The sequence below is a fragment of the Phoenix dactylifera genome, chromosome 11, assembly GCF_051530095.1.
Source record: "Phoenix dactylifera cultivar Ajwa chromosome 11, Ajwa_hap1_PhDact_Kaust_v1.1, whole genome shotgun sequence".
NCBI lineage: Eukaryota > Viridiplantae > Streptophyta > Magnoliopsida > Arecales > Arecaceae > Phoenix > Phoenix dactylifera.
The window spans coordinates 25,593,760-25,854,344 of record NC_143200.1 but is presented as its reverse complement, the minus strand read 5'-3'; the positions used below and the strand labels follow the sequence as shown (position 1 = coordinate 25,854,344).

Sequence of the window (260,585 nt, the reverse complement as noted above, 5' to 3'; positions counted from 1 at the left end):
GTATTCAGCAGTTGTTGCAACCCGGCACCAAAAAAAATAAAAAACTCAGCAGAGTTATGCAGTTATGTTTGCTGATAAATGTTTTTGATAAGAGTATGCTGTCTTATTTCTTCCCTGTTTAAAGTCTTTATCAAGTGGTCAAATTGGAATAATGTGCCTGTGTAATATTAATGATCACTTTCTTCTAAATCCATTTTCTTGACTAATTCTTGTTTCTTTTCCTGTTTAGAGTGAGTACTCCAGCGGTTGAATTCGAAGAATGCATCTATTTTGACAATGATCAATTTCTTTTGAATCCATTTTCTTGACTAACTAGCATTTATCTCTTGTGATGTGCCGGGTATGGTCTTTTTTTACCTTTTTCAGATTGTTCTTGAAATGTAATCTAGCAATGTATAAATTATAATAAATAGAAATCTTTAGTAGTTGATTTTTTGTTATATTTTAAGTAATTAACTTTAATGGTGGCCAACTAGAAATCACTAATGTCGATGTCTGTATGGAGAGAGCTTTATACAAGTCAAGTTTTTGTAGAGAAATTATTGTCACTAATACTAGTATTATACTAGTCTTGTTAGATACATTTTTTTTCTCCTTTTTCAGCTATTCTTGAAATGACAATGTAATAAATTGTAATAAATAGAACATTTCAATAATCAAATTTGTTACATATTAGGCTATGAGCTTAAATAATAGTCGAATACATTAATACTGATTTCATTAATATTTGTTACGTACTAAACATTAAATTTTAGTGATGATTGAGCATATTAACGCGGTGGTGTTTACGTGACATACATAAAGCTCTATACAAGCTGATCTTCCATTTATATATATATATATAGATGTAATAGAAATAGTAAAATTTTAATGATGGTTGCGTATATTAATATCGTTATTATCAATACTGGTGTTCGTATGGTGGATAGAGAGTTATGCACAAACTAAGTTTTCATGTTTGATACATCTTACCATATAAAATGAGTACCTTCTTTTTTTTTTTATAACTGTTTTTGAAATATAATATAGAAAGTAATATGGATATATACTGGCATATAATATAGAAGGTTTCTATGCCCTTAGGAGGAAGCTCCCTTCCCAGCTCGCATTTGGGTCAATCGTTTGTCAGGAGTCTAATCCCCTGGTCTTTTGTGAAGAGATGTCCGTAAAGTACAATGTTGGTTGCTGCGTCTAGTTTAGAGAGCCTCCTTCACCTCTCCTCTGCATTTGGAGTCCAGAGACCCTAAATCGGAAGGCCTAACGGGCATTTCTAATGCTAAACAAGTCTAAGGATGCAGCAGGTGGACTTAGAAACTACATCGTGGAATGGCAATTCTTTGTGGGCATTGGTGATGCATGGGATCAGTAGAGCAGCTTAATGTGAACCATCAAGAGCTTCCAGGAATGTAGAAGACTAGGTCTGGCATGGCAGGGTCGGGATGGTATGAAGTTGATGGAGGAGACTAGGTCTGTGCCATTTAAAAGGGGGAGTGTTCCTTGGCCCGTATTTAAAGAGGGGGGATGGCCTCCGTAGCGGAACTCCAGTGCAAGCCTCTAGGATAAGGAGGGATGGCCTCCGTTGCTGGAAAATCTTACAGAACAGATACAAAGTGAGGGAGAAGGCTACCCTTCTTGGTTCCACCACAATTCCACGTCATTTTTCTTTGCAAGCGGAGTGAGGGTGGCGGTAGTGAGCCGAGGGCTTGGGAGAGTGGGTCAGGTATGTTCACAACCTGTAAGAATTTAGCTTGTCCTATATCCGAATTCCTGTTATATATCTTTGTTAATTAAGTTCATCGATGGCTAGTTTTTGCTCACTGTTTTCAGTAGCCTTGTAATTATCACCTCTTGAGCAATGGACAAGAACTTACCGTTTGAATACTTCAGAACTTGGCATTCTGGCCAATTGTCGCAAGCCAGCTGATATTATATAGACATCCTTCAGTTAAAGTTCATACGTTTTTTTTTATTTTCTTTCTCGTTATTGTCAAATCGTGAGTCTAGAAGCGTTCTCTCTAGCATCCAGAACGTTATGGTTCATTAGTTGGATCCTCATGATCTTTCAAAGCTTTTAGACCACATAGCTGCTGAGTGGATTACCAACTTGGGAGATCCGGGAGCTCGATCTTAATTAGCAGTCTAGGGTATCGGTCCCATCTAATTGCTTGATGGGTTATCCTTATTAACAATAAATGGTTAATTAATGAAGTGCAACGAGTAATTCTTTTCATTACCAGATCCTTCTTTGAAAATCACTTTTATTATAAATTTTCCAGCTACAATTAATTGGCAGAAAGACAATTGCTTTTTCCAGCTACAATCTTCGTAGCCAATCCATTGGAAATTTGAAGCCACGACTATATAATATGTGAAATCACGAGCACAACACTACTCTCCAAACCAAACCCACAAAACCAAATATCTACCTTCTAACACCCAGGAAGACAACATAATTCCACACCACAAAACATAGCATTTTACTGCTGTTATTCCATATGGTTTTACTTACCCTCGACATCAACCAGGCTCCATTGGCCATGCAAGTGATTTCAAAATTGTCCATTTGCGCGAATTCGACCACCACTCCTTGTTTTTCTGTTGATTCCATTGCGACCTCCCGTACCTCTTTGACGACCGCCGTAGCCACGACCACTACCACCGTTTCCACCACCCCCACCACTACCACCGCCAATCCTTTTTTTATTACCACTTTTGCCACCACTACCACCCCCACCAGCATTGCCACTACCATGATTACTGCCACCTCTTTTACCAGTACCACCATCATTGCCGCTACTGCTGCTATCTCCTCCTCCTTTATCATTACCATTACCATGGCCACCACCATTGCTTTTGCTGCTACTATCACCACTGCCACCATGGCCTCTTCCACTACCACTACCTTTACCACTGCCGCCACCGCCACCGCCACCGCCATCACCATTGCCTTGGCCTTTGCCGCCACCACCACTACCATTACCTCCACCTCTCCCACTACCACCACCACCACCTCTGTTGCCACCATGGCCGCTTCCACCCCTACGACCACCACCACCACCACCTCCACCACCATTATTATTACCGCCGCCACCACCACCGCCACCATTGCCACCGCCGCCTTCACCACCACCACCACTCCCGCTGCCCCATCCCCATCCATAACCCCCACCACCTCCACCACCACCTCCACCCCCATTTTTTCCGCCGCCACCGCCACCACCACCATTACCACCAACACGTTTGTTACGACCAAACCTCGGATCCACTTCACTGTTTGATTGAGCTCCAATTCCCATGTCAAGGCTGCTGCTTCCGATGGTGGTAGTAACTGTGTTATTGTTATGATCGAATGATGATTTCTCTTCGACACGGGCCGCAGCAGCACAGACCACCAGAAGGGAGGCAGCAGCTGCAGCAAAGACAAAACCCCACCAAGGGGTCCTCTGAGAGAACTCCATTGCCCCTCTCTCAGTCCTCTCCTAATCCAATCTATTACTTCTTCATTTAATTAGCTCGTAATACTTCCTTGGAGCCACGAACACTCCCCATCTCTTTCTTTTATACCAGCACAGTGGTGGCAGTGGTTGTGGTGGTAATCATGGGGAGAGCTTGGCAACAGGGAGAGACCGGGAAATGTGGAGGTGTTAAGTCGGAATGGAATTGGTGGCATAGCTTGCACTGCACTTCATCCCTCCGCGTGCATGTGGATGGCTCTCTCTCTCTCTCTCTCACTCTCCCTCTCCCTCTCCCTCCTCCCTCAAGCCCCATCAATGACACCATGCTCTTATCCTGGTTTCTTTTAGTGTGATCCACCTCCACGGGCTGCCATGCTCTCATTATCTTAGCTGTGTAATCCCACTATCTCTATTGGTGGTCACGGCGCCTTGTCCACCACTACAATCTTCTTTAATGATGTTTCAAGATCAGTCATAATCAAACCTGGTCAAACATACCAGATTAGTACTCAGGCTTATCATTTCGGATGGATTAATTAATAATCACAAAGTAGAAGTGATCGTGGTCCGAAGATGTCTTCCAATGAGTTGATAGGATGGAATGCAGGAACTACGTTCGAAGGCGGCTGGGTTAACGCAAGCACCAAGAGTTTGGGAATTGTGGCATGGGTTAATGCATCCGATGTTTTTCGTGTTCTTTTTTCCTCTAATAAAGGAGTATTGGGAGAGGAAACCCGACGAGGCTCAAGTAGCTTCACCCATGGGCCAAGAACTGAGCCAGGTTTGGATAGGCCACCCTAAGCAATAGTCACCAGGCCGCAGAAGCACGAAGCGTGACTTCAAAGTGAAGCAAGTACTGATCCAAGTATACAAAGCAGGAACAAGGCTGATATGACGTTGGCGTGACTTGTACTATATATTCTAAGGTATATTCCTATTGGGAAAACGAGAAACACAATGCAGCGGACAATATTGTGCAAGTAGAATGAATAATCAAAAGCAGATGGAACAACTGGCAGCGTCTGGGTCGATTTGGGAGACGACCTGGACTTCGATTCGGTCGAACCGGAGGACCCGGGGCCGAGCTGGCGGGTCGACCAGATCGCCTCGGTCGACCCGGTTCTCCCACGGGCTGAGCCTGGGCCTGGTGGGATGGATGTGGTACGGGCCCAAGCCCAAAAACGGCCGAGGCCTCCAGCGGGCCGCGGCCCACAAGGGGGCCCAGGTCTGCCTAACCAAGCCCATGGGCAGGCCCAACGCGCACGGGCCCAGCGGGCTGGGCGCCGTGGCCGTGGGCCGGCCCGCCTCATCGGCGCGCCCGGCGCCATCGGCGCGCCGTCTCCTGACGACGCGCCAGGCGCCGGTGGCGCGCCGAGGGCTGCTGGCGCGCCCCGCACGGGGGCCGCGCCCGTTGTCGCGGGCGCGCCCAATGCCGAGGGCGCGCCAGCCGCGGGGAGCTTCCCCAGTGAGCAGGGCGCGAGCCCTGTGGAACTGCAGGCCCAATCCGACATGGGCCCGCTGGCCCTGATGGTTCCGGCCTCTGGGGCTGGCCCGGAGGCCCGGGCTGCTCAGGGTCTGGCGGGTGGGGGTCCTCTGGACTCCGCCCAGCCAGCCTTGGGTTCAGGGGACTTGTGTGCCCCGGTTTCCTTAGCCCAGGACGAGTTGACCCTGGCTGGGGGACCTGTGGCACTAGCGGGGCCTTTCCAGTTCAGCCCACAGGCCGACGGCCAGGACCACCCCATGGTGGGCGCTCCGAGTGAGCTGCGACTGTGGGGCGAGGTCGTGGGCCCGGGGGGGGGCCCGGATGGAGTCTTTCGCTTTGGCACACCGGCTGCGGGGGTGCTGGAGGACGCTGACCCAGGCAGGTGCGTGGTGGGGGACCACCCCATCCCACATGCGGCGGGGAGCATGGTTGAGGCACCGCCACTAGGAGGGGGCATGGACCATTCCACTGCCGTGCAGCGTGTTAGGGCAGCTGTTATGGGGGTCATACCCGTAGTTAGTGGCGAGGAGGGGCGAGACTGCCGGGGCGCCGAGCCTGAGGGTGGTTCTGCGACCTTGGGAGAGGATGGGTCTGAGGCTGACTATGTGGACTGTGATCCATGATGATACTTGCTTGGAATTGTAGGGGGGCGGCCAAGCCGTCCTTCATGTCTACTTTCAAACGACTAGTCCAGGTCCATAGTCCGGAGATCTGTTTCCTATGCGAGACCCGATTATCTGGCGACGGACTTAGCCGGTTGAGACGACGCATGGAGAGGGATTGGGAGACCTATGCAGTTGACTCTCAGGGGTTGTCGGGAGGCATCTTGGTTCTGTGGAGGCGGGGTGTGGGGACAGTTGATGTTTTCCACAACTGCTCCCAACAAGTAATCATGATAATATCACGACCCGACGCTGCTCCGTGGGTACTGTGTGGTGTGTATGCCAGCACGGACCACCGAGCTAGGAGAGTCCTTTGGCAGGAGATCACCAACCTGACCGCCCAGGGCATCCCGGCGGTAGCAATTGGTGATTTCAATTGTATCCAGAGCGCGAATGAGAAGCGGGGGGGAGCTGTTTACACTGACCGAGTGGACAGGAGAGAGTTTCGAGACTTTGTGTCCCGAAACGGCCTTGTAGACTTGGGTTTCTCGGGACCACAGTTTACCTGGTGTAATAATCAGTTGGGCAGAGCTAGGGTTTGGGAGCGATTAGATAGGGCTCTTGCGACCCCTGATTGGATCCTCCGCTTTCCCACAGGCCGAGTTAGTCATTTGTCACGGATTGCCTCGGACCACTGCCCACTGCTATTGTCCACTTCATCAGGCCCCACGCACCGCAGCCCCTTCCGCTTTGAGAAGGTCTGGCTGTCGTACCCCCAGTCTTGGGATATTGTTCGCGAGGCGTGGCGGGCCCCGGTGCATGGCGATGCCATGCAACGGGTCTCACGCAAACTTGAGCTGACCAAACGGCGTCTCCGCCGATGGAACCGTGAAGTTGTGGGCGACATATTTCGACGACTGGAGGGGGTCGAGACCTCGATCGCTGAGTTGCAAAGGAAGGAAGACCTTGGAGGCGTGCTTCCGGAGGACGATATGGCCGACCTCCGGGGACTTCTTGCGACTCACCATTCGCTACTACGGCAGCATGAGATCTTTTGGCGACAAAAATCTCGGGTGCAGTGGGTAAGCGAGGGTGACCGCAACACCAGGTTCTTTCATCGGTCGACGGTCATCCGGAGACTGAGGAGCATGATCCACTCACTGCGAGATGGACCTGGACATCGTGTGGAGGGCGAGCCTGCCATCCGGCAGGTCTTACTTGATTTTTTCCGTTCTAGATGGACGGAGGATGAGGAGGCCAGTGATAGGGCCCCCCCTCTGACGGTGGATGCAGGTATTAGTGATGCTGAGAGTGTATCTCTGACCCGGCAGGTGTCGGCACAGGAGATACAGGAGGCAGTCTGGGCCTTGGCAGCGGACAAGGCCCCGGGACCTGACGGTTTTCCCCCCTTTTTCTTTCGGCAGTATTGGGGTATTATCCGACTAGCGGTGGTGGAGGCTATCCAGTGTTTCTTTGCCCACACAGCTATGCCTGTGGACTGGAAGGCCACATTCATCACACTAATACCTAAACGTCAAAATGCGGCCGAACCTTGTCACTTTCGGCCCATTAGTTTGTGCACAACCCTATATAAGGTTGTGGCAAGAATTATGGTAGGCAGGATGAAACCCCTCCTGCCTGGCATTATCAGCCAGGAGCAGGGGGCTTTTGTGGCCGGCAGGAACATTTCTCATAATGTCATGTTGGCCCAGGAAATGATGTGGGATCTTCGGCGAGCATCGAAGCGGCATAGCCTGATGGCGGTCAAGTTGGATATGGAGCGGGCTTACGACAGGATCAGGTGGAGCTTCCTTCAGCGGGTGCTGGAGGCATATGGTTTTCCCAGGCAGTGGATCGGCTGGGTTATGGGGTGTGTTCGGGAGCCAAGGTTTTCTATCTTGATCAACGGCACACCAACACCTTTCTTCGAGTCCTCCATAGGACTACGGCAGGGATGTCCCTTATCCCCTTATCTGTTTATTATCTGTGCTGATGTTTTATCTCGGTCTCTGCAGAGAGCGTGTGCCAGCCGGGAGCTGGAGGCTTATACCCCAGCCCCGGGGGCCTACCCTCTCACCCACTTACTCTTTGCTGATGATTGTCTTCTTATGGCCAGGGCACGGACTTCAGCGGCTCGGGTTCTTCGCCGGGTGGTGGCGGCCTACTGCGCGGCGTCCGGACAGAGAGTGAATCTTTCCAAATCTACTGTCGTCTTCAGCCCCAGCACAGAGAGCGGAGTCAGACACGAGATCAGAGGGATCCTTCAGATACCGGAGGAGGAGGGGACACTCACCTACCTGGGCGTGCCTACTATTGGCCGGAGACTTCGGGTGGCTGAGTGTTCCGGTATGGTGCAGCGTGTTCAGAGCAGGCTGGAGGGTTGGAGGGCATCTTCCTTATCCATGATGGGGAGGGTGACACTGGTCAGAGCGGTGCTGGGATCTATACCGGTGTATCTCATGGCCAACACAGTGGTTCCGAAGATGGTCCTGTTAAGGATCGAACGCCTTCTTCGGAACTTCCTGTGGGGGTCATTCGGTGGAGGTCACGGAGTGCACTTGTTAGCATGGGAGCAGGTCTGTCGTCCCACTAGTGAGGGTGGTCTGGGAGTGCAGTCCCTCATTGAGAGGCGCGAGGCTTTCATTGCTCGGCATGCGGCTCGGTTCATATTAGAGCCACACGGCTTCTGGAGTCAGGTGATGGCAGCCAGATATGGCCGAGGGGCTTCGGGGGTGGCACAGAGGGGTCGCCGAGTCTCCTACATGTGGCGTGAGATCGGGAGGTACCTGCCGTCAGTATCGGCACACGTCAGGTGTTTGATTGGCGACGGCCGGAGTATTGATGTGACCGGCGACTCATGGGTGGACTCCTTGCCCCTGAGCAGTTGGCCGACTATGTTTGACACAGAGGCAGTTGAGGGGCTACGGGTGTGCGACCTCCTAGCACCAGGAGGTGCAGAGTGGGATGAGGCCAGACTCATGCTATTGTTTGGGGTACACCTATCCGCGAGGATCCGTTCCCTCCCGTTACCAGGATGTGGGGGGCCAGATGTCAGGGTATGGGGCACCTCGAGCCAGGCCAGTGTCAGGCTGAGAGATCTCACGCGCGCCATTCAGCCAGAGTATGAGCCGGGGCCGGATTGCACGTGGATTTGGAGATCTGGACTTCACCCGAGGGTAGCTCTCTTTCTATGGAAGGTGTTCTGGGACCGCCTTCCTACGAGAGCAGAGTTGAGCAGGCGTGGGTGGGGGGTCCCGGCTGAGTGCGGGACGTGTGGTGCTGCGGAGTCAGTGGACCACGTTATCTTCCAGTGCACATGGGCGAGGTCGACATGGCAGTGGGCAGGGATCCCGCAGGAGGCCCGGAGTGAGCGGCTTCAGTTTCTCCGGGTGATACGACAGTGGTTAGCCAGTTTACGGACTCATGAGGAGGGCATTAGAGCTACTTGCACAGCACTTCAGATCTGGCTGGCAAGGAATGCCCGCACTCTCGGTGAGCGCAGGATGTCTCCGAGGTTTGTGGCAGAGTTTGCCCGAGCACAGGCCTCGGAGATCAGACCCGCCTTTCACCCAGATCGACCTTTGACAGTTCGGGACACCTGGGGTTCCCCTTCTGCTTCGGCAGCTCCTCAGTTGGTGTTCTTCACCTGGGAGCCCCCACCCCCGAACTTCCTCAAGGTCAATTTTGATGGATCGGTTCTGGATGGCGGCACGAGTGGCGGTGCAGGCTTTGTCATACGGGGCCCGTATTCCAGGTTGGTGGCCGCCGGCGGCTGTCAGTTATTCGACACATCTGTTCCTGGAGCAGAGCTGCGAGCAGCCTGGGCAGGCCTTCGGCACGCACGGGTAGTACTGCGAGCCAGCTCGATCATTCTGGAGGGTGACTCGGCCACTGTCGTCCGATGGATACAGAGGGGATTGAGGGGTGAGGGCTCAGACCACCCCTTGATTCGTGATATTGTGATGTTGTGTGAGGGGGGGGCCTATCTGGCCAAGCATGTATACAGGGAGGCCAATGGGGCAGCCGATTGGGTGGCTGCCCATGCGGCCCACCATTCGGGGTATGCCCTGTGGTCGGGGGAGGCGGAGCTGCCATTGGCACTCCGCGAGATTTTGTATTTTGATCTTATTGGGTGTATTCATACCCGTACTGTATGAAGCACCCGTTCTCAGCAAAAAAAAAAAAAAAAAAAAAAAAGCAGCAGATGGAACAGAGAGAATGATAGATACGTACAGAAAAACGTGAGAATCCAGCGATTGAGGGTTTGCAAAGCCGAAGATGTTTAGACTACTGGATTGTTCCCTCTGAGGCTGACCGGTTGAACCAGTAAACCAGCTAGCCTGGATTGTTCACTTGTGCCCGCTCGAACCCAGTGATGCTTGTGGGCACCTCATGGTCTTCGCTCTCGTAAGACTGCTTTGAGTTGCCCGGCCTCCAGCCCGTATTTTATCAATATTGCCGAAACACAATCATCGAATATGATTTAATACAAATGATCCAACTAGCTTTCAAAACGGCCTACGATAGAGGTCGGAGGAATTTAGCCCCCCAAAAGGATTGGGGTTTTAGATCCTCGAAAAATTCCTTTTCTTAATACTCTTATTCTCCCTTCATCCATGTAACACTCGACCACTATGGATCAGATCATCAAATTTGACAGTCATGGCTCTTTGGTATGTGGCTCCCGCATTTTTGAGCCCGAACAGCATGATTTTGTATGACTTCAAGAATTACCTGCTCGTTGGTTCACCACTATGCCCATGCCCATATCCATGTTTTTCACGGCTTTTGGATTGCTCTTCTATCAAAAAGATGTGCACTCTTATGAGTTCAAGAATTACCCGCTCGTTAGTTCACCACCATGCCCATATCCATGTTTTCCACAGCTGACACCCCTTTGGATTACTCTTCTATCAAAAAGATGTGCACTTCTTAAGACTACTCTGCCCGCTGAAGACAACATAATATGGTACCGGGCGTTGATGACTGCTCGTCTCTAAAAAATTCATTTGGCGTGGGAGTACGCCAACAGTGTCAGCCCACCATCTCTAGCAATTCTGCTTGTTAACAAGCACCACTGTTCTTTAAATCTGTTCGTTATTGCAAAACAATGAGATTTCTATTATAAAAGCAATAATACAAGCATATCAGGCACAACTGCAAGGCCCATTTCCCTCGTACAAGTTTTGCACACATTTCAGCTTCTCTGAATCGGATGTAGTGGGAAAGAAAGAATCTGATGGAGCAATTATAAGCAAATTTATAGCATAGTTTCAACTATACTCGATTGTAGAAATAAAAAAAAAAGGTCAGCTTTGAGAATTTTGGCCATTCCTTCCTTGTTTGTAGAAGAAACTCAGTACCTTTCTTTGGAAACAATCCCCTCTAACTTGACCATCAGAGATTTTTTTTTTTTTTTTTTTCTAGTGAACGGTGAAAAATCCACCCCACATTTCATTGAAATAGTGAAATAAGACCAAAAAGAGGATTTAGAGAAAGCATAACAGGGCATATCTGTACAGAAAAACAAGTCCCCTGTAAGCAAAACTATAACCCCAAAAAACAAAGCCTCAACCCGTATTTACAGAACCAAAACTCTGAATAAATACCCTCACCCTTCCCCTGTAACAAAACTCTCAATTTCTGTAAATCATCCCCTACCTCCCAATGGATAGAACTTGTTACCAAGCAAATACTATGCTGATTCCCACAGGACACGTCCTGGTGCTGTTAGTTAGTTCCCTCCTTGCATAGGGAAGTGGATAGGGGTGCTATTAATTGGCAGCACCTCTACCCACTTCCCTATACAATTTGTAATGGAGTTCCACAAATCTGAGATACTTCATTCTTTCTTCATAAAAACAGGGAATTGCATTCTAACTATATCTTCCAATAGATGGCTACCCATCTATCCCAATCCTTGGGTTTATGCTTCGGAATCCAACATTCTCTCCATTTAGTCCGCGAGGATCTGATAGATCCCCGGCTGCCTTGCACTCCAAATCTCTGCTTGATCGTATTCCACAAAGGCTTGATAAACTGATATCTCAAGATTATATGTTCCCTTGTTTCTGCCACCCTCTTCCATGTAACACAACTCTGGCCTCCATTCCAACCCCCACGCCTTAAATTATCAACAGCCATTTGAGTATCGAAGAAATTATAGGATTCTAATTATTGGAGAATTTAATGGACTAACAGTTTCTCTTTCATATGTTTAAACAAATTTTGCATAGTTCTTGGAGGAGTTGATTGTGCGAAGGAGATTGCAGATGACTTTTGCTACAAACAACCTCACCATGATTCATTGGAAGGTGCATGGGAATGGGCCTGTAAAACCTCGATGGACAATGCCGCACATAAAAAAGAGCATCTTTATATGTAAGTAGATTCAGTGCTATCTGAGATTAGGCTAGTTCCTATTCGTTTTAACGGAAGAAATAATGTTTTTATATTGTCCGGGATGAGTGATTGCTTAAGTTTGGTGCTGTAGTTGCTTAATCGAATCATGTGGTATGCGGGATTAATTGGAGCAAGCTAAAACCACAGATCCTTTAGGTCTACGAACTGTAATTGTCCTGTGAATCATGATTGGAGACTTCATAGGATTAGGTGCAGAGGAAGGCCATGGGCTGGTTCATCGCCAAGGGCAAGGGCGGTGGCAACGATGCAAAGGGGGAGTGTTTGTTGGGAGAGGGGGAGGAGAAAGATGTGGTATGGAGTGGAGTAAAGCCCTGAACATCCTGAACCCTAAAAGATGAGGGCAGTTTAGTTATAAAACATGTCTACATTATCATGTAGGCATTAAGGATGGAACTTGGAAGGGTGACACTACAACAAATCAAAAGTTAACAGATATAACTGAAATGTGTTACAGAGGATGGGAGCAAAATGTCATGAGGCAAAAAAAGAGGGGACCATTATGTATTTTTTTCTAAAATTAGATTTGCAACATCTCCTGATATTTTGCTTTTAATAAGTTGCTTTGCTAGTTTAAGTTTCATTTCCATAAACATAACCAACACAAAGAAACCTTATCAAGTTATTGAATGAAAGTTTCATCCTTCGTTTATGTACTTAAACAATCTAAAATAGTACACAATCATGGATGAATATAAAACCCCATGGATGAAACAACAAAACTACTCATGAAAACAGATAAGTTAGTGTTAATGTTTGATTTGGCATCCAAACATCAACTAAGAAGGGATACTTTAAGGCACATTACATTATAAGGTCTTTGCACGACTATTTGACATAAGAGAAGAAGCAGCTGCTGCTGCTGTAGGAGCAGTACCTGCTGAAATACCAGGCTTCGAGAGATGCAAGAGCCTGCAGAAAACCAAAAGCTTCATCAACAAATAATCAATCAAACAGCCTATGATCAGCAGTGGCATGGCAGGATATACTTACGGAGCCAAATACTCGGAGAAAGAAGAAACAGCAGAAACAACTTCATTATAGTTCTCAGCTGCAGCTGGTGCCGTGATTTCAACCAGTTGTATGCCCGGAGTGACAGGCACAGCTTCATCTGTCGCATGAAGTTTAGGCATTCTATTGGCAGAAGTCACAGTAACAGTTATCTGGGCTCCTCTCTGGAAACGGAATGCAAAACCCTCCTTTAAAAGTTCATGGTCTAACTTGTAACCGAGGGAATAAAAGAAACGCAGAACGTTATGGCCCACTTTGCTCTCGACTATGGTTCGGACTAAAACCGACATCTGCTCAGCACCAGCACCTCTCATGGCACCCCCGACATGCCGTACAGTCCTATGTGATCAGAAGATATCAGTCATTCAGGTTGATTTGGGAGAAGTATTGAGGAAGTAATGCTTATGAGGTGACTGTGAAAGATATACCAAGATGGTGTTGGCTGCGCTAAATCACACAAAAGACGGACCTCAGAGGGCACAGCTCCTACAAAACACAAAGGCATCTTTATGTGAGCCTTAGCCATTGGCTACCAAGCAGAAATGATAATGAATTCGCAGCTGCAATATGCTCACCAAGGTTTGGTCCACTTTTTAAGCACAGCTCATGCACCCTGACACGTTCTTTTGGAACACCAGAAAGGCCCTGAAGAAGAATCTCCAGGGCTTCAACGTGCTGAAAACAGACACCATTGTTATGCCTCGTGTAACGGGAATTGTTCTTGTGCCCAAAAAAACAAAACAAAGAAAGAAAAAACAAATTTTGAATTAATAAAGGAAAATCTGGGTTTTATATACTACTAAGCTGCCTTGCTGCTGCTGTCTGTTCCAACTTAAAACAGCAAATTTCTCAGAAGTCAGTGTTTCCTGTATTTCATACCAAATACTTTCCAAAGCTGAAGCTTATTATGTAAAGGGAATAGGTAATGCTTGTTCAAAATATGAAGTTTTTACTTCCTTTGACCAAGTAATGCAAGTAAACAAGATACTCTCCAAAGCTGAAGCTTATTACATAAAGGGAATAGGTAATGCTTGTTCAAAATATGAAGTTTTTAATTCCTTTGACCATGTAATGCAAGTAAACAAGATGTCTCCAAAAAGTCAATCCATGGCCAATGCAAGCTATGAGAGCCCTTGGTCCATCTCATATCCAACTTAACATGGTGTGTATGCCATATAAAAGTTTAAACAACGAACCTCTTACTGCAGATTTACTAAATCATGTTTCAAAATTATGTTTCCAGGAAACAAAGGATGTCAAAGAAGGGTTTTGTTGGGGGGAGAGGGAGTTTGCTCTAAATACAGATAATTAGCTTTAAACAATAAAGCATAGAGAAAACATGGCATAGAATAGTGAAAAAGCAGTAGTAGTGACATGCAGACAATACCTGTGACTCAATAATCCCTTGCACCACACACTCCATTTACTTCTTGTTTCTCCCCACAATTCCTTTCCTTCTACAAACAAATCACACATCATTATTATTTGTAATCTCTTCTATTACAGTGGAAAAAATTAGCTTCAAAAGATGCAGCATCCTGTATGAAAAGTCAATAGAATATTCTACAGGTTAATTATGATCCAGATCTTAAGTCAGTGTTTTCTATATAATGCACAAGACTTGATATGTGAAATATGCTTCAAGACTGGAATTAGGCTTTCCTGTTCGGAAAAAATCTGCTACAATCTTTCTCCATTCTAAAATTTTCTTCCATTTTTTCTTTAAAGTACAAATCGTCTAGGTGGATGCCAGGATCACACTTTTCCTACCAAACAAGGTCACTCCAATAGCAACCAAACTACAAAAACCATCATCATCTTTAGGTAGATGGGTTAAACAGATTCCACCACTCAATTTCAATGATCTCATCAAAGACGGTCTGTGAAGCTTCACTTTCCTGTTCTTTTCAAGTAATGACTTGCCATAGTCATTAGTCACAATTCCAGTCCATGCTCAAGCTTTCTCTTCAAATAATTTTATACATAAGTTTCTGTCAGGTGCAAAGAATTCCCACCAATATTAGACATTTGCAAGAAAGCATCTGCTAAAGCTCAAAGTTACCCATTGAAACAAAGGTTGCTTTCATCTCCCCATCATGTACATTTTCTAATCATCCTTTTGGTGCGTATTTTGTCCAAAGGTACACTTTGATCTTAGCTTACATCTCTGTTGTAACATGACCCCACCTCATATTGCTTCAGTCTGAAATTTATCTTTCGTTCTAAATATTTATAAAATCAAGCAGCACCTATCAATGACTCAATTTCAAATAGAGAAAAAAAAAGGTACCCATGACAAAAGGAGAAAAGGACAATAAAAGAGAGAATGCAAATTTGATTACAGTCCTAGCCACTGAGGCATGTCGTCGAACATTTGGCAATCGATAACAAGAACAGGTAACCTATGAAATGATACAACTTAGGCAAGTGCCTATTACCCTATTGATGCTTAAATCCAACAACAGATCATAAATTCAGTACCGCTTTCATAAAAGAATACAAAACCCACTAAATTTTTCGGGGGCAAAAAGACTTCACCTTTTCAGGCGGAGAAGAAACGAGGCTTCCACCCTCGACACAGCTCGTTTCTAAGAACCCTCCTCCTCACCGACTGTTATTATGGTGACTCAAAAGCCCAATCACGTGCGACCCAGGAACATTTTAACTACCGTTAACCACTCGTTTGTGCCGGTCATCTATTTCAAAAATGACCAAAATACCCTTCCCTTCATTCCATTGGGAAGATGAGAGATCAGGGTATCCCTTACGCCCCTCTCTGCCCCCACCTCGCATGGCTTCTTTCCACTCCAATCTCGAATCCTAACCATCCATGGCCTCCCGGATCTGATCTCCTCCGGCGTCCGCCATGGCCTCCGCCGAGCCCCTGGGGCGCACCTCCCGCGCCGGCCGCGTCCTTGGCCCGACTCTCGACAAGGTCATCAAGAACGTCGCCTGGCGGAAGCACTCCAACCTCGTCTCCGCCTGCAAAGCCGCCCTTGACCGCTTCGACGCCATCACCGACTGCGATAACTCTCCCGCCTCTGCCCTTCGCGGCCTCTCCTCGTCAGACGCCGACACCGTCCTCCACCCCCTCGCCCTCGCCGTCGATACGGCCTCCGCCAAGGTCGCTGAGTCCGCCCTTGACTGCGCCTAGAAGCTCTTCTCCCTCGGCCTCATCCACGGCGAGATCGACTACCGATCCGATGGCCAGGACCGCCGACTTCACGCCGCGTCCGGTCTCGTTGGCTCCATCTGTGGGTGCTTCGTCGGAGAAAGTAGCTTCATTCCTGAAAAACACTACTGGGTTGAATCAAACCATGATCGGTGATTATCTGGGTGAAAGGGAAGAGTTCCCTTTGAAAGTTATACATGCATAGGTGGATTCATTTAATTTGGAAGTTATGGATTTTGATGAAGCCATTTAGGTTTTTCTTGTGGGGCTTTAGGTTGCCGGGAGAAGCACAGAATTGAACGCATCATGGAGAAGTTCACAGAATTCTACTGCAAGTGAAACCCTAGTTCTTTTGCCAGTTTAGATACTGCATATGTTCTTGCTTATTCTATGACAATACTAAATATATATGCACACAACAATATGGCCGAAGACAAGGTGTGTTCAGTTATGTTGTTTCTGTTATATGTAGAGCAGTTAAAACTAAAAGTAGGCGAGCCATGGAGCAACAGTAAGGTTGCTCTATTTAGACCTGAAGGTCACGAGTTTGAAACACAGAAACAACCTCTCCTCACATATGGGTGAGGTTGTGTAAATCTAACCTCCCTAGACGCCGCAATGTCAGGAGCTTTGTGCACTGAGCTGCCCTTTTTCTTAAAACATTTAAAACTAGAAGGTTATATACTCTCCTTGTTTTGGTGTAGATGTCTAAAGTTGATTTCAGTTGCAACAATCAAGGAATAAATGATGGAAAGGATTTACCAGAAGATTATTTGGGTTCCTTGTATGATCAAATAGTGAAAAATGAAATAAAAATGAATGCTGATTCTTCAGCTCCACAGAACAAGTAGACAAGCAGTATCAATAAGCTTTTGGGCTTGGACAGTATTTTCAGCTTAATCAATTGGAAACAGGCAGAAGAAAAGGCTTTAGGTGCAAATGACTTGCTCATTAAGAATATCCAGGAGAAATTCAAAGCAAAGAGTGGGAAGTTAGAGAAAGATCAATTTTGATAATGCTCAGTGGGAGGAATTTAATGCTACTTCTGATTATATTTACTCTTGTTGGTCATGCAGGTCTGTGTTTTATGCTGTCAGCGATACAGCTATTCCAAGATTTATGATGGAGGTCTGCTGGGCCCATATGATGGCTGCTTTCAGTGTGACACTTGACCAAAGTGGTGATAAGGCAGCTACATCTCATTATCTGCATGGTTTCTGATGTGGTGCGCGTCACCTCAGTTATACGTATGCAGATGCAGAGAGATGCTTTTTGTTACATCTGTATGGCCAAATTTGCATACCTTCACTCTGCTGCTGACATGAAGCACGAGATTGTTGATGCTGTGAAGGTAATCATACTAAGGATTTTCTTTTATATTTAAGTAGTATTATAAATTTACCAATTTTGATCGAGCAACATGCCCTCATTATGTACTAGCATGATAATGAGGCAGTGAAAGATTGACTTTGTTTAAGGATGCAGTGAAAGATGGACTTTGTTTAAGGATGGGAATTGGGAACCTTATGCTTAGTCATAGATTAGACTTTTTTTCTTGGTTGGTTGTGTTGGTCCCATTGTCTAGCAAAATAAACTTCTAAATTCTGAAGCTTTTTTGTTGGAGTGACCAAGAGACTTTTATTTTCTTGGACCTTATTAATTTTCCTGATACAAGCTTGTCTGTTACAACATAATGAAGTGAAAAAAAATGACTGGGAATCTTTTTCTCAATAATAGATTTTACTTACACAAGGAATAGGTGCCAATGTATTGGTATTTCATATTTTTTGATACTTCAATCTTCAAAACCTGGGCATGAGTACAATTTTGTGAGATGCAAATATATCAAAAAATTACAATTATATCATAATACGTGTGCTGCTACATTGAGTTTACTATTTATCGGTACTCTTTGTTAGAAATTTGCCTAATTTCATCGTGTAATTACAAGTAAAGAAGAAAATATGATACTTTACTATGTGTATATATTTAAAAACTTATTACTTGCATTAAAGTATCTGATGATAGGATACTCAAAAATGTTCTGCTGGTAGGCTGATTGCAGCCTTTTAGCCTTGATATTTTTTCCGTCTGGAATGGAAGTGAGAGCTTTGTTAAGGGGACTTGTGTATTATCATTAGAGACACTTGTTTACTGCATAGCTTCATATGTTGTATTGTATTTGGCAGGATTAAAGGTGGCATCAATATCATTTCTTCCTTATTATTATTCTGACATTAGGGTTGGTCTTCTTTTCTGGTTTGAGATTATGGATCTTTCACTGTGGCTTTTGAACCACATGCATAATGCTTAAACCAAGTAGAACTTGCTGATTTCCTAGCATCAGTCAATGAATGTTATTGTAACAACCCAGGACCTCACCCAAAATGACTAGTCGGAAGGTATTATTTGGGTTCCTTGATCCTGTATAAGTACCTAAGATCTACCCAGCGAATAACCGATGTGGGAGTAAACACACGCCCGCACAGGTCCTCATATACTCCCCCCGTTCAAGCCCTGACGTTCTCGTCAGGCTAAGGGTTCAAATCTAATCACAAACACCACGATTGGCCCGTGGTCAGCCCCAATGGATCCGTGCTGCAGTGTCCCCTAGTCCACATAGGTTATGGGCCAGGTCCGCTCTGATACCATTTGTAACAACCCAGGACCTTACCCAAAATGGCTAGCCGGAAGGTATTATTTGGGTTTCTTGATCCTGTATGAGTACCCAAGATCTACCTAGCGAATAACCGATGTGGGACTAAACACACGCCCGCACGGGTCCTCACAGTTATGCTTTAACTGGGGACATAATTAGGTTGAGCTAATAGGTTCTTGTATAGTTAAATATACCTTTATGCTGTAAACACACTATTGACATTTCCCACCTTATTTTAGATACCATAATCTGCAACTTGAGAAAAGAAATGCATGCAAAATAAAATAATTGCTAATAATGGAAAACTTTATATGATCCTTTATGTATGAGTAATAGGGTTTAGATATGTGGACGTAATGTTTTTTTTAGAAATCATTTTACTTCCTGGTTCTTTGGGATTCTCAGTTGTATTGGCTTCTTCATGTCATTTGTTCAAGTAGTATAAAAGCTAAAGGGATCTCTACAGGTCTGCATGCTTTCAGATTACATGTTATGAAGCAGCAGCAGCAACAACAATAACAAAAAAGCATTTCCATTTTGTACTGCTAATCATTGTTGTTACCAGATAGCTTGTGCATTTCTCCTTTAGGATGTCAAAAATCATCATTTCTTGATTCTTCATGCAAATATGATTCTATAATTCATTACTTTTCCCAATTGAGTTTTCTTTTTCTTTTTTGTTCCCCCTTCAACAATATATGTATCTTGCCATTTTTGACTTGTTAATAGTATAATATTGATCGCCATGGAAGTTGGTAATTATTTACAAGAAGCGTGAAGCTTGTTTTGATGTATCTTTCACGGTTTGAGCATTTACACCCGCTGGGAGAGGGTGCTCCTCTCGATGCTTCATTCTTTACAGTACCTCCTGAGTCGAGGAAAAGTCACGAAGTCACCTTCAATTCCACCCTCAAAGGACAAAAGGAAAATGCCCTTCCAAATCCAGCTGTAATGTCTGTTGTCCGAGGGGGTTCTTAGGATAGTGCATCAGTTAATGCTTCATCATTGATTACTCGTGAACAGATAAATATTTTTATTTCAAATTTAAATTTATTGGACCAGATTGGGCGTTTTGAGCTAAACCATGTTTGCTCATAGCCAGAGAATGAATGGTGCTGCAATAGTAGCTTTTGTAAAGACTCTTTGCAATGTTTCCATGATGGAATTGCAGTCTCCTACAAATCCTTGTGTTTTCAGCATTACAAAAATTGTGGAAATTGCATAAGAATGGTTTCTGAACTTGCTTTAGGGGTAAATCTTCTGAGCTTGCCATTTTCGGTAAAACAATAACACAATGTATGATTTATTAATCGCTTTATTCTTTAGTTGCTGGCATTATAATATGAAACCGCATCCAATTGGTGTGGTCTCGCATCTGGAGGGTACTTGCTGACTTTTTTTTGCCTCAGTTGGGTTGTCAGAAAATCTCACAGTTGCAATAGTTGTGATGGATTCATGGCAATAGTTGGCTGAGGTTTCTGGAGGGAGAGGAATTAGCAAATTTTAACTTTCAGAACGAGTTCTTGAGAGCTTTGGTAATTGTTATGCAGAAAAGCAATTCTTCAGAAATCAGGAGCTCATTGCTCAGGGAAGGCCGTACCACTGAAATCATCAGGCCGTACCCAGATTTCGTGGATTTCAGTTCAGATTGACGCCGAAAACTCCCCTTAGCTCGTCTCTATCTTTATGTTCTTTTATGCAGGATTTAGCAGCACAAGGGTATAAAATGCAGCATTTTGTATCAAATGATAGAAAGACTTTAAAACAAGCAGGATTGCCTCCCAATAAGGTTTGCTTAGATTCTTTTGATAGAAATTAGCCAGTTCAGTCTCAATTCAAGCATTTTCACGATTATAGGGTAAGATGGGTAACCTCTAAGATATTGATATCTGATATCATTTTTAACAGCTTGACTGAGTCAAGAATTTCGTACAAAAATAGCAAAAACAAAATTTATTTATTTATTTCATTGGATGAATTCTATATGTATACTAATTAGTTTGTATATGGATTAACTTTTCATAAACAAATCTTAATTGAAGCAATAACTTGGCATTGAATGGGAACTATGGGTAGAGATGTAGTGTTGAATATATATACCTGAAATTGTGGCCAGGCCCACTTGCTCTGTTTATGATTTTTTTGTTCAAACGCTTGGTCTAGTTAAGTTGAAGGGCTGCCCTTTTCTTGTTTCGGTTTTCAATCTAAAACTTTGCAATTTGAATTGTTCGACAATCCTGAGGTGATGAATGTAATATGATTCCTCTAGGTGCCTCATGATGATTATTATAAACAAAAATCAGCAGTATCTTCCTTGCTTAGCTGTGGACCGTTGCTCATCAAAACTATCAGGTATACATCCACAATGTCACTTTATGTCCTGCGAAATCGATGTTTTTACCTGCAAATGCTTGCTTTAACCCAACTTGTAGTAAATCTCCTGATAACAGCAAGCAGGGCCTCAAGATGAGTGATAATTGGGTTCCTGCAAAGCTGAATCATGATGATTATCATAATTGTCTCAAGTCTGCAGAAGCAACTAATATTTCCTCAGGTCTCTTTTAGGCCAGAAGTGAGCCACAGATCAGAATCAGCATTCCAAATTTAGAGCAGACCTTTGCTTTCCGTTGGCTCACCTGATGAGGTCCCTGAACCAGTGCCCAGCTCTCCAACCTGCATAATTTTTAATGATCTATCTGAACAAGTCTCCCTGATTTATAAAATGCTTACTCGTTCTAAAATATTCTCCAACCTGCATCTTAAAAATGAATATTTAAGTTGCCTGAGTGCATATAAATTCAATTCAATGAATTGTTCATCAGTACCTCCTTTGGTACTTCATTGAAAGAATAACCTGAACCCTTTGAAAGTACTGATACAAGACATTGTCAGAAGGACTAGGTTTAAATACACAAATCCGGTAGCTTCTGATATAATATTTTCGACTCATGCCAAAAATATGACCAAACCCCATGGTAACATGTTTCCACGAAAAATTCCCTTAGCGCTGACCAAATGGCAGGGGGAAAGACAAATCCTTTAAGATTTTGCAGAAAAATATCAAACTTATTGAAGGCCCATCAATCAAAAAAACTTACCGAATGCCCTGACGCAGCTTATTAGGAAAAACAAACCAATGCCAGCTACACAATGACCGACCCCACTGACAATCACTAAGCCATGTCTGCATGACCATGGTTATATGCAACTTGATAAATTAATCCCAGGAACCACAAACAAAGACTATATAATCAGATCAGCACTCTGGAGTTCAAAAGAATCTTTTTGGAAGTATGGTTTGACTGACAGCATCTCCCCCTATAGGTTGTCGGAATACAATTCCGGCATCCATCAGTCCAGACTCCACCAATCATCACAAGCTCTGGCAGGGCATGGAGACTTACAGACACGACAGCAGCAAGGCAAGAGCATTCCAACTCTTGTGCATTTCAGCTCCCATCCATTGGAGCGACTCAACATCAACTGTGGTATCCCTGGTGACCATGACTACGGACAACCTGCAAAATTTGATAAGCACAGTCATCTAGTTAACAGCATTCTACAAGCAGCACATAAATATGGGTAAGATAGTATAACTGATGATGGTGCAACTCAATGGAAGTTAAGATGAGATAAGGCATTTTATTGATCATTTTAATGGAAGTTAAGATGGTTTATACCCATCATGATGGTGCAGGCAAACCTTTTAGATGGGGACCAAAAGCACACAACCAGTACCTAATGGTCCAGCTCGCATGGAACAGTAAAAAGACAACAAGTATTATTATATTGCAGGGTATGCAAGATTGGTGCATAAATTCTAGATACACAAGACCAAATCACTCGTGATACACATAATACATGTGTCTGAAGTTAACAGGAGGGAATAGAGTTCGCAATAGTGTTAGAAAGCAAGTGGACAAATGAACCATAGATGCAATAAGGACTTCTCAAAGATAAATACAAAAATATTTTACCTGCAGTTCTAAGAGTTATAAGACTATAAAAATAAATGATGCAAGACGAATCTATTGCAGGCCCGAATATTGCAATCAGTCAATAAGCAGAGCCAGGGTTTCGACCAATGGGGAAGAAGGGGCCAATGCTAAATTTCAAACATTAAACTTTTATAAAAATTATAACAAATTTCTCTGTTACATACTTAATAAAACAAACACAATAATAAATAAGGCCTTCGTTCCTTTTGTACTAAAACATCAGATACCAAGAATACAACATTATATACATGATTAACCAAAAAAGAGTAAGAGGTATTTCAAAAAAAATTTACGAAAAGATACAGGAAAAAAGGATTGCTTACATAGGCATGAAATTTTGAGAATAGAAAATAATGATGAACAGGAGAATATACAAATGTAAAGTCAAATTAAGTTGAAATCATTGGGCCAAATTTACTGATCTAGTAATTCAACAATGATATGCAATGTAGTTAAGGAAACCTAAGCACCTGAAACACACCAATTAACAAAACTGCACCAGGCACTTGTGCACATGCATGTGTACACATACAAACATTTAGAAAGGACAGGTTCATAAAGGTTCCAACTAAGACCAGAGATGCACAATATATATATATATATATATATATATATATAATATATATATCGCACTATACTAAACTTGCAGTATGATAAGACAGTAGTAGTATAATATTACACTATTATACCACTATACCATGTCATTCGCTACAATGTTCTAGTAGCGTGTTTCATCACATACAGTATAATATATCATACTATAGTAATACATAGTATAATATGTACTATAATATAGCATAGTATAATAGTGTAATAGCGATATATTATATGATACACAATATTATCTTAGACTTAAAACCTTTTTATGGATTCCCTTTGGTAGCCAGAAGAACTATGTACATTTTCAAGGGGCAGGACTTTTTCCTTCCCTTGCATTTTTATTTTTTAATAAACCACTTGTTCATTTGCCGTCATCTGGAAAGCACAGTGTTCTCCTTTGTTTTTTTTGTAAAAAAAAGAGAATAATTACTATTTACAGAAGTACTGTACTATTATAAAATACATATTGCATAGTGTATGCAGTAAAGATTATATATCATATAATATCATTTGTTACACTGGATAAACTTTAAAATTAGAATATTAACATTATGAGATAGTAGTTGAAGCACATGCTTCGCAACTCTGCCTATGTTTTGTACATAGCCAGTCCCAAGCCCGGATAAATCAGAAGGGTTGCGGTCGTTTGATAGCTAATGTCAAACTATAGTCATATCCTATGAAAACAAATCCATATAAGAAAATTGTTAAGGAGTTCCGACAACATGCTGCATCAGAACCCGGATGGAGTGGAAAGCGAGCAAGGGTTAACAAGAGCATTACTAGAAGCGACGTGCCACATCGACTGCTGGATGTGGTGGAAAGTTGATAAGGGTTCTCAGGTGTGGGTAAAGAAGTTAGTCCAGTAAAGTAAATACATTTAGCAACTTGGAATACAAGGTTATTAGTAGGAAAATTGGAACTGATAGATACAACAACTAGGAAGGGAATTAGCATAGCTTGCATGCAAGAGACTAAGTCGATAGGAGAAAAAGCAAAGAAAGTTAAGACGGGTTATAAACTTTGATATATTGGAAAAATAGGAATAAAAAATAGGGTATGAAATATTATAGATATGAATTAAAAAAATGAGGCTGTAGATGTTAAGAGAATAGGTGATAGAATGATCTAGATAAAAGTAGTGTTAGAAGAGGAATCTGTTAATGTCATTAGTACTTATGTTCCTCAACTAGGATTAGATGATACTGCCAAGCAACGCTTTTGGGAGGACATGGATGGACTACTTCACAAGATTCCTAGTGGAGAAAAGAAATTTATTGGAGATGATTGAATGGTCATGTGAAAAAATATACTGTAGGTTTTCAAAGAGTGCATGGAGATTGCGGTTTTGAAGATAGAACCGAGGAACAGAATGGCATTTTAGAGTTTGCGATGAACTATGACCTAGTAGCTAAAAAGGACTCTCACCTGATAACATTTAAAAGGGATATAATACTAGTCAAATAGATTTCTTCCTTATTAAAAAGTCTGATCAAGTTTTGTGTAAAGATTGTCAAGTTATACCAAGTAAGAGTTGACCAGCCAACATGGTTTGATAGTTTTGGATGTGCATTAGTAAATGGAAGAGAATGACTAAAGATAATAGAAACCCGAGGATCAGGTGATGGACTTTGCAGGGAGAGAAAGAAATGGGCTTTAAGGATAGAATGTTGTAGGAAGGAAAAGAGGATCTATATGAGAAAGTCAATACCATATGAAAAGAGGTGACTAATAGTATTAAGAAAGTGGCTAGCTGACATATTAGGAGAATCAAATGGAAAGGGCCATCTGGTAAGAAAAGTTGGTGGTGGAATAAGAAAGTTAAATTAGGGTTATAAGACTGAAAGAGAGTTCTAAAGAAGACTACCTAATTGTAGGCTCATAGTTATTTGACTAATGTCCTGTTCATTCTGTTACTTCCCCCTTTAATTGTCTTATAATTCATGACTGTAGGGATATCAAGAAAATAATTCAACCAAAAGGCATCTAAAAGGATTAGCATTTGGAAATGATGCCTCGCCAAATAAATCTCATCCTAGTGCTAGCTTTGCTTTTTGAGCAAGAAAAGTAATTTTTTGGAACAATAAAAGTTCACATTTTATGAATGTTATAAGCCAATAAGCAAATGAACCATAAACCTATATCTTCAGGCACAAATTGGATGAAAGAATCAAACCAACCTCTAGAATGCAAAGATGATGGCCTGCAAGGCAAGACAAGCAGGCCGCTCAAGTAGCAGTACTGTTGTTCTTGGTCCTGCAATCCAAGGATATCTGATAGAAAAAAATTGATGTGCAATCACATCATATGGACATCAAGAAAGCATCAGTTAAGAGTTCAGATGAAAAGTATACCTCAAGATGTCATCATTCAGATACCCGTTTTAACTTGCTGTTTGGTCCGAACCACTGCCCTGCGTGAATTGTGGTGAATGCACAGGAACTGTGGTGAATTGTGGTTGAGCTGGAACTGGTGCCACCATTCCTGAAAAGTTCAGCAAAATCATAATTTTTTAAAAAAGAAAAATTGCAACAACAGATGCCAACCTGATACCCATCATTATTATTATTATTTGTCTTGAGAGTGCTGGGTCACTTATACAAAAAAATAAACAGTTTAAATATAAGAAATATCTGATTAGCTTTGATTAAGTTAAATATAAGCAAATATGCTGCAGGAGCATTGCAAGGAAGCATAAAATGAATACAGCCCAAGACAACTAAATCCAGGACCAGCCAGACAGATACAAGTCTCCCCACTCTATACCATAAAGGAAGATAAAGCTATCCAACTGACAAAACAAGCCCAAAATCGCACCATTTAAGGTCAGCTTTATTTATAAGTCCTTAGTCACCATTCTTTCCTGTTAAGGGCTATCTTCAGTATTATAGCAAGCCTTTTTAATCCTTGCCCACAACTCCATTCATGTCCACATAGATTTTCCCCTCCTCTTTTTTAGACCCTTCAACAAGAATTGAGAACCATTCCTTGCCAAGAACTCGATATTCTTAAATCATTGTTGCAAATACACATCTATTAGCATTCTATTTTGTCCCCAATTGGTTCATCCCCAACACCTCATTATGTACGCATTCCTTAGTAACACCAATAATACTGGTCCCCAGGGTGGATTAAGAAAAAAGCCCAAAACATGGACTTTAGATTGATAACCAACCATTGAAAGAAACTCAAGCGAATAATTATAATATTGTCATGACGTGATTGAACAACGAACAACAAAATCAAGCACTCAAATCCCATGATCCAAGCAGAACTCCAGAACTGCAAATTAACATGCGAGGTTCATGAATTTAAAACTTGGTGCACAAAGGTTATGCACTCTAGTATTTATATGCTCTATAAATCTTACAAATCAGTTGCGAGGGCTGAAACATGCATCATGCATGACTGAAGTGATTTTTTTGTACAACAATAGCAAGGCCAGAAATAATGTATGGACATAAAATATTTAATAGTCCACAAACAGAACATTTATATGGTAGATGAGAATGCTAAGGTCAAAGCAATATGAGAGAATCACATATTTATTCCTGAATACTGTGAAAGGAGATCTGGAGCTGCACTAGTGGAGAATTGCTTAAAGATGACATGAATATCTGATGAGGAGCAGAGAAACAAATGGTAATCTAAGTGGCTTGAGCTCTGAGAAATGGCCAAAAATAAGGAGGAGAGCGACAGATAGATAGATAGATTCTCTTAATGGAAGTTAAGAAAGAATTCAGTCTGATCTGCACAAACCAAGGTTTTAGCTTCTGATAGTTGCATACTCAAAGGTCAAATCCTGTTGCTAACAAGTTTATTATGATCATGTTTGTTCAATGTCCATAGTGCCAACCATCCGTATACTTACATAATTAAAAATATGCATTCACGTTATGCATATATGAATGTACATACGCATGTTATCAAGACATCTAGTACTTTTGTTCCGTTACCCTCTTAACATTGGTCATATAGGTTACCAGTTGCAAAAGTCAACCAAATAAAGAATTCTTGTTCAGAAAAAACTTGCCTGCAGGATATGGTGCTTGAATTGCAGCTAAAGATGCAGTTGTTGCACCATTGACATTTTGCCCACTAATGTGCAAGAGATGATGACTGGGCATGGTATAGCCCTGAACTGTTGTGTAACCATGTCCACCAGGAAGTGGCTGGCCAAGTTGCCCATATGGGTAAACAGTTGTGTTTACTGCTCCAGGAATACCATATACTTGAACATATTGGTGTCCTGTGTAAGGATTATAAGCATTCTGCAAATGTAATAAGATCACATATCCAGTGAAAGTAGAAGAGAAACTTGTGAATTTTATATTTGAAAAGAGACAAAATTGTGGAGAACTAGAAATTAGCATTCTCAACCTGTGGATAGATGTACTCAGGTCCATATGTTGTGTACCTGCATGAGGAACCAGTAATTCCTTGAGAAATTTTTCATCAGTAGTATTTCTATTGGTATCAACACATGAATTTTTTGCAATCTGTATGCAGTCCAACAATTATTAAAGAAGAGACTTCTTGAAAAGAAAAGGTCGCTATTAAACATTTTAATTTTTTTCTATTTAAAATGCCATTATATGTGCAGGAGTGAAGTTTCACTTGTCCTCTAATAAATTACTTGTGAGAACTTGCTTCGGTCCGTGGTCATCACTTTTCATCTCAAACTTAAACGTGACGCCCAGCCTGTCCCTGGCCTCATGTAAAGCTGTAACAGTCTGAGCGTTCTGCTTCACTTTCTCTATATAATTTACAAATACTGTACACAAGCTTCAAAACTTATTTCAGATATCGAGTTCATCCACTGCCAATATGTTAAAATTTGAGTTGATAGGACTCTATTTTTTGTTGATATACATTCTAATTTAGCATGCTATGACAATGACCCTTGGACTACAAATACCTTGTAAAGGGCTTGATAGTTGGGGTTATAGTGATAGCATGTGAAGGTTTGACGAAGATAGGCTGAATTGAACTTTTATATCTAAAACATCATTATCCAAGCCAAATTTATCTTTTGAACATAACATTTCAGCAAAGCAAGATCCATAGGCCAACTTACCCATATGGTGGATACGAAACAGCTTGTTGGTAGTTGTATGGAAATGCTTGGTGATATGCGGAACTTCCTATGTAAGCGCCCCTTGGAACTGGAACACTTCCGAAGTAAGGGCCCGATTGCCTTATATGTGCTACATATCAGAAGTCAAGAACAGAAGAAACAATAAGCCCATCAAAATATTACAAAAAGGAGACTCAGGAAAAGTAATGCAATATATAACAATGGAACTAATCTAATATCTTTTTACAGTTCCTTCAGTCATTACTGCAAAAGCCAAAAAATGCTATAAGTCTTAGTTCTTGACATCTTGTAAGTGAAAAAGATGAAAACTATATTGAGAAACTACAAGAAATATTTAAAAAACAAGATCTCATGGAGAAGATAGGGTTCCATGTTGTGGAGGAAAACAATCCCTTCTGAAATAATATTTTTATTTCCTTTTGACTACCAAAACATAAAAGCTTAATTCTCTCTTAGTTTGTTTTTCCCCTCCTTTTTTAGCATTGAAAGTTTGAAAACACTGTACAGAACACTAGATCCTTACTATGTCATTCAAAAATAAATTACTATATGATGCCATCTGAGGTTTAAATTTAGTTTAATGTCAACATTTTATTTTTTTTAATAAAAAGCTTATTCTCTCTCTCTCTCTCTCTCTCTCTCTCTCTCTCTCTCTTCTCTCTCTCTCTCTCTCTCTCCCTCCCTCTCTCTCTCTCTCTGTGCTGAATTTGAGTCTTAGTAAATCAATAAACTAGTCAAGGGTCAAAATGCTATTTAGGGTTATCTTTTGATGGTTTCTAGGACCTGCTTTAAGTACGATAATTGGAGTATGTATTGAAGAGTGGCTTTCTACATAAGACTCCATCAAACCCTGAATTTTACTGCTTAGAAAGTGTTTTGTTATCTTCTATCAAGGAAGCCTGTGATGTGAATCAGTATGTTATTTGAGTCAGATATATAGTTATCGAAGATAAAGAAAAGTGGTGTAAAGCTGTATCTTTTAATTGAATAATCAAATTCTTAGTTCTTGTCTCTTTTCCATTTTGCCCCTCTTCCCCTTTCTCTCTCTTAGGCTTCAGGATTTGCCTTGAGTTATGGATACAAACACATATAAAGCATGGACGCTGTCCCCCTTATAGACTTCCGTAAGAAAATTCTAAATCTATTTTTAGATTTCTACAGCTCGAAATATGAAAAACAAAATCTCAAATCTTAAAGACCACCCTGCGGCGGCGGCGCGGGGGGGGGGGGGGGGGGGGGGGGGGTGGGGGAGGTGGTGGGGTAGGTGTGGAATCCTCTACACTGCTATGGTATCAGTCTATCAGAGCATCAACATGAGAGGCTTCCATGGCAAGACGAATCACGACACTGCATGAATAATTGTTGCAATCAGATGGCGCAATAATTTGATGGAATTTATAGCGTTGATGCAGACCACAGGAGAACTTCTAGAGTCTGGTATTCTTCACAAGGCATGGATACACTGAAAATCTGAACATCTACTAACGTTCTTCATGGAAAAGCTGCACAGAGATAATAAATAACCATCCAGCATCCTTGCGATCAAAGGTCAGACTGATGACTACACGTCCATTAAAGTTTAAGCTAGCTGTCTGGAAGAGGAAGATTTAGCTGTTGAAGAACCACAAGCAGAGCAGCATGGATCACATCATTGATTCAAAGCCAAAGTCAAAGATTGTCAGCAAGAAAAAGCCCTTTGATCCCATTGATTGTGATTTTAAAGTTCTGATGGAACGACATTCTATCACAGACAATCAGCATATTTAGGACTGATGAATGAGATGAACCACATCCGTCATTTAATGGGTTGATCATGGAGAATCTCGGTATCAGTCTGCACTATCAAATCATGACTATACAAAGGCATCAAATCAAACAATATATAGAAGATCTCCAGGACAACTCCATGCAACAGAAGCATCTCATGCAGTCTGAAGTTAAATCTACATATTTCATTCTTTTTAGAGATTGATTTTCTACTATTTTGTTCATCTTTAATCTTATGGAGTAAATTTCAGTCCTACAGGTAAAACTGCTATTTTTTCTGATTTATGGTTCTTTTACTCTCTTTTTTTTGGTGGTGGTTTTTGGTGGGGGGGGGGGGGTGTAAGAACTTTTAATTTTTCTTATCATTTTAAAACTGAACTTTAAAACTACTTTGTCTTGGGTTTTTCTGTCCTTAATTAGGCTTTGTTACAAACCCTCCATTGGGCATAGATCAATTTCATTAAGTTTTGAATTAATTAGGATTCTACTTCGAAATTTGAAGTGATTTTGATGTCTGTCTATTTAAGATTCCATAAAAAACTGAATTTTACAGTTTTACAAAGTCCTAGGAAGCTTTCCAACTGTGCTAGTATGGTGTTTAGAATTATTTTACTCAAATGGGACCATAAGTGGTATAAAGCAGAAATTAAGTTAAATAAATTAAAATTGGTTCTCTCTCTTTGTTATCTCTTCTTCCTCCTTATTCTCAGTCTCTTTCAACGCAAGGATGCAACCAAGATCATGGATAAAATTACCACAAGAGCATGAATTCACTTTCCTAGAAGATTATTTTGGCAAAAAATTGAAATTATTTTCATATTTCTATAGGACCTGTAGATCCGACGCAAAAGTCCTATATCCTTATTATGAGTAGAAATGATCAGTCCAGGTGCCTTCTACACCACTAAGCTACTAAACATAAAGACCTGGTTTTTAAACCTAAGATACCACCTATAACTTTTTACCAAAATGCAGATTAGTTTAGAGGAGTTTAAGTACTTTCAACTTACCTAGAACAGTTTATTTTTTATTATTTTAGTATCTTTGGAATTTGAGAAGATTTAATCAATACTCCAGGTTTTTCTTTTTACAACCATGTGCTTTAGGTGCAGGAATCTTGAGCTTCAGCCTTTTCCCTTGTCATGGATCCAATCAATGTATTTCTTTCTCCATTTTCCACCAAAAGTTAATCAAAACAGATCCACATTACTGCAGACCACTTTCTGAAGATTTGATTTCGATAAGTTTGGCGTCAAAGCAACAAGATTCATCTAATGGAGCATCTTTTTTGGTTCTTCTTTGACATGATAATAGATATCAGCAGCTATTAGACCAACAAAATAACAGATCAAACTATCTTGATACACATATTTACCAGCAAGGAGATATCCAGACTTAAGGGAACTATATAACATCAATCAACCAGTTGATGAGTTTTCTGGCGCTCTTGAAACAAGATTTGTGTCAAACATCAATGAAGCTTTCGCAGTTTAGAATCTAAAACTAGCTTGCTCTATCTTTATAGTTCTGAAGGGAATAGCACCACCACAGAAGATAATCAGGCTGACAATTCAAGCATATACTGTCACATGGTTGGCGACTTGATTGCTGAATAGCCACATGTCAAAGAATCAACTAGCAAAAAAGATGCAATGTTTGACAAGTTATGAGGAGTGTCTGCAAGATCTGACATTTGATGAGGTGGCAAACAAGATTATGTACAAATAGTCGATTGATCCATTAATCTTTGACATGAAAGTTTTAGATGTGATCCTAAATAGGAATGCTTAGCAAATTAGGATCTATAAAGCCGACCCCAAATTGCTGGGACAAGGTAATATGGTTAAGGTTATGGTTAAATTTGACATGACAGTTTCCTTGTTTTGTTTTGCCCAATCAATGACTAAATGCATCCAAATTAACAACCAAAAATAAGAGATCAAGTAGAGGATATACAATTATGTGATGCATTCATGTCAATCTCTGCCATTGGATATCAAAAAGTCCCAACGATAGAGCATGAGGGCAGTGTCTCAGGCATGGTTTAAATTAACAGTTTTCTGCAAATTAATGGTCATTTTAATGGTTTTGGAGGCTCCCATTATGTTCTACATATAATCACAGATGTTCAAGAATAGCCATTATCCTGTTATAATGACAATTATACGATGGGAACATGGTCATGATTTGATAATTTCATTGTTGTCTGATTAAAATAATTTTTTCAATCCAATCTCCATATCAGTTATGTATTTTATACAGCATGAGCAGAGATACCAAACTAATTTTGTTATCTTATCATTTTTTGTCCATTACTTTGTATTTTGTCAATTATAGCCATTATAGCAGTGACTATTTGTTCAAAAGAATTCTTCAAAGGCTACTTCGCTATAATGGCTTTAACAGTCACATGAGGGGCAATTGTGATGACACGTATGCATCACTGAAAACTTAGGTTCAAGGTGATGCCTGGACAAGATTTGCACAGTTGAAGTGAATGAATTTAGACTAAATTTAAATGCACTTGAATAGAGATACCTTCTAGAATCTTCTTGAGTTTATTTGATATTTTCATTAGTTTAAATAAAAAAATATGATAAATGGATAAGTTCCAAGACTTTCTTGTTTCAACTCATGTTGGGCTCGTTGCTTTAGATATAGGAATACAAACTTAAGTATTTTACTTCTGATTGCAAATTTGATCGATGCATTTTTCTTTTCACCTATTTTTCTTCTAGGAAAAATCAGTTATGCATTCACACGTGCACGTAACATATGTATGCATGCGAATGTGTTAAAAAGAGATAGTTTTGAATCCTAAGAATATTCTATAAAAATATTCCATTTATCAGTTTTTGGTGCCAAAATACTTTGGACCCCACTCATGGCCACTAGTCTCTGCAATGGTTCCTCCTTTCCTAATCTTTCTCACTAAGACAGCCACTTAATAAACCTGCACAAAATGACTCATAATTAACTCCTACCATTTAATTCATGGTGATCCACCCCCCCACCCCCAGAAAAAAAAAACACACTCTTCATGGATCTACAACCTCCAATAAAGTTCTCCCCAATGTAATTAAGGCTCAATTTCCCTAGTGCAATTATTTCCAACCTTGAATTTGCTCATGATTCTTGTCCACCATACAGTTCTTTGTAGCCTAGTTAAGGTGTCTATTTCTCTAGAGCTATCTTAAAATGCAAATCTCACATAAGAATGTTAACACATTTGAAGTGTAGATTTCATCAGTTATACAACCTTCCTGTGTGAGACTTCCATGATATAAATATCTTTAAAAAAATCACACCTTACTTAGGCAGCAAAGAACCATTGGTGAATCCCATGAAAGGAAGAAAGAGACCAACAGCAAAGTTATAAATCAGCTTTGTAACTTGTGAAATTCCTGTCTTAGTAGAGTAACTACTAAGATCATTAATGTTCCGATGACTGATAACCCCTATCAATGAATCTCATAATACCATCTATAATGGAAATAACATCAATAACTTACCAGATCAAGCACAAATGATTAATCACATTCTCCTATTGCTTCAAAGATACAATATATCCTGTAAAATACTAGCTTGGCTGGTGCATCCCCCCAAAAAAAAGACGATGACTTAACATTAATAATGTTACCTTTTTCTAATAAAGAATTTATTAACATTAATCATATCCATAGAATATCTTTTGGAATACAAATTCAGAGGAGCTCCAGTTAAAGTGAACAGTTAATACATAATTATGATTAAAATTGATTATAGAACTACTTGAAATTATAAATATCATAGAACTACTGAGGAGCTCCAGTTAAAGTGAACAGTTAATACATAATTATGATTATAGAACTACTTAAAATTGATCACTAACACAAAATTCAAATATATTGTAATCCCAAAACAAGTTCGGAATGTAATTATATTTTTTATATGAAAACTGTTATTCGGATAGAAAATGTATAAACAAAATAAACTCTTTAACCCCTACCGAAATGCGCACGTGCGTATACTAGCATGTGTGCATGTCTAGGCTTGCAAATACAGCAATCCATCCGATCTTGAAAAATCTGCCTCATTAGTCCTAATAATTTTCGCCCATTTAATATCTCGAGATCATAACATATTACTTGTAAAACACATATGGAGGTGAATGCAAACTATGATTTAGAGACAAAAGTGAATTTTCTGATAAAATCTTTAAGTCATTATTTTTTGTAGGTCAAAAATATTTAAAGAGATATTTTGTCTACTAAATTTTTCACATCCATCAAAACTTGTTTGATGAAAATGTGCCTGTGATGTTTATATCAGGGTCCATCATCATTAAAAGATAAAAATAATATACACCCTATGTCATATACTTGGATTTGGATATGTAGGTCCAACCCCAATATTCAGGTTACTAGATGAAGTCATCATCTAGATGGAAAACGTAATAAAATTCTGTTCACACTATTCCCATATGTCTTCTTAGTTCTCTCCCTTCACATTTTCCATCTTCCCATCTAAATATAAGACATGTTCGTTATTGAAATTTGGAACCATCTATTGTCTACTCAAACACGTCCAACGATTTCAAATGGTTTGCCCATGCTACGTCCTTCATCTATGCTACTTGTAAGCTTCCTCTATTGCATTTTCTTTTATATGGACTCCATTTTGGCGCATCAACCTCCACATTCCTAAAAATGCTAATTATGTTCACACGTCTTCAATGTTCAACTTTGTATCCTACAAGGTAGAGAGGGTTTATAATCATCATAACATAATAGACAATAACAAACACAGTTCCATCATGTTAACTGCATCTTCAACACCATGTGCCTCCTAATGGAGTTACAAGCCATGTCGCAGAACTATCTTTTGGTTCAACTAATATTTAACACTCGAATACGCTTCCATTTTTCCAAGTTAACTTCCACGTTTCCATGTTCCTTCATTAAGTAAGATGATTATAAATGAATCTCTATGCAATTAACAAAATTTGTGTCAAATAAGTTAATTATGTCCTAGTTCACAACGAATCCCTGCTTCCCTAGTTTCTGGGGTACAACTCTGGCACCTTTGGCCGCCCAATGAATTACAAGCTGGCTGTGATGTGTAGGCGCTAAACAAGACATGCAACATCTGTGGATAGAATGCATTGGAGAATGGAAAGGACCAAACAGTGCAACACAACTGTAACAGGTTTATGTAAATCTACAAATTTGAAGCGGTGGTGTGCTGGCACTAGAGCATTACTACACACTCACTGAGAAAGAACAAAGAGGAACTTTATCGCAATCTTTCGGTATCAAATACATGGTGTTGGTACTAAAACATAGCTTAAGTACAAGGATGCAAGTGCAACATCACTGATTAAATGGAAGCAAACACAATGCAGCTCAAAAAAAATCCGGTTCAACAGTTAACTATGCTTCAATAGCGGAAAAACCTAAAATTTATTTTTGTGTTAGCTGAATCTATCATTTTACACAGCGCAAGAAAATGGTTCTCATAAAAGTATCCCTAAATCATTGACCCAACTGAACATCCAATCACAATACAGGCAAAACGATCACAAAGTTCATGACAATTACCATAACCCGACAAAGTTCGGAAGAATTAAATGAGAAAAGACTAAGAAAAATTGTCACCATATTTCTTATCAATGCTGGTAGAATGTGATGAACGAAAGGTGGCAATTAAAGCATCTTGATATGAATATATCAGCATTAACAGCCAAAAACCAACTTCAGTGTGGAAAGACCTACCGTAAGGTGGAGCTGGCCGAAGCCGCCCTAGCGAAGCCAAATTACAGTTCGCCCGCCTCCCATCTATGATCGGGCTTGGGTCCGCACACGCCCTTCTTGCAGATTCTGGATCACGGAAAGTCACCTAAACCCTCCACATAAATCATCATCCCAAGGAAGATTCAGCCATATCTCAAACTCATAAATATCAAATCTTTTCACCACTTCATAAATCAAAACGCCAACTTTTTAAGAAAAACGGTCAAGAAACCCAAAAAAAAACACACCAAAAAAGAAAAAAAGAAACACTCACGAAACCGTAGCCCTTCGACCTCCCCGTGTTCTTGTCGGAGATGACGACGGCCTCGAGGATCTCGCCGAACTGCTCGAAGTGGCGGCGCAGCGTCTCGCTCTGCGTCTCCCACGCCAAGCCCCCGACGAAGACCTTGGTGAAGGTGGTGTCACCGAAGGGGGAATTCAAGAAGTGGATCCCGGAGCTGGAGCCCGATCCTGACCCCGGCGCCGCGCCGGGGTGATGGGCCATGTGATCCAACCCAGAAAAGCTCTCTATTCAAGAACCTAGAACGAAGTTTGTGCAAGACGAATGGATCGAGAAAAGATCGACAACGAAGGATCAGCGGAATCAGCTGACGTCGCGATAGATCGAATAAACCCTAGGCCGCATCCTCTTCCTTACACAAAGAAGAGAGTTTCTGGCTTCCAAAAACCCTAGTTTTATTGGGATGGAAGCAGGAATCAAGGAATTGGTCAAAGGCGGAGAGGGTTCCACAGTTGATCGAGAACCTCTCAAGAGATGCCAGGAATATATCGAGAAGCTCTCACGGAGAGAGACAGCGAGAGAGAGAGGTGATGATCGAAGAAAAGAGCGGAGCCGAAACTCGTCAGAGGTTTCTCAAACAAAAGCAAAGGCAATGGGCAAGAGGGGGAGCGGGCCCTCCCGTTTTGCTTTAATTATTAGTTATTAGCTCGCCACACTCCCCAATCCCCGATTTTTCTTTCCTTTTTTTGTTTTAGACCTACCATATTTTAGATTGTTTATTAGGTCTAGTCTCAATGTTTTGGTCCAGACTTAATAAACCTGCACCCATCTTACTTAAAAACTTTGTCATCGTGGCTACTGCATACTGTTCCAATCCCGGCCTGCAATTATTTATGGAAACCTCGCGAAGGATTCCCGCAATTTACGTCGTTTGGTTGTAACTAACCTTGATTGACTAATTTGTTCCATGGCTGGCTGCAACTAAAGTGACAGAAAGCATCTTTAATTGTTGTAACCTATATATGATGAGATCATTTGCAACCAAGAACAAATTCACATCTTGAGGTGGTCAAAATTCTTGACCTTGTAATATAGTTATGGTGCATCACAACATATAAATCTAACTGCTTGAAAACACTAAGTGCAACCAAAAAGAAGTTCGCAGAATTTATCTAGTTAATTGTTAGCTATTTAGTTATTATAAAGTTCATTTCCTGGTAAGTAGAATCTCTGTTTAGAAAGAAAAAAAAACTTGATTAAGTGGATAAAGATTTGTTTTCCTGCAATGGAACTCGCATAGATGTCTATTTTATTATTTTCGTATTTCTTATGAATATTATATCACCTTCCATAAACTCCTATAGGGCTCGTTTGGTTCGCAGAAAAAGGAGGGGGGAAAGTGTGGTCAACGGGAAAGTAATGAAATGCCTCTTGTTTGGTTGGAGTTTTCAAAGAAGAGAGATGGAAAAGTTGTATTCCCATGGGAATATGATTCCCACATTTCATGGGAAAGTCTTTCCCATGAGAAACATGGGAAAGTTACTTTCCCATGAGGTGGGAATCACTCCTTTTTTATTTTTTCCCAAAAAGACCCTTCAAGAAGCATTAAAGAGGCATTAAAGAACTAATTTTTATTAAGGGCATAATAGGAATTATATATAACTTTCCTAGGAAAGTGGATGGTCAACCAAACATAAGCACTTTGGAAATTTGTCACTTTCCCATGGTTAACCAAACATACCAAAAATACTTTCCTAGGTATCCTCTTCCTAGGAATATGATTTCCAGGAATCATATACCTAGGAGGGAAAATACTTCCCGCGAACCAAACGAGCCCATAAAGTTTTTTTTTATTCCCTTGTGTGGACTGGAGTTACATTCAGCACCAATAATGAAAATTTAGATTCTGAATATATTTTTCAACCACTTGAATTTCATAAATTTTACCAGTCTACTTTCTCAATTGACTATTAGGTAGTAATAAAATCTCCAGCGTCTTTTTATAGCCGAAAACTCTGCGATACGCCATGGAATCAACTGTTCTCTCACAGCACTTCATACTTAGCTTTGCTACGAATCTGTCCATAGATTGCAGAATCCAACAGGAGCCTATAGCCCTTTATAGCCGTTTTTCAGGCCTTCTGATAGGTACATAACACTTGGGAGATAACTGGAATGTGAAATAGTTTTCATGCTTCGCTTGTCTAAATCAGGAAGATGGGCCCTTCTTTATGACAGAATATAAATGCCAGGTTATCCAACCTAAAAGCAAGTGGCAGCGGAGGACCACCAGATACATGTCACATGGATGTCCCCCCATTAAAGTAATGTCGTTCTCAAACCAACACTACAAGAAAACTCACACTCTAGGCCTTTCACAAGATGGAAAGGAGAAGGACCTTCTCTTCCTAAATGCACAGACAAAATCATTCTACTGACAGCCTTCGTCTGGAATGCAATCCAAACTTAAAAATTCCCTGCATTTGTTCTTCAACCTGGAAAGTCATCTACAGATCATATTGACCCCTGCTCTGGTTTGAAGAAGGGGATCAATGGAAAAATGGAAAGAAAAAAAAATGTTCATAGAAAGTTACTTTTTGATTGATAAAAGAATGATGACATACTACAGTCTTTCTCTTTGTGCGCACGCATTCATATTCAGGTGCTATGGGTAAGCCAATACAGGTGCATAAGCTAGCTCAATGACATATTGGACATACTAGCATAAAATAATATACTGAATCATTTGTTTTCTTGCAATCGTCCAACAAATAAAAAAGGTGGATACCGGATGTCTTCATCCGAATTATCCACATTATTTTTTTTAGCAGATTATCTACCTCTTCCATGGGAATATATATGATGCAAGTTAGTTGGCACCTCATCTCTAAGGAATTGCCCTTCCAAATGTCAAGGTAAAGATTCTAGATATGGCTCCAAAAAATATCATAATCATATAAAGTAAGCTGCTTGAGTTTGTAAGTAAGATGGTCCACGAAGACCCCTACCATTAACAGAAGTACATCTCAATTGGCTCAAATGAGAATAAAAGGAGTGCAATAGCCAAGGTGGTGTTTGATGACCCAAATGGAATCACCAAGCTGATCTTAGATTACTAGTAATTCTTATCTCGGAGTAATTTGATCTCTAATAATTTAAGATTACTGCATTTGGTATGTATATATAACATTAATATAATATATTAAAGGTATATTAATCTACTAATTTTTTTTGCCGGATTGAGAGGCATTTTTATTTTCAACTTTCAATCCAAGATCATTGGCCTGGGGTAATTTTATCATCTCCACCCACATCATCCTTGATTTTGGGATGATCACTCCATACCCAAAACCCCCTAAAAGTAGAAGTGCATTCATGAAGAAATCATAAATCATTCTATTCATGCTCACTCTCTCACATGATCTTGGTCCATGCTCTCACATCTGCCCAACACAAACAAATGGCAATTCCCTTTCATTTATTTAATAAATGGCATGTTCAATCATTGAAGTAATTAAACATGCCATCAACCCTCCTAGACCCCACGATGATCGGAGCATCATGTACTGGACTGCCCTTTTCATGTTTAATCACTGAAAGATTAATTAAGTCAATCACTAAATTTTGCCCCTGAGCTAAAGCTTCCACTGACTAGTCAAAAATGCCTAAAACCTTCCAGGATTTAACTAGTTTAAAGGTTGCCAGGTTCCATTTTTGACTTGTCATGGTTTGACTCTTGTGAAGGTACCCATGATGGTGCCAATGGTGACATGCATGTAGGCCTGTTGGATTTAATAGCATTTTCATAAAATACAAGCTTTTCTTTTAGAAAAAAAGAGAAGGACAAATCTTCACTGGTCACTACACATATCCATACCCGAAGCAGAAGAGCTCTCCAATGTTTTATTGATAAATAATATTTTATAATGCCCTTAACAACGATCTGCATCCATATAGGAATTGGGGGTGTTGAGTTTCTAACATTTCCCGAAGAACAAGTTATTAAACAAAATCATATGTAGCTCACAGGAGCTGTCCGCCCAACAGGAGGGCGACGAATTCATCAAATGTCCAGGATGCTAGATAAAGCAGTGCCTGCTTCTAGATATAAGCAATGAATAAGAAAAAAAAGTAGAGCCAAATGAATGATGAAAGTAAAAAATCTATCATCACTTACCTTCTTCTCGAACATTTGCAGTATAATTGAATTGTGCAGATTGAAATGTAAACTTTACAATGTGTTTTTGGACATACCGGCAGCTCAGCTTGTTGATGGATCCGCAACCTTGAGGACTTTGGGGAGGAAAGAAGAAGAATTGAATAGAAAGGCAATACTCCTACTGGTGCTTTAATCCTTTGCATTACAGGTCTGCAGCTTATTTATAACATTTAAATTGGCTTTCTGAAGGACCTTAATAGATGAGCATTGGCATAGTTTCAAAAACAGCTCCCATGGTGGTACCATTAAACATGCTCTTGAGAATATTCAAAATAAATAAATAAATACATAAATAAAACTTCCTAATAGAGAGTTGTCTAATAGTCCTTGTTTAGAAGACCAGCATCTACATAGTATTCAAAACTATCCATAAGGCTCTCTTTAAGTGTCCTGCATGTCCATCCTAACATCTGCAACTTCTCTGAACTCATTCCAGCGTCATCTTCTACCTCAACAAAACTGCCATTAAAAACTTGAGATCAAAAAGGAGTGTGAAGGAGGGGGAAGGAGAGATGGGGCTGGTAGGGAGTGGGTTGGGGAGGGAGAGAGAGAGGAGCTAACTAAATTTGAAGGTTCATAGTAAGCCTTACTTCTTAGGGTAACTGTGGTTGGGATAAATGCTCTTTAGCATGTCCACCATATCACAAGTTTTTATACAATAAGGTGCACAAATGTAGCGTCCAGTTGCTTCTGGCTTCTCATATACTAGAAGAAGCGCATCAGCTACATCTCGAACATCTACAAGGTGCCAGGCTTTATTCTCCAGTGATTCACGACCTTCTGTAACAAAATCATGGAAAATAAGCCTAAGCACTTGGTCAGCCATTGTCAAAGTAGGAAAATACCATACGCCACGAAGCTTGACCAAGCCATGAAAGCTAGGGACAGTATAAAAATGGATAGAAGTATTGAGGGTATCTAAAGATTGAATCTGCTTTATAATAGCGAAGATTTAACCTTCCAAGTTTTTTTTTTATTGATTGAGCGACTGAAGCTTGTAACCTTAGAAACTGAAAACTGGTTGATATACCGACCACTTTTTCATGGATGTATTCCCTTCTCTGTCCCTCTAAAATGTGTCCAGAGAGAGAGAGAAAGAGAGAGTAGGAAGAATTCATGAAAAAATGAGGAGTACATCCATACAAGCCCAAAATAATTTAAATTTGTTCTAGCTGACTTCATCAATCTGCAGATTATTATGACAGGTTTTTGGTAGAACAGAGAAAATAAGACTAAACCAATTCCAGATTTGACATGCATGGAGAGCAACAACAAATATGAGAAATAATTACGACGAATTTCGTGACAGACTTCCCAATGACATGAAAAGGATAATGCCTCTTGGTCCATGGCATGAAATTGTGCAGCCAAGAGTATAATTAGTCAACTAACTATGAGATCATATCTAAAAGGATAAGGGGTTGAACGCTAGTTTTGATACATAAGAAGATTATATTTCTATAAGCGTAAAGCTTTTGGGGACTACTGTGGCCCACTGAGAATCAAAAGAAAGTGATGGGGGCCAAAAACATCTGGATAAGGGAAGGCGTTTGGTAGAAGGGTCTGAAAAATGATGATGCCATAACTTGAAAGGTACGCCCTTTGACCAGAAAAAATTGCATAGTAAGTGCACAAAGATAACAGCGAGAGATGGAATAAGGTGCACCGCTCGAGTATGGTAATGCAATGACTGATGAAAGGGACAGGGTTTGCCAGTTATCCTAATGGCCATTTACTCCCTTGTACAGTAATTTCTTGTGCACCATGGCGTTAGCCCATAATGTTGTTTGGAAAACATGCAATCAAACCAACATAATCAACAGTGCAAATGTAAAAGTAGACCTTTCAAAAGATTGCTGACAAACAAGGTGCTAGCATTCACCGTGGACTGCAGCGACGGTCCAATGATCATACAAGGGCAAACAGTTACAACATCAAGTCCATGTTTTTCGGCATACTCCAACGCCTCACTTTCTGCTAGTGTCTTCGAAAGGAAATACCAGTTCTGGAAGCATCATCAAATGAAGATTTTACTTAGTTCTGGTGGGTAAATCAATACACACAATACTTCAACATTTTCAGTAGGATTATTAAAATTTCACTTATACAGTTAAAGAAAATGTTTCATAGATCATGAATTTCTATTACATAAAAGGTAAGATAAATTTCCCCAGAAAGTAAAAGGTAAACAAACCGGAAGTGCAATATATAGTTAGGAGGATTTATTGCATATTTTATGTGGCAAAGATTTATGTTGGGTATGAACTTATAAACCTTGCAATTGATTAACTTCCATAAATAAGCTATTTCGCTCATGTTAAAAAGCTAGTATGCAACAAAATTGTCACACATGAGCCCTAGATTAATGAGACTCATCAATTATCAGATTAAATAACTATTAATTATATAATCTTGAATGGATAAATAGTCGAACCTAGGAAACTAAGCAACAGAATAAGCTCATGAGTTGTACAGATGGAGGGTTAGCAATGGAACCAGATTGCAAGCAATGAAGACTATATGTCCAAAACCATAATAAAGAAAAGGGAAATAGATTTATTTACATATACGATAACCTTATGGAACTTTCTTGAAAGATATATCCCTTGACAAAAACATATGACATACTGAAGTGAACCACGATAAAGGGAGAAGGCCTGTAAGTTGCGGTTACTGTCAGCATCTTAAATATATCTGATCAAACACTTTTTTTTTTTACCAAATGCATGATACCAAATGTAAAACAATGAGGGACTGCCTGAGGCATTCCATGCACGCATTAAAAGGTTCTTAAAATAAAAGGTGCAAATATCAAATTGGAGAGAGAATATAAAAAATTGTTAGTATAGTGCAATGACAACAGAATCGGCAAGCACAAAGACTGAGATATCAAAATTTGAGGAGGATAAGTTGGCTGTTCAAAATTTGTGGATAATGGACTGGCATACAACATTAAGCCACTTGCCCAACTTAGTTATGTTGCAAACAGGCACACTTTATGAAACTCTATGATCTCAATAGCATACCATTGTTTAAATATTGTGTGTCAATTACCTCAATTTTTCTGCAGTGCTCTTTGTCTGACCAGCAATCCTCATCCTTGACCTTATCTTGAGGCCAGTTTGGATTCATTATGACGGCAGCAGTTGATGACACCACAACCACTCTTTTGACATTTGCCTCAGAGCATGCCTTGAGCACATTCAGAGTGCCTGTTACAGCAGGAGCAATAATTTGTACCTGCAAAATTACAATGTCTGCATAAGATGTTAAGCAAAAGCATATCTTACCAAATAACATATGATAGCCTCATGTACAAGAGCCCTAGATATGGAGGCCATCTCCTTCTATTTAACCGCATGGGCTATTTGAATATAGTATGTAACTGCATAGAGTTCCTGCCTCTGGATCAGGCACTTTGGTTGAAATAACAGGGCTGGCAACATGGAATACTCCTTCACATCCTGCAATTGCTGATGCCACATCATCGTAGTTGAGCATATCCGCCTTAAAGAGTTGCAGGTTGTCTGAGGCCTTCTCCAACTTCTGCAAATGGGCATTCTTTCCATCACCTGATCCCAATAATATGAGAAGTCAGAGCAAGGCATGATTTTTCATTCATGTATTCAAAAAAATAAAGCTACACCAATGATTATTTTTTCTTTTTTCAAGAAATGTGATAGGGACACACACCACCAGATTTGGATCCTGGACATCTCTCAAGCAAAAGGAGGTGCCAACCAGCTGACATAATGCTAGTTGGCAAGCTGTCATAATGGTATAATACTTCTGCACATGGTATGCCGTATCGGCCTAAATCGGACAGTATGGAGTGTACCGTACCGTATCTATTTAGTACTGGTATCCGGTACGGATGGTGTACCGATACTTAGTGTACCGACACTGTATTAGTGTGGCATCGGTACTGGGTCTAGCATCAAAACAGCGAATCTAGTCCTGCATGCAAAATGCTCAAAACAAGAAATTTCTCTACATGCAATCGAGACCCAATGACAAAAGGCTTTATGGAGGAGCATTCCCAGTAATGTCATTTCTTATCCCCCATTACGTGCACAGTCAACTAGTTCTTTTGAGAAAAACTAGTGAAGAACCAGCTAAATTATAATCACAAAATCACCATCAAATAAATTTCCACACAACCATGCACACAAACGTGCCCAAGACCTTAATTTTGGTCTATGGCTTCCAGATAGACCGAGTCAATCTGAAATAGTACTAAATAACCCTTACGCCACATGCGACAGACAATTCCATCTGCATGTATATATGAAAAGCCTAAATAACCCTTTTGGGTAATTGTTACAAGGGAATTTTGCAAGAAAATTCCACTTTACTTCATATTTGCAAAATCATTTTTTTTCAAGAAACACACTGTTTTTGAGCTTTACTGGATCATTATGCCCCTGTGATACACTTGTATATGTGCACTGACCTGTATCTATGTTGCATCCATCATCAATATATATGTGTGGACGAAATAAAATGTGTGCATTCATTGAGGATAGGGCATAATGGTTCGATAAAATTCAAAGTAAATCATTTTTGCAAAAAAAAAAATATGTAATAATAAATCCTCTTCCTGATCATGATAAAAATATAATAAATCCTTAAATTTTGTGCATAACCCAGCAAATAATCCATCTAAATGGCTGTTTTTTTTACATTTTCGATATTCTCCTTAATTAAGTAACTAATCTTTCAATTTAAATATTCATACTGGTCTAAAAAAATAAAGGACTAATTTTCACACTATAGTGTATTATTTCCTGTTGTCACATTTTGTGCCGCCATTATTGCAAGAATTTGTCGAGCACTAGCAGAAAGGAGGAGAAAGGAGGAAGTACGTACTTGGATCTCTAACGGTTCCGTGGACGATGAAGTCCTTAGAGAGGAGGAGCTTCACCAGCCATGACCCTACGTACCCTCCCGCTCCAGTCACGCACACCGTCCTCTTCTCTCCCTCCTCCTCCATTCTCTCTCTGTCTCCGTCTCTGTCTCCGTCTCAGTGAAGAAGGTCCTTGTCCTCTGTTGAGGCAACCGTGGCTGTTCCCATGGGCTGATCGCCCTGATTTAGTGCCGGACCCGCAGAGCACGTCCACATCGCTGCGGCTGGAGAGTCGGTCTGGACGGTAGCTTCGCTTTTAACGAGTCTTTAGGCCAAAATTGGAATTTTTATAACAGAAAAACGACGGTCCATTTGAGATAATTTTCTTAACCATCTAATTTAGGTAAAATTTTTATTGAACCGATGGACTAATCTACATATTTCTCTCTCTCTCTCTCTCTTTTATTATTATTATTATTATTATTATTATTATTATTATTATTATTATTATTATTATTATTATTATTATTATTATTATTATTATTATTATTATTATTCAGGTTGATTGCAGCAGGGGACGGTGCATATTCGATGAGTTTATTCTAGTGGCGGAGCTGTGCGCGGCATGGGAAAGCTTTGTTTATGCTAGAGTGCCCTTGGGGGCTCAGTGGATATTCTTGGAGGATGATTCTGCCACAGTGGATTAGGTGCGGGCGTGCCAAGTCAAATCTACACCCACTTGTTGGGGATGTATGACGCCTTCTGAACAGTCTCGACTCTTTCTGGATCACACATGTATTTTGAGAGGCGAACAGTGCAGAAGATTGGGTCGTCTTCTTCGCAGCTCATCACTCCGGAGCTTTCTTATGGAATGGCATTGGTCCTACTCCACAGGGCCTCGATCATATTTTGTATTTTGATTGCTCGTGGCGTACTCGCATCCATGTGTAGTGAGACGCCGGTTTATATATCTCTTTTTTTTCTATTTTTTTTATTGCCCCTTTTTTGTTACAACCCATTAAAACAGTCTTGTGTACATACAATCGAGAAGGAGAAAAGTTTGCAACGACACGTAGAAAGTTAAACAGAGAGCCAAAGCCGGGGATATAGCAGAATTCTTGTGATAACCTCCACAGCACCTAGAAATCAGCCGACAGCAGATGGATTTTAAACAGTGATGTAATATATGGACTACATTGCATCCAAATTTTAAAATTAAAATTTAAACTAAAAAAATAAAAGTTTTGAGATATAAATATAAATCATGAAAAATTGAAAGGATAATGCTGTAAACTTTTTCTAATATATTGAAAAATGAGAATTCAATGCTCCAGTAAAATTTAAATATTTTGATTGATGTTGAAAGATGGGTGCTAACTAGTGCTCTCATTTCAAGCCATAAACTTGGGTTTGATTTTTGGATGGTGTAAATTTAAAAATTTTAAATCTTCCGATTACAGTGCATTAGATTCCTCCTGCTATTTTAAAAAAATTATATTTTATATGATAAAAAAGCAAGAGAGGGAAAAAATATCAAAGGATATATATATTTTTTTTGTATAGAGACAAATCTTAAAATTTCATTCCTTCGTAAAAAAAGATATTCCTAAAATTTGGATTATACTACAATAGAAGAAGAAAACATACAAACTCACATGGTAGACCTAAAACCCTATAGTCATGCAGGACTACAACTCTACAAGTTAGGTACGTATCATTATGAGCAATTTTTGTTTAAATATGATTATGCAAATAAGCTAGGTCTATATGGGCCAGCCTCATAAATTTATAATTTTTTAAAAAATTAAAAATATCAGCGAGCTTATCCCCTTCTCCCTCACGATCTTCTTCCATCTCTCCTCTTTTAGTCTCGTCCTCCATTTTAACTCCCTCCACGAGCATAACAACATTGGTAAGATTCTTTGCAATGCAAAAACAAAGCTAAAAATTGATTTGAATTTCTTTTCTAAGGATCGGAATATCCTATCCAAATTTTTTTACTTCATATAAGGGTGAGTCCAAATTTTGATCTTGGTGGCACAAAGTTTTGGAAGAACTCTAATGGTTATTATCATATTTTTCATATTGACTAAAGTTATAAGGATTGAGCACTTCTCCAAGATTTTCACAAATCACCACATAATAACAAAAATTCTATAATAATTTTGGATTTCAAAAATTGAAAACTACTTATCCGAGCAGTCACTTTGGTAGCATATTGCACTAGATCAGCTCTACTGCAAAATAACTTCACAATCACCATTGAAATGGCCAAGATTCTATGTTATCGAGATTGCAAGGGTTAATAAGATCATTTTCGGCCATACAAGCATTCCATAACTTATGGATGAATACAAAATAATGGACTAAAGTATTGAGAATCTAATATAGATTATTTAAATTTGTTTAACGAAATTATGTCAACCATGCAGAGCAAACGAAAGGAGTTGACATTGTTACCATACATAACCAAAAAATATAAAATATTGATCAGTAATCCAAAAACGAAACGAAGTATTGGAAGCATCATAATTCCATTTCTTCGTTGTAGTGCTCATTTGATCATTATAATCGCATTATTTACAGGGGGGGGGGCAACTCAAAACTCGAGACTTTATAAAATTGATAAACAGAATGGTCTTTATGCAAATGTTGCTAGCAAAGCGGATGCAACGTTTCGTACTCCTCCAGCGGCAGTCCCGCTTTTTTGAAAATTAGAAAGAGTCCGGTCCGACCGAGGCCAAACCGGCCACCGTAATTACCGACCGGCCCCTTTCTCAACCGTCCGTTGCAACTGCATCGATGCCCACTACGCCATCTTAGCGATCGGGCTGGCCCCGAGGGTTGTTGGAGTTTTAATTAAAAAAATTAATATTTTTTTATCTCCTCACTTTTAGTTGTTTTAAATTGCACTTTTGGAAAGTAAACGTTGGGTTTTGAAAATATACGATTTTTTCGAAATATTACGTATCTTTGGAACCATTGTATCTCCTCGGTCTTCGAATAGAGTCAATAAATAGACTCCTCTAAAATTAATCCTAATGTAATCCAATTTCTCTTTCGTACCCTGTCTTCCGAAGAGTTTTTTCCACGAACAGAATTCTTTCATTCTTTTGCTTTCTACCTTTTCTTCTTTTTATCTTTTATTCTTTTCTGTGCACAGATAGAGTTCTTCCACTCTTCAACTCTCTGTTTTCTACATTTTTTTTCTTTTTATCTTTTATTCTTTTTTAGGCATCTGAAGGAGTCGATGGGGTCAAGTCTCTCCAGCGATCGTGCTCAGCAATCTCGTCCCCAAGTACTACAATCCGGCAATCGTGCTCGTCAGAGAAGAATCATGCTGAATTGGGTTGTTATACCTTGGGGACGAGATCGCTATAAACCTGTACATAAAGGATGAATTACGTTCTTAGATCAGTGTATATCACACAACTTGATCCAAACAAGCTCTTTTCAATCTTTTAAATTTATTTTAGTGAATTATTTTTTTATAAAATAATAATATAGCAATTTTTAGATAATAATATCTCACGTGAGTTTGATTATACTACAAATTGCTATTTGTTTATTTATCAAATTAAGTTCAATTGCATAGGACTAAATTTGATTTTAATTATATAGAATTAGAAAGCTGTAATTTTTTTTTCTCTCTTCTTACAAAAATCAATGCTTTTAAGAAAGTCATATTGCTCTAAAAATTATGCAAACAGATTTCTGCAACTTTAAAAACCATACAAAAAATTTCCTGCATATTTAAAATCTTTGCAAAATTTTCTGCATCCTTGAAAATAGTGCAGAATTTTTCTGCAGATTAAAATCTGTACAGAAAATGACTACAACTTTAAAATTCATGCGGATTTTCTACCGAATTAAATCTCGTGCAATCTTTAATATTTGAGCAAAATTTTCTGCAACTTTAAAATTTATACAGAAAACCTCTGCATTTTTAAAAGCTATAAAAATTAGGTTTATTTTCCAAAAGTACTCCTAAGCCATCAAAATTCATGGGTAAGCTCATTATGGTTATAATAGGTATTTCATGCAACTTTTCTAGAAAATTAAATGCTCAACCAAATATAAGCCACTTTTAAAATGCCTTTTTTTTGATTTAAATATCATATTCTTAAAAAAATATTTCAATAAAAAAAAATTCAGCGAACCAAACAGTCCTATAAAATATTCTGGCCTCCAATTATAAGATATTTTCATCGGATAGAAAGAGAGGCCCATAATTAATATATATCTGATAGAAATATCGGATAGAGTTGAGCCATGTTCATCAAGTCCCTTGTTTGGACAACAATGAACGCACTCTTTTTTCTCTAGAAAAGATAGAGACTAGTGTCTTTTATTTGGCAAAATATCTATAGCAATCAGTTAATCGATCCTCTTATTACCATTAGAGCAAAATAAGCTAATTAATGCAACCACCCTCTTTCATCTTTTTTTATTGTCCATCCACTCCCTCCGCTGCACCGTGCCATTACGTGTCGGAAAAGCATGGAATTTCACAAAACTGACACCCGCAGCACTGGAAAAACATCCTTCCGGTTGGATAACAAACTCCACCTATCAAGAAATATTTACAGAATGTGGTTTGGTTTAGTGATTTGGGTCGTGCTGGTGTCCCAAATGGATCTCAATATGACCCAACCCAACCTATATTGCATCGTAAAAAATAATATTTTTTTAATAAATATTTTTCTAAAAAATTAAATTTATATAAATAATTTTTTCAAATTTACATTTATTTTTATATATCGTAAAACATTGTTTTTGCATAAATACCTCTAACAATTTTTCTAACTCGTTAATAAAAATTATATATATATATTAATTTTAAATAAAATAAAATTTTTGAAATTATCTTCTTAGTCTTCATTGCGATCGACTTATAAATGTTTCTTTTTACACATCTACCCATTAAGAATATTTTAGTTATTTTAGTTCGAAACTGTTAATTTTTTAACGACATTAGAAGGCGTGGATTCATATGCAAAAATAAGAATAAAAAAAGGTAAAATAACAAAACAAGTGTTTTACCAGGATATATGTATAAATATCAATTTTGGAAGAATATTTATATAAAATTTGGTATTTAAAAATATTTATAAAAAAATGAAAATAATAATATAATAAGGAAAAAAAAGAAAGTATTTATGCTGTCTAAATGGCAGCGAAACGGGATAGAGATTATCCGGACGCCCGCTAATATAAAAGTGCGCGCCCCACTTCTCCGGAGACCCTCGACCTGCCCCTTACACCCGACCGCAATGGACCTCCGCCAGAGACTCTCTTCGAAGCCCCCCCGCCCCTCACCGGCGGCGGGGAAGGCCCCGTTTCCTCCCCCCTCATCCGCCGCCATCCAAGCTTCCGACGCCCTCCCCATCCCCGTCCGGCACACCGACAAGCTCTTCTCTGCCATCTTCATGGCCTCCATCTACTACCTGTTGCGCCGGTGGCGTGAGAAGATCCGCTGCTCCACCCCGCTCCACGTCGTCACCCTCTCCGAGCTCTCCGCCATTGTCGGCCTCGTCGCCTCCCTCATCTACCTCATCTCTTTCTTCGGCATCGCCTACGTCCAATCCTTCATCTTCTCCCACGACGAGGACGACGACTTCCTCCTCGCCTCCCCCACCCCCGCCCCCGCCCCCGTCGCTGCTCCTTGCCCCCTCCTCGCCGATGGCGACGCCCCGGAGAAAATTCGGAACATTTCTAATGACGACGACGAGGAGATCGTCCGCGCCGTGGTCGCCGGGAAGATGCCGTCCTACGCCCTGGAATCGAAGCTCGGAGACTGTCGGAGGGCTGCTGGTATCCGGCGGGAGGCGCTGAGGCAGACCACAGGGAGGGCCATGGAGGGGCTCCCGCTCGACGGGTTCGACTACGCCGCGATCCTAGGCCAGTGCTGCGAGATGCCGGTGGGGTACGTGCAGGTGCCGGTGGGGATCGCTGGCCCCCTGGTGCTCGACGGGAGGGAGTACTTCTTGCCCATGGCCACCACCGAGGGGTGCCTCGTGGCGAGCACCAACCGTGGGTGCAAGGCCATCGGGGAGTCCGGTGGGGCGTCGAGCGTCGTGCTGAGGGAGGGGATGACGAGGGCGCCGGCCGTGAGGTTTGCGACCGCCAGGAGGGCCGCCGAGCTCAAGTTCTTCTTGGAGGATCCCAATAATTTCGAGACGCTTGCCGTGGTCTTCAATAGGTACCGACCTTTCCTTTTTTTCTCTCTTTTCTCTCAAATTACTTTTCCTCAGAATAGGTGCCTTCCGAGAGGCTAATTGGACCGCAGATTGGGAGGCTTTTTTTGCGTCCACCACTTAAGTTAGGTGAGTGAGGCGGAATTGCCTCCATTTCAGCAAAAAAATAAAAATAAAATAATAATAATAATAAATAAATAAGTGTCTTTAGTCTTCTCCTAGAATCAAAATATACAATGGTTAGAATATCATGTCCCAAAACTTCAATGCTGAGTTTTATGTTAACATATTAAGCTCTTGTTTGCCTCCTTTATAGTGCTGTAAAATATTGAAAAGATGACAGTAGGAATATAACGAAATATTTCAACTCATATTAATTTCTGTAGGAAACAACAACAACAAGTACTATATAGAAATCTAAATAGATGTGGAATCTCATGCTTGTTAGCATTAGAAAGCTCTTTTTCTATTTTAGAGATGCTAAGAGAAGCCTTTAAGGAACTTTTATACTTCGGTTGCTGATTTGCTGATGATGTTCAAAGTAAGTAGGTTAATTAATAAAACTTATGCTAGTTAGCATCTTTTATAGGCAAACGAAGATAGGTAGGTGGGTTGTGACCTGAAAGCTCACCACAAAAGAATTTGTAGCATTCAACTGTCTTAACCAACCCATTTAACTAATTCATGCTTTAACTTGGGTAGTTCAAATTTAAATACATACAGTCAATAAACTTAGTGCTAACCCCCAGAGTTGGAAACCTAAAATTGCCCAAAATTCAAATAGTTCGGATCGGATCTAAATTCAGTAAACCTAGACTTGACTTAGAAAATGAGTCAAGTCACGGATCAACCCGACCCATTTGTAGCCTTAATTGTAGCAATGCCTTCATCTCGTTTTTAAAATCGTTGGTGATGTGTTTGATGATGGGCTTGTGTGGGATATTTCTTTTTGTGTTTTTCCCTGTCATACGAAAATTTGGTTGCTTTTCATTGAAAAAAAGGTTTTCCTTCTGTTAATAATATGACGCTGCTTAAAAAGTTCTCTTATGGTTTTGTTTTGTATATTCGTTTTCTTATTCTGGTTGCTCGGTTCTGATGCTAACATTCAGCTTTATGGATTCAAAAAATATATTCCAAGTCCCCTGCTGCTGCTTTCATCCTGATCTTACGAAATGGATGATCTCACCTATCACCTATTTTTTACAATAGCTGACTGTTTTAATTGTTTATCATTAAGTGGAGATGAGTTCCAGGATAGATGTATTGACGACTGTGAAAATCTGCAATATTTTCTCTTTGGTTCTTTTTTGGATCTGTTATGAAGGATGAACAGTTGAGTGCTATTTTAGCATATTTTGTTTTCCCTCGTGTTCTGCAGGTCCAGCAGATTTGCTAGGCTCCAAGACATCCGATGCTCGCTTGCAGGGAAGAATCTCTACATGAGATTCAGTTGCAGAACTGGAGATGCAATGGGGATGAACATGGTCTCCAAGGGCGTGCAAAATGTATTGGACTATTTGCAAAATGATTTCCCAGACATGGACGTGATCAGCATCTCTGGTTAGATTCACTTTCCTGGATAAATTTCAACTAATTTGCCTGCCTACTCTGTTTTTCCCAATTTAAATTTGGTTTTTCTAGAATGAATATCAAATGAGAAAACTTGATCTCAGCATCACTTTATTGGAGAAATCACAATCAACAGTTATGTTGTTCTCCCTATTATGATGCTTCAAACATTGGCTTCTTTTACATGCAGATTCTGGATCTCTTGTTATAGTCATGAGACAAAATATGTGTGGGTTTTATTTGCTCTAATTCTCTGAAATAGGATACAGTATAAAGTTGGGGATTTAAGTAACCAGTTTCCTTCTGCATTTGGTAAAAGATCCTATATTTGCATGGTAGGAGTATTTACCTTTACTGAGTTCCATTTAAATTGTTTGAACTTTGAAGTGAATTAGTATGGTTAAATGTCTATGTGATGCCCTGTTTCATTTCCACTTCTTACTTGTTTCTTTTCTATGATTTTACTGCATAATACTGGTGGCAAGTGGATATTTGATCGCCTTGTCATGAATGAGTAGTATTTGGTTGGGCTCGCTACAGTTGGATTGAGATGTAAATCTTAAAATTAATGTTTCATTGCTGATTAAGGTTGCGTTAGCTCCATGCAGTTTATGAGATCTCAATTTGTTGTCATTCACATGGTTTAGTCCATGTTTGAGCTTAGCCAATCATTCTTCTGCCAATAAATTCATGAAATGCCAGAAAAAAAGACTCCTACGACCACTGTAGGGGAGTCATCCCTGTAATTGTTGAAATTGCCAATATGTCTCTCCATTTTTATTGATCTTCCTTTGTCTTTTTGCAATGGTCAGGCAATTTCTGTTCGGACAAGAAGCCAGCTGCTGTGAATTGGATTGAGGGGAGAGGCAAATCAGTTGTTTGTGAGGCAGCCATCAAGAAGGAGGTTGTGGAGAAGATACTGAAGACCACCGTACCAGCGCTCGTGGAGCTCAACATGCTTAAGAACCTTGTTGGGTCTGCTGTGGCTGGGGCCATGGGGGGGTTCAATGCTCATGCAAGCAACATCGTGACTGCCATCTTCATCGCCACTGGCCAAGATCCAGCACAGAATGTTGAGAGCTCGCACTGCATCACCATGATGGAGGCTGTGAATGAGGGGAAAGATCTCCACATTTCTGTGACCATGCCATCCATAGAGGTAATTTTGATTTCCTTTTATCACTGACCCATTTCGTATCCTAATGATGACACCCTATTCAATTTTGCAGCATTTAGGTTTGAATTGTCGATGTGTTCAATATAGTTTCTTCCTTATAAAGCATGTTATCAAATGGGTTTCACAAGACTCTTTGAATCTCTGATTTCTTCGATGTTCACAACACCTTAGTTCATCCTGCAGGAGAATTCAATTCCAAATATTTCTTCCCGTAAGCTGTATTGCTTCGTTTCTTCCAATTATCGACAATCTCCCCCTGTTTTCTCTCCCTCGCAATCTCTTGCAGATGGTGGTTTGAATTATCCCTGGGAATTACTTTCTACTTATCCCAACAAAAAATTACTAGATAGATGGGTAGCTGATAAGAACAAGTATTCTGGTGCTTGATGTATACCTGAACTTGGGATTGTTTGTTGATCATGAGACAGCATGTTATAAATGAAACCTCAAACTCTGGAGTATCTGTTGCATGGTAGTTTGTGGATGTAGTGTTTTTTTCTTCCTGTTATATCTCTTTCTCCATATCAGCTGTGGTGCTCCAAAGATATCAGGTGTTAGGTTGAGTGATCTGAGAGCACCACCTGCTGGTTATCATTGCAGCAAGAAACATAGAGCTTGTCAAATTTGGATTTCTCTACTTTGAGCTTAATAGTTGTCCTATAAATCTGTCCAACATCTATAGTACTATTTTATTAACTGATCTCTACAAGGACCACAGTACAAGCTGGGGGCTTGCTGTCCTTTAATTTTCATGGATGAAGCAAAGTGTTTCATCTGGTGATTTGTGGTGGTTGCTCTGATCCTTGATATATATGTTTTTCAAATGATAAAATGGCTCCTGAGTCCTGATAAAAACAAATAAAATTTATATTTTGTTAATGTTTCAAATATGCTGCATGTCCTTTGGATGCTCAAAGATGTTATGATGTTTGCTTCCATACAGGTGGGCACAGTTGGAGGTGGGACCCGGCTGCCCTCACAGGCAGCCTGTTTGGACCTACTTGGTGTGAAGGGTGCAAGCTTGGAATCCCCTGGGGCAAATGCTAGGCTTCTGGCCACCATTGTAGCTGGTGCGGTGCTAGCAGGAGAGCTTTCTCTCATGTCAGCTCTCGCAGCTGGGCAGCTTGTGAAGAGCCACATGAAGTATAACAGATCCAGCCAAGATGCCTGCAAGGCTGCCTCCTGATGAAGATTCTTGTGTATGGATATTGTAGGGGAGCCCCAGCCAAGTCCCCAAGGAAGGAAAAAGAAAAAGAAAACTAATAAAACTCCCAAAGAATGAGGGAGATTCAGAAAACAAGAGTAGCTAGCTTGTCAGCAAGGCAGAAGGTAGAAATCCTGGGTAGCAGCAGTGTTCCTTAATTCATATCTGGCTTTTACTTTTTTGGCAGTTTTTGAGATTGTCCTTTTTCTTTTTCTTTTTTTTTTGTGGTAAAAACGGCATTTCATATTATTGTAACGTGAGTACATCCTGCCAAATCAGAAGAAAGTAAAACATCCAGAGGAAGGGGAATATCAGCTACTTGATGCTCTGGCTATTCAACATCCAAGTGGTCATCTTGTCCTGCTCGATTTCTCCTTGGCAAGCCTTGGAAGACTTTGTTGTGTTACATTTGTTACCTGGTCTCTTCTGATTATTGCGGTTAAATTCTTTTGTTACATTCTTTTTAGCTCTTGGAAGAGCATGCTATGCTATTGTGTAGTAGTAGAGCCTCTAATTTCACCATTCTGAACTGAGCAACTTATTCTGGAAGATTTTTTTTTTTTTTTTGGTACATCGGCGACTCACACATAATGGGTGTGAGTGTAGCCCATAAAGTGAGATAGAAGTAAAAAATACAAAGGAGACGGGACATAGTCATTGTCTCTCTTAGATAACACCTATAGAGTGATGGGCCGCAGAAGAAATTTTTCAATGTTGTTTTTAATTTCAAGTGATGAACAGACACCTGGGCCACATGTGTCTTGTACTTGTGGTGGTCGTGGTATGGTATACTTAACTGCATGGTCACTAATAAAAGCAGTGATGATAAGCATGATCATGGAAGGGTTGCGATCTAAATCAGTAGTGCTCTTTTGTCTTTTTTTTTTGTTCTTCCTATATTTCTAACTCCTGATTAATTTGTTGTGCGCACAAGCTCTTTCCTGTTCTGTGCCATGACAGTGTGGTATAATGCTGAGAAGAGGATCTGACCTCATAAGTTGAAAAATCTGGCATGGATGATGATGATGTTATACTTAAGCAAGTTTGCAATGATCTAAGATTAACGACTTATCTACTGCATGTAATGAAGGATGCCAAAAGAGAGAAGATTGCATCAATGCATCGATAAGTTTGACCGTGAGTGGTCTGGAACGTTGTGACTGGCCAATGATCTGAACATTGAGGACTAAAAGCAGCAGCATCTCCGGATCTATTGAGAAGAGAAATGTGAATCAGATTGTACAGGATGTCATGGTAAATTTAGTTGATAATGCTATTGGTCGCCATTCACCTTTTGAACACTGTCAAAAGTTAAAATGTAACCACAACTTAAGGACATGCATCCAGCCCTGTCATGAGTCCCGAAAATCTCCAAAACAGAGGCGGACAGTGGGTCCTTTCCATGTTCTACAAAGCACCATACCATGTGCTTCTTACCCCATCCACACGCACAAAACTCCATGCAAATATTTCCTTCAGAACGCTTTTTATTGAGGCGGGTTGTTTGGTCTGCAGCCTCTTCCTCTTTCCTGTTTCTTTTCCTTGGCTTTTGGTGGGTGTTTTGGCAGCTGGAGACATCGTATTGTAGTGAAGAGCCCTGCCATGTTTCTAATGTAGCATCCTCCAGTTTTACGACATAAACCGAAAGAAAGATGGCCCAATTGAAACAAAGGGTACTCGGTGCACGCAACAACCTTCACATATTAGACCAGAAGCTTGGGAGACGAGTTAGGTAGAGTCGAAGACACAGGTCCATGCTCTGGGGTCTTGTTGGTACAGTAGACCTTGGACCACGGTTTCCGTAGTTCTCAATGGTTAGTAGCTAGGGTTACAAATGGGTTAGGTCGGACACGGTCATAAGTGACTCCAATCCAACCTGGTTTCTCGTTTAAGTTCTAATGTTGAATTCAAATCTAACCCAATAGAATATCGAATCAGGTTGGGTTAGATCCACAGTTGAAATTTCTAACCCAACAGATTATTCAGGCTAGGTCGGGTCCATATATAACCCATTCCTGACTCTAAAAAAATTAGATCCGGGTCGGGTTCGGGTTGGATCTGGATCGGGATTGGGTTGGATCCTTTTACTTGTTATTCCTTGTACTTGTTTTTTTTTACAATAAGTGAAAACTACAGAAAGCAGATTGTATAGGATCATACAATCGACATTACCTAAGCATAAGGATTGATGCCATTACAAACTAATCTAATAATGATAAGCACAACCTTGTTTGCTACAAAAAAAAAAAATTCTATTCATGTATACAATATATATATATATTTAAAAGTAGAAAAAGATTACATCTATGTTAATCCTTTTTACTCAACAATGATATCCTCTGAATTTATTAGAATGCATCTACTACTATTTTTTCTAAACATCCTGCTAGAAAAACATATGGGCCAAAATGAGGAATAAAGTGTTTCTCTTTATCTTGTGGGGGGGTTTGAGGCCTCAGAGTGAAAGGAAAATCTCTTTGACATATAGTCAAGGGATGGGAGGCAGAAGCTCACTAGAGTCCGGGGGAGAGAGCGATGAGGATTTGCTGATTTGGGAATAGACATGGACGGGTTGGGACTTGGGACAGAAGAGATTAGAGGAATAGAGAGTTAGAAATCGTTAAGCACCCTTGCAGGCCCTAACAGTATACCAGGTTTGGGTCGGAGCAGGTTAAGTTGTAGAGTAGGAGACTCAAAATTGCCCCACAAATCAAATAGGTCGGGTTGGGTCCAAATTTAGTAAACATAGATCTGACCCGAAAAATGAAATGGGTCTAATTTTAAAACCCAACCCAGTCCCATGAGTATTTGAAAATGAGTCGGATCGGATCTAAGCGTGTCGGATAGGATCAGATCATGGGTCAATCCGACCCATCTATAGCCTCAAGCGTGGCGCCTAGGTCTTGAAACCATAGGCATAGATGCACTCCAACCTTTCATAAAATTTTGCACTTCTATATTTCTTTAGAATATTTATACCATTTTTTATTCATGAGATTGGGGAGCCTGAGAGTGTTCATCTTTCTTTTCTTTTCTTCCTTCTCTTTTTTTTTCCAGAAGGTTAACTTATAAAAGTCATACATAAAGAACACGACAACGGACGGAACGCTTAAATTTGCTACAATGTCGTACTCTGGTAAAATAAGGGAAATGTTCAATGCGCCTAACTCTAACAACATTCCGACTATGTATCAAGGACTTTGGCGAAGATATACAGTGAAAACATGTGCACCACTGAAATAATCTACCGATGAAATAATGCAAGATTGATTGCTGCATAGATATGATTGGGTGATATCAATTGAATCAGATACTCGACAATGACGATTTCCAGCTACATGCAGGATATAATGAAGATTGGATGGATGGTGTAGCTAGGCATTCAAAACACCCATTTAGCTAATACTTACGAACTGGCATTTCAATATGATGAATGCATACTCCCAACACCATCACAGGAAATGATGAATGTAAACATTATCCATGAAATATTATGATTTTTATTGTTGTAATGTTGTTATTGTTGCTGCAGCTGTACAAAAGTCATGCAAGTAAATAATTAGTTCCCTCGACAACACATAAATCAGGCACGTAATTTATTTCATATTGATGAGTCCCTAGGGTGCATCTTTTCATCATCAACCAACAACTCCTTCCCTTCTTGAGTCGACTAAGAGCGCACGAGTTGCCCCACAAGTCAGAACATACTAATAGGATATTATTACAAATAACCACACACGAAAGCCATAAACAACCATAAACCCAAACTCAAACCACACACAAAAAGCATTAAACAACCATAAACCCAAACTCAAGGTACATTGCACCACTACATTCATTTTTCTCTTCTTTGTGCTCGATCGGGAAACTTTTATGCAGCATAAGATGTTCATTTGAGATGAAGTAATCCACGAGTATCGGTGCGATGCTTATTTTTCATAAATACATCGAAGGTGTGAAAAGATTTACATTTAGACATGATGTTAGTGCCCCCATATTCATGGTGCAATCAATTTGGAGTCTTATCTGAAACTTTATCAACTGAGAATAGCCATAAACTAGGGATGTCGTCTGACCGCCTGACCCAGAACAACATCAAACTTGGGCACGGTGTTGGCCCATTGACATCCCTACCCGAGATATATTTTGGCATGAGAAATGGAGTCATATCGAGAGATATTTCCTTGAATGATCCTCTCATCTCATAATAACAATGCCTCTTTTTTCCCTTGGAAATGCCTCAAGCATTCCTCCCCTCCCCCTCTCCCTCCCCGAGTTGTGGTGGTGTTTTATTGCAAAACTAGCAAGAACTTGATCCGCCAAGTGGAATTAGCATAGCGTTTTTATACTTTTTTTCATATGTGTGTAAGGACCTTCCGGCTAGCCATTTTGGGTGAGGTCCTGGGTTATAACAAATGGTATCAGAGCGAACCTGATCCATAACCTATGTGGACTAGGGGACACTGCAGCACGGATCTATTGGGGCTGACCATGTGTGTCCAAATGCAAGATCAAGGAGAAACAAGGTGAGCTATACAATAGCCTGGCAGCCTCGCGCTCCTTCAAATGGAGGAGGTTTTGTGTTTCCCCTACTATTTAGACATGGGCAATTGAACCACATGGATTTTCTCCCTTTCTTTCTCTCTGTAAATGGATTGGTTGTTAGGAAGTAATGAAAAATGACAAAATGATCGATGGCTAAGTAATTTAACTTCATCGGGTTCTAAGTTTGCTGAAAATGCCCATTTGATCAACACATGAATGCTACTAGACCCTTGGATTGAAGCAATTAGGAGGATAAGCTTCCTTATATCTAACTTATATACAATAAACTAAAGTTACCGATGGGAATCATAATTCATATCCCCAAATGAAAATCCTTGAGAATTTGTGTAACTCGGTTAAGAAGCTCAGCGGGCTGGTGAAGGCCGTGACCACTCCAATCCAAGGCGATGGCCCGGAATTTGGGCCTGCCACCGGCTGGTAGGTCGGGCCTTCACCAGGCTTAGGTCCGGCCTGCCCAAGCGCGCGGTTCGGTAGGCTTTGGGCAACGCCGCCGGCATGCGGGCCGCCTCGCACCCTCTGCATCAACTTAGGCCCACCTGAAGGCCCACCAGAAAGCCTTTCCATCCAAACCCATTCTCTCGGATTGCTTGTCCCCCTCTTTCATACAAGTTCAGTATTCATTCAGAATCTCAGATGATGAGGAGCGAAAAAATTTGTAAGGCATCCCTAGTTATATCAAATTATAACTACTATTCTGGGTACATCAAAATATAGCTACTTTTGACCACAATTATCGATGTTGGATTTTATAATGTAATCTTAAAGCAAGAGCAAATGGGGAATGGTGCTATGACCTCGGTAGTTAGAGAGACTTGCGAGATTAGATAATGCAAAATTGTGTACAGGGAAAAAGAGATGATGCATGGATGAAACATTAGAACGTTATGGATCTACAGACTGAATTTAGCTGTGAAATACAACCGAAACCCTCGTAAAATGGATCTAGTATCGATCTTTTACAAGCTAATTTAAATTGTTTCAAAATTTGAAAAGATAACTTAATTACTCATGTTGTATCAATCAAAGTGTGTCCATGACTCGTGTATATTAAATAGAAAAAGTTAGAAATATCTATAAATTTGAAAACGAAAGGTACAAAAAGAAAAAAGAAGCACTACGTTGATACAAATTTGAAATGTCTTCCTAATAAAGCTACAATTATGTTATCACTTAATTCACATCATCAACAAGACTGAAGATCTTCAACTTTAATTTTTCACGTTGAATCACTCATATATTTTGCAGGATAGCCAGCGAGTCTCGGGTCTGCAGTAGCACCTCTCTCCTTCGTGCATGCATTAGAGAGGAAGCTATGAAGGAGTCATCAACTCTGCGCTATTGATTAAAAAATTGAAGGCCCTACATGCAAGCTATCTAAGAAAATATATAAATCATTCTCGCATATTGTAATTATACATTTTTTTTTATCAGAACAAAAATAGAGTGCAGGTAATTTAGAAGAGGAAGTTCAATCAAAAAAAAAAAAGAGGTAGATATGAATTTAGACATGATTTTAAGATCTAAAGCCAGTTATAATAATAATATACTATTTTCTCACAAGAAAAATAGGACTTACGTAACCTTTCCACTAGCAACATAAATTAGTCCTTCACGGATGCTAATGAAATATAGAATGGTCCTTATTGTTTATGGAAGGAACAAACACAGAAACAAACAAACAAACACTCGAGTCTCGCCATCAATCTGGCCCCATAAGCTGTTTCTCCATGGCTGCACTTTGATGAATCCTAGCACTCCAAGTCGCAGTAACTTGCCAGTCTTGAAGCTTTAGAAGCTAAAGTGCTAGTATATCAAATTACCCATCAATGAGATTTGGTCTCTTCCGTGGCTGATGAAAAGGGCTCCTTCTGGGAGCTCTTTCACGGGTATCAGCATCGTTGCCTTTTATCAGCTCAGGGTCAGCTCAGCTGTCAGATGGCTAACAGCAGACATCATTTTCCTACGTACAGAAAACAACATTTGCAGCAATCTATAACTTTGTCATTGCTCTTTCTTACTATTTTCCTTTATGAATCAGTATAAGGTACATCAATTAAGGGTGGTTCTATATACACCCCCCCCTATTGCTCAGGACACCCCCCAAAAATTAAATACTCTCTACACCCCCCCCATTTGCTAAGGACACCCTTAAAAAATTAAAAATTCCTAAATTACCCCCCACCCTCCCCACCCCCTCACCTAAATTGCTCTCTACACCCCCCAAACCCCCCCCCACCCCGCTCTTCCCCTCCAAAACACCTCACCAACGCCCAAAACCCCCCCGTTCCCCCTTCTCCCTCTCGTCGCCGGCATTCTCCCGATCTCCGACCACCTCGCCGGCTTCTCCCGGAACCACCTCGCCGGCTTCTCCCGAAATTTTTTTTTTCACGGTTCGTGCTCCGTTCGGCACTGGATCGCCGAACAAAAGGCTTCTGTTCGGCTGAACAGTGCCGGACAGAAGCCTTCTGTTCGGCACTGTGCAGCTGAACAGATCTGTTCGGTTGACGGTTGCCGAACAGAAGGCCGAACAGAAGCCTTTTGTTCGGCGATCCAGTGCCGAACGGAGCACGAACCGTGAAAAAAAAAAATTTCGGGAGAAGCCGGCAAGGTGGTTCCGGGAGAAGCCGGCGAGGTGGTCGGAGATCGGGAGAATGCCGGCGACGAGAGGGAGAAGGGGGAACGGGGGAGGAGGGGTTTAAGGGGGGTTTGAGGGGTGTTTTTTTTTTTTTCTTTTCAAAACGAAACGGAGGAGGAGGAAGGGGGGTGTATGAGAAAATTTCAAGGGCAATATGGTAATTACACTAAAGGTTAGTTTGGGTATTTTCTTTTTGGTTTTTGGGGGGTGTCCTGAGCAATAGGGGGGGTGTATATAGAACTACCCATCAATTAACATGTCACTTTTCGTCTCTCTCTCTCTTGAGCATTTGCACTCTAAATGCAGTTCCCAATTAAACTACAAGCATCACCAAATTTGAAAATACACTTATAATTACTTGTTTTTTTCCTAAAAAATATATTGTATAATTATAAGTATGACAAAATAAGAACTTGATAAAGGCATTAAACTATATCATGGATTAAGATATGCAAGGGAGTTGCCAATTCAGATTGTTGATAGCCACCCTTTTGTTTAGGGCAGCGGTCCAAGTTTGATCTAGGATGGCCACATTCCCACTGTTTATCTCAAAAAAGAAAAAGAGAGAGAAAAATATGCTTACAATGGAACATGGTGCAATCATCTCTAGTCCTTTTTATCCCACTTATTGGAATATCAACTTTGTTCTCTTTATGAATCATGCATTTGGCTAAAGTCATCTTGCTAAAGTTCTCGAAATGGGGGATTTTGCCGGATTAATGAGATAGACTCGATCGAGGGCAAGCACATGGGGTTCACCCTAAGAATGAGACATGGAGCCGCTCTATGCATTATTATAAACTAATATGCACTTGATCTTACTTTGAACAGATAATTAGGTTTCGAGAGAATGTTAAAGTTGCGTCACCACTAAAGTAGGCTATTATTATATTGATACAGTCTCCCCTTGCTAATCTTACTTATTTTTGATATATCAAGAGCACAAGTACTCAATTTATTAATAATATTTTAGAGAATCTATATTTTATTTTTATTTTATTTTATTATTATCTATTGGGATTTGGTTTACTAATAATTATGAGGTATAGAAGCAAGAGGTAGAATATGTATGTGATCAAATATATTTTTAGAAAGATTGTTTTTTAAGAAGGACTTTTTGAGAACTTCTCTTCACATGTAAAAAATTCAGCATGCAGTGGCAAGCTATACTACAGTTATGCAGCCACACTCTCCGTCACCCGAGAGTAGGTTTTGAGAGTTTATCTTAAAAGTGCTTCTGAAGTATTTGACATGAAAAAAGAAATAAAAAAAGGAATAGAAAAATATCATAAAGTTAGATAAATTTCCAAAAAAACTAGTTGTGCACATAATTATTTAATTGCTAATCTTCAAAGTTCATGCATATATGATCATGAGGATGATGCTTGGATCCAATATAAATAAGAGTTTTGATTTGCACAAATGAAGCTGCAAAGAGGGTTTTTTTTTAAAAAAAATTAAGAACAACCGAAAGCCAGGGAATATCTACTTATGTTATAACTACCAAAGTTCAATGGCTCGTTTGGTTCGTGGAAAAAGGAGGAAAAAAAGTATGGCCAACGGAAAAGTAAAGAGATGCCTCTTGTTTGATTAGACAAGAAAAGTTGTATTTATGTGAAAATATAATTCTTACATTTTATGGAAAAATCTTTTTCATGAGAAACATGAAAAGTTACTTTTTCGTGACTAGAAAATCGAAATATTTTTATTTTTTATAAAAAAAATCCTTCAGCATCAAATCAAGGATCCCTTATTTGATCCAAAGTATTAAAAATCTAATTTTTATTAAGGGTATAATAGGAATTATACATATTTTTTTTAAAAAAGTGGATAGTCTACTAGACATAAGCAATCTATAAATCTGTCACTTTTTCATTATCAACCAAATATGTCAAAAATATTTTTTTGGATATTTTTTTCAAAAATTTACTTTTTACAAATTTTATTTTTATAAAAAAAATGTTTTTGGCAAACGAACCTCAAATATTCCTTGGTGCATCACTAATAATTTAAAATATGAGTCCCTGACTGCTAGGTAAAGCTCAATATGGTCATTATGACAAGTGATGACTTCAGTTCAAATCCTGAATTCTGAGCCATAAAGTAACATGGTGTCATTTGTCCCCTTTCCTGGTGCAGCGAGTCACCATCCCTCGGAGCACCGCACTGCACAAGGGCTAAAAAGAAGTAGGGATTCGAGCCACAGAAGGTTGACCAATAGCTCACTCGTTGACCGCTTTACACGTGTCTGAAAGATATAAAGCTGTTATCAGCCACGGCGGCCGTCTGGTTTCGGACCCGTGAACGCGGTTGCCGTCGTAAAGCAGTTTCGGCGCCTTTGCAATGTAAATTGTATTCCGGCCACTCAGACAACGGCCAATACTAAGTGGAATAATGGGTTTAATCAGCTTTTCTTTTTGTTCAGTCATAAAATTTTATAAGATGCATTTGATTGGTTATCAAAATCGAGATAAAATTTAAATTAAAATAAATTAAAATACAAATTGAAATAGTAATATCTTGTTTGGTTAGTGATGGAAATTGAAATTAAAATTGAGAAGAAATTTGAAGACAAGTAAGAGATTTAGAATTAAATTTTAGAGGCTCAGAGCATTTCTTTTTTTTTTTTCTGGAATTGAAATAGAAATAAAACTTCCTCCAATCAAACAGTTTTAATGAAAGTTACTTATTCCCATCTAATGCTCATATTGCCTTCACATGATATTGTATAAAAACATATTGTTGGGATAGTAATTTTGTCAAATAGTATATATATATATATATATTTTTTTTTAAGGTGGGGGTACAAAAGAGGAGGCTCGGCCTTAATTAAACTAGACTCTAGTCTACTATAACATACTATCATAAGTATCAACCAATAATATACATCCCAGGTATTACGATTTTTCTTTCTCTGGCATACGAAATGAATATGAAAGGTTTTGGATGTAAAAAATAAGGTTCTTCTCCACTGCATTATGTCCTTGAAACTATCGGTTTATAATTTTAGTCCAGTAAAATAATTGCTGCTTCCATCGTAAGGGGAAAAGGAACTAGTCAAAGTTGTAACGTTATTCGTTTAAGGGAACAAATCTGGACGAAGGTATTCCGGATAATTTGGTAAAACAAGATGTCTGTCGGGATAAGCCCTACCTCTGAAACCATGCGACCGTCGAGCCTTTCCTGTGGGAGGTTTTGATTGCTTTTTCTCCACAATGTGGCTGCAACTTAAGAACAGCAGATCCCAGCCAGTAGGGAAAATGAAATGCTTTGAGGCCCGGAAACAATAACAAAAGATTGCATGATTGCCATGTGTCACTGGAGTGCTGGCTTTTAATATTACAGCACCAACGTGTATCGAGTTGATTTCATGCATTACGCCAACGATATTGTTCTATAAGGTATAGAGTTGTTTTTTTCTACTATGGTAACAGAGTTACTCGTGAACAGCTTGGTCTTGATTCAGTGATTGGTTCCACTTCATTAATGCAGTCGGCCAAGCATACATCTCATTTAGAACTCATAGAGCAAGCTGCGCCTACATAAATAAGTAGAAGCTCAAACTCAATAATTAGCTTTTCCAAGCTTATTTTATTAAAAAATAAATTAAAGTCTAAACGTTGACAGTCCAACTTGAGTCAAATTTGAACCTTAGCAGTCCAAGGCTTGCCTTTGCCTTGGTTTATTGATGCTCTATTGACTGGATTTTTAATGCATGAAATGTCCACAAGTGCTGCGCCTAAAATGTTTGGAAATTTTGAAACCTAGTCATTGGACAACTAAAGACCACCTTTGCCTGCAGAACCAGTACCAACTACACACGTTAGACCTGAAATTCACAATAAATTTTTATTTCCTTTTTTCAAGAGAAAGGAATGAGGACTTACATGCACTACAATTACCTAGAACCAGATTTATGGGATATACCATCCAAAAATCCAATCTAGAATATCAGACTTCTAAGCAAAGATTGAGTGACTACAAGGGCAACCCACCGTTCACGGCTTGGAAAAAGTTAAAACAGGAGAAGTCTATCATGGCCATCCAAATGATCAGCTTGATTATAGTAGCCTTCAATAGATACCAACATTATCCTTGATTAACGTGAATTAGTGAAGACTATAGCTAGCTTTTATTAATGTCCGCTTAACTTTTTGCATCTAATCTATTTTAATGCTTTCAGATATACTTTTCATATACATAATTATGTACAACTCATAGCTAAAGCTGCAAATGGGTTGGATCAACTCGTGATCCGACCCGATCTAATCCGTTCCGAATTTTAGGACCTGCAGGTCCGGGTCGGATCTGGATTTACCAAATGGATCCGACCCGACTCGAATGGACCCGAAGAGAGAGAGAGAGAGAAAGGAGGAAAAGCCCTAAGGCCTAAGAGGAGTAGGGTTCAAGCGTGGAAGGATAGCATAGGTTCACAGAATCCAAAGGAACCTCGGCCCGTCAGGATTCTCTCTCGATCTATTACACTGTTGATACCTCTAGTGTCTCGGTAGCTGGCTTTTTTTTTTTCCTTCTGTTTTTTGGTTTTTGTTTCTGTTGCGGGCCTTCCGACCCGACAACAGCATAGTCGCAACCAACTGACGATAGAGAACGGCCCGCATCCCCCACGAGGTATTGTCCACTCTGGGACTCCGGCCTGCACGTCCAGCGCTACAGGAGAAATTTTTCCGGCCTGCGCGTCCAGCGCTGACGGAGGGATACTCGCACGGTTTTGCCCCACAAAAAGCGCCTCGTGAGGAAAGAGGTTTCCCCTCCTTATAAGGCGCAGACTTTTTCGCTGCCTAGTCGGTATGGGACTAAATTCGGGCCCTTCCCACATCATAGCCCCCCCAGCGGGAAGGTCCTGAGCCGGTCTGAGCCGACGCAGCCCCCCAGGCCCGGGAGAGAGTTTCTATGTGCGGGCGAGTCTTCCTTCTAGCGCCATCTGTTACGGGCCTTCCGACCCGACAACAGCACAGTCCTAACCAACTGACGACAGAGAATGGCCTGCGTCCCCCACGAATTATTGTCCGTTCTGGGACTCCGGCCCGCGCATCCAGCGCTACGGGAGGAATTTTTTTCGGCCCGCGCGTCCAATGCTGACGGGGGGATACCCGCACGGTTTTGCCCTACAAAAGATGCCTCGTCATGAAAGAGGTTTTTTCTCCTTATAAGATGCAGATCTTTCCGCTGTCTAGTCGGTATGGGACTAAATTCGGGCCCTTCCCACATCAGTTTCTTTTAACTTTTGAAGGGAGAAAGTGAGGGAACACTGAACTCAATACGGCCCCTGTGCCAGTTTTCTGCAATGGAAATGGATTTTGGAAGGAGGTCTGGGATTTTTTTTGTCCTTGTGAGGGGGGAGCTGGGAGACACTAAGTTCCGTCCAATCAGTCATATAGATAAAAAATAGTGTGATATGAAATTTGGCTTGTAGACCGACTTAGTTAGTAAGTCGTGGGTCATCTGTTCTGACTGAAGGTCAATTGCAAGTCTTTCAAGTCATGGGTCACCCAACATCTCATTATCATGATATGACCAAATTAGAATTGCCTAAATCTCTTTCCAAAAGCACATATTTGGATCCAAATTCTATCCAGACCCGATCCAAACTCGAGTTGAACCCAATCTGATTTTCAATCAGGCCAGGCATGGATTCAAAATTAGAATTCGAACAAAAAATCAAGTCGGGTCGGAATCACTCAGAATCCGATCCGATCCGACCCATTTGCACCCTTACCCATAGCAAAAAGGCCAACCAAACAAAATTCAATAACTAATTCTATAAATGAGATCATTAAGCTAAATCGAGTATAATGCGTGCGGCTTAGCTTTAAAGACTTATCGTCGAAGCATGTAAAACTTAAAATTCAGACACACAACACACACACCCACGAACACGCAAAATAAAATAATAAAAAAAAAACAAAGATCTTGTTGATATTTGTATGGGAAAATCATATGCATATGTACTTCGTGTTCTTACATCAATGCCATACTAGACAAGTTAAGGATATCTTAATCCATCAATAAAAGGCTCTAGAATAGTTTGCATGACATAATAATTATAGAGATGATGATAATAATTTCATAATGATACTGTTTTATTATATAAAAAATCATAAACCTCTTAAAATTAAGATTACGTTGACTGATTAGTATGCTAGCAAGTATTATGCATAGGGGGGAAGAAGTAGATTTGATTTGAATATTTTTCAAAAACAAGAACTCATACTTTTGTTGGATACAGTGAAAGAAAGATTAGAAATTGAAGGAGTAAAAATATTAGATAGCAGAAGAGGAGTGGAAGAACTAGATCAAGAGAGAATAGGGGCTCAATTCGAGTGACAATTTTATTGATGAGAACAAATTAAGGAATGTAATTCACATTTTATCATTGAGGATGATCTGTGTATAACAATATGTATGCATGTTAAATAACTATGCTTTCAAAATAGAAAAAGAGAAGTAAGAAGATGAAGGTCCACAATACATTCTTTTTAATATAATATAGATCATTCATGGCACCATCAACAAAGAAGATGACATATCATGCTGAACTTTCACATCTCAGCCATGGATGTGTTTGATAAATAGTGCTGCATCGCAATGCCAGAAAGATATTTTGAAGTATACTAAATTTTTAAGTTACATTGTGAACCCACTAAGCAATGAAATTCTTGGTCCTAGATTTCTTATTATTATAATTTTTCCAAGACAAAAATAAATGCAAACTCATTTTTGTTGTACTTCGATCATTATCTTCAATCTCTCTCTAAACATTATGTAAAGCTGAAAATGGAGGACGTACGCGAGTTGAAGCTGCCAACCGTCTTTTTTTTGTTTAAATAAACCCCATTGACTCTCATTTTATTATATAATATGTAAAAATTAGATTGCATCAATCTAATCAACTGCACATCCATGCACACACATATGTGATGTTTAGAATTTGATGATTAAAAATAATATTCTAGGAAACCTACTGGCTGATGGCATAAAGGTCATCTATTAATTAAATCTCTAATGTCGACATTAATTTGTTTTAACTTATTATTCTTAATAGTTATTAGAATTTTATTTTTTTTGACAGAATATATATCTTTATCTTTCATTTTTTTCCTTCCTCCAGTCTTACATCATCTGGTCAAAATTAAAAATATAAAATCCACTACTTTAAAACGCCTGTTTGGAACAAGGGGTAGGGAGAGGTTGTAGTTATCATGCCGGCATAAAATAAGAACCCCAAGCTCCTCTATCATTCGATTTACTAAATGCGTTACTCGCATACAACCTCGCAAACTGAAGACGTCGGCAATAGTATATTTATATAACATTCTCCCTTGGTTCAAGTATTCTTTAGTGGTTGCAAAATAAAATAATCTATAAACTATGTAGCTTGCTCTATATTTTATTGTTTCTATTGCCTTCCCAGACGCCATTGCTTCTCCTTTTACCACACCTGTGCACGATTTCCACCGCCTCTCTCTCTCCCCCTCTCTCCGGTTCACAACCCCTCCCTCCGGTTCAAAACTCCATTCCAAGCCCCATCTCACTCCTTCTCTCTCTCCTCCCCTCTCTTTCTCTCTGGGGGCAAAGGATATCAACAGAAAGGTTCTTATCTCTTCTTGCATGCCTACAGCGAAAGGGTAACTCCTTGTTCTTGTGAAGTTTGTTCTAAACTTCTTGGCTGCACCAGTGTAAAGATCTCCAACTATGAGCAGCCCTTAATGGCGTTGTCTTCTGTTGACTTGACCCATTACATATATAGAAGCAAAAAGGGTGTTCTTGAAGTATGTGAATCAAGGTTCTGATTTGAGGCGTCGTTCAGCGTGTATTTTTTGGTGGCAATTTTGGGTTGATAATAGGGGAAAAAAGAGCTCCTCTCGTCTTGATTCTTTCAACTTATTCAACTTTTCTACCGGCAGAGGGAAACATTATTGTGGAAGAGACTCGTAGAAAGAGCTCCTCAAAGTTCTAGCTTTTGGTGTTAGATATTTATTCTCTCTTTTCATCCAGTATAGGCGAGAAGAAGACGAGGAGGAGAAGAAGATAAGCTGGCAAGCAAGTGGTGGGAGAGAGTGGATGTGTCGGCGATGGCCGGAATGGATTCCGGCAGCGGCGGCTCCTCTCGCTACTTCCACAACCTCCTCCACCCACCAGAGCTACAGCAACCACTGCCACCACCCCATGACCAACCGGAAACCTCTAACCCCTCCCCGGAGAAAAAGCCGAAGGCCTCTCCCGACAAGGGTGCCGGCGGAGACCAGCCCACCACCTCCGCGGCGTCGGACGATGGTGGCCCGACACGCCGGCCGCGCGGCCGACCGCTGGGGTCGAAGAACAAGCCGAGGCCGCCGATAATAGTCACGCGCGACAGCCCCAACGCCCTCCGGTCGCACGTGCTCGAGGTTGCCGGCGGCGCCGACGTGGTAGAGAGCGTGACGGAGTACGCACGGAGGCGGGGAAGGGGGGTGTGCGTGCTGAGCGGCGGGGGTGCGGTGGCGAACGTGTCGCTCCGGCAGCCAGGGGCGGGGCCGCCGGGGAGCGTGGTGGCGACGCTGAGGGGGCGGTTCGAGATCCTCTCGCTGACGGGGACGGTCTTGCCCCCGCCGGCGCCGCCCGGTGCGGGGGGGCTGACGGTGTTCCTGGCCGGCGGGCAGGGGCAGGTCGTGGGGGGCAGCGTGGTGGGCCCGCTGGTGGCGACTGGGCCGGTGGTGCTGATGGCTGCCACGTTCGCCAATGCTGTGTACGAGCGGCTGCCGCTGGAGGGGGAGGGGGAGGCGGCAGCGGCGGCCGCGGTGCAGGCGCAGCAGACATCGGCATCCCAGTCATCTGGAGTCACTGGGAGTGGTGAGGGCGGCGGCGGCGGCGGCGTTCCATTTTACAATTTGGGTGCAAGTATGGCAAATTACCAGTTCCCGGGGGAACCTTATGGGTGGGGTGGAGGTGGGGTTAGGCCACCTTTTTGATCCTGAATTGATGCTTTATAATGGAAATAGGAGAAGGATGACAAGTCGAAGAAGAAGAAGCTGGGCATGCTTGGCAATAGGATTGCTTGTGATCACCTGCGGGTTATGGTGGTGAAGCTGGTAGTTTGTAAGGTGTTTGGTAGCGATGGATGCGATGATTCCACCTTCATGATGAAATGGTGGTATTGGGATTTCATAATTCAGAGCTATGCAGAGTAAAATAGACGCTTGTTTTGGAGTTATATAGAAGTTATATATATGAGGTCGTGATTTCTAGAGGAGTTTTTGGCTGGCGTCACAAAGAGTGAGGGAGGAAAAAGTCTCATTGCAAGGCTTGGAGAAGAAAGAAGGGGAGAAATGGGAGTGCCATGCTAAGGTTTTTCTCTCTCTCTTCTCTGTCTTCTTCTTTATTCCATCGTATAATGATTTCTGTAGATATGATGTCCAAAATGTGTTATAGTCCATGTTCCTAAATGCTTCTCTTTGTTGTATTGTTCTCAACATAGTATATAAAATGTTAATTGTCTCATCCGACTTCTCTTAGCCATAACTCATGAAGGCTCCTATGATGCAAGTGCTTGCTCTTCTGATTTGATCTATGTCAAACAGCAATGCAACTGTATTCAGTGCGTTCTATGCAAGCTTTTTGCATGGCCTTGTGTTATTTTTGCTCGGTTCTTTTGCTTTAGTTTCTTGTTAGCCTAGCCTCGAGGGAAGTACTAGTTTTGGCAGTGGGGTGCCACAGAAGCTTGCTGCTTTTCCCCTGCCCAAAGCATCACTTGAATCTTTCAATGAGGCATGGTGGGAAGAGGAGCAAGTAACTGCAACTCCAAGCTGTTCTGCCGACTTCCTTTTTCACTGGCTAGGAGGCTTTGAGAGAAAAAAGGATAAAGGAAAAAAAGCAGCAGTTGTTTGACACTCACTGAGCCTGGAAGAGAAACTCCTTGTAAGATATTAACAGTAGATTGAAAGATTCTCGGCATCTGCTTTTATCTTTTGCCAGGTACGTTTCTGGAAAGAAGGTTTCCATAGCAGTCTCCAGAGAGCAAAAAAAAAAGGAAGCAGCACTACATTTCCCATAAGCTTCTGGAATATGATGAGTTTAACTTTGGAACCTTTAGTCTTTTGAAAGTCGAAAATTTATATTACATTATATGTACTCTCTGTGTGTCTGTGTGTGTGTTTCTGTGTCTGAAACTAATTAACTAATATTGTGGACATCTTTTAATTTTAGAATGGACTCTTGCTTTTGATAAGCGAGTTCTCTTCCTGTTACATTATTATATCCTGTTTCTGTTTCTAGAGGGCCTCTTGGTAGGTCAGATAGTAGTCCTTTGTAGCTACACTTGTATACAGTTGCTGACAAGGAGAGAGATAAGAAAAATCATAGATAATTGTGCTTAAAATTCCTGAATCTGATTCCAAATATGCATGTACTATCTACTGGCAACTAGGAAATTTCCAGCATGTATCGACTGTTCTGGTGCTTATAATATCTTTCATTTGCATCTCTCTTTTTTTATATATTTATGATCTTTCCTCTTTGCTCTTGTTTTAGTGTCTTTTCTTTGTTTTTTTCCAAATTGTTTTTTTTTTTTTTTTATCATGGGCACAAAACCACTAGGGTTCGAACTCTCTGACCGCTCCCAAGTTGAGAAGAGTTGCCAACCAATTTAGTTGAGGCCGGCAGGCCAAATTGCATTTGTGATGGTTTTTCTCACATTGTATGGATAAATTTGTTGGCTGGGAATACCCTCATCTCTAGCATCAATTTAGTTATCATGGATTTTCTGTGGTAAATTAGATTAGAATATTTTCTTGGTTCATGCATTATGACAAGAAAAAGAAAAAAAGCTTTGCTCTATCTCCATTATAAGAGGACCGTTTACTTGGAAATATTCTATTCTTTTGTTGTGGGTCATTGCAAAAAGTTTGGCCAAATATTGAGTTTTTTTTTTTTTTTGATTTCTAAAAATAATGTAACAAAGTAGAATGGAACAAATTTTATTTTGATTTGCTTGAATTCGAACTAACTTGTAGAGAAATTATCTTTCAGTTATATCTCTTTGTAGACCATTCCTTATTTGTGCTGCCATACACATCAAATTGCATGAATTTTTGGGTGTCGTGACAAGTGATTAGCAGAAAAATAGAGGCACCAGCAGGACACTTTGATTGCTAACCTTTTGGTAGCAGAAAAAAAAATTTAACTTCTTGGAGTGTTACTGAATGTTAACCATTCTGAAGATAAGTTGCCATTATTTCATCCTAAAGGAGAATATGAGAAAAAAGACTTATTCTTAATAAAAGTCAGTTCATTAAGCTACCCTTGCATATTACATTTGCATGTGAATGAATGCACATCTAAACCTTATTAACTGACAAGATCCTTGTTTAATGCATAAAGTTAATACTTATTAACTGACAAGAAATATGAAATTTCAAAGAAAAAGGCCATTTCATCATCTAAACCTTTTTCAACATGCGACTTACATCTCCTTCCATAGATCTTCATTAAGGTCGAGAATTAGTAGTTCTGTCATTTGGACCTTTTGCCATAGATATCTTCCAATATGCTCTAATGAAATAGGAGACCTTTGTTAACAAGGAGAGTAAAGCCTTCATTTGGACACTCCCAATATCAGTTTGAGATGTTTAATGGATAACATCCCTGATCAGAAGTACTATTTGATAGTTCTCAAAAACCCTGAGCTAGGAAGTTGAACCTTTGAGCCAGCCAATGCACAAAGGTGACCATACTGTTACGCGTTGACATGGAACCAGGCAGGAGGGATAATGGAACCATACTTGATGATGGATATCAAATGGGGATGTGAAGGTTAATGAGGAAAGGGGTCATCATGAAAACTCTTACAAGAGGCATGTCATGAAAGCTGTGAGATCTATGGTGAAAACTACACTGTTAAATTGGTGATCAGAGCAGGATTTTTCCAAGCTACAAGAAGCCTAAAGGCTTGTTGTTTAGCAAAAAATCAATTTAATGTGCATCAGTATATCAAATGAACCACATGAACCGTTAGCATGGCACAATTGATGGAGATGGGATTGTTCTGATCAGGCTACCAGAGGAACGCTTGTTTCATTTTTTTTTTCTCTCGCCCTTCTCTGTTACAAAAGGTTGATGACCACCCAAAGCATGAAAATTATAATCGTATTTTCTCCCTCTGTCTAGTTGAGAAAAATGTCTCCGATGAATAATAGATCATTTTCCAAATGAGTTGCATCACGAAATCAAATATATTCCATAAGGAAACTTGTGTGAATAATAAATGCACCGATGGCTTCTTCATAGTTAGGTTAAACACATCAACGTACACATAATACAAGTTTCAGGTGAGAGCGAAAACAGGAAGCTGAGAGAATTTAAAAGGAACAAAGAGTAAGGATACCTTCCTTTACCATATGGTTGTATTTTACAACATTGGTTTTCCTGCCCTAGTTGATTACAGATCCAATCTCCTGCAGATAACGTTCAGCATCCAAGGCAGCCATGCACCCTGAAACAGTCCATGGATGATTCCATTACTTTAACAAACAAAGCTTCATGATATAAGGAAGGTAAAAATAAGCAGGGAAGTAGTATAATATAGGAGGTCGTCAAGGGAGAGAGCAGTCAAAAACTCATGAAGCAGGTCAAGGTTCTTGATTTAAAACTTGCCATTATGACAACAATTGAGAGTGCAAGCTGAACACCTTATAACAAGAATGATGATAGGCTCAGGTATGCACCACCCGGGTCTTAAAATCCATTTCTATCTGCCCATCCAAAATCTCATGCATGAAAATTGTTTGGCGCGGTGGTAAACAGAGGAAGACAAAACTATCTCACGATAAAACTGAAAACAACAAATTAAACATTTATATAAAACTTCTATTGACCCGGCTCTCTTTTTCTTTCTTCTTCTTGTTTTTTTTATTATTGAGAGATATGGTAATAACATAGAACCTCTAAGATACGTTTGAGATTTGAATCTAGAACCTCTTACATATGAACTAAAATACGATAGATACCAACCGGCAGTTTTCCAACTAAAATATTAAATGCCACCCCAACTTGTTAATAGAACAAGGAAGATTCTGTTTCTCAAACAGCTTACAACAACAATGGGCTGAAAAATAAGAAAATATTGATAGAAGCAAATATTGAGAGCAGAATAGAAAAATGGCATTGGCCTGTCAAATGCCAGACTAAAGAAATAAAACAAAGAAGCCAAAGTGATTTAGCATGAGGCAAAAAAAAAAAAAGTAGAAGTATACCACCCAGCCCAGGCTTAATGCTGCCAACTACAAAAGGCTTTTTAATTCTTGGAAAACTGGTACAAATGGAAGAAATGGGGGAGTCCAGCCACCAACCTGATCCGGCGGCGGTGACGGCCTGCCGGTACCTCTTGTCCTGCACGTCGCCGGCGGCGAAGACCCCCCTGACGCTGGTCTCCGTCGTCCCGGGCTTCGTCACCACATACCCATCGCCGTCCAGCCCGAGCTGACCTCCCAAGAACCCGGTCGCCGGGTCATGCCCGACCGCGAAGAAGAGTCCCGCCACCTCCAGCTCCCTCATTTCCCCCGTCTCCACGTGCCTCAATTTCACTCCCCTCAGCTTCCCATCCTCGCCGCCGCCGTAAGCCTCTACCACCTCCGAGCTCCAAATAAGCTCCACCTTGGGGTTGGCCAAAGCCCTCGCCTGCATGGTTTTAGAGGCTCTTAATGTGCTCCGGCGATGCACTATGTACACCCGTGAGCCGTACTTGGTCAGAAAGATGGCCTCCTCCATGGCGGCGTCGCCGCCTCCGACCACCGCTAGCGGGCGGTCGCGGAAGAGCGGCGCCGCCCCGTCGCAGACGGCGCAGGCGGAGATCCCTTTATTCCAAAACTCGTCGGCCCCCGGGAAGTGGAGGCGTCGGGCTACGGCGCCAGTGGCGACGATGACGGCGTCGGCGAGGACGGTGGTGGAGGAGGAGACGACGCGGAAGGGGCGGGCGGAGAAGTCGACGGCGGTGGCGGTCTCGGTAAGGATTTCGGTGCCGAAGCGGAGCGACTGGGCGCGGCAGCGGTCCATGAAGTCCGGGCCGTGGATGCCGGAAGGGAAGCCCGGGAAGTTCTCGACGTCGGTAGTGGTGGTGAGCTGGCCGCCGGCGGCGATGCCGTTGGCCAGCCAGCCCTCGAAGAGGACGGGCCGTAGCTCCGCCCTGCCGGCGTAGATGGCCGCGGTGTGGGCGGCGGGGCCGCTGCCGATGATGCAGAGGCGGGTGCGGAGGGTCTTGCCGGCGGCACCATCCCTCGACGGAGAGGAGGCGGAGGAGGAGGAGAAGGGAGAGGACGGCGAAGAATACATCGGGCTGGGTTCGGAGGGCCACTCCGGCGGCGGTTTGCCGGCGGCAGTGGCCGTGGCGGACGGCCCGGGTTTCTTGAAGCAAGCGGCGAGTTTGGTGTAGAAGCTCATGGGGCGGGACATTTTCCTCGGATTGGTCCGGTTCAGGGTGAGGGCTGCGCGCGGTCCGGTTCGGGTTCCGTTCTTTGGCATGCGGACAAATGGGCTGGGCTTCGGCTCAAGCGGACCAGGACCCTATTCGGGATTAGAGCTACGGGGTTCAAAGTTTTATAGAATGGAACTGATGGATTAGGATTTGGCCATGAGGGTTTAAAGGAGAAGGGCTTCCTGGTCTCAAAGATTGTGAGATTAGATCTCTCCTAGGTTGGCTGTGATGGAGTTGGATTGAGGTCGAAGCCTAAGGCTAGAGCTTGGTGCTACTTGAAAAGAGGTAGCTTCCAAGGAAGCGAAGGGAACAAAGGAAGTGAAATAGTGGGAGTGGATTGGGAAGCAAGCGACGTAGATATGCTATGGAGACTGCAACCAGTTATTCCATGAGTGTGGATTTTGTGAGAATACCGAATAGGGTAGCTTCTTGGGAGTCGCATAGAATCGAAGTGGAAGACAGTTGGAATCAATTCGAAGCGGAGTATCGCCATCACTATACTGGTCATGGGCCTCATAGCCCAAGGCATGGGTCCTGTAGTTTAGATTGTCCCGTTAAGCAACTCCTTGCACCAATAGTTATTTAATTCAGCAAAGATGAGGAGACTGCGAATTTGTAAAGATTAAATTTATTTTATGAGAAAAAAGGGGTAAGATTTATCCATCGTCTGGTTTGGTCTACGTTCCCATTTGGCTATCCATTTTCTATCATCTTCGTTTTCTTTTATACATCCATTCACAACAAACGCAAACCATAAAAAAAAGTTTACAAACAACAAAATGTTGATAACAACTTACCAAGACCATAGCAATTCAAATTTACATTTCACCTGATGAACAAGCAAGGACTAAATTAATGAGCTCACAAACCAGGGGAGAGAAGAAGAAGAAACAGACTACAAGGCTCACTGAGAGTTCAAGCAACAAAAGACGACCAGTATAACAATCATATTACAAGCATCCCTCTCTGACTGCCATCGTTAACAATGGGAATATCTTCTTGTTTGGGGGCTGAACCATCATTTACTGACATAGATGATCTCTTGATGAACTCCAAACAATCTGCAATGGCTTCTGCATAGAATGACTGTGTATTATAGTCTAGTTGGCTTGCTGGACATCCCTCAAAAATCAGAGCTCTTCTACTGCAGGTTCTTTCACACTGCCGTCTACTGCTTCTCCTCCCACCTCTCTTCATAGTTTCCAAACAATGGATGAAGAAACCAAGGAATCTAAAGAGCCTGACTCGGAGCCGGATAATATAAAACCGGCAAGCATGCAGCCGGAAGCCTCTCATCCGGCGCCATTTCCGGCCTAACCTGGTGGAGAACATCTGGGACAGGCTTCAGGGAGCTTCAGCCATGTGGTTGTTTTTTATATGGTCGCCAAAGAAATATCTGCTGGGGTCATTTAAAATCAAAGTTGAAAGGACCTTGAAAATAGTAGGTTTGAAACCACCTTCTGAAAAGGAAAGAGAAGGAAATAGTGATTTGGAGACAATTATTAACTACCACAATATTAAAAGTTTGATAATAAAGTTTATGGCTTAGGTGAATGCCAACTAAAATAGCCTTCCCCCTTTCCTTCTAAACAAGAATACTCCAAGTGAGATCAAAAAGCTATGTGGTCTGAGTAGTAGTTTCAGTACCTTTGTTGTCTACATACTTGTACTTGACACCTTATATTAAGCTGCATAAAGATCCTTGCTGCAACAAAACAGTTGCCATTCCTTTGTATTGAGACTAGACCAAGGAAACATGAAAGATTCTCTCTGGTAGCTTGGGTTGTCCATCAACTTCCATCCCTCGATTTAATCATAATATATAAATGAATACCTTGTGCTCAATTCCATGGGTCATAAGCAAGTGTCAAACCTTCATCACCTCTGTCATGAAAGCTCAGGTCAAAGGGTTGATATTGTTTTGCCATGTTCTCTTGGTAATTCAGCCAATTGTTCCTTGTACTCCAAAACACTTCTGGAAACATTATCTTACATTCCATCTGATTGTCTAGAAACAGCTCACCTGCCATACTTCTCTTCTTCTACTAGAGGACTCGATAAATGCCATAGAGAAATTCTGACAGGTTGTCTGTCATTAGTGCATTTGAGCTATTTGTAGATTCTTGACCTCTATCAAGATCCATACACATCAAAACATGGAGGCAGTTAAGATGGGGTCCTCCTGCAAAAGATTGCCCAACAGGAATTAGGGTGAAACTGTCCTCTACTATCACAGCATGTTACTCTTGCCTGTTTGCTGCATCGTCGCTTCTAAGCTCGCAAGTGAAGCGCCTTTCAGGCATCAATCTGCTTGCCTCCTTTATTGAACCTCAAGGCTTCTTATCACCTTTCAGTTGGTTATGGTGGGATCCCTTAATTGCAGCTTGCTAAAGTGACGTTAAACATCACATAATCTACTTGGCAGACACATTAATGATGGCCCTTTTTTGTTGCTGTTCTGTATGCTCCATGTATGGGTCACCTTGTGACGGTACTGCACTACAACCTGGAAGAGCAAAAAAAAACATGAGCCTGTCTGTCTCAGAATTTTATGGAGATCCTAACCTTTGTAATCGTACATAGAGAAGTTGAAATCTTTTATCTGTTAATCAACTAACAATCTGGGTACTATTAAGTTTTGCACCTGACTTGCCTTTATTAGAGAGAGACCTTCATGTATTGATTGCAGGATCTTCTCTAGTTTCATTTGTTCTCACCATCTACAGATTGTGCTTATTCCTATTTGGTATGAACTTAGGATCTTCAATCCTCTGCTCTCAGCACCTGGATGATTAAATTTATTTCCCTCCTCACATACCCATGTGTCATTCCCACAACTACAAAGGCTTCAAAATTCTGTTAGTTAATATTTTTCCATAATCTGAGACACTGTTTTCTAGACCTTTTTCACTCTAGGAACTATTATTACTTATTGAAGGGCATTATTTGGAACCCTGAGGAATTGATCATTTTTGCTGTCTTTTGGACAGCAACTTTTCTCAGCATGTCCCTGATTAAGCACAACACATGTGGATAGATTCTTCGATATGCAGGATCATAACTACCCTTGTAACTGGAAATAGATAACGGAAAGTTTTTCGCCCAAAAAAAAACGAGCAATTTCACTACCAATTCACAGTAGGCAGCTTAAAGAACTATTTGAATTGGCTCACTAGTAAGACTGTAAGAGAGCACGGAGTAAAATAGTAGTAATACTAAAGTAGCGATAGCAATAGTAGTAGGAGCAGTAGTAAATTAGGAATAAGAGAAGCTATCAATTAAGGATCAGAAACCAAATGTAGAATACTACTGGTCAACTAAGTTACTCAACTATTGACAAAGTCCAGTTGACTGCCATTCATGTATGAGAGACTGAGTTCAGAGTTCAGGCACTCGATTATTTATTTCATGGGCTCCAACTTTATATAAATCCAACATGCTATCCAACAAATTTAAAGTTTCTTGAAATGTTTGCATCCGATGTACAGTACATCCACAGAAAAATATTCATGCTAGCAAAGACATAATCAGAGAAGTGACCGCAACGGGTGGTCTTGTGAACTCCTTGCATCCATCATGGAATTCGATACAGTAGAAATTGGAGCTGATGCTAAGTAACAAGGTGTCAAAAGTTTTTGTTAGTGCAAGAATCATGTTTAACCACTAAAAGGATTCACTCCATCGAGAGATAAAGTTCATTCTTTGATCACATTCAAACTACGCTATACCTAAACTCTGGAGCCTTATCTTCTTCTGCAGACAACATACGAAAAGATCGTATGTGAAAATAGTTCCTAGCCGAGGGACCAACAATGAAGATGTGCCTGAAGGAAATGTTACATGGGACTCAATTCCAAAGCATGCATCTCATATTTTAAAGCAATATATCTGCTTGCCTTAATGGATCCTTCATGTGCAAACCTTTTATGCAAGGTTTACAAACTCTGTAAGTAGGAGACCACATGGATGTCTTCCATAATACAGTACACAAAAATAACATTTGAATCAGTAATTTAATATTGCCAGTATAACATCCAAGAAGTTACAAAGTAGATTCCTTGAAGATAAAAGCAAGATGCATGAAAACACATACAAAATACCATCATAAGCAAAAGACAAGTAGCACTGATACCGAAAACACAGATGCCGATTATCTTAGACTATTCAAGAGTAATTGAGCAATGGATTTTTTTTTCAGTGGAAGGATGAAAATTTGTGCTGCAAGCAGCTACACAAATATCTGAAAGCATTGTTGTGATTTTAAACTTCCTGATCAAAGTTGGCAAGATCTGCATGAAAAGTAGCCAGCACCCAGGGGGAGTGTCTCTTGGAAGATCCCTGGAGTGAAAGTATTCATCTCTGTTTCTGAATCAGGGCAGAAAAAAAGGCTTTTCCCCGCTCTCAGCCCTCGAACAAGAGAACGAGTCCAGCGCAGTCAGCCTGGCATGCCTCCTTGTGGGGCCGGGCAGGTTTGCCATCCTTTGCACGTTGAACAATAAAAAGGGACGAAGAAAAAACAGAGCATTTCTTAGAGAAAGTTAGAAGCAGAACATAAAACTTCAGCAATCCAAGATCGAGGGAGAAGAAAAATAAAAGAGAATTACAGAAGGATGTCCCAGAGGACCGGAGAGATATCGATAAAAGTAAAAACATAGGATTAGAGAAGGAACTACGACATTAGAGGGGAGAGTTAGGAGAATAGGAAGAAGGAAAGTGGCGCTTGCTTAGCTGGGGAAGGGATGATGAAGGAGAGAAAGAACAGGAGGATGGGAAGAAGGGGCATTTCTCTTTCCTTTCTGGATTCATGCTCTTCTTCACTGTTTGGAGCTTTTAAGGGAGCCAAAGTAGGGATTGGGGTGGAGGAACTGCTGAAAATGTGGCGGTGAGAGGAGATAGAGATTTCCTTTTCCTTTCTGTTCTTTGTGGAGGGAGGGAAAAGCCATTGAAGAAAGCCTGAGAAGTCGATCTACTCCCAATTCCATCACAGAGAGAGAGAGAGCAGTCAAGAGAGAGCTAAAAGGTGAAGATTTGAGCACGACAAAGGATTCTAAATTTCAAAGCCATCCATCCAAAAAAAAAAAAAATCAGAGCCATATATAGGTGAAGGATGGAGAGCTCCATGAATCATATGATTGGCACCAGGGAGAGAAAGAAGGGCCTCCCTTTCGCTAGAGATTGTTTAGTTATTTAGTTCCTCTTCTGCATACGGGATGATGGTGCCGGTTATTGGCTCGACGGCGGTGGTTGCGGTGGCGGCCGGCCGGAGGCGGCCGGAGCCGGTGGGGGGCATCGGAAGGAGAAAGGGCGGGAAGAGAGGAGGGCGGCGACCTACTCCAGAAACGGGGGAGTGGGTCCCGCTATCTTTGGGTTTGTTTCCCAGCAACGCTTTTAGATTCCGAAAACAGCCACGTGGCGTGTTCCAAAACGCCCTATTTTTTCCCATCTTCACTGAGCGGCGAGCACGCTTCCATGGCGCTGTTATTGCCGCGCCTCTCACCTTCCTCCTCCTCTTCTCCTTCGCTTCACGGCGCACTCCTCTCGGCGTGCTTCAGCCCGAGGCCGAATCGCCTTAATCTTAGGAGATCCCCCTCAGCCGTCAGAGCTTCATGGCAAGAGGTTTTTTTTTGCCTTTTCTTCTCCTTCCCTTCCTCCTCCTTATTCGTTATCTGGTGTATAGGGTTTCTGATTCTTGATTGGCGATCTTCGTCTTGGTCTTCTTTGTTCCAGCTTGCAGGGGTTCTGATCTTCTCTGCGATACCTTTCACGGCAGTGAAGGCCGTGGCGAACAGCTCCCTTGGGGAGGGACTCCGTCAGAGAATGGAGGAAACGAAGAAGGTCGCCGTGGAGAGCTCGGCAAGGTTCAAATCTCTCGCTAAGAAGGCAAGAGAAGAAAGGTAATCAGCTCATTTAAAGATTGTGGCTTTGATAAGATGGTTTGATTGGAATAGTAATCTCAGCTTTATTGCTGCAAGGATCAAATTTTAGATTCTATAGCTGCGAAGATCAAATTTGTGAAGAAGTGACATTTCCTTTTCTTTTCCCTTCTTCTGTGAGGGATGGGGGTGTGGAGGACTGAATTTGTTGAACCTGTATGCATTTGCTTTTCTCTTTTTTAAAATCAAATCTGAGGGTAGATGAAAAGTGATAGCACACTGGCACACTGATTATTGACCTATCAGATATTTGTAATAGATAATATATATATATGTATCTCGTTTGTGGTAACTTGATGGCGAAGTTGTTCTATTTGCTAAAATATCTTTTCTTGATGATAAGGGAGGCGAAATGGCACCCGGCTTTATTAGTTGAAGAAGCTATTTGCAGAAAGTTTTGTCTATTCACTAAACTATCTATGTCATCTTTATCCTATTTGAATCCTGGCTCTCTAATGATTCATGACGTAAATTGTTTAAATATCTCAAAGAGTGAGAGATATAGATTATTGCATAACAAAAGAATTTGAAAAGTCCATAGGTGAAATATCATAACTTTAATATTTTTTTTTTCTATCTTGCAGTGATTCACCATTTACACTGAGTATCGCCTGTCGAAATTACTTTCCGCAGTTTGATTACTTAACAAATAAAATCTTTCACTTTTCTGCTTTGCTAGAAGTGCAAGTGGGTTTGAAAGTCTCAAACAGCACAGTTTACTTTCATCTCTAATATTGATTACAGAATTCTCTGTACATTCAACTAGTTGTCTCAATTTCTAATGCTGCTGTCTAGATATTTGATAAGTTACTGGAAGAACAGAGTTGGTGTACTTTTATGTTTATAATGTGTGCATGTTTGTGTGTGTCTATGCTTGCACGTGTGCACTAGAGTGAAGGCATAAGCTATTTGAGTAGTAGTAGTATTACTAAATAGTAATAATAGCAGCAGCAGCAGCTGTAGTAGTTGTTGTTGTTGTTGTGTTGTTATTGTTCTTGGTGTCATAGAAGTATTGAATATACATACATATACATACATACATACACACACACACACACACACACATATAGATATATATACATATACACACACACACATATATATATACATACACATACATAGATACACACACACACACACACACACATATATATATACACATACATATATATATATATACACACAAACATACACACACACACACACACACATATATTAGCAATAATATTATGTCGAGCTTACTTGACTGGTTCCATTTAAACATGGACAACATTCAAGTCTAGAGTGCCATGCCTTATAATGGAGATAAAAAGAAAATGCCTGGATGCTCATGGCTGAGGCTTTATGAATAATGTACATATCTCATAAAGACGTTCATGCAAGGCACATACTTTGGTATTGCACATAATTTAAGCTATGGATTTTTGTGAAATCAATTTAAGTTAAGGGATGGACATTTATTTAGCTGTAAATTATGTCGCTTGGACTAAGTTTTCAAGTTTTGCCATGAAAGATCGGTCATTATTACGGCCCAAATTTCCAAAATTACTAGCATGTTATGAGGTTGAACCAGAGCAAAGCATTTTTTTTAATATATCTGGTTCAAGATTCATGACCATATGGAACATGAATGTAGGAACCCATGCAGGCTATGCCTTTTGCCTCAAGTCATATAACTTGGAAACTACTCCCTATGCCACTGCCTTCATATATATAGTTAAAAAGAATATCAGAACCTTATCTCACCTAATCAAGGACTGAACATTTTGTGCAGTTTTTGGTATGGAAGAGGGCGTCCTCGTTGGCTTGGTCCAATTCCATATGACTATCCTCCTTATCTTACTGGAGAACTTCCTGGTGATTATGGATTTGATCTTGCAGGTCTGGGAAAGGATCCCGTAGCTTTCCAAAAATATTTCAAGTATGTAAACCTTATGCCAGTTCATATTTTATTTTTGTTAAATAAAGTTGCAACTAAATTACATATATAATAGAAACAAAATTATGGCTATCTTTTGCTCTTCACACAAGCTTTTGATTTTGATTTAGAAAGTTGTCATTTAAGATAGTTATTGTTTGTAAGAAGTAGACAGAATCTGATTTGCATTACATTGCTAAAAAACAAATCTTGTCAATGTAACAATTATGTTGCAAGCATGATCAGGTTGTTTTGTTACTTCTATGCAGCTTTGAGATTCTTCATGCTCGGTGGGCTATGCTTGCATCTCTTGGTGTTGTTGTTCCAGAATTGTTAGACCAATTTGGTGTTGTGCATTTCGTAGAGCCTGTGTGGTGGAAAGTTGGGTATGCGAAGCTTCAGGCAAGTATTTTTTTATGTAATAAAATTTTATGATACTTTGTAAGTAACAACAAATTCATTCTTAAGTTCAATCGCTTTCCTTTGGTATGGCTAACTTACATTGACTTTGTAAAATCCAATCTGAAGCTTGCGTGTCTTTATTTATTTTTTATTTTTAAATTTCTGTTAAATTGACATGCATAATGAACTTGAAATGAGTCAGAGTTTACTTTGGCTTGATCTTGAAGTGATTGCAAATAATAGACATCATTTACACTTTGTTGGCTAACCAAAATAATTTAGATACTAAAAGGCTGGTGGATGCCAAGTCCTATGGTTGATTAAATATAATGGAAATATACTGGTTATTCTTATCTTTGGTGAGAAGTTCTTTTTTTTTTCTTTTGACGGTGAAACATTTTCTAATCACTGTCTAATGATAAAGAAAATATAGTATTATTTTTTCAACTTGAAGTCATTTCACTAAATTTTCTTAAGGAATTCCATGTTATAGCTGAACTTTCCACTGTCTTACATTGTGCTCATGTCTGTTGTAATTTCTCTCCCATATGCATATCTGGGTGCGCGACAGACATTCAAACTTTCTCAAATATTCACCGAGTTTTGAAGATGTCACCAGATAATTTTGGCTATGCCATCATGATTTTTGGAGAACTGGCTCTTATGATGTTTCTTCCATGATGAGATTGGTTATCAATTACTTCTCTAGATATTGTGATCTTATTTTGCGGTAATTTATATAGTTTTGGATCTTTTATATGAAAAAAGTTGCACTAAAATAGGGATAAAATCACTAAAAATCATTCATCATTATAAAATCACTAAAGTTGTACTAATAACAATAATAGTACTAATAATAGTAATAATACTAATTATGGTAATAATACTAAAAATGGTAATAATTCTAATCATAGTAATAATAACAATAATATTAATAATAGTAATAATACCAATAATAGTAATAGTACTAATAATAGTAATAGTACAAAAATAGTAATAATACTAAAAAATAGTAATACTAAATCTAGTAATAAAACTAACAATAGTAACAATACTAATAATAGTAATAATACTAATAATTGTAATAGTGCTAATAATAGTAATAATACTAAAAATAGTAATAATACTAATCATAGCAATAATACTAAAAATAGCAATATACTAACATAGTAATACTACTAATAATAGTCATAATACTAATAATAGTAATAATACTAAAAGTAGTAATAATAGTAATAGTACTAAAAATAGTATAAATACTAATCATAGCAATAATACTAAAAATAGCAATATACTAATAATAGTAATAATACTAATAATAGTAATAATACTAAAAGTAGTAATAATAGTAAGACTACTAAAAATAGTAATAATACTAATCATAGCAATAATACTAAAAATAGCAATATACTAACATAGTAATACTACTAATAATAGTAATAATACTAATAATAGTAATGTTACTAAAAATAGTAATAATAGTAATACTACTAAAAATAGTAATAATACTAAAAATAGTAACAATTCTAAAAAATTAATGATACTAAAAATAGTAATAATACTAAAAATAGTAATAATTCTAAAAAAATAAATAATACTAAAAATAGTAACAATACTAAAAATGGTAACAATACTAATATTCATAATAGTTCTAATAATAGTAATAGTACTAATAATAGTAATAGTACTAATAATAGCAATAATAGTAATAATAGTAATTGTACTAATAATAGTAATAATACTAAAAATAACAATAATATTCATAATAGTAATGATACTAAAAATAGTAATTATACTAATAATAGTAATTATACTAATAATAGTAATACTACTAAAAATAGAATAATGCTAAAAATAGTAATAATATTAAAAATAGTAATAGTAGTAATAATAGTAATAACACTAATATTAGTACTATTACTAATAATAGTAATAATACTAAAAATAGTAAAAATAGTAATAATAGCAATAATACTAAAAATAGCAATATACTAATAAGAGTAATAATACTAATAATAGTAATAATACTAAAAGTAGTAATAATAGTAATACTACTAAAAATGGTAATAATACTAATCATAGCAATAATACTAAAAATAGCAATATACTAACATAGTAATACTACTAATAATAGTAATAATACTAATAATAGTAATGTTACTAAAAATAGTAATAATAGCAATACTACTAAAAATAGTAATAATACTAAAAATAGTAATAATAGCAATAATACTAAAAATAGCAATATACTAATAAGAGTAATAATACTAATAATAGTAATAATACTAAAAGTAGTAATAATAGTAATACTACTAAAAATAGTAATAATACTAATCATAGCAATAATACTAAAAATAGCAATATACTAACATAGTAATACTACTAATAATAGTAATAATACTAATAATAGTAATGTTACTAAAAATAGTAATAATAGCAATACTACTAAAAATAGTAATAATACTAAAAATAGTAATAATACTAAAAATAGTAACAATACTAAAAATGGTAAAAATACTAAAAATAGTAACAATACTAAAAATGGTAACAATACTAATATTCATAATAGTTCTAATAATAGTAATAGTACTAATAATAGTAATAGTACTAATAATAGCAATAATAGTAATTGTACTAATAATAGTAATAATACTAAAAATAACAATAATATTCATAATAGTAATGATACGAAAAATAGTAATTATACTAATAATAGTAATAGTACAAAATAGTAATACTACTTAAAATAGAATAATGCTAAAAATAGTAATAATATTAAAAATAAATAATACTAATATTAGTACTATTACTAATAATAGTAATAATACTAAAAATAATAATAATACTAATAATAGTAATAATATTTATATATGTGTGTGTCCATATATATATATAGATTTATACACATCTGTGTGTGTATGTGGGAATACACACACACACACACACAAAAATATATATCTATATAGATGTACACACATATATTTCATTGTAGTAATATTGTACTATTAATAATACATTATTATATCATATCATGTTATGCTACATTATTATGCTGTAATATTCAATATTATATTACATTATATTATAATAATATTATACAAAATAATAATATTTTAATATATAACATTATATTGTATTATACTCCACTATACAGTACTATGCAATATTCTTTATTGTTATTTTATCATACCAAAAGTACTTTCTCATTTTGGTTATCAAACATATGTTGAAATTTCACAGTATTTTAGAAATGTATTTACCAAACAGCAAATAGCTTTTAATAAAAACTCTACTTCCAAAAGCTCTACTTTTTGAAAACTTTATTTCTAAACTCTCTAAAAGCTCCCTTGCTAATAGCAATCCCAAATAGGGCCTTAGCCCTGTTAGAATTTGGACCTGAATCCAAGTCCTCCCCATTCTCTTGTTTTATATTCATATTTCTCTGAAATTTTGCAGAAAATTCAAGCAGCTAGAAAGGGTTGTTAACTGTTTTTTTTTTCTTTTTTTCCCTATATATCATTCTGAATCCCTTTTTTTTTCACAGAACATGATCTAGTTCCTAGATTTCTTTCTCCTGTAAACTAAATGTTATATCAGTAATAGTTGATTTTTTTGCTTGATTGCTAAAGCTGCATGTGGGTACTCTTTGGAATGCATTGGCTTTCGTTAGTTTCTAACACTTGTATGACAAGGATTGCAAGTATTATGTTGTTCTTACACATTTTCTTATCTAAATTTACTGACATTAATTAATTGCTTGCACTTATTTGATATCTATCACCTTTTATTTTATATAGAAAAAGAACTATCATTATGTGTTATATGTGTTTTTCTTGTTGTAAGATATAGCAAATATTTCCTGTTAATATAACAGGTGAAGAATGTATTTCTGTTGATCCCAAAAAACTCCGTTTTTCCAGGGTGATACTCTTGACTATCTTGGCATTCCAGGATTTCACATAGCTGGCAGTCAAGGAGTCATTGTCATAGCTATCTGCCAAGCTCTTCTAATGGTAGTAAGACCAGTGCTTTTTTTCTGCTGTTCTTTAGTAGTTTTAATTATAGATCTGAGGGAGTGACTTGGCATATTGTAGAAAACTTAAGCATTAAAAAGACAGTTAACTTGACAGAGGAAAAACAAATTGCCAACATCCTCAGAAGTTCATTTCTAGTGCCTTTTTTTTGGTGCCTGATAAACCTGTCATTATTCATCATGCTCCTGCTCCTCAAATTTTGCATAGAATGGCCTTGTTGATTATTTTTTGTGCCCATCGAACATTTATACCATGTAAACCTTTTAAATTTCCAATCATGAACATCCACCACATATTTGCTGTTTGATCAAATAACTTTTTGTTGATAAAATGGCAAATTTTATGAAAAGAATGAGTTACAGATAATCCAAAAACGTCCAAAATGAATGCCATTACAGAAAATAGGCTCCATGCTAGAAATACTTCTTGTGTGCTCCTTAGGAATATTCTGTTCACATTTTGGGCTTAATGTTGCATAATCTTTCAGAAATTTCACTCTTAAAGAATCAGCAGATACATAAAATGTTTCTTTATATAATTACTAGGTTGGGCCGGAGTATGCTAGATACTGTGGAATAGAGGCTTTGGAGCCATTGGGCATATACCTACCAGGTGACATAAATTATCCTGGAGGTCTACTTTTCGACCCTCTGGGACTTTCCAATGACCCAGTTGCTTTTGAAGAGCTCAAGGTAAAAGAGATAAAAAATGGACGCTTGGCAATGATTGCTTGGATAGGCTTCTACCTTCAAGCAGCTCTGACTGGTAAAGGTCCTGTGCAAAACCTTCTTGAACATATATCCGATCCACTTCACAATAATGTACTTTCTTTTATCAAATCAACGTAAGATAGAAGTCTGAAAAAATGCGGTCTTCTTGGCTGCCCTTTGAAATCTAAATTATTAGGAAAAAAATGTTTGTGTAATTTAAATGGTACCAGAAAATAATACAACGGTTAAATCATTAGAGTGCTGAGTCTGATTAGGTACTGGCTAGCAGTTCATACTTGCACAGTTACAGTGCGTAAATTCTGGTTCTAACTTCTGCATGATTTGCTTTCTTTGGGGCTGCCTTTCACTGGGCCGCTTGAACAGCAGCAGTGACTCCAGTTTAATGATGAAGGGTAACTAGTGCAAATTATCCTATGTTTGGTTTCAGTAAGGTAAAGAAATGTAGACTGTAATAGACTATAGCCTATTACAGTCTCTCTCTCTCTTTCTTTATATATATATATGGATATAGATATAGATATAGATATAGAGGTAGATATAGATATATATTGATCAGCTATCCAAAAAACATATAACTAAAAAATTAAGTATAAGGTATTGCAAGCACCATAATTCATAACCTGCTAAGTGTTATTCTGACTCTTGAGCTATTGTTGTAATTCATAACCTGCTATGGCAGATTAAGGAGTCCCATGAAGGGAAATTATAAATAGAAATACTGCCTACGCCCTGGGATTTGCTAGATAAGATAGAGGCATTATCTCATGTTAATTGGAGGTGAATTAATGCATGCTGTAAAAATTTCATACTTCCACTCATGATCTACTTTCTTATATTGTTCTTAATTGTTACTAACAATCGCTTTCCATCCACATTTAACTTGGACTCTGGCATCCCTCCCAGTTGGAACCTTTGTTCACCCTTTAACAACAACAGTTTCTAGCCTTCATCACATTTATATGTTCATACTCACAAGAGAATAAAATGACAACATTTTTTTTTTTACTGGTTGGGGGTCACTTATGAAGATTTTGCTGCCAGATCTCTCAGTATGTTAGCTACATCAATCCAGGTTCAACTTTTGCCAGTAGGTCTATGTAGGAGAACAGGTCTGATTTCATAAGCTAGGGAAGACAGGTTCAAATTTTGGTACCAGGTCGAATGAACTTATAATGGACCTGCCTAGTTCGCTAGCACTTAGAAAGTGAAGAAAAATTTCTTCATAGGCATTGAGGTGCTTCCTAGAGCTGGAGAACCTTAACCAGAAATCTGGTTTTTAGGGTTGAGCTAGATAAGCCTGTGTGCTTGATTGCAATTTCAGATGGAGGTTTTTTGTTTTTTTAATTATTTTGGTAATCTTCAAATGCTTCATACTGTTACAAGAGAGTTTTCTTCTTCTTCTTCTTCTTCTTCTTCTTCTTTTCTTTTCTCGATAAGTAAAACGGGAGGAGACCGGCTGTGGGAAAATCTGGTGAGGGCAAGGTATGGACCTGAACTCAGGTCATTGGTGCTATTTACCAACTACACCAGTTGGCACCCTCTTATAAAGGAGCATATTGCTTGATGGAAAATAGAACTACAATGTTTCAAAGCGAGGTACATGCGTTATGATTTATGTTGGTGCATGGTGTAGATAAACTTGTTTTGTTGGTGCATTTGAACAAAAATCCTTGGCCAAAAACAACCGCAAGGTTTGCCATGCGATATGTACATTACAAAATAAGATGACTTACTGCACAAGTGCACTACAGGACTGAACAATAGCAGCTACTAGAGTTCAGGTTCCTAGTAAAATTGGTACGAGCCTTCGCCAGTAACATGTGAGAAGGATGGAAGTAGACATGGTGCATGAACTATAAATGATGTACAATAATATCTCTAACAATACAGTCTGCAACTAACAAGAGGACCATATTGTTGCTTGAAGTAACTAAGGGCATAATAAGATTCTTCTGTGCTTCTCTTGTAATTCACTTAGTTCATGCAACAGTTAAATAAAATGAAACTTTCGCAAATAATTGGCAAAATGACCTGCTGGTCATGGATGGTGGCAATAGCATGCAGCAGATGATACCAGCGAATAATGTTTCATGTGTGATTAAACCATTGGGCATTTATTCGAACTTCCATAAACTCCGAGAAATAAAAACTTTTTTATTTTATACATCCAAGTATTTCATTTTTCTCATTCACCCACAGAATGGTTCGAAAGTTTTCACTTTCAAGCTATTGCCCTCTGCTTTGGAAGACCGTAATAGTCCGTGAACAACAACTGTAAGTTCTTTCCAATTTATGAGTTGAGATAATCTCTCTCTTTTTCCTTATGTTTTCTCTATTTAAACTTGGTCAACTATCTTTCATTCCTCATCACAGACATTAGCAGTTGGAATTCCTACTTTATAGGCCTCTTTTGATCTAGGTTGTCATTTCTTGGCCCGGTATTCTAGTTGTTTCATGATAGCATCTTGAAGCATGCCTTCTCAGTAAAGCAGAAATACTTTGGCATCACAAGTCTCTAGCTATCATGATGCAGGAAACTATCGTAATGGGAAATATGGTTGGTGTTAGTAAGAAAAATATGATGGTCCTTAAGTTTTACTCTAAGAGAAGATGATTAAAGTATGTATTGATGAGATCTCGTACCCAAGTTCTCTTTCCTTTGTCTTCTTCTCACTTCTGGTGAATATGGCACGATGCTAGAGGCAAATCATGCAGCCACATGTGACAAACGTCATCCTTACTTCAAGCAGTTGCCCATGTTGCATATAATTTGTGCATGCAATGGAGTATAGAAAATGATCTTCCAAATATACTGAAGATTCTTGAACGTTAGACTAACCTACAAGCTATTGTTGCTTGTAATGAACATCCAAGATTTCTTGTAAAAGAGAACATCAATATGTCTTTTGGGGGGACAGAGGGAGAGAGAGAAGGGAGAGATGAATACTTTCTTACGCTTCTGATCCACTTTGATATAAACTCATCTATGGAACCTAGGATTATAGTAACTTTTGGGCATGACAGCTCCATGTGACATCAAAGTGGGCAAGAGCTAGTTCAGTAGAGAGGATATGAGTTCTACTTTATGTTGATCAATGCTGCACGACGATCGGTGTATAATTTTTGCTAAATCATCAAAACTTCTCTAATTAATTTCATATTTTTCTAGAGCAATATGTTTTCCAATTTATCCCAACTTTATGATAACTAAATTCTTGTAAGATATTTGAAGGCCATTTTGGTTCATAACTTACATATTCATTTGGGCAAGGGCATCATCACCAAGCTATTGCCCACTCCACTTGTGGCTAATAACAAACCATCTATTCCTTACACGCTATGCATCTTGGTGAAGCCAAATAAAATATTGACAAGATTTTTCTCGTACACATTCCTCGTGCTATCACCCTTAAAAGAGGGACGAAAATCCAGTTTATTCTTTTCTTTCCTTTGTTTCCGTCTTGTTACCCTCCATTTGTATAATTATGAAGTTAAGCATAATTTCTTCTTGCCATTCTAATTGTTCCCGTAACAATTGCACTGTGAGAAAAAGATCTCCGTTGCAATGGAGTTGTTTGACGAGAAGATCACCGGTTGGTTCACATCGCTCTAGAAAAAGCCTATGAATTCTTCATCTTGCCTTCCCATACTTCGTGCGAAACTCGCCTGGTTAACCAAATTAATAGCATGTTAAGGACTCGTTCATCAAAAGCTCCATTTATTGTAGCCTGCTTTCAATTCCTTGGGGGTAACTTAGACCGGAACTCATGGCTTTCAAGCTTTTCGATGGAGTTCTCCGACTTGCAGGATTATTTGGAAAAAATTCCTAGTGATTGAATTGAAGTCCACGTTGGCTACGTGGTAATAGAGAAATACTTCTTCTTCTTTTTTCTTTTAAAAAATGGTGGATTCATGTCATAGATACGATTAAAGAATTATTCATGTAAAGTGACAGATATTTGAAGCAAAGCAACACTTATTTTTATTTATTTATTTTTAAAAACAACTGCCCCAAAGCCTTGGTTTTATTAGATACAGCACATCAACTTGGTTAACGTTCGAATTTGATCGTTGCAATATCAATTACAAGAGATGTACCAATGACCAAGCATGCCCCTAATCTCAAACTTCAAAATTTTAGCTCAAATTTATATACCACTGATGAATGGCAAGAAGACAAGTCTTGCATAATTTAGAAGGCAGAAAGTTGCTTTGACAGTAGATAACACTTTTATATTTTCAGGAATATTCTCGAACATGATAATGGACAGATGTGCAACCGGTTCTAGAAGAGACAAGGGCTGCATCTTTCATGCGAAAGAAGGATTTAGATGATCGCCGTATTGAGAAATATGCAGATAGATGAATGAAAGAGTTCCTAATACTTTGAGAGCTGTGTAGGGCGTGATCTAATAGTTAACATTACCAAAAACAATCAATCATTTTTTGGCATGAGAGACACAACCGAAACCCTCCTAGAAGTCACAGCATGCAGATGAACCCATGAGACAAAATGCATGCAATAATTGAGACCATGCAAATGTTCTCAAGATATCCGATCCAACACGCACCCATGGAAGAGAACAAGTGATTGGCTGGCCCTCAAGAGGTAGTTGTCCTGTTGAGGAAGACCATGGCAAGCCACCAACCGTTTCACTGGCATGCAGTTATCTTCCAGCAAAGAGCAGTGTCAGAGCCCAGACCTTTCAGTCTATGAGTCTTAGAATGGACCAGAAATCACGTAGCCACACTCGAACTTAAAGGGCCTGAATGGTAACTAACATTTCACAAAACCCTCACAAATTAAAGTTTGCTTCCCTTCCATAGACTGACACCATATAAATTTTAGAAGGCTCAGAAGGCACCTTTTTACTTTTAAAATGAGGTCGGGGTAGTGCGTGACGGTATCTGCTTTTATACTGCCTCTTCCCTTGGGAAGACACCATAACGGCCTCCTCCGGGATTCAAGTGAGAGCTTTTCCTCTCACGGTGGTTCGTGGGTTGGTAGTTCCACAAGCAAACCTGTGAAGCCATCCCAAGCTTTTCCCTCTCTCTCTCTCATGGCTCCATGGGGTACCATATACCTTCTGTCCCTCTCCTTGTTGCTGGCAGAGTTGAGCTTCTGCTTTGCATCTCAGGTGGGTTTCTTTTGATGATAGCTTTTAAATTTTTCTTTCTTCTTTGTGAGATATGACATTTTACTTTGCAATGAACCGCTTTTTATACTTCTCAGGCTTATATCATTTATATGGGAAGCAGAAGCACTGATGACCCAGATGAGGTATTGCGACGGAATCACCAAATGCTCGCTGCTGTTCATGGAGGAAGGTTTGAACAGGACTAATATTCTTGTTACAGGGTACAGTGGTTCTAAGAGATATAACAATTGCTTAGCAACTAAAATCTTTTGAACTTCCAACAGCATCGAGAAAGCACGGGCATCGCACGTATATAGTTACAGCAACGGTTTCAGAGGATTCGCAGCGAAGCTAACTGAAGAGCAAGCTTCAAAAATGGCCGGTACGGTAGTTTCCTTGTGTCCTTTATATCTATGGTAGAAAAACACTGCTTTCGGATATGTTCTCATGTATTAATTGGGGTTTGTTTTCTTGGCATTCGGCATTCGGCACTGTAGAAATGCCTGGTGTCGTTTCAGTTCTTCCGAACAGGAAGAGAATCCTTCATACTACACATTCATGGGATTTCATGGGTCTTGCAACTGACGAGGCAATGGAAATTCCAGGCTTCTCTACCAAGAACCAAGATAATGTTATCATCGGTTTCATTGACACAGGTAGGTAACGGGCTCTCTCTTGAGGGGTATATTTCTGAGAGCTTACAGTATCCATCTAGGTTACTTATAGTTTAATGGCCAGCACGGTCATTTGGTTAGTTTGAGAGATTTGCTTCTTCTCATACATTGTTTGTTATAATACAGAGCATGTGATCTCAAACTGTTCTGGAATAAAGATTTCTGAAAACATTTACATAAACCATATACAGCCAAGCATGTCACATGGAACTGTGGAAGATCCTTGATAATTTTGAACATCACTAGAGGGGGAGAGGCCTCTACTTTATTAATTAACTAGGGCAACGGATTCTTCTTGTTGAAATTGTCTTCTTTTAGCAGGATTCGAGTTGTTTATGATGCATATGACTACCTACTTGGGTTCTCTAACTACTAACATAATGCTTCCATGGTTCTCCAACTTTCTATATCTATTATATTCATAAATCTATGCAAATAAAGCTTCTGACCCACCCTTACAAATGATGCTAGTATTCTCGTTGCACTTTTTTATTTATATTCAGTCCCAATGGTCTCACCTACAAATGAAATCAATACTTTACCAGAAATATTCTGTGATGTTTTGATGGTTATGTTGTCATTTAGCTAACTATATGTTGTTTACAGAAGTTGCTGAGTTCATCTTCATTAAAAAAAGACTGGTTCTTGTGATATAATAAATTTACTTTATTGCTGAAAGTCTTCTGGATTATTTATATACATGACTTCTGATCAGTTTTTTGTTTTCCTGAACGCTCTACACCGGAGAATTTTGTACTAATAAGCAGAAATATTGCATTTGAGACTATTTCTTTGATAGGTGATAGAACTGTTCTTGATGATTGCTAGATATTCCATCAATAAAAGATTGGTAGATATTGATTGGATGGTCTTTTTGTTAGGAATATGGCCAGAATCACCCAGTTTCAATGATGTTGGGATGCCTCCGGTGCCTTCAAGATGGAAAGGAGAGTGCCAAATTGGAGAGCCATCCTCAAATTTCACCTGCAACAAGTAATCCAGATATATTTGTACATTTATACATTAATATTATCAACGAAGTTGTCTTTATTGTAATTTCTCTTTTATCTCCTCAATCTTTCCTCTCTCTTCTTGTAGAAAAATTATTGGAGCTAGGTATTATCTCAGGGGGTATGAAGCAGAACAGAGCAAGGGACTCCCCACAAATTCCGATATAACTGTTGAGTTTAAATCTCCTAGGGACAGCTCTGGCCATGGAAGCCACACGGCCTCAACAGCTGCGGGGCGACATGTGACGAACATGAATTATAATGGTTTGGCTGCTGGAGGAGCCAGGGGAGGGGTGCCGATGGCTAGGATTGCAGTCTACAAGACCTGTTGGGACTCGGGTTGTTTCGATGCTGATATACTAGCTGCCTTTGATGATGCAATCAAAGATGGAGTGGACATTCTGTCTATATCTCTTGGCCCCGAGTCTCCTCAGGGAGATTACTTCAGTGATGCAATCTCCATAGGTTCATTTCATGCACATAGCCATGGCATTCTGGTCGTTTCTTCTGCTGGGAATGCTGGAACTCGAGGCTCTGTGACCAACCTCGCACCATGGATGCTCACTGTAGCTGCCAGTTCCACCGATAGAGACTTTGCTACTTATATCTTGCTTGGAAATGGGACTTCTTTAATGGTAATTAAGCTGTTCCAATCTCAAGCTCTATGACTACCATTAACAATCATAGATTTATGCCAAGAGTACAACATTTTCTGAAGCCTGCTTTCCCATGCTAGGGTGAAAGCCTTAATGCCTTTCAGATGAACACATCAGCAAGGACTATTTCGGCTTCAGAAGCCAATGCTGGGTACTTCACTCCCTACCAATCAAGGTAAAGGAAATTATGGTGTTCTGGTGATTCCTTATGAGTCAGGAAATTGTTCTCGAGTTGATTGAAATTAGTTCCTGTTGTAGTTTCTGTTTGGATAGCTCCTTGAATAGAACAAAGACAAGAGGGAAGATTCTTATTTGCCGCCATGTAGATAGTTCTTCTGAATCAAGGGTAGCAAAGAGTTTGGTGGTGAAGCAAGCCGGGGGAGTCGGAATGATTCTGATAAATGAATTAGAAGATGATGTTGCCATTCCCTTTGCCATCCCTGCAGCTGCTGTTGGAAGAGTAGCTGGTGACAAAATTCTGTCTTATGTTAACAACACGAGGTTCTACACATGGCTTTGATGCTGGAATTCTAGTTGAGACATGGATTGTTTTCTGAGACTATAACATCAGTTTGTTTCCTGAAAATATTTCTAGGAGACCAAGATCTCTTATTTTGCCGACAAAGACCGTCGTTTTGGGATCTCGGCCAGCTCCTCGAGTGGCGGCTTTTTCTTCCAGAGGTCCCAATTCTTTGACACCAGAGATTTTGAAGGTACGTAGCTTTTAGCATTGCTTAGAACTTCCTCAAGCTTCTATGACAAGCTCATTACAGGTTTTTAAGATTGGGACACCATGAATGCTGATTGGTTGCTCATCTTTTGTTTGGGTCTTGTAGCCTGACATCATAGCTCCTGGACTGAACATCTTAGCAGCTTGGTCTCCTGCAAAACAGAATATAAACTTCAATATCCTCTCTGGAACTTCCATGTCTTGTCCCCATGTAACAGGATTGGTGGCTTTGATCAAAGCTGTGCATCCATCATGGTCTCCTTTGGCAATCAAGTCTGCAGTCATGACAACAGGTTACAATTCGACTTTTAAAGAGCCTGAGCTTTCTGGTAACAAACACCTCTACAGAGAGTCCAGATTCAATCCTTGATCTCTTCAAAAGATTGAAACAAGGATCAATTTCTACTAGTTGCTCGAAATACTTGGAACAAGATGGTTTTTTGTTAAATCTAGATACATCTAAATCTATAAAAGAACTCAAATGATTAACGTGTTACTTCAGATAATTACAGAACGCAGTCATCGACATTCTTAATTGTTCTGATCCTTATTATAGTTCACTTCTGGTTTTCGTATTAAATTCTTCTCTCTTCTTTGTATTGTCTGATGAGATTTTTGCAGTACTGTAGCATTTGGTTTTCTACGTTTTTGATGAATACCAATCGAAATATGTAAGCAAGAAACCCAGTTTCTCAAAGAACAAAAAGAAAGTACTTTATGCTTATGCTGTAGTAAATTGCCTTTGTCAAATATATTATATTTTAAAGAGTGATGAATAATAAGCAACAAACCAGAAACTAGAAGGTGGGGAAGAGTTGAACCAAATTAGTTTCTTTGCTTAAGCGAACCAAGGTTTCCAGTGCAAGTTTTGTGCTTCTCAATGGAAGGAGATAAAAAGTGGCATTGTGAGTTTTCGAAATATCCATTTATAATGTTCGCCTTCTCTTAGATAATCTAACACTCAGTACACAATGCAGCAACTATGTTGGATAAGAAGGGCAGTGTCATAAGAGCAGACCCTGAAGGACATGCTGCAACTCCATTTGATTATGGCTCTGGCTTCCCAGATCCTATGAGAGCCCCAAACCCGGGCCTAATCTACAACACAGAACCAGAAGATTACAAAGCTTTCCTTTGTTCAATAGGCTACGATGACAAGTCCTTACAACTAGTGACTGGAGATAACAGTGTGTGCACCAAGCCGGCCCCGCCGCCTTCTAACCTGAATTATCCATCAATCACAATACCAGGTCTCAAGGGAAGCTACTCCGTCACCCGAACTGTGACGAATGTGGGAGAACCCAGAAGCATTTATCATGCTATACTGTCTCAGCCTACTGGCATCAATGTTACAGTGGTTCCCGAGGTTCTTGTATTTGAAAGATATGGTCAGAAGATGAGTTTCATGGTGAAGTTCAGGGTGGCTGCACCTCCAAAGGATTATGTGTTTGGATCCTTGTCTTGGAAAGCAGAAAAAATTCAAGTAACCAGCCCTTTGGTGGTCAGAGTTCAATCCTCTGATACAGGCTTGTTCTGAAGAATTGGACATACTCTAGGACAAAGTTCTTAAGGTCTGGGAACCTTATAGAGGAACATGGAACAGAAGATATACAAGTGGTGGAGTAGCAATTCATAGATTGGAGTGGTCAGTGACATATGTTGATTCAAGAAAAGGGGGTTTCCAAAATTTGAAAGGCTTCACATTCACTTTACCCAAGTCAAAAAAAATCAAAAAAGAAGGTACAGCTGTATCAATATCAAAAGTTCTGTAATACTCTTTTGATCCACTTCAATCTATGAATTACTACCAACAAATTTATGTTCTTGTCTGCATAACTAAAGCAAGCTGGGATCTGCATCTACACTCAGAAGATATTGCTTATAACTGTATACTTGATGCTAAGCAACTCAACTTTGTGATCCCTAGATATTATATTGCTGCCTTGTTTTTCATGGTAAACATGCTGTATTGTTATTCAGTGAACAAAATTGGAAATAATTTCAAATTTTATTGTTAGATTTTTTTTCATTTTTCTCACTTCATTTTTTTTTTTTAATCATCGTTGCTTCAATATATCTTCCCTTGAAAAAGAGTTTTATTCTGATGGAGAGGGCCATTATCTTAAACAGTATGATCTTTGTCGCAAAGAAACAAGTACAGTAACATGAGAAACAGAAGTGGGAAATCTAACTTCAAGAAAACTAGAAGTATTTATCATGGTGTATCCCTCATTCCAGTGGGACAGTATGATGCTAGTTCTATTTTCTTCTTTTAACGGTCCTCAAAGAAAGGTTTAGAAATTTAGCAAGGCATAGCTCAGGAAACAAACTATATTAAAAAGTAAGGGACTTCCAAGCGGCAACAGGAACTTCTATATTATACCAGTATTTATTTAGGGAAAAGGATGGGAGTCAAAACAAAACATCAATTCTCCAAGATAAATAGGTTGATGGTGCCTGTCAAACTTGATGTGCGATACCATTTTCCTGTGTACCCGTTTGAGCTGCCAATTTAGGCAGCTCTACTGATTGGCTATCATTATGAACTGAAATCTCTTAAGCCTGGTGTTACTAATCACTAAATAGCCTTGTCAGATATAATCCAATGTTTAGCATACAAAAGCAGCCATGTATCTAGGAATTGCTACTATAAACCCTTTACATCCAATATCTAATTTATAGACTGCAAGCAACTGAAGCATATAACGCAATAAGTGCTATCAAACATAATTTACTGATGCATCCTTTTGTCTTATCAAAATATAACCAGGTACTACACATAATTTTACAGCATGTAAACCATAGTCCTAAGAACCAAAGCTGGCTATGGGACAATTATAGCATCACAATCCTCCTGGGGCCTGAATTTCTGAAGGATCAATAAGACCTTCTAGGACAACAAGCTCATCCAAAAGAGCAGACTTTTCATCTTCTAGGGTCTTAACTTCTGCTTCAACCTCACTCAATTCTCTCCCCAATGAGAAGCTTTCTTCTTCCAGCAATAAATACTTGCGCCTCAATGTTCGATACTCATCTTTAGACCCTGAGGCATCTAGCAAAGAATCTGGAGTTGATGTATCCGTCTGTTGGAAAGGCGGGGACACATCATTCTTCATGCTTCTCTTGGATTTCTTTTGCATCTTACCAGAAGGATGGGAAGCATCTTTCGCTCCTCCAATTTCTGCCTTCATCTGAACTGCAGGAGCCATTTGGTTCAATGACTTCTTTTTTCGTGGCTTCTGATTGGAGGCTTCCTTTAGTGGCATAATTTGTGGATCTTGCATTCCTGACAAGAGGAAAGGTCGCACTGCAGACGTTCACTTCAAAAGCAAAGGATTCTTAGCAATGAGAAAGAAGCCATAAATACATGACCTAAGACATACAGAAGATAGACCAAATAATTTCCTAGAAGTTTGAATTGATGCTGTGTTTGCTGGATTAGCTAGCTGACAAGTTTTAGGAATTTTCATGGCTTAGAATTACATATGCAAATTTTAAAGAAAAAAAACTAAAAGTCCATGTTCAGAATCTACGTTGCATTATCTACTGATTAAATGCTCCATGGTGATCTAAATTGCACCCACAATTCTTTTGAAGCATTTATAAAATAGCTAATCCTATGCCAGTTCGAAAGAAAAATGGTCAGTGCTCAAACCTTAAACCAATTCAAAGCATCCTTTATTGATAATGCCATTATAGAATCTAGCTTATCTCCAGCCAATTTCAAACAGCCCAAGTAATATAAAATCCAAAAGACACAAATAAGATGAAGTGTTTCACAGATGTCGAAATATACTAACTAGGAAAGGTCTGGCTGGTTCCAAAGACGCATCAGTCCACTAAGGGGGTGGACTGTGCTTGACCCTTGAGTCCCCAAAAGGGCAAGTCACCGCCTCAAAAAGACTGAGAACCTGGCCAAAAGAGTTTTACCATAACTTCTGATGATTTGCATGGGCTGGTGAGGGCATTCTACTGTCTCCCATTGTTAAGGAAAAAAACATTTAGATTAGAACTTTAGCTCTACTATCATATCTCTCCATATATCAAAAATGAAAAGTACTTGGCAATTCTGAAGCTCCAAGCTAAGACACTTTCTGTTTTTTTGGCATCACAACTCATAAGGAGTATGCAGAAAAGATGCAGGCAACAAAACGCCAACATTGTGCAAACAGGAAAACATCTTAAAAACATATTATTATATCATCTAATTCAATTGATCAGGGATTATAAATGAAGCTACAATTTAAATCAAGATCAGCAGCACGAAGCTTTGATGCAGACCAACAAGTTTCAATCTTGGTGGAGTCTCGAGCTCCTCATGACCTCGTTTTTCTGTGCCACTAAACTTTACTCCATCAATATCTCGCAGTTACACACCATAGATTGATGAACCTCCTGACTTAAAGCAAACCACCTTAATTGAGGCTTTTTCTTGAGAATTTAAGCAGTTCCCCCAAAACTCTCACAAAAGAATTGTCAAAAGTAATGTAGATAAAGTCATTTGCCCCCAAAAAAGAAGGAGGGAAGGCAAGAACCAGCCAAATGATTCATGGAAGGATAACAGACGGCAGCAGGTCAAACAGGCATCTTGCAACATTATCTGATTTGCCACTTCCAGTAGAAAGCACAAACAACATGAGCAAACGGGATGGAAAATTTGTTACTAAAGATGACAACTGAAAGGGATTCTACTTGTCCATCAGCTAGCAAAGTAAAATGACATTGGAAGGACCCATTTGTGACCAGTCCAGGATTAGGAATAGATATTAAAAGCCATAGTAAGATTCGCTAAGATCTTACCTTCAGCAATTTGAGGACCAAAATCTCATCTCGCGTTGTACCCTCCAGTGAAATCCTTTCGAGGTGAAATAAGAAGCATAGACAATCTTTTTGTCTCCAGTGTCAGCAAGTTTTATCATATATTCATATTTGGAAGCCTGGACCACATTTTTTCGGTATGCATTCCTTGACATCATAAAGCAAACTTACAATCTCAGTGTAGCTGGTTTAGGACAAAGAAGCTAAGATAGGTTCTTCACCACAAGCAAAGGTCCGGCTAAAATTGAACTGACACCATTGTGCACATTAAACCTAGTCCTAATCATCTAGTCATTTAGTTTTTCAAAAACATTCCTCAAACTTAAAATCCCTATACCTGTTAAAGCTTTTGAACTTGCGATCACTTTCAAGCAAATTATATCCGTAGCATTTACTTGTTGCTATAAACAGGGTAATTCCTACTTACCAAAGGCTCGGCAGTACCTGTACCGTACTGCAATGTGCAATACTAAAAGTCTTTTAGTTTGGTCTTGATGGCCCTTGACTTATCTTGAAAAAAGTAATCCTGCTATATAAATAAATGGAATCAAACAGTCCTTATCACTCCCCCCAAGGGAGATCTCTGAAATGTTCATCTACATGGTAAAACATTACTAATAAGGTCTTGAAACGAGAATAATTAAGGATGCCACATAGTCAACTTGAATAAGGCTAGTTTTCTACCAAAGGCCCAACAGACCCACACATATACTTAAGAAACATCCAACAATGTGTGTTTTCCCCTTCATCATTTATAACCTCTATCCACCTTTCCAGATTCGATGTCTTTCTCTCCTGTTTCTTAACATCTACACTTCCTGTCTTCCAATACCAATGCTCTGTAATATGAGATAGAGTACTATAGCATAAAACAGAATATTTTTTTGGATGCACTTCATTTGAAAAAAATCTATAAGAGTTTCTGAAAGTAACATTCCTTCAGCTTGCTTGGTTGATCTATGAGAAATCATAAACAAGAAACCTTCTGTCTTACCCCTAATCCCCTCACAAACTCTTCAACTCAACCCCTCTCCCATCCTCATTTGCAAGTCCAGCTTTCTTTCCGACCGCCACTTCGACCCATTTGTCCCTGCCAACAAGCTCATAGAGGACCTAGATATCTATGCCTCCTCCATCTCCCTTCACATGCATGATAATGCTCCAAACATCGAAACCTGCAAACCCAAAAAAGAAACTATTCTTTCTACTCTCTCACGCTGTTCACAGCAAATTTCAGAACCTGCCAAACGCAATATGAGATAAGCCATCTCGACCAGCTTATATCCCCGCAAGGCCAACTCTATACTTTCGCCAACCCAACCGACAACCTGCTTCAATCTTCAACAGTACAACTCAAAATTAGAGATCTAGATCCCACAAACTCAGATACCTTTTTTGTGCCCTAGAATCAAACTTGAAGCCCTAACAACATCTAACGAGATCAATTTTACAGCCGGGGGTGGAACATAACTTGGACCGCATCCTGCAATCAAAATTTCAGACGCATCTGCAGCTCATACACAGCCAACCTGAAAATAAATCACTCTCGGAATTAAATCGGTCTTCTCACAACCAGGAAAACGCCTCATCCGGCTCTAAACCAGAAATCGAAGGACAGGAATTTTACAAATAGAAAATCTTAATCAATCCCTGATATGAGAACAAATACGAAACCAGAATTCGGGGAGACAGATTCTTCCACGAAGAGAAAAATCCCAAATCACGCAAAAGGACCAATCGAAAGAACTCGCGTATAACCTAAAATCGAGAACATGTAAAAAGAATAGAAACTCGACATCATCGCCAATTGAGAATCAAAAAAAAGAAGAAGAAAAAAGAAAAAAATAGATGCATGGGGTTGGAGAAACATACCAAGAAACAGGGGCACAAGGAGGAGGTCGAAGGGACTTGGCCAATGGAGCCGAGGAAAACCTCTTCCCAGACTTCGAAACCCTTGAGACCAATCTTCCTCCCAAAGCTCGAGCCGTTCTCTGTTTTTCTTTTTTTCTTCACTTAAAACCACCGGGCTGAAGCAATTCGGGCCAGGCCCAAATCTAAACGGAATGGGAACCCCAAGTTGTCCGTGTATTAGTATTCCTAAACCAAGTACAACCCTGGCCCAAGCCCGGCCAGTTGGAAGCGACGCCTGGAGAACGTGGGTGATGTCGGTTTACAATTACCACCGGCTCTCCTCCAAAATTCCTCCAAGCGTCCATTATGCTTATTCTTGTATCATATAACTAAATATAATCTCAGCCAAGCTTATGCCATGGGATCCCACCCATTGGCCAACCTTCTCTTCCTTCTCCTCCTGCCGGCCTCCTCCCACCCCACCCATGACTGCCCCCGACAGTGCGGCGGCGTCGATATCCCATTCCCCTTCGGCATCGGCCCCAACTGCTCCCTCCCCGGCTTCCAAGTCTCCTGCGACCACCACTCTCGCCCCCCGCTCCCATACCTCGCCAGCACCCAACTCCGAATCCTCTCCATCTGCAACGGCGAACTCCGCGTGGACTCCGCTCCTTTCGTCGCCACCGACTGCAGCGACGGCCGCCGCGCCATCGCCACCATCTCCCTCCCCTTCGACGGGCCCTTCACCATCTCCGGCGTCTCCAACCGCTTCGTGGCCATCGGGTGCGACACCGTGGCGGTGGTGGCCGACGGCGGCACGTTCACGAGCGGGTGCGTATCGCTCTGTTCGACCCGAGAGAGCGTGTTGAGCCCCGGCGGGGCGTGTTCGGGCGTCGGCTGCTGCGAGGCGAAGGTGCCAAGGGGTAGGAGGTATCTCAGCATGGGTGCTGCCAATATGTTCGGCTACGTCAATGTCTCCGCGTTCGACAATTGTAGCTATTCGTTTGTGGTGGAAAGGGGAGGGTATGAGTTCAGGGAGGAGGATCTGAGGGAGTTTCCCGGACGGGCGACCATCGCCATGAGGTTGGAGTGGGCGGTGGGAGACGACGGAGACGGCGGGTGTGGGGAGAATGCTTACCGTTTCCCGGCGGTTAGAGGGAGCGGGTATCTTTGCAACTGCTCCGAGGGGTACGCTGGGAATCCGTATCCTGACGGCTCTGGTGGTTGCCAAGGTACAAGACTATCTGAATTCATTAGTTAGTAAAGTTTCAGTGTTTTTGCGAGTAGATTTTGCCGATAGATTTTGGCGTTAGATTGACGCTTAATTCGATCCGTGGATTTGTAATATTTAACAGGATTTGGTCAATATCTAGCGCTGCAATACTACTTCATGATTATTAGACAGAAATTCCAATCAAAACCTTTTTTAATGTAATTTAACAAGCAGAGCAGTCCAAAAATCATTTGATGTAACACCAACCGCACAACATGCATTGAGATACGTGAGATTCATTTCCCCACTCTCATTTTCTCTAACAATCTAAGCATATTCTCCCCTCATTATAAAGCCATCACCTCTAATTACTACTTAGGCAGAGAGGTAAAGGTTAAATTCTGAGTAATGTTGGTCCTGCTTGAAAGCCTACCCACCAAACAAGATGTGGGAGGATAGGTACAATGTAATGTGTGGGGAGTAGCCCCTCCTAACTTCAAACAATAATTAAATAAATAATAAAATAGTATAGACTTAATTTTCTCATATGTGTTGCATTCATTTCCATAACACTTCCCTCAGGCTCCATTTAGTATATAACCAAGCCTTCTGGGATTGCAAGTTGTGAGACTTTCATGGAATTGAACCCTAATCAAAATATTCAATAAAAAGAAAGTGAGTTAACACCTAGGAAACAGTATTTTTTTTTTTTAATGTTGTTGTTGTTTTTCCAATCATGTGTTGGTTTTATTCGATAAAATGATGTTGATGATTAGATAAGTATTCATTCTTTTCATGCCAGATGTCGATGAGTGCAAGGATCCAGAAAGCAGCCCTTGTGTCAGTGGTGCTCGTTGCTATAACAAAATCCCTGGATATGCTTGCAAATGCCCATTTGGTAGTGCTGGAGATGGAACCAAGCATGGATCTGGTTGTAGAAAGGTCTTCCAAATCGTCGAAGCTGTTTTAGGTACCAGAAGTACAGCAGCTATATCACCATTATTCTAATTACCATTCCTTCCTTCAATTTATCAGTCACAAAGTATCTCACTACATATTCTCCTTCTCAACCTACTATAGGTGCTTGTGTGGGCATTGTAGCGCTGCTCTTGTGTGGGCTATGGTTCTACTTCGCATTTAAAAAGCGAGCACTCATCAAGCTGAAGGAAAAATATTTTCATCAGAACGGTGGCCTGCTATTAAAGCAGCAACTTTCGACACGGGAGGGCACCGATTGCACTAGAGTTTTCTCTGCGGAGGAGCTCAAACGAGCCACCTTCGACTACGACGATGCTAGAATTCTAGGCACCGGAGCATACGGCACCGTCTACAAAGGAGTCCTCGAGGATGGCACGACGGTGGCCATCAAGAAGTCCAAAGTAATGGATCAGAGCCGGATCGATCAATTCGTCAACGAGGTCGTCATCCTTACCCAGATCAACCATCGCAACGTCGTGAGGCTCCTCGGTTGCTGCTTGGAGACCAAGGTCCCAATGCTGGTCTATGAGTTCATTTCTAATGGCACCCTTTATAAGCACATCCACGACCGCGGTCTCGACGGCCCCATCCCATGGAGGGCCCGTTTGAGGATTGCAACCGAGACAGCGGAAGCACTTGCCTATCTACATTCAGCTGCCTCCATGGTTGTATTCCACCGAGACGTCAAGTCCTCGAACATACTGCTGGATGACAACTATACTGCCAAGGTATCCGATTTCGGGATCTCGAGACTGCTCCCACTGAATCAGACGCAGGTGCCAACATTAGTGCAAGGGACTTTTGGATACTTGGATCCTGAATACTTGCAGACGAACCAGCTGACGGCAAAAAGCGATGTGTATAGCTTCGGAGTTGTTCTTGTCGAGCTTTTGACGGGGCAGAAGCCCGTATCTTTCCAGAGATCGAGGGAGGATATCAATCTGGCGATGTACTTCTTGTCGTCGCTGAAGTGTAAGGATCTGAAGGATTTCATAGACGGGGATGTGATGAGAGAAGCCAGTGTAGAGCAGCTGAGTGCTGTATCGGAGTTGGCTAGGAAGTGCCTGCTCCTCAGGGGGGATAAGAGGCCAACCATGAAGGAAGTAGCCCAAGAGCTTCTTACCATTGCTGGAATTGGAAGTCGTGGTGGAGATGAAACTGGGGAAGAGAGTGAGGATCCACCAAACAAGAGATACCTCGACGTAGTTCGGCCCACAAGACGGTCTTCCAACATACTTGTCCATCTTCCTCAAAAAAACAAACCCGTTCGTTCATCACTGTTGATCTAGCATGGTAGGCTACTGGATCTCAGTTTGCATTCCTCAATTCACAAAATGTCGCGCCCCTTCGAAGGAGAGAGATTTTCTCCTGCATCCTAGTAGCTCATTTAAATTATTTCAGATATTGTTGGATCAAGTTTGCATCCCTTCATTTGAGGAACCTAGTAGCCCATTGAAGTTATTTTAGGACATTAATTGTTAATCTTGGTAATTTATACTGTTACTGGCTTGCAGCCTAATTCTTCTTCTTCTTCTTTAATGTTGTTACTAACTTTGCAACCTAATTCGTCTTCCTCTTCTCCTTCTCTATCATGAGTGACTAAATGCATGTGGTAGACACTAGTTTGCTTGAAGATAATATTGAGAAAGGTGGATGATTCCTGGTATTAAAGTTCAAGTCATGAATTATGGAGAGTAAATGAGAGGAATCAAACACTCGGCAATGATCTCATTCTAATGATCTTTCTTAACTCTCCATACGCGACCAGATTTCCAAAGAGACATCGGATCATATTTAGGCAAACAATCTTCTGCCTTTCAAGGAGATGAAGCTTTAGTTCTTCCCAAACGATGCTCGTGCACCAAATCTGAAATTTTGTACACAAGCAAGCATTTACCAGGTTTCTTTGGCAACTAAATGCAAGGTGCTGCAGGGTAAATTCTCTTTAGTATACTTGTCCTAATTTTAGGAGGCAGTTCTGAATATATTCTAAAGAACTTAAAACTAAAATGATCAGTACTATCCCATCTCTTATACCACAAAACATCCATGCATGCATGAGCAAAATCTTCATGTATCTGTGGAATTGATTCCACGAGTTGCTTTCTTGATTTCTCCCCGCAGCCCTTCCATTAGTTTACCAACACCACATGTCCTTTTGGATTTATTCTTTCTCGCAGCAACTAATATTACTTTTGCCTCATAAGAACAAGAACAATGTCACTTTTTATCCCATAAACATAAGAATAATCTTGCTCATGGATTTTGTAAGCTTGTTAAGACTCTTGTTACAGGAAATCAAGATTGTTAGTTCTTAAGTTGGGGATCATATATTTCAAAATAAACTAAATTAGAAGCAACCGGTCGCGGCAATGTCGAGTCAACTCTATCATATTCCTTGAAATATATGTTTTAATGTCCATCTTATAGATATCATATTTGGATTATCATAGATTCCATCCCTAGTCTCTACGAAGGTCCCTATACCGTAGGTGATTGCCAACTTCAAGTCTTCTTTGCCTTTGTATGTGTGCCATCTGCAATGTGGCAGGGGCCCATTGACAGTCCGGTCCATGGGCCGGTCCCGTTGCTAGGCCGGACTTGTTTCGAATGTTGGTCAGCCTTTTTCCCCGAAGCTCGTCCATTTGCGTTTCCACAAGCAGGCTCCAACTTGGAATCAACACATCTTCTTTAGGTCAAGAAGGGTAGCTAGGTATTCTACGTGATAATGAATCAGTGATAGAGACCACTCACAATCACAATATCGTATTATTATAAATGCCAAGTACCAAGGTGGAACCACAAGTATGCGAGATGAGCTCGGCATAGCATTAAAAAATTTATGATAAGAGCAAAGGATAAGGTTTCAAATAAAAATTAGGGATATTATAGGTTGTCCCAACATGTGTGCATATTAGTGACTGTATAGATACAGGCCACCAACTTTTTTTTTTTCTACCTCGCCGAATAATGTGGTCCATAATGTGAGCCCGTCCTTACTACCAACTAAAATGATTGGGTTAGGTTGGATTCAGTACATATCGGATGAGATACATTATAGATCAAAAATCTGGTGATCCGAATATAATCTATTTATCAAACATATCAAAAATTCAAATCCGAATCTAATCATTTTGTTAAATAGGTAAATTAATCTGACCTACAACAGATTGAATGAAGGTAAATTGGTTAAATGGTTAAGTATTGCCATCTCTATTTGGAGAAGGAAAAAAGCTTGGCTTATCCAACTTTCAACCATCTCCAAGTAGCAATCTTAAATGAGTTGTTTAACGAGACAAGTTTCAAATTTAGGCTACCCAGTCCCCACTCACCACATCAAGCTATTGCAATATATTCAAGAATTTCCCATCTTCCACCTCATCGATCCAAGATGAACTAAGATCTGGTTCGCAGCATATTTGCCACCCACCAAATTGACTGATCATTCAGCATTTGAAAGCCTTGACATATGGTGCCACATTATTGGTCAATTCAGTGGTCCAATACTATACTCCCAAGTTGATCAAGTACTTCAGATTACTCGCAGTCCGCACGGCAGAGTTGTTGAGCTGGGTTTTCTCTTTGATCACGTATCCCAACTACTAAAGCTTTCATCCAAGAGAGATGGAGATATTTCCTTGTCCACAACGAAGGACGGACAGCTAGAACGGCAAGAATGTGACCACCTTTCTACCACCTTTATGGCCTAATATGGATAAATGCCTCCCTCTGTAAGACTATATCCACAATAACGTGGACAGCATTTAGAGGGAGTTAAAGTGAAATATCGGTGGTACGTCCACTATGATATTTTTTATATATGAAGCTCAAAAGAACTGGCAGTGTGATGGTCCAAGAAACGCAGTGACTTTATGGCGACATCGGTTCCCTACGTCTTTGGATGCATGTGTCCTGAATAACTTTTTAAAGAGTTGTCGTCTTTGTACCCAAAAAAAAAGAGCTGTCGTCTCCCCTATATAAGCCAGAAGGAGCGAGAAAGTGATTGCAGGTATGTGTTGAGAGATTAGTTGTACAGCTAATCACTCAGGATATATTTTGTGGTCAGAATAACAAGAGCTGTCTCAAGCACTTCGTGAGCTAATATTTTTCGACTTAATGTATTCGTATACGATATTATATGATGAACCCGCCATCGTAAAAATAATAATAATAATAATAATAATAGTTGTACTGCCAGGATCAATCATGCTAACGTATAGAACAATAAAATAAAGATTAGAGCATACCCATTGATGCCAAATCCTTCAAAGAACAAAGACTAAAGTCTCTCTCTCTCTCATCTATTGTGACATCATCCAATGGATCAAAGAGAGTTCGCCCGGGTAGCTTTTATTGAAGGCGCTGTAAAACTACTTAAATCCCCTCCAGCAGATGATAATTAGAACTCGGGCCGCGATCATGCACAATTAAGTGTATAACGGGCGTGTGGTTACCGAGCAGTAATGGCATACATCCGTCTTACTCAATAATAAATGCTGGCTCTTTGCACTATATGAACAACACTTATGCGACGTTCAAGTACGCTTTTCTCTCAACACTTTCGCTTAAATCTCCATTGTTTTTTCAAATTTCTGTCTAACTTACTTGTCGAAGGTCCCCCGTTGGACAAACTCTTACGGGTGGATTCTCTCTTTTTGTTTTCAGATCAGACGGTCAGCATCAGGCCACCTTCTTTATCCGAGCACAGCCACAGCCAACCACTCTCGCCAGCTTCTGCAGCTCAGAGCTCGTTCACGCTCATCACAGGACTTCAAGTGGATATCCAATTGTATGCTAGGCTTAGATTCCTACATGAGCCAGCTAGGCCTATGAGCCTTAATAAAGACTATTTTTCCCAATAGGTCCGGTTTAATTAGGTATATCTTATGATCAAACCCTACAATGCAAGATTTATAAAACATGGGTTTTTGCAAGATCGCATAAAATCCAACATGTTAGCTGCAGCTTGATGTTGGTTTATATATGCTTGGGGATTCGAAGAGAGGTATCAACACTAGTTGCATTCACCGGTTCCACTTGATAATTGGATTCCTTTATATCCTGCTTCTCGGATTGTGATCTTGTTTTCCACTTCCAATTCTTGTTTGCTTACTAGTTCTTTTTCTAAAAAACAAATAAATAGGAAAAATACATATGAATTACCAGTATATGATACTCGAAAAACAATACCATTCCATATTTCTAACTCATGACTTGCATATTATTTTCATCGGAGGGGTACAATTATAGTATTCATCGCTACAGCTCTACTCAGGTTTGAAATTGAAACCTTTCATTAGAGAGTAAAGTGCCAACCATCTGAGCTAACAATTACAGATAGCCATTTTTTCTCTTTTATCTTATTATACTATAAAGGAAATAATTATATGCATCATTTTCTACTCTAATTAACAGTTGGGCTATTGACTTATTGTCCATCTTGTTACATGGACATGATAAAATAGGATCACAAGAAACAATTAAAAGGAGTAAAAAATAGGCACCATGCCCCAACCTAGTGTTTCATTACCACTCTCCATTAGCCACCATCCCCTACTCTAAAACTATGCCATGAGTTGAAAAGAACATCAACAAACTTAATAGTACACAAAGCTTCTGAGATCATGCAAATTAGAATAGTCAATTGTAAGAAAAGCACGGTAATTTGTGTCACGTTTGCCGTTCTACATTTGCTGTACGATATTTCTTAAAGAATCCTTTTGCAGTGGTAAGATGGTTGGTAGCAGTTTAATTAGGCTCGCAAACTTTGTTCTACCAAATCATCCACAAAGTGTGGCCGTTCAGGGGCCATTAGGGTCCACGACGGCGAGACGTCACCTAACCCTTGCAGGATGATGCTAACTCTAGGGTCAGAAATTTAAGGCTAAGCTTGGTCCACCTCAAATGCAGTGAATGAGCCATACCAAACACACATTCCTCAATCTTGGAAGGGATGTAATTATAGCTTGAGCCCAGTTCAATCCTTAAAAACAGCATTATCTCGGCCGGGAGTAGTTGGTCCCGTCTACTTTGGTTGCCAATGACACGTTGTTAAGTATCCATTAGTTAGAATAATGGACAATATTCTCGTAAGGAAGATGAGTGTACCACCCATGACCCCATGCCATTGAAGGTCCCAATTTGAGCCTTATCATGGAAAGCACATAAAACAAACCATCCACATTTAGAGTTAGAACTTAGATTTATTTCTCTTTTCCTCTTTTTTTCAGGGGAAATAATATGGATGCCACCTTGATGCCCACAAGATGACTCAACTCTCATAGGTAAAGTAAGAATCAATCTAAATTGCGTCCTAGGCTAGGTCTGGAAAACCGGTACCTAACTTAATTTGTTATAGGGATCAAAACTTTGATGAGAAAATCAAAGTTGTTAGCTCTATTCATCATGCTTGAGGTTGCTGGATTTGTTTTAGGAAGAAAGATTGATGAAATTCCATTGCATTATATCGATTCTTATAATTGCAATGATAATTATAAGAATATCCACAATACTATATATGGTTGTGTAGGTTATAATATGTTGTTAACCCAAGCACTTGTTATATTGCTGGACCCCGAATAGGTTTTGGTTTTGGTTTTGGTTTTGGTTTTAGTTTTGGTTGGCCAGAATTTAATTTGAATGAGGTTGGAGCTGATAAAGAGAAATTTAAGGCTCCCAGCTTCCGCCAGAGGAGATCCTTCGGACCACTGCCGACACCGTCACGTACTCGGCAGTAAAAAAGCTTAAAATATTCGAACCACTTTTCGCTTGACCGTGACCTCGAATTCGATCGCTTTCTTGGTGATTTTCTTTTAAAGATCAATTTGGACCGGACGCATAAAATATAGTTAAAATTTTTAAAAAATAAAAAAAATAGTTTTTTATAAAAATAAAATTTTTATATTTTATTGAAAAAAATTATATAGAACATAAAATAATTATGTTTTCAGCAACTGAAAGTTAAGATAAATATTCGTAAATTTATAAATAGAATAAGATAAATTATTTTTGAAGATATAACAAATACTTTAGATAATATTTTCAGAAAAATAGATACTCAATCAAAGCTATTTTGCAATATGCTATTTTTTTATGATCGATCAAATATATAAAATTATTTTTTAAAAATTATTCATCGACTTCTGAAAAAAAATATCTTGATAAAAAAAAAAATTGGCAAAACAATCGGATCTCTAGACCACTTTTTATGGATTCTCTTGTTGCCATTCGCATCATCCGACTTCTGACCTAATGCGGAGCATCTGACTCCAAATGTTAAAGCATGAGTCATATCATTAATTTTTAATAATATTATTTTGTATCAATACAATATTTCATCAACATTTATGCATAACATGCATAATCTAAACGTTAAACCATTAAAAATGCTTCTAATCTTATCTAAAACGAAAACTGATTTATTTAACATTATATGCTGAACTGGATCCATCCAAGCTCAAAGCCGACACGAGAAACACCTATGTGGATGGTAGATTATAGAGTTGGTGGAAACGAATGCATCGTTATCATGGATACAGTTGATAACAAATATTACAACCACATTAACAACCATAAAAACTTGACGTTTTAATATCATATATATTGTTAAAATAAATTAATACCAGAAAAATAGGAGAGGCAAGTCAAGCTGGATTTTTACCGGTCGCTGAAACTCAACATTGGGTTGTCAGAAAGCTCCATTCGGAGGCACGTGGTCATTCACCCCATACCCAATGGCTAATCACTGGATTTTGCATGACGGCGTCACGATCATTAAGTTTGCTTGTACCAATCATTGCTATTATTACTATATTTCTGTCTCAAAAAATTATTTTAAATTATTATTATTCAGGTGCATTGAGTCCCACTAAAAGCAACGGAATCCATCACTCGCCCTACTTTTCCGGCAACCATCATTCATCATCACTCCCTCTTTCCATACCTCTCTCTCTCTCTCCTTTCCTCCTTCCGCTGGAAACAAAGAAGGAAGAGAGAAGAAGAAAAAGGAGAGCCAGGGGAAAAGAACAGAGTACTGTGACAGAGGAAAGAGAGAAGAAACAACTACTCCATTCATCTCTCAGGAGAAGAAGGGGGAAATAAACCCCACCATGAGGAAAGATGGAGAAGGAGGAGGAGGAGGAGGAACACCATCCCCTCCCATCCCCCTACCTTGCCTTGATCTCAAGCCCTTCGTGGCAACCCTCGTTGTCCTCACCCTCTTGATGGCGTTATGGCAGCTCCAACCCTTCCAACCCCTCCTCCCCGCCGCCAACTGCCCTCCCCTCAACTCCACCCGTACCCCCCCCGTCGCCGCCGCCGCCACCGCCGCCGCCGCCACCGATGTAAAACCCCTTGCAATGCAGAAGTTTTCCTCCTCGGTCTCCTCTCCTGCACCGACAGGCATCGGCGCTGCTCCTTCCGACCCCAACAAGCGCGTCTTCCGCCCCTACGGCAGCGCCGCCGCGCTATTCGTCCAGATGGGCGCCTACCGGGGCGGCCCCGCCACCTTCGCCGTCGTCGGCCTCGCCTCCAAGCCGACCCACGTCTTCGGCAAGCCCTGGTACAAGTGCGAGTGGGTCCCCAACGCCCCCGGCCGCTCCCCTTCCCGCGTCAAGGCCTACAGGATGCTCCCCGACTGGGGCTACGGCCGCGTCTACACCGTCGTCGTCGTCAACTGCACCTTCCCCTCCAACCCCAACGCCGACAACTCCGGCGGCAGGCTCTTGCTCCACGCGTACTACTCCCTCTCCCAGAGAAAATACGAGAAGTTCGTCGTTCTGGAAGAATCCCCCGGCACCTACGACGAGGCTCGTTTCCGGCCGCCGTTCCAGTACGAGTATCTCTACTGCGGTTCCTCCTTGTACGGCAATCTGAGCGCCAGCCGCATCCGGGAGTGGATGGCGTACCACGCCCACTTCTTCGGCCCCAGCTCGCATTTCGTCTTCCATGACGCCGGCGGGGTCAGCCCGGCGGTGCGCGCCGCGCTCGAGCCCTGGGTGCGGATCGGGCGGGCCACGCTGCAGGACATCCGAGCGCAGGAGGAGTACGACGGGTATTACTACAATCAGTTCATGGTGGTGAACGACTGCCTGCATCGCTATCGCTACGCCGCGAACTGGACCTTCTTCTTCGATGTCGACGAGTACCTGTATTTGCCGGACGGAAGCACGCTGGAGTCCGTGCTGGGGAAGCTCTCCGGCTACACCCAGTTCACCATCGAGCAGAATCCGATGTCGAACATGTTGTGTGTGCTGGACCCCAAGAGGAATTACTCCAGGTGAGCTCCCTTCCTTCCCCTTTAGCTTGTTTTTCTCGGTTACTGTGATTGGGCTCCTCCTCCCCTGCATTAGGAAATAGAGTGTTTTAATTTAAGATGCAGATAGAAAGAAAAGGTTTCGCTGTTATTATTTCTCCATTTTCTGATCTAAGATGATTTTATTTTTGAGGAAATTACAAGAAAAATTGCTCCATAGGGGATTCCATATAGATTGGGATTTTGTGGATTTGGATCTTCTCCTATGGTTGTTGCGTGTTTGTGCCTTGTTCCATTAGAATTTCTGCGGAATGATGTGATTTAGATTGGGACTATGAGTTATGTCTCGAGGATTTACAACCTCATCAAAATGCCTGCACATGGCGCAAGAGGAATTAGTAACTGGGCATCGAATCAGGAAATGTGAAGGTAGAATTATTTGTATTAGGATTTGTGGGATTCTTGATTCATTCTTCTCTCGTGAAATATTCAGGGAATGGGGGTTTGAGAAGCTGGTCTTCAGGAATTCGATCACCGGAGTACGGCGAGATCGGAAATACGCGATTCAGGCAAGAAATGCATTTGCCACCGGCGTCCACATGTCGGAGAATGTCGTCGGGAAAACCACTCACAACACCGAGTCCATGATCCGGTACTACCATTACCATAACTCCATCAATGTATTGGGTGAGCCCTGCCAGGTGTTTGTGCAAATGCCAGACAAAGGCAACGTGACATGGTTTGAGAAAATCCCGTACGTTTATGATGACAATATGACCCGTCAAGCCGACACCATCAGGCAATTCGAGGAGGAAACAATTGGACCAGTCCGAGTATAGCCATTCGCAACCTCGACGACCATTCCTTGGAGTCTATATTCTTCATTCCTCCCATGTCATATGCAAAGCCCAGCCTGCAGGTGAGGTCAATATTATTTTTCTTTGTGGTGTTTGCTTGCCTGCTTCCCCTGGTGCTCTTGCAGGGGAAGCTTATGGACATATCAAGGAGAAGGTGCAGCAGGGGAAGCTTATGGACATATCAAGGAGAAGGAGCAAAATATGAGGAATGGAAAGGGGGAAGGCATAGAACCCCTTTATTTGCATGTAAAGCAATTATATCCTCACCATAGCCTGTTGTATTATTAAAATAAAAATAAAAAAAAATGGATTGTTCCTTGCTGTTGCTTGGGTCTGTGTATGAACATGGAGGATTCAATCATCTTTGTGTGGTAGGAACTCTTTGTACAACCTGTCATAATTGTAGTGGTGCCTCAGTGTAGGCCTGGGAAACGGATGGATGTGTATTTCTACAGTGGACTGGGGTCCATTGGCTCCCCAACAACTGCTTGCTTTGTCCTGCTATAATCAGTGCTGCATCCTCGGAACATTCTTTTTGTGATATGAGGTTAAAAATGTGAGCTCTCTGTTAAAAAATTTGAAGAAAAAATAATAATAATTTTATTTCCCTATTTCATCGTATACAGTACATCTTGGAAGTTATATATACTCGTATATAGACTCTATACAAAACAATGATATAGAGTGATATAAAATCATGCTAATTAAGCAAAATAATACTAACTGATATAAGTTATTATGCGATTTCTGAAATCGCTCTAACAAGATCATGCTCTAAAATTATGCTACCACTTTTTCATCAAACAAAGCCTTCATGCTCTGCAAGCCCCATGGATATCTTAGTTTTGATGCTTGCCGGCACAATTAGTGCCCTGACCCTTTTTTTTTTCTTACATGCGAACCATGGGCGCGAAAAAGTGTTGATCTAATACTGTTGACGGCAAGCATGTTTCCTAATGCTTGGAGTCGCATTGCTTTCACCCCAGATTGATTGGGTTCTTGTTTATGTATAAAGATATTTTAGTGAAAATGGTGCTCGCTGGATAACAAGTTTGTGTGATTTGATTCTCTGATTGGAGGCTGTCGACTTGTGTCTGGCTAAATGGGTAGCAAAAAAGAGCGTAGAGTCTCGTAGAGTCGAAGGTTTGGCTCCGGGTTCAACGTTTATAAATGCTCTCCTTAGAAGCACTCACATCCTGCAAATGGAATTAGCATCCAGCCTAGGATGGTGTCCGCCGTGGTGCATTGGAAATTTCTTGGCTACTGTTGCTTCTGCGCTTAGCTTTCTGCTGTCCCTGTTTACCTTCTGCTTGTACTACTTTTTGATATATCATGTATCTTGGAATGATGCATAGGATTCCTTCTGCCATTCTCGAATCCAACTGTAGGACTGAGCATCATTGCTTCATATGCATGGCAAGATTCTTGTCTGATGACACGGATGTTATTGCTGTTTGTCAGACTCTCCAAGCTGCTCCTGCCGGCCAGGAGAAAGAGTTGATTCTACAACGTACCACTCAATGAACTCCATCGAGATGAGTGAGTACTCGAGCAGTTCAACTCAGTTTTTTGATGCTGAATCGATATCTAGGAAGCACCATGAAGGCGCATCGTGTTCATTTATTCATTTCACGTCAAACTGGTGCAATTCTGATGCCTCAACTAGAGGGGACCATGGCATGTACGTCTCTGTTATGTTGTCTGTCTGATGGAATATAAATTTGTGGGAATATATTTTCACATCAATAGTAGAACCATGATGTGGTATATGGAATACATATCATGTACCCTATCACTAATCATATACGGAAATCGGTGATTGGTTGGCAGAAATGGCACAGTTTGTTTTGCTGGAAGCTGAAGTTTTGTATTAAACATGCCATTGGATCACTAATGTGGGCATATCTCAGGAAAGGGTTTCATGGACGCTGAGGAAATATTTTAGGTGATAAAGAACGCCAAGCAATGCCCTTCAAGGCTGGCAACCATTATTGAGAGCATCTTTACAGTGTAGGGCAGGTATGACACCGAGAAGATCCTTATTCAGCTCACTTCCATGGAAATTTAATGCTTCTGTTTGTTTGGTAACGATGGGTCCACCTCAAGGCCATGATGGTTTGTATATATCCATAATGGGCCGGACTGGCCATGGATGTCGATGGGCTGGATCTCAACCCGTCATTAGGGCCCCAGAGTTGTACGAAATTAAATCAGTAGATCAGCCTGTTGACATCTCTAATGGCAGCTACATCACCATAACCAACATAAACATGATGATGATTTATGCATTATCCCAACTGAGTCCAGCCAAGGCTGCCGGCGAACTCTTGAAGAAGTGATCTGCCGACAATCTAATTCATGGACTTAGATTCTCTTAGTCGTGGTGATGTCAAGTTTGAGACAATCAAATCCAACGTATGACTGAGGGCAGCTACCGGAGGTTATGCCAGAAACTATAAGTTCTTTCAAAATTGACTATTTACTTCTCTGTTAGAGGTGTTGTAGAAATGTCTGTGATTGAGTAAATAGCTCTACAAACGGATGGATCGGATCGAAAATGGAAGGATTTGTATAAGTTATACGTTTCGTCATCAATTGACAGAATTAGTTTAGTTCAATTGTGCAACGTCGGACGCAGAGATGGTGACCGCAGCAAAAAGAACAGGAGACCTCAGCCTCTCTTGCGTAGTCTTAGCTGTTCTTTTTTTCAATTGTCTGGTCTAATAAATTTGCATTTTAATGACACAAACAAACGTGCAACATTTGCAGGTGCCTAGCTTTTAGATGGTTTAATGATTATGATCGGGTTTCTCTTTTCTTTTTTCTTGTTTTTGGGTAAAGTGCTGCTGTCTTGCTTTATATGCAACTTTCTTTTCATGATAATATGAAAAGTTTTCAAATTCTCATCCAAAAATTATGTGGAGGCCTTTATGCTGGCTCTTAAAGAGAGGTAAATGATAAGTGGTAAGTGTAACAATGGCAGGATATTAATTTAGTCGTCTATCTAGTTTCGTAAAAGAACAATACTACGCTAACGGAAAAATTCGGTCCGCTGCTTTCCACCATTCACTTTGTTTCGTTTCAAGGCACAGTTCACGATGCCAACACAGCATACCAAGTTGACTGTCCTTTTAAGTTATATTGTTAAATTACTAAAACATTTTTGTTCTATATATACATATATATATATATATATATATATATATATATATATATATATATATATATATATATATAATGTCATCAAACCATCTGGTCTGCCTACTTATGGCGACGTAAATAATGTGAAAAATATAACAGAATTAATTTTTTATTATTTTTTTAAAGAACTCTTACAATATAAATAATGATGATTATTTCCATTTATACTTTCTTTTAAATAAAATAATATATTTCCAAATTTTGAATTTTCCATATTATCTTCGAAATTGGTTACATGATTCAAAAAATATATCATTTAATGTAATAAATATAAAAATATATAGTATCGCTATTGTTTCAAACTATCAACTATGGCTCGATATTTTGCTATGATAACAACTTATTTCAATATTAAAATTTTGAAAAATTATCTTTTGTGTTAAAGAACAGCAGTCTTAGCAGCATGGTTAATAACAGTTTTGGCGAAGGACCGTTATAACGAGATAATGCATTATTTGAAACCTGGCAATAAACAACCCCTATATGTCCTTGCACTCCCAAAATTTACTACAGAAACACTCGGGCCTCTAATTGCGTGAGTTCCGTGGAGAGCAACAATTACATATCCTTTTCCAATTCAAGGTTTAGTTGTGATGTGCGTTAAGACCAGCTACAGCTCATCCAACCAAAGCTCGCCACAAAGCCAGCACAACCATCAGTAGCTAGCCATTTGGCATGCCCAAAAGCGCATGGCCAGAATTTCAAAAGCTTCTCACAATTGGCAACACCCTAGTCGACATCTCATATGAGTTTTGAAATCACGCTGACTTAACAGACAGGGCGCGATCCGCATGCCAAACACTCGCACCCGATATTTGGTACGTGCGAAGGCCAAACCAATCCTAGTTGATCCATGTGCCCAAATTCCATAGCGACAGGCTCTCTTATTCCAAGTAAGTGCTCACGCCCTAATAGATTGCTGGGAAGCTCCTTCTATTCTATAAGCGTCATCTTCACTTAGGTATTATAGGGTTGTTCGTCGGACACACTCTAACAAGAGAACTTCTATCTTTGTTGTTTTAGATCGAAGCGCGGCCATCGAACTAGAATTTCGACAGCAGCCATCTGCCTCAAGTTGCGGCTCAGTATAATCCGAGCAGCTGATTGCCGAGCTCTCCAGTGCCACCACGTCACCCACCCGGCGCCAAGCAACAAGCTGGATGATCGTGATGGACTAGATGTTATTTAAGGATGCTCCATGAGTCTCCTTTCGGGTTGCCATCTAAATTGCATCCACGTGCCAGCTACCTACGCTTGGAGCTAGTGATGGGTGTTTGTCCCCAAAGTGCTAGCTAAAGAATCTCATACCCACTGACACGCACGAATTTTGTTCTTCTCTTGACACGTACGGGATCCCGTGCGGTCCTCATGCGAGCGTGTGGGAAGATAGCGTCATCAAACGACTCCCCGCGCGCGCTCGTTCTGGTATACGTTGGTTCGGAGCTACTGTTAGAACTTGAACAGGCTTCTGCCGACACATTTTTCCGGAGACAAAGTTCGATATCGTGTCGCTTTCCGCTTCTGACGAGCCTACTCATGATTTCCTTGACACTTGTCACAAAAACTGGAGCTTTGGAGTTTGGACCATGAATCCGACCCGTATCCCCACCGAGTCAATTAATTAGTTCATAAATCATGTTTTAAATCTAATATCAGTGTCAAGAATACAATATTAATTGTAGACGCAAAGTGCTCTAGGTATTAATTATGTGCACATAAAAGATTCCTTTAGCTGACCAGTAGTGCCTTGGTGACTCAAAATCTATTCATCCCTATCTATTGTATCAATTTCTACAAGTCATAATAATCCTCTTGCACCATGCCACGGAGAGGGCATTTTGCACGGAGAGAATGGGCACGCATGTCATGCTAAGTTGGTCGGAGGAATTGGTGCTTTGAATGTGTCAATATTAATTAGATGTTTGAAAACTAGCTCAGAATATCATTCTAACCGCAAATATCAAATTTTTTTTTTTTTTTTGGGAATGACAATGGTAGTGTCATTCAATATTTCTTTATTTGCGAAGAAGTCTGATTTATCATTTAAAAAACAATACAAGGATTTAATGATCTTTAAAATATAAAATCAGAATGTCATGATATATATTTTATTATATATGAACAATTCCAACCATGTAAATGATAGCTAGTGGTAATAAGAATGACAATGAGGCGTATATGCTAGTGCATGCCTTCAATCCCAACTCCAAGAAACTTAAAATGATAATTATTTAAGATATATTTTTATTTTTAGTTTTAATTTTAATTTATCATTTTCTATTATACTGTGAAGTATATAAAGGAAATAAAATAATTAAAAAGTAATATAATAATAACAGTCAGTAAATCGTGCGGATCTAGAGAGAATGCAAAAGTTGCACCATAAACATGGTGACAGCAGCATTGATGATGGGATGTTGGTGGAGCAAAAGCAAAAGTTTAGAACTCGAAAAAATACAAAAAGTCTAAAAAAAATGTAAACGATTTCAATAATTCAACAAATAAATAGAAAATACTTTATTATTTATATTTTTTAAGAAAAAGATAGATCCATGGTGCTATAATTATTTGTATCCAAATCTTTCGGGACGCATCATCAAAGAAATCAATGCACAATCCCTGGTTACCAAGCAGAAGGATGGGATTATCTAGACAATAAGTTGTAGTTCTTTGCCAAAAAAAACCATGGAATCAATTGTTTATGTAAATGATATATTATTTTATGTAAAGAAAAGCATGGAATAAGCAACGGTTGTAAACACTAGTATCAACACCAATAACAATAGTTTTAATCATCAATTTGTGAACTAATTGTAATTAATTACATCATAATCTATTTAATGAATTTGAAAGAATTTATTAATGCTTTTCTTCTTTACATGTATGATACATATTGGTGAGTCAAATAACGTGTTTGACTAATAAAAGAAAATATATGTATAGATAAAAATGATTCAGAATCATCTAGTGCGCATTTTGTATCATAGAGATTGGTACAGCTCTGGATGGCGGTCATGCTATCCAATCATAGAGATGGATGGCTATTAAATAAGACGCTGCATACGATAAAAAAATCTATGGTGCAAATCGTGCTTCCCTTCTTAAAAATAAAACAAGAGATTGTGGAAAAGCCTGATGACATCTCTCTCGTAATATAATATTGTATTGTTCGGAGAATAAGCCACCGACAAGTTAATATATGAACTAAAAAAGTGAACTACTATTTGGAGATCCTAATCAGAGCATGAGCAAACTAGTAAATTTCATTAGAAGGTGTCACACCCAAAGTGGACATGAATTTGCATCTGATGTATATAAGAATGGGATTGATTTGTCATCATTTGGGCCCATCTTGGACCAAGAATTAGTGGGATATGAGGCCTATTCTCTTGGCACAACTCAACCCACATCCCTCCGTCAAAAAAAATCGCCGCCGAAGATCTATGGTTTGGATCTCTTCTTTAAAGCCAGGCCGCCTTACCCATTTTTCTCGTGTTCTAGAATCCTCAATAGCTCATTCTCTCTTTCCCCCTTCTCCTCTCTCCATTAATTATCTCCTCGGCTCTCTCCCTGTTCCCTTCCCCTCCCTCCTCCTCCTCCCATCTGCATCGGTTCGGTCCCAAAGGTGTCGAGTAAAAACCTCTTACGACTTCCTCTAAAAAGTGTTCTTTTTTCTTAATATATACATATATAATCTTTTGGGTTTGTCTCTGTTTTATTCCCAGCTTTCCTGGCTGTCGAGGAGGGCGAGAGAGGTTTGGATTTGTGAGAGCAAAGCGGAAAGCTTTTATATGGTAAACTTCCAATGATCTTTTTTTGGTTGTAATCGCTGGCTTTGTTGTTGGATTTGGATGGGTGGATGGATGGGAGGTCTTGTTTGTTGTGGATAGGAGAGTCCGACGATCGAGTTCGGCAGGAGCTGCAGCAAGGAATTGGTTCCGCCATGGCTGAAGCCCATGCTGAGGACGAGCTTCTTCGTCCCCTGCGACGTCCACGCCAACTCCAACAAGAGCGAGTGCAACATGTACTGCTTGGACTGCGTCGGACGCGCACTTTGTTCTTGTTGTCTACGGGATCAACACCATAAGAATCACCGTGTCTTTCAGGTTTTATTCCATTTGCTATTTCCTTAGGAATATAACGGGAATAGATACGTATCTATCTATCATGCCTTTATTAATTTGTTATTTATTTATAATAGATACGGAGGTCATCGTACCACAACGTGATCAGGGTGTCGGAGGTGTCGAAGTTCATAGACATATCATGCATCCAGACGTATGTGATAAACAGCGCCAAGATCGTGTTTTTGAACGGGAGGCCGCAGCCGAGGCAGGGGAAGGGCGTCACCAACACCTGTGAGATTTGCTGCCGGAGCCTCCTCCTCGACAACTTCCGCTTCTGCTCCCTCGGATGCAAGGTGGCTCTCTGCCTGCCACTGCGATGGCTCTTGGATTGCTTTAAATTTCGTCTCCCTTTTTCTAGTTTTGCTTTTTTTTTAACAAGAGAAAAAAAAGGATTTGAACCTTGGGAGGTGCTTCCAACTTCCAAGTGATGGACCGTAGTCTACTTCTCCCTTTCTTCTTTTCTGGTTCTTTTTAGGATAAACGGACGACCTCCCCAAGAATTGAACTGGAGACCTCCCTGTTCCTAATGGAGGAGGGGTGGTGGACTCGGTTCGCAATTTTTGGACCATATGAGCCATTTCGGTAGTCGGGTTCGGTCGGATTCTTAGTCATAATTTGCGGATTAAAATTCTCAATGAATTAATGGGATTTTTCCGGTTTAAGATGAGAGAGTATTTTTATAATCTTTTGTGAGATTGTATATAAAAAAATTCATCTTGATTTATGATAAGTTTGTTAATAGAATGGTTTCGACTCATGCACGTATATCATGAAAAGTCATATAGGAACATTTGGGAGGAGTGAAGGAAGACAAGGAAATTCTGCATTAAAGATATAAAATGATTAGTATAGGTCAATTTTCCTTTTTTTTGTAGGATTTGCTCGTCTTTTCACATGAGACCAGATACTACTATGAACCATTTAATTCCGATCCATCTCCTTGAGTTTTAGAATTTATGTAATTATGCATTGGACATAGGTAAATCTTATTTAATGGTTCTCACATTGTTATACAAATTATTAAGAAAAAGAAACAAATTTTGAAATGGGTTGGTTTGCTGAAAGAATATGGATATTACTTCAGTATTTCCAGCAGCTTCTGCTCTTCTTCTTCTTCAAAAAAAAAAACTTTTGAGCATTTATTCGCAATGGTTACAACTTTTAGAACTTAAAGGCTGACTTCCTGGTTTAGCTTCAATCAATTATGTTTTCACAAGGCTGTTCATGTCCTTTTTTTTTTCTCCCCACTCAAAGAAGAAAGTTTTCTCTTTCTTTTTCCAACAAAGTTTTTAGACAGTGTGGCTTCTACTTGGTAGTTTATCCATGGCTCGTGTTTCTTTACTGCAGCTGGGAGGCATGCAAAGAGACCCGGGGCTCACCTTTGCGCTACGCCCCAAAACCAGCCGAGACTGGCTTCATGGTTCCGAGTCGGATGAGTCGTCGACCCCAACGAAGTTCCCGAAGATGTCGCCCGCCGTGGCCATTGACGGCTGGAGGTGGTCGGACGACGAGGGCGGTAAGTCCACCACGACCACCACCAGCATTTCTCCCGCGACCTCTCCTACTATCAGCTACCGGACGTCGAGGCGTAAGGGTACACCCCGCCGAGCTCCCTTTTGATTTAGAGAGAAAGTGAGCCTAAAAGAAGCTTTAGAAGTGACTCCTTTAGAGGAGTCAGGGAGTCAGTGTACGTGCATTGATATAAGGAGGAGAAAGGAAGAAGATGACCATCCATATTGTTAATATATGGCATACATTAGAGGAAGAGAAAATAAGAGGAGGTTGAGGAGCCCTTAGATCTTGTCGTAATTTATTTCTTCTTCTGGGGTGCCTATTTGTGTTAAGTCTGTACGTAATATCCACCCATGCTTGCTCATTTTCACGTTCATGCATCTTGGTGTGTTGAAATTTCTTGCATTTGTTTTATTCTGACCGTTCGTAGCAGAGCCTTTAATCTTTATACACGTAAAGATGGGTGAATAAATGGAAGACATGAGATCTTCATTATAACATACCATGATATTTCCATCTTGGTAGGCATGCATTCCATCCTTTCTTCTCTCCCGAAAAGAAAAGGATTTGATCATCTAGTTGCATGCCTTTTTTCTTTATATATATAAAAAAAAGTGTGCTTCTTTTTCTGCTACTCTTCTCAAAGTTAATTGTTGTGTAATATAAGTGGCGTATCTCTTATTAATTATGACACTAAAATTCACTCAAGACTTCTGCCTTTAGGGGCTTGTCACCGGCAATAAATGTGGTCCTTCGCATCACAAGGAGGATGATTAGGATTTAATTCGGAAGTTTGTAGTTTATTTCTCCAGGTTAAACTCGAGGAGAGTTCTGGAAATGATTTGGTATATTAATTCACATCTACAAGTAGAAATAATACAAAAGCTTCACTGATATCATAAATTGACTTTTTAGAACTGATGCGGACTTGATTTTCTAGAACTCATAGACTCAAGACATACTCGATACATATAATTGATAATTTGGGCTATCTGATAAGCTTGGCTGTACACCCTGGTGGAAATGCAATTGGATTCCAAATTCGATGCTCGAGAATGCATAAACCAAGTGCACAATGGATGGCTAGATATAACCTTTTTAAAACATTATATTATAAAAATATTATGATGGTTTTAGAGGCTTCTTGCTAGTATTTCAAGAGTAATGATATGTAGCTACTATCACATTACAATGGAATAGTGGTTGTTATATTGAGAATAATTGTTGTAGTTTGAGCTTGTTATTGTTCACACTAGGATTTTTTACATAACATGTCATCCCGTTATAATATGTCCTCAATAAAATTGTTATTGATTCTTATAGCAGTTATAAGGACCAATCAAAAAGTATGTTTTTAGACTTTAATATTAAGTTAATTGCCGAAACAATAATTGTTATAATAGTTTTATGGAGGAAAACTAATGGCCAATAACGTAACTGGCTGTGCTATCTTTCCTTTCCCTTTTTGTTAAATAAATAATATTATTCTTTGACCATATAATTATTTTTGGAGAACTTTAAGCAAAGAGTTTAAATTTCATAAAAATATCATTCTATTGAAATAGAAATTATAAGTAAAAATAACTGTCATTTTTTTTGTTTTACTTATCTCAATAATGTGTTGAGGTGACGGAACTTTTATGGTTACTGTTAATCGGTTATCATACTATTGTTTAAAATCATATACGAACCTAAATAAGGATTAAAATAAAATTTTAGATATTATTTTTTATATAAATTTATATAATATATTATCATATGAACAATGGCTCCATTATTACAATGAAACGGCACCAATATCACTGTATCCTTAGCTGTTATATTAGTTGCTATTTGATTCCCAAAAAAAAAAAAACAGCCAAACATTAGACTGTATAAATAATGATCATTACTTTTATCAGAACGAAGAATAACATTTATATGGCATTCGGTTAAATGGCAACATCCATCAAATGTTAGCTGGCCTTTCAAAATCTTGCATAACAGCAACCAGTCTCTTGTGAGACACGACAAGATCCGTCCATGGTTGATTTAAAAAATTTATTTCGACCAAATATATTATATATCTTCAAATCTATATTGATAGGCATGATATCTTCATTGATATATTTTTATATATAAAAATATCATGCATACTGAAAATTTATCTCTTGCACAATATACTTGATCTTACTAGAGGTTTTGGTCATTTACTGGATGAAGAACTTCATTCTCTCTCTTCTATTTTTCGCTGATGCAGCTAAGCAGATGGAACTTAGGATCAAGCAGCGAGGAGCTTAGGGTTTGAAAAATATTTGATTAGTATTCTTGAAATAATTTGATGATTTTTTTTTATTATTAGCAATTATGCACTATTTCTTTTGAATAAATATACTAGATTATATATTTTGGTCACTGCTTGAGTTTGGAATGATATGAATGCGTATGAATCAAAAGACAGATCTTGTATGTCTCGTGAGGGTAAACCCTATGAATGTTCAGCTGTCTATCATATGCTCGGCTCGGACTATCAGGTTGAGACGTGACACCAAACGATAGGGACCACCGCCTGAAGCTGCTCCGCCCCTTTGCTCCATTGGAAGAATATTGTGAACATCAAGGTCAAGCTTATCGTTTCCATTGATAGATGTTTGATGAAATTAAGAAAGAGAAATATTTATACTATTAACATTAGCTATCCCTCCTTTAGGGAGCACAGCGTGGCTTCAACTTTTCCAACTATTATGCATTATTTAGTGATGGCGGAACCAAATTGCTCCAATTATAATATGTTGTGATGGGGTTAGTTCGAGATAAGATAATTAGTATATCTGTAGTGGTGGGGGAAGGTGACGTTTGAGGAGCATTAACCATGGGAAGAAGAGGTCTGTGCTATCCACAAGGTTCTGACCATTTGTTTCAAAGTTTCAACAACACTGATATTTTCCAGATGCAGAATCCTTTCACTGCATTATTGTTATAATTAATGTTACTTTCCGAACAAAATAAAACTAATGGTATTTTTTGGTAGAAAATGATGTCATTTTTGCCATGACAGAAAGAGGAGAAAAAAAATATTGTCTGCTCAAATCATTTTTTAGCTAACAAAAAATTAGTTTGATCAACTAGCATAGAGATCTGAATTTTAGAAATATTTTTACTGAACTGAACAATAAATTAAATTAAATACATAATATTTGACTATGAAACCTAAATACGATGCTTACTATGACAACTAAATTTAAAAGAAGCCCAAGCATCATCCTGTCTCTAGTATAATATGTGCTGCCATCTAGATTAATTGGTCCATACAACCTATTAACATCCCGATCAATATTGCTTCAAAATGTGGGCAACCTAATTCAAAGGATCACCTGCTTATAAGCAAATATTTAAATGCATAGGATTTGGAGAAAATACTGATCTCAAATTTAGCTTGAAATACATACTTCAAAAAAGAAATTGAAATATTTCTTCAAAAATTAAATTTAGAATTATTTTTGAATAAGATGGGTCCATATTGCACTCACCTATATTATGTATCTCTTACGTGCAATCAATCGTGCATGTCAACGAGAACATTCACGTACAAAGCACGTGGCGGCCATGTGGCCTAGTTCCTAGAGCGTGTGAAAGTTGCCCGTCTCCATGAGAGCATTGACTCTATTGGTTGTCTTTATTTTTATTTTATTTTTTGGGAGTGTAGGTGGTCAACGGCTAGGCATCACTGGAACAAGAAGAATAGATGAACCCTGCCCACTGGATTCGAATATTCCTCGACGCAGGCACGTTGTACCCACAAAACCTTCGCGGTTGCTTACCGGGTGAATTTGGATTTGGATCAAAAAGAATGTCGTTTTAAAACCCTCCTGTGGTGGATTTGGATCCGTTTGCACTAAAATGGACCGGGTTTTGAATCTTCTGAATCTCCAATCCGACAATTATAGCCCGGTTTCTTTTTGATCCGACCCGAATCCAACCACCTTAGTCCAAAGTCCAAACCCGGTTAGCCCCGAAACTGCCATCTCTTCCAGGAATCCGGAAGCCGGCCGCGCTTTCCGGCTCGCGGAGAGAAGAGAGGTGGATGCTCGCACACGGCATCTTAAGGATCCCGGCGGCGAGGAAGGTGGTGAAACGAGCCTCCGCAATGGAGAACGGCAAGGTCTACATCCATTACAACCACACCGACCCCTGCCGCCACTCCAGATGGACCGCGAGGTATCTTCCTATCCCTAACCCCATCTCCATTAGCCCTCTTTTCTCTATTTCTACAATTTTGGAGTCTTGTGTCAATCTTTCTCAAGATTCGAGGGTTTCTTTATCTGCTTCTTTCTGTGTAGAGAGAGCTACCGGTATATGTACAGAAGGCCGTGGCGGAAGGTGGTGGACTTCTACTCAGATTTGGTGAGCAGCGGCAAGGGGGCTTCCTCACTTTCGAGTTTGTTGGCTACTGGGGTAGAGCTTTTCTTTTATTGATTCTTTTCACTCGGATAATTTTGGATTTTACTCTATTGCTTCTTGGCTTGTTCGCCCGGTTAGCTCGTACAAAAAAAAGGTGTTGTTTTCAAAGTTTAGAACGCTTACTATTTGTCATTATGAGCCGGGTAGAGGTTGCAGTTCCGCTTTCTAAATAATAGTGTAGGCAATGCTAGAAAAAACTAAACTTATTGGTGGAGAAATCATTGCTGTCTTGGAATGCTCGGTCTCTAGAAGTAATTGTTGAACACCTCTGTTAACTCCTTTTCCCGCAATCTACTTTTTGTTTCAGCATGTATTATGCTTGGAGTTGATTATACCTGGTGTAAATGGCATGGAGTCAAGGGCTTTTTCCCCCCTTGCTGGGATGGTAATTGAAGCTTGTAATAGATCTTTAATCTATTCTAGTATTATTGTCCAATCTTATGGTTACAAATGGACTGAAAGTCAGAGTCGGATGAGGGCCAACTTAATATGATGCAATGATGCCTCTCAAGAAACCTAGAACTAACGTAAAAAGATATAGACTTGATTAATTTTGAGATTGGGATTTGTCCAATCAGAATGGTTGCGAATTTGAAACAGGCACGGCTCAAATTCATCTTATTGTTGAATCTGTAATGACAGAATTTTGAGAATTTATATGCTTAGTACAATAGATGTTGGCGAGAAAAAATTTTAGAAGTTCTTAACTTTAAATCATGATATCGCAACTTACATTCTTGGTCAACTCTAATTTCTAGATAAACTGACCTGTGTTTTGTTGAGCTACGGATATGATGGGCTTTCATCAGCCCATGTCCATATCTACCAATTATTCCATTTGGGGATTCGTTATCAATAGACGAAACAAAGTTATATGTCATTTGTGAATTCATGTGATACAAGTACATAGACATGCTTGCTTTCCGCATTAAAAGCAGATGAAACAATCTTATATCACTTCTTCTATCTAGATATACTTAAAACTTGCCCTGCCATTTTCTGGTGCTTCTGAATGAAAATAAGAGCCTTGTCCTAATGGCCCTGTTGCCCTTTGTTGCATAGCAACATACCACGTTGATTCTCCAACGAAACTTGTTGAGATTAGGGCTTCTTAAATGCACTAAACATAAATTTTTTTCTGTATGATTGCCACATCCAGCTCATCATGCATATATCTTATCGTTTTTTGTGATCTTAGTATTGATTTTGAGGCCTTTGTCCACAGAAACTTGTGCCACAGGATATTACTGAAAATTTTCATAGTTGTGAGGGAACATGTTTAGCAAATATACCCACTAAAGATAAGACAGGAAGATGGGAAAGAGTAACATTTAAGATTGTTTTATCATACCACGGTGGTTCATTTGATGGGTGGCAGAAGCAGCCTGGTCTGAACACTGTTCAAGGGTAAGCTATAAGCATTGAGTTATGCTGTAGTATTGAGGTTCTACCGCCAGAGAAGTTTATGTTTTGGCTTAGTAGATTACAATGCGCATTTGGGGCGCCAGTTGCTCATGTTATTTCAGCTTACACAGGACTTTAGTTCTTTTTCCTTTTCACTTGTGGTTTTACAGACTAGTAGAAAAGCCTCTTGGAAGATTTGTTGATGAAAGGAAAGCTGAGAAACTCAAAGACAAATCTCTGCCGCTGGAAGGCTGTGCTGCTGTTGCTGGGCGCACTGATAAAGGGGTGACTGCTCTTCAGCAAGTTTGTTCATTTTGTAAGTTAAAAGAATCTATTTTGTATTTTGTCATTCTGTTATGTCTTCACATTTCCTTCATGATCATCTTCCATTAATTGGGGTATAAAAATAATAATGGTTTTTTTCTCCCATTTGTCAAAGATTACTATTCCTTGTTTTCTTGGTCTATTGGAACTCCTTTGTTTAGAAAAGAAATAGTGAACAAAAAAAGAAAGGGTTAGAGGAGGAGAAAATCATTGGACAAATGCAACTTTTCAGTCATTCAATTAGTTTAAATTTCTAATCTTGAAAAATTATTTAAACAAAAGAAACTTTTACCATCTGGGTTGATAAGTATGCTAGGTCGCCTCTCACCCTCTTTTATGGGTTGCAGCCAATGGGGTCATTTCCCAGTATTCATGTCATTATTCTGTCGGGAGCCTCAAGCTATCCATGTTGGTGTTCCACTTTCAAGCCTTTTAATCAGTCTGTTATTATAATCTGAAGTTGTTTCCTGCTCTGTGCCTGGTGAATTTCCTTGAATTTTGTGATTGGATCAGGGGAAAGAAAAAGGAATCACTGCACATTTTGTAGGCAATATAAAGGAAAATATCTTCAATATATTTTTCCATCAAGAGCTGGCTTTAGGAATTTGTATATAGTTCGAAGTTTTGATATTTTATAAATAGTCATCTGTTGTATATAATCATTCAAAACATCAGAGCAGTGAGTCCTTCCGCACAAACATTTAATGATATTACAGAATGACTTATACTTTCCATATGATGAATTATCTTATAGTAACATTATCTGACTCATAAGATGAGAATTGTTAGCATGTATATTTGTACAATTGTTATATTTGTGGGATCATTGCACTGGCATCTAGTGATTACATCCATTCATTTGCGAATGCATGTGAAGAAAAAGGCCATATGGTTAAATTTGGCATTCTTTCGGTAATATGATTTTATGTGGTTATTTAAAATGAGATGCATAGCATCATGAAAGTGCAAATTTCTGATATCAAGGCTCTCAGAAATACCATTTCTCGAGGCCATTGAGAATGCTGTTTAACGGTGCATCTATCAATCCTTTCTCATCCTTTCATTTTTCAATCTAGATAACATTTAGTTGGAAATTTTCAGATCATGCAAGGAGAAATTGTTCCAATTTGCATCCATTGCCAACAAGCTTTATTGTGTCTATTTTGTTGAGCTATAAGAACGACATTACCCAAAAGTGAACATTAGCAAAATTTACCCTTCATTCTTTCTTGTTCTTTATTGTCTTGGTGATGCTAAGATGAAGCCCAGATTGTATTCTATGCCATTTATCCTTAACATGTTGGATATTCCTTTTGCAGGATTGCAGGTTCCTTTTTATCTCCTTGTCCTTGATATTTGGCAATTCCTATCTTCTTTTTTGTTATACTTCTTCATATCTGCTCTCCTTGGTTTTATAAATGTGGTGCGGACACGAATACTGGACTGATTATTTTGCGGGATTATGGTCGTCGCAGGAAGACGGTCCAGCCACTTTCATTGTGGCTGGATTGATTGATGTTTTTCTTTTATTATTATTTATTTTGATAGGATTAGTTTGCATATTGTCTTGTGAGGACCTCTTTCGAATTGTTTTTTTTTTATTGGGACTTATTTGTTATTTGGTGGCCCTATATATATATAGGGCATGCATTTGTTATTTTTTTTAATGAATTATTGCATGAAAATTAATCTTCTTCTTCCTCCTCTCCTCTCCTCTTTCTCTTCTTCTTCCCCTCTTTCTCTCCTCTTTCTCTCTGCATTCCAATCCCTACATCCGTCCTGCGTCAGCTTTGGTATCAGAGCAGGGCTGACTTTGCCTCTGTTGCTGAAGTCGAAGGATCCAGTTTATGGACGGACCCCCGCCGATTCCTTTTCGGCCTTTTCCTCACCTGTATTTTGCTAGATCATTTGCACCGCAAACGCCGGAACGCACGGAAGGTCGTCGCACGGCACGCGTCCCGAAGAAGAAGGGTCACTCCATTTCTTCATTATTTTCTTCCCTGTTCATCACCTCACCCACCGAGAAAAAAGAAAAAGCAAAACCCTCCCGTCGGTCGACTGTCTTCCGGCGTCAATCCACAGATCGCCTTCGCCCCCCCACCGCCGCCGCCTCCACCACCGTCTCCTTTCCCTCTCCCTTCCCTCTCGGTCCCTGCACAGAAGGGGAAGACCCCGTCGCCGGCTACCCCCACAGTGGCCCGAGCGGCGAATAAGCCGCTTTCTCCCTCTTTTTTTTTCCTCCCCCCCCCTCTCGCCGTTTTCCCTTCCGGCCGCCGCTACACAGGCGCCAACCACCGCCTTCACCTTGCAGCGCCGCCGAATCACCATTGGAAGCCACCGCCCGTGACCGAAGCTCGGAGAAGGACGCCACCCCGTTCACTGCCGCACCAGCACCCCGCTCCACCGGCGCAACGTCTTCCCGCACCCACCGCCGCAAAATCAGGCGAGATCCGGCGGAAGCGGACGGACGGTCGAAGGTGGAAGACGATCCACAGTACGGGTACGATTTCGACCCGTTAACCCTTAACCCATTAGCCCGAACCAATTCAAAAAAAAAAAAAATTCAAAATTCAAATTTCAATATTGCGGATCGGACTACCTTAACGGGTTGGGTCTGTTAACCCGATAACCCGAATCCATTTGGGTTATCAAAAAAAAAAAAAAAAAAAGCGCTGCACGTGACGCGTAAGTCACGCACGTGCCGCGGTTTATTTCTCTTTTCCCCTCTTCTTTATTTCCCGATCTTCTTCTTCATCTCCGATCACCGCCTCCCGCCGCCTCACACCGTCCGACCACCAACATTCCCGCGGCCTTCCACTGCTCTCTGCGCCACCGCCCTTGTCCCACCGCCGCTGCCATCCTCGTTGCTCGCACCACCGCGCCGCGCGCCGCTCACGCCTCCTCTGTACCGCTGCTTGCCGCTGCTAATTACTGCCGCACCGCCGCGCCGTCGGGTTGCTCCCACCGCCGCGCCGCCGCGTTGCCGTCGCCGCCGTCGACTGCTGCACCGCCACTGTCAGTTCTGACAGCCATCACCGCAGACCGCCACTGTCGCTTTCCCTGCCAACAGTTGCTCCCACCTCCACCACCGTATCCCGCCCTCCCACCACCGCAACTTTCTGCCTTCCACTGCTGACAGCGCTCCCCGCTCGCTCCCCACCGCCGCTGCCACGCCTGCTGCTGCACCACCGCGCTGCGCGCCGCCCCTGCCCTTCTTTACTGCCGCTCGCCGCTGCTAAGTCGCCGCCGCGCCGCTGCTACAACTCGCCATCGCCGGTCCCCGCGCCATCAGCCATCACGAACTGTCCCGACCAAAGCCGCCATCAGTTTCTCTGATCACCTTTCAGGGAGGTCTCAGTGATCCCTTCTCTGCCACCGGTCGTCATCGAGCTTCTGTTCTACATCTCTGTAGACCACGTCTCTTCTGCGCGCACGAGTCTCTCTCCAGACCAGGTCAGCGCTGTTCTCCCATTTCCTGCAGATTCAATTTGCTCAATTAAGTTGGCATTAATTTTCTTAATTTGTGCGTGGTACTGCGTCTACAATTCCAAAATACACGCGTTCACACACGTTCACAAGACAAACAGAAACCCTAGTAGCAGCACTTTTAATATTAACTGTGGAGCTAGCTCAATTCGGGGAAACATACGTGGCTCCGTACCATCTTGCATAGTCCGAAAACTTAGTACTACTGGACTGCATTACTTGTTGGCCTGCGCTTCATAGTAATTTACAGTTTGCTATGACTATTTGCTAGGGAGTAGTTTTAGTTTATATTGAGCATCTACTTTGCAATTGTGAATTCATTTCATGCATTAGGTCTACTTAGGAACCTTTATAGTTGGTTGGCTACTACATTTTGTCATTCATTTTATGCATCTACGTAGTGGTCGTGTCGCATCTAATCTTGAGTTCCCCCTAGACATGGATTCCAAAATTGAAGCCCTATTAAAAGCTATCCATGACACTAATATTCAAGTCCAAAATACGAATGCCCAAGTCCAAGCAAACAACGCCCAAATTCATGACCTAACCACAATGTCCACCCAGGTTAATGCTCGACTCGATTCAATTGAGGCTTCAATTCAAAGGGTTATTGAATCCCAAAAGGTTAGTACTCCCCATTTACCGGGTCTTGATGAGGATGATACCCTAGAACAAATCCTAGAACAACAAGGTTCGGTTCGGCAGGGCAACTTTGATCATAGGTCTGTTCCAGGTCACCATTATGCCTACCCTCGCCCTAGAGGACCTGGTCCCATTCCTCCTGTTGATAGAGGTCACCGACATACCGTAGAATCTAGAGAGCCTCGTGACCCTGATGAAGATGTAATGCGAGGCATTAGGGTTGAAGCCCCCACTTTCGATGGTCGTCTTGATCCGAAGGTCTTCTCCGATTGGCTACACGAAATGGATCACTTCTTTGAGTGGTACAATCTGTCGGAGGAGAAAAAGGTCCGATTCGCTAGAATGAAACTCCTTGGTCGAGCCAAGTTGTTTTGGCAAAACACCGAACAACTGTTAGCCAGGAGACATCAACCTGCTATTACCGATTGGGTAGAGATGAAAGAAAAATTAAAAGAAAAATACCTTCCATTAAGTTATCAATCTGACCTCTTAGATCGATGGAACAATTTAAGACAAGGTAGTCGCACAGCTACTGAATACATCGCCCAATTTGATGAATTTATGATGCGTAGTAATGTAGCTGAAGATGAACGTATGATCTTGAGCCGATTTCGACGAGGCCTAAATGATGAGCTTAGGAAAGAACTTGTCCTTCGTGAAGTGTCCACCTTAGACCAAGCCTATACATTTGTGCAAAATTATGAACAATTCTCCAAATCTATGTTTGCTAGGCGCCCTGACACCAGGCGGGTCCCCACTAGTGCCCAACCATCTGGACCCAGACCCCCAGTCGGTTCTGTCCCTCCTAAACCCTTTTCTTCTCCACCTATCCAAAACCGAGATATTAAAGGCAAAGGAATTTTAGGTGAACCTCCAAAACCAAGCTCACGAATTCAGTGCTTTAAATGCCAAGGGTTTGGTCATATTGCCTCCCAATGTGCAAATCCGACCCTAGTTATTGACACACATGAACAGAAGGATGACATAGATAATTTGGAGGAACAAATTTATGAGCCTAATTTAGATGATATTCACGATGTCGAAGACGAAACTGAGGAAGAATCACACACTTTAGGTTGTATCTGACCTACTCCCCAGATAATTGCCCACGAACCTGACCAATCCACTGTGAATGTAGTACGGTGTGCAATTACCCAGCCTAAAGAGACTGATGACTGGAGACGAACCTCAATTTTCCACACTTACATTAAATGCGGCGAAAAAGACTGTAAAGTTATCATTGATAGCGGGAGCTGCATTAATGCGATATCTTCCAGCATTGTCGCCCGTTTGGGTCTGACTCCTGTGTCCCAACCTCACCCTTATAAGGTCTCCTGGATCGACACGTCGTCCATTCACATTAAGGAACGGTGTCTTGTACCTATTCAAATCCTCTCTTATAAAGACACTGTCTGGTGTGACGTACTCCCAATGGACGTAGGTCATCTGATATTAGGTAGGCCTTGGTTGTTCGATCTCGATGTCACCATCTACGGTCGAACTAACTCTTGCTCCTTTGTATTCCAGGGTAAAAAGATTAAGCTTAATCCTTTACGGCCCAAAACGCTAAATAAGAGTACAGACAAGATTAAATCAAAGGGGAAGGAACTGCATATCCTTAACCCCACGGAATTTGAGAGGAACGTCTTTAAGGACTCTCCGGTGTTTGCCCTGCTAGTTAAAGAACTTCAGCCACATCTTAAAAGCACATTATCGGCTGAATCCCTCGCTATTCTCGAGGAGTTCAAAGAAGTTTTTCCGGAAGACCTTCCAGATCATTTACCCCCTTTGCGTGATATTCAGCACGCCATCGACCTAGTCCCGGGAGCTACCCTTCCTAACCTGCCCCATTATCGGATGAACCCTTCTGATCATGCAGAGCTCCTAAAGCAAATTAACGAGCTTCTACAAAAGGGATTTATTCGAGAGAGTCTAAGTCCTTGTGCCGTACCTGCCCTTCTTACTCCAAAAAAAGATGGGACTTGGCGAATGTGTGTAGACAGTCGGGCTATTAATAGAATCACGGTCAAATACCGTTTTCCTATTCCCCGGCTCGACGATATGCTGGATATGATGGCAGGTGCCTCGATTTTCTCCAAGATTGACTTAAAAAGTGGCTACCATCAAATCCGGATTCGTCCAGGAGATGAATGGAAGACAGCCTTCAAAACAAAAGATGGCCTCTATGAGTGGCTGGTAATGCCTTTCGGCCTCTCAAACGCTCCAAGTACATTTATGCGAGTGATGACTCAAGTACTCCGACCTTTTATGGGCAAATTTTTAGTCGTGTACTTTGACGATATCCTTATTTATAGTCAAACTAAGGAGCAACATTTAGGCCATTTAAGGCAAGTTTGTACGACTTTACGCAACGAGAGCCTCTACGCTAACCTTAAGAAGTGTTCATTTTTCACTACTCACGTAAACTTCTTAGGGTATATAGTCTCCTCTGAAGGTTTATCTGCTGATCCTGCGAAAATCACCGCAATTGTTGAATGGCCTGAACCTAAGAATATTACTGACATCCGTAGTTTTCACGGCCTGGCCACATTTTACCGTCGTTTCATTAAGGGCTTCAGTACACTTATGTCACCTATCACTGATTGTCTTAAACGAGGTGATTTTCAGTGGACACGCGCAGCCGCTAACGCATTTAATAACATTAAGAAAAAAATGACGGAAGCGCCAGTTATGCGACTCCCTGATTTTAACAAAGTTTTTGAGGTGGAATGTGATGCGTCTGGCTTAGGAATAGGTGGTGTGCTTAGTCAAGAACGTCATCCTATAGCCTATTTTAGTAAAAAGCTGAATGAGGCTAGACAAAGATATTCCACCTATGACAAGGAATTTTATGCCATAGTCCAGGCCCTACGGTATTGGCGACATTATCTCCTTCCTAATGAATTTGTTCTCTATTCTGACCATGAAGCACTTCTTTTTCTTAATTCCCAGAAAAAACTTAATCATCGACATGCCAAGTGGGTTCAGTTCCTCCAGGATTACACTTTTGTCCTCAAGCATATGTCCGGTGCTGCGAACAAAGCTGCTGATGCGTTAAGTCGTCGAGTAACTCTGTTGTCCGCCATGTCTGTTTCCATCACCGGTTTTGATAGACTTAAGCTCGATTACTTGTCTTGCCCAGATTTTGGCCAACTCTATAATGCCCTTGCTGATGGACAAGGACCTTTGATTGATGGTGTTTATCTACAAGACGGGTACTTGTTCAAAGCTTCCAAGCTCTGCATTCCGCGCACTTCCGTGCGCGATTTCTTGATATGGGAAGTACATGCCGGTGGTCTCTCTGGACATTTTGGCCGTGATAAGACCATAGAAGAAGTTGAACGTCAATTTTTTTGGCCAAGTTTGAAACGGGATGTTGCTAAAATTGTTGGACAGTGTCGCACGTGTCAACTAGCTAAGCACAAAAAACAAAATACTGGCCTATACACTCCGTTACCTGTCCCAGATCGCCCTTGGCTTGACCTTAGTATCGACTTCGTACTCGGCCTTCCTCGCACATTTCGGAAACATGACTCCATTTTTGTGGTTGTGGATCGTTTTTCTAAAATGGCCCGCTTCCTTCCTTGTTCCAAAACTTCTGATGCCTCTCGAGTAGCCAAGATATTTTTTGATGAGATTGTTAAGTTATACGGTTTACCAAAAACCATTGTCTCCGATAGGGATGTCCGTTTCATGAGCTATTTTTGGAAAACCTTGTGGCATCTGGTTGGCACCAAACTTAAATTTTCTACGGCTTATCATCCTCAAACCGATGGCCAAACCGAAGTCGTCAACCGAAGTCTAGGTAACCTTCTGCGTAGTCTAGTCGGGGATCACAATCGTAACTGGGATTCTATTCTGCCTGTCGCCCAATTTGCATATAATTCATCAGTCCATAGATCTATCGGGATGAGTCCATTCGAAGTGGTCCATGGTTATAAAGCTCGCAAACCTGTAGATCTCCTACCTATGTCCCCCCATATTCGCATTTCTGAGTCTGCACATGCATTTGCACAGCACATTCATAATCTGCATCAGGAAATTAGCAAGCGCATTCATATGAGTAATGCTCAATATAAGCTACAAGCTGATTCTCATAAGCGAGATAAATCATTTCAAACTGGGGATTATGTGATGATACGTATTCGGCCTGAGCGGTTTCCATCTGGAACCGTCAAGAAACTGCAGGCTCGTAGTGCTGGGCCCTTTCGGGTATTGCAACGCGTGGGTACTAATGCTTACGTTCTTGATCTTCCCTCTGATTTTGGTATTAGCTCCACTTTTAATATTGAGGATTTGGTTGCTTACAAGGGCCCCCTTTCTATTCCTACTGACCCTTTCGCTCCGCCATCACTTGAGCTTGAGGATACTCCTCTTCTTGATTCCATCCCATCCCCGACCAATCTAGCTTTACCACCAGCACAAAAAGAACATATTGATGCCATTTTAGATGAGCAGACTGTTTCTACCAGTGATGGGGGTGTTCAGCGTTTTCTGATTCGTTGGCGAGGACGCCCGGAGTCTGATACTACATGGATTACCCGTGCGGAGTTACAGCGCATTGACCCAGATCTTTTGGAGTACTACCAGAGTCATTCGTCGGGGTCGACTTCTTCTTACCCGGGGGGAGTTGGTGCGGACACGAATACTGGACTGATTATTTTGCGGGATTATGGTCGTCGCAGGAAGACGGTCCAGCCACTTTCATTGTGGCTGGATTGATTGATGTTTTTCTTTTATTATTATTTATTTTGATAGGATTAGTTTGCATATTGTCTTGTGAGGACCTCTTTCGAATTGTTTTTTTTTTTATTGGGACTTATTTGTTATTTGGTGGCCCTATATATATATAGGGCATGCATTTGTTATTTTTTTTAATGAATTATTGCATGAAAATTAATCTTCTTCTTCCTCCTCTCCTCTCCTCTTTCTCTTCTTCTTCCCCTCTTTCTCTCCTCTTTCTCTCTGCATTCCAATCCCTACATCCGTCCTGCGTCAAAATGCTTTTAAACTAATAAAAAAAAGTGCATTGTTATCAAAAGTTTTTATACTAGTTACCCAATTTATACGGGAAGGGATTATCAAGTGTTCTTTGGTTTAAGGCCATGGAGCATACAAACACCTTTTTTAGTAGCTGTTGTTTTTGGTGCATTTATATAGAAAAAGAGACTTTCTTACTGGCTTCATGAAATTAGAAAAATATCCTCATCTTCGCCATCTTCTAACATCTTTTTCAATGCAATTATTTTTGCTCAGTTTCATCTTTTATATAAGAATCAGCGATATTGCACGTACTTGATCATGTGCTGATGTGGTAGAAAGATAGAATGTTCTCACAGAAAGTTATTACATTTGTGGCCATGTTGTTTAGCTCATCACTCTTTAGATTTTTTTCTCTCACTGCTCCCCATGGTGATCACTAGATACTTGGAGGAAGGATGTCAAATGTGGAGATATAAAAGTTTCCATCAATGAAGCAGCTCCAGGAAAGCTCAAAGTTTTGACTGTCTCCGAGGTAAGCTCCTACTTATATTTATTTCATCTGCAGAATTTTGTTACAAAGGACTTGCTTTGATTGATTAGTAAATCAGCTTAATGTATTTTTTGAATTGTCTTTGTTTACATAGTTCGATTGAACCTTTTTGTTTTAGGCAACTCTATTTTTCTTTTTGTACAATACCTTTCAATGTTCCAAATGTAATTTGGAGAAATGCTATATCTGTGGATGCAAATGAGGATTTTGCAGATATTAGGGACTTTGAGGTGTGAGGTGCTTATAAAACCAAGTATGGAATTTTAAGGTTTTGTGAAAACTTCAATTCTTCTTTTGGTTGGTGGTCTTGGAGATGGTCCCTTGCTACAGGCTTCTAGGGCAAAAACGAGAACCAATTGTGAAGTTGTCCATATGATGGTTTGCTTATAATCTGTTTATCTGGTAGCTTTGCCATTAGTTTCAGGTAATGTTGGAGAAGTTAGATGCTCGTAGCCGCCTAACTCTAGTTTTAAACATGGTAATGATGGGATAAATGGAAGGAAAACTGAAGCTTTTCCCCAATATAGTTTGGCTGGTGATTTGAAAGGAAAGTTGTAACAAGGTTTGTTGTTAAAGTTAGGGAGTTGGTCTGTATCAGCGGTTACCTGCCTGGCAGAATTAGGGGATTTGACCTTTTCTATTTCTCCCTTTCTTCTCCCTTTATTTGTTAGTTGTTTATTCCTTATTTATAAAATGCTTTATTAGCAATGAAATAATTAAGGAGGCCAATGTTCCATTATAGGTTACAAAGATATGCAGCTAGCTAAAAATTAGAAACAATCAATTCTCGATTATTTGTTGCTTGATTGATTGATATCTTGTTTCAGAATTAGGTTTTTTTTTTTTCTGTTTAAGTTTTTTTTAGACCACCCATGATGCGAGCTAGGTTCTTGAACCTGCCTGCTTGTTTTTCTATCTGGCTTCCATTTGCCTTGCCGCATGTTTTCTTTATTTTAGACAAGCTTTCTTCTTTTTTGCTTAAGACGGGCGTTTCATATAGTAGTACGGATACACCCAACAAAATCAGAAAACAACAAATCTCAGAGTGCTCTAGGCAACTTTCCCTCTCCGGCTCACAAGGTGCCTTTGGAGTGACAGGCCACATAGAAGGCCACCCAATCTGCGGCCCTGTTAGCCTTCCTAAATACATGCCTAGCCTGAAAGGCCACTCTATTACTCACCATAGCCCAAATATCCCAAACAAGGGAAGTCCCCCTCCGCCACTCGGGCCACCCTGGATCCAGTTGATCATGGTGGCTGAGCCCCCCTCCAAGATAACTGAGTTGGCTTGTAGCACACGTCGAGCATGGCTCAGACCGGCCCAAGCTGCCTGTAACTCTGCACCAAGGACTGAGGTATCAGACGAGCTTTCTTTCAAGTTGCATATTATGCCACGGATGGTTGTATCACGACCAAAGCCCCGGCTTAAGCTTGATTAGTTATAGAAAAATCTTGAAATCGATTCCCTTGTATTAACGGAGTATCAAAACAGCACATTGTGGTAGGCTACCTTGTGAGTTGTGATGAAATGTTTGATTTATCTCAAATGTGCCTTGGGAAGATTGCTGCAATGTTGACAAAGATTTGAACAGGTCAAAGGACTACTTAGTCTAGCACAAAAATAAAAGGACTACTTATAGTTAAAGTTTGCGTTTTTTTTTTTAAGTTAGAAAGGTGGATTGAGTAGTTACTAGTAGCTTCTAGAAAACACTATGCATCTCAACTTTTGTGAGCATTGATGATCCCATACAGCTTCTATGACTTTCGTCTTTATTCCAGTTGAAAACAATACCTGGAGCCGATATTTGTTCCAACTTTTGTTAATATGCAGTACTTTAGGTTCTGTTAACCAATTGAATGGTAAAAATATCCAACTTAAGTCATTTATCCTTACTGTTCTTCTACCTGCTTAATCTATCACTTATGACTTTGACAATCATACTTTCTTGATAGAACTTAAGGCGTATACTGCAGGTTTCTCGTGCGTTTCATCCAAATTTTGCAGCAAAATGGAGGCGCTACTTTTATATTTTTCCCCTTGATGATGGAGATGGCCAGATAAATCATAGTGAGATGGGTTGTTCAAATAGTGCTGATGCATTGGATGAGGAGCAGATAAACTGGCAGCCTGAAAATGATGAGGAAGAGCAATCCATATCTTTGTTGGATGGGAATGAAGATGACAATATGTACAATATTGTCGCAAAGCCAAGAAATTTCAGTGTAGACAAGGTGAACCAACTTCTACGGCAGCTAGAAGGGAGGTCATTATCCTACAAAATGTTTGCACGTGATACAAAAGCCTCAAGAAGCACGTAAGGACCATAAATCCTCTCTATCTCGGCTTTATAATAGTTTGACCATACAGCACATAATGTTGGCTGAATGATTTTCTTGTAATATGAGTATGACTAGTATGAGGTCTAGATGCCGGGACGTATGCTTACTCTAGTACCTCTTTTCATAATATTGAATTAATGTAGTTCTCCATGTATTCTAGTTATTAAGTTGCTATCATAGAGATAGAGCTTGTTCAAATTCTGTTCTGCTCTCCTCTTTGCATGATCATCAATATGTTGAGTAGATTTGGTGGAAGTGATGCTGGAGTAAAGATTGGACAAGTGCATTTAGTTCTCTCACGGCTGTTTCTTGTTCTTGCAGTGGACCACCCACAGAGTGTTTTATGTTTCACGCTCGAGCTACAGATGCCAAACTGCCTTATTATGACAAGGTTCTAGTACCATACACCATTTGCTTATACATTTTATGACAATATAGTTTTGTTCTTTGAAACTTTTCTGTGTATTCATCATTGTAGTGTGATGTAATTGGCTAAACTCTTGTTTTTTGCCTCCACACTATTATACCTTTGAGGTAGACAAAATATAGGCATTTTAGTCATCCATTTTGTTGAAATGTCGGTGAAGTTCGACTATGTCCTTATGGCTTTAGCTTAAGTTTTGATCCGTTGGATTTGGACTTATAGATTACATCCAAAATAATCTATATGCATGCATATGCACGTTTTGTGTATTCATTTTAGTCCAAAGATGTGTCAACATCTAGGGCTTGCCTGAGTTGCTATATCGGATGCCTTGTGCCCGAAACCAATACTGCACGCCATGTCCGTCTTGGTTGCTTCTGTTAGTGCACTAGTTGAAACATGAAATTGAAATATCATGCTGTCTGTGAGTGCACTAGTTGAAAAATGAAATTAAAATATCATGTACTGGTACTAAAATCATGTTCGATCTGTTACAGAATTGTGTAGGTGGACTGAGGGTGATGTGTGTGGAACTGGTGGCGAATCGCTTCCTGCGGAAGGTAATATTTCCAGCATGTCCTGATGGCTTCTGAATTTTAAATTGCTAAAAGATGATAGAAAACATTAAATTGTTCATGGTTACTGTATCTTGATGTTTTTCACCAGCCACCAACTGATGAGTTGCATTTGATGTTCTTGGGGATAGGATCATGGATATCCCTCTCTTTCATCCATGGTGGATTTATCATGATAAATAGGATTTTTTGAGTATGTTATGCTCTATCCTCATGGATGTGATACCTCTCCTCTCCTCTCCTGTGAAGCATTTGTACCTTCTGCTTTTGTCCTGAGTTCGAGAAAATGATTTTTGGAGAAAAAGAAGAGAGAAAAAGTAGGGAAGGAAAAGAAACAAAGTAATTACATTTTTCTGCCCATAAGGAATTGATTTTGAGCTTGATAAGACTCTTGCTGGTGTTCCTGCAGATGGTCCGGGTTCTCATTGCAACTGCCATAAGAGAGGCAGCTGCTGGTGCAGATGATGATGCTTTACTAAAGCTGATGGATGCTACATGCAGACGCGCCACGGCTCCTCCAGCCCCCCCAGAAGGCCTCTGCCTCGTTGATGTTGGTTATGGGGAATTCAAGCAAGAAAATTGTCTGATTTTGTCAACAGGTAAAAAATGTGGATCATTATCATTTAATACTAACCAATATCAGAAATTTAGTGAATTTATGGAATTACATTGACCAGAATTATGAATCGAGAACTCAAGCTTATGTGGGACAAATCTCTGAAATTTCTCCTAGCATCTCCCAACTGTCACCAGGCAACTGAACCAATATTTCAATGATAGGTTTATAAATTCAGTGGTAGGCCTATCTACATCAACGTTGGTGAGCCTGCTGCCCTTTGTCAGGCTGGTGTAAGCTATCATCGGCTTATTTAATGGTTGTTGTCCTGCCCAAAATCGACTTGCCTAGCAGGAGAGTTGAGCATGAAGAGTTTCAGTGATTGTACAACTAAATGCATCACATTTTATTGGGTCAAAGATTATTATACAAAATTAGCCTCGTCTTTTGTGGCCTGCTGCAGAGTGCGAGGTTTTTCGGCATTTTGGTGTCTTTCTTTACCACCACAAAAATTTTATATTTTTCATGCACTATGTTAACGTGGTATAAGATGCCAGGGTATTTCTTTGGTAACATTGTTTTTTAGTGTCCTGTAATTATGCAAATGACAATTATTAAGGCTATTTATAGGTAATGATGTTAGAGGCACTCCAATTGATGTGGAGGTTGACATTATGGACAATGTTATTATTAATATGATCCATCGAATTTGAAAATTACCTTGTAATGGATTTAATCTAGGATTTTTTTTTTTATTGGAACGTAGTGCTGGATTGTTGAAATAAAGGCAAAGCTTAACCTGTAAGACTAAAAAAATATGTAGGTTCTTGATTATTTGAGGGTTTTTTTTTTTTTTTTTTTTTTGATACAACAGTGAGTGCAGCCAACAAAAATTGGAAAAGAAAATTTGGTAAAGAGGAAAAAAAAAATAAACTCATGGTTCTTTCAAAAAAATCTACTAGAATGATAAGTTGCAAAGGAGATGATTCAGTCAGCAGCATTGTAGCATTGTTTCTTTTTCGATAGATATGGATGGTCCGAAACAAGCTATACCTTCTTGTTAATCTGCATTATTTGAGCTTTTACCATCAGGATTATAATAGACTTGAGAAAGAGAAGAGTTTGTTGAAGGAAGAAAACTAGAAAAGGGCGAGGCAGACTGTGAACCCTTGAAACTCTTTTTAAAGCATGGGTTGACGAGATTGGATTGATGTTCCCGAATCTTAAGGGAAATTTAATGCCTCTCATTATGACGTGCAATCCTAAATCATCTAACATATTTTATTAAACCATTAATATTAAAATGATATATATATAAAATATAAAAATATTGATAATAATAATAATAATGATGATAGTAATAACAAAACATCCTTGTCCTGGATCAACGAGAAATCCAAACAATGTCCACTTACTGTCGCAATGCTCGATGAAATGAGATGCCGAAGTTTCCACGTGCCAGGAAATGGGTGAGGCTTGGGGTGCTGCCGAAGTTTTGGGTTCATCGACTGAGGCTTAAAAATTGGAAGGCCGGCCTTGGATCCCTCTTGGGACAGCTCAAATCCCATGTACACACAAGAGACGTCTCAGTGGACTCCGTCAAATATGTCTCCACCCCGTTCTCTCTTATTCCGTCACCTTTCTCACCAACCTATTCTTAGGCCACCACGCCTGCTCTCGTCCTCGTAACCCTCTTCCCTTTACCACCTCTCTCTCCGCCCCCCGAAACCATGCATTCAAAACCAATCTCCCATCTCCTCATCTCCACCACCCATAACACCAGTGGCGTTGCCGCCGGTGACCCCTCTTCGACGCGATAACCCCACCGCGACCGCGCCATGGCCGGACTGGCTTCGCCGTGGTGGCCTCTACGGCCCCTCATGGTCCTCCTTATCCTCACGGCATCCTCCCACCTCTCCCTCTCCGAGGATGCGGACGTCCTCCTCAAGTTCAAGGAGACGCTGGCCGCCAACGGCGGCGGCGCTGCGCTGGGTAACTGGGTCGCCGGCTCGACGCCATGCAACGGGAACGCCTCGCTGTGGACCGGCGTCATTTGCTACAACGGGGACGTCCACGGGCTGCAGCTGGAGAACATGAAGCTGTCGGGAAATCTATTGATCGACGTCCTCGTGGATCTGCCGGCCCTCCGCACCCTGAGCTTGATGAACAACGACCTGGAGGGGCCCGTCCCGGACATCGCGAAGCTGCCGGCGCTCAAGACCATATACCTGTCCAACAACAGGTTCTCCGGCGGGATTGCCGACGACGTGTTTAAGAAGCTCCGGGCCATGAAGAAGGTGCACCTGTCGCGCAACCAGTTCACCGGGCCGATCCCGACGTCGCTCGTCGGGCTGACGAGGCTCCTGGAGCTGAGGCTGGACGGCAATAAGTTCGAGGGATCGATACCGGATCTGCGGCAGCCGGAGCTCTACCTGGCGAACATGTCCTATAACAACCTGGAGGGACCAATTCCGGTTGGGCTCAGCAAGATGAAAGCTAGCATGTTTGAAGGTCAGTGATCTTTTTATCATTCTTGTCATTCGTTCTTTGGGGTATATATAAGTAACAGAAGAGGAAATCCTGATACCAAATTAGCATTAAACATTATTAACATATAAGAACACCAGGAACGTAGGAAACCACACTGTTGGCTTCGCAGATACTTTGATTAGATTGAAGCAGACCATGAAGCGAGGGTCTGGCATCGATCCGGAGCTACTGCAAGTCTTTTGATGGTATGGCTCGAAATGCAACAACGCCTGATGAGACAACTAGACATTAGCTAGAAGTGCAGAACGTTCGATCAGCTCTTAGCCAGAATCATAACAATAGCGATAACCTGCATGCTTTAGCAGCACAAAAATGAAGAGTCGAAGAGCTATTGGCCTGGCAGAGACGCACTTTTACTCAAGAGCTCCCATATAATCCTTAAGAAGGGCTATGTGGCTCTTTTCTTAGGATGGAATAGTGGGGTTATATGAACGTTACGTGCTTTATATTCCTCATCACAAGTAAACATATTATGCTTTGACTTACAGCCTACTGCTCAGGGAATCAGAGCTCAACCTCTCAATGGAAAAGATTAAAAAGAAAAATATATTCTTTTAGCAGGTATTTATAAATTAAAAGTCCAATTCACAACAAACTCAAGTGCAGGAACCATCGAATACTGGAATATGTTCAATGAAAAGGATTTTTTGATGCCAAAACAACGGATTATTAGACAACAATTGGGCATTTAAAACGGATCAATTTCCATTCGAAGACGTGCTTCCGACAGAATAATAAACAATCAAAGATTAATTATCACTACTTGCTATCTAGATTCAGTTTGACTTAGTACTTGCCTTAACTTCAGCATGGACATAATTAAACTTCATCGGTCTTCATATTGCCGCTGATTTTGATCAAATAATTTCGAAATTCTTATGGATTATAATGAAATTAATTAAGGTACTCCTGGAGAAAGAAAGGTTCCTTTAAATTAAGGTACCGCCGTTCCTTGAAGGTTTAACAGCTGTGCGATAGTAAACAAGAACAAATGCTTGAAGAGGATGAAGAAGATCAATGCTAGTCAATCTGCTTGAAATTATCTGTGCATTATTACTATATCTCTAACCAATGCGCAAAGTGTCCCAAGAAAACTTTAATTAAAATAATTACAAATTATTAGTTTTCAACTGTGGAACGAGCTTATTTGGTGTTAAAAAAAATATAAACATCGAATGATAAGTTCATAGAACAACGACGATCAGAGGGACTACTTATCATGAACTGCATGAGATTTTATATATAACCGAAGAACTTATCCGATGAATGGAAATAAAATAGATGTTCAGTAATAGTAAATGTAGGATCGAGAGAAAAAGTTTAGGACACAAGGCAGAAGCAAGAAGGCAGCACTAGCATGCGTATCAGAGCGAGGCATAGCGATCATAAGTGAGGACTCGCTTTAGCTCTATTAATGGAAAAAATAATTCATACGATCGCTTCATATTGTTGGCCTACAATTCGAATGAACACTACATCAAACACTCACTGGCTGAAGTAGTTAGAAGGCCAACGATTTGGAAAGCCCAATAAAGTTTTCTTGATTATGGCATCTGACTCTGTGTTAACTGTGTAGGCAACAAGAATCTTTGCGGTCCTCCACTTGATGTCCCATGCACAAAATCTTCATCACCATCATCATCATCAGAATCACCATCATCATCAGAATCACCATCATCATCGATGAAGGAGAAGAAGATCTCCCCTGCTCTTCTAGTTGTCATCATAGTGATAGCTATTGGAGTACTACTAGCAATCATTGGCATGATCTTGTTCATCGTCCGCCGCCGTCGTGAACAGACGGAACCAGGCGTTCTTCCACCCAGCAAAACCAAGAAGACCGATCCTTCAGAGGCAGACAAGCTGGAACGGGTCGCAGTGGATTCCAGTGGGGAAGGGAAGAAGGTCGCAAATGCAGAGCACGTTAAGCTGACGTTTGTTAAGGAGGGGGTGCAGAGGTTTGAGCTACAGGAACTGCTCAAGGCTTCCGCTGAGGTGCTGGGCAGTGGGAACTTTGGGTCCTCGTACAAGGCCATCCTTTTTGACGGTCCGACGGTGGTCGTCAAGAGGTTCAACAAGATGAATGCCGCCGGGAGGGAAGACTTCCAGGAGCACATGCGAAGGCTGGGGAGATTGTCTCACCCCAATCTGCTGCCTCTTGTGGCCTACTACTACAAGAAGGAGGAGAAGCTATTAGTCACTCATTACATCCCTAATGGTAGCTTGGCTCATATGCTCCATGGTAAGCCACTCATTCTAGTGCCTGTTTAACTAGTTTCTGAACTCTATTTTGTTGTTCTTGTTTTTGTTGAGCAAACATTTCTTAAATTTTTAACGACTGACTACATATCGCAGATGCACATATATGTGACTACCTCAAGCATTTATACATTAATGCTCTTTTGATTATAGAAATGTTGGCAAACTTTATGACATATGGCACACAGGATGCTTATGCTGGCTTATAGCATAGATCTTATATGTTAATCTTACGAAAAAATGGATATTAATTACTTTGTTAAATTTCATCAATCCGAAACCTCCGGAAATTTCGAACGCAAAATAATGAGTGCATGCTTAACTTTGGAATGTCCTTCTCAGGTAGAGGTGGCTCCGCTCTTCGACCACTTGATTGGCCCACACGCCTGAAAATAGTGAAGGGTGTAGCAAGAGGCCTTGCATTCCTCTACGAGGAGCTCCCGATGTTGACCGTACCTCATGGCCATCTCAAGTCCTCCAACGTGCTTCTCGACGACTCCTTCGAGCCCCTCCTTACGGGCTACGCCCTGGTGCCGGTGATGAACCAGACCCATGCCTCGCAGATCATGGTGGCCTACAAGTCCCCGGAATGCGCAGAACGCGGCAGGCCATCCAGGAAAAGCGATGCATGGAGCTTTGGGATATTGATGCTAGAGATATTGACGGGGAGGTTTCCAGCCAATTATCTGCGGCAGGGCCGAGCAGGCACGGACTTGGCGAGCTGGGTGAACTCTGTTGTGAGAGAGGAGTGGACTGGCGAAGTGTTCGACAAAGAGATAAGTGGGACTAAGGATGGTGAGGGAGAGATGCTGAAGTTGCTTCAGATTGCATTGGGTTGCTGTGAGACGGATGTCGATAAGAGGTGGGATCTGAGGATGGCGCTCGAAAAGATCGAAGGATTGAGAGAGAAGGAAAGTGATGAGGACTACTCTTCATTTGCCAGCGAGGGAGAGGCGACTATGTCGAAAACTATGACTGACGATGACTTCTCTTTCTCGACAATTCACTGAGTTTCTTCTCAGTGAGGAAGCTTGGAGAAAATGCGGCGTTTGAGCATTTACGTTTTCGATTTAAAGCATTCTTAGGTGGATTACTGGTGGTGTAGTCTTCTTCTCTATAAGCTTTTCGAGTGTGTAAAGTGGTAGATTCGTAATAATTTGATGTGCTGTATTAGGATTTCAGCCTGATCAATTCCTATTTCTCTCCACATTTCTCTTTCTGCTTCTAAAGTTTTCTCCAGAGATGGTCTGAACTCATAAAATTTGCTATTTGTGAGTGCAAATAAATATGTCTGCATGAATTATTTTATCTCCAAATCCAACTGATTGATTTAGCCTCTAACAACCAAAGAAACTTGCAGCACTTGCCATCATTCTAGGCTAGAAAGATAGCTCCAAGGGATGTTCGCCTTGTTGGAAATTTTAAATTTCTATTTTATAAAAAATTAAATTTTTAAATGGAATCTTATCTCCTTCCTTTTTGTTGATGTTTCAAAAGTTTTAGAATTCTCTTTTCTTTTAGTCCCAAAATTGGATGTGTAAAAACAAGTTCTCTTCCTCTCCTATGAATGCAACAAAGGCGTACACAACAACGATACAAAAGTATGAACAGCCCCAACACCTGAGAAATAATAGAGAATCTATTGTTTAAAGCATACTGTTGGTTAACAGAGAAATATGATAAAATAGAACTACTTGGATTTATGCTGGCAAGATTGATCATTGGTGCTGTTTCCTTGGCAAGTGGTGGATAAAAAACCTTATGAAGTAAAAGGAATCAAATTAAGCGAGAAGGTTCTGGTTTCCTTGATTAAGCTGTAATTAATTATGAACTTGATGAATGTTGAAGACTTTGTTACCCATGAGTATGGAAAAAGAAACTCGAACTTTGTTATATTCGTGTTGTTTCTCTTTATGGTAACAATGCATTCTTCCATGGCACTTTATTCAAATATGCTTTACATATGTTCATAATCTTCTCTTTTTCCGAGATTCACATCAAATTTGCAAAAAAAGGGAAAAAATTCAAGACCTAGCTAGTTCCAAGTGTAACCGGAAAACCTTATTACCCTCCAATCATGACCTGACCTAATCCCATCCGACTCCACACAAATAAAGCTCTATTTGAATATTTGGGCCATCTAAAAGCTCTTAGGTTAGCTGACTCGGTTCTAGTTCAAAAACTCAAATAGACTTGAGTTTTCACCTTGATCAGTTCTTGCCAGCCTAGTTGCAATGGAAAAGTTGTAGAGAAACTAAGTCAGCAAGTTTAAATGGTTCATTATCCATCCTAAGGAACATATATGTGGTACAACCAATTAAGTCTCGTGCATAACGCATCCAAAATTCCTCTGGCAGATGGAAACCAAAATTTTAGATTCTATGTGGTACTTGTTTTGCACTGAAGAGAGTGATCACCATAATATTATATGATGATGGGGATGAATGGCTGCTTGGCATCCGATGGTGATGTGCCATGTTAGGCATGCAATGCAGCATATCATATTCCGTGGTCATTCGTCTCGAGGGACAGATGATGTGTTGATGGTCGACGGCTTTCATGGTGCATGGCATAGAATCTTGATTTGCAGCCAAGATCCCATAGATAGAGAAACCGGGAGAGAGAATCCAGGATTTACATGGTCAACGGATCAAACAACAGAACTCCAACCTCCACCGAGATCCAAGCTGGGCCCCACGAGGGCGGCCCCCTCTCCTAGTTAACAACGTGGAGCCCACTTTCCCTGTCCCCCCACCTCTCTCTTGTTTCCCTCCACCTTTCTCTCTCTCGCCACCCCTGAGTTTCACCTCAGGGCGCCGAGAGAATTCAAAAGAGAAGCAAAGGAGAGAGAAAAGGAAGGGAAGAAGAGAAAGGTGTAGAGGGTCCAAACGAAGAAGAAGAAGAAGAAGAAGAAGAAGAAGAAGAGAGTTTCTCTGTGCGATCAATCCAGGCGGGGAAGCAGGTGGCTTATTCTATTTTTCTCACAAACTTTTTCTCACTAGCTATTATGGCCCTTGGGAAGCTCTTCCTCTTCCTTAGCTCGTAGGAATGTTTGTTTGTGATCATGGGGTCATCCTTCGGTAGCTATTTGGTGTGCAGAGGCGAAGCGTGAGAGGAGAATTATGAGCCATACGGAAGAAGACGCATTCCCTTTGGTGGCGGTCGCCATTGATAAGGATAAGGGCAGCCAAAATGCCTTAAAATGGGCTCTCGACAACATTGTCACCAGGGGACAGACCATCACCCTTATCCATGTCAATTCCAAGCACACAGGATGTAAGAGACTCTCTCTCTCTCATATTCTTTCTTTTTTGGATGGACTCTCGCCCATATTCATAAAGAAGAAAAAAAAACACAGAGAGAGAGAGAGAGAGAGAGAATTCTTTGTTTTTCCTTCCTTTCCTTCTTGCAGATTATTTAGTTTAATCAACATACAAATAGTTTTAATTGTCTTTCATTTTTCGAGCCTAATAGTTGCATCTAGTATCAAGTTCTTGCAAAATGAATTGATTTATTCCAATCAGAAGAAGGGTAAAGCAGGAATGCAGGAGAAGGCGTCTTGCTCGACAACAAAATGGCTAAAAATTTTGTGACTCACCTCTTTCAAAATAAATAAATAAAAGTAAAGCTCTTCGCTTCTACCAATATTGTAAATGTAGTCGTCTTCGAAACTGCATGCAATCTAGCCAGCAACAAAAGGCACGCAACCATGGGAGGTCCTTCCTACAACTAATTTCTAGTTGTCATTCTGATGTAATGCAGCGGGGGCACAAGAGGACCATGCCTCTGCAGGCAGTCACTCAAAGGATCTTTTCGTTCCCTTCCGATGTTTCTGCACACGTAAAAACGTGAGTTACCTTTTCTCTTACTCTCTGTATCTTGCTCTCAAATTACCAATCTGGCCAACTGTATGCTTTAGTTAACCTGTTTTGTTTAGCTCTTTTTCCTCTTTATCAGGATAATGTAAGCTATAAGCTATGGTAGCGGATAGTACGAAGCATACAGTACCATACCAGTTCGATTTTTGTATATAGTACAGAGGTCGTACCGAAAGTTGGTATGCCGAACTGACTCCGAAACCAGGCGACCAATATAGTGATAGGATGGCACACCTGGTACCGAGACAGCGTAGTTTGCTGCCACCCATAAAACTCAATACTCATTCTCCATTGCAATGGTTAAATGCAGAACGATGTCTTCCACATTCTCCATCACCAAAGTTTCGTAGCCCTTGTGTTTCTTTAAGGTAGCATCTCATAGTCACCACCACGTCCTTAACTTTTCATGCCCAGATGCCCAAATCCATGAAATTTGGCTGGGCATGACACATAAGATACCACGAAGGGCCATTACTTCTTGCTGTCAGAATAACTGCAGGGAGCATCACCAATGATAAGAGGACATAAAATGAGACCGAGTTGGAGAACATATATGAAGAGATTCAAACATTTAGGGCATTATGAGTTACTTTTCAGGAAAATCGGAGAATCTTTTTTCAGCACCATGGCAGCACCATTCGTTTCGACCATGTGATACATCTAAAATACCAATGCAGAGATATTCTGCTATTTCTTTCCTGTCAGATCAATGCATTCAGATCTCGATAACATATAACAATCTCTGAGGTTATGTTCAAACTCATGGTAAGACATTAGATGTTATCCCAACTTATGAAATCCAGGAACTAGGAACAATAAATGGAACATCTCCAGATAAGACTTCAGGAGAGTGCAGTCAAGCAAAGTTGCCAACTCCTACTTATGGACAACTACTAGTCATGAATGCCTTCCCCACCCCTTTCTAGCTGATTCTCAAATACCAAATCCTATAATGAAATTGAAACCTTCATACGAGGTGGTCCTGAGAGAAGCTGTATAATGTTAATCCTGTCTCTTGAACAGCCTTTCTGGACAAGAGCCTGAAATTTGCTACTGCAGCTCATACACTTGCTTGCCTCATTCAAGTTTTCAGTAAACACCACCATCGATCATAAAATCCCACAAGCCATCACACAAAATATTCTCTGACCAATTTTCTGTTTCCTTTAACAGGTGCATTGCAAGGATGTCATACTTGAAGACACTGACATAGCAAAGGCAATCATAGAGTTCGTATCCAATGCAGCTATTGAAAAGCTTGTTGTTGGTGCACCTTCAAAAAGCGGATTCGTTAGGTAATCTATACAATCTCAAGCAATGTCTTAATCCAGTGGAAGTCTCTGGTTTGGAAAGAAACATACCACCTCGGAGTACTTACTGTCATATCTTTGCTGTCAAAAGATTTAGGACTACAGACGTGGCTACCAATATTTCCAAAGGTGCACCTGACTTCTGCACCGTCTACATCATATCCAAAGGGAAGGTATCTTCCATGAGGAACGCTGTCCGATCAGCGCCAGCCGTCTCACCATACCGGGCTCAAATCCAAAACCACGCAAGTATAAAAACTGAGCATGTAGACCCACCTCGCTCTTATGGCATCAAAGGTTTGCATAAACATGAGAGTTGCCGTTATCATCAGTTTATCTTTGAATAGAAAATACAATGTTCTCGTCTCCTTCACTCAACGAAGTCATGATAATTTCAATTGTCAGGTGGGGCAGCATTAGAGGCTCGGAATGTGCAGAGTGAAAGGGAACCAATCAGGTAACATGTCCTGCAATGCATAAGTAGCAGCATTACTGCACCACAGAAAGAACTAGTACATTCTTTTGCTCCTATGTTGGATTGCAAGCTAATATGGTACCTCAAACAGGTCGCCATTCACCCGGGGAGCACGAGCCTCCAATGCCAAATCATATGCAGAGAGCATAGCGGATAGTGATATATCATTTGTGAGTGGTGGCAGGACAAGCATTGATGGCATCTTTAATCAGAGGTTGTCCATGTCTGATGGCTTAGATAGCAGCTTTGAGATGCAATCACCACGCAGGTCAGTGGGTGGTGGATACTCATTTGGGACTGCGTTCTCTTCAATCTCTCAAGACAGCACATCATCCTCTCACGCCATGGTACATGTATTTACCTCTAAAAGCACAAGAATAAATTTCTCAACAAGAAAGCACAAGCATAAACACGTATTTTAAGTAATCAAATGAATGCCTGCAATTTATTTACAACTTAGCACCAGTCATCAAGTACCTCCTTGCGTGATGGTCGCCAATTTGTTCTGTAATCACAGGAAGATGTGGAGGCGGAGATGAAGAGGCTGAGACTAGAACTCAAGCAGACAATGGAGATGTACAGTACAGCCTGCAAAGAAGCTCTCACAGCTAAACAGAAGGTAATGTTTACGCAACACCTCCAAAGCGCAACTCCCTCGCTGATTATGCCTTTTGATGCAGGCAATGGAGCTCCATCGTTGGAAGATGGAGGAAGAGAGGAGATTAGAGGAAGCTCGGTTGGCAGAAGGAGCTGCCCTGGCTTTAGCAGAGAAGGAGAAAGCAAGATGTAAGGCAGCCATAGAGGCGGCCGAAGCCTCCAAAAGGATCGCAGAGTTGGAGGCGCAGAAGAGAATCAATGCAGAAATGAAAGCATTCAAAGAGGGTGAGGAGAAGAAGAGGGCATTGGATGCTTTAGCACATACAGATGTGAGGTATAGGAAGTACACGATAGAGGAGATAGAAGTGGCCACAGAATACTTCTCTGAGAAGCGGAAGATTGGAGAAGGTGGCTATGGCCCTGTTTACAGATGCTATCTGGACCACACACCTGCCGCCATTAAAGTTCTGCGCCCGGATGCAGCTCAAGGGAGATCTCAGTTTCAACAGGAGGTATTAAACACCTTACAGTTACACAGTCACATCTCACTGCCCAAATCTCTTTTAATTACTTGCGTGGAGTATGATATGCAGTTATTGGTGATCCCGAAGCCAATTAAATCTTCCCTTGATAGAGTTCCTCCATAACTAGCAGCTACTATGTCAAATCCTGAAATATTAACCTTTTCTTCATGTCGACACCAATGCAGGTTGAAATTTTAAGTTGCATTAGGCATCCAAATATGGTTCTTTTGCTGGGTGCCTGCCCAGAATATGGCTGCCTTGTCTATGAATACATGGCCAATGGGAGCTTGGAAGATCGCTTGTTCCGGCGAGGAAATACACCACCTATCCCTTGGCAGCATAGGTTCCGCATTGCTGCTGAGATAAGCACAGGCCTCCTCTTTCTCCACCAGACAAAGCCAGAGCCACTGGTTCATCGAGACCTTAAGCCCGCAAACATTCTCCTCGACCAAAACTATGTCAGCAAAATCGGCGACGTCGGCCTTGCCCGCCTGGTTCCCCCATCTGTTGCGGAAAATGTCACTCAGTATCGCATGACCTCCACTGCTGGAACATTCTGTTATATTGATCCAGAATACCAGCAGACTGGCATGCTTGGTGTAAAGTCCGACATTTATTCTCTTGGGATCATGCTGTTGCAGCTGATCACTGCGAGACCTCCCATGGGGCTGACACACCATGTGGAGCGTGCAATTGAGAAGGGGATGTTCGCAGAAATGTTGGACCCATTAGTGACAGATTGGCCAGTGGAGGAAGCCTTGAGTTTAGCCAAGATAGCACTCAAGTGTGCTGAGCTGAGACGGAAGGACCGGCCAGATCTTGCTACAGTTGTGTTGCCAGAGCTGGAAAGACTGAGAAGTCTCGCAGAAGAAAACATGCAAGACTGTGTGTTTTTGGGCAAATCACACACCTCACCCATGCACAGCCAAGTTTCCTTGCCGGTAAGTTGGAAGCAATAAACCTTACTTGATTTCTTACAAAAGAAAGCAAAAGAACAAGAATTGACTACAAAGCCACCACCGGTACAACCATACTAAGCATACTAAGAAAAATTTGCAGAGTACCATGCATTGCTAGTTAGATATGAAGCTGGAAAGGATAGCATGGAAAATATCATTGTACAATATGTAGAAATGCTATAAAACTTTGCATGCATATATGCTTCCATAACACTACCACAGACACCAGAGATTTCAATTTAGGCTTGCTGACAAGTAACTAAGATAATTAAGAGGGGTTATTTTTTATGCAGTTGCGGGCTGTGGTAGATAGAATTAGCTAAAGAAAATAATAATTAGATCCCATCTTCAAATAATAACTTAATTGGTATTGCCTGGTAAAACATGTGATATTTGAGGATGGTGTAAGTACATAAAGAGCAGTGTATGAAGAAAAGCTACCTGGTTTAATATATAAATACAAAGAAAATGCTGCTGAAACTTTATAAGCCAAATTCAAGAACAAAAATTGATTTGATGAGTAATCCAAGAAAATCAAACTAAGTTCAGGCTGCCGTTTTGGTGACTGCAAATGACATGACCATCACCTTTTTTTCTTTGATAAGTATGTCACCATCACCTTCACAAGTGAATTGTGGTAATATTATCTGGACAAAGAAAGCTTGTGAACCATGGAGTGAATATAAGAATTCATAAATGAATCTTTTCCATCTTTTTCTTGTTTACAGGATATATTGAGTGGCCCTCTACCTGGACCATCTGGATATGAAAGTTCAATAATCCGATCAAGTGCATCGTCCATGTATGGAAGATGAGCAAGTGCCGCCTGAGAAGATAGCTAACAGATAAACTGAAGTAAAGTGGAAGGCCATTTGCATATTTAAGTTTTTGAAAGGAAGCAAGCAAACAACATTCTTGCTCTTCATTCTTTCAAGCAGTTTTACAGCCATTATGGAAGCTGAAGATCCATTTCAAAGTTAGCTTCTCGGCACTGAGTAAAACCAATTTACTAGTTTAGGTAACAGATCCTTCCAGATGGGAACAATTAAAACAAGCAATGCTCAAGAAAACAGCACCAAAGAGCATTACTTCTGTTATTCCAGTTTTTTTCAAGCTACAGATACAACTTTTTGTAATTTCAGACGCACGGAAAGAAATGGTAAAATAAATCTCAAGTCAAGACCTTTGCAAACTGGCAACAAGTCATTATGAAGTGCAGCTTCTGCATTATGGTATCTTCCAAATCTCTAGGTAAAGGGATATAGTTGTAATCTATAATTTTCAAAGTTGATTATGTAAAATATGTACTGTCGATACAACTACCACTTGTACCATTTTACATTACTTAAAATCTTTGTCTTCTCATATTTTTGTTTTAACAAAATGATTGCCGCAAGCAGAGCAGTTTTTGGATATTGTAGAAGTTATGAGATATACAATTATTTTGATTTTGATACTGATTTCCCCTAATTACCAATTTCTTTAAGTTGGAAAAGCAGGTTTCAGATAAAGTAACAACCAGCTTAGCAATCCTTGAGTGTATGGTACAAATATGCAAGCAGTTGCAAATGAAATGCACGAACTCAATATACATGAGGTCATTCTCTTTGTAATAAAAGATCTAAAGTTTATAATTCTTTATCTTAGAAATTCATTGTGCCTAGATCCAAATGCAACATAAGTTGCAGAATCAACCTGTCATGCTTCCATTGCTATCTGCTCTCCAATACCTAACCTTTCAGATTAAGTCAGACTTATTTTACGAGTTCTTTCCACATTCCTTCCTCACATATATGTAAACTTGATTATTTTTTCCTGAGCACTCATAGTGATGCTCATTTCCTTTTGCTGGCATCAAGATTTTTGAGGTTTGAATACTAAATGAAGTCTCTAGGCATATGAATATGTATTGGAGAGGTTGCCATTTGGTTCATTTCACTACTTCAAAAGCAACTGTATACAGCAATATGCCTCTTAAAATGAGCCAAGCATTCTCATGTGGCACTCTCATCACACAAGTAGTATTTCTCTTTTTAGAATAATGGTGGTGGCACCACCGATCATTTCATAGAAGTGATAGAAGTGTTACCCATGTCAAAAGCTTGGGAAAACACCTCTTGAGGTTCGACGACAGAACCTGAGCTTCTGAAAACAAAACAATAACTTCTATTGAAATTCCAGCCTTGACCACACTTAAAAGAATTCTTTGCACAGACTTTTCATTTTTCAAAAGAGCAAAAGTGGGTAATCAGTTTGTACTGCATGTACAGCCTTTCCAACATCCATGGCATTAAAAATCTAGATTTTCTAAAAGAACTTCCTTTCCCTCGCATATGTCGATACCATTCCACCAATTGCTTCTTAGTGAAATTACCAATTTTGTCAGCCACCACACATCAATAGAGATCGGTACATATGTTTTAATATGCCATGAAATCATCATTCAGTGTGTGGAAGAAATCCAAAACCTCTAAAACCCATTTCTTTTATTTTTATTCACCCTCTGAACCTGGATAACTTTCTCATCAGTCATCACTAACATGAAACACAATGAGTCAGGAGGATGCATCACAAGAAACTCGGATGATCCCATCAAAGCTCGATGCACACTGCTGTAAAAGACTGAATGTGGTAGAGGTGGCCAGAATGCTGCCTACCACCTAGTGCTTGGTGGGTACCCAGAGGTCAAGGTGGCCCAAAATAATATATCATAGAAAACTAATAATTATAAGGGGAAATCTGGAAAATAGCTATATTCCAACAAACGAAGCATAATATATCAAATAATATGTATCAATTTGGTAGCTTCGATGGTAATTATAAATCAACCTCATCCTCCACATTCAAACAAGACGCAAAATATGAAAGTGGAGGTGCAGGCAGTAGCCTTTTAAAGCAATAACCAGGCACAGCAGAATCAATCCACTGACACTCCACAGATTGCTCAAAAATAATTAAAAAAGAAAAGAAAATGAAAATCTACCGACGCCCCAAAGAGTGATTTCAAGCATCAGAATACGCATAAAATAGAAGCTAGATAGCAAAATTAGGTATTTGATCTCGAAATAATCAGCACATCGAATCATCAATTCCACGCCATTCAAATCGTGAAAGTTACTTTAATTTTACAGACAATGCTGGATCATCGATCTCAATATAATGGGAGTGCAAATGCTTTCTGGTATCCAGCTTAGAGACATCTAAATCAAGGGGAAAAAATCGTTTTTTTTTCGAGCGAGATAACGGATCGATGAACAGGCAGAAAAAGAATTGGAATCGAAGCACTTACCTTTCGATTCGGAGCCCTAGGGAAGGGAAGGGTGGTGGCGGGAGCAAAGTATCTTAAATTTGGGCGGTCCGGTTTTACAGCCGAGCTCGTCCTACCGAGGCCCAGATACTTCCTAATCGACCTGGACCGGATCCAGTGCCCAAAGCCCGGCCCATATCGAGCGCCAGCTCTGAGGAATTGTTAGAGGCGTTGTTATAATTATATTTGATTAATAAGCAGCAGATTATAACACTTAATGAAGTGAAGAAATTTACCATGGACAAACTTAATTGTCAGAGCCAAATCATTAACTAAGGTCACAGAATGTGCATTAAAAATTAAAAGAAGGAAGAAGATACATGCAACAACAAGTACAAGCTATAAGATTGGACTAATTTCCTAAACTTAGACATATAAGATATGTAACAAAAAAATGTCCTCATCAAATATTAATTGTGAAGAATTTATATAAGTTTCATTTATATCTTGGTACACTCATGAAGTTGTATTGAGGAAAAATGAGAAGAAATATTCTACATGTTACATAAATATATAAAGAAAACATAGATTGAAACATGGCAATCATGACAAATGTTGTGGTATTGTGCAGGTGGAGTATTAAATGGATCGATGGGTGGTCCAAAGGTTCAGAGATAGGACCATCTTTTGATTCCAAAAGGTCACTGCCCTATGATGCACGACAATTGTGGTCCATTGATTGCATGAACTTTCCGATGTAGCATGTCGGGTTTCTCTTGGGCAGTTATTGTAGTCATACATAGAACCACTTGTGTCACCATGTGAGCACGTTGCTTTGGTCCTACCTGTTTATGGGACCATTAAGTCGGGGATGCCATGGCGCCATGGATACATCTAGAGTATCCTTCATATGATTGTGGATGACCATGATGGCAATGGTCTCTAATATCTTTGGGCAAATTTATTCATCATGATATCAAATTTACTATCTTTGGGAAAAGTTACTCATTGATTATCCTCAACCCTAATTTCTTGATATAAGTATGCTTTATTGGTTGGAGGCTTTATCGACGACGATAAAACAACCATGTGCTCCAAGCAGCAACCGTGTTAGGGTTTCGGCTTAATTGAGAGATGGTTTTTATCCATTGAGGGCTTCGGACATATTCATAAATTTGTTTATATTGTTTGCTCGGCACTACTACGTTAATATGTCAAAAAAATTTAAACTAATTGAGGGGAGGATAAGGCAAGACTCGAAGTCGAGTCCTTGGTTTTAATATCTAAAAACTTTACTGGGTAAACTGGCAAGCACTCCCAACAATCGACCAAATTTTAAGTTTGACTTATTTAGCTACTCGAAATATTTTAATTTTTATAATCATCAGTATTATATAATATCTTGATGATTTATTTGATATCTCAGGAGATCATGGCGTCATTGGACATTGTCAAGTTCCATAACATGCAATATTAACAAAAAAGAAGAAGAACAAGAAGATAAGCTAATTAAGACAAAATGATTAAATGATGAACCTTTTTATGAAATTTTATGGGTAACGATGAATCCTTACTTGTGTATTTAAGATCTCATATATCTTGTAGATTACTCTACATATTTCCTCTTTTATCTTAACAAAAATGATGAATATTGAGATGTCATTTTGCTTATAGCATATGCACGTGTGCGTGCATACATGTAGATGTGTTTGTATACATGTATTTAAAAATAGCATATGCTGGATAATTGTTCTAAGTATTGGACAATGTGAAATGTAAATGTAAATTTCGGTATTTTTTTATTTTGAGCAAATGAGGTTTTTTTTTTTTTTTTTTTTTTTTTTTGCTAAAACGGGTGCTTCATACAGACCGTGTGTGAATACACCCAATAAGATCAAAATACAATATCTCACGGAGTGCCAATGGCAGCTCCCCCTCCCCTGACCAAAAGGCGTAACCCGAATGGTGGGCCGCATAGGCGGCCACCCAATCAGCCGCCCCATTGGCCTCCCGAAATACATGCTTGGCCTGGATGGCCCCCCATCTCTCATCATCCTGACTATGTCGCGGGTCAAGGGGTGGTCTGAGCTCTCACCCCTCAACCCCTTCTGAATCCATCCAATAACGGTAGCTGAGTCGCCCTCCAGAATAATCGAGCTAGTCCGCATCATCGCCCGTGCATGTCGAAGCCCCGCCCAGGCAGCGCGCAGCTCTGCTCCCGGGACTGATGTAGCGAACAAGTGGCAGCCGCCTGCGGCCACAACCCTGGACTGCGGGTCCCGTATGACAAAACCTGCACCACCACGCGAGCCGCCATCCAACACAGACCCATCAAAGTTGACCTTGAGGAAGCTCGGGGGTGGGGGCTCCCAGGTGAAAAACACCATCTGAGGAGCTGCCGGAGCAAGGGGGGAACCCCAGGTGTCCCGAGCTGTCAAAGGTCTAACTGAGGAAGGGATATGGCTGATCTCCGTGGCCTGTGCTCGAGCAAACTCTGCTGCAAACCTCGATGACACCCTGCGCTGGCCGAGAGTACGAGCATTCCTTGCCAGCCAGATCTGAAGGGCCGTGCAAGTCGCTCTGATGCCCTCCTCATGAGTCTGCGGACTAGCTAGCCACTGCCGTGTCATACTAAGGAACTGTATCCGCGCACATCGAGCCCCCTGCGGGATCCATGTCCACTGCCATGTCGACATCGCCCAAGTACACTGAAAGAGCACATGGTCCACTGTCTCCTCAGCTCCGCACGTCCCGCACTCCGCAGGGATCCCCCAGCCACGCCTGCTCAACACTGCTCTCGTCGGAAGGCGGTCCCAGAACACCTTCCACAAAAAGAGAGCTGCCCTCGGGTGGAGGCCGGACCTCCAGATCCAAGCGCAATCTGACCCCGGCTCGTGCTCTGGCTGAATGGCACGGGATAGGTCTCCCAGTCTAACACCGGCCCGGCTCGAAGTGCCCCATACTCTGACATCCGGCCCCCCACAACCTGGAAGCGGGAGGGACCGAATCCTCACAGCCAGGTGTACCCCGAAGAACAGCCGTAACCTGGCCTCATCCCACTCTGCCCCTCCTGGTGCTAGGAGATCGCACACCCGTAGCCCCTCCACTGCCTCTGCATCTACCATGGTCGGCCAGCGACTCAGGGGAAGGATGTCCACCCACGAATCACTGGTCACATCAATACTCCGGCCATCGCCGATCAACCACCTGTGTGTGCTGCAACTGATGGCAAATACCTCCCGATCTCGCGCCACATGAAGGAGACTCGTCGACCGGTCCGTGCTGCTGATGAAGCCCCCCGACCATATCTAGCTGCCATCACCTGACTCCAGAAGCTGTGTGGCGCTAACATAAACTGGGCCGCGTGCCGGGCAATGAGTGCCTCACGCCTCTGAACGAGGGACTGCACCCCTAGACCACCCTCGCTAGTAGGAAGGCAAACCTGCTCCCAAGCTACCAGATGCACTCCATGGCCTCCACTATATGACCCCCACAGAAAGCTCCGAAGAAGGCGTTCGATCCTCAACAGAATCGTCTTCGGAACTACTGTGTTGGCCATAAGGTACACCGGAATAGATCCCAGCACTACTCTGACCAATGTCACTCTCCCCATCATGGATAGGGAGGATGCCCTCCATCCCTCCAGCCTGCTCTGGACCCGCTGCACCAAGCCCAAGCACTCGGCCACCCGTAGCCTCCGACCCGTGATAGGGACACCAAGGTAGGTCAGCGTCCCCTCCTGCTCTGGTACCTGCAGTATCCCTCTGATCTCCTGTCTGACTCCGCTTTCTGTGCTGGGGCTGAAGAAGATAGCAGACTTGAGGAAGTTTACTCTTTGACCTGATGCCACGCAATAGTCTGCCACCACCCTGCGTAGGACCCGTGCCTCTGGAGTCCGTGCCCTGGCCAAGAGAAGACAGTCATCAGCAAAGAGTAAATGGGAGATAGGGCGGGCCCCCGGTGCTGGCACATAGGCCTCCAGCTCCCGGCTGGCACACGCTCCCTGCAAAGCACGGGATAAAATATCAGCACAGATGATAAACAAATAAGGGGATAAGGGACATCCCTGCCGTAATCCCATCGTGGACTTGAAGAAAATCGATGGAGTGCCGTTGACCAAGATAGAAAACTTTGGCCCCCGGACACACCCCATAATCCATCCAATCCACTGCCTGGGGAAGCGGTGCTCCTCCAGTACCCGCTGAAGGAAACTCCACCTGATCCTGTCGTAAGCCCGCTCCATGTCCAGCTTGACTGCCATCAAGCTGTGCCGCTTCGATGCCCGCCGAAGATCCCACATCATTTCCTGGGCTAACATAACATTGTGAGAAATATTTCTACCAGCTACAAAAGCCCCCTGTTCCTGACTAATAATGCCAGGTAAAAGGGGCTTCATCCTGCCCACCAAAATCCTTGCCACAACCTTGTATAAGGTTGTACACAGGCTAATGGGCCTAAAATGACAAGGCTCATCCACATCCTGACGCTTAGGCATAAGCGTGATGAAGGTGGCCTTCCAATCCTCAGGCATCGCAGCCTGGGTGAAGAAGCACTGAATGGCCTCCACCACTGCTGGTCGGATAATACCCCAATATCGCCGGAAAAAGAAAGGGGGGAAACCATCGGGTCCCGGGGCCTTGTCTGCTGCCAAGGCCCAGACCGCCTCATGCACCTCCTGTGCCATCACCGGTCGGATCAAGGATGCGCACTCGACCTCTCCAATACCCACGTCCACCCTGAGAGGGTAGTGACCATCATAGGCCCCCTCATCCTCTGTCCATCTAGCGCGGAAAAAATCAAGCAAGACCTGTCGAATGGCAGGCTCACCCTCCACCCGATGGTCGGACCTGTCGCGCAGGGAATGGATCATACTCCGTCGTCGCCGGATGACTGTCGTCCGATGAAAGAAGCTAGTATTACGGTCACCCTTGCTTACCCACTGCACACGAGATTTCTGTCTCCAGAAGACCTCATGTTGCCGTAGCAGCGAATGATGAGTCGCAAGTAGGCCCCGAAGGTCAACCATATCGTCCTCCGGAAGCACGCCCCCTAGGTCTTCCTTCCTTTGTAGCTCAGCGATCGAGGTCTCTATCACCTCCAAGCGCCGGAAAATATTACCCACAACCTCACGGTTCCAACGGCGCAAGCGCCTCTTGGTCAACTCAAATTTGCGCGAGACCCGCTGCATGGCATCCCCGTGTACCGGGATCCGCCACGCGTCGCGGACAATGTCCCAAGACTGGGGGTACGACAGCCAAACCTTCTCAAAGCGGAAGGGGCTATGGTGGGTGGGACTCGATGAGGTAGAGAGTAGCAGAGGGCAGTGATCCGAGGCAATCCGAGGGAGGTGAGTGACCCTACTAGTGGGAAATCGAAGGATCCAATCTGGGGACGCTAAGGCCCTATCTAATCTCTCCCATACCCTAGCACTGCCATGCTGATTATTACACCAAGTAAACTGTGGTCCCGAAAAACCTAAGTCTACCTGGCCATTCCGCGACACAAAGTCACGGAACTCCCTCCTATCCACTCTATCAGTAAAGGCAGCGCCCCCCCGCTTCTCATTCTCACTCTGGATGCAATTGAAATCACCAACCACAACCGTCAGGATACCCTGAGCGGCCAGGTTGGTGATCTCCTGCCAAAGGACTCTCCTAACCCTGTGGTCCGTGCTCGCGTAAACACCGCACAGCACCCACGGGGCAACATCAGGTCTCGACACGACCATGACTACCTGTTGGGGGCAGTTGTGAAAGACATCAACTGTCGTCACTCCACGCCTCCACAGAACCAAAATACCTCCCGACAGCCTCCGAGAGTCGATCGCATAGGTCTGCCAGTCCCTCTCAAGACGCCGCCTCAAACGTCCGAGCCCCTCGCCAGATAATCGGGTCTCACAGAGGAAACAGATCTCCGGACAATGGACCTGCACTAACCGTTTGAAAGAAGTCATGAAGGACGGCTTGGCCGCCCCCCTACAATTCCAAGCGAGAATCATCATGGGTCACAGTCCACATAGTCGGCCTCAGACCCCTCCTCTCCTAGAGTCGCGGGGCCATCCATAGGCTCAACGCCTATGATGCCTCGCTGCTCCTCCACATCGACGGTCGTGGATACAACCCCCATAACTGCCGCCCTAACCTGCTGCAAGGCAGTAGAGTGGTCCATGCCCCCTCCTGCCACGGCCGTGCTCTCCTCCAGGCGTGGGGTGGGGTGGTCCCCCACCACACACCTACCTGGGGTGGTATCCTCCAGCACGCCCGGGGTCAGGGGTGTAAGGCCAAAACGAACAACCCCATCTAGGCCTGCACCCAACATAGGAAGGTTCTGGCTAGCAGCCGGGGGGATCCCCAGCCGCGAGTCCAGCTCCCGACAGGGTGGGCTGTACTGGAAAGGCCCTGTGGGTGCCTCAGGACCCCTGACCAAGGTCAGCTCGTCCTGGGCCAAAGTGTCCGGCTCAGGGGAACCCAGGCTGCGCGTACCCTGGCCCTGTAGGCCCCCGACATCGTGGACCAGAGGTACCTGGACTCGCGGGCCATCCCCATGGCCCAAGACCCGGTCACCCGGCGGCCCCATCGTAGAAGATGCCCGCTGGCCCTGCACAGCCAACGGCCCCCCAGCCCGGTCGCAAAGCGCGGCCTCATCCCCACGCGCGCCCCCGACGCAAGCCGGGAGGACGTCCCCGGCGCGGGGCGCGTCACCCGCTTCGGGCGCGCCGTCCGCGCGGGGCGCGCCAATGGCTCAGAGCGCGCCATCAGCTCGTGGCGCGCCACCAGCTCGAGGCGCACCGTGGGCTACGCCAGCTGGCCCACGGCCCCGACGCCCAGCCCTCTGGGCCCGGCCGCGCTGGGCCTGTGCTCGATTGGCCTGCTGGGCCAATTGGGTCACCGGACCCAGGCCCCCTTGTGGGCCAAGGCCCGCTTGGGGCCTGGGCCTTTTTTGGGTCAGGCCCCGGGCCTTGCCCACCCCGCTCGGCCCAAGGTCGGCCCGCGGAGGGGGCGAGTCGCTTCGCTGGCTCAGCTCCGGATCCCCGGACTCGGCCGAACCGTCTCCTGGTTCATCGACCAGGGCAAGCCGATGGTGGCCCATGGGAGGTACCGGGGGCAGCCCTTCCCCTCCTCCGGCCAACGGCGACCGGCGGCGCGCGACCTTCGTCGGCTTTTGCCAGCCGTCAGTGTCCACAGGGGATGCCGGCGAGGTCGGGCGGGCCGCCGGGGGTGGCGGCCGAGGGAAGGACGACACGGGTCCCGGATCGGTGCCGGTCGTCTCCCCCGGCCGCGGCGGACGACTCTCCCGCGGGATTTTCCTCCGCGTCGCCACCATCCAAGGGCCATAAACTGGCCCTTGGTTCTCCACTCCACCAGCCGGTGGCGGCTGGTCCGACCCGCCCCCCGGGGCCTCTGCCCCCGACGCCGGACCCTCCGCAGCACAGCCGGCCACCGGGAAACGACAAGACGCCTCCCCATGGCCCATCCGCCCGCAACGGGGGCAGAGTGCGGCTATGTTTTCGAAGACGAAGGGCTGCCAACGCACCTTCGTCTCCCCTTGAATCAGAACCCCCGGTAACAAGGGTTCGTTGACAGCGACCTCGATCTTGATCCGAGCAAACCCCATCGACTCCTGTTGCTCGGTGACCCCGTCAACCGCTATCGGCCGACCCGCCCGAGCCGCAATCTAGAGAATGGTCGAAGTCGACCAGTACTCCGGCGGCAGGCGGGGCAGACGAAGCCAAACCAGGGCCCTCTGCACAGTACCATCGTCGGGCTCGAAGTCGGGGACCCATGGGCTCATGGCGAGGAGCTGCCCCGCCACCACCCACGGGCCCTCGCTCAGGGCTCGGTCCCGGTCCTCCGTCGACCGGAACCGCAGGGCAAGGTGGTCGTCCGTGAGCGGGACGGCCACCACATCCTTTAGTTTTGCCCGGGCCGCCACGTCTTTGGCCACCCACTCCGCCGGGACGCGGCGGCCAAAAGTGCGAGCCAGCTACGCCCGCCCTTGCCATTCACGCCGGGCCGCCGCTATCGGTTCCTCCGGGAGGCGGAGGATATCCGGGAAGCGACGGCTCAGCCGTTCCACCTCCGCGGCCGTGGGCCATTGAGTAACCCACGGCCCCGGCCGCGACCAAGCGCCGGAGCGCTCCCCTCGTCCATGATCGTGTACCTTACCAGGTCCTCTCGCCGCTCCTTCCGGTGCCTTCCCCATCGGTTGCTTACCCTTCCGATCCATCGCACCTGTAAGAAAACAGGGGGGGTTAGCCAAACAGAGCAGACTGAGTTAACCTCGCCGGCCACCGGGATGTCGCCTGCTCACACCACCCGGGACGCAAGCTACCAGAGGCCCGACCCCTGCCCTCCGGCTTCAGAGCCAGGTGGCCCGGCAGCTGCTTCCTCCGCGCACCCAAGCTAATCGCCGGCTACACCGAGGAACCTCAACAAACCGTAATACAAAAACGCACTGCCCAGCCCGCCGTGGTTACCGCCGGACAGCCGGGGCACAGACTGATTTCCGCCAGCCAACTAGCCGTTATCCCTCTCTCTCAAGAACCGGAGCTTCTAGCTCTAAATGAGGTTGTTTCATCGAGAGAATTGAACACACGAGATTGTACTATTTAACATCTTGAAATGAAAATTATTTTAAACTCAAGCATAAAAAATTGCCCTTGAGGCTCCAATGTTCGCTTGTGTTGCGTTAAGTGAGTTAGTCACTTCAAAAAACATTACTTAAAATTCATCTTGAGTTGTATTGCAATGCAAAGTATATTTTTTTAAAGAAATCCATACGATAAGAAATCAAGTAAATTTGTACGACTATGTTCTCTATCTCTCTCTCTCTTATGTTCACCATGGCTATCGATGATAAAAGCAAACTCATCAATCAATATCATATTTAAACTGAAATTAATACCATATAGCCATTTAATTGTTATTGAAAAATTGAATGCCTCTCAGAGTGCATAATAGCTTAGTGGACACATTTTTTTCTCAAATCATCCATAAGTGAAGTAACTTGTATAAGTATTAAGTACCCAAGATTTACCCAGCAAACAACTGATGTTGGACTAAACACGCGCTCGCACATATCCTCACATACTTCTCTCATTTAATCCTTGACGTTTTCGTCAAGCTAAAGATTCAAATCTAATCACAAATAGCACGATCGACCCGTAGTCAACCTCAATGAATCCTTATCGCAGTATTCCCTAGTCCGCATAAGTTATGGTCTGGTTCTACTCTAATGCCATTTGTGACAATCCGGAATTTCACTCAAAATGGCTAGGCATGAAATATTATTTGAGTTTCTTGATCCTATATAAGTATCTAAGATCTACTCAGCAAATAATCAATATAGGACTAAACATACGTCTGCATGGATTCTCACATTCCATCTTTTATATATATATATATATATATTTCTTTTATATTAATTTATTTTTTATACAATTTCACGTGAAACCCGAAGACGGAGAAGGGAGCACCGACACCCAGCTCTTTAACGGGCCCAGCCACCCGCTCAGATACCTCTGCGGTGAAATCACGACAGATCGTGTCACCGCTAGGATGGGCCGCATTCGAGTGTCGTGACTCGCCCGGGGGCCAAAATCCCAACTACTTTTTGACGCGTCCCTCTTTAACACGACAATGGCGTCAAAACCAAGGCAAACCACCTCTCGCTTTCGGGTTGGAAGCCAACCTTGTGTCATTCAATTTAGAGGTCTACGTTGGTATTTCTTTTTATGGATCCTCGGTGGTGGTGCGCAGGGGGTACCGTAGAATATTATCCCAGTCTTAAATAAAGATGGACAGCTATCAAACAATACATTTTATGCACGATACAATATATGCTCATAAAATATCTTATTTGATGATCATCCAACCTTCAGATGATGGTTATTGAGAATTGCACGACATTCTACAATGAAATTTATATAATAGAATCTCCTGATAAAACTACCGGTCATTTCTATGTACAATAGAATATCTGGATAAAACCATCTAACCTTGCTAAGCTACTTAAATCTTATAAAATCTTATGTGCTATTTCATTATCTTGGATGTAATCTTTGGTGCGATGGTTTTAGCATCGAAGCCAGTCTTGGATTAGATTTAGAGATTTTACCTTGGGAGTGTCACAAGATGTTTTTGCCTTTGATGTGAGAGCAATGGTTGATGCGCCCACTTCTGGCTACACTCGGGGCAATGATCTTAGATAGATATGCAAGGAACTCACAGAAGGATTAGATTTAGAGGCTTTAACTTGGGTGCTTCAAGAAGTAGGAAGGCTGGCACTTTCCATATGAAAAAGGCTCAGCTGTAGTTTTCGTTGCCAAGTTAAGGATGGAAGTCTGGCCCCATTAGAGACCATTAGAAAAAAAAAGGAGCTTGTTTGATTATTTTTTTGAGATCACTAGGAATACGTGAATATATTACAAGTCGTGAAAAGGGTAGGAAGCAAGCTTACGATAGTACTTGAGAAGATAAGATTTTAGTCATTTCGGATGGATCCAACCGCATCATTTCACCCTCGGTTTCTGGCATCGGTTTGAGAACAGGGACGAGTGGTGTATGCTATAATTGTTTGGTTCTATTTCTCTTTATGGAATGGAATTTAAGAGTTGGTGGTTAAATCACAAAAAGCTAGTTTTTTGCTTCTTTTTCACGACCTCGCCTTCTGAAAAGCTTCATGAGGATGGTGTGATGGGACCCTTCCTCTGTTTTGCTCACATCATACAAAAACAAAAACAAAACAAAACAAAAAAGCGTGAAAAGGGTAAGCAAATTTTTTTTCCAAAGCATTTGGATAAATGGGAAAAAAAAAAAATCTTTGCGGCGTAATTTTTAGTTAGCAAGTCAGTAAACTACCTACCTACCAAGTAAACAACATGAAGTAGGAGTGAAATCATTGTTATAATAACCACTTTTCTTTGGTATATATAGACCTACTCCACTCCAATGGTGCATACAAGCATTATGGTGACATAGATTATGTCGTAATCACATCGAGGTATAAAATAAACCATACATGCATTTTAGTCACATATCAACGATTAATTGATATCATTTGTATCTAACTTTGTAATATTATTTCTACATTATGCAATTGTTAAGTAATAAAATAGTATCACTCTATCTTATCATAGTTCTCGTTGTATAAGTAATTATATTGTTTTCTTGATCCTATTGGCCTAGAAAAGATAGAATTTAATAAGGTACATCCAACTAAAGAAAAATCTGTTTATGGTAATTGTAATTTTAGCTTCCTGAAAGCGTCCAGTTTAGCTGGCTTTTTACATTGCAAATAGGAAAGTTTACTCGAGGCAATAAGATTATTTCACATTAAGGTTTCTCGATGGAAATAAAATCTCCAATGAGAGGCATAGCATGTGATTGCTTTTAATGAAAGAGGAGCATATTTAGCAAGTGTAATGCTATTGGAAACTCAAAACGTAATGCGAAACATAAGGATTGGTTAACTATAAAGCAACCGAATCAACAATTGTGGGCTTGATGATTTTTTTTTGCGCATGTATGAGCATATTCCCTTTACTAATACCTTTGTACAACTATGGTAATACCTATCTCTCCATATTTCTCATTATGGATTAGTTGTTGTTTGTTGAAAATCATAAAAAAATATTTTCACAAGTCATCTTTCATGCATCTCTATCAGTAATTAAATTTAAAATTTGATAACGTAGTCTATAAGATAACGTGACATCTTTCTAGGCTAAATTGTTTAATTTGCTTAAAGTCATTAGTGAGAAAAGAAATCATTTAGACTGTTGTAGTCATTTCAGTTTGATACTATTTTGTAAGAGGGGTTGGACTTTCGTGTTCTTTATGCAATGTATGGGAAGTTAATTTTGTACGAAAACTTAATGCGAAGAGAGGAATTTCTTTTTCAATAATTCATCAATTTTGATGGTCCCTAATCTATGCATAAAGTTAGTAGAAAACAAATGTATCGATTATAACATTACAGTAAAAAAAAAAAATGATGATCACTATTTTATATAAGTGGTAATCATGATCTAGACTTTATAAAATTACATTATCCTTATTTCCTTGAAAATCCAGGTCCAGGCGTGCTCGTAACTTTAAAACCCCTCCAATCCCAACAATTAACGAGAGAGAGGAGGAGGAGGAGAGAGAGGGGAGTAGAAAGGAGGCCTTTCCCCTTCCCATTCTCTCCTCTCTCTCGCTCTTTCCCTTCCATTTTCTCTAAATCGAGAGGAGGAGGGAAGAAGCGCATGCCATGTATATGTTACGTAGATAGAAACTTTTTAATCCTGTCGTCGTATCTTTTGCCCGTTAAAAGGCTGGAGATTTACTCCTCATCTCGTGAGGTCCGACAGCAGCAGCAACGGCAACCGCTTTCTAAATCCAATCATCGCCATGCCCAACTCCTCCTTCCTCAAGCTTTCCCTCTTCGTCGCCGGCGACCCTGCCGACACTCCGACCGCCGCCGTCGCCTGCTCCCCCACTGCCTGCCGCTCCCGGCGAAGCTTCGCCGACGGCGCCGTCGGGCTTGGCATCGTCGCCGCCATCAGCGGCGGCGGAGGCCGCGGGAGGCCTGCGGCGCTGACCCGGTCGGAGCCGATCCCTATCTCCCCGACGAGGGCCTTGGCGGCCGCCCGACCGCCGGAGCCGGACGAAGGGGCGCTCTCCGAGAGCTACACGTGCGTGATCTCGCACGTCGGGGGGAACTCCGTGAGGAAGAGAGTCTATTTCGGCGATGGCTCCGAAGTCGTCACTATGGACGTCCGGAGGCGCCGGGAAGTGATCTTCGAGACGCCGCCGCCGATACCGCCTCCGAAGCCGGCGATTCCGTTCGCCGCCATGGATTTGTTGAGCCACTGTCATTTGTGCAAGAAGAAGCTCGAGGGGATCGATATCTACATGTACCGGTATTTCCTCCTCCTCTTCCTCCTCTTCTTTTCTTGTTTTCTTGGCTGCTATTATTATTGGAAGATTTTGGGTGGTTTTTATGCTTAGTGTTTACCTTTGTAAGTTGGTCTGCAATTCTTCATACTTAGAAAAATTTGATCTTTGGTGGGAGTTTCGATAGCAGAGTTCCCCTGGTTCATCTTTTTCCGGCCATCTTACTGGAGGGGTTTTCTTGGGCCAATTTTTTAATGAGTTGTTCTACGAGGAGCCCACCATGGAAACTGCCGGTTGTGCACCATCCATAATTAAGTTCGCATTAATTATTATTGTTGAATTTAGTCCCACATCGGCTAGTAGCGGAAAAGTTCTGTGCCTTAAATGGAGGATGGAAATCCTTTCCTCTCGAGGCGCCTTTTGAAGGGCAAAACCGTGAGGGTAGTGGTCTCCCCCCGTCTGCGCTGGACGCGTGGGCCGGAGCGCCCAAAGCAAACAATACCTCGGAAGGAACGCAGTGGTGAACACACTGATGAATGCCAGCACACGTGCATTTTATGTATGCATATGGTGTTATGCATGCATCCATGCATGGGGAAATATACACGTTTTGCACATACACATATGGATTTGGACATGCATAGAGACATACATGCATTATATATTTATGTATACACTATGCGTGAAGAGATTCATGCATGTATACATGTGTCTTCATGTTTATATTCTATTCTTTAGGTGTCTGGATGTGAATTCTGATGAAGTGGATGGGCCCTTTGGTTTGGTGCTCTAACAGGTTCTTGGTGAATCACTTCTACCATTTCCGTTTATCATGAGGATATTATATAGATTACTTTTTCATAGATAAAAGAAACTTGCCCGTGGATTAGAAGGCAGTGCTGTATTCTCAACCATTTTGGGCATATGATTGTGATTTTTAAGTTTGATTGAGTTGCTTCTGCTTTTTTCCGATCCTTCTGGGATGAAGTTATTGCGATTGTTTCTTGGGACAAGCTGCAAGACCAGTGTACATGGGTGATCTCTTCTCACAAGTTTCAAGGGTACTCATCTCATTTAGGAAGATCAGATAATGTATAAATGGCCTGTGAACATGTGGGTTCTAACACTTTTCTTTTTCAGAGGGACTAATCTCAACTGTATTCTTTTTTTTCCAACAGTTTCCCTGTTTCTGACAACCTTGGTAGCATTTATTTGAGCAAGCATCTTTATATGCAATTAATTCTTAATTTTCACCATGTCTCATAATTAATTTACAGAAGTTTACTTTCTTGTTGAGAATCCCTTTGTGGAAATTGTTTTAGTACGGCAGATGTTTTTCCTCCGGTAATTACTAGAGTCATCAAGAAAAAGGGATCTAGAAGTTCAACTTCCGATACACTAGAGTGCTTTGTACCCTCTCACAAGTAACTGAATCTAACTCTTGAGTTGATTTTCAAGTGTAGTTGTGTTGATTTTCAAATGTTATTGTTCTTACTTCTAACTATTTTCTTGAATTAATTTGAATCCTTCTTTAAGGGCAAAAGCATTCCACTTTTTTGAATTTATACTTATAAGGACCATAGTAGGCTGGAAGAGCCGCTCTTTGCTTATCCATAACCATCTCCAACACCTTAGGGATAATTTACTAAAAGAGTTCTTATTATAGCTAAGCTTCATTTTGGAGGTATTTTATTAAAAGTGCTTGTTACAGCTAAGTTTTATCTGGCATGTTGGAGACTTGGAGCATGTTTCCAATAAATTTGGTATTGTAGATCCACATATGAGGGAAGAAATGTCTGTGTTATTGATTTTTTTTTTTTACTGGAGAATCTTTTTTTTCTTTAGAGAATTATTTTCCTTTTTTTCCCACTCTTTTTTCTTTAGAGAATTATTTTCCTTTTTTAATAACTCAAGCAATTGCCCTTAGAAATTTTGCTTGAAGCACCTTCCCCCTGATTAAATTTGACACTTGTCCGCTCATTAAATGATTTTTCCATGTGTTTTGCTTATTCCAAATTAGTGAGTTAAGCATGTAGTGAATAAAAGGGTGGTCAATGATACATAGTCATTTGGTTCTTCGAATCATGAATTAGTCAGGAGGCCTCTTCTGGATATAGAAATCTCTTGTTTAGGCTTTCACTATTTTCTCAAATGGAATAAAAACAGTTCATATCATTTGTTTGTTACATGATCCTTTATAACGTCCATAAACTAGTTTGCCTGTTTGCTCTCTTTAAGCATAAATTTAAAGCAGGTCAACGATCAACCTGAGCACAAGCTTTGGTATCTCTATCACACAGAGAGAGAGAGAGAGAGAGCATAACCTATGATATCGCAAAAAAAAAAGTTATGTAATCTAGTATTCTGAGACAGTTTTCAATTACAACTGACTTTCCTTCATCCGAGTTATTAAATATGAATTTATTGACGCTTTAGCTTCATAGTTTGTACCTCGACCTCTTTAGATCCAGCATGCACATGCTTCTCTGATAACTATAATCCTCCGATTTGCGAGGATGGCATTTTGATATTCTATGATATTCTTGACCGAAGGGCCTTTGTTATTACAATATCTGTCCAACCTGTTTAACAAGTGCAGTGTGATATATTTCCAAAGGTTACTTTATTTGAGATTGTAAATACGCAATGCCATGATCCTGATAGAAACATCCTTTTATGAACTTTGGTCTTTTGGCTCTTTAGAATATATGGATATAGTCGTCATTGCACTTGCAGATTCTTATCAGTACTTGTGATTGATTCATCACTTGTGACTCGGTCATGTGGATTTTTATCTCATCATGTTGATCCAATACATGAGGTTCCTGCCGCTGCAGGATCAGGAAAGGGTCAGTTGTACGCAGCTTTATGCCTGTGTGTAGAGAAACCATTTTGAACCCATGACACCCAGGTCACGATGGAGCAATCTATTATTGCGCTAGGGCTCACACTCTGAGTAATGCAGCAACAAATGGCTGAAAATCAATTTTTACACCTTTGAATTTCTCGTGTAAGTTAAGATTCCAACAGCATTTGAACAGAATGCTTTAGATGGATAAAGGGATAGCTGGAACTGTATTATCACTTGTTGCCTTTTTGATAGCCAAGTCCACTGCATTTGTTGTAGCTGAAATTTCTTTGTTTTTATAGAATGATGTCATATTAGCTTAGCAAAATCTTATATTTAAAGGGGTTCCATCCAGAGTCAAGGAGACCTGTTTCATGTAGAAGTTTATCCATTTCTGTTTCCTGTTTCATGTTTCAGCACCCCTCTCTGAGTAGCGTGATATACAAAATGTTAAATAGTTGAGTTGCTTCTCACTTACCTTTCCCACAATCTATCCCAGTTCCTGTTTCCTGTTTCATGCTTCACTGTCAGTCTCGGATAATTTGCTATATAAAATGTTAACAATTGAATTGTTTCTCATATACCTTTGTTACACCCGGTCCCAAATTGGTTTTCTTTGGAGGTAACTATAAGTCTTTTATTGTCCTTAGTACCAACTCTGTTGCTTATGTATGTATCCCTTGTATTGACTTATAGATCAAAAATTTGCTGATTATTTTAGTGTGTGCATACTGACAAGCAAGAGCTATATGCTACGAATATGTGAGAAGGCAGCAAAATAGATGTGAGAATTGAATGCCTATATTGTAGATTAAATATCAAATCTATAATTTTCCAGCATGAGTAAAGATGCATTCCAGTTGATGGGCATTTAGAAAGTTATATATCACTTTAATAATACAAATGATACAAGTGCTATATGTATCGATTGGCCTAGAATTTGTGACCGAAATTACTTGCTTGGGTGGAATTAATTCTGCCTTTGGCATTAAGATCGGTGATTTGCTAGGAGAAACCTTTATGGTTGTTATCAACCTAATTCAGGAATGATTAGTCTTCAACACATCCGAGTTTCTTCTTCTTGCCTTCAAGATTTTGTGTTGCTCTCCTGTTCTGGCAAAGTTCTTTATTTGGTGCATTGAAATCTGCTATTTGAACTTTCTAGTCTGCTAACCAAACTTTCTATCTGTGTTTTGGTTTGTTTTGCAGAGGAGACAAAGCCTTCTGTAGTCCAGATTGCAGATGCCAGCAGATGCTGTTGGATGCGCACAGGGAGAACTGTGGCTCTGAAGTACTGAACTCGTTCGAATGCTCTCTGTCTCCCTGTTCCTTCCCTTTGCTCTTTGCAGCTGGTGTTGCAGCAGCTTAATCGTGTGATAGTAAACTAAAGATGAAACCACAAGAAACAGGTAGCCATGAAAGAAAATAAGAGAGAGGCTGTCAGAGTGAATAATCGGTATGGCCAGCATTATATATATATGCATTGAGAAATGGAAGAGACTGATCTAAACTGCTTGTTGATCTCATCTTTTCAGGCAAAGCCCTGAAGAGAAACGATGTAACAAATATGTGATTTTTAAATCCCCATGTAGCAGAGAATGCATCAATAGATTGTGCATGCAATAAATTCCCATCTTCTAAGGCTGTCAAAGTTTTTCAGAGTTTCTATATAGCGCATGCAATAAAATGTGGTCAATAAATACTATGTTGTTTCCACAAACATTTCATTACGTCGGTACTAAAGTGCTCAAATGGAATATAAAATGGCTATTTTGATAACTCATTCAGCGTCACCAGTTTGGTCTGAATAAAGGTCATAAAAATTAACATAAGAACTTCTTGGAGGAAACTAATGTCCTTTATCATAGATTTGATAGCATTAAGTTCTAAGCATGAGATCTACCCATGGAGACACTAGTCTGAAGAGTTGTTGCTTACATTAGACCCAATGAAATTGACTCCATGCTCTTTGCGCATGTCAACATATCGATAGACATTTGAAATGAACATGTGCCCGTCAAATAAGGGGGAAAAGACAAATGATATTAGGGTTTGTTTGGTTGTGAAATGTCAAATTGCTGGGTAATTTGATGATTTCTGAAAATCATTTATCTACAAAAATTCTACTATATTTGGTTAGTAGAAAAATTATTTTGAAAAATGGTATAAAAAATTATTGTGCTTAGTTAGAGATAATCTTATATAAAAATAGTACCAAATTTTCAACAATACCCTTGAATGAATAATTCAATTTATAACATTTTTTTTAGTCCATTTGTTGACCATTTATGATCCATTTACACAAATACAATTAATATTGGCCATGTCGAATATTAAAATATATTTACATGAGCTAATAAATATTTTAAAATCAAATATACATATATTAGAAATATATTTCTTATTATAAATAAATTTTAACATATTCTGGTTTATAAGTAAATATTTTAATTATTAATACATCCTATATTATATTTATTGATAATTAATAAATAGCTAATATTTATTTATTAATAAATAATATTTATTAATAAATATAATAATATATTGAATATATTATTATGTATAAATATTATTAGTAAATATATTAATAGATATTGTAATATATTTAATATACTATTAATATAATTGATATTATTTATATAATATAATAATATAATATTAATGTAATATGAGTGAAGATATTTCTATCAAGAAGTGATATTATTATATTATCTCCACTCGGTAATCTAGCATGGAAAAAGAATTACTACCTTTCTAGTAGTATTTGTTTTACTTTCTCTCAAAAAAAATAGACATGAGGCCTGTCATTTATTTTATCTCTTTCATCAACTTTTCATACCAAATATGATAATTTGGCATGAAATTATTTTTTTATGCCAGATTATTCCAACCAAAATAGTTTCTTAAAGAAAGAGAGATCAATTTATGGACTAAGCAACAACATGGAATATGAAAAGCAGCAATGCTAGTCAATCAAGAAAAGATTTTATGAAAAATATCAAAAACAAAAAAGACAGTCAGGATTCAAAGATGACTTTATGATCGAATGAATGTATTGAGAAATAATGGTGCTTCATCGAATAGGTTAAGAACTTTTATGGTACATATATTTTTGGGCCTATGCATCTGCATGCCATGGTCTTAGATAAGACCTTAAACAGCCTCATCTGCAAGCTGCACATGAAGAGCATCACTATCTATTTTGTGAGCACGCAGGAGCACAAGGTATCCCCATCTCATGAGCCGTTTGTATCACCCGTACTGCGATTTCCCCTCCATGGCCACAAGAATTTTTCCAAGCTCCACCACATTTCTTGGAATTTCCGGTTTACAAGTGTGAGGCCCAATAGTCCCACATCGAAAAAACTTGTTCTAAAGCCTAGGCATATGAGGCGGATGTCTCCTAATCCTGCAGACGCATTTTGGAAGGAAAACAAAATCGGAGAGGGGTGAAGGACGCTTGCGTGAAGCCCCGGAAACGGACAATATCTGGCAGGGAAGCTCGCGGTCCCTCCTCATGTGGCCCCCACGTGGGCACCGGGTGCCTCACGTGCCCCGAGGAGGCGGGGGCGTGACATTTGGTATCAGAGCTTGCGTGAAGCCCCGAAATCGGACAAAATCTGGCAGGGAAGCCTCGCAGTCCCTCCTCATGTGGCCCCCCACGTGGGCACTGGGTGCCTCACGTGCCCCGAGGAGGCGGGGGCGTGACATTTGGTATCAGAGCCGAGGACGGCTCTTGTCCGATGGTGGGAAGGGTGTGAGGCCCAATAGTCCCACATCGGAAAAACTCGTTCTAGAGCCTGAGCATATGAGGCGGGTGTCTCCTAATCCTGCAGACGCGTTTTGGGAGAAAAATAAAATCGGGGAGAGGTGAAGGACGCTTGCGTGAAGCTCCGGAAACGGACAATATCTGGCAGGAAAGCCCCGCGGTCCCTCCTCATGTGGCCCCCATGTGGGCACTGGGTGCCTCACGTGCCCCGAGGAGGCGGGGGCGTGACATTTGGTATCAAAGTCAAGGACGGCTCTTGTCTGATGGTAGGAAGAGTGTGAGGCCCAATAGTTCCACATTGGAAAGACTCGTTCTAGAACCTGGGCATATGAGGCGTGTGTCTCCTAATCCTGCCCACGTGGGCATTGAGTGCCTCACGTGCCCCGAGGAGGTGGGGCGTGACAACAGGCAGGTTCTTTGGTTGGGAAACAATATCTTGTGATAGTTTGGAGCATTTCCTCCCGTAATTGGTGAGCCACGCATACATTTGGCACTTAAAGCCAAAGCATTGTTCCAAGGAAGACTCCGTGACATAGTAGACTATGCTCGGAGAAAAGAAATAATAAATTAACTATCTAATTCCAAACATCATGATGAGGTGATTAGTTTGTTATGCTGTAGCAAACAGCGCATCAGTATAAGATAAGATGTTTTCTAACTCTAGTGGGAGAATTGTGTACTGAGTATCGAATGAATTATACTCTAGCACCTTTATACATAAACAAACTTAAGTTACCTAAATCCCCGGTGTAGCATTATAACTGGCCATCCATTTAGCTTCACTACTAAAGAAATTTCCATGAAACAACACCTCAAGTAGAGCTCATCTTATCATGAGCCCGACCTCAAGCCTAAACTATTAAACAGACTTTAGGCTGCGCTTATTTAAAATTTGATATGTTGTGTGCCTAAGCCCGGCTCATGATCAACTCAAACCTCCAGAAAGACTTACGGACAATAATATAATCACCATGAATCTTGAAAGGCAAGATTTTAAACCAATTGGCCAGGTAGCATCGATCCATACCGATTCCACGTTGGTTGAGCCAATAACCCAAAGGAGAAAAGTTTAAAAGACAAGGCCCAGGCAAAAAATTTTAGTATAATTACGAAATAGCGTATTAATTAAGAAAAGAGAAATCTCTGGCCAACCTCTTCAACCAATTCAAACTTTGGTTAGACTAATAAAAAAAAAAGTGTCTCTTTTCCTAACGAGAACACCAATCTGATTAAAATTAACCAAAAATCGATCGAACTATGAATAAAAAAAATCAATCATATCATAATACCACATTATGCCAAACAATATATATATATATATATATATATATATATATATATGAAAAAGTGGAGAAAAAAAAGCTAACAACTTACAGGAGACTTGCAGACGATAATGGAGTCGCACCGGGTGTTTTTCTCAACCTTCTAATCACCATCCGCCGTGTATCTCCTCAGCCAATCTTCTAATCCCCCTTCATCTCTCTCTACCAAAGCCACCCAAGAAGCTAGGCACGTGCAAGGCAAGAGATTAATGGAGAAATGGACGTTTGGACCCCAACCAAATCCTTTATCGACCTGCGTTAGAGACTTCAACGTTGACCGGGTCAATGCTAGGCGCCGACCCTTACCAAACTCCTCTTTGCTGGATGACAGCTCAGACGCCAAGGGAGTTGCATAAAAGATCCATTCATTTTGGAGCTACTCACCTTTAGTACATTTTATTGGAATAATTTTTCTGAAAAAAAGTAGGTTTTATCAACGCATACCCATCTCATTTGCTAACACCTAGGCGACTATGAATTGGTATGAATCAAACCAGTTATTCTTTCTAACACAAAAAAAAAAATAAGTTAGAAATTCTATATAAAAAAGATTCCTTTATATTTTATCTTCGTACCCTTTATTACAATGATTACGTACCATTTATCTTACATATCTGATTTAGTAATACCAAATCATTTGATGTAAAAAAAACTGATAATAAACTATATAACTGAGTAATACCAAATCAATGATTACGCTGCACCAACCCAAAACAATGGGCACCGAAAATGCAACCGCGTTAGGTCTGTTCATCAGCGAGGTGAGAGGTACATCCCGCCAACCTCGTTCCCTACCGAACAAATATTTTGACTAGGCTTCATGCACGCCCATCCCTACCCCCACCTGAGTCCTATAAAAGCTCTCACTTGTCCTCCCAGGCTCCCACCATCTCAGATCACCAGAGTCTCCTTCTCCTCTCTCATTTCCTATTCGAGTACGAAGCAAATGGCCTTCGCTCCGGGAAAGCTGGCCCTGTCCATCCTCCTGTCCCTAACCTTCGCCTCTGTTGCCAAGTCTCTGTTCCCCATCCAATCCTCCATTGCTCTCTCCATACCTTTCCTCCTCTTCCTCTCTCTTCTCTTCTCCAACTTCAAGCGCTCCAACACTCCTCCTGGCCCCCTCTCCATCCCCATCTTTGGAAACTGGCTCCAAGTTGGCAACGACCTCAATCACAGGTTCCTCGCCAACTTGTCTCAAAAATATGGCAGCTTCTTCCTCCTCAAACTCGGCGCAAGAAACCTGGTTGTGGTCTCCGACCCCAAGTTGGCCGCCGAGGTTCTCCACACCCAAGGGGTCGAGTTCGGGTCCCGCCCCCGGAACGTCGTGTTCGACATCTTCACCGGCAACGGCCAGGACATGGTGTTCACCGTGTACGGCGACCACTGGAGGAAGATGCGCCGCATCATGACGCTGCCGTTCTTCACCAACAAGGTGGTGCAGCAATACAGGGGGATGTGGGAAGAGGAGATGGACCTCGTCGTTAAGGACTTGTGCGGTGATAGGATCGCCCAGGAGCAGGGCATGGTGATCCGAAGGCGACTGCAGCTGATGCTGTACAACATCATGTACCGTATGATGTTCGACGCTAGGTTCGAGTCGGCTGCCGATCCTTTGTTCTTGGAGGCCACACGGTTCAACTCCGAGAGGAGCCGACTGGCCCAGAGCTTCGAGTACAACTATGGCGACTTCATTCCTATCCTTAGACCCTTCTTGAGGGGGTACCTGAACAAGTGCAGGGATTTGCAGAGCAGGAGGTTGGCTTTCTTCAACAACTACTACGTCGAGAAGAGAAGGTAATCTTATCATCAGCCCCCCTCCTTATCCTGTCATTTTATTTTAATATTTGCTGCTTGCCATTGGCTTTAAATTTTGATCGTCTAATGAAAACAATATCAAATTTATTAAATCCAATCCCGTGACACGATATCGGATTTGGATTTAGATCCTGGAAAGGATCCGGCCCATTTACCAACCTGGGGATGGTCGGATGCTCTGTATCTCATCATAGTTGTTAGATCAAGTCCTTGTTGATTAACTTCTTCAATGCGGTGGTTTCATTAGCTCTCTCTTTTCTTTTCTTTTTCCAAATTGTCTTCAACCAGAAAAGTGATGGCCGCCGATGGAGATGGACACAAGGCCAGGTGTGCTATAGACCACATACTAGAAGCAGAGAAGAACGGAGAGATCAGTGCAGAGAATGTGATATATATTGTGGAGAACATCAACGTTGCTGGTAGGAGCCTCTGTCCGGCTAATATTCTCCTTCTGCACTCTATGACTTGTAAGACTTAAATATTTGTTGCTGATCGAATTGGTGCAGCTATTGAGACCACCTTGTGGTCCATGGAATGGGCTATAGCTGAGCTAGCGAACCACCCTGCGGTCCAGGAGAAACTCCGACGAGAGATCGCCGATGTCCTTGAGGGCGATGCGGTGACCGAGTCGAACCTCCAAAGGCTTCCTTACTTGCAAGCAGTTGTCAGGGAGACCCTAAGGCTGCACACACCAATACCGTTGCTGGTGCCCCACATGAACCTCGAGGAGGCGAAGCTCGGCGGCTGCACGATACCGGAGGGCTCGAAGGTGGTGGTGAATGCATGGTGGCTCGCAAACAACCCGGCGTGGTGGGACAACCCTGAGGAGTTCCGGCCGGAGAGATTCCTGGAGGAGGAGACGGCGGTGGACGCAGTCGTGGGAGGTAAGGTGGACTTCAGGTTCCTGCCGTTCGGCGTGGGCCGGAGGAGCTGCCCGGGGATCATACTGGCATTGCCGATTCTGGGGCTCATTCTTGGGAAGCTCGTCGCTAACTTTGAGATGAGGCCACCGCCTGGGATGGAGAAGATCGACGTGAGCGAGAAGGGTGGCCAGTTCAGTTTGCACATCGCCGAGCACTCTGTTGTGGCATTCCGGCCGGTCAAGAAATAAATTGGAGGAGAATTGGGACTTAGATATACTTGACGGGATTTAGATGTTTTTCTTTTTTTCTTTTAAAACAATAGATCTTTTTCTTGTTCTTGATATAGACCATAGGATGATTGCAGTTTGCTCGAAGTTCTGAAATTCTTGCAATTAATGAATGGCGATGCGTTCTGAATGTGTAATAAATGTTCCTTGTATTGTTAATTGTTTTGGCAAAACCAAATCCTTGAGATTTATATTGGTTTCACTCAATCAAATATTTGTTATAGCAATTAATGCATGGTATTCTCTTTCCGTCATTGTAGCGATTCCTAAATAAGTGGAGCTTCTTGTGTCCAACTGCTAAAAGTTAGTGGATAGTTGTGATAAATATTTCAGTAGCCTCATTCAGTTAAGAAAAAATTCGTCAGTGGTCTCGCTTTGGAGCTGGAGAAAACAAAAATGGTGCATCAAATTGTTCAGACCTCTCTCTCCTCCGATCTATGCAGGGAGAAGAATTGCTGCAACTTCTTGAGCCGATTTGGAAACTCACTAATGATGGTAACTTCTTTCTACAGATTTAACCATCAAGGTGGAGTCCTCTGGCTCTTTTATAGGGCTATTCGGAAGGAGGGGGTATCTGGAAAAAATCAAAGTTTTTACACGATTGACCTTAAGAAACAGACTTCAAAAAAAAAAAAAAAATTGTGAGAAATAACATTCTGCAACTGATAATCTGGCGTTCCTCTTTTCCCCTTTCGTGCACTCCTTTCGGAGATCTCTAAATATATGCTGGTTTTTTTGCGAAATCACTCCGGACAAAAATGGAGAGTGTGTTTTAGCTCATCTCAAATTGAATTGGGATTGCTAATTGCAAATCTCTATCGGCAGTGTAAAAAAAGAGACTTTTGTGTTTTTATGAGAGAGATCTGTTCAGTTACAGACGCTCTCATGACTAGCTTCTTGTATATTATTTGGTTGAAGCTATGTTGGGCAAAGGATGAATCAATTTGAACCACTGAAAACCTTTACCATGGCGAGGAGACGGGAGAATGATGTTTTTATAAATACTGATTGGGATGTGCAGTCGTTGTCTGTTTTCAGATCTTGGAAAGGAGAATACTCTGTTTCCTGCTATTTGTCCCCGGTTCCACCATCATCCGCCAGGCTATCTGGTAATTTGTACGAGCTTATATTTAATCCCACATCGCTGGTCGTTGGATAAATTTTGGATACTTATAATTATTAAAGAACTCAAATAAGTAATAAGTAGGATATAATTATTAAACTTGCATGAAAACCAATCTAACTAAAAATTTTGATTACTAATTCAATTAGATTTATATAAAAAAATAAAAAATAAAAGTATTTATATAAAAAATATAATATAAAATATAATTTTTTAAAAAAATTAAAGACCACTACTACTCTTTAATTCAGTTTTGCAAATAAAAATAATAATGAATTATCTATTTTTAAAAAAATGTAAGAAAGATTATATATTAGAATTATCTTAAAATTATTTATATTTTTAAGTATTTTAAACAGAAAGATTTTGAAGCAATGTTTTTAATTTTTTTACAAATAATTAACTATTATATATTTTGAACTAGCTATATTTTAAAACGTGAATAAATATAATAAACTATAGTTATATGATAGAAGTGACCGCTACCATGATAGCTAGGTGGTTGTCGAGATTTGGATAGAAGAATTTTATTCGAGACCAATCCCACCCATATACGGGTGGATAATATTATTAACCCGAGCCCGCTTGGGATATTATACCACCCGTATAGCCGTACACAGATTACACATACAAATATCACCTTGACGTAAACTGGCCTAAGAATTAGTTAATATTTGAATAATTAAAGTGTAACTTAAAAAGTCACCCAACAGGTAATTGCTACCCATTGGGGTTTGTCTCAACAGCCATGTCTGATTTTTTTTTTTTTCGTCGAAACGGCTATTCATTTCATATAGTTTTAACATGAGTATAACCCGCCAAATCGAGAAAAAACAGTAAAGACAGAGGAATAGAAGCGTATGATACAGACGTCCATAAAAAATCCCCGGAATGCCAGGCTACAAAGAAGGCGAACCAGTCTGCTGCCCGGTTCGCCTTTCTAAAAACGTGTACAGCCTGAAACTCGCCCATCATCTGAAGCATCCTGCGCATCTCCTGAATAAGGGGATGACCATCACCATACCTATCGACCCTCGAATCCAGTCGATCACCATAGTAGAGTCCCCCTCGAGGTACACCCGCTCGATATATACCATGTACTTACGTACCTGGCGTAGGATAAATCCTCCCAGACCATCCGTAACTCTGCCCCAACTACTGTAAGCCCTGGCTTGCGTCGCCCTCCTACAGCAAGTATCCTCCCATGGTGGTCCTTGATCACAAATCCAACCCCGCCAGTCACGCCATCCACAGACCTACTGCCATCGAAGTTTACTTTGAGATAGCCAAGGGATGGGGTACCTAAGAAACAAGAGCAAATCGAGGTGCTGAACCAGCATGGAGAGTACCCAAGATATCCCTAGCCATCCCAAAAGAAAACATAGAGGCAGCCTCCATAACCTCCCTCGTCTGCAATGACGCTCTATCTATCACCATCCTCGAAGACGACCGCCTTTCCTCAAACAGACTAGTGTTCATGTCCAGCCAAATGTGGTAGGACAAATATGCCGTAAGAATTTCCGCCCCCGTAGATCTGGGGCTCCGCATGGAATCTCTCATCACATGAATCAGGTCCTGTGCCGAGCCCACCGAGTCAGATAGTGGGACCGGTAACCGTCACCATATCTCTCGGGTCCTAGGGCACTGCAGAAGAACATGCTCGGTAGTCTCCTCGCCATGTCTGTTCGCTTGGCAACTACAGAAGTAAAGGGAGTGGCGCAACACCATAACCTTTTCTTTTTTTTTTGGCTTTTTGTGAATTAACATATATGCCATTGGTTTTTTCTTGGTAAATAATTAACATACAAATTGCTCTTAAAAAGAAATAAAAACTACTATAACACAGCAACAGTAACGGAGATTTAAAATTTCACGCACGTAAATGCAACCATGGAATGTGGATGCGGATGCATTTGGGGTTCAGTTGGCATCCGGCAGGAAGTAGTCGGCGGTCAAAGGTCGGAAAAACGGCGGCTCCTCGGCCTCCAGCACGTCCACAAAGCTCCCGAGCAGGTGCACGTAGACCACCCAGTCCCCGTTCCCCCGAGCGCTGGGCATCGGCATCACGTAGCCCGCGGGGCTCCCCCATGGGAAGTGGTACGACCCGAACACCGGCCTCCCCCACCCGAACTCCACCTGCCCCACCGGAAAACCCCGTCCCGACGACACCACGCACCCCACCCCGCCGTCCTCATACCCGAGGCAGATCCTCGCCCCCACCGGCTCCGGCCGCCGGGCCTCCACCCAATCCACCAGCCCCCGGAAGTGCTCCTCCGTCAGTGCAGGCCGCAGCCACCCGTGCACCACCTCCGCCACCTCCGCCAGGCCCATATCCTTCAGCTCCCCCACCCGGAGGCTCCCGCATGGGATCGACAGCACGTTGCCGAAGTACCCGGCCATCTCGCCGCCGCGGGCCAGCCGGGAGCGTCCGTCGACGACTGCACCCATACGGCAGACCTTGTCGTCCAAGCGGGTGGTGCGGGAGAGGACGCGCCAGAGGTAGGCGGTGAAGGCCTCGATCTTGGTCCGCTGGCCGCCGGCGGCGACCTGGATCCGGGCGATGTCGTCGGCGACGATGTAGTAGATGCGGTTGACGGCGGGCTCCTGGTCGGGAGACGGCGGGGGCAGGGCCGGCAGCGAGGAGACCGGCACGTAGAGGCGGTCCAAGGAGGGATCGTAGGAGCCCGGGCGGCGCGGGGTGAGGAGAGAGCGGCGGAAGGAGGGGGGAAGGGAAATGGCCTTGGAAGCGGCGGTCTCGGCCCAGGCCACCAGGAACATGTTGGCCGAGTAGGCGTCGGCGATGCGGTGGTCGAAAGTGCAGGCCAGCACCAGCCCCCCACATTTGAGCTCCGTTGCCTGTTTCCGGAAAAGATGAAATACAACTAGAAAAAATTAATCTCGCTCTATTAACCAAGAAAACAGATCGTTGTTACAGACGCAGTGGATCACCTCGTTGGTATCCAGTGACAATCCAGGATCCATGAGTACATGCCATGGTAGCTTTTGGAGACTCGGCCTCATATCCTACTGAGCTGCGAGTGAGGCAGCCGAACGAGGAAGGGGAAGACTATTCCGTAATGCCTTGCATTGAGCAGCTAAGGGAAGATTCCTACTACACTGCCTATGGCTTACGGCAGTCTCTATCCCCTTGCTGCCTTCGCCCTCGGAAATGGCTCCTTTCCTACCTCTTTTACTTTCGAGTACTTTTTCTTATTCTATCTTCAGCACTATCTTCCGCTTCTAGTCATGAATTTTTTCTACCATAGTTTGAGGTCTAACAAGAAGTCTACCGGAGGTCAAGTAATTGTATAGCCGTTTGAATGAGCTAGATCGATACTTACTACTACTATGTCCTCACGAGCAAGAGAGCAGCTTCCCTCTGCTTTTCGTACCTTCTCACTCTCCCATTATACACAAAAGATCTTTTTTGGCTCTCTTTTAGCTCTATGTCTCTTATCTCTAGGGGAGAAGAGAGAAAAGTCTGATCCACTGTGCGGCCATGTTTTTGGTCTCGAATTGATTATTTTATTGATAGTTTGAAATATTTATCCGAAACCAAAATATTCTAAAATCTTATGGGTAATTTTTTAACGATGCTGTATTTGAGCCGACTGAGACGTACCTTGTTGAAACTGAGTACCTGTCGAAGACAACCTGGGCGTGCAGGAATGTTTTATAATAAATGATAACGGAGCGGACTTGATTTATAGCCCATATAATTTAGAAAATACTGTAATATAAATCTAGATTTAATTTATGATATTTATGATTGAAATAAAATAGATTTAAACTGTTTGCCTCGTAACAACGTTAAAGTTTGGGCGAGTAATATTTTCTGCCTAAACTTTTTCGATGAGACTGTTCTAGCCTTTCCGGATGAGACTGTTCTGCACCATGACCCATCGGGCATTACCCAAGACCCGTACCGTGATTGAACCGCAAGCGAAGGCGAAATTATTCCGCTAGACTTCCGACAGTTTTCAAGGACTGACATATTTCGTGAGCTGAAGTGATGATAAGGCCGAGCAAAGCATGGCCAAACCGACGTTCCTCGGGAGCTCTTACGTTAAAACGTTTTTTAGATGCTGGACCCAAAATTATACTCGCTCCTGCCGCCACCGAATCGGTGCATTTCTTTGTTTTGCTCAAAAAAGAGATCGGTGCATTGTGTCCAGCCCCATCATTAGCACTAAGCAAACAAAATGCAGTAAAAAAGCCACGCATGTAAATACCCATGCGCATGTGAGAATATATACCAACATTAGGTGTCCATTTGGCTTCTAAGTTCTAACCTTCTCCGGTTCTCCCACGCTCCAACGAGAGAGAGAGAGAGAGAGGTAAATTTATAATACCTGGACGCAGATTACCCCTTCCTTCTTCTTGGGCACCAGCTTCCTCTCCACGCTTTCATCCGGGTTGTATAGGCGCAGCTCATGGAGCTCTACATCGGCATAAGCCTCGATGAAATCCACGCCGCGGTTGTTGCAAAGCAGCTCAGGCTCGCCCACCGAGTTGGTGACCACCTTGCCGGCGAAGGGGTAGTAGGTCACCAGGGCCCGAGCCAGTGATGTCTTGAGAGCGCTCATCATGGTGGCGAAAGTCGCCGGGCTCTGTTCGGCAAGTGGTTTTTCGTAGCAGAAGAACACACCCACGTCTATTGGCGGCAACAGCAGGTCAAGGTTGGACAAAGGCAGCCGGTGCTCCTGCGCCGGCAGCACTGCAGCCACTCTCTCCTTCACCTTCATCGTTACTGTATACTCTTTGCTTCCACCCATCAGGGCTGGCCCGAGCCGGTCGCCTAAGGCCTCGGCCTAAAGAAAGGCTTCCAGAAGGTAAAGAGAAGATAACCACAGAAGGAAGGAAGAAGGCAAAATGCAGGGCCGAAGAATGCAAAAAAGGCACCGACTTGCGAGGAAATAAAAAGAGAAGAGGAGAGAGAGAGATTGAGAGAGAGAGAGAGAGAGAGGGAGGGAGGGAGGTTCCTTGCCGTATCTTCTGTGTCTGACCGTGACCGAAAGGAAGCAAAGGCCCCATATAAAACGGGGAGCTGGCTACGAGTCTTCCCCTTTAATGAAAGGGAGGTGGAGTTTCCTGGCCTGCAGAAGGGCAATTTGGGAAGTTGGGGACAGTAGTTTTGTTTTGGGTGGAGAGAAAGAGAGAGAGGAGCTCAACGAACACTGGTTCTAGAGAGAGAAGCCAACGGCTACTTTCTCTGGCTGATCCCACTACAAAATAATTGATATCTCCCGGCGCTATATTTGGTCTATGCCGACGCTTTTAAGCGTCGGCGAGTTTCTCACCCACGCTACCCAAAGCGTGGCTCCCACGTCGGGCAGGTGGGAGTGGAGCCGGTTTAGGCCGACGCGTGAAGAAAGCATCGGCGGTCTATGCCGACGCTTTAAAGCGTCGGCGAAGGTGGCCTATGCCGACGCTTTTAAGCGTCGTTGACTGTTTTCCCTTAGCCGACGCTTTTAAGCGTCGGAAAACTTCGACCAACCTCGGCACTATTGGACTACACAGACGCTTTAAAGCGTCGGCGAAGGTGGCCTATGCCGACGTTTTTAAGCGTCGTTAACTTTTTTTCCTTAGCCGACGCTTTTAAGCGTCGGCAGACGTCGTTAAAGGCGTGCCATTTGCCGGGATTGTGCCGGTGGCTTTTGCCGACGCTTAAAAGCGTCGGCAAATGAATTTTTTTTAAAAAAAAATTTTATAAAAGTAATTTTTAATACCCTGTACACATTAAATTCTAACAAAACAAATACACTAAATCCCATATATAACAAAATACACGTCACAAACAAGAACTTTGATTACATTCATATTATCATATTTGATTACATTGTACTTCAAAAACATTCTAAAAACATACAAGTCAAATTCCTACGTACACAATCTACAATATGTATCAAGGGTCGGCATCATCATCTCTCCAATATTGTCATTAAGCTTGGGGCGAGCCCAGTCAACCAAGCTCTGCTCCTTGCTCGGGCGAGTCTTGTCCACAGACCGGAGTCTTCTTAAGCTCTGCTCTGCTCCGCTCCTTGCTCGGGCGAGTATTGTCATTAAACATTCTAAAAGATATTGAAAGAATTCTTGCGACTGCAATAACAAAAATTACCATTTATTGGGTTAGATTATATAATAATAGAAAGTGTGTGCTGCAAAACTACAATGAGCCTTGAGGAAGTAGGGTTCTAAGAGTCATAAAACACAATCTACAATCTACAAGTCATACAATATGTATGACTTGTAGATTGTATATATAGAACTTTATAAACACTGATCATAACATATTATTATATAACACACCAGATTGCAAAGGGAAATGTGTTAGCTCCATAGGCATGGAGACATTGAAATATGTTGCTTTAGCTGCTATATCTTAACAGTTGGATGGTGATGGGAGACTGTATCAAACTTGATACCCAAAGTGTGAAAATGAATTGAGAGTTGAAACTTGCTGCATTTGTGCTTATTGGTCAAAAGTTCCATCCATTGAATCTAATGAAAGAGCCAACAGTTAAAGTGGTTGATTCAACTTCTAAACTAATTAACCTACTCCAAAAGTCACAAAAAATTGCAAACTACTCAAACAGGAGCTGCAGCATTAAAGACAAACCTATCATCGTCTGACTCATCGATATCCTCATCTGAGTCTGCGGAGGTAATGGTTACGTCTGGTTTCAGCTGGGCAGACTGAAGCAATGGAGGCATTACAAAATTCATGTATGGAAGAAAATCCTGTCCTAAGCACTTGCATAGTCTGGCCCATGCCTACAAGACAAAACAATGAATTAAATGATGTGGCATTGTGACATATGGGCTACCATATACTATTTCAAGCTAAACAATCTCAAACATACCTGTAACATGTAACTTGTTATTGGGTCGTCTGTCTCCAGCTGAGATCCTTGCAATGTCATCAGCACTTCCATTACCTAGCATGACATAATCAATTAAATGAGTGAGATTACAACAACTAATATATCATAAGATCATCAGCTGAACTCACAGAATCAACTATTGAAGATATGGATACAGCTTTAGAAAAAGAAAAGGCATGAAAATAAAAGGCAACAATGACCATCAAATCCATGACTTAAACTACAAAAAACAAGAACATGCGTTACAGCAGTATACGACTCAACATCAAAACTCAAAGCATTACAAAACCCTCTTGCACCATCAAAGCTCCCTCTTGCACCATCTGCTTCCCATTCTGAATGAAACATGTTTTGCATTTCAAAACCCTTTCTAGCAACTCGAGAAGAACCGGAACAAAATCATATGTAAAACTGAACAAAGCAAACAAATATGAGAATATACCTGTAAGAGTACAAGTAACTTGCTAACAATACCATCTAAGTAAGGTGTCAGGATGTCCGGTCTAAAAACAATACCATCTAAAAAGATTAGTTCATGAATTTGAAGTTCCATAAATAAAGACAAGAAACACATAAAGATGAATAATTAATCAGAACAATTTTAAAAACATACAAGTCAAATTCCTACATACACAATCTACAATATGTATCAAGGGTCGGCATCATCATTTCTACGAGTAGATGAAGTATCATCGACCTACAAAAAAAAAATATTTTAGAAACTAAAAATACGAAAGTCATCACGCTCATACTGCTCAGAAGTAGATCCCACTTGAGAATGCTGGAACTCCACATCTCTAAATCGTCTCCCTCGAGGCATATTGTTACCTGGAATGCACAAAAAAGAATCAATATTTGGTTAAATAATAAATTTAAGCCAACTCATCGTTACATATAATTGAGGATGGACTACATATAAATGTGCTGGTTACATAATTTCCAAAATGCATTCATATATCTGTACATCCAGTGAATGGGCTATATTGGTTTTTTTTTTTTACTCATGAAAAGTACGTGTTTATGTATGCATGCATGTCTATGAATATATGTGTACATATACACACACATATACATACAATATATATATATATATTGTATGTATATATATTTGTATGTGTGTATTCCTATCATTAAATGCAGTTGCTTTGAAGGGAAAGGCACAAGTGGGCTTCTTGTGCCATATCATATTCTTTTCTTGTGTCATGTCATAAATGTATATTGGAGCAGGAGAACCCAAGAAATTTACTTGGAGCATGAGAACCCAAGTAAATTTTCACATGTGTATAAAGCAAATGTATAAAGATTTGCTTTGTAAAATGAAACAATTAATAAATAGGGCATTTTTTTCTTACTTCTGAATCAACAACAGTAATTGTAAAATGTGATTGCGGATAACTTCACGGCTCTTTCTTACTGCAGATTCTTTGCACAAAAGAACAAGCTCATCTACCAATCTGAGCAGAAGAATAACAAGTCAGCAGTAGCTTCTATTCAACAGAATCCACAACTAAATAATTAATTAGCAGACTATCTAAATTATAAACGAGATTAAAATACAAAATATTTTCACCCAAGATTCAATCAAGAGTTCAAGATTTCCATCTTGTTTCCTAATGGGAAGGATTGGCTGTCAAAAAGGAACTAATACAGATAGAGACAATTAACACCAAGTAAATTCATCCAAACATAATTATATACCATTGGCTTCTTCCATGATAGATGATATTAGATACATTTATATGTGCTTCTAAACTTGGGATAAACCTAATAAGCAGAATAAACTTTGGGAGAACAAAAGGAATGATTATATACAATTAGATGGACACCGGCTGAATTTTTGAGCAATCTCAATTTTCATCTGAATAGAGTTGTACAAGACAAAATCATATCAACATGAACAGTTAAGCATACCTTTCAATATATGGTGATTTCCTGATCCATGGCACCTCTATATGCTTATCTGAGAGCATCCATGTGAGTTATGAACATAAATGCATGCATACACATGTATATATATCCAATTTATACACATAAATTTTCACATGTGTAGGTGGGACAACATAAATGCTTTATACACATGTAGCCACCGACGCTTCTTTGAAGCGTGAGGATATGTGACGACGGGGGTATTTTTTCCCGACGCTTGTGGATAGCGTCGGCAAAAAAGGGTCGCCTTTTTCCAATTTTCCTGTAATTTCATGCAAACATGCATGCAGTGGAAACCTGCAATGAACATGACTTTACGAAGTGCCTTTCTTTCACTTTGAAAATTAGGGCCGGAAAAAGCCTCGTACTTGAAAAAGAGAGTGCTCAAAAACCTCCGAGTCCAAGCCCGGAGTAGGGGTGTCCACCCTGCTGCCCCCCAAGAAAGTGGCCTTGCCCTTGGCAAACCGGCAACTGAGACTCAAATCAAAGTATCCAATTTAAATATACAACATACATTATTTCACAACTGCAACAGCAGATATACAAGGAGAGAAGAATAAGGAAGAAAACCTGATGATAGAGACACATTTTCAGGAGAAAAGGAGGCCAGCTGAAAACTTGGTTTGTGGTGGTGTTTCAAATCACTTGGTGGACCATGTAATCCATCACCCACACCAGTCCTATAAACTTTGATTTCCCAATTTTGTGGAACTTAATGACATGGAGACCAAGTAGATAGAAAAAGGATCTGATTGCAGAATGGATTTGTTTGGACTTGGGAGAACTGTTCTACTCCTTAATCCATTGTGATTTAGCTGGAATCTCACTGTGCATTTGATAATGATGGACCCAACGCTCACTTCCATCTTTGTGAATGTTCTTTGGCCACCACTCTGACAAAACTCCATGGGTTTCAGACATGTCTACAACAATGAGAGCTACCAATTTTGTGGGTTAGAAGCGACCTGTCCAGAGTCATTTCCTGGCTCAATAAAAACTCGTAGTCGGAATGTCAGAAGAAGGTTTTACTTAATGTACTGAGATTGGCCCGGATGATCGGGGAGGGATTCTTACAGACTATCTAATGTAGTGTTAGAAGAATGCATGAATTGAGTTATTGCTCAAAGCTGCTATTATGAGTGTCATTCACAAAAGCTAACAAACATGTTTTGAGATGATTCTTAGTCTCTCTTATAATAATGCTGAAGGATTGTTGTAATAAATTTCCTGCGATTGGTGAATGTAGCTGAGATGGCATGGAATTAAGTTATTGTAATAAATATGTTTGAACTGCAGTAATGATTTATAAATTGTTTCTCTGAAATGGAAGCAAAACATTTTCGCCGTAGAAACTTCTAGGGGGAATAAAAATACAAGCAGATATCCAGATAATAGAGGAAATAACCACACAATTACAAGTTGAAGAAAGCAGAAAACAAAAACGAGTGAGCTCTGTAAACAATGAAACGGAGCAAAGAAGAAGAGATCAGAAACAGCCGATAGGAAGGAGAAAAACAAGAATCGAACCACCAGATCGAAGTGGAGAACGTTTGGAGGTGCTCACCGGGATTCAGTCGCGCCGCTACCTCCATCTGCGGCGGCGATGGCTGGACGAGAGCCATGACAAAAAGGGATCGGGGAAAGAGGGGAGAGAGAAAGAAGGGGGTTAAGGGTTTGAGATCGCTGCTTGTGAATCCTAGAGGAAGGGAAACGCCGAGAGGAGGAAGACGAAGGCCGCTGGGTTCGGTGGCTTTAGCGCCGGAGAGGAGGAGAAAGAGGGGGCTCGGGAGCCGCTGGGTTCGGTGGCTTTAGCGCCGGAGAGGAAGAGAAAGAGGGGGCTCGGGAGCCGCTGGGTTCGGTGGCTTTAGCGCCGGAGAGGAGGAGAAAGAGGGGGCTCGGGAGCCGCTGGGTTCGGTGGCTTTAGCGCCGGAGAGGAGGAGAAAGAGGGGGCTCGGGAGTAGCTAGGGCAAGCCTGCGGGACGGTGGGCCTTAAGGTGCCTTCGGCGACGCTTATAAGCGTCGTTTTACCGTTTGGCTTAACCACTCTTATAAGCGTCGTCTTAGGCCATCAACAACGACGCTTTAAAGCGTCGTTTTGTCTAATCCCTCATTTTACCCACACTCATTAAAAGCGTCGGTAAAATCTAGCGCGGGAGAAGAATTTACCGACGCTTTTAAATAGCGTCGGCAATTAAGCGTCGGCGTTTCTCCCTTTTACTGTAGTGTCCGTAGCCTAACGGCTAGTTTCCGGCGGCCGCGCAGGAGCTCAACGGCTGCCGTGGTGGTGACAAGGGCGCCGGGCTGTTCCCGCACGATCGCTTTTGCATTCGGTGTGCTTTCTGGTTGTCTTCCTTGCAGGTGGCCATTTCCATGGAGCGGCAGGGGAAGCAGCCAGCGGAGGAGCGGAAGGGGAAGCAGCCTGCGGAGGGACCGGCGAGAGGAAAAGGGGCCCAGCCAGCGGAGGGACCGACGAAAGGCAAAGGTACGTACTCCGGTGCCTGGTCTAAGCCGGGGCCGTGGGTGACTCAGTGGCCCACGGCTGCTGAGGTGGAGCGGCTGAGCCGCCGCTTCCCGGAGGTCCTGGTACTCCCGGAGGAACTGATCGCGGCGGCTCGGCTAGCATGGGAAGGGCGGGCGGCGGTGGCACGCACTTTCGGCCGCCGCGTTCCGGCGGATTGGGTGGCCAAGGACGTGGCCGCCCGAGCGAAGCTTCAGGAGGTGGTGGCCGTCCCACTCGCGGACGACTACCTTGCCTTGAAGTTCCGGTCGACGGAGGACCGGGATCGGGCCCTCGGTAAGGGCCCGTGGGTGGTGGCGGGGCAGCTCCTCGCCATGTCCCCCTGGGTACCGGACTTCGAGCCCGAGGAAGACGCCGTGAAAACGGCTCTGATTTGGCTCCGCCTCCCCCGCCTTCCGCCGGAGTACTGGTCGACATCGACCATTCTCCACATCGCCGCTCGGGCGGGCCGGCCGATTGCGGTGGACGAGGTTACCGAGCAGCAGGCGGCGATGGGCTTCGCCCGCGTGAAGGTGGTGGTCGACGCCTCCAAACCTCTGTTACCGGGGGTTTTGATCCAAGGAAAGACGAAGGTGCGATGGCAGCCCTTCGTCTTCGAAAATGCTCCGGCGATCTGCCCCCGGTGTGGTCGTATGGGACATGGGGTGGCGGCTTGCCGCTTCCCGGCGACAGACCATGAAAAGGGGGGGTCGAACTCGGGGGTGGCGGACCCGGGTGGTGGCTCGGATCAGCCGCCTCCGGCTGCTGGTGAGGAGAACCAAGGGCCGGTCTACGGCCCTTGGATGGTGGCGACGCGGCGGAGACTCCAGCGGGAGAACCGCCCGCCGCAGTCGGGAGAGACGAGCGCGCCCGACCCTGGTTCGGGGCAAGCGCTGGCCCGCCAGCCGCCTCAATCGCCCAACCCGAACTCGCCGGCGGACACCGACGGCTGGCAAAAGCCAACGAAGGTGGCGCGCCGGCGGTCGCCGCTGGCCGGAGGGGGTGACGGGCTATGCCCGGTTCTTTCCTTCGAGCCCCTTCGAGTCGACCTGGCCTGTGAGCCAGGAGTCGACCCGGTCAGTGAGCCAGGAGTCGACCCGGCCGGGTTGGGGAACTCGGGGCCGGCCAAGCGGGTCGACCCAGTCACTCGACGGGCCGACCCGGGGCCCAGTGGGTCGACGGCGGCCCGGGTCCACAATCAGAAGAGGCCCCGGCCACAAGCGGGCCTTGGCCTGCTCGGGGGCCTTGGGCCGGCGGCCCAGCAGGCGGCGAGGCCTGCCCGGGTGCCGGCCCAGCGCGCCCGGGCCCAGCGAGCCGGGCGCCGGGCTCGTGGGCCGGCTACAGTGGACCAGGGCGTGCCCCGCACCGGGGGCGCGCCCCACGCCGAGGGGAAGTCCCGCGCAGCGGACGCGCCTCGCGATCAGGGCGCGCGTCCGCAAGGGGAGCAGCGGGCTGCCCCTGCCACTGACGCGCGGCCCGTGGACGGGACGACCCAGGCCGAGCCTGGGGCTGGCTCGCGGGCAGCTACGGGCCCACAGGCCCTGGTTCTGGGGGGCACACAGTCACAGGGTGTGGGGGGCCCACTGCCTCAGCTAGCCTTGGGACAGGGGGCTCTGACGGAGCCGGATCTCCTGGCCCAGGAAGAACGGACCCTGGCCGGACCCCATGGGGCACCTGCAGGGCCTTTCCAGTACTGCCCACCCTGCCAGGTGCAGGAGTCTGGGTTGGGGACCTCTATGGTTACTGGCCAGGCTAGGCTCAGGGGCGGGCCGAGCGAGCCGGGGTTATGGAATATTCATGAGGGCCTTGGGAGTAGCCCAGATGGGGTCTTTCGGTTCGGCCCTCCGCCACCGATCTTAGATATGCCGGAGATGACTGCCCCAGGAGGGTGCGAGGACGGGGATCACCCTGTCTCGCACTTGGTGAGGAGCACGGCCGAGCTTGGCTCTCGGCCTCCGGATGGGGATGAGCTGGGGGTGGCTGCGCCTAGCGGGAGTGGGGCCGGGGACCACCTCGTGCCGCTTCTGGGGGGGTCTCAGGCGGTATCGCTGATGACAGGGGGGGTACGGATCACTCGACTGCTGTGCAGCGCATCAGGGCGGCAGTCATGCAGGCCGTATCTACCGAGCAGCGGGAGGGCCCAGGTAGCGCGTTTGAAGTTGATTCCGTGCTGCAGGGGGAAGATGGGTCGGAGGCCGACTACGTGGACTGTGATCCATGAGGGTCCTAGCCTGGAATTGTAGGGGGGCGGCCAAGCCGTCCTTCATGTCTTCCTTCAAACGGTTAGTGCAAGTCCATGATCCGGAGATCTGCTTCATTAGTGAGACCCGGCTATCTGGCGAGGGGCTTGTACGTTTGAGACGGCGCTTGGGGAGGGACTGGGAGTCATACGCAGTCGATTCTCGGGGGCTATCGGGAGGTATCCTGCTACTATGGAGGCGAGGGTTGGCGACCTTTGATGTCTTCCACAACTGCCCCCAGCAGGTAGTTATGGTTGTCTCGGCACCGGATGCTGCTCCATGGATTTTGTGTGGGGTGTATGCGAGCACGGATTATAGGACCAGGAGAGTCCTCTGGCAGGAGATTACCAGCCTTACCGCCCAGGGTCTCCCGACTATTGTTGTTGGTGACTTTAACTGCATATTGATTTTGGGTGACAAGAGGGGTGGGGCAGCCTTTATGGACAGAGCGGATAGGAGGGAGTTTCGCGATTTTGTGTCGCGCACTGGCCTGGTGGACTTAGGGTTCTCTGGACCAAAGTTTACGTGGTGCAATAATCAGCACGACAGTGCTAGGGTATGGGAGCGTCTAGATAGGGCATTTGCGTCCCCGGACTGGATCCTCCATTTTCCTACATGCAGAGTTAGTCACTTACCTCGGATCGCTTCAGACCACTGCCCCCTGCTGATCTCCACATCCTCGGGACCTAGTCACCACAGCCCCTTCCGCTTTGAGAAGGTTTGGCTATCGTACCCACAGTCTTGGGACATTATTCGTGAGGCATGGTGCATCCCGGTGCGTGGAGATGCAATGCACCGGGTGTCGCGCAAACTAGAATTGGCCAAGAGGCGTCTTCGGCGGTGGAACCGTGAGGTTGTGGGCGATATCTTCCGGAGAGTAGAGGGGGTAGAGTCTGCGATCTCTGAGTTGCAGCGGAAAGAAGACCTAGAAGGTGCGCTCTCGGTGGATGACATGGGCGACCTTCGGGGGCTCCTAGCGATCCACCACTCACTACTACGGCAGCACGAGATCTTCTGGCGACAGAAATCTCGAGTTCAGTGGGTACATGAGGGGGACCGTAATACTAGCTTCTTCCACCGGACCACGATCATCCGGAGACAGCGGAGTACGATACACTCGCTACGAGATGGGTCTGGACTTCGGGTGGAAGGGGAGCCTGCCATTAGTCAGGCCCTGCTGGACTTCTTCCGTGACAGATGGACGGAGGATGAGGTCTCCGGCGACCGAGACCATCCCATGCGGATGGACGCGAGAGTCGAGGATTCGGAGAATGCAGCCCTGGTCCGACCAGTGTCGGCACAGGAGGTTCAGGAGGCAGTCTGGGCTTTGGCTCCAGACAAGGCCCCGGGACCGGATGGATTCCCCCCGTTCTTCTTCCGACAGTACTGGGGTATCATTCGGGTAGCAGTGGTAGAGGCTATTCAGTGCTTTTTCTCTCAGGCGCGGATGCCTGAAGATTGGAAAGCCACCTTCATCACGCTCATTCCGAAGCGTCAGGAGGCGGTGGAGCCAGGCCATTTCAGACCCATTAGTCTGTGCACTACCTTGTATAAGGTTGTGGCCAGAATAATGGTCCGAAGGATGAAGCCCCTATTGCCTGGCATCATCAGTCAGGAACAGGGGGCGTTTATAGCTGGCAGAAACATCTCCCATAATGTTTTGCTGGCTCAGGAGATGATGTGGGACCTGCAGCGAGCATCGAAGCGACGTTGCTTGATGGCTATCAAGCTGGATATGGAGAGAGCTTATGACAGGATCAGATGGAGTTTTCTTCAGCAGGCACTCGAGGCGTACGGTTTCCACAGGCAGTGGGTTGGCTGGGTCATGGGGTGTGTCAGGGGGCCAAAGTTTTCTATCTTGGTCAACGGCACACCTTCACCTTTCTTTGAGTCCACCATGGGGCTGCGCCAGGGATGTCCTCTTTCTCCTTATTTGTTTATCCTGTGTGCTGACATTTTGTCTCGTGATTTGCAGAGGGTGTGTGCCCGCAGGGAGTTGGAGGCCTACGTCCCTGTCCCAGGGGCTAGTCCTTTGTCCCATTTACTTTTCGCTGACGATTGTCTTCTTTTGGCCAGGGCGCGGGTTTCTGATGCACGAGTCCTCCGGCGGGTGGTGGCGGACTACTGCGTGGCGTCGGGTCAGAGAGTTAACTTCCAGAAGTCAGCGGTCCACTTCAGCCCGAGCATGGAGAGCAGGGTCAGACAGGAGATCAGAGGGATTCTGCAGATACCGGAGCAGGAGGAGCCACTGACCTACCTGGGTGTTCCGATCATAGGCCGCAGACTGCGAGTGGCAGAGTGCTCCCACCTGGTGCAGCGGGTGGAGAGCAGGTTGGAGGGATGGAGAGCGGCTTCCCTGTCCATGATGGGGAGACTGACCTTGATCAGATCGGTGTTGGGGTCCATGCCAGTATACCTCATGGCCAACACCGTGGTTCCGAAGACGACCCTGCTAAGGGTCGAGCGACTGCTGCGATGTTTCCTGTAGGGGTCTTACGGTGGAGGCCGCGGAGTGCACTTGGTGGCTTGGGAGCATGTTTGCCGGCCCACTAGCATGGGCGGTCTCGGAGTGCAGTCCCTACTGGAGCGGCGCGAGGTTCTCATTGCTCGGCATGCAGCTCGTTTCCTGCTAGAGCCACACGGGCTGTGGAGTCAGGTGATGGCGGCCAGATATGGCCGTGAGGTCTCAGAGGCGGCATGGAGAGGGCGGCGAGTCTCCTTCATGTGGCGTGAGATTGGGAGGTACTTGCCGTTGGTGTCGGCGAACACCAGGTGGCTGATTGGCGATGGGCGGAGTATTGATGTGACTGCGGACCCATGGGTGGACACCGTCCCACTGAGGTGTTGGCCGACCATGATCGATGTTGAGGCAGTGGAGGGATTGCGGGTCTCCGATCTTCTTGCCCCAGGAGACTCAGCATGGGATGATGATAGGCTGCGACAGTTGTTCGGTGGACACCTAGCTGAGAGGATCCGGTCCCTTCCAGTGCCAGGTTGTGGGGGGGCTGATGTCAGAGTTTGGGGTACCTCTTGCCGGTCCAGTGTCAGACTGGGAGACCTTGCCAGGGTTATCCAGCAGGAGCATGAGTCGGGCCAGGATTACACTTGGATCTGGAGGTCCGGGCTTCACCCGAGGGCGGCACTCTTCCTTTGGAAGGTGGCATGGGATCGCCTTCCGACGAGGGCAGTGCTGAGTAGGCGCGGTTGGGGGATCCCTGCGGAGTGCGGGACATGCAGCGTGGAGGAGTCGGTCGACCACGTGCTCTTCCAGTGTACGTGGGCGAGGTCGGCATGGTTGTGGGCAGGGTTCCCGCAGGGGGTTTGGTGTGGGAGGCTTCAGTTTTTACGGATGATGCAGCAGTGGCTGGCCCGGCCGCAGATATGTCAGAAGGCTATTCGAGCGACCTGCACAGCACATCAGATCTGGCTGGCGAGGAACGCCCGCACCCTTGGTGAGCGCAGGGTGTCACCGAGGTTCGTTGCAGAGCTCGCGCGAGTACAGGCATTGGAGTTCAGCCCTTCTTCAGATAGACCTCTGACAGCTCGGGACACCTCGGGTTCCTTCCCTGCTTCGGCAGCTCCTCAGCTGGTGTTCTTCACCTGGGAGCCCCCACCCCCGAGTTTCCTCAAGGTCAACTTCGACGGATCGGTCCTGGATGGAGGTTCGCGAGGTGGTGCGGGTTTTGTGATACGGGACCCGCACTCCAGAGTGGTGGCAGCAGGTGGCTGTCAGTTGTTCGGCACATCAGTTCCCGGGGCAGAGCTACGAGCTGCCTGGGCAGGTATTCGATGTGCGAGGCAGGTACTGCAGGCTGGATCGATTGTCTTGGAGGGCGACTCGGCTACAGTCATTAGCTGGATCCGGGCGGGGCTGAGGGGTGAGGGCTTAGACCACCCCTTGGTTCGGGATATTGGGATGATGTGTGGGGTTGGGGTGGCCATCCAGGCCAAGCATGTATTCAGAGAAGCCAATGGGGCAGCTGACTGGGTGGCTGCCTTCGCGGCTCATCATTCAGGGTACACCTTTTGGTTGGGGGAGGGAGAGTTGCCACTGGCTCTCCGTGAGCTAGTGTTTTTTGATTTTATTGGGTGTATTCGTACACGTACTGTATGAGAACCCATTTTCAGCAAAAAAAAAAAAAAAAGAGAGAGAGGAGGGATTTGGTTGGCTTGATACATACGTCTGAAGCGACTCTTTATCTTTCATCCCTTCTCTTTTTTGGTTTTGGTCTTGGTTTTTCTTCCCTCACATTACTCCTGATCCAGCTGGGCCATCAGGAAGAAAGATAGGGGGGGTTGGAGATAGACTTCTTGGAGGCCGGAGATTCTTTACTTTTTTCTCTCCTCTGTTTCTTCACCCCTCTTGGGTGGCAGAGAGAGAAAAGGAGGGAGGGGGTTGAATGGCTGCTGTGCTGTGATGTTGCAGTCACTCACTTGAAGGGGAGATGGTGGGATGGGACTTTTATTAATTAGTTGGAATGAATTTTCCATAATGCCCCTACTTTTTTTTATACAGATTTTGCTCTTGCTTGACAGGGTAAACAGTATTGCCGAGCATTATCTCAGTTATTTAATCAGTTTCATGGTCTTTTTTTTTTTTTAAATGATCCAAATATGATTATAAATATAACTGGTGATGGTTTAAGTTGTCTTCACTGTATATTGTACCCTATAGATGTTCGCAATATCCATCATCATAAGGTCAATACAATGTGCAATACATGAGGTCCAAAAAATATGTGGTCGCCGCACCATCAAGATTTTCCTGATGGCCTTATATTGTTATCCATTATCGATTAGTGACGACCTATACAACATTCTCCTCTCCTACATGATCAATCACCTCCATAAGTTTGAGGATGTACATGGAATCGTGCACCAGATCAGAAGCATCAATAGACTTGTACAAGAAAGTCTTCGTATCACAGTATGTCAAAAAGTTGATGATGCTCCACCTGGTAGGACCGATCCGACCATCACACATCACAGTCAGTCCATATGTGGGCCACTTGCACTTGTAGGCGGTAATCTATTTTTCTAGCTTCTCATTGTTGTCAAGAAGTACACCGTAAATATCTTTCGGGCTTAGACGATATACAACAGGACCGGTATCTTTATGACAGAAATGGCAGACATGTAGTACGTATTTTCTGCCACATTCGTTGAGATGTTGGTGAAGTGAAAACATTATCCAATAATTTGCCACATATCCTTCTTATTCTTCTTCAGCATTGAGACAACCCTCTACTGCTTCGAAAATCTGTTGGAGAAGGCATATGGATGGATCTAAATTATAGATTACTGCTCCTAGTGAAATCTCTCTTGATGACTTCTTTTTGCTACCAAAAGCCTTTAGTATAGATGCCATCCAGCCACCGGCTCTAGTGACGGCCTCCCTAACTGAGGTCCTTCTGAACTCTAGATCTGCCCTGCTGCTCGCAGAACCGGAGCCTGACTCGTAGTACAAGATCTCAAATTGAGCCCTATGCCTGGCCACCTCCTACTACTACTATTAATCATCCAGGCTCGCCTGCATAGCAGCCTGGATATGAGCCTCCACATCATCTGGAGCGGACACGTCCTCTGACTTTCTGGAGTGATCGAGTTTGAATTTTCCGAATTAGTAATAATTAATTATTAATTTAGTGCTCGCTAGACAATTATTATATTGAAATTTAATATGTCAATTCAATGAATTATATATTAGAATTGATTTATTGCCTTATTAGAATAATTGATTACTAATTTTGTGCCAGCAAATCAATTATTGTAATTGAGATCTAAAATGTCAATTTAATGAATTATAAGATTTATTACCTTATTAGAATAATTAATTTCTAATTTTGTGCCAGCAAAACAATTATTGTAATTGAGATATAAAATGTCAATTCAATGAATTATAAGATTTATTACCTTATTAGAATAATTGATTACTAATTTTATGTAGCAAATTAATTATTATAATTGGGATCTAAAATATCAATTCAATGCATTATAAAATTTATTACCTTATTAAAATAATTGATTACTAATTTTGTGCTAACAAATCAATTATTGTAATTGAGATCTAATCTGTCAATTCAATATATTAGTTATTGTGGATTAACCAACTTCTGAAATTTCTGTTTGAATGGGATCTGAAAATTACTCCTTGAGAAGTCCAAATGGAGGTATGATAAACTTCTTGGAGGTTAAATAAATTATTACCTTTTTAGAATGATTTTCTAAATTATATATTACTAACAAATCAATTAATAATTGCAATTAATAGAAAATTTTAAAAGAAATAATATATATATATATATATGTATGTATGTATATTATTTGGCATTAAAATAAATCTATTATAGGGCAAAAGAAATCTATTTTAGCACAAAATAAATCTATTCATTTAATAAATTTAAATCACAAAATTGCAAATCCTACATATCCACTAATATTAAATTTAAAACAAAAGTAAGAAAAAATAGCCTGATTGAAGGCAGGTCGAAGCACGTAAACGCCGTCTCAAAAAAGTGTTTACCCCTACGTACGGATCTTCCGGCAATTCTCCTTAGAGATACGACGACCATAAACTTCTTCTTCAGTACGTCTCGAAAGAAGCCAAATCGAACTCGATCGGACTTGCAGATCCGGCGAAGAACGAAAAAAAAGAATAAAATAAATTGAATATAATTACAAAAATAAAAATCAAAAGTATTTAAGAGGAAGAACTTTTCTCCAAAATTTTTCTGGTATTTTTTTCTAATTTTTCGTGTCCAGAATTGAATGAAATAGGGGTATTTATAAGGGTATTTGAGCAGAGGATTTTTTGTCTTCTCGCGGACGCGCCCGTGGTGATTTCATGAACGCCCCAGCTGGCGTTTCGCTAAATTCAATGCGCACACGGCCGAGTCTCGGGCTATGTGCGCATTTGAATTTTTCCAACACAACGCTCGTCTGAGAAAACCCGAACTCATCCTACCGTAAGCTCTCTCCATGTCAAGCTTAATTCCCATCAAGCTCCTCCTAATCGGAGCCCTCCTAATATCAAACATGAACTCTTACACGATGAGCACATTATCCGAGATGCTCCGCCCACCCACAAAAGCTCCTTGCCCTGGACTGATAATGCTCGATAAAATACCTCTTAACCTGGCTACCATGATCTTCGTCATAGCCTTATACAATATGGTGCATAGGCTAATCGGTCTAAAATGACCCGGCTCTGTAGCATCCTGCTGCTTTGGGATCAACATGACGAAGGTCCTCTTCTACTCTAAAGACATCACTGCTGTGCTGAAGAACTGCTGAATAGCCTCCATCACATCCTGTATAACGAGCATCCAGTACCTCCAGAAGAACATCGGTGAGAAATATTTTAGAAGCCTCATTCAGTTAAGAAAAAAATTCATTAGTGGCCTCGCTTTGGAGCTGGAGAAAACAAAAAAGGTGCATCAAATTGTTCAGACCTCCCTCTCCTCCGATCTATGCAGGGAGAAGAATTGCTGCAACTTCTTAAGCCGATTTGGAAACTCACTAATGATGGTAACTTCTTTCTACAGATTTAACCATCAAGGTGGATTCCTCTGGCTCTTTTATAGGGCTATTTGGAAGGAGGGGGTGTCTGGAAAAAATCAAAGTTTTTAGATGATTGACCTTAAGAAACAGACTTCAAAAAAAAAAAAAAAGTGTTGTGAGAAATAAAATTCTGCAACTGATAATCTGGCGTTCCTCTTTTCGCCTTTTGTGCACTCCTTTCGGAGATATCTAAATATATGCTGGGTTTTGCGAAATCACTCCAGATAAAAATGGAGAGTGTGTTTTAGTTCATCTCAAATTGAATTGGGATTGCTATTTGCAAATCTCTATCGGCAGCGTAAAAAAGAGACCTTTGTGTTTTTATGAGAGAGATCTGTTACAGTTACAGATGCTCTCATGACTAGCTACTTGTATATCATTGGGTTGAAGCTATGTTGGGCAAAGGATGAACCAATTTGAACCACTCAAAACCTTTACCATGGCGAGGAGACAGGAAAATGATGTTTTTCTAAATTCTGATTGAGATGTGCCGTCGTTGTCTGTTTTCAGAGCTTGAAAAAGAGAATACTCTGTTTCCTGCTATTTGTCCCCAGTTCCACCATCATCTGCTAGGCTATGTGATGATCCGTGCGGGTGTATATTTAATCTTGTATCACTTATCGCTGTGTAGATCTTGGATACTTATATAAAATCAAAGAACTAAAATAATATCTTCTGACTAGTTTTTTTGGATAAGACCCTAAGTTGTTATATGTTATTATTGGCTTTGTTCTAATTCTATTCTTCCTCTTCTTCTTTTCATCCCCTTTCTCTTCTTCTCTTCTTCCTTCTTCTTCTTTTTCTATGCTCTCCAAGAGTTTTGCCTGTCATTCTCACTCATTTCCTTTCGGGAACAAAATGTGTGGTAGGATCTTCATCATTTGCTCAAAAACAAGGTCAACATGACAACATGCTAATTGAGTTGAACATGGATCAAAAGATTGGAAAATACTCCATCTTTGCACATCTATTTGTTGAACCTTTTATGCTTTAACATGCCCGTATGCGGCCAGTCTAGGTTCTTCAATCAGTTTCTGATAGCTAACGATTGAAACTTGGTCCAACTAAGAATTGAGATTCGTTCTATATTCTCAATTTGATGATAATAATAATAATAAAAAATCACTGCAACTATAATATGTTTTTCAGAATAAAAATATATGGTGAAATTTTCAACAAATTTATAGTATAATCTCTTCTTGAACACATGAGAGGCACCAACCAATCAATATAAGTCTCATTAATAAATAAGGGAACAGCTATGGTTCTCAAGTAGATCATGTATACTCCATATTGAAGGAACGAGTCAATTGTGAACTATTGTGTTTAAGAACAAGTCTTGCGTGGACTAAGCAGTCATCACAGTTGCTGCTAGTTAGGTACTCGTTGGATCCGATTACTGATATACCATATATAAATATATATATAATTTTTAATATCAAGCACTTTATAATTTAAAGGACATATATTAGTAATGAAAACATTTCAGGGTGGCATCTGGCTTAGTTTTGGCGATTTTTTTTTGATATAACGATTGCTCACACTACTCTAATGTAAGTGCAACCAATAGAATTATGAGAAAAAAAGTGATAAAACAGTGGAGGAGTAACCTCCTGGTGGCTATAGAGAATGTCTTCAGAGTGTTAGGCAGCATAAGTGATGACCCAGTCGTTGGTCAAATTCGCGGGGATGACCACGGCGTTCGCTCTTCCCCCCAAAGTCAACACACATTGGTCCAGTTTTGCAAGCGTCCAGAATCTCCGCGTTGAATCTGACGGTGGACAAGAAGCGCGTGCAAGGGATGATGGAAGGAGTCAGAGAAGCTGGCTTATTTTCCCCCACTTAGACTTTGCCTATGCGTCCCACCGGATCCCAACCATTGCCGGTGCCAACGGTTCGTTGTATATTTCTGCAAATGCGTCCAAATACGTTAAATCTCAGATTCCACTCCGCTCCCCACATTCCCGAAGTCCCGCACAGCAACGACGGGAAAATTAGTTTTGAGACTGAACGCCATAAATGTATACCAAGAAAAACACCGCCAGAAGTAAATGGGCGTCTAGGTTCATTGTACCTGGAAGTGCGGGCCCAACGGTTCATTCCATGGGCATGAACTCATTCCATGGGAAAGAGGCTAAAATTTCCTCTCATGGCCATGGAGGTGGTGTATTCTATGATCGTATATACATATCATGCGGGTATTCGCACGGGGCATCCCCACGCCGTCCCTCGCCGCATATAAATAAAGCCCTCGTCCCCGCTTCTCCCATCCGCCATTGAAGCCCAAGCAACCCCCTCCCCCCCCCCCCCCCCCCCGAGAGAGAGGGGGAAAGAGAGAAGCCGTTGGAGCGAGAATCTAGGGTCTTGATCTCAGATTCAAGAACGTCGCTTGGATTTTAGAGTTTGGATTCGAATAGGAAGGTCCGACGCCGTTTTTGTTCGTAATTAAATCTTTCGTCCTTTTCGCTGAGATCGAGGACTTGTTTCTGGTGAGTAATCATCGTATTTACTCTTCATTTTTCCAATATAGCTTTCAGATGGTAGCATGGAACCTTTTAACCTACTGCTTATAGAAGAATTAGTGCGAAATTCCAAGAAATGGAGTATGCAAATGTCTCGAAGCTCTTAAATTCTACTATTTACATCGTTTCCCAATGGGACCTAAACTCTTAGGCTTCATTCTTCTTGTTATTAGAAATAAAAAATACAATATTGTTTCTATTCTGTTTTTAATAATATAAATATGTTAGTACCAAGATGGTGATAATGGTGGTGGAGATAGAGGTGATGGTGGCAATGGTGGTACCGATGGTATAGTACCATAGCGATATAATGTAGATAGTGGTGGAAATTATAACAATATTGCTGATGGCCGCCTTTACGGCTACAATCGTGGTAGCGGTGGTGGAGATGACAGCAGCAATAATGGTAGTGATAATGGTGAAGATGGTACTGATGGTGGTAGTAGAAAATATAAATTTTGATTATAAAAATAGTCAATGTAAAGATTTTTTTATTTTTTAGAAATAATAAAAATATTTTTTAAAAAAATAGAAATAAAAATAATAATATCAAATAGATATTTTTTATTTCGTTTCTGTTATTTTATTTTTAAAACAAAAATTATATATAAAAAAAAGCAATGTAAAACATGCTCTTAATTTGTAAGTCTTATTTTTAATTCTGCTATTTTTTTCTCTCCTAGATGACAAGGAGATAGTTTGGTAGATCGGTCAGCTGCAGAGAAGATAGTAATTAGCCTTAAAAATGCTACATTTAGGTTTCAAACATTGCTTCACGGAACCCTATTTATAGGAGTTACCAATATCAGAGCCGAGGCTCCCTTATTGAGTTGTATGATTTCCTTATGTTTTTGTAAAACCCTATTTAGAGTATTTAAATTGTGCAATGCCCATTATTGTATAAACAGAATTCATGTTTTTTACTTGTATGAGTTAATAACTAAGCCGATGGCTTTGAATATTGTTTATGTTGTTATTATGGTTTAAAAGCGGCTAGTGATTAATCATGGGAAGTTGAAGTTATTGGTAATTGTGATAATATATTTGTGATTTTTTTTTTATTGCTGATTAGAGAAAGATTGACGGTTAGCATACAATATACATGGTTTGCTGTGGAGTTCTTTCCTTCCTTAATATATTTGAGTATGTAATGCAGGTGGTGATAATGGTGTTGTGGGTTTTTGGGTATGGATCATTGGTATGGAATCCCGGATTTGATTTTAATGAGAAAATAGTTGGCTTCATCAAGGACTACAGGCGTGTCTTCGATCTTGGTAAGCTTTACTTGTTCCTCAAGAGGATGACCTAGTGACATGTCTCACTATTTTAAAGCAGCACATTGATTTAAGTCATGCATGATAAATCCAATGTTTGCATTTCCATGTGCAGCATGCATAGATCACAGAGGTACACCTGAAAATCCAGCTAGAACTTGCACATTGGAGGCCAAGCAAGGAGAAGTTTGTGTAAGCAAAACTAATACCTTTCTTTGTGAGATTGTATACCTCATTAGTTTTGCTAGAGTTTTTGTTGTAAACATCAAGTTCTTAATCATGGTTTTCTTGGACCATGTCATTTTATTTGTTCCTCCATTTTGTCACCTTCGCCAGGAAACTGGTGATTTGCTACTTTGTTATATGAGGGCAATAATGAAGTGAAGAGTCAAAATGGTCATTTGGTTCCATCTAGAAAATATATGTTAAGTTTCCTTTCTTCTACAGTGGTTCGTATTGTCAAGAGGGAAATGTGAATCAACTATTCTACAAGCTGGTTTCACTGATTCTCTAAACATGTAAACTTAAATGCTCGCAGAAAGTGCATATGTTTCTGAGTCTACTCTCCTCTTCATCTAATTGGAAACCTTCATAATATTTAATTGTAACTGTTCTTCATTGATACAGGAGGATGTAAACTTCAAAGGTGGCATCTTAAAATCTGGTCTTGTTCTAAAAAATATTTGATTTATTTTGGGTTTCAATATCTGATTTCTTCCATACAAGAACTATCTGAATGTGGTATTGAAGTGATCGAGTGGGAGAACTGCTTTAGCAATTAAGAAGGTTAACTGTGTATATATACAATACATATTGGGAAGTTGGAAGGATTACAAATCAAAACATATATGCATTTAAGCTCATACACAAGCATATTAAATGATGAATTTAGTTGTACACAGACCCATCCCTTGCATGTCAAGATGACTTAAACCCTTATCTGATGTTTGACCTCACAAACTCTGTACAACTCCATTTATATTCTTTATTCTTTCACTAGAACATAATTTCATGTATAGTCTTCTGTCAGTCTTTCCAAATTTTGTCTGTTCACTCTTAACAAGAGCTTATATCTCTTTCAGTGGGGCACTGCATATTGTATTAGAGGAGACATTGAAAAGGAAAGGGCAGCAGTGCAGGTACAGTTCACTATACCATACTTGTCAGTTGATTTCTCTTTGATAAGTCAATATGTTATTGACAATTTGTTTATGCTTCTTAGTATTTGGAGAGAAGAGAATGTGAATATGACCAGAAAACTTCTGTGGACTTTTACAAGGTGAGATCAGAGTTTTGCTGTTGGCTTTTCTCTGAAAGGCCCCCTTTGAGAGTATTAGTTTCTTGAGGAACCATTTTGATTCTTCTGTCTGTGGCATGCATTATTCAGGAAGAAGATACTCTTAAGCCAGCTGTAACGGGAGTCTTGGTGTAAGATTCCAAACCTTACTTCGGGAACACATTGTGATGACAAGCTGCTTGTGATTAACAATCTTTTCTTCTTGTGAGATTAACAAGTGATTGTTACTTCTGCAGATTCACAACCACCCCAGATAAAAAGTATAACAAGTACTATTTGGGTCCTGCTTCTTTGGAGGAAACAGCAAGGTGAATCAGAAGATTATCTTCATTCGAGCTTTGGCTTTTATTCTTGTTCTTTTGAATGATTGGCTTCAATGCTTTCACCTTTTCTGATCGAGCTCTTCATTGTTTATTTCAGACAAATAGCTACTGCCAGTGGGCCGTGTGGAAACAATAGGGAGTATCTGTTTCTTTTGGAGAAGGCAATGTTCAATATAGGTGAGTCTATCCCAGATTTTTAAACTAAACATGCTTAATCTTGTATTTCTCAACAGAAATTAATATGAACTGTTCATTACTTTGGAACTAGTAACTTGAAAGTAGTTGACATTTCTCCAAACAATGTGACTGATGACTGTTCTACTTTATGCTACAAAGTTCGCCCATTGATCTAACCACTGGAATAAGCTCCACCCATACATTCTATGACATAGATGCAAGGATGGGGAAAACTATACACTGAATTTGTACAACCTCTGTCATGTGCTTAGACACATGGCTGGGAGTTAAGACAGGGGGGTGTGGAAACTTGTTTTCTAGTATCTGTTCTGCTATGATGTACAGTATATTATTTGAATTCCTTGAGTAATCATAAGAAGAAATTGAAGCACAAGAAATGCTATCTGGATGTGCTAAAAAAGGCAACTGAATAATTTTGAGCTCTAATGCAGGTCATGAAGATGACTATGTGATCGAGCTTGCGAATGAGGTGAGAAAGGTACTTGAGAGTTTGATGGAGGAGGTATCTGGGGTCCCTATCTCTTGGAAGCCCCATAAACCTCTTATTGCATCCTTTAGACAATTCTAGTTGTCTCCCAGCAGATATGGCAGCATCGATACGTATATCTGATATGGTTCCCCTCTTTCCATCTTTCTCTTGAGTCTACGCCCTCAATTGGAGTTCCTTGGCAGGGGATTCTTAGTACCGAGGACCACGGCTTCTCTTCCTCTTTAGTACTCTTTTTCTCTTCAGATCCAGCCGGCTTCTGCATTCCGTTCCTCAGCAGACCCTCATTACTTTTTTGTTAACCATAACAATGAAGGATGTAAGAGACCGATGTAATCTACGGTCCACGAGCTGTAACAATAAGCAAACTCTTAATGAAGTAATATTTTCAATCTTTATCATTTTGCCTTTCTGCATGCTTTTTTCTCTTTTTTTTTGTCTTCCAGGGTGCTTTTTTTGGGGTTCTCTACTTCGATGATCTCATTTGCGAAACTACCCATGCAGGATGGCAAGCATTATACCTCGTTGAATGCTTTCATTGCTATCTTGGAACTTCTTTGGTTAATATTAAGCGTCATGAAAGCTTCGTGCTAAAGTGTATCTGCATCAGCAATTTTTTTTTTTTTTTTTTTGAGGGTTAATGGAAGAAGTAAGACGCTTCCTCTATATTATTGCAGCATGACTAAATACAAGAATGGCTTTAGTTACAAAGGGTGGATAAATAGAACAGGAAGAGACTGAATAAGTGCAGGGTCACTGAGAACCAATCAGCAGCACGGGGGCTAGGAGATTAGAGGGGATTGTATACTGTCCAGCTGGAAAGTATTCAGAGTTTTGAGGAGAACAGAGGTGGTAGAAGAGGATTTACTGAAAAAAACTCGTGAGTTCCTTTTTTAATCACACCTACCAAGTAAATGCTATCGGTGGTTGATTGATCCCAAGCTTTCCTCGTGTTTCTGAATTTTCTTGCGTCTCCAAATTGTCTAGAAAATCTAAAGATTAGAAAGCCACCTTTTTAGTTTCTGGTCAAAGATCAAACTTGATCTGCAAAGTGTAACCAATCCACAGGGAAAAGGATTAGGGAGAAGGAACTTTGGATGATCCCTATCTTCTGCTGCTGCTGATCTTTGGATTGCCGATGTGGTTTGCCTCCGTTAATCTGCAAGACAGCAACGGATTAGAGAATTGGCCGGAGCTGGCTCCAGCCAAGACCTTCAATGCTTAAGTTAGAGTGAGAGTGTTGGGTATAGGAAAGAGAAGGAACTTGATAACGATATTGAGAGAATCGGAGTCTTCTTTTTGGCTTGCTCTTGATATGGAGGTTTTGGATGTATAAATAGTCATGAGGTCAGGAATCTCTCGAGGGTCATGTTGTAATGGACTAAATGTTAGTAATAAAAATAATATGCTAAGATTTAGAATCACAATAATACCGTATTCAAGCTTGAGAGATATACCTGCGAAAGACATATTGAATACGATCTTCAATCACCTGGAATAATAGCGGCTGGATCTTCCCTTCCTTGCTCCTCACAAAAGATAGCCGTTAATGGGGCAAGCTATCAACCATATAGAGAGGAGAGGGGGATCTAGCCTTTATATAAGAAATATAAAAGAGCCTTCCCATTAAAGGCTCCAAAACCTTAATTGGGTTGCCTCGCCTACATACCAAAATTACCACATTAAATAGGACTCAATCCTATACATCCAATTTGCACCAAAGCCCATAAAACAAAATGATCACACATCATATTGGGCTTAACCATAGTACCATTCTGAGCCATACGTCTAACTCGTTTTATAAAACAAAAATACGCAATCAGTGTAAGCCCATATTTTGAAATTATTCTAATACTAAAGTCATAAAATAATTATCGAGAGACGTGCTGTAACCATCCAAGATCGCGTTATAATGATCTTAAGATACGTTGTAACTACTTAGAATCTTATTGTACCGCTTAGCACGTGTTTTCACCTTCCAAATTCATTATTATAATTTTAAACTTTCAGCGTAATGGGAGCGTTGAAGTCACCAACTGAGATAAAAGGACCCAGGTCTGCTCGGGATGTTTGCCAAGTAGACTTGCTGTTTGGCCAAGCAAGACTTCATTTGGCATATCGGGCAATGTATGACCTCAAAGATTGGTCGCTTCTGACCCCCGCTCAATCTAGCTCTCAAATTGGTTGGAGTTGACTTGGCTCGATGACATGAGCGGTTGCACAATATATCCCAGTTGCTATGTCGGTTGTGATATGGACGACTTCGATTGTGCCACATCATCATCAGGCTCATTTTTTGCTGCACCTGAATTGGGCTAAAGATCCCCCATAGATATATCTCGTTTAAATTTTGGATTAAAGTGCAACCAAATATAGTTTTTGCCAAAGAAGAGAGTATATTCATGGAGGCTTACCTGACAGTTTTTGGCAAAGGCTATCAAATTGAAGACACTACTAGGGCTTATTAACAAAGACTCTAGTGATTGCTCTCCAAGTATGAAGCCAATTCCACCTTCATTGCGGGGTTTGGCTTCCCTTGGGAGAGAGCTATATCTCCGTGGCTTGCTATGCAGCCTAAAATTACATGTGGGGCTCATCTACTAGCCTTTATAATGCTTTATAGTGTTTAGAGGTTTGATGGATGCCGAGGAAGGTTTGCCTTCATCATGTACCCTAAAATGCCTTAAAAAAAAAAAAAGGCTGAGATAGATGCACAAAGTCGGACTGTTTGGACTCAAATAAATGGTTTAACTCCGTGGTACCACCTCGATTATAAGAGAGATTTATCCTATGGTTTTTATCATCTGATTTTTTTCAAGCCAAGTCTTATTTATAATTATATCCTAAATTTCATGAAAATACGTTGTTTCTAAAAGTGGATTATCTTCATCTACCCCCTCTTTCGTAGGTAGGATTTAAAATGATGTCACAATACGATGACTTCACCGATATACCTACAGCCAGAATGGTTTGATATAAATTCTTGTTTGAATCATATAGGCATAATAAGTTTAGTAGGGTGAAACAACATTTAAACCCAACTAGAGGCTTATAAATTGTACGTGTATATCAAAAGACAAACAAAGCAGCTGATTAGGTTGCCTTCTTTGCTATAGAGATTTTCTGATCTTGTCAGGGAACCATCGTGGCATGGCCGGCCTTTTTTTTTAAAAAAAAACCCGGCATCTGGACCTGTTGAAGAAAAGCAGACCCAACCCTGCCCGGTTCATTGACCGGTCCGGCCCGTATGCAAGACGCGAGGAAGCGCCCCATCAGCGTTAAGATCACCGCCTGCACCCCTCTTGCAAAAGTTGCTGGCTTGCTGCGTCCCCAAGTAAGGTTTAACTTCTCCGTCTGGTATCGTCCGTCTCTTTCTCTCTCACTTCCTTCCGTCTTTCGGCGCGATCCAAGAAGAAGAGAAGAGAGGGGCGGCGCGGCTGGCGGCCGGGGACGACTTGAGAAGGAGGAGATGGCGGTGGTGAGCTCCGCGAGCGGCCTCCTGGCGATGCTTCACGAGCCGCACCCAGCGCTAAAGCTCCACGCCCTCGACAAGCTCAACTCCCTCGTTCCCCTATTCTGGCCCGAGATCTCCACCAGCGTACCCACCATGTGAGCGCCACCCGTAACCTAAACCCTAAATCCTGGCCCTTTCCCTCTCTTTCCTCCCGCTTTCTGGCTCCTTGCCATGTTTTTTCCTCTTTTTATTCTAATAGTTAGGGTTTCTTGATTGGTTGCTCGGGTTGCATCGCTACGGTTTCTTTGTGGTCGGGTGATTTGTATGCTCAATTAAGAATATTGGTGTGAAACTCTGCAGAGGTCTGTGAATTGGGGGCTTGGGTTGGGGGGCGCATATAATCTCGCCACCTATCGCAAGACTTGATCCTTTTTATTGTAGATCGGTTTTTGATTTTGTTGGTCTCGTTGGAAGAAATTCAAAGTTTCATCAATCAACCTATTGACATCTTCTGTCAAGAAATTAAATTTCCCAGCTTCTTGGCGAAGTATAAATAGAATTCACTGATTTTTTTCCTGTGCTCTGTAGTGAAAGTTTATATGAAGACGAGGAGTTTGATCAGAGGCAACTTGCTGCATTGGTCGTTTCTAAGGTTGTGTGTGTGTGTGTGTGTGTGTATTTCCTTTGGCTACCTCTCTATGTTGAGTTCATAATATGTAATATTTAGATCACAACTGTGAGCTGTCATTCCTGACATGGGATGTAATTGTTGCTCTTGCACAGGTCTTTTACTACCTTGGAGAGCTCAATGACTCATTATCATATGCCCTCGGTGCTGGACCATTGTTTGATGTCTCTGAGGATTCTGATTATGCTCATACTCTTCTCGGTATGAATTTCTTTTCATTTTCTTGATAATTATTTGGTCTCTCTTCTGAGTGGCTGTGGTTCTGATCCATTTTTCTTCCTTCTTGGTTCAGCTAAGGCACTAGATGAATATGCTAGTCTTAGGTCCAAGGCTACAAAGCCAAGTGAAGAGGAAGAAAAGGTGGATCCACGACTGGAGGCTATAGTGGAAAGAATGTTGGACAAGTATGTCAGTGAATTAATCCTTTCTAGGACCACTTTAACTCTTATATCATGGCAAATATTCTTATTTTTTTTAATTTAGGTGTATTTTGGATGGAAAATATCAACAAGCCATGGGAATGGCTGTTGAATGTAGAAGGCTGGACAAGCTGGAGGAAGCAATTAGTCGCAGTGATAATGTGCAAGGGGCGCTTTCATACTGCATCAATCTTTCCCATTCTTTTGTAAGCCATAGAGAATACCGCTGTGAGGTAAGGACATCTTTGCGATAGAAGTTCCTCATTTGATTTAATAATGAGATTAAGGTTTCATACAAGAAAGAATCAGAAGGAAAGAAGAGTTTTTGTTGTCAGTTTCATACCTAACCATGTTTGTTATACTTTATGCACTTTTCATTCTCTTACTACATTGTCTTGAGAGTTGAAAAGGCTTTGCATCCTAAGCAAAATATCAAACAGTTGGTATATATGAACATGATGAGTGCAATCACTATATGGAGGTATTGTTTTTAACAGATGGTTTATTCGATAACAATGTACCTACATTTACTCCTTTATGAAAATGGCGGTAATCTCACTGAATGAACAACTACTATGCTACCATTTGCTTCCGAAATGGCTTAGTTGTTTTAACAGGCTTGTTTTCTAGAATATGAAAATGACAAATCCCTGGTTGGCACCCTCCTCTCAAAGTGAGAGGTCCAAGGTTCAAACCTGAGTGGTGGCAAATAACCACCATGGTCTCAAAAAAAAAAGAAAAAGAAAAATGATAGAAACCAATGTGCATTATATAGAAAGTGAGATATGCTTAAATATGACATATAAATATAACTTGCAAGAGCTTGCTTTTTTTTTTTTAATTCTGACGGGTATCTACTCAATAACATCTGAAAGGAATCTATTTATTGAGTTAAATTTTGAAACTAACATCATCATAAGTTCAATGAAAATTCAAATATCTAATGTATATAAGTTGTGAGACTTGATATAGGATACAAGGATTTATTGAACTTTTATAGATAGCAATGTTCGCCATTAAAAGATATGGTAGGATTAGTATTTTTGTCTTGATTGTTTTTTTTCATAGACCGATTATGTGCATTCAAGTACAATCACTTATTTCTTTATTTTATATACTTTTGAAAATGTGCTATGTAGATGTTTAATAGGAGCTAGAGAATATTTAAGGAAGGCATCATTATTGAATGAAATGAATATACGCAATCCATAAGAATTTTGCTGGAACATGATTTGGGAATATGCATGTAGGATTTGCATTTAAGAGATATGGATTATTCTTAAAAGAAGGGTGCCACCACTGTATAGAATCTTCATAGAAGATGTTGAAAATGATATAAATTTTTAATTAAAAAAATTTCTTGATGATCAACTCAAGATTAGCTTGTTCCTGACTTTCAAAATTGTGGGGGTGAATATTTGCTAAGTTTCTTAAGACAGTAAATTGTTTGAGCTGGAAACACATTGAAAATGCTCTAAAAAATGCTAGTGGTCTTTGCTTGGCGATTTATGTTAGAACGAGTACTCTTTCAAATAAATGTTTAGTGGGCTATGTATGTATGTACATATAGGTTTGTTTCTATGTACTTTCTTCCTTTATAATTATAAAAAATATTTTCAATGGGTTAAATAGAGTGGATTTGTTACTTTTGCAACTTGGGACCCGTTTTCTAGGTTATCGCAAATTCAAGCTGTTATGACTTATGAGCAATATTTCTGTTACACTCAATAGGATAACCTTGCTCTTGCAAATGTTGCTAGTTAAAAGATGTACTTTCAGTAGATGATGAAGTAACTTGGAGATCTCATAACAAGGAGAAAATGGTTTTGCTATTGACAAAGGCGAATGGATTTGGAAATCTCATAAAAAGAATCTGAGATAATTTATGCACTTGCTTTTCTTCTTTGATCACTTGTTTGTGATCCTTTTAATGAATTCTTGGTTTTGTTTTATGGTGTCTCCAATGCCTGATGTTAACTAAAGCTTTTTTGATGTGCATTAATTGCGGTGAAGTCCTTGTTTTGTGGGAGCAAAGTGATTGTCCTTGTGAATTTCCACTATCCTTGAACTTGCTTAATTTGATGGACATCTGATCTGCCTCATTGTCTGTGCATGTAACACAAGTGATGTCATCTGTGATACTGTCTTAACTGTTTCACTACAAGCATGCTTATTTTCAATTTACTGGGGGTGCAAAGACTACTTCTGATCTGAAAATAGGTAGGACGAAACACATTAATAAGTGTGATTACCCATGCATCCCTTCTCTCTATGCATAGTTGCTATGCTTGGGCGTGCCTTTTCTAGGAGCAGGCTGCATTTCCCCTGCATTGGCTGGGTTACATGCAGCACACGTGTCCAGCACTAGTGAGAATAAATGAAATGGGCAGGTATTAAAGAAAACTCTTCATTGAGTATCAAAAGGTGGATTTATCATACGGCACATTTTACATGTGAGATTGAATGATGCAGCATATAGGCAGCTGGCAGAGCAGCCTATGAAAGTTTGTAACATAGTTCTCTTTCTGTTATTCATATTCTGATTTTGTTTTCTGGTTTTTGTTCTCCACATTTTAATAGATGCTGCTGACATAACATTCTTGCATGCTCCAAGGGTGGTGGGACATTGACTGGGTTCTGAGCCTCTTGTTAGTATTAATAAACTTTGCAAGGTCCAGTGTGTTTGGCTTGGTTGTTTTTCGTTGTATGTAAGTGAAATTGAAAACTTTGGCAATATATCAATTGGGGCTACTTGCTCTTAAAAATCCACCGACTGAATTGATTCATATGCCCAGTTGTTTGATTAATGTGTTCTGATACCTGTTTTACATGCAACTTGCATGTCTATGATGGAGTGTTTGAGAGGGGAAAACCATAAGAGAGCTATGTTACTTATGGTTATTTAATTGCTGAACATATTCTTGCAGGACACTTTTCAGGGGACAATTATCTCACAAGGATCATATATATTATATACTGAGCAAAGAATTTTGATTTTATTTCAAAGAAATCTTGAATCCTACATATAGAACACCAGAGGTGCCCTATGTTTTATTTTCATAGTTCTAACCTATCATGTCTCTAAACAGTACATGAGAAACATAATTTACAAAATACATTTATGGAACATCAGGAAAATAGTTGTGAGACATATATGGCTGAGTTAGGCTCATATAGATTAAGATTTGTTGGGTAATTAGGGCCTATAAAGCATGTTTCTTTTATGAGTCATCTATATTGCCACATAATCGGTCATAGAGCCTATAAATTCAGACATATTTATCTTTTAATAGTTACTATTTTCTGGAAACTTTCAATTCATTGACATTCGCAGTGGTCAGTTCCCAGAGTACCAAGCTTCAAGCAACATAGCTTAGGGGTCCTTCTAGTTTTGCAGCAATGGAAATAATAAATCCTCATTCTTCTCTTTGTTATGATTGCAGGTTCTCCATCTTCTAGTTAAAATATATCAAAGATTGCCGTCTCCTGATTACTTAAGCATCTGCCAATGTCTCATGTTTCTAAATGAACATGAAGCTGTTGCAAGCATTCTGGAAAAACTTCTGCTATCTGGCAGCAAGGTACTTGCTCTATTTTCCAAGTGCTTTGCATGCTTGATTACGAAAACTAACGGAGTGTTGTCATATATAAATTTCAGGATGATGCTCTCCTGGCATTTCAGATTGCCTTCGATCTGGTGGAAAATGAACATCAAGCCTTCCTGCTAAATGTGAGAAATCGTCTTGCAGACTTGACGTCTGAAGCTTTAAATCGTGCAAACCCTGACCATGGGTCTACTCTACCAAGTTCCCAAAATGAAAGTGCAAGCATAGACAATTCAATGGCTGCAACAGAGGATGTTCACATGGCAGAAGGTTCTCATGCTCCTAATGGTAGCGTACATAGTGTGGATTCAGTTGAAGTTGCATATGCTGAGAACCTTGCGAAAATAAAACGAATTTTGTCTGGGGAGATGTCAATACAGCTGACATTACAATTATTATACAGCCACAACAGGTGAGGCAAAAGATTTGTCCATAGTCTTGATATCTACCCTTCCTTTCAGAGGCTTAATTTAGTGAACTAGTGAAAATAAATGCAATATTTTTTTGTTTATAGGTCGGATCTTTTGATTCTGAAGACAATAAAACAGTCTGTGGAAATGAGGAACAGTGTATGCCATAGTGCAACTATATGTGCTAATGCAATAATGCATGCAGGAACAACTGTGGACACATTTCTTAGAGAAAACCTGGTATTCGTTAAGTATATTAATCTGTAGTTACATAGTGCCTATTTTCGTTCTTGCTGTCTTGGTTCTTCTAATAGTCACTGTTGGCATCTGACTTTAACATCAACTGTTTCATGTCATCATTTGCCAGGAATGGTTAAGTAGAGCAACAAACTGGGCTAAATTTAGTGCTACTGCGGGATTAGGGGTTATCCACAAGGGTCACCTTCAGCAAGGCAGGTCTCTGATGGCACCATACCTACCTCAGAGTGGTGCTGTGGGTGGCGGTAGTCCATACTCAGAAGGTGGTGCCCTTTATGCTCTAGGCTTGATTCATGCCAATCATGGCGAAGGCATCAAACAATTCCTTCGTGAAAGCCTCCGTAATACTAGTGCTGAGGTGCTCCTTGCCCTTTGCAGATACAATGCATGCTTATGATTTTTTGAAGTTTAGACCTTCAAATTTCTGAACCTTCATGACTCTGCAAACTGATTTGTATTTAACAGGTTATCCAGCATGGTGCCTGCTTGGGTCTGGGATTGGCAGCTCTAGGAACGGCAGATGAGGAGATATTTGAGGATGTGAAAAATGTCCTTTACACAGACAGTGCAGTGGCTGGTGAAGCTGCTGGTATCAGCATGGGATTACTTATGGTTGGGACTGCAAGTGAGAAAGCAAGTGAGATGCTTGCTTACGCACATGATACACAACATGAGAAGATCATTAGGTAAGCATGGTCTTAAAATATTGGGCGTAAAGCCTACCATCTATGTCGCATTGAACTAACTGATGTTTGTTGGAATGGAACAATAGACTTCGTGTCATCCCATAATATTTTGATGCTACAGGATATTGTTGTCAAGATTTCTTGATAGACAAAAAGAATTCTCATTGTTCTTCTTGCACAAGTCTTCAAGATTTACATTCTTATGAAGATTTACATTCTTATGAAGCTGAGACACATCATTTGTCATAATGAGTCTATGATGCAGAGTACGAGAATTGTTTTGAAGCTGCTTAAGTTCAGTTCTCATGTTTGTGTTTATTTGGTCCAGGGGTTTGTCGCTCGGAATTGCATTGACAGTCTATGGAAGGGAAGAAGAAGCTGATACTTTGATTGAACAAATGACTAGAGATCAAGATCCTATACTTCGTTATGGTGGTATGTATGCTTTGGCTTTGGCCTATAGGGGGACGTCAAACAACAAGGCCATCCACCAGTTGCTGCATTTTGCTGTATCAGATGTCAGTGATGATGTACGGAGAACAGCTGTTCTAGCCCTTGGATTTGTCTTATATTCTGAACCCGAGCAGGTCAGTTTGCTAACGCTGAATTTTGTAGTTGAGTTGCATTTATGTTGATGTGTGTGAGATTTTATCTTGGACCTCCACTTTGCAAAAGTAGCAGAAGCACCACAATTAGTCAATGTTAGGGTGGCAATGAATTGGGTTGAGTCGGATCAAGAATCTCTCAACCCATACCCAACCATTTATATCAGTTTAAAAAGAATAAATCCATATCCGACACATTTATTTTATATCGGCATATGTCCACAGGCCTTGTACTTGATCTGCATACCTGATTGACAGTTCATTTGTCGGTTATATACTTTAGTAAACGAAAACAAAATGAAGCCAAAAATAGAGGATCAAAGATTGCAGAAATAAAGTGAAGGAGGTGTGATGAATCCTAAATGTGCTGCACCCTCCATTTTTCTCTTCTGTGTATTTTATCCATTGTCTGACTCTTCAGTTTTGTAGCCTTACTGGTCATCACAACCAACCTTGGCGAAGCCATGGCCCACTGTACAACAAACACTATTTTAGGAGTTTAAGGATGGATTTAGAAGTTTGTTCAACCCATGGTGCCCCACCAGGTCGGTAGGGCTGAACCTTATACCCAGCCCATTTAAAATCAGGTTGGCATGTCTAGCGTAGAAATTGCTGCTCCTAGTCTGTGTAGACATTTGAAAATCTGTTAGCAGGAGTAGAGTGCTGATATGCGAAGACAAATAATTTAGGCTGCACATTGTTTGTTTTCTGTACCTTTATTTACTTGGTTAATAAATATCCATCGTCAAGTTCAAAGTTCCGAACTAAATTGCTCTATACATTAGGGATAAGCAGTTGGATTTTTCATTCTTTTTTATTTTGTTACTTTGTTTGCTTATTTTGTGGTAGTGGCAACTTTGTAATCCATTAAGTGCCCTTTTTAAATAATTAAGAAAAATGACAATTGTAGGAAGTTATGTAGAAGTCCTGTGCTGTAATTATTGTTCTTGATTTCTTATGGCCTTGCAGACCCCAAGAATTGTTTCCCTGCTCTCTGAATCTTACAATCCACATGTGCGGTATGGTGCGGCTCTAGCAGTAGGCATTTCCTGTGCAGGTACAGGGCTGGGTGAAGCCATTTCTTTGCTGGAGCCTCTTACATCAGATGTTGTGGACTTTGTTCGCCAGGGGGCCCTTATAGCGATGGCTATGGTTATGATCCAGATTAATGAATCCTGTGACTCTCGTGTAGGGACATTCAGGTATATTTCTTTTTGCTGCGTTCAGGTCATGTTATACACATCTTTGATAATTGGTTTGACTTGTGCACCTTTGTTGTCAACGTGTCTAGGCGACAACTGGAGAAAATAATTCTTGATAAGCATGAAGATACAATGAGCAAGATGGGTGCCATATTGGCTTCTGGAATTCTTGATGCTGGTGGAAGGAATGTTACGATTAAGCTGCTATCCAAAACTAAGCATGATAAAATCACAGCAGTTGTTGGGCTTGCAGTTTTCAGCCAGTTCTGGTATTGGTATCCCCTTCTCTATTTCATAAGCCTGTCGTTCTCTCCCACTGCCTTCATTGGACTCAATTATGATCTGAAAGTTCCTAGATTTGAGTTCTTATCAAACGTCAAGCCTTCCCTGTTTGAGTATCCACACCCAACCACACCTCCGACATCAACTTCAGCTGTCAAGTTACCCACTGCTATTTTATCAACAACTGCAAAAGCAAAATCAAAAGCAAAGAAGGATGCAGAACGTAAAGCTAGTTCTGAGAAGTCATCTGGTGAAGATGCTTCAATGGATTCAAGTTCTGGAAAGGGTCCTAAATCTTCAGAGAAGGATGCTGATGGGATACAGGTAATTTGCAATTTTAATTGCTGCTGCAGCAATCATGCCATAATTCTGCTCATAACAATGGATGCCTAATTTTATTTGTAATGATAATTTAACATAATTGCAGTTTTTGCATGTCTTGGTGGGAAACCCCTTTTTGAAGCAACCTTTTGATCTAATTGACCGCCTAATGATATTTTGCAAGCAAACCTTGAATTTGTTGGTAATCTTCTATCTAGCTAGGGAATATGATATATTGTGTGAAATTATACTGATTTATGTTTCATATGAATATTAAAAAGGGACTGTGCCAAGTTGAAGCTGGATTGAGTCTTAGGGCTGTATTAGTAAACAGCTTGCGTCTGCTTGTTTACTTGCTTTGACATATATAGCATTGTTGCAGATTTATTACATGCATGTATAAGGATATGAGTATGCGGTCATTGATATATCTATGCTTTTCCGCAAGCCAGTTCTTCTTGTGGCATGCCTTCTTCACTTGAAATGTGGATACATCTCAATTATTTTTTTTCTATCCTTTGTCATAAGTTCAGCTTATTAGTTTGTAATCTCGATGATGGGTCATTTTATGATAATTACAAGCTTCTTCGAGGTTCTTTCATTCTGGCTTCGGAAAACCTCGTTGTTTTATTTATGTTTTGAAAGCTGATGAAATATGCCAGTTAACAAATATCACCCAACACTCAGGTGGACAGCTCTTCTGAGAAGAAGGTGGAGCCCGAGCCATCTTTTGAGATTTTGACAAATCCAGCGAGGGTTGTACCTGCTCAAGAGAAGTACATAAGATTTTTGGATGGTAGCCGATATGTGCCTGTGAAGCTGGCACCCTCTGGTTTTGTTCTCTTGAGGGATCTTCAGCCAACTGAAGCTGAGGTTATTGCTCTTACTGATGCACCGTCAAACACCTCTGGTGCTGGAACCACCACCGCTCCTCATCAGGGATCAGGTTCTTCATCAATGGTTGTAGATGAGGATCCTCAGCCCCCACAACCTTTTGAATATACTGCATGAAGTTTTATGGCCTAGCCCATAATTATGAATGATGGTTGGTGGTTCATGTCTGTGTGGGGATATGAATCTGTTTTTTCTTTTTACTATTGGTTTTTGTGTTACTCCATAATTTTTTTTACTCTTCATTTTGAATTGTTTACTGTTAAATTTGTTGGGAAGGGAAGAATGTACACGTCAATTGCAAAATAGCTGGGTCTCTGACATTAAAAGCGTTGGGGCTTTGGCAGAAGGATGTACTACAAACAGATTCCCTACCCAACTCTTTATCTGAACTCCGCTTCAGACTGACAAACATGATAAAGTTAAGTTTGATCCTTTCTAGTGTTAGCAATCGTTAATCTTTTTCCAGGTGGTGAATTGATATTCATGTTAGCATTTTGTATTGAAGTTTCACATGTACTGGGAATATAATGTCTGAACCATTAGTAGCTAAGCAGGTAGTTTTAGTGCTTGCAAGCATGCATCATCTGTTCAACTGATCGTTACGCAGGATAACCTTTCTGTCCGCAACTGCATGTGGCTTTCGTCTTGTGCCAATTACGTCCGCATAACAAATATATCTTTGAATGTTTGGATTTCATGTACGCAGAGCTAAGTTCCTAGTCTATTTTCCGTCAGAGATGAAATCTTGCTCCCATTTAAATTTTTTTGTTTTATATGTTCTCCTAAAATTCTCCGTTTCAAATCTTAATATAAGGGACTTATGATCCAAATATGCTTGGGCCAATTGTGGAACCCGGTTGTTGATGGGTTGTTGTCCTTTTCTTATTTATATATATAAACATTTTAGCATATTGGAAGGGAAACAGATGACAGGAATTTGGCAGATGAATTGTTCGCCTGCTCAAATTCGTTGAACAAGATACAGATGTCAATTAGCATGAGCGCGAAAATTCACCAAGACCTAGAGCAAGACAAAATGAGGATGGTTCAACAAGCCCTGTGATTCAGATGCATTGATGGTTAAAATCTGTGGGAGCTTCACCTCCTATACGTCTGTGAATTTTAGGGTCCTCATGTTAGATATACTGCAACCTATTGGACCATCATTGTCATGGTTAAAGCACCTGCATGAACAATCCGAACTCTGCAAATTAAAATACCGCATAGAATATAAAACTAATAACATAATCTTAAAATACACATTTAAGTTCCTTCTATAGACACTCAAAATACATGAACTAAGTTTGTGCAATCTTATAGAAAACACATTAACAGGATCTGCTTGATTTGGTTATTAAGGTCATCTAGCAGAAGTTCGACTGAGCGAGTCCGAGCATCGGCAAGTTTTACAGGGTTAAAATCTTAGTTTTATTTCTTTTTTAAAAATCAGTAATAGTGAGGAATTTCTAGATTTTTTATAAAAACTGTGTACAAAATTTAGTTTTACAATTACATGGTAATTCTCACTTCCAGTTAGAAGTGAGAATCGCCTACTGTATAAACAGACCTTTGTTTAACAAAAGATTAAAACTTCGTTGTCATCCTACGGAAACCAAGGAACACCTTGGTTAAGGACAAACCTCGATGCAGAAATTTTCATAGATCGGATGTCTAGTAGGCGCTCTAACTCCATAATTACGCTCAGGATCAATTATGGTTACTGTGTCATCATAACTAGCGTAGCTCTCCAAGAATGTCTTGCCAAGCATGCTCTCTGGAAGGTTTTTAGCATATACAGCTTCGTATCTGAAGTAAAAGATGAAAAGGGTGACGTTTAAAGAGTAAATGAGATCCCAGCCATGCACTCTAAAGTTAGCCATGCTCTAGAAGCAAAATAGTTTGGTTACTTTTTTCATGAATAGAAGGGTAAATCAACATTAGATGCAAACATAGAGGTATCATTAACTAAAATTAAAATTTTCATGCTCTGCACAAGAAAAGCTCAGATCTTAGAAATCAGATAACGAAATTGCCTGCGTGTCCGCAAAAAAAATCAAGAGAAGCTTTGGTTATAAGCAACTCAATGTTCTCCTCTTCATATTCATCAGAATTTGTTTCATCCACATTTTCAAGCTCAGTCCCATTATCCAGTGAATGGAACTAGGAGGCAGTTGCTGCAGATTTAATCGTCTTGCATCCCATAAAAGTACCTATAACAGATCATAATCTGCCCCACCAACACTACCAAAAGCATAGTTTGTTACAAAGCCATGGATATATGAAAGTTTTATGGTGCCTTTCTCTTGGGAAGACCCTGCCTATGTATTTCATTAAAAAAAAGAAAAGTATTTAAAGTTGCAATTTAGCGGCAAATTGCGCCCTGAAAGAGTGAATTCAAGCTTAAGTAGCCAGTTACCTGAGTCCATAATTTGTACAAAAATCCCTTCTGGCCTCACCCAAAAAGATTAATCAGAATATATTATTTAAGTTCCTTAGCCCTATATAAGTACCTAAGATCTATCCAGTACATAACCGATATAAGACTAAATACATGCTTGCATTGGTTCTTGCAAGTGGCTACTTCTACTGAAGCTGAGGCAAGCGTTCTACTTCTTTACCGGCCTGCCGATAAAAAAATTGCTATGTCAAGTCAATGACAAGCGTCCTCCCTGTTTCTTTGCATTGTTGGAGAGGTAGCAACTCCTTATTCTTAATCTTTTATGCAGTGGCGATGCTATGGTTAGCTAAAAGGGATGTGGAGATGCAGAGTTTTTTTGTGTCGAGGGAAGTTCAATGCCCTAGTGGCTATACATACTTATTCAGCCATGCTGTTTCCAAGCATGCTTTTCACCTTTTTACCAATCATCATGCTGCTGCCACAGATATTTAGATCTTAATGACGTGTTTGGATGGCTGACCAACTTAACAAAAGTTAATATCTCCCACATGAGTGTGAAGGTGTAAAAGACACCCCAAAAGAAGTGAAAAAGGTTGGAAGGGGTGGAGAAGTCTTATTAATCCCCAAGATTTCCAGGTCCTTTTCGCTGAACTGATGTCTTCATACGGAACCTCACCAGAAAAATTGGTAAAAAAAAAATAATCCGTCATTCCGTTGCCGGGACTCGAACCCGGGTCTCTCGGGTGAGAGCCGAGTATCCAAACCAACTAGACTACAACGGATGATGAAAGATGCTTTATTATGTTACCTAAGAAGCATGCAACTCACCATGAACATAATCTTAAGCTTGCATGCATGTATTTGAGGCAAATTGCGGACAGTTAATCCAAAAAAAAAAAAAAAATGGTGCGAAAATGTCAGAATTTGTGAGCAAATTGTAGATCAATATATATTACAATTTCTCTAAAATAGAAAGAATTGTTTCAGTTTAACAAAGAGGGGGAAAGAAGAAAGTGCAATTAGCAATTCTAAAAAATGGCTAAATCAGCAGTATCTAGGTAGGAAGAATTGCTGACCAAGCATATATATTGTTAGAAAAAGGAATCAAGACTGATGATTGAATATTGATTCGAATAGAAAGATGAAAAGGTATTCATGAAAAGAAAATGGGGGTTTCAGATGGCTTTCACAGTACAAACTAGCATACATCAGACCTCTCGCATACCAAAGACTTTTCTCTCTTTTTTTTTTCTTTAATGTGTGTTTCTTAATTAACAACAGAATGATAATGAACGGCTTTGGTGCGATACCTCAGGATATGTGTCAGGTTTTTTATAGAGGAAGCAAGTGCAGCTACTGCATGGTTGCTGCCTAATGACACATCACTGAACAGATTCCGACAACCAAGAGTACAAAGAGCTGCCATGGAGATTTTAACAACTGGGATGAAAGTTCATAAAAGAATCTTTGAACGCAGGAACCAAGAATACAAAGAGATGTCATAGAGGTGCAAACAATAATAGCAGCAACGTGCATCCAAAAGCAAGGTTTTTCGCAGTATGAGTCGCAAAAATTATCAGTTGATTGGCTATCCATATGATATCTAGCTTACCTAAGATGTGTTTTGTTTGATTAGATATATATTAGCTAATATGATGAGCCACCTCAAGCTAGAGTTTGGTTCGTGAAGTGTTGTCGTTAGAGCCATAAATGGGCTCGGGCTAGCCCGAGGCCCATCGAGCCAGGTCGACTTCAGATTGGGCTACGGGCTAGGATTAGGTTTAAATATGGAGTCCATCTATTTTTCGGACTAGGCTCGGGCATACCATTGTCCTAGCCCGAGCCCTCGGAACGGAGCCTGAATTCAGGTCCAAACAAGTCTCAAATCCTTTATCATCTTTTCTTAAATCTTTGAGCTCACAACTACCGCTAGAATCTTTTTAAAGCATAATAGTTGGATGTGATTCAATGGATGTTAAAATGGTTAGAGTTCTAAATCATCAATAAGAAAGTCGTTTGCGGTTCAATGAATCGTACTCAACTCTACAAATTCAAATCGGCTCTAAGCTTAGGCTCGGGCCTAGGTTTTTTTAAAAATCTTCGGGCCCAAGTCTGGCTTGAAATCTGAAAAAATTTGAGTTTGGCATGGGTAGAGGTTGGGCTGTCCTAGCCTGGCCCATTTCCAGCCCTAATTGCCATATTTTTATGTTATCTTGATATGGCACAAGGTTGTCATGAGTGGAAATGGGTAGAGGGACATTATTTAAGTTGGGTAAGTCTACATGGGTTAGATTAGATACAAGTTAGAAAAATATCATCCAATTTACATATTAGAATGGGTTTAGATCACCCACATTTTCAAGGAACCCAAACTCGCAAAAGAAAATCTCTACATTATCTTTGAAAGGCTTTGTCGGTGGAGACATGCAAGTAATTAGTAATACAAAAAATCATGCCATTGGAGAGAACAATATCCATCTTGCATCAAGCAAACGAAACTCATGGTTACTTCTAAATCCAATTATGTTTCAATTTCTTTGATCATGATAATAAATACTATGCCAATAAAGATCATAATAAAATAAATTATGCCGACAAGTGTTATGACCTATGAGAAACATTGGAGTAACCTCGTAATTTTTTCAATATTTTTTGAAGAAAAAAGATCCATGATGCCTAATATCATGCAATTTGTATGATCTTAAGACTCAAACTCTATGTTTGGACATTGCATATCATCAACACACAATGAAGTACATGATCTTATTGACATGAAAGCTAGAATGCAAACATCTCTTAAAAATGAAGCATGTGCTTTATGACACGAATTAAGTTATATCCAGAAAAGCATCTATCTATTTTCTAACAAGCTCTCTTTCTTAGTACCTTACAATAAGAAATAAGTTCTTGGACTACTCAAAACATTTAAATTGAATTGAATTCCTTTTTATAACATTCCATCGGAACAATATAACCCATGGATAATTCAAGCTAATATAAAAAAACAAAATCCATTAGTTCTATAACTTCTATAAAGTTCATTATTCAGTTAGGGCTACCCTTGAAATAAAGTCCAAAATTGTTAATATTGTAACACCATTAAGATCTAAGTCATTCAGACAACAAGCTTCCAAACGCCGGCACGCGTGTTCCACGTGCCACATGCTGTCCAATAAAACATACGGTTACATACGAAGTACTCCGTACCCCAACCTCACGTCTACGATGCCAAAAAAGTGCATCACCGTATGCGCGTATCGTTCCTCTCTCCATATCCTGTCGGATAACGCGTGAAGGGTTTTGGGGTCAGGGTTAGGGTTTTGGCGAAACCCTTAGGGAAATGATCGAGAAACCATGTGTGCGTGGGCTCATCCATCTCCGATTGCACCAAGGTTAAGAATTCCCCCTTCGATCGATCGCCTTCCATCTGCAAGTCTTGCATTCTTCATTCCTTCCCCTGTAAGTTCTTCTCCTCCGCGGATTTCCTGGAGGTCCGGTTTCTCTTTGAATCCGAGGCGGTTCCGGAAGGTGCGTATATGGTTTTCCGCCGCCTCCAATGGCCGGAATCCGCCAGCCTCCGTGGAAGGGCCAGCCGTGGACGAAGCACGGGAGGCCGTCATGGAGATGCTGCAAGAATTCGGAGCTTCGGAAGGGGACTCGACGGTTATCGCTTCGAATTCTCCCAAGTATATAGAGATGCTCGTGGGTAACGTTCGAGAATTGGATGAGCACGGTCTATGGAGTTCATGGAATGCCGAGATGGAAGAAGAAAGGGTGGACTTTATTAGTCTTAGTTTTAAGAAGAAGGTGTACCGCATGGCGAAGAGTAAAGGAGATGGCGGGATACTACCCCTTTTGGAAAGCATTGGTCTCAAGCTCTCCTCTGCCATGCTTATTGCCAGGTATCTGTCTTCGGAACGGCTTCCCGAGCTAATCGAAAAGGTGAGTAATTCAATTCTCATGTTCACATTCAATTTTAATTTGTATGAGATAAGATGCAAAGGCACCAGGATTTTAGATTTTTTTTTCTGTGTCCCATTTGATTCCATCATCAGTTCTCCAATACTGAAATTACATGCAAAAGAAAACTAGAATTAGGCTAGCCCTACATCTTTTGAGTTCTTGAGTTTAATAGCCTTCTTCGTCCCCCACCCTAACAAAAAGAAAAGAAGAAGAAGAAAGGAGGGGTGTGTTGCCTGCTAAGGAGTCTCACTCCTGTCTTGATGTTTTTGAGCGTGCATGTACCACTGCTTCTGATTACGGGCTCTCAATGTTCTTTATGACTAATCTTTTTTTATGAAAATAACTACAACTTGTTCTCATTTGATGTTCTTTCATGGTGATGCTTCTCTGAACTACCCCCAACTCGTCTTCCCCGTTCCATTCTTTCTTGATCCAGGCAACTTAGTAGCAGTGTCTATTGAATTGATTTTTTTTTACACTACTCGTCTAAACTTGCCATTGTTTATGGTAGGCCTTCATATTAACAACCCCACACTTCTCTCCTGCTCCCATTCTTCCCGGGTTGCACTTTCAGCAAAAACAATCACCAGCACCAGTGCAACTTCCATGCAACTGTATAGAACAAATTAAGTTTACATGCCCTTGTTATTTTATTTACTCTACTTTTCATGAAAAAGAAACTTTTCCTTTTCCTTCTTAACGACCAAAAACTTGAAGAATTTTAGGGTTCTCTCCTCGTGCTTCATTCTTTTATTACTTTTCTTCATGTGTTCAAAACAAGCACATCCCAAGTGTAATGTTCACTAAAGTTGATGGTAAACCCATCTATAAGTCATTCCACTTATGATTTCAGAATTCTATAGTCATAATACTTTTGGCTTGGTTTTAACGTCTTTCCATGATTCAAGGCATACTCAAGAGAGGAGAGAATAAGGAGTGTTTAGTATGGCAAGTTTGTGAATGGAGTATCTACCTTTATTTGGCATCTATATCGCTTCTTAAAAGTAAAGAATTGTAATATATGTTGGGAGTTACACATTTTTGTCCTTTGGTTTAATCATAATGGCTTGTAACTTAGAATAACAAGAACATTGTTTTTCACTTACTGCAATTTTATGAAGGAATCTTCGGAAATAGATGTACAATTTTGATGGATAATTTGCTGCATGAGACGGTTGAGGAGTTGTAAGAGATGATGATGATTGCGTTACTTTTCATCTTTTCCCTCAAAAAAAGGGGACAAAATGGGTGTTGACAATGGAGATGTGATTCTAAAAATTGTGATTGCAGACCATTATTGACTTTCTGATAAGGGTCATGGAAGTGAATTTCATGTTAGTGGCCTCTTTTTCATTGTATTTTTGTGGCTTCTTATCAGTGCATGAAGGTGCTGACCCTGAATACTTGAGACAAAACTTGATGGTTGTGGTTAAGGTATTCATGCATAATGGTATGCTTACTTTGTTCAGCCTACGCAAGTGGGTCTGCTGGGGGAGGAAATGGGTTGGTGGGCAGGTCAGTAATTGTGTAACGCATATGGGTACACTTACTTTGCTCATCATGCACAAGTGGTCCTGCTGGGGAGGGAATGGGCTGGTGATCAGTCAGTAATCACTTAAGTCACCTATATGCGAGCTTCATATTACTGTATAAGAAAGAACTGTTTCCTCAATTATCTTGTGATAAAACTTTTTGTTACCAATGGAGGTACTTTACTTTCTTCAGTCTTTTTAATCATATCTACACTTATCATAGCTGTCAAATTATCTTGATATCCTCAAATTTGGTGTAGGAAATAAATATTTCTAATGTAGTTTTCTGAGTTACTAAAGTTGGAGTCATTAGTTTGGTCTTTCATCGGCTGGTTGGAATCTACATTGTTTGATCATTTATGCATTGTTCACAGGTAAAATTTGTGAAGGAAATGCTATTTTCAAACAGTGGTTATGAGGTTGTCGTAGGAAGAAATGCAAAACGCATGATGATGCACCTATCAATTTTTATAGATGAGGATATTCAGAGTACTTTATCATTTTTCGAAAAAGTGAGTTACATTTTATTTTATTGTTCTGGAAAATCTTTCCTAATCTTTTTTTTCAGTTATCGACATTTTTATATATACTATTTACATATCTTTGTTGAACCTTCAGAATATACCATCCTTTCCTAAAATTTATATTGATATTGCAGATGGAGGCAAGACATGGTGTTTTGAACATGATAGCATATGAAGATGCCTCATTTCCATACATGATTGAATCATTTCCAAGGCTTCTTTTGTGCTCAACAGAAAACCATTTGAAACCATTGGTTGGTTTTCTTGAACTAGTTGGAGTGTCTAAAGCAAGGATTTCTGCTATACTTTTATCATTTCCTCCCATCATTTTCTACGATATTGAGAAAGAAATGAAGCCAAGAATTTGCGCCCTGGAGAAGGTATCCAAGTATCCAACCTAAAAAAATTTAGAGATGCCTTGTGTGGTTATATTTAGAACTTATACTAGATTTCATGCATTATTTGCATATATGATTTCTTCCATTAAGAGCATAAAAATTTTTTGTTACCATTAAAACAATTTCCTCTAAGAGTTGAGTCATTTGTTTTTGAGTTTCCCTGCAGAATTCTCGTATCGATGTGATTTTAAATGCATAATATATATGGTAATAAGTAATATTCTAACTTCTTTAATCACCTTGCTTCTATGACGACTTCGGCTATCTAGCTTCTTGTGATTGTGATGAGCCTGAGCTAGTGGTTAGATCCATATATGAAATTTATTCCTCAAACTGATGCTCTTCTAACTGAAATACAATTTTTCAGAGTTCATGGCTTCATGCACTTCTTTATGTACTCATTCTCTGGAATAGAAGTTATGTTAGAGTCATTCGTTATTTGATAAGGGACTGCAAAATAAGCTTTAATCTGACACCTCAGATTTAAGGCATGCTTCATAAAACATTCTTGACAACCAAAATGTAGCTGTTTAAAACTTATATTAGAAAGTTTACAGTGGAGAACTGCAAAGTTGTAAAGTGTTACTTTTTTTCTTGAATATTACTGTGAAAGATCCTGACTGCCTTCGAACATAAAGAATGGAACGATTAGCTGATTATGGAAAAGTATTCTGGTATGGCATATGGAGGCAGTTTTTCCTTGAAGCCATATTGCATAGCCTAGTTAGTCATGAGGTGATTGTTTATGGTAGCTAGGGCATTGCCAAGATTAAATACTGAGGGAAAATACAAGCAGCTGATAATTGTTGCTTTCTCCAAGAGTTGTGCCCTACTTGTAGAAATGCTTGTACAGGCACATAATTTATGTCAGTATTGGTAATGATTTCCTTTTCCTTTGTTGATCCTTTACCGTTTGTAGAATTATTATCTGTTGAAATTAACTGGTTATGGTAAGTCCCCCAAAATTCCATTCAGTAGAACTTATATTTCCATCACAAATTCTATTAAATGCATTTTCTTGTCATTGTTCTAGGCAGGTGTCAGAGACAAGGATATTGGTAGGATGCTATTAAAATATCCGTGGATTCTTTCATCAAGCATTCAAAGGAATTATGCAAATATACTTGCATTCTTCAATGAAAGAAAGGTAGCATCAATCAATTCAAGCTGCAGTATTGTATCATTGGGATATATAGATATTCAAAACCGATTGTTTTTGGATGGGACTAGTTTAATTATATTATTCTCATGATTATTAAAAAGGGCACAAACAGTTCAATTCACATAGGTAATACATACCAGTTACGTCATTCTTTAGACATATCTCCATTTTTATTGTGGATCATGTCTCACCATGCCAAATCTGGTGTGAGAATAATTGCCAAATTATAGTAACTAATAATTTTTTGCGAGAGTAGGTGCCAAATTTTAATGTTGATTTGCAAAAATTTCTTTTCCTGCTAAAAAGCTAGGTATTAGTTTTTCATGGCGTTTGGCAAGGAGTTGATTTTGGGTTTTTTGGGAGAAAATAGTTTTTAAAAAATTAGTTACCTAGACATGTAGCAGCGTCTCATGCTCTTGACTGTATTTTTTGTAAACTTGTTTGATGGATTTTAGATTGACGTTGGAGACTTCTATAGTATTTATATGCTTCTCTTCCATATATGGATGCAATGTTAACTTTTATTTCTTGTAATCATCACAGTAAACTTTAGCAAAAGGTTTTCTTATCTCAGGTTCCAAAGTCTAGTGTGGATCTTGCCATCAAAAGTTGGCCCCATTTGTTAGGATGTTCAATTCAGAAGATGAAGCTAATTGTGGAACAGCTTAATCAATTAGGTGTTAATAAGAAAATGCTGGTCCCAGTAATCACTTCAAGTCCGCAGCTGCTACTGAAAAAACCAAATGAGTTTCTGGAGGTGTGTATTTTGATATCTTATGTTATGGGCTTTCCCTGCTAATCTCTTTTTTACATGCTATTCATTCTTATATAATTATTTGTTTGTGCTTTATACACGTGAGAAACTTATTGCATTATGTGGCATAAAGAGATGAACCTAGAATATAAAGCTTAATGTTCATGCTAATTTTTATAATTGATTCAATAAAAGACCAGCATATTGTCCGTTCGTTCTATTTGATAGGACTTGATTTCTTCTACAAGCATATCAGATAATGTCACAAAATATTAACAGTAGACTCGTGGGACTCATAAATCAGAATTTTGTGAAGTTAGTTTTTAGTATCTAGGCTTGCTTTGCTATGTTAGACCTTGTGTTATTCCATCTCACACTCTTTTCAAGCTAGAGGAACTCTAGCAGGATGCTATGCAGTCACATTAGCTCGAACTGTGTGACCAATAAGGTAGATTTTGCTGCCTACCAGTTGATCTTTCTGTGTCTTGTGTAGGTTCCTCTCATGTAAAATTGAGTTGCCTAAGAATGCTGCACAGACTGGTAGGAGGTTGACTTTAATTTAGAGTGAGCAGTGAAATGATCTTAAACCTTGATGGATCATAATCCATAGACCAACACCAACTATATGGATACGGTTCAGCAGCTGTTTTTGACATTTGAGAATGTGTTTAGCTGAATTTACAACATCTTTTTACGGAGACAATTTTGGCTAGAGTTAGTTGCTTGGCTTTTGGACACTATCTCATATCATTGGTCCACCTGTTGTCAATTTCAATACACTGCCCATCTGAGAATTGTTAGTTTCGCATCCTTTAAATTAAAACTATCTGGTTGAATTTTTAAATGCTCAACATTGTGGATTAAAGTATATGCAGTTATCTACTAACATTTGTTAGGGGATTTTGTCAAGTGCTCTATTATCTTGTACCATCAAATATTTAATTCAATACTTCCTTGACTTTTGCAACTTACATGAAAATGGCTAAGTCTGATGAATATTTGAAATGCTATAAGTATTTCATGTTATTCACCTTGAACAAATGAAGTTCTAGTAGTGAGCCTTTGTTAGTTTTGGCCTGTTCCTTATTTGATCAACTATTTAACTGTATTAAGGCTGAGAAGCTTGGCATTTAAACTTCAAAAGTGTTGGCTACAGTATTGACTTTTTTTTGATGCTTTATTTGCATGCTTTCATGTATGCTGATAAGTTCTTCTTGATATCTTCTGAAAGTTATTTTGTCCTGATAGGTGGTTTCTTATATGGAGGAAGTTGGTTTTGATGGAAAAACCATAGGGAGGATCTTATGTCGCTGCCCAGAAATATTTGCCGCTAGTGTCGACAACACCCTCAGGAAGAAAGTCAAATTCCTCACTGATTTTGGCATCTCGAAGGGCTGTCTTCCTCGGGTTATTAGAAAATATCCAGAGCTGCTTCTGTTAGACATCAATAACACATTAATGCCAAGGTAAATCATCAAATAGTCTTGTGAGTATGAAGTTTATTATATGTTTCATTGTTCTTATATAACACAGTTTTATGGGGTCTTTTGATGACTGGTGTTTCCGTGTAGAAATTTCCCTGTATTTCTATGCTGCTGGCTTCGTGGGAGGGTCCATGAGCAAATTTGTTTTCTTTCTCTTTAAATATATCTCATAATAGTGTTGTGTTATTTTGACTGTCATAGTATTAGGTCATGAAATGCCTCTGATCCTCGCTTTTTAAAATGTCCTAGGGCTAATATTTCACATGCTGATATCCTTAAAAGTCTGATTTCGTGATAAGTGAGAAGATGGAGGTTTTATCCAGGCATGTTAGACATAATTACCTGTAAATCTGGGGATGCCTATTGCCCATTTTCACATTTTCCATTTCCTGCACTTCCAGCACCCCAACGGATTCCAGGATTTTGCAAATACCTTCCATGCTGGTTTAATTATGCAAGATAATAATTGCAACAAATAATTCATGATTGCTTGTAAGTATATATGGCCATTTTTGTTAATGTTGGCGCCTGTGATTTGCAGAATGAGGTATTTGATGGGAATTGGGCTGTCTAAGAGGGAGGTTTGCTCCATGATCTGTAAATTTTCTCCTCTTTTGGGCTACAGCATCGAGATTGTTTTGAATCCAAAGCTCGAATTCTTCTTGAGCACCATGAAGAAGCCCCTGAAGGAACTTGTGGAATATCCAAGGTATTTCAGTTATTCTCTGGACAAGAAAATAAAGCCCAGATTCTGGATACTCAAGACCAGAAATGTTGAGTGCAGTTTGAAAGATATGTTAGCAAAGAATGATGAAGACTTTGCGGCAGAGTACATGGGTATCGGGAGACTGCTTGTGGTGCCTTCTCCTGTTCCAAAAGGAGGGGAAAACTAGTTTGGCAGCACATATTCATTTATCCAGCTGAAATTGACAGGGCTGGTTCGGACCTGGTCTCATGTGGTACCAGGTATTCTATGATCGACGCACAGCACTACCAATATGAAATGACCGCGAAGCTGGCAGTGGTGGTGCGATAAGATACCAAATGATACTAAATTACCATCAGGCATTGATCTTTGCTGAATCCATCATTGTGGCTAATTGAGGTGGGACACCTGCAGATGATGCTGGACGACAAAGACAATTTTATCATAGGTACAATACAATTTTATCAATTTTACTCGGTCCTTGAAGAGGTGCAGTGGTATGTGACTTGTGCTTGTACTGCTTTGCCCAAAAGAGGAGAATTTTATCAAAAGGTTTTCTTATCTCAGGTTCCAAAGTCTAGTGTGGATCTTGCCATCAAAAGTTGGCCCCATTTGTTAGGATGTTCAATTCAGAAGATGAAGCTAATTGTGGAATGGCTTAATCAATTAGGTGTTAATAAGAAAATGCTGGTCCCAGTAATCATCCTCCTAATGGATCATCAGAAAGTTTTACTGCATGTATTACAATTCTTCTCATGTTCCAAATTTTAGATGTTGCATATAAAACAACTCTGAATATATGTATAAATTTTTTTTCCGTTTACAATTTCGTGTGGAAGCATCTAATCACTGCTGTCGGGCATTCTCCCTGTTTCTAGATTTCTTATCAGGCAAAGCTGGGTCAATTTTAAAGGACCTGCAAACTGGAAGCCTGCATGTCAGGTGTGGATTTGATCAACATCGGTGGTTCCCACCTCAGCCACCCACGGCCACCCCGCAACCTCCCATGGTAATCAGCCACTGCCTTCCATCTTCTCGTCAGATGTTTCTACGGAAGCCTTACCGTATGCTTTTATCTTTAATCTTCCTATTAGATCAACGGATGGAACTGCGATATTCCATTTCTTGTGGATGGAAGCCACTTTACTGAAGCAGAGTTTGGTCCACTTGTGTCTGTTTGGTTACCCAAAATCTTCATCGAAGTCTCTTCCGTTCCAGAACCCTCTTCTTCAGTCCCAGTTCGGTGTTTTTGTTGTTTTTTCACTCTGGTAATTTCGGGAATGAATTGGCTTATTAATGCACTTCGTCGGCATCCCTTTTTTTATTGCAAACCAAATGCAAGAAGTAACTACTGTATTTTTCTAAAATGCACTCGGCTAGAAGGCATTATTTTGGTGGGGATGATCATCCCTCCCCTGGGCGGTTGGAGGCCACAAAGTTTTACTTGAAGTTGGATAGGTGCATGCTCATGCATTAGCACGAGCAGGGACAATGGAGCGTGCTATTGGGTTGATCCCATTGTGGGTGCCAATTGTAGGCTAATATGTACATAAAATGATGTTGGTTGAGGCATTAGCTTAGCTTGTCTGCATTCTCCCGAGAGCTTCTCTTTAAGGAGATTCCTGATTTAAACCCTGGCGATGACACATCTATTAGTATACAAAATTTTTAGATTGTTGATGTTTAATTACACTACTGGTACCCTATGTGCAAGTGAATGGTCCCTACGGGTATCATGGTGTTCTTTGGTGCCTGCAGTTGCTTCTTTGTCTACACCTGTGTAGGTCAGGCGTTGAAAAAGTTACATGCAAGGTACGTCACCAATGGTACTTCTTTTCTGAATTCCTATACATTTATGCTACAAAGCCTAAACTTGTAACCCAGGCGTCGGCAATTACGGATCAAATCCATGAACTGCAATAATCTCGGTAGGGGAAAACTGCGCTCTTGATGTATCATAATCCGGCAAAAAAAAAAAAATCAATCAATTTCAAAGCGCACCGGGCAACTCTCTCTCTCTCCAATTTTTCCGGTAGTTGCCTGCTTGAAGTTTAGGCGTTGGACTTCCTTGTAACTAATTACGGTGGTACTAATCTGTCCATGTACGTACCATAATGTTTCGCTTTATTCTTTTAGACAAGTTTCATGGTCAATATTGACCATGCACAGTCTTGGAGTCATACTTCCTTGCTGGAGAAAGACCCAAAAGAAACAGTAAAATGTAGACGTTCCATATAAGGCGCAAAACAAAACTGATCACTCTGGTTGTGCTTGGTCTTTATGTTTTATCATTCACTAAAGCAATAGATACTTTCATGCTAGAAGATTTATACTAAAATTATTATATTCCAATCCTGCTGTTCTTTTATTGCTGACATGAGCAGATCACTACCTTCAATATATCTTTGCTTGTGCATGGGACAGTAGCTGAGGGCAGTTGTAATGTAAGTTCCTGAACTTGCGTAGCTTGTTCTTTTAAAAGGTAGTTTTGTTTTCATGTTCCTGCAATTGGGAATTAATGCTAAGGATCTTGCTTGTGACTGGGTGAGGTTGACCCATATGCCACACCCAGGAGCATGGGAATTTTCAAGACGAAAACTAAAAGACTGGAAATGACGAAACTAATATGGCTTAAACATACTGATATAGAACCTCAACAACTAAAGTTGCAGGCTTATAATGATCACTCTTTCTTAAGTTCCAACATTAACACAATGCTCTCAACAAATGCTGCAATAGGTAAGCATACCATCCTAAGTTGTAGGTCTTCTACCTAGCTGATGCCTTTTTTTTTCTGAGAGAGAATTTGCTAATGCAGTAAAATGGGAATCCTTCTGCTTGTATATGCATGGCATGACCAAATTATCTCATCATAAGCATTAAGTGAATAGCTGCACTGGTGTATGCTGTGCAAGTCAGAGTCCCTGTGATCTGGCTTTTAGTATCAGAAATCAAATCAGAGTGCAGTTTGGAAGAAACATCAGATGAATGTGCAGACTGAATTGGTGGTGCATCCAATGGCTTGTGAAAACAAAATTCACTGTTTTCATTCAGTTGGAAATCAGGTATATCTTCCGCCATTGCAGCTCTTGTGTGCAGCATGCAACTATTCATTCGCTCTTTTGGCAGCTCCTCTTCAAATCCCAAAGGACTGGCGGCACAACTCCACCAGTTCCAATGGCTTCCAATTAGGCATTAACCATTTGTCTATGCATAGCTTGGCTTAACTTGCCCTATCGATCCCAGGGCCACATATATCTGATGATTCCTTGGGAATCGGCCGGATGATTGGATGGTTACTACGAATCAAAATGGCATGAAACAAAATAAATTTCAAACAGCTTTCTTAGGTTCAAATTCATTCCACATTTTAGTGGTGGTAGTTTCATTCCGAAACCACATAAATGACACTTCTAACAGATTAATAGACAAGACTACATCCATGCTATTTTGCAACTTTAATTATTTATTGCTTCATAATAACGCTATTCACCAACACAAACTGTGTTCTGATATATTCTGATGGATTACCTCTTCTCTATGATGTACAATTTCACAATGTCGAATGGAGTTACCTGTCTGACGTTCTCAGGAATCATAGAATGTTCCAGTCCCTTGAACAGAGATTTTTTGTTAAAAACATTCAGTCGCATTCTACAATGCGATCCTGGTGGGACATACCAGATCATAATTTCCATTTGCATCTACTTCCTGTAAAGAATCTTCGCAACATCACATCAAGATTAACCAGCTGATATGAACCTTAAAGATATTATCTGCTCAGCTCCTATTTCCTGCAATAAAATCAGTGAGTGGAAAATAGGAAAACACAATCACTGGATTCAAAACATAAACATGGAGGAGTCAAACTTTCAGGAATCCTAGAGTAAGTTTGCAGCTCTCCTAGCACTAGCACAGAAGTTCGCAATGTTGCAACCCAGACCATCCATACATTTACCCTTTCACAAAAATAAGAAAAAAATATATATGAAAACATAGCTTTTTTTCGAAAGCTCATCCCACGCCAAGTCTCTCTATTCATCTGCACATTGGCTTTGGTGAGCGATGGGCCTGAGCGATGTCAGCCTCGGAGGAACAGTAGCAAAGCCCTTCCTTATTTTTCTCCACCACCTTCAGTATGCTCTCAAACACAGAAACCTCGCAGGGGATCCTCAGAACACCTTCCTGCTGGAACCCGAACTCCTCTTCTGCTTCTCTGAGCAGAACTGCGAAGGCTCGGTGACCCAAATACTCGGTAGGGATCACAAACCTCTGCATTTCCTCTCCAACGCATACAGCGAGATATCCCTTGGGGACATCTCCGGAGAGTGCCGAATATGAAGTGTCGGAGAAGGAGAGGGTCCTCTTCAGGAACTTGATGCTCTTGCTGTTGCTCTTTGGTGCAACTGCAAGCTTCTTCCACTTCTTTAGCATCTGCTGAAGCCTAACTATCTCTGTGATCTTGTTGGGCTTCTTGGAATCCATGGATCTTATTTGATAGCTTCCCAAATGCTTCAAGAAGACAAAAACTCTCTCTTCGCGTCGGCAGTGATGGTCTGAGATGCCATGGTGGGTGGTGCTTCAGAATTTAAAGAGAGCTCCAATCCTTTGTTCAGTATTTTTCTTTTGTTTATTTTTATATGGCTATTGGTCATCTACCTGGGTTTCTGAGATCATTGCCTGGGGAATCAAACTGACCAACGGTTCCCTCTTTCAAAATACTCGTATAAATCGGCCAACAACCTTTTTTAGCAAGTCTGGGCCTCATTCATTGGTTTCTGGAAAAAGGCATCGCTTGGTCTTGTGCATAAGAAGGGTCTTGCACTGTTGATTCCGATCAAAATGCAGATCTTTTTACAGTCTTCCTATTTCGTACAGCATAAACACTCTATATGTACCGTCCTAACATGTGATTCTCGTACAATATTTATTATGTTACTGTCTCGAACGCCAGAGCGATCAAGTTTCATGGAATACCTCTTTCTACTCAATAATGCAATTATTGAATCCATATTGGCGAGATAGCAAATCCAATATTTTTTCATCCTCTATCTTCTTTTATGGGGTGTGGGTGCTTGGGAGAACGTGACAGAGAGCAGAGTCGCATGTGAAGTGCCTATCTTATGTGTAGCAAAAAAAAAAATTTATTTGGTTCAACATAATTATTATAATGCCCACTGAACCGTCTTTTAATCATTTTGAGGATCCAGAGTAAGTATCTCTCTTGTGTTTCCAATTCATCAGTAACAAATATCCTTTCAAATTTGATAGATCATGAGTGGGGAAGTTTGGGATATAGCAATTCAAGAATAAGCTGTTTTTTTTGTGAATGAAAGTTTTTCTTCAGTTCTCAATATCTGTGGGAAAATATTAATGGGTGTTTCTATTATCGATGCTTGCCAAAGTAAACAAGAAAACAAACCAACCTTTTAACAAGTTTACCAAAGTATGGAAACTAGAAACTGATCTTAAAATTCACCACCAATTCCCAATACTGTTTTTGATTTTAATTGTGATAAACTATGGCCTGCTTGAGAGTCTGCTCCAGAGAAATGTTGGTGAAGGGGATAACTAGAGCCCTTGCTTTAGAAGAAACATACCTCGATCAGTTATCCGGGTGATGATGATATATAGAAGAGGCTTTAAACTTTATGATTGAAAGTCAGTTTTTATAATTTTAGATCTAAAATAATCATTTCAGACATCCATATCCAATGTGCTGCTACCTGTTGCATTCTTTGAGGCACATAGATTGACTGGTTTCAATTAACATAGTTTCTCTTTAGATGCAATTCTTTTGCTAATGAGATGGAAGAGGTATGTTTATTTATGGATCTCTCTCTTTTGACTGGTTATAGTGGAACATGCTGCTCAGGCACATTGGTGATGTTTATGGGCTGCCATCAGCATTAAAACCAGGTTCTAGCATTTGGAGACTGGAGCCGCCCGGATTAGATGAACAATCAAGGTCCACATCTAGATCAAACACTGAACCAGTGGTGGTGGGGAATTCTATGAAACCACCAAATTGGTGGGGTGCGTTGGTCGGCCACGCCCACACCACTAGGATCCCTTTGCTCCTTGGCGTCCGCCCTTAGATTTGGTAGTACCGCCTCGACTGAGGAAAGGCAACGCCGAATTGATTTGGATGTTCGGCAAACTTAAACTCCTTAATTTTGACATAACCCAAGATTACTAGCTGCAGCTTATCTTGAAATGGCACAAGATGGAGGTTGGCTCCTTTCTTGGAATCCTTGAACAATCAAGGAGATTGCTTTATCTCTTTGAAGTATTATTTTTTTCACCAAGAGTGTGAGTCGGCCGATCGAAAGGCGGTACAGGGCTTTAAAAATGAGACTTAGATGGGATATATTTAGCGATAGTAGTAATGCCATTGGAGTCCTAGCTCATGTGAAAGGAATTGTTTACTGTCATCCATCCAAGTGGTAAGACTTTGCGAGGAGAAAGTGTTTGTTTACTGCTGTATCCAAGTGGGAAGGGAGGTTTTCAGGTCATGTGAAGTTCTGTGGATGGTGGAGTTTCTTGGCATCGGGTACAGCACACAGGACCGTCAAATACCTTACTTGGAAGCACGTACTCTTTCTTAGAGAATACTCCTTCACCGCGTGCATCTCGCAAGTCGTTATTACGGTTGTCATGCCGACCTTTTCCATGCGTAATATTGTCATGATATAGAGCTATGGACGTCCTATTTCTTTCCTTTCTTTATGCAAATTTCAAGATATGCCATGGTTTTACGAGCTCTAGAAAGTTAAGAATGAACCCCTTTTTTTTTTCCAAAATGGAGCTCGCGAAGGGAGTGGATCAGATGAAAAAAAAAATCCTCCAGACCGTCGTACATGTTTTATTTAGACCGCATGAATAGTTAGCAGAGGATTATCGCACGCCAACAATTCGAATCTAAATTAATTTATTCTATTATATATATATTTATAATTTTAAAATAAAAAATAATTTAATGTTCTAGAGGCCGGATGTGTTGGAAACTAAGATTTGAGTGTAATCCTCAATTTTTACAGTAAAATTTTTATACCATCTCCATTTGTAAATGTAGATCAATGGATCAAACCATGTAAATATTATGTGTTCTTTTTTCTTCCTGTTTCATTATTATTTCTATCTGTTGCTACATCATGATATAATTGTGATGTTGAAATGGCACTGGTACTACATTATTGTGATACGAAGATTAGTTGATCGGTATACAATATTTGTTAGGTAATCTGTCAAATCTAAGGTACAAGCAGCAATGACTCCCAATATATCTCCATGAATTTCTCTAAATGTGAAATTTTTCATAATTAAGCATGCACCACGTGGCCATGCACCATACCAATCACACGCAGTCGTTCCATGCGGTGGAGATCGAGTTATAAATTCTCCATGCTGTGTCAGCTATAGAATCTCATGTTCAGCACTCCTACGGGGGTTTTGTGTACTTCGGTGCTGCATCTTTATTTAATCTGTAGCTTTGGATGCTCTGGCGTCCGGCAGTTACTTTTAGTTGGGCAGCGTCGTTCAAAACACCAGCTCCCTGAAAAATGACTGAATTGTTCAAAGGCAGGCACGAACCTCAAGGGCTTTCTGGATCTCTCTGCCTTCTTTTTTTTTCTTTTTTTGGCGATCTCATGCATGCACATGCCGTGGGCAACATCTTGCTAAAAGAATGCCAACTTGAGAGAGAATTTTGGGCTTCCGCCCGATTCCATGTGATTGGATCCAAAGATGGATACGTTTAATTTCTAAAGCAATGTAATCGTTCTTTAATAGTCGCGGATTAGTTCTTCTACGTTTTTTTTTTGGGGCATTGAGACAGTCAACCACATCATCATTATCATCAGCACAACCACCACTAGGTCCGGTCAAATCTCCAGTTGAATCTTCTCCTTCAATCATATGCCATACCAACCCGAAACCGTAGGGAAAGACATAAAAAGAAATGCTTAAATTAATTAGATCTGAAATGGAAACTCACATGATGAACACCATAGTCTTTGGGAGTAGGAGCTGACCCTGTAGCAGAAGAGCATAGATCGCGAGGCGCAAAGCGCTTGGTAAAAAAGTTCTTTTTTATTGAAATATTTTTTCTAAAAGCCTAGTACTTAAATATATGCTACATAAAAAAATAATTTTTGTATGTTTGATTGATCATAGTAAAAAAAAGCATATTTCAGAATAGCTTATGTTTGATTGAATATTTATATTTTTGAAAAAGTTGTGTAAAATACTTCTTCTGCCTTTAATAAGTAGAGAGATCTTTTGGAGAAAAAAATATTCTAATTTCCAACCAGTAAAAAATGAGAATAGAATTTTTTTCATGCTCTATATAAAAATTTTTTTTCCATAAAATATTTAAGTTTTATTTTTATGAAAAATCTACTTTTTTATCTCTCTTTTTTGAAAACTCTAATCAAGTTTGAGGCATCTCTTCGTCTTTCCATCAACCCCCTCCCCACCCTGCAGCATGCAGACCCAGCATTCTAGTGAAAAACAATTATTTTTTTTCAGAATCTAAGTTAAAAGGTACTCAAGAAAATTCTTTTTAATTTTTGAGTAGTTAAATGTGGTTTAGAAATTCAGTAGCTAGGTTATCTTCCACCAGTCACACATGCCCTCCATCAAAAGTTCTATCAATTTCTTTATCCCATCTACGCATGTACTCCAACCTTTAAAGTCTCGTCGCCGGACCCTTAATGGAGGTTGGCAGTCAAATTTCCTCTTTATCTAGCATTTTGGGCTCGTTTGGTTCGCGGGAAGCATTTTTTCTCCTAAAAATATGATTTCTGAAAAACAAATTCCCAGAAAGAGGATGCCTAGAAAAGTACTTTTGGCATGTTTGATTGACCATGGAAAAGTGACAAATTCCCAAAATGCTTATGTTTAGTTAGCCATCCACTTTTCTGAAAAAGTTATGTATAATTCCTAGTATGCCCTTAATAAAAATTAGGTCTTTAATGCCTCTTTAATGCTTCTTTAATGCTGAAGGGTCTTTTTGGGAAAAAGTAAAAATAGAGTGATTCCCGCCTCATGGGAAAGTAACTTTCTCATGTTTCTCATGGGAAAGACTTTCCATGAAATGTGGGAATCATATTCTCATGGGAATAAAACTTTTCCGTCTCTCTTCTGTAAAAACTCCAACCAAACAAGAGGCATCTCATTACTTTCCCGTTGACCACACTTTCCTCCCTTCTTTTCCCGCGAACCAAACGAGCCCTTTATGGAAATGTCTAAAAATGACTATTTTTTTTGATGATTTTAAAAGGGACTAGTTGCATGGCATTCTTAGTCACCATCAAGTAAACTGAGAGTATCGTTGTTGAGCCTGGCCTAAGGCCCTGTTTGGGGGAGCTGTTGGCAGTAGAGCTGTTAGAAGTAGAGCTGTTGGAAGTAGAGCTGTCTGAAGTAGAGCTGTTATAAAAAGCTGTTTGCTGTTTGGTAACTACGTTCGTAAAGTGCTGTGGTACTTTGTTTTGTGTTTGGTAAACAAACTGAGAAAGTACTTTTATATGACAAAATTACTATAAAGGACATTGCATAGTATTATACAACAGAACATAATAAAACATAACATAAATTAATACATAAATATACGATATAGTATAATATTATTGTAATATAAAATAATATTATGTTAATATAGCATAATAGTAATATAATTATTAGAGTAAATTAATATTTGGTAATATAACATAATATTAAATTATTTAACATAACATATTAATGTATGATGATATAATATAATATATATTATATTTATAGTATAATACAATAATAAAAGTATAAAATATTATAATTATTAGTATAAATTAATTTCTCATAATATAACATAATATTAAATTATTTAAAATAACATATTAATGTATTATAATGTAATGTAATATAATACAATATTTATAGTATAATACAATAATAAAGGTATAAAATATTATAATTATTATTATAAATTAATTTTCCATAATATAACATAATATTAAATTATTTAAAATAACATATTAATGTATTATAATGTAATGTAATATAATATAATATTTATAGTATAATACAATAATAAAGTTATAAAATATTATAATTATTAGTATAAATTAATTTTTCATAATATAACATAATATTAAATTATTTAACATAACATATTAATGTATTATGATATAATATAATATGATATTATATTTATAGTATAATACAAAAATAAAGGTATAAAATATTATAATTATTAGTATAAATTAATTTTGCATAATATAACATAATATTAAATTATTTAACATAACACATTAATGTATTATGATATAATATAATATGATATTATATTTATAGTATAACACAAAAATAAAGGTATAAAATATTATAATTATTAGTATAAAATAATTTTTCATAATTTTCCATAAAATAATTTTCCGCGGTCCATGGGCTCTTCTTCGTGGTCCACGCTCGAGGAGGACCTCAGCGTGGGCCGCGAGGTTGATGATAAAAAAAAAACAATAGATTGATTTTGGAAGGTATGGAAAAGGATTAAAATTTTTTTCTTCTAAAATGTGGTTCAAGAGACGCATACAAAATTGAAAAGAAAAATACCTTTTCTTATGGAAGGGAGTCTGACGGCTAGGGTTCTTGGCTCCAGCAGATTTTTAAGTTTATAAAGGGACAAACTATGTAATTATGTTATTTTAATATGGGCATTTTTGTCAAAAATACAGCTTTCCGAAAAAGCTGAAACAGCTTCCTCCCAAAAGCTCCAAATTGGAGCTTCCTCCCAAAAGTTGTTTTCAGCTTCCCGCAAAAGCTGAAACAGCTTTTTGAAAAATTTACCAAACACAGTTTTTCATCTAAAAGTACTTTTGGAGGGCCAGAAAGTGCTTTCTGGCCCTCCAAAAGCTCCCCCAAACAGGGCCTAAATGTAACATATATATAGATATTTTAGACATGCTAGCTTTAGGACCTGGGCTGAAACAATACGAAAGTGAGAACGAGGTCTGAGTACTGGCCCAACAAAACCCCGGATGACAATTCAAGTTTATCTAGAACTCGGAGACTTCACCTGTTTAATTTTTCTCTTTCTCCTCTGATTTTCACCACCAAATCGTCGGGCCTAGCCCTTCGGGCTAGCCCACGAGCCCTAATTTGTTTTTTGAATTTGACTTGGCAGATTTAGTCAGCTTACATTTTAAGTTTTTAACCAGCCCATGCATGCACATGTAAACTCAAATATGATGTTTGAGGGCCGGGCAACCTAACCCAACCCAACCCGGCCCCAAACTTGATCATACGACAAGGGTACGAAGCTGATGCAATGCAACACTGATTTGTTTCTATGATCAAAATTGTATACCTGCGCAGCCTAACAGCCGATTCGTGTGAAAGAAGATGAATCCTTCTTTCGTCCGAAAGATGCATCCTCATCCCTTTCCCACGTTCGTGTTCGAATTGGCATCTGACAAGGGCTTTTAGAATGACAAGTCTGAACAAATTTCATTTGATTTTAGGGCATGCCCCTCTCTCCGATACAAATTTTAGAGAATTTTATATGTTATTATTTTCCTATTTTATTCTCAAAGTAGTCCACTTTCTTAGAAATAGGCATCCTAACATTTTGTGTACATAAGCAGTACTGTTGCCGCATGGTGCAAGAAGGTTGGCATGACTTGCAACTTTTTGACGCAAATAGATATTGGTTGACTACGGAATTGCCAAAGCCAGTATCCAAAGTTTTTTTGCGAGCATGTAACATGCATCCTGAAGTATTTTCCATGAAAACAATCCCTTCTATCCAATTAAAGTTTAAGTCGATTAACTTTTCCCATCAAGAGTAATTACTTCGAGCATGAAGTAACTACCTTCTCGACTTCATACTTTTAGCTCTTCATGGATTATTTAAACTGCATCCTTCCCATCATAAAATCAAAAGTGCCATGATGGACATTTCACATAAAGAGATTTATTTAAATTTATTTTTCTTATTTCAGCAGCAAAAATTGTTCTGTCTCATCAATTGAACATCCAATTTACTCATTCTGATCGTGACAGAGTGGCATGTCGTAATGTGCCATAGATGGTCGGCACTAACATTTTGGGACCTAAAATTGATCAGCTATTGGCTATTGCAACTTGCAATGCAGGAAATCTTTCAACACTTACTCACTAGATGGATGGAATATCTAATTTCCATCAACATTAGCGTCTCTTCTGCAGACCAAGCTTCAACATCGGCCACCTTCCATGGATGCCCCTTGTAAGCTGCCATGGTACGTTTAGCCACTCTTCTCGGCTTACAGGTAATTTTCTCCGGCCACCTACCAACTTGACCTAACTTTAGTAAAAGTCCGAAACCACTGCAGGCCGGCGTCTCAATAAGGGAGATGATTGGCTTGCCTGCCCAACAAGCACCTTCCATGCACGCTCGTTTGGTTTGCGGAAAAAAAAAAAAAGGAGAAAAGTGTAGTTAATAATAAAGTAAAAAGATGCTTCTTGTTTGGTTAGAGTTTTCAAAAAAGAGACACGAAAAAGTTATATTCTCGTGGAAATATGATTCCCATATTTCATGAAAAAGTTACTTTTCTATAATCCGAGAATCGAAACATTTTAATTTTTTTTCCAAAGAGGCCCTTCAAGGATTCTCATTTGATCCAAAGCATTAAAGACCTAATTTTTATTAAGGGTATAATAGGAATTACACATAACTTTTCCAGAAAAGTGGATGGTCGACCAAATATGAGCACTCTAGAAATCTGTCATCTTTTCATGGTCAACCAAACATGTCAAAAGTACTTTTTGAGGCATCCTCTTATCAAAAATCTGTTTTTCAGGAATCATATTCCTATGAGAAAAAATGCTTTCCGTTAACCAAACGAGCCCTTATAGTTTTTTCCTTTTTTTCCCCCCCAATTCTTGGTTGGTCAGCAATGCTCCTGTTTGAGGCTTTTGTGCCCCTCTACTCGCATCCTTTGCATCAAACCAGTCTCATGGTCATGGAAAGTTGATTACTCAACTCAGTTGTTAAAAAAAAAAAATGCTGTCTAATAATGAGTTAGTTTGTGTCGCTATATGATTTGCTTGATCAAAAAAATAACTAAACTTGACTTTGATAGAAGGATTCACTCAAATATATAATTCAATAGTGCATATTAATATCCTTCCGTGGAAGAGGTAGAGCTTATGGATTCGATCCTGAAAGGTTGCACCATTGCCACCATTATTTTCAATAAATTCTCAAAAGAAAGAAAAAAGAAAAAGGATGTATGCTGATATCATTGCTGCAGCCAAATGCATCAATCATACCTTCATCTTTGAATGCCAGCAAGTATTCATCACCCATACATATCTATTTGTCTGTATATGTATGTGTGTGTGTATTACTAATAATCTTTGAAATTATTAACCATATTTGGTACAAAGGGATATAAATCTTTTTAATCACTTTCATTGAAGAAATACAAAGGGATATAAATCAGATGCGAGCGTATACCTATTTTTCAAAGTAGTTATATAAAAGAATCCATTGGGCTTAATATGGAAGGTTGAGCAACAATCTTTATAAATTAAACATGAAATAGTAAAATCTAATAAATAAATAGATGGATTTTTGATTATGCATGTGAAATTTAGTTTATATCCAAACTTAGTTCCAAATATGGTGAAAAGTCTATTAGTCCCTATCACCAAATCCATTCTATAAATTTAAGTTATATTTTATTCTAGGCCTTGCACAATCAAGTTTTCCTATTAGGTCACTAATCAAGATTATGCATAATAGAATAGAAATGGCATCGCGTAGGGTACCCACAAATTTTTTACTCTATCTTTATCCAAACTCGTTTAAAATCCTACTATCCGGGCTCATCTCAAATCCAATTAAAAATGTATCCAAAATTTTCAAATCCATCCCATCAAAAAATAGTAAATTCGTCGGATACCGAAACCGACTCGATTAATCTTTATTTGGATCAGGTTATTCAAGTCAAGTTGGATACCCGACCCAAAATTATAGAAAAATAAAAAAAAGGATAAAAACTAATGAACTGAATATAAATGATATCAAGCAAAAATCAATTATACATGATCAAACTTCCAATTCAAACATAAACAAATAAATATAATATATATACGAACATTAAGTTCATAATCCACTCACCCCCTATTGTATATATATTTGTAAAATTTTATAAATTATATACATAATATATAACCGGATTTAGAGAGTAGATATTCAAGGGTCAAGTTTCAAATATGTCCTCAATTCTAAAAAAAAATAATTTTAAATTCTAAATTCTTCGCAAATCCTATATGGTTTTACTAAATGGATCCTATTAGGAATCGGACGGATCGGATGTCTAAGAAAATCTACCAAGCTACCATTTCTATGCCTATTCTGTTGCGATGAATGAGAGAGTTACCAATATGATTAAATTTTGCATGGAAAGTTATCAAAAGCCCCCCTCAACAGTGGGAGTTGTACGGTATATTTTTTTATCTATTTTTTTCTCTTAATTAATGTATGAATAAGCCATAAGGTGAATGGAGTGTATTAATTCAAGATGCGAATGATCGTAACCGTGATGTGGAGTGCTATAGAGATTTGTTTATATAATAGAATAAACTGTAAACTGGTACAAGGAGGCGGAACGGATGGTTTCCTTCCTCTTTTTGTCTTGTAACGGAATGTGAAATGCGCCGCCCACTTTTACCGTTTTACGTAGCGTTTTAAACAAGTAGTATGACTTGGATGCCGGAAAAAACCTCGGCGGCTTTGAAATTTTATCTTTTCTTCTATTTTATAAATTATTACATAATCAGTTATCGGCGTTCAACACGTACGAAAGGCTCTTTTGATGTACAATTAATATTGCACAAGAACTTAATGGCAAATAATAAGCAAGTGTTTTACACACACATACAAAAAAAAAATTCAAGCACGAAAGCTGGATTCTTTTCTATAGAGTTGAAAATTTGAAGAGATCCAATCACTGGTCGACATGGTGTTGGAAGGATCAATTTGTCGAACACAACAGCTTATGCATGGCATTACAGCTTGGACCTGTCCGCTCCAAACTTCGTGTCAGCAAGGATCTTGACTCTAACGGATCAAAAAAGATTTGGCATTGGATCTTTCCTATTTCATATTTAAATTGGATCAGGCACAATCAACTAATTATGATCGGATCTATACTATACGGTGATACTTGATTACATAGATTTCGAAAATTCATGTAACGTGTTATCCATGCACACCATGGATTCCATGCTCTGATAGCCTACATTGGAGACATATGGATGGCCGTAGAGCTCCACAAACCTTCCAACTTTTTTTTTCGGCTGCTCACACTATCCTAGCATGAGCACAGCCAGCTACATCAGCATCAAGCAAACAACGTCACAAAGCAAAAGAAACAGAAAACTGCTGAGTCTAAAGATTCTTCAGAGTGGTACGCAGCGAAGGAGACGACCGAATCAGCAGCCTAGTTCGCCTTTCGAAGGACATGTCTGATCTGGAGAATTTGGTACTCCCATAGCATCTGATGAATGTCGCTCAGAAGCGCGGGTGCTCCACCTCCTCCCGCCCCTCCTTCTTAAGGCGCGCCATCAGGGAAGCTGAGTCTTCCTCCAAAACGAATTTATGCTGCGATAAAGCGAAGGTGAGCCATGATCTCTTTCGCTCTCTAGATGCACGCATGGTCGAAACTTTCCGGTACACATTATTCTATTTTTTATTCCTTGAAAAGATCCTAAAAATGGCATCAAAGCACATGCCATCAAGAGAGAGGAATCTCCTCAACCACGTCCCCCGATCATGCATGCATCAATACATCCCCCGATCTCCACGGCCATGGGGGACTCGGGCCTAACTCGAATTTCTTCCACAAGTGCGGCCCTAAAATTTGTCACTGTCATAGCGTTCTCTTTTTCCTCCCTATTTTTTGGGTAGCTTCACAACGTTCTTTATTGGTCCCTGGAATGACACCGCTACCATTCCCTTCTTGCCAAAAGAGTCCGGGTAGTTCTATATACACCCCCCCTATTGCTCAGGACACCCCCCAAAAATTAAAAAAAAATTAAATACTCTCTACACCCCCCCCATTTGCTAAGGACACCCTTAAAAAATTAAAAATTCCTAAATTACCCCCCACCCTCCCCACCCCCTCACCTAAATTGCTCTCTACACCCCCCAAACCCCCCCCACCCCGCTCTTCCCCTCCGAAACACCTCGGCAACGCCCAAAACCCCCCCGTTCCCCCTTCTCCCTCTCGTCGCCGGCATTCTCCCGATCTCCGACCACCTCGCCGGCTTCTTCCGGAACCACCTCGCCGGCTTCTCCCGAAATTTTTTTTTTTCACGGTTCGTGCTCCGTTCGGCACTGGATCGCCGAACAAAAGGCTTCTGTTCGGCTGAACAGTGCCGGACAGAAGCCTTCTGTTCGGCACTGTGCAGCCGAACAGATCTGTTCGGTTGAGGGTTGCCGAACAGAAGGCTTCTGTTCGGCACTGTTCAGCCGAACAGAAGGCTTCTGTTCGGCACTGTTCAGCCGAACAGAAGCCTTTTGTTCGACGATCCAGTGCCGAACGGAGCACGAACCGGGAAAAAAAAATTTCGAAACAAGGTGGAACACGTACCTTTGCGGCCGATTCTTCGTCCCAAATCACTAGTTGCTTGTCCATGCTTCGAATGGGGCTTAAATCTCCTTCAAAGATCGCCTAAACGATGTAAATGGATCGAGGGGTTTAAGGGGGGTTTGAGGGGGGGTTTTTTTTTTCTTTTCAAAACGAAACGGATGAGGAGGAAGGGGGGGTGTACTGAGAAAATTTCAAGGGCAATATGGTAATTACACTAAAGGTTAGTTTGGGTATTTTTTTTTGGTTTTTGGGGGGTGTCCTGAGCAATAGGGGGGGGTGTATATAGAACTACCCAAAGAGTCCCCATTTCCCCTCCCAGTAAAATCCAAAATGTCCACAATCGTCCGTTAAATCACGAAGTCGCCCTCGCTTAGCTTCAGCCAAGTGGATGACTTCGTAAATAACTGGAGACACAGCTAAGAACTGATATTTCGCATGGCTTCCAATCTAAAGTTCGGTCATGGCACCATCGGGTGTTGCTCGGAAGCACGTTTCTCTCACTGAACGGGTGTCCATTAAATAGGGCTGCCTGCCGCTCTTCCTTCAAACCGAAGAACACAGAAGAAGGAAAAGTTACAGAGAGGAAGATGGAGTGGAAGAAGGGTTACCTCGATCTGATATTGGTGCCCTTGAGCCTCCTCTCCCCCATCCTATACCATATTTGGTTATGGCAAAGGATTAGGTCGCAGCCACAGCAGACCTTCATCGGGATCAATTCGGCCGGCCGGCGACTCTGGGTCTTTGCCATCATGAAGGTATCCTACCCACATATACATTTAATTTGGTTTTTGTTTGATATTTAGAATACCTGCAGTATTTGGTGGTGTTGCTCCATGACCAGATGGCCTAAAACCTACATAGCTCAAGCGTGTGGTTTAGTTAGGTTATGAACACACTGCATCATGTGGCTTGAGATGTCTGCAATATATTAAACATTGATTATGATTTAGATGCAAGAATGTTAAGCCTAGGAGGCCGGTGTTATTTGATGAATGCATAACCATATTAACCTGCATGACTTGTTGCATTTGGATGTTTCCATAAGTTTGCTTTCATAACTCGAACATTATTTAATTTGTTAGCTTCCTTTCTTCTTTCTTAATTTCTGAGCGAAGATTTACCATCCCTGACAAGACTAATTGTGACGCTTTCATTGCAGGACGGCGATAAGAAAAATGTCCTTGCAGTGCAGACGATTCGTAACGCAATAATGGGTTCCACCTTGATGGCCACCACCTCCATCCTCCTCTGCTCCGGCCTCGCGGCCATGATCAGCAGCACATACAGCATCAAGCAGCCCCTGAACGACTCGGTCTACGGCGCGCATGGGGAGTTCGTGGTGGCTTTGAAGTACGTCACGCTTCTCGTTATCTTCCTCTTTTCCTTCCTCTGCTACTCCCTCTGCATCAGGTTCATCGGCCAAGTGAACTTTCTCATCAACGTCCCTCAAGGGGACGACAATTCCCTCGTGACGCCGGAGTACATTTCCAATCTCCTGGAGAAGGGTTTTGCCCTCAACATAGTTGGCAACAGACTCTTTTATGCAGGCCTTCCCATTATATTGTGGATATTTGGACCAGTTTTGGTGCTTCTATGCTCTGTCACCATGGTTCCAATACTGTACAACATGGACATTGCCTTTGGGCAAGGGAAGGGTGGTATCAGGAAAGAAGATAAGGTCGATGGAAAAATTTCTATGGCCGTGTAGGAGACTCGTAAAGGTGGTGCCGTTGTATTCCAATCTTCTGTCTTTTTTTCTTCTTTTTTTTCGCCGGCTTCTTTTTTCTAATTTTGTTGGCGATAGTTATGGCATCATTGTACGTTAAAAAAAATATATATCAAGGGCAGGGTTACTGGTGTTTTTGTATCATCATTCTTGATTTGTTTTCTTTAGAGTTCGTGCAGTAGAGAGGTTCCTTCGGGGTTCAGGATATATACACTCCGTGGGTGTGGTGAAGTGGCACTCAAGTCAGGGAACAAAGGCCCCGTGCTGCACACGGTTAAGCTCGTGGGACAGCATTGAAAGGGTGTCGCAGTGTTCTCGTTTTAGCTTTTTCAAGTCCTTCCTCCATCTTGGTAAAATGCATAAAAACTACTCCGTTGGGAAGCGGAACTACGTTTTGCCAAGTATTGGGCTTCATGGTTAGATGTGGAATGAGGGGTTGTTTAAAATTCTTTTACCAATGAAACGAGCGTGCCTTAAATTTTTCTTCTTAATGTTAAGAGGAAATTGATGTTTTTTAAAATTATTTTTCTTTGAGACTTCGTCTCTTGGTAACTAATTCATTTTATCATATGAATATGTATCGATGCTTGATAATCCAATGTGCTGCAACAAGTTTACACATGTACAATGCCGACCTGAGTTTGGCCTGACCAATCTTTTAGCAGTTTCGATACTCTAGACCTACCAGCACCTTACCATCTCTCCCTATGACCATAGATCAACTGATTGAATCGGGGCGCTCATGTTGTATGAGCTGGTCTCGAGCCTGGTCCGTTAATTAGGTTAGCTCGGGCTCGCTGTAATTGTCCAGCCTGAAGTTTAGGCAGGCAGGCTTGTCCCAACTTCCAACCCATACAAAGTTGTTGGGTTGTGATCAAGCCCAAATCCAATCACGTCACAGTCTAGTGCAATGGGAATGCACCTTGTCTGATTGTCTCCATTGCAAGTGTAAAACCAGCATTATCCATTTTGCAGACGCAAATCATCATTTGTTACTCAAGTCATTTGCAATTGCCTTTATTTACCATTGTATACGTCGTGATGCAACCGCATATATCCAACAATGTTCTTGATGAGTGTATAAACATGCACAGACAATTTAGATCAAGCCCTTCCCATTTGCATTAATTACATCAAACTCATGGATAATTTTGATCAAGGGGGGTGTAAGAGATTATGCATGTGAAGAGGGGTAAAGTGGAGCTTGCTTGGAATTTTTTTGTACTTGATATTGTTTTAATCATGGTTCAACGTGAATTGTATATGACATGGCGCTAACAGACAACAGGGGAGAAAAAACAAAGATTTCTATAGCAAATGCTAAGGTAGCCACATTTGTGTGAAGAAAATTTTATAAACCAAAGTACAAGGTGATGGAAAAGTATTAATTAAGAAGCTGCGCATTAAATGGTCTTAAGAAGAATTAGAAAACCCTTGTTATGATTGCGAAGACTTCACTTAAATTTATGGACCACCAGACACAAGGCGAGCAACCAACATTTCCTTCTGATTCACAGTATTATCTAATTATGCACTTACTTGGTATTGCCGGGTCACTGTACGGATAATGCTGTGCATTTTATATAGGCATGTATGTTGATGTGAGGCAAAATGGATCGCCCTACTCCAGCATGGAGCCCCCCAATGCCGGCCAAGCAGACTTTGGAGCCGAGCAGGCTAGACCTCGGTCTCGCTAAGAGCCAGGCCGACCTTGGACCCTACCGAAGGCCGAGCCAACCTCGGCTAGAGGCCAAGCCGATCTCGCCCTGAGGCTGAGCTGACCTAGGCCCTGTCAACCTTGATCCCATCGAAGATTCCGCAGATCCTTAGAATCCATGTTCAAACAAATTTGGAAAGATATCTTCCGAATCCTCCGCCCGCAGGATTGATCTCCGTGATTCGCACCGCCTCTAGCTAATGATCAGCTGATCACAGCTCGGGTCTGAGATTTCAGGTAACAGCTAATGGCCAGCTGATCACAGTTCGACTCGAAATTTCAGGTAACGGTCGAAACCCCTCACCTTATAAAAAAGAAGTAGGAAAAGTCCTTTGGTAAGCCATAAGAGGTTATGAAAGGCACTCAAAAACTTTTCCTAATTTCTGAATCAACATTAATTTAGCCATCAGAAGGGCCTTCATGCAGGTCGGCTCTCTTTCTTCATCCCGGCCGGCGGCTTCTCAGATTTCTCCGACGTGGTCACCCATGGACCAAATTTCAACCACAACATATGTATAGAATTTTCTAAAATTATCTACTAGAGTAACTGCTATTCTTAAGGTGGTGCACTCTTGCTCCCATCCTCTGAACACCATGAGAATGCGATATGAGAGATTTTATTGAGGGACGATGGGAAAATGTCTTGAGTTGTCCGTTGAATGCATATAAAAGTATCACTGGACCCACCATGTACCACTATAGTGGCCGGTCATTTCCCATTCGTGGTACAAACTCTTGCAGTAACACCCATCCCTCGTGTACAATCCGGTGGGAGAAATATCTCGTGTGCGTGTAACCTGCCCTAATGCATCCATTTGTCATGAAATGACTTGTTCCACCCATCGGACCCATGATTTCATTAGTTAGGTCCCGCTGTGGGGTCCTTTCAGGTGAGACAAGTTATTTTTTAGCATATTATTCCCGTTGTCCCAGACAGAGCTAGACTTAC

The 260,585-nt window shown here is 40.9% G+C and overlaps 24 protein-coding genes, 1 long non-coding RNA gene, 1 other non-coding gene and 3 pseudogenes across 64 annotated transcripts; 19 read left to right on the top strand and 10 right to left on the bottom strand.

The window, feature by feature from the left end:
• Positions 1-12,574: 12,574 nt before the first annotated feature.
• On the bottom strand, positions 12,575-15,693 carry LOC103702273 (mediator of RNA polymerase II transcription subunit). Of its 2 annotated transcripts, none has more exons than XM_008784608.6 (6): positions 15,510-15,693; positions 14,359-14,428; positions 13,547-13,646; positions 13,400-13,457; positions 12,954-13,310; positions 12,575-12,872 (listed from the first exon to the last, which is right to left on the bottom strand). In XM_008784608.6, the coding sequence occupies exons 2-6, from the start codon at positions 14,392-14,394 to the stop codon at positions 12,770-12,772; spliced, it is 654 nt and encodes a 217-aa protein (XP_008782830.1). In that variant the 5' UTR covers positions 14,395-14,428; positions 15,510-15,693; the 3' UTR covers positions 12,575-12,769. The 2 variants fall into 2 exon arrangements, with proteins under 2 accessions (XP_008782830.1, XP_026658472.1); XM_026802671.4 differs by having other exon boundaries at positions 14,359-14,425.
• Positions 15,694-15,823: 130 nt separating this feature from the next.
• LOC103702272 (brefeldin A-inhibited guanine nucleotide-exchange protein 1 pseudogene) lies at positions 15,824-19,984 on the top strand (annotated as a pseudogene). 2 transcript variants are annotated; one of them, XR_003384706.3, is made up of 2 exons: positions 15,824-17,494; positions 19,665-19,984. The product of XR_003384706.3 is annotated as a brefeldin A-inhibited guanine nucleotide-exchange protein 1 pseudogene, transcript variant X2 (transcript). The 2 variants fall into 2 exon arrangements; XR_003384705.3 differs by having other exon boundaries at positions 15,838-17,494; positions 19,532-19,984.
• On the top strand, positions 16,175-20,086 carry LOC148700734 (brefeldin A-inhibited guanine nucleotide-exchange protein 1-like; annotated as a pseudogene).
• A 1,459-nt stretch (positions 20,087-21,545) lies between these two features.
• LOC103702270 (putative RNA-binding protein ARP1) lies at positions 21,546-36,947 on the bottom strand. Of its 3 annotated transcripts, none has more exons than XR_015971442.1 (8): positions 36,311-36,947; positions 36,019-36,142; positions 28,478-28,607; positions 27,781-27,817; positions 27,434-27,671; positions 25,755-25,884; positions 25,581-25,673; positions 21,546-22,320 (listed from the first exon to the last, which is right to left on the bottom strand). XR_015971442.1 is itself a non-coding variant. In XM_088707494.1 (7 exons), the coding sequence occupies exons 1-6, from the start codon at positions 36,539-36,541 to the stop codon at positions 25,784-25,786; spliced, it is 861 nt and encodes a 286-aa protein (XP_088563620.1). In that variant the 5' UTR covers positions 36,542-36,891; the 3' UTR covers positions 22,181-22,320; positions 25,755-25,783. The 3 variants fall into 3 exon arrangements, 1 of the variants encoding a protein (XP_088563620.1); XR_015971443.1 differs by having other exon boundaries at positions 25,581-25,656; positions 36,311-36,935; XM_088707494.1 differs by lacking the exon at positions 25,581-25,673 and having other exon boundaries at positions 22,181-22,320; positions 36,311-36,891.
• Positions 36,948-38,483: 1,536 nt separating this feature from the next.
• On the bottom strand, positions 38,484-45,632 carry LOC103702269 (cinnamoyl-CoA reductase 1-like). Its single transcript, XM_026802670.3, has 6 exons — positions 45,366-45,632; positions 43,899-44,068; positions 43,551-43,736; positions 42,339-42,501; positions 41,087-41,276; positions 38,484-40,955 (listed from the first exon to the last, which is right to left on the bottom strand). The coding sequence occupies exons 1-6, from the start codon at positions 45,487-45,489 to the stop codon at positions 40,814-40,816; spliced, it is 975 nt and encodes a 324-aa protein (XP_026658471.1). The 5' UTR covers positions 45,490-45,632; the 3' UTR covers positions 38,484-40,813.
• A 4,917-nt stretch (positions 45,633-50,549) lies between these two features.
• Positions 50,550-55,975, top strand: LOC103702268 (3-hydroxy-3-methylglutaryl-coenzyme A reductase). Its single transcript, XM_008784604.5, has 4 exons — positions 50,550-51,544; positions 52,918-53,099; positions 53,921-54,267; positions 55,229-55,975. Exons 1-4 carry the CDS (start codon positions 50,616-50,618, stop codon positions 55,469-55,471), a joined length of 1,701 nt encoding a protein of 566 aa, XP_008782826.3. The 5' UTR covers positions 50,550-50,615; the 3' UTR covers positions 55,472-55,975.
• Positions 55,976-70,121: 14,146 nt separating this feature from the next.
• LOC103702421 (AT-hook motif nuclear-localized protein 27-like) lies at positions 70,122-72,727 on the top strand. Of its 2 annotated transcripts, none has more exons than XM_088707490.2 (2): positions 70,122-70,336; positions 70,712-72,727. In XM_088707490.2, exon 2 carries the CDS (start codon positions 70,784-70,786, stop codon positions 71,657-71,659), a length of 876 nt encoding a protein of 291 aa, XP_088563616.1. In that variant the 5' UTR covers positions 70,122-70,336; positions 70,712-70,783; the 3' UTR covers positions 71,660-72,727. The 2 variants fall into 2 exon arrangements, 1 of the variants encoding a protein (XP_088563616.1); XR_015971441.2 differs by having other exon boundaries at positions 70,196-72,035; positions 72,663-72,727.
• Positions 72,728-74,216: 1,489 nt separating this feature from the next.
• Positions 74,217-77,683, bottom strand: LOC103702267 (thioredoxin reductase NTRB-like). The gene is made up of 2 exons (XM_008784603.6): positions 76,034-77,683; positions 74,217-75,177 (listed from the first exon to the last, which is right to left on the bottom strand). The coding sequence occupies exons 1-2, from the start codon at positions 77,199-77,201 to the stop codon at positions 75,116-75,118; spliced, it is 1,230 nt and encodes a 409-aa protein (XP_008782825.3). The 5' UTR covers positions 77,202-77,683; the 3' UTR covers positions 74,217-75,115.
• Positions 77,684-82,575: 4,892 nt separating this feature from the next.
• LOC103702265 (Chlorophyll A-B binding family protein) lies at positions 82,576-90,407 on the top strand. Of its 2 annotated transcripts, XM_008784601.4 has the most exons (6): positions 82,583-82,770; positions 82,882-83,048; positions 84,862-85,008; positions 85,275-85,407; positions 89,328-89,420; positions 89,987-90,407. In XM_008784601.4, exons 1-6 carry the CDS (start codon positions 82,624-82,626, stop codon positions 90,287-90,289), a joined length of 990 nt encoding a protein of 329 aa, XP_008782823.1. In that variant the 5' UTR covers positions 82,583-82,623; the 3' UTR covers positions 90,290-90,407. The 2 variants fall into 2 exon arrangements, with proteins under 2 accessions (XP_088563615.1, XP_008782823.1); XM_088707489.1 differs by lacking the exon at positions 84,862-85,008 and having other exon boundaries at positions 82,576-82,770.
• A 149-nt stretch (positions 90,408-90,556) lies between these two features.
• On the top strand, positions 90,557-100,487 carry LOC103702266 (subtilisin-like serine-protease S). Of its 3 annotated transcripts, none has more exons than XM_088707485.2 (12): positions 90,557-94,945; positions 95,025-95,310; positions 95,406-95,500; positions 95,595-95,692; positions 95,808-95,966; positions 96,866-96,977; positions 97,083-97,629; positions 97,731-97,825; positions 97,909-98,151; positions 98,246-98,363; positions 98,487-98,673; positions 99,358-100,487. In XM_088707485.2, exons 2-12 carry the CDS (start codon positions 95,233-95,235, stop codon positions 99,915-99,917), a joined length of 2,292 nt encoding a protein of 763 aa, XP_088563611.1. In that variant the 5' UTR covers positions 90,557-94,945; positions 95,025-95,232; the 3' UTR covers positions 99,918-100,487. The 3 variants fall into 3 exon arrangements, with proteins under 3 accessions (XP_088563611.1, XP_038983928.2, XP_088563612.1); XM_039128000.3 differs by having other exon boundaries at positions 95,022-95,310; XM_088707486.2 differs by having other exon boundaries at positions 95,022-95,310; positions 95,808-95,970.
• Positions 100,488-101,083: 596 nt separating this feature from the next.
• On the bottom strand, positions 101,084-105,227 carry LOC103702264 (uncharacterized). 4 transcript variants are annotated; one of them, XM_088707491.1, is made up of 2 exons: positions 105,071-105,227; positions 101,084-101,700 (listed from the first exon to the last, which is right to left on the bottom strand). In XM_088707491.1, the coding sequence occupies exon 2, from the start codon at positions 101,662-101,664 to the stop codon at positions 101,224-101,226; it is 441 nt and encodes a 146-aa protein (XP_088563617.1). In that variant the 5' UTR covers positions 101,665-101,700; positions 105,071-105,227; the 3' UTR covers positions 101,084-101,223. The 4 variants fall into 4 exon arrangements, with proteins under 4 accessions (XP_088563617.1, XP_088563619.1, XP_088563618.1 ...); XM_088707493.1 differs by having other exon boundaries at positions 101,084-101,666; positions 105,071-105,217; XM_088707492.1 differs by having other exon boundaries at positions 101,084-101,752; positions 105,071-105,208.
• A 240-nt stretch (positions 105,228-105,467) lies between these two features.
• Positions 105,468-108,723, top strand: LOC103702420 (wall-associated receptor kinase 2 pseudogene; annotated as a pseudogene). Its single transcript, XR_015971596.1, has 3 exons — positions 105,468-106,305; positions 107,065-107,232; positions 107,343-108,723. The product of XR_015971596.1 is annotated as a wall-associated receptor kinase 2 pseudogene (transcript).
• A 6,328-nt stretch (positions 108,724-115,051) lies between these two features.
• Positions 115,052-117,671, top strand: LOC103702263 (galactan beta-1,4-galactosyltransferase GALS1-like). Its single transcript, XM_008784598.5, has 2 exons — positions 115,052-116,517; positions 116,987-117,671. Exons 1-2 carry the CDS (start codon positions 115,349-115,351, stop codon positions 117,330-117,332), a joined length of 1,515 nt encoding a protein of 504 aa, XP_008782820.3. The 5' UTR covers positions 115,052-115,348; the 3' UTR covers positions 117,333-117,671.
• A 6,308-nt stretch (positions 117,672-123,979) lies between these two features.
• Positions 123,980-126,570, top strand: LOC103702262 (protein RGF1 INDUCIBLE TRANSCRIPTION FACTOR 1-like). 2 transcript variants are annotated; one of them, XM_088707488.1, is made up of 5 exons: positions 123,980-124,183; positions 124,277-124,345; positions 124,442-124,657; positions 124,753-124,971; positions 126,026-126,570. In XM_088707488.1, the coding sequence occupies exons 1-5, from the start codon at positions 123,995-123,997 to the stop codon at positions 126,296-126,298; spliced, it is 966 nt and encodes a 321-aa protein (XP_088563614.1). In that variant the 5' UTR covers positions 123,980-123,994; the 3' UTR covers positions 126,299-126,570. The 2 variants fall into 2 exon arrangements, with proteins under 2 accessions (XP_088563614.1, XP_008782819.1); XM_008784597.5 differs by having other exon boundaries at positions 124,026-124,176.
• A 3,596-nt stretch (positions 126,571-130,166) lies between these two features.
• On the top strand, positions 130,167-146,630 carry LOC103702261 (Pseudouridine synthase family protein). Of its 5 annotated transcripts, none has more exons than XM_039128005.3 (10): positions 130,167-130,387; positions 130,510-130,573; positions 131,856-132,037; positions 132,205-132,350; positions 141,910-142,001; positions 143,973-144,334; positions 144,681-144,750; positions 145,281-145,343; positions 145,768-145,957; positions 146,036-146,630. In XM_039128005.3, exons 1-10 carry the CDS (start codon positions 130,254-130,256, stop codon positions 146,041-146,043), a joined length of 1,311 nt encoding a protein of 436 aa, XP_038983933.2. In that variant the 5' UTR covers positions 130,167-130,253; the 3' UTR covers positions 146,044-146,630. The 5 variants fall into 5 exon arrangements, with proteins under 5 accessions (XP_038983933.2, XP_088563613.1, XP_008782817.3 ...); XM_088707487.2 differs by having other exon boundaries at positions 130,170-130,387; positions 130,510-130,624; positions 143,994-144,334; positions 146,139-146,630; XM_008784595.6 differs by having other exon boundaries at positions 130,170-130,387; positions 130,510-130,624; positions 143,994-144,334.
• Positions 146,631-147,712: 1,082 nt separating this feature from the next.
• On the top strand, positions 147,713-151,957 carry LOC103702419 (pollen receptor-like kinase 1). Its single transcript, XM_008784859.5, has 3 exons — positions 147,713-148,425; positions 150,041-150,706; positions 151,066-151,957. The coding sequence occupies exons 1-3, from the start codon at positions 147,753-147,755 to the stop codon at positions 151,731-151,733; spliced, it is 2,007 nt and encodes a 668-aa protein (XP_008783081.4). The 5' UTR covers positions 147,713-147,752; the 3' UTR covers positions 151,734-151,957.
• A 1,636-nt stretch (positions 151,958-153,593) lies between these two features.
• Positions 153,594-158,519, top strand: LOC103702260 (U-box domain-containing protein 35-like). The gene is made up of 9 exons (XM_088707922.2): positions 153,594-153,999; positions 154,486-154,571; positions 155,775-155,896; positions 156,003-156,208; positions 156,317-156,368; positions 156,478-156,733; positions 156,904-157,005; positions 157,067-157,495; positions 157,693-158,519. The coding sequence occupies exons 1-9, from the start codon at positions 153,846-153,848 to the stop codon at positions 158,464-158,466; spliced, it is 2,181 nt and encodes a 726-aa protein (XP_088564048.2). The 5' UTR covers positions 153,594-153,845; the 3' UTR covers positions 158,467-158,519.
• On the bottom strand, positions 154,283-157,003 carry LOC149751660 (uncharacterized). Its single transcript, XR_016397826.1, has 3 exons — positions 156,864-157,003; positions 156,469-156,749; positions 154,283-156,378 (listed from the first exon to the last, which is right to left on the bottom strand). It is a non-coding gene; the product is annotated as an uncharacterized LOC149751660 (long non-coding RNA).
• Positions 158,520-173,822: 15,303 nt separating the features above from the next.
• LOC103702259 (FCS-Like Zinc finger 14-like) lies at positions 173,823-179,083 on the top strand. 4 transcript variants are annotated; one of them, XM_088707483.2, is made up of 3 exons: positions 173,823-174,611; positions 175,914-176,015; positions 178,649-179,083. In XM_088707483.2, exons 1-3 carry the CDS (start codon positions 174,106-174,108, stop codon positions 178,806-178,808), a joined length of 768 nt encoding a protein of 255 aa, XP_088563609.1. In that variant the 5' UTR covers positions 173,823-174,105; the 3' UTR covers positions 178,809-179,083. The 4 variants fall into 4 exon arrangements, with proteins under 4 accessions (XP_088563609.1, XP_026658467.3, XP_088563610.1 ...); XM_026802666.4 differs by having other exon boundaries at positions 173,823-174,617; XM_088707484.2 differs by lacking the exon at positions 175,914-176,015 and having other exon boundaries at positions 173,827-174,611.
• A 4,328-nt stretch (positions 179,084-183,411) lies between these two features.
• Positions 183,412-185,639, top strand: LOC103702256 (cytochrome P450 CYP73A100-like). Its single transcript, XM_008784589.6, has 3 exons — positions 183,412-184,327; positions 184,637-184,767; positions 184,855-185,639. Exons 1-3 carry the CDS (start codon positions 183,480-183,482, stop codon positions 185,457-185,459), a joined length of 1,584 nt encoding a protein of 527 aa, XP_008782811.3. The 5' UTR covers positions 183,412-183,479; the 3' UTR covers positions 185,460-185,639.
• Positions 185,640-188,530: 2,891 nt separating this feature from the next.
• On the bottom strand, positions 188,531-191,421 carry LOC103702418 (HXXXD-type acyl-transferase family protein). Its single transcript, XM_008784858.4, has 2 exons — positions 190,974-191,421; positions 188,531-189,477 (listed from the first exon to the last, which is right to left on the bottom strand). Exons 1-2 carry the CDS (start codon positions 191,394-191,396, stop codon positions 188,542-188,544), a joined length of 1,359 nt encoding a protein of 452 aa, XP_008783080.3. The 5' UTR covers positions 191,397-191,421; the 3' UTR covers positions 188,531-188,541.
• A 991-nt stretch (positions 191,422-192,412) lies between these two features.
• On the bottom strand, positions 192,413-197,415 carry LOC148700733 (importin subunit beta-3-like). 11 transcript variants are annotated; one of them, XM_088707479.1, is made up of 9 exons: positions 196,002-197,384; positions 195,417-195,902; positions 194,858-194,959; positions 194,278-194,333; positions 194,138-194,202; positions 193,948-194,008; positions 193,485-193,559; positions 193,241-193,395; positions 192,413-192,720 (listed from the first exon to the last, which is right to left on the bottom strand). In XM_088707479.1, exons 7-9 carry the CDS (start codon positions 193,554-193,556, stop codon positions 192,693-192,695), a joined length of 255 nt encoding a protein of 84 aa, XP_088563605.1. In that variant the 5' UTR covers positions 193,557-193,559; positions 193,948-194,008; positions 194,138-194,202; positions 194,278-194,333; positions 194,858-194,959; positions 195,417-195,902; positions 196,002-197,384; the 3' UTR covers positions 192,413-192,692. The 11 variants fall into 11 exon arrangements, 10 of the variants coding, with proteins under 10 accessions (XP_088563605.1, XP_088563596.1, XP_088563607.1 ...); XM_089926370.1 differs by lacking the exon at positions 195,417-195,902 and having other exon boundaries at positions 192,551-192,692; positions 193,174-193,395; positions 193,948-194,202; positions 196,996-197,408; XM_089926371.1 differs by lacking the exon at positions 196,002-197,384 and having other exon boundaries at positions 192,551-192,692; positions 193,174-193,395; positions 193,948-194,202; positions 195,417-195,552.
• A 5,412-nt stretch (positions 197,416-202,827) lies between these two features.
• Positions 202,828-210,712, top strand: LOC148700732 (uncharacterized). Its single transcript, XM_088707921.1, has 2 exons — positions 202,828-203,620; positions 210,567-210,712. The coding sequence occupies exons 1-2, from the start codon at positions 202,828-202,830 to the stop codon at positions 210,710-210,712; spliced, it is 939 nt and encodes a 312-aa protein (XP_088564047.1).
• Positions 209,883-214,227, top strand: LOC103702255 (gamma-glutamylcyclotransferase 2-2-like). The gene is made up of 9 exons (XM_008784588.5): positions 209,883-210,217; positions 211,407-211,524; positions 211,640-211,716; positions 212,607-212,663; positions 212,747-212,803; positions 212,912-212,952; positions 213,058-213,129; positions 213,242-213,321; positions 213,774-214,227. Exons 2-9 carry the CDS (start codon positions 211,416-211,418, stop codon positions 213,908-213,910), a joined length of 630 nt encoding a protein of 209 aa, XP_008782810.3. The 5' UTR covers positions 209,883-210,217; positions 211,407-211,415; the 3' UTR covers positions 213,911-214,227.
• A 2,834-nt stretch (positions 214,228-217,061) lies between these two features.
• On the top strand, positions 217,062-227,085 carry LOC103702253 (26S proteasome non-ATPase regulatory subunit 1 homolog A-like). Of its 2 annotated transcripts, none has more exons than XM_008784586.5 (14): positions 217,062-217,438; positions 217,872-217,935; positions 218,067-218,172; positions 218,264-218,375; positions 218,455-218,623; positions 221,834-221,971; positions 222,049-222,407; positions 222,510-222,651; positions 222,773-223,021; positions 223,129-223,349; positions 223,678-223,936; positions 224,924-225,156; positions 225,246-225,762; positions 226,447-227,085. In XM_008784586.5, the coding sequence occupies exons 1-14, from the start codon at positions 217,077-217,079 to the stop codon at positions 226,768-226,770; spliced, it is 3,255 nt and encodes a 1,084-aa protein (XP_008782808.3). In that variant the 5' UTR covers positions 217,062-217,076; the 3' UTR covers positions 226,771-227,085. The 2 variants fall into 2 exon arrangements, with proteins under 2 accessions (XP_008782808.3, XP_008782809.3); XM_008784587.6 differs by having other exon boundaries at positions 217,121-217,438; positions 222,510-222,645.
• Positions 227,086-229,760: 2,675 nt separating this feature from the next.
• On the bottom strand, positions 229,761-229,833 carry TRNAE-CUC (transfer RNA glutamic acid (anticodon CUC)). Its single transcript has one exon. It is a non-coding gene; the product is annotated as a tRNA-Glu (tRNA).
• Positions 229,834-232,256: 2,423 nt separating this feature from the next.
• On the top strand, positions 232,257-241,261 carry LOC103702252 (Mitochondrial transcription termination factor family protein). 7 transcript variants are annotated; one of them, XR_015971436.1, is made up of 10 exons: positions 232,257-232,993; positions 234,921-235,058; positions 235,205-235,450; positions 236,502-236,615; positions 237,205-237,387; positions 238,633-238,850; positions 239,410-240,022; positions 240,142-240,312; positions 240,453-240,583; positions 240,669-241,261. XR_015971436.1 is itself a non-coding variant. In XM_008784584.5 (7 exons), exons 1-7 carry the CDS (start codon positions 232,406-232,408, stop codon positions 239,759-239,761), a joined length of 1,839 nt encoding a protein of 612 aa, XP_008782806.3. In that variant the 5' UTR covers positions 232,257-232,405; the 3' UTR covers positions 239,762-240,400. The 7 variants fall into 7 exon arrangements, 3 of the variants coding, with proteins under 3 accessions (XP_008782806.3, XP_089782334.1, XP_038983935.2); XR_015971435.1 differs by lacking the exon at positions 240,142-240,312; XR_015971437.1 differs by lacking the exon at positions 236,502-236,615 and having other exon boundaries at positions 232,311-232,993; positions 240,669-241,245.
• Positions 241,262-243,472: 2,211 nt separating this feature from the next.
• Positions 243,473-244,127, bottom strand: LOC103702417 (auxin-induced protein 6B-like). The gene has a single exon (XM_008784857.6). The coding sequence runs from the start codon at positions 244,057-244,059 to the stop codon at positions 243,613-243,615; it is 447 nt and encodes a 148-aa protein (XP_008783079.2). The 5' UTR covers positions 244,060-244,127; the 3' UTR covers positions 243,473-243,612.
• A 12,617-nt stretch (positions 244,128-256,744) lies between these two features.
• Positions 256,745-258,151, top strand: LOC103702416 (uncharacterized). Its single transcript, XM_088707936.2, has 2 exons — positions 256,745-256,948; positions 257,353-258,151. The coding sequence occupies exons 1-2, from the start codon at positions 256,781-256,783 to the stop codon at positions 257,899-257,901; spliced, it is 717 nt and encodes a 238-aa protein (XP_088564062.1). The 5' UTR covers positions 256,745-256,780; the 3' UTR covers positions 257,902-258,151.
• Positions 258,152-260,585: the final 2,434 nt, after the last annotated feature.

Coding starts and splice junctions, on each gene's coding strand:
- LOC103702253 (XM_008784586.5), top strand. CDS start 217,077: ATGCAAGACGCGAGGAAGCGCCCCATCAGCGTTAAGATCACCGCCTGC. Junction 223,022..223,128: donor TCCGTAATACTAGTGCTGAG/GTGCTCCTTGCC, acceptor TGTATTTAACAG/GTTATCCAGCATGGTGCCTG. Junction 225,763..226,446: donor AGGATGCTGATGGGATACAG/GTAATTTGCAAT, acceptor CCCAACACTCAG/GTGGACAGCTCTTCTGAGAA.
- LOC103702255 (XM_008784588.5), top strand. CDS start 211,416: ATGGTGTTGTGGGTTTTTGGGTATGGATCATTGGTATGGAATCCCGGA. Junction 213,130..213,241: donor TCTTTGGAGGAAACAGCAAG/GTGAATCAGAAG, acceptor TGTTTATTTCAG/ACAAATAGCTACTGCCAGTG. Junction 213,322..213,773: donor GAAGGCAATGTTCAATATAG/GTGAGTCTATCC, acceptor GCTCTAATGCAG/GTCATGAAGATGACTATGTG.
- LOC103702416 (XM_088707936.2), top strand. CDS start 256,781: ATGGAGTGGAAGAAGGGTTACCTCGATCTGATATTGGTGCCCTTGAGC. Junction 256,949..257,352: donor GGGTCTTTGCCATCATGAAG/GTATCCTACCCA, acceptor CTTTCATTGCAG/GACGGCGATAAGAAAAATGT.
- LOC103702417 (XM_008784857.6), bottom strand. CDS start 244,059: ATGGATTCCAAGAAGCCCAACAAGATCACAGAGATAGTTAGGCTTCAG.
- LOC103702265 (XM_008784601.4), top strand. CDS start 82,624: ATGGCGCTGTTATTGCCGCGCCTCTCACCTTCCTCCTCCTCTTCTCCT. Junction 82,771..82,881: donor TCAGAGCTTCATGGCAAGAG/GTTTTTTTTTGC, acceptor TCTTTGTTCCAG/CTTGCAGGGGTTCTGATCTT. Junction 85,408..89,327: donor TTGGGTATGCGAAGCTTCAG/GCAAGTATTTTT, acceptor CCGTTTTTCCAG/GGTGATACTCTTGACTATCT.
- LOC103702261 (XM_039128004.2), top strand. CDS start 130,254: ATGCTCGCACACGGCATCTTAAGGATCCCGGCGGCGAGGAAGGTGGTG. Junction 142,002..143,972: donor AAGTTTTGACTGTCTCCGAG/GTAAGCTCCTAC, acceptor CTTTCTTGATAG/AACTTAAGGCGTATACTGCA. Junction 144,751..145,280: donor AACTGCCTTATTATGACAAG/GTTCTAGTACCA, acceptor GATCTGTTACAG/AATTGTGTAGGTGGACTGAG.
- LOC103702259 (XM_026802666.4), top strand. CDS start 174,106: ATGCCCAACTCCTCCTTCCTCAAGCTTTCCCTCTTCGTCGCCGGCGAC. Junction 174,618..175,913: donor ATCGATATCTACATGTACCG/GTATTTCCTCCT, acceptor AAATTGTTTTAG/TACGGCAGATGTTTTTCCTC. Junction 176,016..178,648: donor TGCTTTGTACCCTCTCACAA/GTAACTGAATCT, acceptor TTTGTTTTGCAG/AGGAGACAAAGCCTTCTGTA.
- LOC103702418 (XM_008784858.4), bottom strand. CDS start 191,396: ATGGGTGGAAGCAAAGAGTATACAGTAACGATGAAGGTGAAGGAGAGA. Junction 189,478..190,973: donor AAGGGGTAATCTGCGTCCAG/GTATTATAAATT, acceptor TTCCGGAAACAG/GCAACGGAGCTCAAATGTGG.
- LOC103702267 (XM_008784603.6), bottom strand. CDS start 77,201: ATGCCAAAGAACGGAACCCGAACCGGACCGCGCGCAGCCCTCACCCTG. Junction 75,178..76,033: donor CGTCACCGCCGCCGGATCAG/GTTGGTGGCTGG, acceptor GGACTGTTTCAG/GGTGCATGGCTGCCTTGGAT.
- LOC103702263 (XM_008784598.5), top strand. CDS start 115,349: ATGAGGAAAGATGGAGAAGGAGGAGGAGGAGGAGGAACACCATCCCCT. Junction 116,518..116,986: donor CCCAAGAGGAATTACTCCAG/GTGAGCTCCCTT, acceptor TGAAATATTCAG/GGAATGGGGGTTTGAGAAGC.
- LOC103702256 (XM_008784589.6), top strand. CDS start 183,480: ATGGCCTTCGCTCCGGGAAAGCTGGCCCTGTCCATCCTCCTGTCCCTA. Junction 184,328..184,636: donor TACTACGTCGAGAAGAGAAG/GTAATCTTATCA, acceptor GTCTTCAACCAG/AAAAGTGATGGCCGCCGATG. Junction 184,768..184,854: donor GGAGAACATCAACGTTGCTG/GTAGGAGCCTCT, acceptor GAATTGGTGCAG/CTATTGAGACCACCTTGTGG.
- LOC103702269 (XM_026802670.3), bottom strand. CDS start 45,489: ATGGAGGAGGAGGGAGAGAAGAGGACGGTGTGCGTGACTGGAGCGGGA. Junction 43,737..43,898: donor CCAAAGTGCCTGATCCAGAG/GCAGGAACTCTA, acceptor GTAATTTTGCAG/GTACAAATTATTGCTCCTGC. Junction 42,502..43,550: donor AGCACTGCAGAAAAATTGAG/GTAATTGACACA, acceptor TGATGCTTCCAG/AACTGGTATTTCCTTTCGAA.
- LOC103702273 (XM_008784608.6), bottom strand. CDS start 14,394: ATGGAGTGTGTGGTGCAAGGGATTATTGAGTCACAG. Junction 13,458..13,546: donor AAAAAGTGGACCAAACCTTG/GTGAGCATATTG, acceptor TGTGTTTTGTAG/GAGCTGTGCCCTCTGAGGTC. Junction 12,873..12,953: donor TTCTCCGAGTATTTGGCTCC/GTAAGTATATCC, acceptor GGTTTTCTGCAG/GCTCTTGCATCTCTCGAAGC.
- LOC103702268 (XM_008784604.5), top strand. CDS start 50,616: ATGGACCTCCGCCAGAGACTCTCTTCGAAGCCCCCCCGCCCCTCACCG. Junction 53,100..53,920: donor GGACGTGATCAGCATCTCTG/GTTAGATTCACT, acceptor TGCAATGGTCAG/GCAATTTCTGTTCGGACAAG. Junction 54,268..55,228: donor TGACCATGCCATCCATAGAG/GTAATTTTGATT, acceptor GCTTCCATACAG/GTGGGCACAGTTGGAGGTGG.
- LOC103702419 (XM_008784859.5), top strand. CDS start 147,753: ATGGCCGGACTGGCTTCGCCGTGGTGGCCTCTACGGCCCCTCATGGTC. Junction 148,426..150,040: donor GAAAGCTAGCATGTTTGAAG/GTCAGTGATCTT, acceptor TTAACTGTGTAG/GCAACAAGAATCTTTGCGGT. Junction 150,707..151,065: donor CTTGGCTCATATGCTCCATG/GTAAGCCACTCA, acceptor TGTCCTTCTCAG/GTAGAGGTGGCTCCGCTCTT.
- LOC103702270 (XM_088707494.1), bottom strand. CDS start 36,541: ATGGCCCATCACCCCGGCGCGGCGCCGGGGTCAGGATCGGGCTCCAGC. Junction 28,608..36,018: donor TCGGCCAGCTCCACCTTACG/GTAGGTCTTTCC, acceptor TCTGATATGTAG/CACATATAAGGCAATCGGGC. Junction 27,818..28,477: donor GTTTCGTATCCACCATATGG/GTAAGTTGGCCT, acceptor TTCCTCATGCAG/GTACACAACATATGGACCTG.
- LOC103702252 (XM_008784584.5), top strand. CDS start 232,406: ATGTGTGCGTGGGCTCATCCATCTCCGATTGCACCAAGGTTAAGAATT. Junction 232,994..234,920: donor TTCCCGAGCTAATCGAAAAG/GTGAGTAATTCA, acceptor CATTGTTCACAG/GTAAAATTTGTGAAGGAAAT. Junction 237,388..238,632: donor AACCAAATGAGTTTCTGGAG/GTGTGTATTTTG, acceptor TTGTCCTGATAG/GTGGTTTCTTATATGGAGGA.
- LOC148700733 (XM_089926370.1), bottom strand. CDS start 194,079: ATGTGTTTCTTGTCTTTATTTATGGAACTTCAAATTCATGAACTAATC. Junction 193,560..193,947: donor AGTTACTTGTACTCTTACAG/GTATATTCTCAT, acceptor ATGTCATGCTAG/GTAATGGAAGTGCTGATGAC. Junction 193,396..193,484: donor TAACAAGTTACATGTTACAG/GTATGTTTGAGA, acceptor TTTGTCTTGTAG/GCATGGGCCAGACTATGCAA.
- LOC103702264 (XM_088707491.1), bottom strand. CDS start 101,664: ATGCAAGATCCACAAATTATGCCACTAAAGGAAGCCTCCAATCAGAAG.
- LOC103702260 (XM_088707922.2), top strand. CDS start 153,846: ATGAGCCATACGGAAGAAGACGCATTCCCTTTGGTGGCGGTCGCCATT. Junction 154,000..154,485: donor CAATTCCAAGCACACAGGAT/GTAAGAGACTCT, acceptor GATGTAATGCAG/CGGGGGCACAAGAGGACCAT. Junction 157,496..157,692: donor GATCTCAGTTTCAACAGGAG/GTATTAAACACC, acceptor ACACCAATGCAG/GTTGAAATTTTAAGTTGCAT.
- LOC103702421 (XM_088707490.2), top strand. CDS start 70,784: ATGGCCGGAATGGATTCCGGCAGCGGCGGCTCCTCTCGCTACTTCCAC.
- LOC148700732 (XM_088707921.1), top strand. CDS start 202,828: ATGGCGGCCAGATATGGCCGTGAGGTCTCAGAGGCGGCATGGAGAGGG. Junction 203,621..210,566: donor GAGGAACGCCCGCACCCTTG/GTGAGCGCAGGG, acceptor GATATAATGTAG/ATAGTGGTGGAAATTATAAC.
- LOC103702262 (XM_088707488.1), top strand. CDS start 123,995: ATGGTTTGGATCTCTTCTTTAAAGCCAGGCCGCCTTACCCATTTTTCT. Junction 124,658..124,752: donor AGAATCACCGTGTCTTTCAG/GTTTTATTCCAT, acceptor TATTTATAATAG/ATACGGAGGTCATCGTACCA. Junction 124,972..126,025: donor TCTGCTCCCTCGGATGCAAG/GTGGCTCTCTGC, acceptor TCTTTACTGCAG/CTGGGAGGCATGCAAAGAGA.
- LOC103702266 (XM_088707485.2), top strand. CDS start 95,233: ATGGCTCCATGGGGTACCATATACCTTCTGTCCCTCTCCTTGTTGCTG. Junction 95,311..95,405: donor GCTTCTGCTTTGCATCTCAG/GTGGGTTTCTTT, acceptor TATACTTCTCAG/GCTTATATCATTTATATGGG. Junction 96,978..97,082: donor TCAAATTTCACCTGCAACAA/GTAATCCAGATA, acceptor CTCTTCTTGTAG/AAAAATTATTGGAGCTAGGT.